The 288,358-nt window shown below is 41.2% G+C and overlaps 3 protein-coding genes across 6 annotated transcripts; 1 reads left to right on the top strand and 2 right to left on the bottom strand.

The window, feature by feature from the left end:
* Positions 1 to 134,531: 134,531 nt before the first annotated feature.
* DYRK3 (dual specificity tyrosine phosphorylation regulated kinase 3) lies at positions 134,532 to 159,635 on the bottom strand. 2 transcript variants are annotated; one of them, XM_075196162.1, is made up of 3 exons: positions 159,385 to 159,635; positions 155,259 to 155,374; positions 134,532 to 142,131 (listed from the first exon to the last, which is right to left on the bottom strand). In XM_075196162.1, the coding sequence occupies exons 1-3, from the start codon at positions 159,425 to 159,427 to the stop codon at positions 140,584 to 140,586; spliced, it is 1,707 nt and encodes a 568-aa protein (XP_075052263.1). In that variant the 5' UTR covers positions 159,428 to 159,635; the 3' UTR covers positions 134,532 to 140,583. The 2 variants fall into 2 exon arrangements, with proteins under 2 accessions (XP_075052263.1, XP_075052264.1); XM_075196163.1 differs by lacking the exons at positions 155,259 to 155,374; positions 159,385 to 159,635 and adding an exon at positions 147,019 to 147,377.
* A 112-nt stretch (positions 159,636 to 159,747) lies between these two features.
* Positions 159,748 to 215,329, top strand: EIF2D (eukaryotic translation initiation factor 2D). 3 transcript variants are annotated; one of them, XM_075196160.1, is made up of 16 exons: positions 159,748 to 160,023; positions 170,788 to 170,852; positions 172,772 to 172,962; positions 178,463 to 178,546; positions 181,719 to 181,809; positions 183,714 to 183,821; positions 185,142 to 185,401; positions 186,790 to 186,907; positions 187,736 to 187,781; positions 188,039 to 188,142; positions 194,702 to 194,860; positions 202,144 to 202,233; positions 203,994 to 204,089; positions 209,732 to 209,852; positions 210,105 to 210,279; positions 211,106 to 215,329. In XM_075196160.1, exons 2-16 carry the CDS (start codon positions 170,797 to 170,799, stop codon positions 211,174 to 211,176), a joined length of 1,770 nt encoding a protein of 589 aa, XP_075052261.1. In that variant the 5' UTR covers positions 159,748 to 160,023; positions 170,788 to 170,796; the 3' UTR covers positions 211,177 to 215,329. The 3 variants fall into 3 exon arrangements, with proteins under 3 accessions (XP_075052261.1, XP_075052262.1, XP_075052260.1); XM_075196161.1 differs by lacking the exon at positions 170,788 to 170,852; XM_075196159.1 differs by lacking the exon at positions 159,748 to 160,023 and having other exon boundaries at positions 170,697 to 170,852.
* A 1,864-nt stretch (positions 215,330 to 217,193) lies between these two features.
* RASSF5 (Ras association domain family member 5) lies at positions 217,194 to 255,667 on the bottom strand. The gene is made up of 5 exons (XM_075196157.1): positions 255,127 to 255,667; positions 227,638 to 227,748; positions 226,259 to 226,553; positions 218,050 to 218,165; positions 217,194 to 217,886 (listed from the first exon to the last, which is right to left on the bottom strand). Exons 1-5 carry the CDS (start codon positions 255,229 to 255,231, stop codon positions 217,734 to 217,736), a joined length of 780 nt encoding a protein of 259 aa, XP_075052258.1. The 5' UTR covers positions 255,232 to 255,667; the 3' UTR covers positions 217,194 to 217,733.
* Positions 255,668 to 288,358: the final 32,691 nt, after the last annotated feature.

Here is a 288,358-nt window from a genome sequence, read left to right as displayed (position 1 = left end):
AATGGGGTCTTTTGCCCAAAGGATTGCTGGGACCCTCTCCTCACGTGCCGGCATGTCTAAATGGGAGACCTTGTATGGCCTTGCTAGATAGTGGTTCACAGGTGTCCATTGTGTTCGAGAAGTGGTACCGAGATAATCTATCTGACTTGCCCATAAAGCCATTGTGTGGACTGACCATCTGGGGTCTGAGTGACAAGAATTATCCCTACCTTGGGTACATCACTGTACCTTTGAAGTTCCCACGGGAAGTAGCTGGAATAGAAGAAGAGGTGAACGTGCTTGCACTTGTCTGTCCTGAGGCCGAAGGAGAACCTCGAGATGTCTCAGTGATTATTGGAACTAACTCCCATTTGTTCGAGATACTGGCCAACTGGTGCCAAGAGGTGGGAGGAGCAAGTTATAGTAAAACACTTAAGATTCATCCTATGTGCCTTGCTGCTTATAAGAAGAAAGAGAAAAAAAAATCTCAGAAAGAAACCACATTACAAATAGGAAGTTTTGATCAATGCTTTAATGGTAGTGATGCTAGTCAAGAAGACCGACACTGGCTAGTTATGCAAATGCTACAAAGAGAGGCTGCCTTCTCTTCGGGGGACTGGGATTTAGGTCTAGCGACAGGAGTGGAGCACCACATAAGGCTAACGGACGACAGACCTTTCCGAGAACGGTCAAGACGCCTAGCCCCTGCTGATTTGGATGATATTCGGGAACATTTAAGGGAGATGCTAGAGAATGATGTGATTGAGAGATCTGAGAGTCCCTATGCTTCTCCTATTGTGGTGGCTAGAAAGAAGACGGGAAAAATACGGATGTGCGTGGACTACCGGACATTAAACAAGCGCACGATTCCTGATCAGTACACTGTCCCTAGGATAGACGAAGCCCTTGATTGTCTTCAGGGAAGCAAGTGGTTTTCTGTGCTAGATCTACGCAGCGGGTACTATCAGATATTGATGAGTCAGAAGGATGCTGAGAAAACCGCCTTCATCTGCCCGGTTGGATTCTTTCAGTTCAAAAGATTGCCACAAGGATTATCAGGGGCTCCAGCCACTTTCCAACGATGCATGGATGATGTTGTGGGTGACATGAATTTCAGGGAAGTGCTGGTATACTTGGATGATTTGATAGTATTTGGCCAAACATTGAATAAGCACAACGAAAGACTCCTCAAGGTATTGGATCGCTTAATAAAGAAAGGGTTGAAGTTGTCCCTTGACAAGTGTAGTTTCTGTAAAACCCAGGTCAAGTATGTGGGATATGTTGTGGATCGGGAAGGAATTTCTACAGATTCAGCGAAGATAGAAGCGGTGAAAGAATGGCCTCGACCAACAATACTGAAGGAATTAAGGTCTTTTTTGGGGTTCTGTGGCTATTACAGAAGGTTTGTCCCAAACTACAGTAAACTTGTCAAGCCTCTTACAGATCTAACTCGAGGTTATCCTGCTCCAAGAGGTTCCCATCGGAAAGAGAAACCATTGTTCCGGGTAAATGATGCGTTCGGGGAAAGGTGGAGTGAGGCTTGCGAACAAGCTTTTGAAGGATTGAAAACCTGCCTGATTCAAGCGCCTGTTCTGGCATATGCTGATCCAGAGTTACCATACATTCTGCATGTAGATGCCTCCTTTGAGGGACTTGGGGGAGTGCTATACCAAGTGCAAGAAGGAAGGTTAAGACCAGTCTATTACATCAGTCGAGGTCTCTCACCCAGTGAACGGAACTACCCGGTGCATAAGTTGGAGTTCCTGGCCCTTAAGTGGGCAGTTGTTGACAAACTTCACGACTACTTGTATGGAGTACCATTCGAAGTGCATACAGACAACAATCCCCTCACATATGTGCAGACCACAGCAAAGCTAGATGCAACTGGGCACAGATGGTTGGCGGCGCTGGCCATTTACAATTTCACAATAAAGTACAGGCCTGGGAGAAGAAATGTAGATGCCGATGCTTTGTCAAGATTACCGGGAAGGTTTGTGGAATCTCAGGAAGAAGAATGGATAGAGTTGCCAGCTCCAGAGGTGAAGGGGATGTGTCACGAGGGACGTGTGGTCGTGCCTCCAGTCAAAGAATGCTTAACAGCTCTAGGGGCAACGACAGATGCACTACCAAGACAATATTGCTGGCTGAGTCAAATGGAGCTCAGTGATCTTCAGAAGTTGAGTTCAAGCCAAGTCAAAGAAGATCAGCAGAATGACTCCTCTATAGCAGCAGTTAGGTGGTCTGTTAAACACAGACAAAGAATCCACCCGAGTAGTTTGAAAACGGAGGAAGCTATTTTGCTAAGCAGACAGAGAGAGTCATTGGTGGTGAAGCAGGGGCTACTGTATAGAGAAACCAGCCGCAAAGATGGCAGAGAGAGGAAACAGCTAGTATTGCCAAAGAAGCACCGTCCCATGGTTCTCCGTGCGTTGCATGATAAACACGGCCACCTGGGAATAGAGAAGACCATGAGTTTAATTTCAGATAGATTCTACTGGCCGAAAATGGAGATAGACATTGAGAGTTATTGTAAATCTTGTGGGACATGCATACTTCGAAAATCCCTCCCAGAAAAGGCTGCCCCCTTAAAGAATATATCCAGCAATGGGCCTTTAGAGTTAGTCTGTATTGACTTTCTATCAGTGGAACCGGATGAAAGCAACAAGTGTAACATTCTAGTGGTGACAGATCATTACACCCGTTATGCTCAAGCCTACCAGACAAAAGACCAGAGAGCTGTGACCGTGGCAAAAATCCTATGGGAAAAGTTCTTTGTCCACTATGGACTGCCTGCCCGCATTCATTCAGATCAGGGTCGGGATTTTGAGAGCAAGCTAATAAAAGAACTGTGCGAGGTCTGCGGGATAAAGAAGTCCAGGACTACTCCTTTCCATCCCCAAGGAGATCCGCAGCCGGAGAGATTTAATCGGACCCTTCTCAGCATGATGGGCATTTTGGACACTAAAAAAAAGGCACATTGGAGTAGGCACATCAGCCATTTGGTCCACGCCTACAATTGCACGAAAAACGAGTCCACGGGGTACTCCCCATATCTCTTAATGTTTGGAAGGGAGGCTAGATTACCAATCGATATCTGTTTTGGAATGGACACTGCTGATCCCCAAGGAAAGCCCCATTTGAAATATGTGGAGCAGCTGAAACAAGAACTAAAGGAGGCCTACAGACTAGCGGAAGCAGCTGCATCAAAAGCTGGACAACGAAACAAGGGTCGTTATGATCTACAGGTCAAGGAGCATATTCTGGAGCCAGGTGACAGGGTTTTACTTAGACACTTGGGCCTCCCGGGGAAACACAAGTTAGCCAATCGTTGGCGAAAGGATCCTCATGTTGTGGTTGCAAAATTGCCAGACATCCCAGCCTATCGAATTAGGCCCGAGGGGCTAACAGGCCCTATAAAGACATACCATCGACAACATTTGCTTCCCATCAGAGATGGTGTCCGGTTTTGGGAGGAGCCTGAAACAGATGAGCCAAAAGTGTCCACACCCAGAAGATCACGGCGAATCAGAGAACCGACCACAGAAGAAGATGATGGAGATGATTGGGGGTATGATGCTCCAGGTAAATTGGGAGAAATAGATTGGAGACAAGATATCAGAAGGCTCACTAGGTCTACCGAGGGGGCCGCTGTAAGACCTCCACAAGTAGAAGAAAGGAGAACTATGCCTGCCATTTCAGATGAAAGTGTCAACCCAAGAGTAGCTGGACGGTTGGATTCTCAGTGTTCAGTAGAGGAAGGCTCTAACCAGGAAGTTGACATGGATGGGGACGTCGTTGATCCAGATGGAGGATGCACTGAACGCCCCAACAGGGTGTTGGGGGGAGAGGAAGGGAACCCACCAGTCCAGGGTCGGCCTAAAAGGACCCCTAGAGCCCCAATGATGTTGACTTATGATAGTCTAGGTCATATGACTGAGATTCCTAAGGTGATTCATCCTAGCTGGGTCTATCAGTGGCCATATCTGACTCCCATATCTGTTATGCCAGGGCCTGTTGTGTATGGATGTGAAAGTGTATTTAGACAGGATGTCTTAACCCCTTTAAATTTGCAGGATGTGGGACAAGCCTCATCATTTGTTCATTGTGGACTTGCCCCACAGGGGGAGTGTGTAACCCCTGGGGATGCTGCAGTTGGACTTGAGCACCCAGGGGCTAATAATCACACTTGCATCAGTAAGAAAAGAGATGCATATAGCTATTTACCAGTCAAGGAGAAGGAACTACATCTCCCAGAAAGCTGTTCTGAAGAGGGGGCGGAGCCTAAGAAGACTGAGAAACCTGAGGGCGGAGAGAGAGAGGGAGAGAGGAGCATCCTGGGAGAGACTGAGCTGTGTGACCAGTTCAGATAGGTGACCCTAGGCAGAAGGGCACTGGATGAGTGATCTGAGCAGAGAGAGCAGTCTGCAGAGATATCAAAGCTGGGTGCAGTTCTGAACAGAACCTGCTGGAAGCCACAGTTTGAAGCTGTAGGAGGAGGTTTGCATGCATCTCTGAAGAAGGACATTTTACAAGTCAGCCATTTTGGAGATAATCAAGTTCAGACCTGTGACACACTGGTGCAGATAAGTTACTGGTTATTTTTATCTATCTGTTGTTGTTCAAGTGGGGTTTGGACTATATCTGGCCACAAGGGCTGAAGAGTTAGGGATAGATGGGTGGGCAGGTAAATATGCACCAAGTGTGTGTCTAATCAGCACTTGTGGAACTACAAGTCCCAGGATACAAATTAGAAAGGATTTTACAGTTGTTGCTAGAGGAGGGTCTGCATACTGTGACTGCTGTACCTCACTGCAAGTGATTTAAAGACCTCCAACATCTGCAAACTGGACACATGATGTTTCCATGCCATGCTGCATACATACAGAAGGGCCCCAACTTGCAGTGCACTGCTCTATTTGTGTGGTGTGTTTGAATACTGCTGTGTGTGTTTGGCAGTACATTGTAGGGCTATAAGGGAAAATATATAAATTCACCCTGCAAGATATTCACAGTATCAGGAGCAAGTAAGATATCTGATATATTTTTTCATGTGTATAAAGCTGTGACAGTTAATGGTTATATTGTTATATATTATATTATATTGTATGCTGTTATTGATTTATTGCGAGTTTTTGTGTTAACTTGGTGTGCATAGTAAGAAGTGGTGCGCCACTTTCATCCACACTTGTTTTATTACTGTATTGTATTGTTTGCACTATTATTTCAAAATATACCAAAGTATATTTTTCTATAAAATTACAAAGCTGCATTTAGGATTTCCATTTAAATAAATGTGCCTGGCTGGCTTTTGCAGCACACATTTTGTCACAGAGTGTTAATACTGGGCAGGGGGTTTCCCGAATCTCCCCCTGGTGTATCTTTTGAACACCCCCCAGAAGAGAAAGCAGAGATTCGGGTGGAGGCACTGAAAACCAAGTACCAAGGTGAGAAGCATCTGCGTGGTTCAATATATATATATACCCTCACAACGCTTAATACACAAGGGGGTGTTACACTGGTAAGGGCCTTCCAATTTTCATTATCTTACAATCTTAGTTCAGCCCAAGAAATTGGCACAGCTAAATATGGATTGGTGAATGTGTGCATATCCAGCAATCACTATCATTACACAGTGCTTCAGCAAATATATAATGCATGTTCACAAACTTATTATCCCAAGTCTCCTGTAAATGTGCTTGTAGCTCTCTTGTGCTGCAGTTATGACACATTAACCTCTTATCTTGATCCGTTTCTTGTGTGTAAGGGTCTAATAAAAAGGACCAGATTAAAACTGCAATTGCTAAAGACATCAGTCCAGCACAATTCATTATGTTGGCTACACTAGACTCTTTTTGTTCTATCTGTTTTATACTCTTTACTTATCCTTTAATGAAAGGGGCTGCTTATTCTCTTGCAGTGGGAATCTCGTCCTGCCACCTTCACTGAAGTGGGTGTGGTTAATAACACTTAGAAAGGGCCCTCAAATCTTGGCTCAAGTCCTTTTCTGACGTGTTTCTTTATGCAGACCCAGTCTCCTGGCTCAAGGCTGTGAGCTCCCTCGATTTGATCAGGGTCTGGATTTGAAGGAAAATCCTGATGGTGGATTTTAGTTAGTTCTTTTTGAAGAGTTATCATATAATCAGTCAGATCACCATGTTTCTGCTGTAATTGCTGTGGAAAATAACATCCCAACCTAGTGGGGTTTCCAAACAGTATCTCATAGAGAGTTAGCTTAGTTTTAGTATTTGAGGTATTCCTTACAGAAAACTAAGCTAGTGGTAATCACTCCAACCATGATTTTTTAGTCTCAGCCATCATTTTTTGTAGTTTTAATTTGATAGTTCTATTTAACCTTTCCACTTGCCCACTACTCTGTGGATGGTATGGTGTGTGGAAAGCCTGTGTGATGCCTACATTAGCTAGGATGTGGCCTAGAATTTCCCCTGCAAAGTAGGTACCTCTGTCACTCTTGATGACCTCTGGGACCCCATATATGCAGACAACTTCAGCTAGAAGTTTCTTTGCTACAGGTTTTGTGTTTGCTGTTCTACAGGTCCACACTTCTGGCCAATTTAAAAAAAGATCTATGCAGACCAGAACATACTCATAGCTCAAGAAGTTTGGCAGCTGAATGAAATCTATCTGTTACCTGTAGAAAGGATAGTAGATCTTGACAGTGTGACTCTTGGGTACAGGCACAGTTTTTACCTGGGTTATTAAGGGCACATATAGTGCAATCCAATGCATAGGCCTGAGCTGCCTGAGAGAAGCCAGGCACAATCCAGTTTTCCTCTAGCATGTTAACCACGTCACGTGATATGTGAGCCTGTCCATGTAAGAGCTGAGCCATGATGGGATAGAGTGACTGGTGCAGGCAGTAGCAATGTCCTGCCATCCACACCCCTTGGTCCTCAGTTGCTCCCAATTCTTTCCAGTCTCCCAATTCTTTCGGGGAGACTTGGCTTTGCAAAGTTTTAAATGTTTCAAAGTGAAATGATTCAATAGTCACTGTCATGACTGGGGTAGGTAAGAGCTTTAGAGCTGCTGCCTTTGCTGCCTGGTCTGCCAGGGTGTTTGCTCTAGTCTGCATGTTATCTTCCCTAGTGTGTGCTTTGACTTTTACCACTGCTACTTGTCTGGGCAGCTGTAATGCTGTAAAAAGTGACCATATGTAGTCTGCAATCTTTATGGGTTTACCCACAGACCCTACAAAATCTATGCTCCACCATATAGGGCCATAGTCGTGAACTACCCCAAAACATAATGCGAGTCAGTGTATATGTTGACCATCTACCCTTCAGTAGGAATACAAGCTGAGGTCAGAGCTGCCAGTTCGGCCTGTTGCGCTGAACAGGTTGCAGGTAGTGGTTCCTGTATCAGTATGTCTGTTTCTGTGGTGACTGCATAACCTGTGTGTGGGGTGCCTTCTGTGTAGCACCATGAACCATCCACAAAGTCCTGCAGGTCATTCTCAGGCATAGGAACATCATGTACTGGCTGTTTATTTATTCATTACCTCAAGACAATCATGACTGTCATAAAAAGAAAAAGAAAGGTTATTTTATGTTTCTGTGTCCTCTCCTGTGACTTCTGTCTTACTCTCAATTTCTTCCCCATCATATGTCCACCCTGACACTGTTCTCCCCTCTTTTGAGCTCAACGACAATGATATAGCTGCATTCAAAGTAGTACACCCTTTGATTAAGACATTGAATGGTGTTAGCAAGGCTATGTCATATTTAGCTAGACTGGCAGCAGACAGGTGCCTTGTTTGTGCTTGGTTGAGAATTTCAGTGACTGCATGTGGGATTTGAATTACCAACAAATGTCCTAGCACAATGTCTGCAACTTTATCTAAGAGCAATGTAGCAGTGGCTACTGCTCTAACACAAGATGGCGCCAGAGATTAATATCCAAGGGGATTCTGTCTGTTACCATGTTCCTGTGTAAGTACCCCTTGTGCATGTCCCTTTATCTCATGACAAAAGAGATTGAACAATTTGTCATAATCGGGTAAAGCTAGTGCTGGGGTATATATGATATCCTCCTATAGGTGCCACCAGGTGTTGTAATACTCCACTGGAGAGGGCAATATATCATTGACTTTGTTGTCTTTTAGTAAATCATTTAACACCTGCAATTTCTGTGAAGCATTTGGTATCCATTCGTGACAGTAAGTTATTAACCCTTGGAAGGAATGAAGTTCATGTGAGGTACGTGGCCATTCACTTTCAGTTATTACTTTTTTCCTGTTTGTTGTCAAATGCTTTTTCCCTTCAGAAATACAGTGTCCTAGAAAGTGTATTCTAGTCTGCACTAGCTATAACTTATCTTTGCTGGCCTTGCAGCCAGTTTGTGCTAAAAACTTCAAGAGAGATTTTGTCTTCCACACATTCAAACTCACTGTCACAACACAGTAGTAAATCATCTACATACTGCAAGAGTGTCTTGTTTTTGTTCAGCAGCTGCTGGAGCCTGTTCTATTAATTGTGTACAATGTATTAAAGACCTCTGTAGCCACAAGTCCCCAGAATCTACAGTTTTTTGTTCTGCTACTTCAGTGGGATCGGCTACTTCAGTCTGTGCCACTGAATCTCCTGCTGCTGCCTATACGGCTTCATCCAGATTTATCATGGTAGCCGAATAGACAGTATGCAATCTATGCATGTATCTATAAGCTGCCATGGGTTGATTCCTGATATCTGGTGTTTCTTTTGCTATTGACATTAATTCTGTCTTATTCCAGAGTGTATTCCATGTTATGGTGACTGCAGGAGGGGCTGGATGGCCAGCTGATGGAGGTTCTCCCGTTCTGCTTTGTGTCACTACTGGAAAGACTCCTGCTGCTCCATCCGACATATCGTTATATGCGGGTGGAACAGTAGGTTCTTTTGTTTTCAATTTACCTGGTCTATGGGTTTGTCATTAAATCACACACAAAGGTTCACCTAACATTCTCATAACAGAATATACTTTCAGAAGGCATACATTTTTCCATAGAAGCAACATTTTCACTTAGACTTACCAAAAATAACAATAATAAATCAATTACACCTATAATAGAACCTAGTTGCAATTCTAACACTGTATCATGAGTCAAATTACTAACAAAAATCCCTTCAATTTGAAATCCAGAAATGTAGCAAAATTATACAAGTTTAAAAATGGAAAAGCAGAAAGCAAAGATTATGCTTTTAGCAATCCACAAAAACACTCTCTTTGTTCCTGAAACAAAACTGGCATATTACAGCCTACAGGTGAGGAAGTCCCAGCATTCAATAATAATCAGCTTCAATGTGCTGTTACCACTCTGGAGATACAGTCAAGTCCATAAATATTGGGACATCGACACAATTCTCATATTTTGGGCTCTATACAACACCACAATGGATTTGAAATGAAACTAACAAGATGTGCTTTAACTGCAGACTTTCAGCTTTAATTTGAGGATATTTACACCCAAATCAGGTGAACAGTGTAGGAATTACAACGGTTTCTATATGTGCCTCCCACTTTTTAAGGGACCAAACGTAATGGGACAATCAACTCCAAAGCTATTTCATGGACATGTGTGGGCTATTCACTCATTATTTCATCATCAATTAACAGGTAAAAGGTCTTGAGTTGTTTCTAGGTGTGACATTTGCATTTGGAATCTGTTGCTGTCGACTCTCAATATGAGATCCAAAGAGCTGTCACTATCAGTGAAGCAAGCCATCATTAGGCTGAAAAATCAAAACAAACCCATCAGAGAGATAGCAAAAACATTAGGTGTGGCCAAATCAACTGTTTGGAACATTCTTAAAAAGAAAGAACGCATCGGAGAGCTCAGCAACACCAAAAGACCCGGAAAACCACGGAAAACAACTGTGGTGGATGACAGAAGAATTTTTTCCCTGGTGAAGAAAAACCCCATCACAGCAGTTGGCCAAATAAAGAACACTCTCCAGGAGGTAGGTGTATATGTGTCAAAGTCAACAATCAAGAGAAGACTTCACAAGAGTGAATATAGAAGGTTCACCACAAGATGTAAACCATTTGTGAGCCACAAAAACAGGAAGACCAGATTAGAGTTTGGCAAACAACATCTAAAAAAGCCATTACAGTTCTGGAACAACATCCTATGGACAGATGAGACAAAGATTAACTTGTACCAGAGTGATGGAAAGAAAAGAGTATGGAGAAGGAAAGGAACTACTCATGATCCAAAACATACCACCTCATCAGTGAAGCATGGTGGTGGTAGTGTCATGGTGTGGGCATGTATGGCTGCCAATGTAACTGAATCCCTTGTATTTATTGATGATGTGATTGCTGACAAAAGCAGCGGGATGAATTCTGAAGTGTTTTGGGCAATATTATCTGCTCATATTCAGTCAAATGCTTCAGAACTCATTGGACGGTGCTTCACAGTGCAGATGGACAATGACCCGAAGCATACTGCAAAAGCAACCAAAGAGTTTATAAGGCTAACAAGTGGAATGCTATGCAATGGCCAAGTCAATCACCTGACCTGAACCCGATTGAGCATGCATTTCACTTGATGAAGACAAAACTGTAGGGAAAATGCCCCAAGAACAAGCAGGAACTGAAGACATTTGCAATAGAGGCCTGGCAGAGCATCACCAATGATGAAACCCAGCATCTGGTTATGTCTATGCGTTCCAGACTTCAGGGGGTAAATGTATCAATATGCGGGTTCTTCAACACCCGCGTGTTCAGCCTCTTCCGCGATTACATTTCAAGCGGCGCTGCATTGTAAAGGGTTAAGTTCCCTTTACAATGCAGCGCCGCTTGAAATTTAATCGCGGAAGAGGCTGAACACGCGGGTGTTGAAGAACCCGCATATTGATACATTTACCCCCAGGCTGTAATTGACTGCAAAGAGTTTGCAACAAAGTATTAAAAAGTGAAAGTTTGATGTAGGATTGTTTAGTTTGTCCCATCACGTTTGGTCCCTTAAAAAGTGGGAGGCACATATAGAAACCGGAGTAATTTCTACACTGTTCACCTGATTTGGATGTAAATTCCCTCAAATTAAAGCTGAAAGTCTTCCATTAAAGCTCATCTTGTTAGTTTCATTTCAAATCCATTGTGGTGGTGTGTAGAGCCCAAAATATGAGAATTGTGTTGATGTCCCAATATTTATGGACCTGACTGTATGTTTTAGTGGGGGGGGGGGGGGGGGATGCTATTAATCATTTGCCTGTAATGACAAGCATTTGTAACTGCTTTTTACCTGATAATGGTTATTAACCTCAACCTGCTCCTGTCCCCAATTTGGCTGAATCAATTCAGCAGTTTAGCAGGGTACAGGAGATTTTGGTGTAATTCCAACAGGACTCCCTGAGAGGTATTCAGCGCCAGCTGACTAAAGAGTTTAGATGCTTGCACAATATGCAAGACACCCAACAAAGGATGTCTACCTCATTGGAACGCATAGATGCCAGCCTGATACAATCAAATACAGGACTAAACAACCTAACTGGGGCTGTGCGTGAACTCTCAGGAAATTTAGTATCAGTGTGTGGCCAATTATTGGCACGGCTGCCGTATTCCTCATCATCTGTTAAAGAATGGTCAGCACAACCCCAAGTCCATCATAACCCGCTACTCCTGTGCTATTTTCAGGGGTGGCAGATGACATCCAAGCAAGTCACCCGAGGCCACAGCAAAGAAAAAAAAAGAACATTTTTATTTGTTTTGTATTTATGGTAAACTGCATTTTTTACTTAACACCACAGGCTGTGTTATTTCTGTTTATTTACATTTAGTTCTCCCGATCTTTAGATTTAGTTCTCCTGATCTTTCCTCCTCCCTCCTCTCTCGTGTAACTGACTGCCTCTCAGCCATCTCCTCCTGGATGTCCTCACGCTTTCTTAAAATTAACATCTCCAAAACTCAACTCATTGTCTTTCCCCCACCCAGACTCTCTTCCCACCATGACCTCTCTATCGTTGTTAACAACTCCACTATCTCCTCTGTCACCCAACTCCGCTGCCTGGGAGTCACTCTCGACTCCTCTCTCTCTTTTGCCCCCCACATTCAATCCCTTGCCCAAGCCTGTCGCTTCCAACTCTGTAACTTTGCCCGCATCCGTCCCTTCCTCTCTCAAGATGGCACCAAAACTATCATTCATGCTCTCATCATCTCCCGCCTCGACTACTGTAACCTCCTCCTTACTGGCCTCCCCTGCTCCCACCTCTCCCCCCTCCGCTCTATACTCAATGCGGTTGCGAGAATTATCTTCCTCTCACGCCGCTCCTCCTCTGCCTCCCCTCTCTGTCTTGCCTTACACTGGCTCCCCTTCCCCTTCAGAATCCTTTTCAAACTCCTTACCACCACCTACAAGGCTCTCTCCCAGTCTACTGCCCCTTACATCTCTAACCTCCTCTCCATTCACACTCCCGCCCGCTCGCTGCGCTCGGCCAATGATCGCCGTCTCTCCTCCACTCTGATCACCTCTTCCCACTCCAGAATCCAAGACTCCTCCCGCGCTGCCCCCCTTCACTGGAACGACCTCCCTCGCTCCATCCGTCTCTCACCCAATCTGTGCTCCTTCAAGCGGGCACTGAAAACTCACATGTTCCTTAAGGCCTACCAACTATCCACTTAACCTCTCATCTCTTCTGTTTCTCCCCTGGCCCCTTTTTTCTCTCCCCTTTGCTTCACTGGCTCCCTTCTGTGCCTGATTTGTTTACCCTCCCTTAGGATGTAAGTTCGTATGAGCAGGGCCTTCTTTCCTTTCTGTCTCCATACCTGTTCTTCCGCTCCATCCCTACTATATTTGCCTGCCTGGAGTTTCTGGAGTACTGGTACTTTTGTGTTTATTGTGCTGTACTGTTTTACCCTGTATAGTCTACTGTTCGTACCGTGTACGCGCTGCAGAAACCTTGTGGCGCCTTACAAATAAACGATAATAATAATAATTTAGTTAGGTAATTATTTTTTTCTGGTGTTATTTACTTGTGTAATCTGGGTGCCCTTAAATTGTTTTTATCATTAAATAATGCCTAAATGGATATTTCATCAAACATACATATACCCATAAAATAAAGTTAGTGGTGTTTTTCGTATGATGTTCATAATATTGTTGGTTCTACAAAATTAGGTAATAATTAAAAACAAGGTTACTGGTAATTACACAACCATTACAGTTCTTTTAAAATCATTCTCACCTGAACAATAAGTATGAATGTTCCTTTCTATGACCCGCCTCCTCCTTCCGTATTATGAACATCCGCTTCTGGAATAAGCTCACCTGGTTCATTACTGTATATTGCCGGTGTTAGGGGTATACTTGGTTTGGGGCCAAATTATGCAGCAAACAGCACCACAACACCATATCAGCCACCTTAACTGGGACATAGAGAAGCACACCACCAGATATAGCAAGGCACATGAATGTGGACTTCTAAAGGGCAAAGGTAAGTTCTATCACCCCTCTATGACAAAGGTGTCATAAACCAGCATTGATGCCCATATCCAGATTCGCCTTCAATTCAATTTGCCTTCAATAGCAGAGCACAGCAGACCTATATCCGAATTCATCACCACACTTATCTGCTCCTTGTTGAATTCGGGTGTACGTTTACCCGATTTACATGTGATATAAAGAAGCGCACATTGCACTCATCATGCGTGCCTTGATGAATCAGGCCCAATGACAGCAGACAAAATATTGGTAAAATATGTGCAAATTTGTACTGCACTGCTTTTTATAAATGAACCCCAATGTATTAAAAATGATACACAGGGTGGGCTCTAATTACAGAATATCATTCACCATGAAGATGAGATGATGGTATGTTTTTCGGTGAAAATGAAGTCAATTTTCTTACACTAGATTGACTTCTACTTTGAAACACCTAACTCAAGTTATCCCCTAAGTAGAGTTCATTATCCTAGAGGTTCACATAATTTTTCCAAAAAGACAGTTATTTGATTGATAGGGCTCACAATTTAGATGCAAAGTTTGCACTATATCATAGCAGCAGGGAAATATTAGGCACGTTGACATGTTTCTTAAGTAAATAAATACAGAGACACGAAAATCCAACATAGTAAGGAATATAAAACATCTGTTTATAAAAAGTCTTGTCTGTCATAGTTTGAAAGAATTGTATTCAGGACAGAACGGTCTATTGTGATTAGGTGAGTAATCTGTTACTACGTTCTTTGTATCTATGTCATTACTTAAGAATTTCAGACAACCTAAACACCAGTTTCATTGTCATTTTTCATCTTGGATGCAAATGTTTTGTGTTTTGACGACTTCCTTACTGAAATAAACAACAGCAATACTTGTTCACATCTATTCTCCTTTACTGTATATTTGGTGCAATTGTTATATACAAAGAAAGGAAAAACATATATAAACAGTTGTTATATGAGCAAGAAGTTGACCTGAATATATTACATTTAGAATTTATTGGATGTTTTTATAAATATCTATAATATAAATGTCTAGTGGCGTGTGTTAGTCTGTCTGTGTGTGGAAAAAAAAAAACCAAGCTGCAGTGCCACCTGCTGGGCAGAGTTGTACACTGACCTATTTATTTCTTGAAGGAGAAGTGACAGTTGGGAGTGGTTGGTGGTTGCCGGGGTGACAGTGGGGAGTTTTTAACACCTTAAGTAGCTTGATTTGACTAGAATGCATGAGTATCATGCACGGGTTAACTGACCTACTAAATTCTTAGTGTGTGTGAAAAAAAAAACCCCAAAAAGGGCTGAAATTTGGTATACTGAAAATGTTGACGAGTTGAGGGGTCAAACTCATTTTCATGAGGTAATTTTACCTCATGAACACACATGTGTACAGTGGCGGATCCAGGGGGGTGCGAACGGGGCAACCCCCCCCCCTAGCAGGGGTTTGCTGCCGACGGCTGCACAGTATGTGCAGGTCCGTTTGGCAGTGACAGTGTGCTGCCCGGCTGCTCTGATTGTGTTTTAAACACAATCAGAGCAGCCGGGCAGCACACTGTCCCTGCCTGTCACTGCCGAGCGGTCCTGCACATACTGTGCAGCCCCCGGCAGCCTCAGTTGGAAAGGGGGCGGGGCCTAAATCGCCCCGCCCTAACATCCCCCCAGGGAACAAACGTTTTCTAGATCCACCCCTGCATGTGTAGCGGCGTGTGTTAGTGTCTGTGGAAAAAACTATTTTCTCAGAAAGGGCTCATCCGAATGACCTGAAATTTGGTATACTGACATTATTTGACAAAAAAATGCATGAGTATCATGCACGGGTTAACTTGTATTCCATAATTATATACACACCAAAAATCCTTAAATATCAAAGCATATAAAGATAGTGAATTTATGCCTATCTGTGGAGTTTATATGTTCTCCCAGTGTTTTCAGGGGTTTCCTCCAGGTACTGTGGTTTCCTCCCACAAACCAAAGACAAACTGGTAGGTTAATCGGCCTCCGACAAAAATTAGCCCTATTGTGTATGTGTGTATGGTTTGGAATATAGTATGTAAACTCCATTGGAGCAGAACAGAAAACAGCGCTGATGACTGATAAACACAATCAATATGCAACCATCTGTGGGTAATAAATGTATATAAACACTATATTAAAAATGAACCATAAAATAGACAACACTGGCCAGTGGATAACAACTTGACATGTAAAAAATCAGATGAACCGACTGTGTTAACCATCAATAAGGCTGATGAACCATGGAATCGATCACTCCTAAAGAGAACCAGCTAAATGTCCCACATCAAATAGATACTAGTGTCCAATGACCCCGTTGAAGATCATGAAGTGGAGCTTCAAAATAAGTGTGGCCACACTGATGGTGGAAAGTATACGTCACCGCAATGATGGTGAACCCCACTTCAATGCTTCTAACACATGTAGTATGGAGGAGAATATGCCATAAATGCCACAATGAGAAAACCGCCACTCCTGAATGGAAATCAAAGTCGCTAAACTGCTAAAGTAGAAAGCGCAATACAGACCTGGTCCGATACTCAGTCCCGTATTGTGGTCTGTATGCGCACGCACCTCATACCCAGAACGAACTCCGGGACCTCCGCAATAGATATGTAGGTGAAGACGGCAATCCGTGTAAGTAGTAAAATAGCAGCTAGCACAATCGTGGCACCAATTGTATAGCGATGATATGGCTCAAAAAAGGCAACCTCCAAAAATCCACTGGGGATATGAGCTGGGTCATGGATTAGTGCTATCCAGCGGCTCAGTGAACATCCAAATCACCTGACGCGTTTCATCACCTGCCTGGTGATTTCTTCAGAGGAAGAAATCACCAGGCAGGTGATGAAACGCGTCAGGTGATTTGGATGTTCACTGAGCCGCTGGATAGCACTAATCCATGACCCAGCTCATATCCCCAGTGGATTTTTGGAGGTTGCCTTTTTTGAGCCATATCATCGCTATACAATTGGTGCCACGATTGTGCTAGCTGCTATTTTACTACTTACACGGATTGCCGTCTTCACCTACATATCTATTGCGGAGGTCCCGGAGTTCGTTCTGGGTATGAGGTGCGTGCGCATACAGACCACAATACGGGACTGAGTATCGGACCAGGTCTGTATTGCGCTTTCTACTTTAGCAGTTTAGCGACTTTGATTTCCATTCAGGAGTGGCGGTTTTCTCATTGTGGCATTTATGGCATATTCTCCTCCATACTACATGTGTTAGAAGCATTGAAGTGGGGTTCACCATCATCGCGGTGACGTATACTTTCCACCATCAGTGTGGCCACACTTATTTTGAAGCTCCACTTCATGATCTTCAACGGGGTCATTGGACACTAGTATCTATTTGATGTGGGACATTTAGCTGGTTCTCTTTAGGAGTGATCGATTCCATGGTTCATCAGCCTTATTGATGGTTAACACAGTCGGTTCATCTGATTTTTTACATGTCAAGTTGTTATCCACTGGCCAATGTTGTCTATTTTATGGTTCATTTTTAATAAAGTGTTTATATACATTTATTACCCACAGATGGTTGCATATTGATTGTGTTTATCAGTCATCAGCGCTGTTTTCTGTTGTGTTGTATATTTTTTACATTTGAGATCTCATTGATCTCTTCAGCTGCAGATACTGATTTACACCTGATCTCCATTTTTAAATCATCTCTCCGTGCGCCAGGTTTTTTTTGTTGTTTTTTCCATTGGAGCAGAGACTGATGTGAATGATTAAATATTCTCTGTAAAGTGCTTCATAATATCTAGCTGTTAATACATAAATAATGTTGCAAAATGCATCCAGCCTATTGGAGAAGTGTCATGTTGTACAATCTGAAAATATGGTGCCCTTATGAAAGACAAAAAGCTTCTAAGCTTCTAACACACCCCTGTGGCCGTCCCCAGTAACTGGCACAATTGGTAATTGTGTGAGAGACAGGGACTATTTGCACGGCAACCACTTGTTCCAAGACTTTAAATAAATCTGAGATCTTGGACAGGTAGGGATTTAACTTGGCTTTGGGTTTCAGTTGAATCTAAATATAAAATGTACTGTCCTATCCAACTTGAGCATTTCCTGTGTTTACTCTGTCATGTTCCAGTCCCAATTACCACCAGTGCTCGTACTGCTAGAAAATAACTAAACAGTAATTAGAAATACAGGGTGGCCTCTAAACTACATGATGGCTTCCGCACGTCCACTTCTGAATAAACATGTGGAGACACTTCCTTTACCTCACCTTTGATTTCTGTGATTGGTGACTCCCAAGGTGATACTATCTTGCTGCTAATACTAACTGTCATGTCATGCTTGTAAATACAGAGGGCGAAATTAACACCAGCTTATATTGTACCATGCTATGCGGTAAATGTAGAGGATGAACAGATTATCTGTATGGTGTAAAACTCTTGTAACCACCTTTGTTATCAGATTAAAGATGTGGACTGAGAATATTCTAAGGGAATTTATTGTGAAGCAAATCAACTTTATCCTTCCTATATTTACTCCTTCGTCCTCCTATTCTTATATTCTGAGATTTGTGAAGAGGTCATTGATAAATACTGTTTGAGACAAAGTCCTCATTGTATTCACTTTTTATGCTTATAATATGCCCTATATTATATATTTCATTTTAAGAAATAATTTTGGCATTTTTCCACATCTACCTTGAGACCCATAGAGCCAAATCCCCAAATTATATAGAAAGAAAGGACCAATCTTCCAACTCTTAATAATTGGTTTTCCCCGGTTAATGCTGCTATTCACAATTAATGTATATATTTGGTAGGTATGGCCTGTATACATATTTGTCTTAAGATGGGTCATGATGTGTCATCCTATTCATTGAGGCATATAGCTTAATAAAGAATAATACTGTTTTCTTCATGTTTCATATTAATATGGTCAAGTGTAAATGTAAATCTACATTATTTTATTTATTTATCTTTTCCATTTCTCATCCAAAGATTCTTTTTTATGGTATAATTCCTCCCCACAAACCTTTTAAAGTACTTCTTTAAAAAGAGTTTTCATTTTCTGCCATTTATGGACAGCCAGAAGAACTATTATATATCCTTTTATTTTATATATTATTATCTAGTGGAAAAGATTTGCTCTATGGCACTTTGGTGAATTTTCAAACTTGTTCTTTTAAATAGTAACAAACTGATTGCACTGAACCTTTCTCTACAAAGTTTATAATCTAAAATTAAAGGGGGCTTATGAACCCCTATCATTACGGTAAGAATAATCAGATACACTAGTGAAATTGCTCCTCAGGCACCTTGTAACAAATCTCTCCCTAATGCAAACCTAGCTAGCACTTGATGTTTGCTCTAAGTAGAATTATAATTGTCACTTGCAATGCAACATTTTTTCGTATACTGCCTTGGAAACAATGCCCATGGAAAATTAACCCATTGTCTTTCACAAAAGTCTCCTATCTTCACTCTATGTTATACTATCCTAGTACTTTCTCAAACAGTACACAACTGTGTGGATGTCAGGTGGTGATAAATGGCAACTATGCTTACTAGCAAATAACCCTGGCTTATTTGGCTTTGTGCAGAACCAGAGATGTCTGTTTTTTATATCCCAGACAATATATTTAGTTACACTGATATCTTAACAGCTTCATGACTGACGGGGTTACCACACTTCATGGCCAGACCAATTTTCATGTGTGGCATTTAAACTGAATTTTATATTCTTTCACTGGGATAAATAGCGGTTAATATTAGTAGCATATATTAATAAACAGTTTTTTGTCAGAAAATGAGGTTGAAAATGTGAAAATAGTAATAATTTCCTTGATTTCACCTATAAAATGATTAAACAATGTTACTACATAAATATATCCCAAAATGTATTTTGTTATTTAATTACAGGAACCCCAATTATGTGTACTTTATTTAAGATATCAGAGTTATATGATCTAGAAACAAAGGAATATATTTTAGTGTAATGCTGCTGTACCTTGTGTAACAGTGGTGCCGAAAGTAATCAGAGACACTTCCAGTGTTTAGAGACTTTGGAATATACATGTCCCATCAACCCCAGTAGGGGTCCCTCATGTGAGATTGCATACACATTGAAGAACCCAGCCAGGTACTCTCCTGCTATTTACTGAACTGTGTTTGAGTATATTTCTCCCACCCAGTAAAGATTTCTGCATTAAAAGTGAGCTAGGCCTTAAAGAACTATAATTGGCCAGTGGATTAAAAGAGGTCTAATTACATGCAGTAAGCTAAACACATGCTGACTTTAGTGAAGGGAGAGCAACTTTAATGGGCACTATAGCAGGGGAAACCCAAACATTGCGAGGAACAGGAAAAGTCTAACTTGTTTGTACACTCTGGGATATGATGGAAACAGGAATATATTCCTCTTAAGTTTTCAGCACTTTAAATTGGGACATACAGCTAAGCCATGTCACAATGGGGCGTGGGCATGTCATAATTGGGGCATGGATACATTGCAACAGGGTGTAGCCACAGCCCTGGTTGCGTGCCTAGTGCACTCCTCTCAGAAGATCCATTAATTGACATGCACACCAGTGACAGGTGCATGTGACACTCTTCACTGCTTTGCTAATAGAGCAACAATGATCAGGTCATACCTCACAGTGGAGGAGGTGTTTGTAAACCGAGCCGAGTAGTCTGTGCCAGGAATCACTGCAATCAGTTGCCAGACTCAGGAACCAGTACCATGCGGAGCCAGGGATCAGAAGCCAGAGGTCAGCATAATGCAGAGCTAAAAGTCACAGTGATGCAGAGATAGGAGCCAGAAATCACCATAGTGCAGAGCCAAGTATCAGGAGCCTGGCCAACTGGAGTGGAAGGTACAGGACCAGGAAGCTAATACGTAAACACTATCACCAAAAAAAAAAAAAACAAGAAACTGGTATGCTGATCGCACCCAGATGTCAGGAAAGCAACCAAGATGAACCAGAACACAGTGGCAGCATTTATATGAACATACCAAGTAGGCAAAAGGACTAAAACAATCACATATGCAAATCCTAACAGTAGGACAGAGGAAGAGATTTACTCCTATTTGGCATGTTCTGACTGTAGTAGAAGTTCTTAATGGCCTGAACATCAAAAGTTAAATGAATGTTTAGGTGTGTTAGAGCTAAAATTCTGTTCCAAGTTTGCCTGTGGTGTCAAGTATATCTGGAAACACTTCAATCAGCTAGAGAAAATAGACACAGATGAAGTTCTGTATACAAGGAATATTATAGCCTACTGAATATATGAATCCTATGTTATAAGCATACAATATTATTATTATTATTATTATTATCATTTATTTGTTAGGCGCCACAAGGTATCCGCAGCGCCGCACACAGTACTAACAGTAGACTATACAGGGTGAAACCATACAGAACAATGAACAAAAAGTACCAATACTTCAGAAACTCCGGCCAGTCATATGCCGTAAAGGCGGAGCGGAAGAACAGGTATGGAGACAGGAGGGGAGGGGGCCCTGCTCATACGAGCTTACATCCTAAGGGAGGGTAAACAGACCAGGCACAAGAAGAGCCAGTTGAGGCAAGAGGAGAGAAGGGAGGATGAGCTAAAGGGAGGAGATGGGGGTTAAGTAGATGGTTGGTAGGCTTTGAGGAAGAGTTGAGTTTTGAGTGCACGTTTGAAAAAGCAAAAAGTAGGAGAGAGACGGATGGAACGAGGGAGGTCGTTCCAGAGAAGGGGGGCTGCACGTGAAAAGTCTTGGATTCTGGAATGGGAAGAGGTGATAAGAGTGGAGGAGAGGCGACGGTCGTTGGCCGAGCGCAGGGAGCGGGCAGGAGTGTGAATAGAGAGGAGGTTAGAGATATAAGGGGTAGTAGCGTTGGAGAGAGCCTTGTAAGTGGTGGTGAGGAATTTGAAAGGATTCTGTAGGGGAAGGGGAGCCAGTGTAAGGCAATAGTGCAATAGTCTATGGGATGCGCTGCGGATTAACGATCTCACGTATTCTTGAGGTGTTTAACTTTCTCCCCCCTTCTCAGGACAGATGTGTCAATTATTCTTATCCCAAGGGGGGGTGGAGGTTAATCTCCTGGCTGCCATATCCAAAGTCATGGGCACAGCTCCCACACTACAAGCTGAAAATGAAACTACCTATTGTTCACAAATCTTGCTACATTCTTACAGTAGTTCTCTATGTCAGCTTAACCTCAAGGCCGTGGGCTTACATCTTACAAAACTGCATTTCAGCAGAAAAATGAATAATCTCTTTTAGCAAATAATATATGTATGTGAGTTACGGCTGAATATGGCTGAACAAAGGCTTTATGAGGCCATAGCAAAAAATCATATTTAACAGGTGTGATGATAACATCTGTACTTGCTTTTGTGAGAAATTATGTATCTGCCTAAGGGACTGTGCTTGATTAGATACATGTTGTTATGCATAGAGATCCATGCGAATATGCCTTGATATTTAAGGTGGAAAAATTAAGTTGGTGAATGAGACTGTATCTGCAGGCCACGAAACTTGTGTAATTATCAAGAAGAAAGAAACGTTTGTACTGTACATGTACTATATTAACATTTTTTTTATGTTATGATAAACATTGAATTTATTCTTGGGAGAGAGCTCTCTGTAATTTGCATGGTGTATTTAGGTTTGTGTGATTGTTCTCCAGGTACGTACCTCAGAGGCGGAACTACCGTTGGTGCAGAGAGCATTGGACACTAATATCTCCAACGTTTTTTTTATGTTTTGTGTTTTTTGTGTGACAGAACAGGAGCTCCTGAACTTCATCCTAAATATTAAAGTCAGCTAAATGAACCCAGTCATCAATATTTGTTTCCTGTGTGGGATGAAGACATGAGGGTGCATAAAATGAATGCTGTCCTTAAATAACACACTGGGGAATAGGCGTGAGCTAGGCTGAGTGTCATATGATTGTGCCTCATAGCGCAAGCAGTAGCTTCAATTGAGCAGCAGCAGCAGCCACAGATGAATTTAGAATTTTATGTTAGAGAACACATTTGCGACATAGGTGGCACAGCAAATGGTAAGACCTTGGCACAGTACAATACTAAAGGTAATGGGAAGCTTGACTGTGCTTTGCTCTACAACCACCTGCACCTTCCCTTTCAGCCAATGAAAAGTTGATTAGCATTAGGGGTTAAGCTGCAGTCAAATCTAATGATTTTCATTGTATGAATTTATTGTGTACCCTCACTCTATCCACCAGAAGTGTCCTGTCAAGCATGTACAATTATTTTAAAATGACTGGCAAATTGTAGTGCTTGTCACCACACCAACATAGAGGGCAGAATATTTCTAAAACCCTGTTATATTCACACATGTGACCCCAGGAAATTGCATACGTGAGCATTCTCCTCAGAAGGAAATCTTCTGTAGTCTCCAGTGCAACTCAAAGGGAATTGTGTTGATTACATATATCTTTGGAATGTGGGAGTCCCACAGCTTATAATGTGATACCATAGGGAGTCAAAATAAATTATGATATCATCATCCAACTCTGCAGCATGGTTAATAGCTGGTAGAGTTTTGAGTTATTTGAATCCTCCTAGGAGCAGAAGTTGCAATATTGTAACAAGCATATAGTGATGGAAAAATGGTGAAGGTCCTGAATTAACCTTTTGTAAAAAAAAAAGTGGGTGCAGAGTTACTTTTATTACAAGCCAATCTGATGAGAGCAGCTATAAAGCTATCTGGGCCTCAGTGCGTGTTACATGTCAGATTGCTAGTCAAAGTTCTTGGTGACCTAGTGCTGTGTTGAGTTGTGGGCCGGAAAGATATCATCTCTATATGCCTAACATTTAACAGAGTGGTAGCTGTGGTACCATTGTGAACACTGCTACTCTTTGCTGAAAGCAACACAAGAGAAAACATTACCCATTTGACAGTGGTCACTGTCACAGTGACCACTGTCAAATGGGAACTGGAACACAGCCCTGATTTGTCCAGTCTAGCCAAATCCAATTGTGGGCCGCCATACTATATATTGTTGAGTGCGTACCTAATTCATGTTCAGAACTTCATATGTTTGCGTAGCATATCTTGTGTGAAGGGCGTTTCAACACAGATGCAGCAGATTTGAGTCCTGTGCTTGTAGTGAGTATGCTTGTTTTCACCCATAGATTTTTGCACCCACCACAGGAAAAGTGTAAATGCCGACTCATAGTAATGACTGACACAGCATAATCTTTGAATTACAAAGTACACGTTTGTGTGCTAGTAGCTATCACAGAACATGTGTATGCAACTAAGATATACTAGAAAAGCGCATTGTTTGTACATTATGCATTGAAATAAGTTTTATGTAATTAATGTAAAAAGATTATATTAAAAAATGATATATGAAAATATTGATATAAATGATTATTCAGTTAAGAGTTGTTATTTATGATCAAAGAACATCTTTATGTTTTCTGATTTCACCTATTATTGTACTGCCTGTGTGTATACTGCAGTCTGTTATGCAAACATGTATTCATACAAAAATGGCTGTGTGATGTCACAAAACCACATTTGATTTGTTGGCAATTACCTTTGCACTTCGTAAATCTCTCTTTAGAACTAAAGTGTTTTTACCTTTGGCAAGCAAACAGCTTCATCATTCTCATTCATACTTATAAATGCAAATGACACAAGTAAGTGACCCAGTAAACAACCCATATGTTTACAGTGACATCCAATTATAGGAAGGGATGCAGTGGTAGCAACACAAGATGAGCTGGTATCCATTTCCTGGAGGATAGTCACTGTCTACTGACAGCCCTGAGGCAAGTGTAAAAAGTTCAGCTATTTAAACTACTGAACAAGAGAAATTCCAGCTCCAGCTCTTTCAATTATTCCTCTTTTGTACAGCAGGTTACATTTCCAGACATGTGAATTTGTTACCTTAAAAAAATGGTGCAATATATATGGCTGAGAGTTTACTTTGGCAACAGGAATGCAGTTAGTCCAGCTGCTACCACACAGTACACACATTAAAATTAGGGAAAGATGTAGGTCACAGCATTGTAATATAGTCCAGCTACCTACTTATTCTAAGTGCTGCTAAGCTGCATGGCTCGTCGTTGGAATGTGGAGTGATTTCCGACTGAGGGATCAGTTTGAAACTAATTAATTCAATGAATGCAGTACCCTGGAATGACCATACGGATGCATTGTGATCAAAAACTACCCTTCCTGTCTTGACCTATACAGAAATGATACATGCTCAGAGCCGCTGCTACCATTATAGAAACTCAGGAGGTCACCTAGAACACCATCATATCGGGGGCATCTACACACTGAGTCAATTTCATCATGTCAATTTTTTTAGTGTTTTTTCTTTTTCCCAATGTACCCCACATTGAGAGTCGACCGCCTCAGGAATTTAAATTAAACACACACCCTTTTGTCATTGGCTGAAAATTGAAGGGGGGTTAATCATTTAAATTAACTTATGTTAATCCTGCATGCCTCTTTTCTCCTTACGATGCTGTCAACAGCTACTTCTCTGTGTCAGAGATAGGCTGAATATGTGGGGAGTCTGACTGGGAGGGGGGACACCTAGCACCGTTCCACCAATAGATCTGTTCTTCTGGTGGACTAGCAGTGGCAATTTTAGGGGCTCTACTTCTTCTAGGCGAGTAGACAAGATTCAAAACACATTTTAAATAAGAAAAGGTCTTCTTTCGGGCATCTAAGGAGAGGAGCTTCAAATACTGCACTGTGGCTTAGTGGTTAGCACTTCTGCCTCACAGCACTGGGGGTCATGAGTTCAATTCCCAACCATGGCCTTATCTGTGTGGAGTTTGTATGTTCTCTCCGTGTTTGCGTGGGTTTTCTCCGGGTGCTCCAGTTTCCTCCACAATCCAAAAACATACTAGTAGGTTAATTGGCTGCTATCAAAATTGACCCTATTCTGTGTGTTAGGAAATTTAGACTGTAAGCTCCAATGGGTCAGGGACTGATGTGAATGAGTTCTCTGTACAGCGCTGCGGAATCTGTGGCGCAATATAAATAAATGGTGATGATGATGATGACAGACCAGTAGCTCTGGAGACTGAGTTGAACATTCCAGTTAAAATAGTCATTTTATTAGAAAAAAAAATGAAACAGCAATTTTGTACCTTTTTAACATGAAAAAAAAGCTTATTTTTCCAGGAAGCCCTAGTGTTCCCTTTGCACAATTGATCTTTATGGGAGATTCTTATATGGTAGATATAGCTGCCAGTGAAAAACAATTGTCTCACACATGGAGGCACAAAATAGTGTAAACTAATCTCTGAGTCTGAGCCAGTTAGTCATGGACCGATTTCGGTGGTCATTTTATTGCAGGGGAAATAATGGAAGAAGGGTACATGCTGAGAACAGGGAACATTTCAAAGCCTCTCATTATGTCATGTGGCTGTGGTTGCCATGGTAATTGCACGACACTGATAAAACTGTAAATCATTGGATACATCTTTAATTAAATCCTAAGGAATAATGAGCAACTCAATGAGTCTTCTTACAGCTTACCAGAGTGATTTATGTTAAAGAAACACATCTCATATTTACAGGGTATTGCAGCTTTAAAATAAAAAATGTATCCCTTGAGAAAGACAATATATAATTTTATGCCCATGCAACAGCTGCTATGTTGCTAGGAAGAGATGATCTATATTCTAATTTTAGTGATATGAGCACAAGAGCATGGAGACTGGAAGGTGTGAGTGACCCCAGATTTCTGGCAATGGGGCTCAGCTGCCCCTACATACACCTGCCAACCCAGTATTTCAGGCTACCAGCCTTTCTGAGGAACTGACCTGCTGCTGAATGAAGGACAAACATAGACTGTTATTGTAGCAACCAAGCAAATAGCAACAGGCAGCAGAAAAGCATATAATTAATTATCACCACTGCACTAACAGAACTCAAACAGTATCTCCAGTTTATAAATCAGTTGAAACAAAGTCCCTGCATACATCACAATCCTAGCAAGCCCTTGTACTGCTCTGTTTTGTTTTCTTTTTACAATAACATTTTTTTAATTGCAAACAAGTCAAATACCGCTGATAGATAGCATATTAAATCACAATAGCATTTTTTTAACCGTGTAACAAATATTTATATTTTGTATGTTTCAGTCAGTTTTTGAAAGCGCAAATTTTACACAAACGCAAAAGTAGTTCAACTAAGTGCAAATCAGATCTGTCCATTAGCCTGTAAATTTGTATAACTCAAACATTAAACGAAAAACAGTAAATATTTAATTCATAGTGATCAACAGATGCGCCCTTTTATGTGTTGTATTGATATACAAGATATCATAACCTATATCTGCCTATGATCCTTTTTCTTTCTTCCCCAATTACCAGATCGATGGAGGATCCTTATCAGGGGGGCCTAGGTAAGGTTTAAACAGTGATATGTCATTTTCCAGCACAAGTGCAGCTTGAGTTTGAACTGAGACCTGTAGCTGGTGCAAGGGATATAATAGAAAAGCACGTACCTATAAAATGCCCAAAGCTTGAATCAAAAGCTGCTGTGTGCACCCGAGCCTGGCACACCCTTACTGTTCATTAACTAAGTGCATATGCCCAATCCCATCCCCTTTCCGCCCATGAAATCGTAGCCTGTAGTAAGGGTCCTTTGTGCTTGAAGATGAATTGGACGTTGCATTGTTCACTTGTGTATGTTCCTGTTCTGGGTATGCGCAGTGCGATTTTACACAAAATACGGCACATATCGGCATTTACTCAGTGTTTTCAAGTATGTATAAACCCTATATTTTCAAGCTTTAATATGTCAACTGTGAGCGGTGCTTTCAATTAGAAACATAATAAAATTTAAAAAAACTAAATAAAAAGAAGTATACATTTATACATTATAATAATTGTATTATATTATTACACTATTACATTATTAATTATGATTAAGACAGTGGAACTGTGCAGACCAGCAGAGCTTTAGAAGCACACATCGCACTATGAATTTATTTAGAGTGCAAGGAATGGGTAAAATAAAAAAGAGCCAGAGATGGCTCTTGTTATGTCTCAAGTGAAGTGGTTGACCAGAATTGTTACTGTAGGTCGGCAGTGTGTTCTGCCATTGGGCCTCAATTTGTGCAGTAGTCACATATACAGCACCAGTGCAGTGGTGGTAGTCTAATTTTGCTACTGATTCAGCTGATCTCCTTATTTTTGCCATATTTGTATCTATTGGGTATTGCCGGCAGTGTTTGGGTATATTGATGGTGCTGGCCGACATTTTTAGCAATATAAATAAGCTGTCTGCTGCTATTGGGAGAGGAGCTCAGCGCCGTACATTCTATCGCTCCAGCACATGACCGCAAATTTGTTGTTTTTTTTGACTTTCTTTATAAGTTTTGATAAAACGAAAAAACATTTTAGCATTTTTGCACTTTTTAAAAGTTGTTCAAAAAAATTTTGTTTTACATTCCGGCTCACAGGAACTGGTCTGCTGAAATTATTAGAAACATGAAATTGATTGAAACTTTTCATTCATCTCTTATTAATATAGTTGATACATTTGAAGCTGCCATCTTCTCAGGTGTAAAATACATCCACACGCTACAGCCCTACATCAAAACTAAAGATACTATGCTCTTCCTTTGAATTTTGCATTTTACTCCTCATGGAGTATTATTGTTGTCCTCTATAGAGAGCCAACATATTATTAGAGATGTTCACTGACCCCTGTGTTCTGTTTTTGGTATTGGCAAAAGCGCCCTTACATGTCTTGGTTTTGGTTTTAGATCTGTATTTTTTAGAAAACTTGCTAAAATATGCTAAAATCACATAATTTTGCTCTTTTTTGTTCCTACATTACCTGGGTAGCAGGTACAGTTTAACAATCCAATGAACTCTAAGACTGATGGCTTCTTGCTATTCCTCCATCCTCTGAAGAATATAAAGGGTGCAATTCCACCTTGTTACCACCTCTTGCTTCAGTTGGTGGCAGGGTAAATTAAACTGTTCTTGTAGCTGCTGCAATACAATCGACAGAGCAACGGCAAAAACACACAGCAGTTCATAGCGCATGTAGGAAACAATGCCACACAGCAGTGGCACAAAAGAAAAGTGGTTCAAGATAGAAATGTCAGCTGTATATCTCTCAGTGAAGCTGGTGATACACAGAGTAGCCTGGCTCAGGAAAAATTTGACTTAGTTGGATACATGCTGCTGCTGTTCCTGCTAGTGAAGGCGAATCACAAGCCAGTGAGCTGTCATAGTCATATAATCTTTAGTTTGCCCAGTTCCGCTTGTCCACATATGTGTGGTTAAGTGTACAGTGGGAAGAATGGCATTTTGTAGCCCAATAATTACTTTTTAATGAACCTTCTAGTAGAGGTGAACAATAGCTTTTCTTGTAAAATGGTGTTGTGATGGAATTTGGTAACGGGGAGAGTAGTGGAAATTGGACGCAAATACTAGCATAGTCGCCATGGCGTCTGTGATCTTTGCGACTGGGTGACATACTTGCTTCCTCTTGCAAAGGATTGTTTAACAGTCAATTGTTGTAAACTAATAGTAGTCTTCTTCTTGGTCTGGCTGGATAGTGGAGGAGACATTTAGACTTAGCAACTTGGATGCACGACTAACTCCGATCGCTACTGAGGATATTGATGAGGACGGTGTTGTGGATGTAGATTGCAGATGTCAGGATCTAGCTGAGAGAAGGGACCTAGCTGATGCTGGACTGCTTGTTGTTATTATTTTTTTAGCATACGTTTCAGATTTTCCTAAAAGCTTCCCATGAACTCACTTCAAATGGTGTAACATGGATGAGGTTCCTAGATGGTTAAGGTCCCTACCTCTACTGACTGTGACTTTACAAACGCTACAAATGGCTAGACAACTGTTGTCAGGATTTGGGTAAAAACAATTCCACACATAAGAGGTGGACTTTTTGGTCTTATGCCCAAGCATTACAATGGCCTTCTTCGTATCACTGTCAAGAAATTTTTCCACAGGTGCAGGACTTACACAAACAACATCATCATCAGCAACATCCTCATTACCGCTGTCATCAGTTATACAAATATCCCCCTCATCCTGTTGCAATTCCAAAGTGGCATCCTCAATTTGTATATCACCGGCTACACTTGGACTGCTCATCCACACATCTGCAGAAATTAAATGCTGAAAGGAGGTTTCTTTATGAGTACAGTATCAGAAATGTCAGGCTTACACATAGCACTCGTGGATGGACTATCCTCAGGGATTTGTGTCATTTCTGAATATGAACATACAGTTTCTTCTAATGCCTTACTGTTTCTTCCAGCTCGGCTTTTACACTTAAAAGCATTTGGGCACCACCTTTTGAGTCAGAATGACAAGAACAGTTGCAGAAGTAGCACTCATACAGAAAGGAGAAGGCCTGATTCTTTCCTTGCCACTGCGTGTGTAAAATGGCATGTTGGCAAAAAAAAAAATTCTGCAGATAACTTTCCCTGGAGTACAGGTCTTTTTTTCTTTACCAAGGTAAAAACTGTTTTTTTTACATTTTTGTTTCCCTGACTGCTTCCCCTGTTTGTGTGTTAGCTATATAACACCGTACAATTTGCCTGCAGATTTAGACCAAGACTGCCAGGCCTATTATTTCTATTTCAGCAATGACAATTAGCAATGGAGCTCTCCTGTTTGTGTGTTACCTATATAACACAGTACAATGTGACTGCAGATTTAGACCAAGAATGCCAGCCCTATTATTTCTATTTCAGAAATGACAATTAGCAATGGAGCAATGGAGCTCTCCTGAATGTCACTGGAGACTTTGAAGAACACTGCTACCCCTCCCCTTTCTATTCTACCTATGACGCTGCCCAACTGCACTAGAGATTGCCAAAAAACCGTGCTACCCCTTCTGTGTCCCTCTCTGAAATGGCGCTGGATCGCTGTGGAGGGTGGTACTTATAGATTCCAAACCTCGCAAGATCCGACGCCGTAACAATGACGTTTTGCCTCGTTTTCAATTCCGAGGGCACGCGAAATCGGCTATGTTCGGATGTGTTCAGTTCTTGGGGAACCGAGCCTGAGCATCTGTATTATAAAGGCATCAATTAGAAGACTGATACTAGGGGCACACTAAGAGAGGCAGTGACAAGCTGTTTGCAAATGCATCAGCGACAGCTGTAATAAACTGTAACAAGCTGTGGCTGTGTGGATTTTAAACACAGAGGACAGCTGTATGGTCATTTAGCTCTGCTTAATGGGAGATATCAATTGGTATTTCTATCAGGAATTAGAAATAACATTCATATTATTTATTCATGGATGGGTGCAATTTACACTTATAAATCACTGCTCTATGAGTAGATACCTTTATGTAAAATTGAAAATAGTGTGGCACTATATATGCTAATCACGTTAGTGTACCTTTCCCTTAAGCCACAACTCTCTAGTGTCTCCCTATTAGTGAATGTACTTACTACCATCTGTTTATTCAAGTTAGAATAATTAAGAAGCAATATAGGGTGTTCACATTATTGTAAGATGCCATGGAACTAAATAGACATATGTTGTAGTTCTTCACTTAATAGTGAATATACTTATATCTGATATAAATTATACACGTGATGTGAATGAGTTTTTTGTACAGCGCTGCAGAATTAGTGGCGCTATATAAATAAATAGTGGTGATGATGATGATGACGATTAAAGAATTGGGCTTTGTATATACCAATACATACAACTGGGACGAAAATTGATAATGTCATTCAAGACATTAAAGATGTGCATTTTTTTTTAATAATATGGGAGACTTTTAGGATAGGTTATTGATGTATAAGGTGTAATGCACACATCTATTCCTAATAAAAGTGTTTTATAAAGCTGAATAGTATAAATAAAATAAAATTTGGTAGAATGGAGTGTCTTCTCCTCTTTTCAACTCTGGTCTCTAAGTTAACATGCTCCTAGTAAGTTGGAAAAGCACCCACTCATTATGAATGTGAGATAGCAATAAGCTCCTATACATATATTTTTAAAGGTGAGTCCTTGCCTATTGCAGACTTTGATGTCATAGTGACTCCCTAACATAATTACCTATGCCACTTTTCTTAATTATCTTTCTGTAAACTCCTCTAGGTCTTGGTTGAGGAGTTGGGCTGCCATCTGCTGGTACACTGTGGATTTGCCTCTGATATTGCTGTCTATGTGTTCTTACTACTTATCCATCCATCTGTAAACTCCTCTCCCCTGTGGGTGTGTAGTTGTGCTGCCCTCTGCTGGACTTGTGGACTGTTGCACAGATATCTCCAAAATTCTTTGTGCCTTCCTATCCTATACCTTTGAGTTGCTGCTATGGGGAAAACTAACAGCGCTGCTACAGCTGCAAAACTTGAAAAATACGCTCATGGCTCTTCCACCTCTACCTCTGTGGAAGCTATTGGAGCTCGGATGTCCCCTGTAGCACTAATGGACTCCCTTCCCTTCTCTGTGGATTTACCTTTATCTACTCAGCAGGTCCTGCACGCCATTACGCCCTCAGAAAAGAAACTTGCAGACCGCATTGGAGATGTTCAGGAGGACCTATCTCTTATCTGTCAGAACATGCAAAAGATGAGGGAGCGGGTAGGTGAAGCTGAGTAACGGATATCTACGCTAGAAAATACCACCGCACCCATGAAATGGAATATACCTGAGTTGATTGCCCAAGTTAACATCTGCAAGCAAAAAATGGCCGATTTGGAAGTGTGCTTGCGCCGAAATAATCTGCACTTTGTTGGCCTCCTGAGAAAGCGGAAGCTTTCTTAGAATCTTGGCTGTTGTCTGCGTTTGGGAAAGAGGCCTCTACTGTTTGCAGACAAGCGGGCTCATGACTTCTCCCTCAGCTTCCGCAGCTGGGTGCCCCGGCTCCAACTTTCACAGCCAAGCTGCTGCATTACCATGATAGAGGTAAGGTACTTCAACTGGCTCGGACCAAGGGCCCATTACAGTATGAAAACCAACCTGAGTCAGTCTTTACTGATTTTCCCTCTTGAAATACAGAAAAACAGAGCCAAATTTGTACAAGTAATGGCGTCTTCGGGACCTGCAGCTCCCATATGCAATGCTGTTTCCTGCTCGGCTGCACGGGGTGGCAGATGGTACCACGTGCAGGGAGGCAATGGATTGGCTGGTTGGCAGATGCCATGTGGATCGTAGATAAGGTGGAGATCTTTAGAAGGGACTGTTGCTAATTACTCAGGTCTAGGATCAGGGGACCTTCTAGTTTGCTGTTCTAGAATGTTATTAATGTGAATCTTTTGATTTCTGGTATTGATCTTTATATACAATGTGTGTGGATTATATGTGTGGCTCTGAAATAGTCCTGGGTGGGATAGGCCTATCATTCTGTACAGTCAACACATTCACGAGAGGTCTCGATACTGGTTACAAAAAATGTACGATGTGTACTTCAGGAGGTGCAGTTGGAATCATATGGTCACTAGGCTTTTCTCTAGGCTTTTGTTGACAACTCTCCTATTTTATGTTTAGCTGTGTTACCATGCCTTTTAACTCCAAGGTGCTTAAAAAGGCCTCCAAATTTATTGCTAATTCCCCACATGACCCAGTGGTCTGAATGGGAGATTTTAATGCATCCACGGATGCCGGCTTTGATAGGTGGCGGGAGACTCCTTCGACAGTGAGAGGTGGTCCTTTCTCCTTCACCAGATTGGTAGCTGATATTTGGAAAACTCGTTTCCCTTTACAACGACTATTTTCCTGTTACTTTACATCCCACCAGACCTTAATCTGAAATTATCTAGCTTTGATCTCTAATAGACTAGCCTTGCTGGTTCAAAAGGTCAGCTACCTCCCTAGGGGAATATCCTACCACTCCCCGATGCTGATGATTGCTGTCCTCTCCGCAAACACTGGAATCTGCTTCTGGATGCTTAACCATTTTAGGCTTATGCATGTGGGAACAGGTAGTGACCTGCTAGATGACTGGGAGGGATTGTTTTCAGACAATGCCACCATGGCCTGACCACCAGTCTTCTGGGAAGCCTTTAAGGCATTCCTCCGTTGTACTCTATTTATTTAGTGGAGGGACGTAAAAAAAATTCCAAAAGATCTCCAGGGTGAAGGAATTGAGATTAAAACAGACTTGTTAATATTTGAAGAAGGCCTATTTCACATCACGTCTACCCGCTGATTGGCTGACTTGGTTGCATGCATAGAAGGCATTAGGCGATTATTTACTTGATAAATCAAACCTCCAGCTTCCCTTCTCTAGGTACACTATGTACGCACAAGGGGATAAGAGTGGTGGCCTTATGGCATATTTGGCCAGAGCGGAATTACAAAATAACACTGTCTCTGTCATTACTGACTGGTTGGGCTCTACCCACTTTGAGACTGAACATATTGCTATTGTATTCCGAGCCTACTACTCGGATTTGTACACCTTGAGGGCAGACTATTCTGTGCCTCAGTTGCATGACTATCTGACCCATGTGCATCTCCCTAGGCTCTCCCTGGAGGTTGTGGATTGCCTCCAGTCCACCATCACTGTAGAGGAGATTGAGGCGGCTACAGCGTCTTTTCCTTATAATAAAGCCCCGGGTGTTGATGGACTGCCCATGAAGCTGTACAAAAAGTTTAATAATTTATTTATCCCCGCCATATTAAACAATTATAATGAGTTCCTTAATGCGGCCACTCTACCATCATCTATGTCAGAGGAGATGATGGTAGTTATTAATAAACCGATTAAGAATCCGTTGTTGTTGAGTCTTTTAGGCCTATCTCACTATTGCAGCGTAAGATTTTAGCTAAAGTACTTGCTATACAACTGAGCATGGTAATTGCCCAGCTGATCCACCCAGACCATATGGGATTTATGCCTGGAAAATCTACAGCCATTAACCTTAGACGTCTCTTTACCCATTTGCAGATGCTGGGAGGACACTGGAGTGGTGCATTGGTTGTATCTTCCTTGGATACCCCCATGGCATTCGATTCGTTATGCTCTTGTTTTAGAGAGACTCTGAGACATCTCTGAACACACTACTACAGCTTGTGAATGAGTTCAGTGTTTTCTCTGGCCTGAGGAGTAACTGGTCTAAGTCTAATATTTTCCCTATTGGTAGGGGTCTTCCAGCGGCTGCTGATGGGACCCACCCATTACAGTGGACGCTGAAAATTAATTACTTTGGAATATGGATCACAAACTCAATCGCTGATTATGTACTGCTGAATATAGACCCATTGATCAGTTACCTTCAGGTCATGATCTCTACCTGGGCAAAGCTTCCTTTTTCTATGTCGGGCAGAGTGAACCTAATTAAAATGATCCTTCAATCCAAATTCCTATATCCACTGCAACACTCCTCTATTTACCTCCCGAGATGCTTTTTTCCCAGATTAACAGGCATTTATCCTCTCTGGTTTGGGGGGAAAGGCGGGCAAAATTTAAGTTGACCTCGCTGTGTTGCTCCCATGCCTCAGTGGGCTTGGCCCTACCGGACTTTAGAGCTTACTACCTTGCTGCACAGTTGGCACATCTCTGGGGATGGCTAGGAGGTTCTTACAAGGTGGATGGGGTTCGCTAGACCGCCCATACAGTCCCTATTGGGTACACAGGTTACGAGAACAGTCCCGCCATTAATTAAAAAGGCCTTGCTAGTTTGGACTATAATGAGGGGGACGCTAGAGACTGCAGGCCTGGACCCTGACACTCCACTGTGTGTTAATTCTGCCCTCCCTGAGCTTTTTAAGCTGAAGCAGTTCCTCAGTGGTGAGCCGCTGGGATTATATCCCTTGGATGGGTATATTAAAATGGTACCCTCATATCGTTTGTTCAGTTACAGCTGGACTTCCCCATACAGAATTGCCTCTTCTATACTTCCCTCCAGCTTCGTCATGCCTTATTGGCACAGTTTGGCAGCACTCCCCTTATCTTTAGGCTGGACTCTGTTCACTCGCTCCTCCGGCAGGTGGGCTCCACTAAAGCCACTTTCATACCTCTTATATCCAATATAGACAAGTTAAGCTGTATATCCTGCATAGAGTATATTATTCTCTGCACAGGCTGCTCCAGATGGATGCCAGATCAGATGCTATTTGCCCAAAATGCGGAGGTGTCTCCGCTAACTTCTGGAACCTATTATGAAGCTGTCCTGTAGTCAGGGACTTTTGGTCGCTGGTGGTGTCGGTCATACGAGATACGGGGATTGGGGCTTCACTGTTGCCTCCCAGGACATGTGTGTTTGGTTTGGGAGCTGATCTGCTTCTGTGTAGGAGTACGACCAGATATGTTCTCCATCTCCTTGCCTTGGCCAAGGTCAGTATTGCCGGAATGTGGTTGGCCCAGAGGGAGCTTGACTTTAGTAGCTGGGTGGTCCTGGTTAATGAAGCTGTGGGGCATGAGCGATTTACATATCAATCCCGAAATGCCATGCCTAAATACTTTAAGGTGTGGTCCAGGTGGGTGAATTTGAAATATGCAGTGCAGTCTTTAGCTGCTGATTTTGATCCTGGTTGAAAATCTCTCCCTCTCCTTCCCCTCCCACATATTCGATTATTGATTCCTAGATGTCGCTAATCAGAAGCACTCACTCCGATAACACTCCTATGGTTTGCTACCTTCCCCTGTAGAGATGAGAACTAGTGAGGTAGACATGTTTAGGTCTTGTAATGCATCATATTACCACTCTGTTAATATTAGCCTATTTTACAGTGCTCGATATGTTCTATCTACATGCTTATTTATCAAGTGTGGTTTGAGACTTTTTTTGGAACTATGTCTTGTTTTGTTTCTTTTCTTTTATATTGTTTAAAAAAAATTGAATAAAAATATTTGATTAAAAAACCCACATTAGATTGCGAATTCAACTGTTTATAAATAATGCTTATGACACAAAGGAGCAGATTTATAGAAAGAGTGAAAAGCTGTATTGCTTTTTTCGCTTTGCCCAATACATGCAAAAAGTAACATTGTTCTCCCCTGTTAAGTGTCAATGGCTATCATCTTGAGGCAGCCTGTTTATTAAATTTTGAGGAAGTACTGCTGTTAACGCAACTAACAGCATAGCGTTAATAGCGAAAACTGAGAAGAACAATTTATTAATGTAATAAATAATTTTTTAAGACCAGAACTTTTTAAAATAAACAGAGCTATTTCCTCACCCCTAGAAAATAATAAATACCAAAGCGATGAAATAATGCTACATCAGCTAAAAAAATGACGTTAATAAATTGACCCATAAGTGTCTGATAGATTACTATGGGGCATATTCAATTGTTCGATTTCTCCACGGCGTTAAAAGTATTACCGTTATTACGGTAATACTATGCCGGATTTCAGCTTGCAGCTCCCTGAGCCGGCATTAAAGTTACCGTAATAACGGTAATTACGTGCACTATTACCGTAATAACGGTAATAGTGCGCAAGTCGCGTTACTTTTGCAAGTAACGCTCACAATTGAATTTGTCCCTATGAGTTACTGCATATGCAACAATGCACCCATGTAAGTGTCTATTTATGATTCAAGAATACAATAAACGTTTTGCCCATTAGGTGGCAGTAAATAACAGGATCACTTACTGACAACTACTAAAAACCATCAGTTCACACAGTTAAATAAAAAAAAAAATACAACATTTAACAATGAGTCCATTCATCAAAGGTTACATTTAATTGTGTATTTGGTCATGTGAATGTTGAAGAGTCAATGTAGAAACAATCCAAATAGTGCAAATTCCTAACTTATTCCATAAATATCTGCCCTACTTTGGAAACAGTAAATGAGGGATACGTGTCATGTAAGTTCCACACGTACATGTCTGTCATATTAAACGGGTGTAAAGTGGTTACGCTCATAAAAGTTTGAATCACAAGAGGGTGGGGTGCTAAAGTGCAAATAGAAAAATAGCGACATGAATTACAGCGACATGAACAAGCAGAATGCTGTAATTCCGCCAAGTAAAAAACGCAGATTCCCTCAAATAGATTACATTTCCGGTAATGTTGAGTTAAACTCAGACAGCGAAGGAAGCCGAAACTGTGCTGTGCATCACTTAAAATGGCGATAGTTACATTCCTGCTATTTAGGGGGCAATTTGAGGACCCAACACCTGGGCAATGTTTTTTTACTAAGGATTACACTTTGCCACGGGCAAGGCCTGATCTATATAGTACACACATTTACTATACTTGCTGCAGCACGGAACACTCCTGGGGGTAAATGTATAATTCTACGATTTCTGCAACTTGTCAATATTCGGCGACTATGACATATAAATTTAAAAAGACAATGGGCTAGATTTACTATCAGGCGTGATGCATGGTGGCTTCAAACCGCCATGCATCGCGGCGGTTTTCCGGCGTGTTTGCATTGCAAACAGCCGGATTTACTAATGGGCGCATTTCAGCTTCAATTTGAAGCCGCCGGCGATGTAACGGCGGGATGTAATGCTCAAAGCCGCCGGCGGCTTTGAATAGAACATGGCGCTTTTGCTTTAAATGACGGCGCTTTTGTGTAAAGGCGGTTTTTTTGAAAATTACATCTGTCTCCTGGCCTGTTACTATTGGCTATTTTCAAACTCAGGAGATTTGACATCACAAGCCCTATATAAACCACTGGCCTGACACTTTTTTCTCTGATAGGGTTTAGAGGAGTTTTGTGAGAGGAGTTTGGAGGATAGTGGTTTGCTGAGAGTTGGTGAGAGTTGGAGTTTGGTGGATTGGTGGAGCGATATCTGTTTGAAGTGTGAGTAGTCCTGTGGTTTTTTCCTGTTTTGTACATTTATTTTCTCATTTATTTTCTGTCTTGTATTTTTTGTATTTGACTTGTCCTTTGTCTGTGTTACTTGTGTGTGACTGTGTGGAGAGTGTGTCTGTAGGTAGTGTAGTTTGTTCTTTGTGTTTGTAAGTCCTTCAGTGTTTTGTGTTTTTCTGTCTTCTGGGTAAAAATGTCCAGAGATAGGAGGGGAGAACAGGCTGAGGAGAGGGAAATGGAGGTTGAGGGGTCAGAGGAGGGAGAGGGAGAGGTTGAGGAGACAGGACAGGGCAGGAAGACCAAGACAGGGAGGAATGTGCGCTTCTCACATGATGAGAATTGTGTGTTGGTGCACAACATCATTCCCTGCTACGAGGTCATCCTAGGGAACCTGGCAGCCCGGACTCCTCTAAGGCGGCGTCACCAACTGTGGGGGAGAGTCTGTGATGCCGTGAACGCGGTGGGCCCACTGAAGCGGACAGTGGCACACTGCCGCAAGCGCTTCTCTGATATTAAGAGGAGGCTTAAAGAGAAGATGGCCCAGGAAAGGAGGTCGACAAGGCGCACGGGTGGTGGCCCCCCACTTCGTATGGAGTACACCACGTACGAGGAGGAGCTGCGCCAGATAATGCCGGCTGAAATTGTAGAGGGCATAAATGTCCAGGACACCGACTCGCCCTCTTTTGGCCAAGTAGTTGGTGAGTTATTTGTTTTTTTTACCCTAACAGTATTTTAACTGCTTTTCTCTTTTTAAAACTGCTTTTCTCTTTGCAAAACTGCTTTTCTCTTTTTAAAACTGCTTTTCTCTTTGCAAAACTGCTTTTCTCTTTTTAAAACTGCTTTTCTCTTTGCAAACGTTTTTTCTTAAATTTTTTTTTTTTTGTTTTTCAAAGTGTATTTTTGCCTCTAATAGTTTGTAAAGGTTTTTTTTTCTCATAGAAAAAAAAAAAAAATTGCAAACACATATGTGCAATAAACAGTATATTTGGAAATTGTTTTTTTCTGGAAATACATTGTATGCTTTTTCTAATACATCCAGAATCGCCAGGACCGCAGTTCAGTCCCAGTGCCAGACCTACACCTCCACCTTCAGCGAGAGATTCGGGCACAGACGAGCAAGCAGGTGCGTGATTTCTGTTTAGGAGAGAAATAATGGAGTTACTTGATTTTCTGTGCAAATGTTGCTGTCAATGTTGTTGTTTTTTTTCTTTTTATTGTTTGCAATGAGAAGTTAGGGCTACATTTTACTCAACTGATATGTTGCCTATAGAAACCCATCAGAATATACCTTTACTTTATTTATTGCATTCAACAAAATGACAGCTAAAATCTGATTGGTTGCTATAGGCAACATCTCCACTTTTGATAGCATGCAGTTTAGTCAAAATAACCCAGCATGTACTACACAGTCCAAATGATAATGGGTATTAAAAGGATAATAAGTGCATCCGTAAGCAGGTAGCATAGGACTAGAAATCAGGAATGCAAACATTGTGAAAGAATCTGTAGTTGCTAAAGATTATTCTTTCCTATCCAGTGTTCAGAATGCAATATACAAACATATTATATACTATATACTTACCGTCATTTTTCATACACAGGACCCTCTTCATACCAGCCACCTCAGGCGGAGTCCCTGGAAATGTCCCCTGAGCCAGAGGATCTAACAACCATCACCCTGGTAACAGTGGATGCCCCTGTGTCTGGCCTCCAGGAAGTTTCACCTGGCCCTGCTGAACCATCACACCACCAACCTGCACCTGCACCTATGGACCCAGCCAGAGAAATGGCGCTGTCTATTGGCGCATTCCAGCAGCAACAGACATTATTCATGGACAGGCAAACTCGCCACATGTCCCAAATTGCGGCCCAGTTGAGGCGGATACACCGCTCCAATAGTCAACTCCCTGCTGGAATCAACCGTCTGGCAACAGCTTTAGAACAGACCAATGTGCAGCTGGCCCAAATGACTGGGGCTGTGGAGGCCTTACATTCCACAGTACGTGAGGGGAATGCCAATGTGACCCGGCTGGCAGGGCAACTACATTCAGAAATTGTAGCCCGTTTACCGGCACCTATGTCTTCAGCCACCACCAGTACCGCTAGTACGCCTAGCACATCTGTACAGAGTACTCCTCAAAGGAGAGGTGCTCGCACCAGGGGTGGGCGAGGGAGGGGAGAGAGTGGCACCAAGCATTGTGATATGCCTGGAAAAAGACGTCGGTAGTGCAATAATTATTATTGCTTCATGTTTTCACAAGTTTGCGTAAGCATTATACGTTATTATTTATTGTGTTCTGCAATAAATGCAGTTAAATTTCTATGGTGTCAGTGTTTCTTTTCTGCTAATTAAACAAGAGTATACTGATGTTGTAAAAACTATGCACTAATTTCACTTAAAAATTGACCTCTGACTGTCACAATCCAGGGATGTTCATATTTACCACATGAGGAGTACACACTATCCTGTTTTTAAAGGTTCCAATTTACAAAACATTTAAAATAAAATATAAAAATTGCACTCACATAAAACACATTTTTGAGCAAAAAATGTTTTTCATACTATGTACTTACACGTAAAGTAGTTTGCAATTAGACGGTCTCTAATCTCCCTTCCGCCCTCTGTGCTCTGCACATCACCAGATGTGACACGGACCCCTTCTTCTTCACTGTCTACTGCAATAATCGGTGGGGTAAGTTGATGTATTGCTAGATTATGTATCAAACAGCCAGCCAGGATAATATCAAACCCCTTTTCAGGTGCATACATAGCCATCCAACCAGATTATTCTAGTAACCTGAACCTAGTTTACCAAAGTACAAAGGTACGCTATAACACCCCTCTACTAAATCAGTAAATAAATTGCATGGTGGGAAGACACAAGAGAAAAAGAAACCAAAACAACACTGCAATTACAAGACACTGGCCTTTTAACATATACAATCCCAAAGGAAAAAACTTTGAACATGAAATGGCCCTTTTCCTTCTGTTCTGATTGCCCAAATATCTGAAACAGCACACTGTTTGAACAATCTCACCGCTCACAAGCAGCGCTTTCATTTTGGTCTATTGAATGGCGGTTTTCCGGCGGCTTTATAAACCCCCTAATAGTAAATCCGGCTGTTTGTATGTTGAACATTGTTGAAACCGTCATGGCGATGTATACAGAGGCGGGTTTGGAAACATCATTTTTGGCCGTTTGGACGGCGGGTTTAGCCTTAGTAAATCCGGCGATGGCTAAACCACCGCCAAATCCGCCGAAAGTCGGCGGGTTTACAAACACGCCTGATAGTAAATCTAGCCCAATGTCTTTCAGAGCAAACATTTTTGCCTTTGAAGACCTTGCCGTTTTAAATTTAGCTATCAAAGTCGCCAAATATTGTCGAGTTGCAGAAATCGCAGACGAATACATTTACCCCCTGGTGTGTAGAATATACTATCACTGGTGAGTCCAGCATTAAGTGAGTGCACAACCACTTTTTGGGAAGATCTCTATAATAAGAGGCATTCAAATAGCTAATTCATGAAGTTGAAGGCCAAGGGCAATATACTCATACTCCCAATTGACCCGATTTAGGCAGGACAGTCATGATTTGAGGGGGCTGTCCCACAATCCCGTGGATCAGGACTTTTGTCCCAATTTCAAATAACTGGTAGGTGCGCTGCTGACAATTTTCCGTGCAACTCCACAGTCATACCAGTGGAAGGTGTTTTTATGGGGGTGGAAGAGATCTGGGAGGGGCCCATCACTTCTGAAGAACTTTACATGCCCCATAGGGTGTACCACACCCCCTTCGCGCTTCACAACAGCACGTGCACAATGCCCAGATTCTACATTATATATCAATTCTATATTCAATACGCAATCACTTAATATGATACTAATAAAACATGGTTCCACACTGATATCTTATTGATAAATAAAATTGATTGCAGCAGCAATTTACAATTAAATCTCTGTATTCTTCAAATGTTCATGAAGTCGACATTTTGGTGGGTCATCCCACCTTCATCAGAACTTAGTACACATTCCAAAATTACATTACCAGAAATCATTAAATGAGGAAGATGTGGTTCCTCTCTCAATGGAAATAAAAATGTGCATTTTAATTTCCATCTGTGACACCAGGCATCTCTGACCAAACAATCAAAGCCAGATGACAAAATCAGGCCTGTTTTTTCATGTAGCACACAAATATCAACTAAAATTTCAGTGTACAAATAAGCTATCAAGTATGTGTGTGCTACATGAAAAAACAGTCAGTATTTAACTTATGTGCAAAACAGAAAACTAATTTGCACCCCTTGCATTGTAACATGGTTTTGTCCAGGAGACTGAAATAAGAAGTTTCTCAAGTTAAGATCCTTAATGAATCAGGCCCAAGATTTTTATTCTGAGCACATTATAGTTTGTCCTTCATAGGGGGTGAATAGAAGATAAAAGTCACAGTGTTTCAGGGCCAGTCTTCCTGCACAAATACACCAATGTGCAGTATTTAATATAACGTCCACAACGTGAATTCCTGTTGCAGCCATACAAGTGTTGATCTTAGCTTGTCACTATGCCTGACAACCAATGGGTCCAATTTGGAAATACACAGATGGCTATATTGAAAATGATCTGGCCATTCATCACTTGGACCGAGAGACCGGGTCCTTTCTCGCTGCAGCCTATTAGTGCAATGGGAAGATGGTTGCACACATGAGACAACTACATTTTCCAAAGTGCTTGAAAATAATCCAATTGATTTCAGATTATTATCAGCTTTCATACTTGTTTTCTTAGCCATGTGCCCAATATTGCAGCATTTGGTCAGTTTTACTTACCTCAGTCAAATAATACCTTACTTATTGTCATTAGAGCAGTTGATCGGAGGAAAGTAAAGTATAATAAGGGCTGGAGGAGGAGAGACTGCTGATTTTATTTTGCACTTCTTGTAACGACATTGTAGCTAATGCACAAATGTATATACATTGGGCCTGATTCATCAAAAAACGTAAACGGCGATTTTGTGCATACAATCCGCAAAATCACTCTGTGCTTGACCAGAACCGGCTCTTACGCCACAGAATGCAGCAATGTTCAATTCAGCTTCAAACTCAAAGGACAGTTACTACAGCCTGTGATTTCAGAGAGGGAACGGGTCGGGGAGGGGCGTTTGCCCATAGTCAATGTACAACAAGGGTGTGACAAACTCGAGCACATGCAGCAGTGTCCAACTCTTGCTCCAGCTACAGATCTAGTCTAAGTGCCAATTACTAATGATGATGGCTGAGTATGCATGCTATTACATGTGTTTGCAATCAGTAACAACTGTAAAAATGTATTTTATGTACAGTAGATATAACATACTAATAGGGGTATTTCAGGTGTGAAAAAATAAATTAATTAAAAAAACACTTTTTTTTTTAACGTTTTATCATTAATTACTATATTTTTAACAGGTGACATTAGTTGATTCTTTTTTCTCTGTGTTCCTTTGCAATTTTATATTCCACATATGTATTGGACGGACGTATCATGTAGGGTACTCAAATTTATCACGTATCTGCTCTTGTTGAATTCGGGTGTGCGTTTACCTGCCTTACATGTGATATAAAGAAGCGCACATCGCGCTCAGCATGCGTGCCTTGATGAATCACGCCCATTGACAGCAGACAAAATATTGGTAAAATAAATTTGTACTGCACTTCTTTTTATAAATTAACCCCAATGTATTAAAAATGATACACAGGGTGGGCTCTAATTACAGAATATCATTCACCATGAAGATGAGATGATGGTATGTTTTTTGGTGAACATGAAGTAAATTTTCTTACACTAGATTGGCTTCTACTTTGAAACACCTAACTCAAGTTATCCCCTAAGTAGAGTTCATTACCCTAGTGGTTCACATCATTTTTCCAAAAAGACATTTATTTCATTGATAGGGTTCACAATTTACATGCAAATTTTGCACTATATTATAGCAGCAGGGAAATATTAGGCAAGTTGACATATTTCTTGAGTAAATACAGAGACACAAAAATCCAGCATAGTAAGTTCTCTGTGCTGCATAAACGAACCAAAAAAGGAATATAAATCATGTGTTTATAAAAAGTCTTGTCTGCCATAGTTTGAAAGAATTTTATTCAGGACAGAATCCATTGTGATTAGGTGAGTAATCTGTTACTACGTTCTTTGTATCTATTTTCACCAGTTTCATTGTCATTTTTCATCTTGGATAAAAGCATAATACTATTTTCATATTAATATGGTCAAGTATGAATCTATTTTATTTTATTTATTTATCTTTTCCAGAGATTCTTTGTTATGGTATAATTCCTCCCCACAAACTCTTAAGTATTTCTATAAAAAGAGTTTCAATCGTGGAACGCTCCTATGCATGGGCGGCTTTAATGTAGCCCCCGATTACAAATTGGACCACTCCTGAAGTCCCTCCAGACAGTCTATGGCACCTTTACCTCTCTCTCCTCCACTTTCTCTCAACTTCTAGCAGAGTATGATTTATATGATGTGTGGAGAGCATATCACTCTAGTGAGAAGGATTACACATACTTTTCCCATGTTCACAACTCATATTCAAGGATTGACCTTGTGCTGTCTGACAAATGGTCTCTTCACCATCTTACAATTGTTGAGATTTTACCCATAACTTGGTCTAAACATGCCCCTGGTATGGCAGTTGGAGCTCATTGCTGGAGAACGGTCTTCTAGACCCTGGAGACTGGTGAAATACATATTAGCAAATGCTGTTGGGGTTCGGGTTATGCGAGAGGCACTTGATTCTTATTTAGAGTTTAACAAAACTGAGGATACCTCGGTTTATACCCACTGGTGTGCCCTTAAGGCAGTTATGAGGGGGGCAGCAATTTAGGCTGCAGCTACCATTAAGAAAAGGCAATCAGAGGTATAGGCCTTTTGCAAATAACATCTGCGTTGTTAGAAGCTCAACATAAACGTATCACTTTGGATCCCAAGATTAAAGACAAACAAACTGTCCTGCACAGAAAAATGAATGTCTCTCTTTTACAGATTAACTACGCCATAGCTAGACTCAATCAGCGGTTCTACCAACTGGGCAACAAAGCGAACAAACTGTCGGCCCGTAAACTTCGTGGGAAAAAAAGCTATCAACTGGGACAAGGTTCTGCACACTGCGCAAGGTATTCCTGTCTCCAACCCACTCAGTATAGCAAATCAGTTTGTTTCCTATTACAAGTGTCTCTATAATCTAAAGGCTGATATATATCTTATCCAGCTCTCTACTGACGCTCCAATCCCTGTCTCCTGAGGAGGCCTCTATGCTGTGCTTGGACTGGACAGAGGATGAAGTCAGGGGTGCTATAAAATCCATGAAACATGGCAAGGGCCCGGGTCCCCAAAGGATTCACACATGATTTTTACTCCTCCTTCCAGCCAGAGCTGACCCCGTCCTCACTACATTATTTAATTCAGTGACCAGAGACACATTCCTGTCCACAGAAATGCTTGAGGCACAAATAATTACCATCCCTAAACCAAGCAAAGACCCATCGCACTGCCATAACAACCATCCCATTTTGATCCTTAACTTTGATTTCTAATTAACTAAACCCCATTCTCCCACAACTGATTCATCAGGAGCAGGAGGTTTTTGTGCCTGACAGAAAAGCACCTGATAATAAAACGAGGGACCTAAACATTATTGAGACACATACCACCAGTTCTGTCCCTTTGCTGCTGTTATCAATTAACATCGAAAAGGCATTTGATAGGATCAACTGGGAATATATGTCTGATGTTCTAACCAAATTTGGGTTCGGCAGATTTTTTTCTCCAAGCCTTCTCCACCCTGTACATTAATCCTTCGGCCAAGGTCTTCAGCAATGGGTTCCTCTCCTCTTCCTTTCAGATCACCAATGGCACCAGACAGGGCTGTCCCCTCTTCCTTCTAATTTTCACATTAGCAATAAAACCCTTGGCCACAAAGATTAGACTGGATGATGCCGTCAGGGAGACCTGTTTGGGGGCTAGTCACCACAAAATCTGCCTCTTTGCGGATGATGTTCTCCTGTTTCTTACCGAACCTGAATCATCCTTGCCTGCATTATCCCGAATCCTGCAGGACTTTTCAGAGGCCTTTTACTATAAACTTAACATCTCCAAATCGGAGGCATTGGGGGTGGCCCTCCCGCAGGACTCTTTCCTGTCCCTTAAATTCCTATACAAATTCCAATGGTGACCCACATCTATGACATACCTAGGCATACGCATTCCCCCGGATCCTGTACCAGTCCTTGTGTGTAATTACCAGTTGCTGCTGAGACAGTTTGATACGCTTACTAAATCTTGGGAAAATTATGAGGTCTGGGAAGGGTGGCTGCCCTAAAAATTATGTTGCTTCCGAAGATCAGGTATTTGTCCATTCAATTCCCTACCTTGTCCCTGGGTCTCTCGTCAGTAAATTTTATACTACTGCATTTTGTTTATTTGGTCTAAAAAACGCCCTAGACTATCCAGAGAGTGAATGTTCCGTTCCAAGTTGAGAGGTGGTCTGGCCACGTCAAAATTAAAATCTTATCAACATGCTACCCTACTGGATCAACTTAGAGACTGACAGGCTCCTTCCCACTCAAACCTTGGGTCACCATTGAATGGTGACCCAAGGACTACTCACCATTTCCGTTGGCAGACCTCCTGTGGTTGGATAGACCCAGTAGACCAGTCTCTGTAACTACCCTAAAAGACTCTTTTGCTGTTTGAGATAAGATGATGCTCTTGTCCCCAGATTCTCCTCTTCCCTCCTCTAATCTATCTACCATGCCAATTCAGAACTGATCCCAGATCTCCATCTTGGTGCATAGACAGAAAGCTGAATGAAAGCAGGATCTTCAAGAAAGTGGCTCGCTTCTTCCCTTTTCCCAGTTATAAGCCAAGTATGACATTCCAGCTCGAGATTTGTATCAGTATCTCCAGATCAGACACTGGGTGCAGTCTCGCCCATCACATCCCCCACCATTAAAGCCTGCCCCCCTTTGTGTACGAAAGTCGTTCTCCTCCTCTTCCCATGCGGGTGGCATTTCAACGTGGTCTCAGACCTTGCCTTTCTCTGTTGACACCCGCGAATTGCCAGTTTAGGTTACCTGGGAATTGGATTTGGAGATCACTATTTCTGCACAGGATTTGGAGAAAATCTTTCAGAATATTTATAAAATATCTAAGTGTATCACTCAGAAATGTCTCTCTTTAAATCTAAACTATCACCTATCATTTTTTTCTGCAATATCGTCTTCGACTGCTCTATATTACTCTGCTGCTCCTCTCTAGATATGTCTCTTTCCTTTCTCCCCCATCCCTCCCTTGCTGACCTCTGTCTTCCCTGCCGATCTATTTCTGGTTTAAGTCTGATGTTTTATTTATATGTTAGCAATGTTGCTTGTATAATTTTTTTGATCGTTCTGACTGTATCCTGTATACATTGCTCTGTCTGTCTTGTTTTATTTTTAAAAAAAAATCAATAAAAAAATGTCTCAAGTTAAAAAAAAAAAAGAGTTTTAATTTCCTGGCATTTATAAACAGCCAGAAGAACTATTATAAATCCTTTTAATTAATATATTATTCTCTATTGCAAGAAAGACATATTTGCTTTAAGGCACTTTGATGATATACAAACAACTAACTTTAGTGCATTTTCAAACTTTTAAATAGTAACAGACTGATTGCACTGAAACTTTCACTACAGAGCTTACAATCTAAAGTTAAAGGGGGCTTATAAACCCCTATCATTACGGTAAGAATAATTATCAGATATAGTGAAATTGCTCATTTCGCATCTTGTAACAAATCTTTTCCTCGTGCAAACCTAGCTAGCACTTGACATTTGCCCTAATGTCCTACAGTAGAATTATAGTTGCCACTTGCAATAGAACATTTTTTCGTATACTGCCTTGGAAACAATGACCATGGCACATTAACCCATTGTCTTTCACAAATGCCTCCTATCTTCACTCTATGTTATACTATCCCAGTACTTTTTCAAACAGTACACACCCAAGTGTTTTTCAGGTGGTGCTAAATGGCAACTCTGCTTACTAGCAAATAACCCTGGCTTATTAAGCTTTGTGCAGAGCCAGAGATGTCTGTTATTTTTTTATCCCAGACAATATTTTTATTTACACTGATTTATTAACATCTTCATGACTGACATGGTTACCACACTTCACGGCCAGACCAATTTTCAAGTGTGGAACTTAAACTGATAATTGTTCTTTCAATTTTTAATTTATCCAACTGAAATGTAATGGGATAGACAGGGGTTATTACTAGTATCACATATTAATAAATAGGCTTTTTGGAGAAAATGAGGTTGAAAATGTGAAAATAGTAATTTCCTTGATTTCACCCATCAAATGATTAAATAATGTTACTACAGAAATGTACCCTAAAATGTATTTTGTTATTTAATTACAGGGACCCCAAATATATCAGCAGCAGCGGCAGCAACAGCAGCAGAAGCTATTTATATAGCACCACTAATTCCGCAGCACTGCACAGAGAACTTACTCACATCAGTCCCTTAACATTCACACACACAGACTGAGAGAGACTAAGGTCAATTTGATAGCAGCCAATCAGCCTACTGGTTTGTTTTTTGGAGTGTGACATGAAACATGAGCACCCAGAGGAAACCCACGCAAACATGGGGAGAACATACAAACTCCACACAGATAAGGCCATGGTCGGGAAATTAAATGATGACCCCAATGTCGTGAGGCAGAAGATGTACTTTATTCAAGATATCAGAGTTATATGAGAAACAAAGGCATATATTTTAGTGTAATTCTGCTGTACCTTGTGTAACAGTGGTGCCGGAAGTAATCGGTCAGACACATCCCTGAATTGTGTTTGAGCATATTCCTCCCACCCAGTAAAGATTTCTGCGTTAAAAGTGAGCTAAGCCTTAAAGAACTGTAATTGGCCAGCGGATTAAAGGAGGTCTAATTACCTCCAATTTATGTGTACCACCACGGCTATGGTGACTGACTGTGGTGGTGATATGTGTTATAGCAAATCCTAGACTGCATGTTGATTCCCCCTTTGGTGAAACAAGTCCACTACCTGGGGGTAAATGTATCAAGCTGAGAGTTTTCCGGTGGGTTTGAAAAGTGGAGATGTTGCCTATAGCAACCAATTAAATTCTAGCTTTCATTTTGTAGACTGTACTAAATAAATGATAGCTAGAATCTGATTGGGTTTTCAAACCCGCTGGAAAACTCTCAGCTTGATACATTTACCCCCTGGTGTCTGTTGATCTCACACTTCAAGGCAACCTCCTTGACAAAAACGTTCACGTCGAAACGCGTTTGTGCATTCTAGGTGAAGTCAACAACCCTTTGCGAGTGTCTGTTCATTGACTGCTTGGAACAGCTGAAGTCACATTTCAGGACTATAACATCAGTGTCTTTGGTTTTTATTATCGAAGTGTGAGATCAGCAGATTCCAGGCAAAAGACTTGCTTGGCAAACGGGGCACCCATAAGTTAAACACAAGCTAAAAACATGATGACTTTTGTGAAAGGAGAGAAACTTTAATGGGCACCAGACATTGCGAGGGACAGGAAAGTGGGTGTGGTTACATCGCAAAAGCGTGCAACTGCAGCCCTAGTTACATGCGTAGTGCTTCTGATGCACAAGGCCACCCCTTACCAACCTCTTCTCCTCTAAGACGACCCATTTTTTCACATGCACACCAGTGGCAGGTGCATGCAACACTCTTCACTGTTGCTTTGCTATTAGAGCAACAATGATCAGGTCGTACCTCCCAACTCTCTGGGAGTGTCTGCAGGCAGAACAGTGTATTCAGAAAAACAAGGTTAACATAGAGAGGATAGGGAAACAGATAGGGAAACAGATCCCTATGGGGGTGAAGAGAAATTCATGATGTTGAATCATCGCGGACTGCCTTTGCGGCCGTTCCAGAGACACTCCGCGGCTAACTGAATATGCCCCATAGACATGCACTCTGCCAAGCATTTGTAAATCATCTCAGGTACTAAATGTAGTGTGGCATACTTACATTAATGGCAATAAAAGAAAAAGCAAAGGTCACAAGAGCTTTCAATCTAACATTTTATAAATGGGAGTTACCATGATGGTATATATAACATAACTCCCAAGCAGAAAAATAAATAAAAAAGCATTAAAAAAAGAAAAGAAAACCATGCTTAGTACCAAGTGTATTTGCTGTATCATTGTATATATAACTATTTTGTGTTGCAGGCCAGTGAATTTTACCCAGCCATTGCCAGCTGATTTCCCAAACCTTCTTATCATACCTCACTAGGATAATTTACACTGTGCAATGTGTTATGGTAAACCTTGCTCACCACCCGAGGGGTGACTGATGTTTCCCATCAGACACAGGTATCACTGCAGAGTTTCCAGAGTCAGTGGGAAAACACCTGTTCATTAGACAGGCAGGAGCAGTAAATTATACAGCACTGCAGTCACATAAAACATAATATGTTTTATAAATAGCAGACACAGGATGTTTTGTGTACCTTGTAATATATTAACTCAAAGTTCAGGGAAAGAATTATAAAACATTTACAAATTATAGATGCATAAAGGGCTCATCGTGTATGTTCCCATAAACTTCACATCAACCTTAAACTCTAAACATTTGCATGCAAATAAACACACAGAGACATGTATAAGTTACTAAAAAATGCCAGAACTTTTATTATGATTTTGTATTAAGCTAAACCTATGGTGGCGGAGAAAGGGCCCTGTGAAACAGTTCTCAAGCTAATAACACTAGATCACATGGGGACTGGCGCAAACCGCCGTAAGTCCACAAACCAAAGGGAACAAATCCCATCACAACTTGCGCTGAGTTGGCGTCAGAGTGACTACCCCTTTCAAACTCATGCTGCCCTCCCTCACCAAGCCGGACAGGGACCCTCCTCACCAAAGGACCAAAAAAGGAGTTACTGGTGCCTCTAAGGGGACAGTGACCTGCGACCAACTACCTGTGCACCCACTAATCAGCCGCTGAATGCAGTGCCTTCCTACCGCAAACGTTAACACACAAGTACTTAAACTGAGGAGTGGGTGGGTGGGATCTCGTGCTGCAGAGTGAAGCAGACCAGGAGGTACATCCTGCTATATTCAATCAAGGTCCCTCCTACAGGAGCTGCCATTGGTCGGGCCCAACCCTATGTTAACCCCTTCAGGTAAGTGTTCAGCTTGCTGCAAACACTGTCACCCTTTAAGTGCGTTCATCCTAAAAGCCTCACTTGTCATTTTTAAAGCAACGGTAGCAGTGGTCTAGCATAGATTAATATGATTAATATTGTTGTGTTACTATACCTCCCAACATTTCAGATTGAGGCATCATGATGGATTGTGCCCATGGCCACTCTAGAAGGGGAGTGGTCCAGCCGTGGGCATGCCTAGCACTTTGGAAGCGCTGAGTTGCCCCCATTCTCCCCAACCATAATAACACCCCTTCAATGCCACATTCACCTGCCATGGACAGGGGCACCTAGATGGGGGACCACAGTCTGGTATTGTTTTTTCTCCAAGCAGGTGGGGCACTCATGTGTGCACATTCGTGAATTGGGAGAGGGGTCCATGTTAAGCGAGCTGAGGTCCCCAGGCAGTGTGTGACATCACACACTGTCCTAGCAGCCTAGATAAAAAGGAGGAGGAGCACCAGCTCACCTTATTTATGTATGCTGGGCTGGGGGAGGGGCTTATAATGTTTCTTGGGGGGTTGTGATTTGTTTGGGGGAGTGATGATGTGTCTGCTGGGGGGGCTTATGATGTGTAAAACCCTTAAACACACACACACATATATTATAAGGGCACATTAACATTAACACATTATAAGGGCAAAATTAACATGGCATTCCGTCATGTTAATTTTGTAAGAGGGGGGGGCCATGGGTGTATTAGGTACTACATTTTAAAAAGTATTAAAGCTATTAAGCTGAAATTTGGCATGCGAATGGAAAACCATCCATAGGTGCCGCATGCCAAATTTCAGAAAAAAGGATAAAAGAAGACAAATTAGAGATAATCTAAATTTGAAAATCTTGTTGTTTTTTTCCACTTCCTGTGTTGCAAAAATTCACTGTTTTTCTGTTTTATTTTTGGGAGAGCGTAACTCAGTGTACACAGCGTTTTAAGACGCGGGGTTTGTTTTGTTAGAAAGCTATTATGGCTGAGGAGTGGCTTTGAGGGATTAAAATTTTGATAAACTTACTGTTTTTTTACAATTTGGTAAAATATGCCCCATTTTAAATATAGCGGATTTCACAGAATTTCATAAGGTTGCACATATCAGATAGAGGTGTGTGCTGGGTGTACTCATAGTGGCTTCACTCGTGAGCACAAATATGGCCGACTACTCTCCCTAAGAAATTTCCTTCTGCGATGAGGAGAAAATCACCATATTTGCCAGGTATAGGAGGGCTGGTTGGTGTTTTGGGGCTCAGGGGGGGCACCCTGTAGTATTATCTCAGTCACGTCAGTTAATTTATTCACTGCATTGAATTGTGGCAGTCAGTTCCAATGAGTGAAGTAAATAAAAAAGGCTTTTCCATTTATTTTACTTCTTGTCTTCTGATACAATCTTTTAAATATACAACATATATAGAAATAATAGATCTTCAGTAAGGAAATGGAAATAATGGTAGATGAATATACTGGCAGCAGGGCCGGATTAAGGGAATGGAGGCCCCTGGGCTAAGGGGGCCTCCATTCCCCTGTGAGGGCCCCCCCCCCCTGTGAGTCGAGCCACCCCCGAGGCACTTACCTCCTTCTCCTGGCATTGCAGTCCATCCCCGGTGCGCTGTGTACGCTCTTTACTGAGGAGATCTCGTGAGAGTGAGACTCACGAGATCTCCTCAGTAAGGAGACTACAGCACGGGTGAACGTGCTCACTTTCAAGGGCCCCTGGATGCCCGAGGCCCCTGGGCTGTAGCCCAGTTAGCCCTAGGGTTAATCCGGCCCTGACTGGCAGGTTATACTGCAAACAGCCAGATTTGTCAGTAGATAAAATGTTGTAGTTATACAATAAATTACAATTTGGCAGCAGCAGGATATTTGTGAGACTTATTAATAATATGTGTATTATATTAACACTCTGTTATGTAAAAATCTCATTTATGTGGACACTGATACCTGCTGCATTATGGGCAGTGCAAGGGTTAAAGCTGCCAATTCATTGATCGTTCACTCGGTGGGCTTCATCAGTTTAACCCATCGGGATCCAGACATGGGTTACTGGTACCTGTTCGTTGTTTAATCTTATAACACACCAAGGCAAATAACAGCTGCTGTCTATCAGCATCACACACTGATACACGTTATGCCTCTGCTATGGGCTGAGAGAGCTGACCTAAACATATTCCCAGATGACTGACAATGCACAAGCAGCGGGCATGTATTAGATGATACTTACGGGCTTCTCCCTGTAACATGCTTTTACTATTACCAAGCGATAATGAGGGTACCGTAATGATTTGTAAAAAGGAAGCATACAGAGACATGAAAAATATGGTAGCTGCTTATCTGAGAACAGCTGATATATTCAGCCATTTGTCTCAGCAGAGAACTTTCATTGGACAATTATTTATTGTTGCCGTTACAAGTCTGGTATGCAGGGCCGGTGCTAGCCTCCATGGTGCCCTAGGCATTTTTACAAAATTGGCGCCCCAGCCCCCCTCCACTGCAACAATCGGCGCCCTCCTCCCTCCTCCCTCCTCCCCCCTCACCCCGTCTTTCCTTACCTCACCACCGACGCCTCTCTGCTCAGTCTCCTCCCCTCCACTCACTGACACTAGTTGAGTGGAGGGGAGGAGACGGAACCGAGAGGCGGCGGTGGTGAGCAATAGCCTCTTCCCCCCTCCCCCGTGCATCTGAATGCTGTGCGGCGGCCGTGACAGGTATGGTCAGCGGTTGCCGCACAGTTTTAAAGTAATTTTCATTCTCCAGGCGCCCTCCAGAGCCCGGCGCCCTAGGCAAGTGCCTAACCTTGCCTAATGGGAGCGCCGGGCCTGCTGGTATGTCTTGACCCTTCTGCTTGTATCACTTTGCTGTGTTTGTGCTATATTCTCTCCACGGGATAGAAGATAAGAAAGCCAGCAGTTTGGTTAAAATGTGCTTGTTTCATAGTTTTTTTTTTCCTAGAGAGGGGGGTGATGGAGCAACAAGTAAGGGAAGGCACCCTTCATGTACCGGGAGCTGCATCAGCTACTGGTCAGTCTTGCACAGATACAGGTTTTCTGCTTTGCAGACTTCCATTAGCACAAACAATGGAAATTAAATGTATGTATGTGTATATTTACAATGTGCAAAGGTCAACACATTTGGAAGGAAACTAACAATGATTTTGAAGTCGTATGACACATACAGCATATTGGTTTTACCTATTACATTATAAATCTGGTCACATCGTGTGCAGTCAGTGGGAGACATTCACCTTCTTATGTCCCAATTGTTCTTCAATGTGTTTCTTTCAGATCAATGAACATATATAAATTAGAGATACTCAGGCTCGGTTTTCTGAAAACCGAGCCCACCCGAACTTAGGGGATCCGAGTAGGCTCGCGAGCCGGCTCGTTACTCGTCATTGTTGCATTGTCGGATCTCGTGGGTTTTGGATTCCATAAGTACCTCCCTCCCCAGGAGATACAACGCCATTGCTCACACAGAAACAAGGGTAGCAGTATTCTTGTCACTGTCCAGTCTCCAGTAAAATTGCTCAGTGCCATTGCTCACACAGAAACAGGGGTAGCAGTGTTCTTGTCACTCTCCAGTGCAATTGCTTATACAGAAACAGGAGGGGTAGCAGTGTTCTTGTCACTTGACAAAGATTGACTGGAAATGATTGGAAATTAATGTTATTGAGGTTAATAATAATGTAGAGATAAAAAAGAGCCAAATTATGTGATTTTAGCAAACAAAAATTAGGGATTTTAGGGGAAAAAATTGGGATCCAAAACCAAAACTAAAACATGCAAGGGTGGTTTTGTCAAAACCAAAACCAAGACACAAAGTTAATCCAAATCCAAAACCAAAACACAGGGGTCAGTGAACATCTCTAATATAAATATGCATACAACATATATATATTTTCAGCAAGATTTCAAAATTAATTGATTTGCAGCAGAAATGAAAGTCAAAGTTAATAATAGTCTGAATGAGAAAAAACCCACGTAAAGTGTTAAAAAAATATATATTTGTTCCCCTTTAAGCGCGTTTGTATGTATTTTTATATACAATTGTAGTAGCAAGGACCTTTTTGTGGCATTTCCGATATATAAAATGCTATGTGCCCTTTTTTTTTATTCTATGCACATGTTCAGGGTATTATTTTTTTTGTTTTAATGATTGAGTCATGGCTGTGATTGGCTGCTGTTGTGCCCTGTAGACAGAGTAAGCCAACGTCAAAAGAGAATGAATAACAGAGTCATCCTCCTCCTTCCATTCATGTGCTGAAAGGCGAGCCTGAGTCCTACTTACCTACTTATACCTTAATTGTCGTTTAATTTCTGTAGAGTGCATACACACTGCAGAATTGGATCAACATTGTTTCATCATTGAACAAGATTTTCAGTTCAGTTTGAAAATCTGATTCAACGATTTTATGTGCCCCGGAACGATAATCGTTCATCGTCCCAGGGTACACACTACTGTAATATCGGACCAATCAGTTGTTTATCGTCTGATTGGCCCGATAATCAGCTGAAAACACAATAGTGTGTGCCCAGCCTTGCATGTTCTCATGCATGTCTTGTAAAACTGTCACACTGCATTACCCCTGGCCTGGATGCCTACCTTTCATGGATCCCATGGTACTGTACTAACACGCATCGCCGCCTGAATTTCATATATATTGTACTAGCTACTAGCTCTGCATTATTCACTAGCTGCCAGGTCAATTAATAGTTAACTTTTTCAACTGAATTGACACCTATCTACCTACCAGACCTATAAGCACTGGATTATCACCTACTTACTTTGTCAAAGTAATGTATTTCCCATTAGACTCCATGTCCTCCTGCTGGAAATATGCAGCAAAACAGAGCATATACAGTCATAGGGCAGTAGCAACATTACTACCTACCAGTCTCTTACCTGTGTAACACATGGGGGAACAGAACAGACGCACACAGATATCTTACTTTCCGAACGATGACCACATTCCGTCCTCTTCGGATTCTCCCCAGCCGCTCTCTACCTCTGCACCGTCTCTTTCCCTTTCTGGCAGACCAGCAACTGAACCTCCCTCAGATCACTCCCCTTATCTATGGGGAAGAAACAGAAATTACAAGGGATTTCATTTTAATACATAATGGAGGGGATTCAATTACCTGTGATGTGGCGTGCCGCACACGTTGCCGGCAATTACGGTAGAAATTTCTGACAAAATCTCAGGACTTCGTGGCTTATTGAATTCCCCCTTAATGTCATGTGTAAAGAGGTCACAGCCCATGTTGGCCATGCCCCCATCACTATGTGGCCAAACAGCAGCACACATCCCTTCTCTGGCTATGTAGGAAGGGGGACCCCAAATTCCTTTTGGGCGACCCTGGCCGCAGATACAGATGGTATTGAAGGAGTATCGCACAGGGGGACATATCTACCAATTGTCCCCAAATTGGGACAAAAGTACTGATAATCAGGTACATTTGAAAGGTATTTGTTATTGAAGTCCTCCTGCCCAAAGGTGTATCAGGTGTTTGTAGGATCATTCCCAGTCAGGGATGAGACTGTACCCATGAATGTCGTTGTGAAAGCATCCTGCTGTGTATGGTGCCATTAATAAGAGGGACCAGTTGTTTTAAGAGATTCTCAAATACTTTACTGAAAAGCTTCTGTAGGTGCGGTCAGAGAAGGATTATGCTCCAGATTATCTCCATTACAATCAACATTTCAAGGGTAACAAATCAGTAATTTAGTATAATACATCTCAACCATCCTGATTTCAGTGGGATAGCCCCTAATATCACTGAAACATAAATTAACCAAAACAGCACCCAGGACTAATCCTCGAGAAAGTCAGTTTATTACCAGGCTACATCTGAGCTTACACCATAGACTGCAACACTCTTTCTCATGTTATTTAGACAAACCTTTATATCTATATTCTTTGAATCAAATCTAATTATTTTCAGTTTATGAATTTATTGTGTACCCTCACCCTACCTAGCAGAACTGCGTCAAGCATGTACAATTATTATAAAATGACTGGTAAATTTTTGTTCTGGTCACTACACCAACACAGATAACAGGATGTTGCAGAAGCCCTCTGAGATATCCACACATGTGGCCCCAGGAAATTGCATGCATGTGTGCATTCTTCTCAGACGGAAATCTTCTGTAGTCCCCAGTTCAGCTCAAAGGGAAAGTGTGTTAATTACATATATCTTCGGAATGTGGGACTCCCTCAGCTTATAATGTGATATCACAGAGGGTCAAAATAAATTATGATATCAACATCCAACGCAGCCTGCTGGCTGGTTGATAGCTTAGAGTTTTGAATCCTCCCTGGAGCAGAAGGGGGAAGTTGCAATATTGTAACAAGCATATAGTGATGGAAAGATGGCGAACAGGCCCGGCGCTCCCATTAGGCAAGGTTAGGCACTTGCCTAGGGCGACGGGCTCTGGAGGGCGCCTGGAGGGCGCCACAGAACTGGAAATTAATTTTAAAACTGTGCGGCGACCGCTGACCATACCTGTCACGGCCGCCGCACAGCATTCAGATGCATGGGGAGGGGGGGGAAGAGGCTATTGCTCACCACTGCCGCCTCTCTGCTCCGTCTCCTCCCCTCCACTTACTAGTGTCAGTGAGTGGAGGGGAGGAGACGGAGCAGAGAGGCGGCGGTGGTGAGACAAGGTAAGCAAAGACAGGGTGAGGGGGGAGGAGGGCGCCGATTTTTGCGGGGGGGGGGGGAGAGGGCGCCGATTTTGCGCCTTGGACCCTAGCACCGGCCCTGATGGTGAAGGTCCTGAATTAACCTTTTCTAAAAAAAAAAAGTGGGTGCAGAGTTACTTTTATTACAAGCCATTCTGGTAAGAGCAACTATAAAGCTATTTGGACCAGTGGGTGTTACATGTCAGATTGCTAGTCAAAGTTCTTGGTAACTGTGACAGGATGGACCTCCTTGTCTGTTGTATTGCCTTGCCACCGTCCCCTATTCTTTATCCCAAATGTGCCCTCTAACCGCAGTAGGAGTGGCCTTTGCTGCTGCTACCACTAAGCTCCTTAGCAGCACCTAGAACCGTGTCTTTCTGGGTAACTCTCATTGCAAGTGTACCCCCTTGCTGGTACACCTGGGCTGGTACCCCTGACCTCTTGCATTCAGATCAGGATTTCTGTGGATGGTTCCCCCTAGCCTATCACATTGGCAAGAGCTGCAGGGTAGTGGGCAGAATGTTGGCACTAGATGCTGGGTTCCAACCTCAGAACAGCCAAATAACAGATTAGATTGGTTCTAATCTGTAGGTCACAAGAATTGCGGCAGGTTAGTAGGTGTCAAAGCGGATTCCTTAAGCAGTGATATTCATTAGCTCAGGAAGTACTGAAAAAGACAGTTACATACACTAGTTTGAGGTACTAGTAATTAGAGATGAGCGGGCTTGGATATCTGAAATCCGAGCCCACCCGAACGTTGCCGATCCGAGACAGATCCGAGACAGATCCGGGTATTCCCGCCAATTGCAAAACTGAAACCGAGGCTCTGAGTCATAATCCCGCTGTCGGATCTCGCGATACTCGTATTCTATAAATTCCCCGCTGGCTGCCGCCATCTTCACTCGGGCATTGATCAGGGTAGAGGGAGGTTGTGTTAGGTGGTCCTCTGTCCTGCTATATCTCGTGCTGTGCTGTTCTGTGTTCTGCTCAGTCCAGTGGTGCTGTGTCCTGTGCTCTGTCCTTCTGAGTTCAGTGGTGCTGCTGGGTCCTGTGCTGTGTCCTGTTCAGTCCAGTGGTGCTGTGTCCTGTGCTCTGTCCTTCTAAGGGCATTGTTATTTCCCCATTATTCCCAAGTTATAAAAAAAATAAAAAAAAGTTATAAAAAAAATAAAAAAAAATAATTATAAAAAAAAGAAATGAAAAAAAAATATCCAAAAACAATCCTGCAGTATAAGTCCATTGGTACTGCAATATTACAAAGTTCACTGATTCTGCAGTATAAGTCCATTGGTACTGCAATATTACAAAGTTCACTGATTCAGCAGTATAAGTCCAGTGGTACTGCTATATTACAAAGTTCACTGATTCAGCAGTATAAGTCCAGTGGTACTGCTATATTACAAAGTTCACTGATTCTGCAGTATAAGTCCATTGGTACTGCTATATTACAAAGTTCACTGATTCTGCAGTATAAGTCCATTGGTACTGCTATATTACAAAGTTCACTGATTCTGCAGTATAAGTCCATTGGTACTGCTATATTACAAAGTTCACTGATTCTGCAGTATAATTCCATTGGTACTGCTATATTACAAAGTTCACTGATTCAGCAGTATAAGTCCAGTGGTACTGCTATATTACTGCAGGCAGCTGTGCAGTGGAATTCAGACCATTTGAAGGCGGAGGTATTGTGGCCCCGGTACCAAAGTGTGTACCGGGACCACTGCACTATGCAGTCCAGAAAGCTACCTCGGTGAAACATTTTGGACTAAAAACAATATTGTGAGGTGTTCAGAATAGACTGGGAATTAGTGGAAATGATTGTTATTGAATGTTATTGAGGTTAATAATAGCGTAGGAGTGAAAATAAACCAAAAAAACTTGATTTTAACACTTTTTATGTTTTTTTCAAAATAAATCCGAATCCAAAACCTTAAATCCGAACCAAAACCTTTCGTCAGGTGTTTTGCGAAACAAATCCGAACCCAAAACCTCAAGCAAATCCGAATCCAAAACACAAAACATGAGACACCAAAAGTGGCCGGTGCACATCCCTACTAGTAATGTCCAGAAAGTATGCATGTGGCATAATGATACTACATGGTCAAACAGTGCTTTTTTTATACAGTTTTGGACACAGCCTGGCAGGAGGTAACCAGCCCCCTTTTCCGGCCCAGGCTTCAAATAGCCCGCAATATTTCATTTAAGCAATAACACCAAGATGTGATATTTCCTCCAAGTTTGGAATGAACACGATTTCAAACTTTAACAAAATTCACATCAATCTGTGATATCCTCAATTACTGTCTGCTTGCATTATTCAGACAGGTTCTGAGATGCAGGATGAAAAGCCACACAGGACAGAAAGGCAGCCACTCCCTGCTGTATATACAGGCTAAAGCAAGTGTTTCTCACTTCACATGAAAAGGTCTAATTAGCCTTAATGAGGATTTCTTCTCGAAAGCTACACACCGATTTCCTCAAACAAATGCATATTGTATCAGAATTCAGTACATTACTAATACACAAATATAACATTATGAAAATCAGTACATTTGCAATGATATAAATTAGCGCACTGCGCTAATAATTTAAATATATTTATACATTAAATTATTTATAAGTGATCCGGCCAGAGTGACCCAGTGCTGTATTAAGTTGTGGGCTAGAAAGAGATCATCTCTAAATGCTTAACATTTAACAGAGTAGCAGATTTCAGCTTTGGGACCATTGTGAACACTGCTACGCTTCACTGAAAGCAACATAAGAGAAAGCATTGCCCATTTGACAGTTGTCAGTGAACTATAACACAGCCATGATTTGTCCTGTCTACCCTTATTGTACTTTTGCAATAGTGTAACTTCTGGTGCACAGGTACCAAATCCAACCGTGGGCCGCCATACTGTACGTTGTTCAGTGGGGACCTAATTCATGTTCAGACATTCCTGAGATTGTGCAGCATATCTTATGTCAATGGCATTTCAACACAGGTGCTGCCAATTCAAGTCCTGTGCTTGTAGTAAGCATGCTTGTTTTCACCCGTATCTTTTGCACCTACTACAGGGAAGGAGTAAATGCATAACTGACACGGTATAGTCTTTGAATTACAAAGCACACGTATGTGTGCTTGTAGCTATCACAGAACATGTGTGTGCAACTAAGAACTAAAACATATTGCTTAGATTTGAATATGGCAAGAACTGCGCTCAAGCTGCATTTTTTTTCCTTGAAATGCAGCTTACGTGCAAGTTGTGTTTGGACATGAATCGGTCCCTGGGTGCTTAATATACAATAAGCTGTACCTTTTAATAGTGGACATACTGAACAATTAGATGCTCAGATTATTATATGGGAAATCAGCAAATGATATGTGTCAGCGGGTGTTTCGACTACAGAGCACATAGATGAGAGGGAGCATGGAAATGTTGGTCAATCCTCCCAAGGCCTCATCTGAGAGCAGAGCGGGGCCTCTTTTGAGCATTCTCTGTCTGGCACAGGAGCAGTGAAGCACCAAGCAGGGCATTACTGCATATTTACTTGGTCACCACGCACACTCAGAAGAACAGAGTGAGGGTCTCTTCTGACCATGTACAGGTCCAGCAGGACCCACATATGCTCAGAAGAGCCTCAGGCTCTGCTCTTCTGAGAGGAAAGCGGGAGCCTGGGTAGGGTGGACCATCATCATCGTACATGTGTATACATACCCTGTGGTAGCAGCCATTTTCTAGAAGGAAATTGCTATTGCATAAAACATCAATTACCACATTTACAAAACTGTATACAGTAATATCACTAACACTCAAGCTCCTGGGCTGTGGATTTAAATTGTCTTAGCACTAAGTTAGAGAACTCTTGAATCAATGTTAAAATGTTGATGAAACATTACATTTTTGCTCTTAAATAAAAGAGGCATACCTCTATGTCAGACATATGCTTTGTTCCAAAGTTATTGCTTGGTGATAAGCATGCATGTATTCAACATTTTTGTGTGACAACTTGGTATTAGGTATTACGGACTCTGTTCCGTCCCAATCTGTAATGATCATTTACTAACTACAAAATATGTCATAAGTTTCAATTTGCATAAATGTGTCGAATTTCCCACCCCATGCCCCACATCGACTCTATATCTAAATTATGTTACATATATCTAAAGAACATTTCCAGAATACGCACATATCTTAGACAAGACACTGCAAAAATCTTAATTAATGCATCTATCATCTCCCACAACGACTATTGCAATTCCCTCCTTACTGGTCTTCCCAAAATCAGACTTGAACCCCTACAATCTATTTTGCATGCAGCGGCTAGATTGATTTTCCTTGCAAACTGTTCTTCCTCTGGTGAGCCACTCTGTCAGTCTCTACATTGGTTGGAAGTTTTTCAACGAATCCAATATAAAATTATCCTACTAAACATACAAGGCCATCAACAAAATTGCACCAACATACATCTCCACACTTGTCTCAAAATATCTACCAAATAGACACCTTCGTTCTGCACAAGATATCAGTCTCTCTTCCACTCTCATCATAACCTCCCATTCCCGGTTACAGGGTTTTTTTCAGGCTGCACCCACTTTGTGGAATTACCTCCCTCACACCACACGACTTTCCTCTAGTCTTCAAACCTTCAAGAGTTCTCTGAAAACCCACCTCTTCAGACAAGCTTATAATATTCCTCAACCAACATCTTAATCTAACTAGGTTACCCTATTAACACTCTCTAAACAGCTAACACAAGACAACAACCCTTTGACCAACATTGCTGTGTGACTGATTACACAGCGCACTAAATACATTTTACCTTTGCATTCTAGCTGGACAAATATTCAAGAGGATGTAGCACTTACCCATTTGTTTCAAAACATTGTCCCATAGATTGTAAGCTGCGAGCAGAGCTCTCTTACCACTCTGTCTGTATGTATTACCTAGTATTGTTTTATTAATGTTTGTTCCCAATTGTAAAGTGCTACAGAATTTGCTGGCACTATCTAAATAAATGTTGATGATGATGATGAAGTATGGAATGATTCCCAAAGTGCACCCTTAATTATCTTACATTATGTCACGCAAAACAAAATATTCTTTTAGCATGTGGCAGAATAACTGATGCAGGCAGTAAGATATTTATGCCGTTCCTCCCATCAGAAGACTGAAAGCCCTGCAAACATGTATTCATACAAAAATGGCTGTGTGATGTCACAAAACCACATTTGCTGTGTTGGCAATTACTTTTGCACTTCGTAAATCTCTCCTACAACTAAAGTGTTTTTACCTTTGGCAAGCAAACAGCATCATTGCCATTCATACTTATAAATTCAAATGTGCAAATGACAAAAGTAAGTGACCCAGGCAACAACTAACATGTTTACAGTGACATCCAATTATAGGAAGGGATGCAGTGGTAGCAACACAAGATGAGCTGGTATCCATTTCCTGGAGTATAGTCACTGTCTACTGACAGCCCTGAGGCAAGTGTAAAAAGTTCAGCTATTTAAACTACTGAACAAAAAAAATTCTATCTCCAGCTCTTTCAATTTTTTCACTTTTGTTCAGCAGGTTACATTTCCAGACATGTGAATTTGTTACCTTAAAGAATTAATGCAATATATATGGCTGAGAGTTTACTTTGGTAACAGGAATGCAGTTAGTCCAGCTGCTACCACATACAATAAAATTAGAGAAAGATGTAGGTCACAGCATTGAGTCCAACTCCCTACATATTCTAAGTAGTGCTAAGCTGCATGGCACGTTAGTGGAATCTGGATTGATTTCTGACTGCTTGATCAGTTTGAAACTGATTAAATTAATGCATTGCCCTGGAATGACAATACTGATATATTGTGATCAGTTTGTCATTTTTACATTTGATCAGAAATGTTTGTCTTGATCTATACAGAAATTATGCATGCTCAATGCCGCTACCATTATGCAAACTCAGGAGGACGCTTAGAGTGCCATCATTTTGGGGGCACCTAAACACCTAGTTAATGACATAATGTCACTTTTAGTGATTTTCTTTTTTTCCAATGCCCCCACACTTAGTCTAGAGACACACTGGAGGTTTTTCAGCCAATCATCGGGCCAATCAGCCAACATACGACCGTTCGGTCAGATATTTCTTTAGTGTGTATAGTTATACAATGAACGACAGTCGTCTCAGAGTGCAGATCATCGTTTCATTTGGTTAGTCGTACTGTTTGATAATCTTGTTCCAATCAGCTTCCGATCAAGTACTGTGTATGCACTCTCTCACAATCACCATAGAGTTTACAGAGTCGTGCTCTTTTCAGCTGATGCCTGCAATGAACATGCCCCAGTGAATAAATATAGAGAGTGCTATAAATAGAATAATTTGTTCATTCATTCTGAGACTGAATATTTAGTTTCAGAGTCACAGATGATGACGAAATTCGACATGTGGAGAACTATAACAAGGCGGTTTTAATCAGTGTGACAGGAACGAATGAGTGAATACATATTGTGCTGTCATTCTCTAAACAACTAGAGGTCCAGGTGAAGAGCAGAGATCTGAAGGTAAATCGTGTCTAGTGTGTATGCATAAATCGCCTGAAAACACATTGGGTACAATCACTGTAGATAGCACATTGGTCGAAACATTTTCCAGTGTGTACCTAAGCTAAGAGTCCCTACCTCAGGAATTTAAATTAATCACACACCCTTTTGTTATTGGCTGAAAATGGGATGGGGGGGATAATTTAAATTAAGTTATGTTCATCCTGCATGCTTCTTTTATCCCTATGATGTTGGTAGCTGCTGCTTCTCTGTGTCAGAGATAGGCCAAATATGTGGGGAGTGGGGAGTCTGACTGGGAGGGGGGACACCTAGTACCATTCCACTAGTAGATCTGTTCTTCTGATTCTGTTCTTCTGGTGGACTAACAGTGGCACTTTTAGGGGGCTCTCTCTCTTCTAGGCGAATAGACAAGATTCAAAACACATATTAAATAAGAAAAGGTCTTTTTTCAGACATCTAAGGAGAGGAGCTTCAAATACTGAGAAGATTTAGTCTAACAGCACACCCAACTCTCCTGTTGGCAAGGCATCTTATGGCAGAAGGATGAGGAGAACTGCTTGAGTCCATGGAGCCTGGTATGTTCTCCATTATGCCAAATGCCTGTCCTCCTAACAGGTAAACGTCTTAAAAAGAGACATTTTCTGGCCCAAATATCTTAGATTCCTTATCTGCAAATATTTAAGCCATCCACCACTTTTAAAGGTGCCTAATATCTATTTGACGTTCCTAACGCTAATCAATAAAACAACCTACTTTTTGTCACATATATTTCATAACAGAGCAAATTTCAATTGGTGGAAAACCAGGTAATATATCCAATGGGAGACCCAGGGCCTTCACAAGGGCAGCCTGAGAATTGTTCAAGACAAGACTACAGATATATGGATAAGCAAGTTTGCTCAATCACATAAACAGATATCACAAGCAGAAGTATTTCATTGCAAATGAATAGTGAAGGAATAAGGGGAAATTGTATTAGTTCCGCATTGTAACTGACTAAATCGCCACTTATTTGCTTCCTTTGCTGGATTAATAATTAATCAGGAAATCTTGTGACTATGCACTATTATTCCAGGGTTGGTCTGTATGGAATATTTCTTTACCAGTCATTGATGACTAAAACCTCATAGGTTAGGAGATGTGCTTTTTCCTTACACTTATATGGCTCATTCTGTACAAACCTGCTGTCATCTCCACTCCATACTAGTTGTTCACTGTAAATTAAAAAATAAGCTTCAAATGTTAAACATACAGGTTACACAACAGTATGTGTCCTATACCCATTTACAAAAATGAGAGATAACATGCAACAGTAAAAAGATTAAGCCATTTGTACAAATTATTCTTACAATTATAAAATGTTGGCATACAAAATCAGAGATCTTTTAAGACCTGGGATAGTTCTATAACTTAAGCTAGGTTTATGGTGGGGACTTAAATTTGGTCTAAAGTTAACACTTGGGCTATGTTTATATTTAGGATTTTGGTTATTATTAGGGCTATATAAGGGCTAGGAATACAATCATTATGTTAAGTTTAGGCATTGTATTTTTATAATTGATCCAGGAGATTTTAAGTTTAAACTTTGTCAAACATCGGGGAGGACACTTCACTTCCTAGGACACCAGCGGATTGAGATGCAACATATTATGGCCTCGCCTATCCAGTACTTACTTGGATGTTTACTGGTGGGCCCAGGGTAATTCCCATTTATGCTAATTTGTCACACCTGATGTTGACCAAACACACAGCAATATCACTGGCAATATATATGCTATTTTCACAGAGGTTGCTGTATATGAGGCCCCAAAATTAGGGTGATGCCCAAAAATAGAGCCAGGGCTGCCATCAGAAATTGTGGGGCCCAGTACAAATGAAACAATGACATGAACTGCATCTCAATTATTGATTTGTGATTGTGCAGCAAGTAGTGTGGTGTGGAGTGGAATATTATTTCATCTAAAAATTTAACATAATTTCCTTCCCGTCTTTACCCCTCCCTTATGTGCCTTTTCCCTTAAACAAAATCCAAAAATTTAACTTTATCAATATTGTATTTGTTAAAAATAAACTAACATTTTTTTTATAGTTAATAGTCAATACAATACTGTGTAGCTGTATGAATGATTTGATCCAATAATAAGCATTCAAAAAGAATAATATTGTTGTATATTGTTGATTGTACTAGTGGTATTTACCCATTCTATTGTCTTTATTGCTGTTTTTTTGGTTCTGATATCCTTCTGGTTGGACTTCTAAGTAAACAATGCAAATATTACATATTGTAATCTGCAAGTGTTTTTTTTCCCCATCGCTTTTAAAATAAAATTTATTTTAAAATAAAAGTACTTACCTATGTGTTGATTGCAGCAGCCTCTATTCTTCTTCCTTGTTTCTACAGCAGCGGCGGGAACATCAGTGTGACGTCAGGTCACAACAGCAACTGATAGGGAGAGGGGGCAGATCACATGATTGCAGGGGCGGAGCTAATAGTCCCCTGCGATCGTGTTTGACAGCTGCCTGGCTGTCACAGTGATAGCCAGACTCACAGAAGCAGACAGCAGCAGGAGGGGAGGACAGCCTCCATCAGGTACAGAGGCCCCCCTGGTAATTCGAGGTGGGGGGCCCCCTGGTGAGCCCGGGCCCCATACGCCTGTACCCACTGTACTCCCTGATTGCGGCCCTGAGTAAAGCCCCATATGATTCACTTGCACAACCCAGGATATTTGAATAGGACACTAGGGGGGGTATTCAATTGTTTGTTTTAACGCGCTAAAACCAAAAAAACGAGCGCTCTAAAAAAACTTCATATTATACAGTAATTTTGCGCGCGTAAACAGTTAATACGGTACTTACTCGCTGCCAGCGGGCTGAATTTAGCGAGTAATTACCGTATTAACAGTAATATTTTTAGAGCGCTCGTTTTTTTTGGGTTTAGCGCGTTTAAACAAACAATTGAATACCCCCCTAGGTGAGAATGGTGGAGCACAACCTAACACTTGGGGGAGCTTTACATTTAGAATGTGGGCTATTAGTGTGGCTTATTAATAAGATCATTACATTATTTTGTGGTTTCTCTTACACAGGCTTTATTACTAGGAATCTTAATGGTGGGCCTAAGGTAATTCCACTTTTGTCAGTTTTTTGTTTTTTTTTTAAAAAAAGCAGCAATTGAAACTCTTCTCACATCTTATGTTGGCCAAACATGCAGAGATATCACTGGCAATATCAGCAATTTTGCCAGGTACTGCTGTATGTGAGCCACCAAATTGAAGGTGATGTGGAAAAAAACATCTATTTGAAATTGTCAGATATTTATTGGCATGCCTATAAATTTGATTGGCAAATAATCACTATGCATCTGTGTTGGCACACAATAGGGCCCCATGTGATCAAGTTGCACAGCCCAGGTTATTTATATGGGAAACTAAGTGGGATAACTGGCGCACTACACTGCATTGGAAAGGTATGCGATGCACTCAGAAAGACATCATGACATAAGCAGCATAGTTTAATAATTGGCTGCTCATTAATGATGTAAAAAATATGACAGGCCTGTAGCCCTGGAGAACTGAGTATTACATTCCAGTTAAAGTAGCAAAACCACATAGTCATTTTATTAGAAAAAAAATTACAGCAATTTTGTACCTCTTTTATATGAAAATTAATTTTATTTTTCCAGGAGGCCCTAGTGTTCCCTTTCCACTGTTGATCTTTAGGGGATATTCATATATGGCAGATATGGCTGCCAGTGATAAAAAACAATTGTCTCACACATGGAGGCTGTCACGACTTGCATTCTGCAGCTCCTGTCTGCAGGTATCTGGTTGGATCTTTTGCATATATTTGTCCTGCCTGTAGTACCACTGCCCACCAAAGGGGCCACTGTGCTACTTGGACTGCTTTTACCTGCCTCATTATTGCTGGGAGCTTTACACCTGCTTCTGGCCTATATATGCAACCTTTGCCAGATCATCAGGTCACTCTATCTGATGAGAAGCTATCCTTGATTCCTGGTTATTTATCTCTGTATACTTGTGTCAATCCGTGGTAACTGCAACTCATCTCTGCTGTGAGTTCATCTCTGCTGTATATTGGATTCCTCTCATCTATGCATAACTGTTCCATAATCCGTGGTGAACTGTAATCTGTTACGCTATCTGTGCCTGCATCATTGACTATTGATGCTTACTCCATTGTTGTGAACTGTAGTTTGCCATTATCTTACCACCCTTGCATCTTGAACCAGTGTTATCGGTGTTTCCTAATAAACCACGTCAATCACTTATCCTCTCTCCGTGGTCTTACCTCTGGGAATCCTGACAGAGGCACAAGATCGTGTAAACTGATCTCTGAGTCTGAGCCAGTTAGTCATGGACCTATTTCGGTGGTCATTTGATGGCAGGGGAAGGTGTAGAAGAAGGGTGAATGCTGAGAACAAGGCGCATTTTAAAGCCTCTGCTCACTACATGTTATGTGACTTTGGTTGCCATGGTAATTGCACAACACTGATAACACTGTAAATAATTGTAAGCAGCTTAAATCAAAACCTAAGGAACAATGAACAACTTAGTGTGTCTTCTTACAGGTAACCACAGTGATTTATTTTAAAGAAACACGCCTCATTTTTACAGGGTATTGCAGCTTTAAAATAAAAACGTATCCCTTCACAACAGACGTTGAGAAACACAATATCTAATTTTCTGCCCGCGCAACAGCTGCTATGTTGCTAGGAAGAGATGATCTACTTTCTTATTTTAGTGATATGAGCACAAGAGCATGGAGACTGGAAGGTGTGAGTGACCCCAGAGTTCTGGCAATGGAGCACAGCTGCCCCTACATACACCTGCCAACCCAGTATTTCAGGCTACCAGCCTTTCTGAGGAACTGACCTGCTGCTGAATGAAGGACAAAAATAGACTGTTATTGTAGCAACCAAGCAAATAGCAACAGGCAGCAGAAAAGCATATAATTATTTATCACCACTGCACTAACAGAGCTCAAACAGTATCTCCAGTTTATGAATCAGATGAAACAAAGTCCCTGCATACAACACAATCATAACAAGCCCTTGTACTGCTCTGTTTGGTTTTCTTTTTACAGCAACATTTTTAATTGCAGACAAATCAATTACCATAGATAGGTAGCATATTAAATCGCAACAGCATTTTTTTGTAACCATGTAACAAATATTTACATTTTGTAAGTTGTCAGTTTTTGAAGGAGCAAACTTTACACAGATTCAAAGTAGTTCAACTTATTGTAAAGCGGATCTGCCTACTGGCCTGTAATTGTGTCTAACCCAAACATCTTGCAATTGTTTTGTTTGCAAATAATAAAAATGTTTTATTGTTCAAGGAAGAGAAACGTAACATTGCCTGGGTATTCCTACCCCTCTTCCCCACTGGCTTAATTTAGCATGGATGTAAGAGAAATTTCTGAGTCAGCAAAAATTGCTAAATGTAAGAAGTAGTTTGTTTCCTGATAAAAGATCATGCCTGGAATTAACCCTTTCCATGAAAAGCAAATATTATTATATAGCATGAATTATTATTATTATCATTGCTGAGGGTCTATACCAGGGGTTCGCAACCTTTTTCTATCGGAGTGCCGGCTAAAATCTAGTCAAGCCCAGGTGTGTGTGTGTGTGTATATGTATATGTATATATATATATATATATATATATATATATATATATATATATATATACATATATATATAAAATTATCTCTCATTTTATGAGGCTAATATCATATTAACAGTAAGGGACCAGCAAAAAAAAAGTGTTATGCCGCACAGTAGTGCCCCAGTTCACATCATACCTCATAATTGTGCCCCCAATTCATCTTATGCCACATAGTTGTGCCCCCAATTCATACTTTGCCACAGTTGCCCCCATAAATACATAGTATTTCACAGTTGCCCCAGAAACACATAATATGCCACAGTTGCCCCCAGAAACACATAATATGCCACAGTTGGCCCCAGAAACACATAATATGCCACAGTTGCCCCCAGAAACTTATGGCCTCATAAATATAAATGACAGCCGGAGAAGTGCTGAGCTGTTGCGCTTGCGCAGGAGTTCAATGTTGGGGAAGGAATGACAGCCGGAGAAAAGCTGAACTGCTGCGCTTGCGCAACAGTTCAGCTTTTCTCCGGTTGTCATTTAGAACATTCGGACGGCGTGCCAGGACTCAAGGAGCTGCGTGCCGGGGGTTGCCGACCCCTGGTCTATACCATACTTGCCAACCTTTAAAACATGAATTCCGGGAGATCCCGGGCAGGGGGCGTGGTTGGATGGCTGGAGGGGGCGGATCACGGTGAATCGCGTCATTTAACCCTGCCCCCTTGACAAAATTCTGTTTTCACACGAGGGCAGGGCCAAAATTACACGCTTCACCACAAATCGCGTCATTTTGGGGAGTAAGTTCCAGTATGCAGGATACTTGCCTGCTCTCCCAGGAGTCCAGGAGACCTACCCGAATTTCGGGAGTCTCCCGGACATTCCAGGAGAGTTGGCAAGTATGGTCTATACCGGCAGTCTCACGGTTATATAAATACATATGTGTAAACTTCTTATGTCTCTCAATGAAAATAAAGCAAGTTACTAATATACCACTGCAGTAAGCACTGTCAAATTTGGCCACTGAGTGTCAAATCTTTCACTGGTACTGCAACATGGGGTTACAGGCAATCATTAATGTGGCTAAACTGGGGTCCAGGATGGAGCCGCAGCCACCCCCATAATGTGCCATTGCTCCCAAGAGAGGACCAAGTACTTTGTACCAGTCCCAACCCTCCCTCTCAGCACCCCTACTGATAAAATTTACCAATCTTTCCAAAAGTTAAATCTTTTTATTTAGGACTTTACAAGGTACAATCTGTATGCTATTGTTATCACTGGAGGTTACATGATACAAAGAGGAATCAGGAAACTGTAATACAAATCTATTTACTACCTTTGCATAGAGTTGTAAAGATTGAAACAAAAACTGTAAATAGATAATAAATAGTAATCAACAGATACGCCCTTTCATGTGTGGTTTTAATATACAAGATATCACAACTCATATCAGCACGATCCTTTTTCTTGCTCCCCCAATCAATGGTGGATCCTTATCAGGGGGGCCTAGGTAAGGTTCCAACAGCGCTATTTCATTTTCCAAAACAAGTGCAGCTTGAGTTTGAACAGAGACCTGTAGCTGGTGCAAGTGATATGATAGAATAACACGTACATTTGAGATGCCCAAAGCTTGAATTGAAAGCTGCTGCGTGAGCCCTTACTGTTCATTAACTATGTGCATACCCCCATTCCCCTCCCCATTCCGACCATGAAATCGTAGCCTGTAGTAAGGGTCCTTTGCGCTCGAAGATGAATTGGACGTTGCTTTGTTCACTGGCGTATGATCCAATTCTGGGCATGCGCAGTGTGATTTCACACAAATGCGGCACATATTGGCATTTACTCAGTGCTTTCACGTATGCGTATGCATAAACTCTATCATTTCAAGCTTTACTATGTCAAACTGTGAGTGGTGCTTTCAATTAGAAACATAATAAATTAAAATACAAATCTGTATAAAAAGAAGCATAAATGTATACATTACATGATTACACTATTACATTATTAGATAGGATTAAGACAGTGGAACTGTGCAGACCAGCAGAACCTGAGATGCACACATCCCATTATGAATTTATTTAGAGTGTGAAGGATGGGTAAAATAAAATGTATTCCATTTATAGCAAGTGACTGAAACAATTTAGGAATACATTTAATTATGCTACACATGGAGAGCTAGTATAACAAATCTAACCATTAGCGAATAAATTTATTTAGTATAGTTTTATCATACTGTAATATCGGACTGTTTTGATAACATACAGCATCACAATCATTCTACAAATTATGCTACTGTATTCTATTCTGACAATATATCTTATTTAGAACTGGTTAATAATAACAGAAGTTAAACTAACAGATCTTTGTCTTATAACACAATGTACATGAGATCTGTTGCAGAAAAGAAAAACTGTAGACCAGTATAGCCAGTTTTGTAGCAACAATAAGTATCTGTTTAATGTCATGGGAAGTCTGTGCTACTCTTACACCATTAAACAATAGCAGTAAATCATAATTGCCTACTTTTTGTACCTCTCCTCCGGTATGGTGGCTTACTCTACCCGTGAGTTTTGGTGGACTCCCCGAAATTCAGGAGTCTTCCGGACATTCCAGGAGAGTAGATAAGTATGCAGTAAATATCTGCACTGGTTCTAATAAAGTTCTAACTTTAATATCTTTACCTATTAATGACCTTGGTGATGGTTTAGAGAGTAAAGTTTCTATTTTTGCAGATGACACTAAAGTCTGTAAGGTAATAAAATCAGAAGAAGATGTAGCTTCTCTACAGAGGGACTTAAATAAACTGGAGGATTGGGCGGCCAAATGGAATATGAGGTTTAACACAGATAAATGTAAGGCTATGCATTCAGGGATCAAAAACAAGAACGCAATCTATAAATTAAATGGAATTAATTTAGGAGAATCTATATTGGAAAAGGATTTGGGAGTGCTCGTAGACAGTAGACTTAGCAATAGTGCTCAATGTCAAGCACCAGCTGCAAGGGCAAACAAAGTATTGGCATGCATAAAAAGGGGCATAGATGCAAGGGAAGACAGTGTAATTTTGCCACTGTATAAATCGTTGGTAAGACCTCATCTTGAATATGCAGTACAGTTCTGGGCACCACTCTATAAAAAAGATAATTTGGAACTAGAAAGGGTTCAGAGAAGGGCGACAAAATTGATAAAGGGTATGGAGTCATTAAGTTATGAGGAAAGGTTAGCCAGTTTAGGCATGTTTACTTTAGAAAAGAGGCGTCTAAGGGGAGATATGATTACTATGTACAAATACATTAGGGGTCCATACAGAGAGCTTTCATGTGAATTTTTTACCCCAAGGACCATACACAGGACACGTGGTCATCCCCTAAGGTTAGAGGAGAGGAAATTTCACAACCAGCAAAGGAAGGGGTTCTTTACAGTAAGGGCAGTCAAGATATGGAATTCATTGCCAGGGAAGGTTGTGATGGCAGATTCAATAGATATGTTTAAGAAAGGGTTAGACAAATTTTTAGCGGAAAGGTGTATCTAGGAATACGACCGTTAATTTAAAATGAAGGATAGTAGTGGATGTAGGGTAAAAATAGGACTGCAATATTGAGTCTGGGGGGATTTTCACAATTGAAACAGATTGGCGGTTGCTTACTCTGAATTAATTTCAAATATAAGTGCAGGATCGCAGGAGATCCAAAATAGGTTGAACTTGATGGACTGGTGTCTTTTTTCAACCTCATCAACTATGTTACTATGTTACTATGTTACTATGTAATATAGGAACAAACTTAATCTTTTCTGCACATGTCAATCTAATGTCACAAAGAGGACGTTCCCACCAGAAATACAGTGTTGGCTCCCCTCCATGCATTCTTTCTTATTTTGGATTTGTGATATATTCAACCTATTGCACCATGCAAATTGTTATGTCTCATGTGAAGTACTTGACCAGAATTGTTATGTCTAGTCTGTAACTGAGAAAAATTTGTTTCTGTGGATTATAATTACTTTATTTCATTATTTGTAACACATTCTTCATTATTGGAACAAAATCCATCAAATATTCACCTGTGATTACTAAGGTTCTGTTAGTGAAAATGTAGAAAGGGGCCTTTGTATGTGTAAATTTGAAAACCACATTGGCTAACAGGTATCGTAGTACAGCTCATATCAAAGTTGTTATAATAAATGAACACCAAACCATCTCTCAAAAAAAACAAAACACTCCTTTACTACAAACTTGGTTGCTACAATAAATAAACTGACAATGTCTACAAGTCTTGCACAAGAGCTGACACTCCCTGGGCTCCTCTTATTAGACATGGTGCTATCACACCACTTATTGGTACCGGGCTCTATTGTTAAGTTTAGGTGTCCTCGTTCTCTCACCATCTGTATTGTTTTTTTATACAGTTAGAATTGATTGTCTTGGCTTGGCACACTATCAGTTGCAGCATATCCACAAATGTACTTGAGTTCTCTGCAGATCTGCATGTCTCTCGCTAGTCTTTTAGTCAGTTTTTTAGCATCCTAACTCCAGGCTGCAAATCTCTCACTGTCCCTGCTATCAGTTCTTGTGTCAGCTTACTTCAATCAACCTCTAAGCAAGGTCAAAACTATATTGGTGGACTTGGACAGGGTCACTCTACTTCCAACACTACTCCAGGGTCTCTCTCTGTTGTCTTCTGTTCCCTGCCATACTCTACTTTCAGGTGTACAGACTTGGCTTGGCTCTACTTCTCTTATGCTCTCACCTCAACTCAAGGCAGCGATACGTTCATATGTATTGTCAGCAATAAAGAGATTATCCGATGCTATCGCTGTGGTTCCAAAGCACAAAATGTTTTATTAGCAAAGAAATGAATGCAAAGTTTGGCATGCATACACTTGAGCCCGTTGGCACCAACTCAAGCTTCAATCAGAACATTCTGGTTTTCAAAGCCTCAGGTGTTTAATTTATACACAGTACAGTTGTAAAAAGCAGTGATATCAGAAAGATACACTGCTACAGTATTAAGGTCTTCATTCATAGGTGGAAGGGTCTTGACCTCCCAGGAACTCAACGTGGCATTGGTGGATTCCTCTAGTCATGGTTCCTTAGGCTTGCCAGGTGTCCTTTTCTCAGGCCTTTCCTCTAGACTTGTATAAACTGTTTTTTTATGAGCCCTGTGTACTAGCTATTTAGTGTATGAAATAGTGATATTATTTATAACTAGCGTTCGCAAGGCATAAATAACACGGAAACGTTCTCATGTAATTGCGAACAGACTGATACCAAACTTAATGTAATTTGTATGTTGTAAACATTATTTGACCTCTTTACCACTTTATATTTTATATGAAACGATAACATTAAATTTATTTACATGTTACAATAATAATTTGGTTGCATATTCATCGCATCACAACTGGTCGTAGTGTACAGAAATGATTAATTACCACCTTCGTCCAATTATTACACTTCAACAGTTCAACCTTTATATTCATAACTTGTATATCCAACACTCTTACGCTTTCTAGATTCTATTGCAGGATCGTAGTAGAACACTTCATTTTCTGTGATACCTGTTCTTCTTAATACCATCACATTGTCATTTTCTGGATTTACCTCAGTCGATCTCTTACTACACTTCTTCACAGCAGGAACATATCTGATACATAAGCCAAATACTATAAAGACACCAACTACAAGGATAAGAAGCTTACATATACTAGCTATCAGTTCTTGTACCCATTCTTCTAAACCCAAAAACCATTTGGCAGAATTCAACCATGAGATCAATCCTAATACCTTTTCCTGTATTTCCTATAAAGAGGAAATGTGAGCCTTACAAAATTCCCATTTCAGCTGTAGGAGCTCATCGATTTTACACGTAATTACTTCCTTAGGGTCACTTGTATTATTGGTGATGTAAGTGCAACATTTAGCACCAAATTGGGTGGCTAATGTCACACAATATCCACTAGCAATTGTTATGAGATAGTTTAGTACCGATCTATGCTGTACTAATTCCTTCTTATAAGCATGCAGCTCCTTAACCGTATACCTGAATGTGTCATCATATATCTAAGCAATATTGTCAATTAACTTTGCTAGAACTTTGATACATCTTGTATATACTTAGAATTTAGGGTTCCCCAGGTAGTCTTAGTAGGATCCAATGCAACAATGATTTGGCTGTTCGGTGGAGGTCAGTCATGTTATCATGAGAGCCAGTCATTTTTATCAGGAATCACTTTTCCTAGGAAACATATACCTTTGGAGCTCAGAGTTAACCATTTGTAAAGCCTTCGCCCGCATATATAAAATACATCATCTGTAAGGATATAAGGCACAATATGGTTTGTTACACAATATCTTAGTAAAGTTCCCCATGCCTAGCTTCTCCATCTGTTTAAGGCAAGTCTCAGCTTGAATAACATTTGAACAGTACCGTAGAGGAGCTTTCCCAACCAACACTTTCTTATGTCTGTTAAAGAAACCTCATTTATGATATCCTCTGCCTTGTTTGTTAGCAGTACTCTAATAATATTGATGGCTATTTCCTCAATACTTGTGGGGCGGGCAATACCCAAGTTTCTTTGCATGTGAAAAATTCAGGCACAGCGGAGACCTGTCTACGGAGTATTGGCAAGCAATGTTTCAAACTAGGGGACTTTGTCATATTATATCTCCCTTCTATTGGTCTCCACCCCCCCTGTAATTCGAGAACCTCAGAAATGTTTAGTGGAAAAGGTACTAATCCTACATTATTTTGTTCCTGAGACACATAAGAGCACACCCAGCATTCAGTTTGGTTTGAGACCTTACCCACCAATGAATGATAATAATCTAATGAATGTCCAACCAGGTTCAAGTTATTATTACACTGACATCACTGGATGCACTTCTCATCGATTAAGGGGTCACTGTACTTACAAACACACTATTCTTCAGACAATAGCCCCTCGCACTGTCTCCAAGCTCCATGGTTAGCAGACCTTTTCTTTACCCCAAATTGAATAAAGTGTTAAACTGATTGTTCTAACAAATTCTCCTCCATTTCCACATCATCATCATCACCCAAACCAATCTCCATCATCTGATCATCATTGCAAAAATAGATTGTCCTGAAAAAAAGTAAGGATGAGAAAATCACTAGAAAAAGAAAAACAGAAAAACTGTTGTTCCATGATTGGGAAGTAGACCCTGATTAGATGTTATTGACTGCAATTTTAAGTCTCATGGAACAGATTCACAAGTGACTGAATTGTAGCGTCAGCCTCGGCTTTGTCTTGAACCTTCTGCGGTTTGTTGACTTTTCTGCAGTGGGTGGAATGAATTCTAGTGTCTCTTTCTGCTACTTTCAAAGATGTGGTGCTCATCATCAACACTTGGTTGGGCCTTCCCACCTGTGTGATACACAGCATGAGCGTAAGAAATTGCGGATCATAACACATTCACTAGGTTCAACATCATGACAGTTAGTGTCTAGCATATCAGGAGAGGCTCTTTGGTTGCAGTCTCAGCTGTTTGCTCATCTTTATAAGGTATTGAACTGTCACTTCATTGTTGCATTTTAAATCATCTTGGGGATCTACTATCAAGTGAGGTTATCTACCAAAAAGTATTTCAAAAGATGACAGGTTAATAGGTGGTCTAGAAGTGGTTCTGATGCTGAGGAGGACTAATGGCAAAGCTTTCAGCTATGCCAATCCAGTTTCAGCTATCAACTTACTCAATTTGTTCTTGGTAGTACCATTTAACCTCTCTTCTTTCCCACTGGCTTGTGGCCTAGAGAGTGTGTAACTTACTATCAATACTCATATTACACATAAGCTGAAAGACATCTCCAGTAAAATGTGTACACCAATCACTTTCAATGGTTTTAGGGAGACCAAACCTACAAACTCCTAAACGATTTTCTTAGCAGTAAAAACAGCGGTATTAGTAGCAGCTAGATAAGTCTCTACCCAATTAGAAAATACATAGATATATACTAATACATACTTGAGATTCCTGCAAGGTGGTAATTGGATGAAGTCAATTTGTATGACCTGGAAAGGTCCGTCTGTAGGAGGAATGTTGGGTGGCTCTGTTGGTATCGCTTTTCCCGTATTCTTTATCAGATAAGTAAGACAAGACATTGCTTTCTTACTAGTCTGTGAAGAGAAGCCCAGTGCACACCAATATACTCTTACCAATTTGCACATAAGCTCCTTACCAATGTGAGTCAGACCATGTGCCGCCTCTGCTAAGCTTGGCCTACCTTGTCCATCTTTCCAGAGTTCAGAGGACTCTTAACCACATCCCTTCGACTTCCAGACAGCCTTCTCTTGTAGAGGACACAATCTTGCATTTCTATGAATTTCTGTACATTAATTTGCTTATATTTGCTTTCATGAGTAAGCCTGTTGCTCTCTTACAGCCTCATCTACTCTGTCATTACCAAGTGATATGGGGTCCCTGTTGTATGTTTGTGCTTTACACTTAATAATGGCTACCTCTTTAGGTAGTTGTATTACTGTCAGAAGTCCTTTTTATGTGTTGTGAGTGCACAACTGGTGTGTCTGCTGCGGTCATAAAATTTCTAAGATACCAAAGGGCCCCAAAGTCATGCACTACCCTAAAGGCATACCTGGAGTATATATGGTATATATTAACCGATTTACCCTCTGCCAACTCACATGCTCTTCTCAATGCCACAAGTTTGGATACATGGGCTGAGTGAGGTGGGCCATGGTGTTCAGCTTCTAGAACATCATTGTCATCTACAATAGCATGACCAGTACATAATTCTCCTGTGTCCGTCTGTCTATGACAACTGCCATCCGTGTAAAATCTACATTTTCTAAGGTGGTGTAACGTATGTCAGGTTTTGCAGCAAAGGTCGGATTCTAATATTCTATACAATAATGCGCATCTGTATACTTGCCAAATTCACCTTCAGCTAGAGTCTTCTCTCCTTCTACCCTTTGTGCATCTCGAGGCACATATCGTAGGTATGTAGCTGGATTTAGCATATTTAACCTCTCAATTGTGATAATTGCAGATGTCATTAGTGCTAATTCCCATTTTGTGAATCTTGCTGAGGAGACATGCCTAATTTGGGCAGAATTTAGGAGGACAGATACCGCATGTGGTATACAGGCAGTTGAAACATGTCCCAGTACTACAGCTTCGCTTTTACTTACCATAAGAGTAGTTGCTGCTACACTTCTTAAATACGTAGGGAGGGATCTTGCCACAGTGTCCAACTGTACACTGTAGTGTGCTACCGTTCGACTAGCGTTACCATGTTTCTGTGTTAAGACTCCTGCAGAACAACCAGCAGCTTCAGTACAATATAACTCATTAATTCCTTACTGCTGGGAAATCTCGTTTCCCCACATTTTGTTTTATGGCAAATATTTTGTGCCAATTAATTACCACAGGCAATTATTGTCATCAGTTAAAGTTCTATCTTCCCTAAGTTTGACCATCATTGATAAAACTTTGGATATCAGTATTTGGAGGAAGACATGCTCTCAACACTACTCGCCAATTCTTATTGGTTGGTGCGTGTGCATTCCTCAGATCGTTAATACATTTTTGCCATTTAGCTAAATCTTTCCTAGGATCAAGGAAATCAGGGATAATACAGTGCAATTCAGATCTACTCCAAGGGCAATACCTGGCTACATTCCTGACTGGAACTACTCCATCCTTATCTGCCTTACCATTAGGTACTGATTTTGTTCTTATTGGGTTTATTATTGGGTCAATAACTGGAACTATTGTTTCTGAACTGGATATTTCTGTTTTTACTGGTATGTGGGAGAGTTTTGTGGGTGTCTGCAGCAGTAAATGAGGGCCGTGAACTTTCATGTAGCTGTAAGGTATGAGCTACATCAGAACTTAATGTAGGCTCATCATCATCATCTTTTTCACAAAAAATAATACTTTTTACTTTTTTTTCCCAAAACAGGGTATAATTTACATGGTTCACTGTTTTCCCTGGCTGCACTTTTGTCACCATCCACAAAAGGTGGGGGTGGCGCCGTTGCACACTCAAGGTTTAAATAACTTTCTTTATCTTTCTGTGCCTGCGCTAATTTTTCACACCAAACTTTGCCTTCACACTGCCACAAATTTAAACACATGATATGTTTAAGCCGTAATTTTCTTGAACATAACATACAAATTTGATCTTTAACTGTATTCAATATCTCAGGATCTAAGCTAACAACAATAGGAAAGGGTTACATACACTCAGCAGTTATTTTTGTCCACTTCTTCCAATACACAGTAGCTATATGTCACGGGCACTAGGAGTCTTTACCCAGGGATCACCAGGTGGTAGGCTTACCAGAGCAATATAGATGGTAATAGGGTACTCTGGTAGCTGGGTGATCACGGAACAGGAAACAGCAGATGATGAGATGCTCAGGAAAGTCTATGACTAGCAGCACTGGTAATATGGAGGTAATAGTACACGAGGAACTGTAGGACAAGGACACGTGAAGGTAGTCAGTGGTCTGCGATAGCAAGTTGTACCACTGCTATAGTGAGGAGGAATGTCCAACAGAAACGAGGAGGTGATGAGAGTCAGCGGTCTGCGGATAGCAAGTTATACCGCTGTCTGAGTGAAGGAATGGAATCCAAGTGGAGGTATCCGGGGAGTCAGTGGTCTGCGATAGCAAGTTGTACCACTGCTATGTGAGATGATACTGGAACAGGTGATACTGGAGACAGGGATCAGTGGTCTGCTACTAGCAAGTTGTACCACTGAATATATATGTGAGGAGGTGCACGGGGAGAGACTGCAACACAGGATATACACAGGCACCTTATATACGATCCACAGTAACATGCACAATATGTATATAAATGACTGAACAGGTCTGCAAATATAGGAAGTCTCTTGAAGCAGTCCAGCACAAGTTAACACAGTCAATGATGGCAATAGACTCAGCGGATAGCAGACTCCAGAGGAGAACCAACACAGTCCAGCAAGATATGCAATACACCAGCACAGTCAATGAGAATAATGCATACCGTGGTTCAGAAGCAGGTAGTCAGATAGGAGTGCAGGGATACCTGAGCGGCAGGAGGCCGGCTGGATGAGAAGTCCCAGGATACCTGAGGCAGCAATCAGTAGGTGCAGCGCACAGATAAGTAGACCAACAGGGACACGAATCCACAGGAATCAATAACACGTGGAACTGGACTCACGCAGGACCCAGGAGAGTGGAGACGATCCAGCAGAGGAGTAGTAGATGAGATATAAATCCAATGCAGACGGGAGGGTAGACCTGCGGGACACGTGAAGGCGTGGAGAGCGGATCAGCAGTAGATGGATGATAGCGCGATCAGCAGCAGCAGGACTCTGCGGTACACGGAGGTAACCAGTAGCAACCAATAGTTGTCAGTAGCGATGTCACACGGGATAGCAGAGCAGACCAGGAGCTGTTGATCACGGAGAGTAGCAAATGGCAATGAGAGCAGCAGTCTCGAGGAAACACAGAAGAGCTGAGAAGAGACTGCAGTGCACAGGAGCAGCGGATAGGAATCAGCTAACTTGTCACGATGATGAACACAGGCGAGTTGTAGGCTGGAGGCTGTAGTGCACGGAAGCAGCGGGTAGACATCAGCTAACAATCCCGATGATGAACACAGGCGAGTTGTAGGCTGGAGGCTGTAGTGCACGGAAGCAGCGGATAGACAACAGCTAACAGTCACGATAATGAACACAGGCGAGTTGCAGGCTGAAGGCTTATAGTGCACGGAGGCAGCGGATAGGAATCAGCTCACTGACTTGATGAGGAACAGGTGAGTGGATGTAAAGTAACGGTTGGAGTGCACAGAGGCAGCGGGTAGGAACCAGCAAACAGTCACAGTGAAATATAATAGCGATGAAGTGGATTAGAGGACTGAAGTGCACGGAGGCAGCGGATAGGAATCAGCAAACAGTCACAATAATAAGTAGTAGCGTTGAAGTGGTTTGGAAGACTGTAGTGCACGGAGGCAGCGGATAGGAATCAGCTAACAGTCACGATGATATAGTTGATGGTAGAAGTGGTATGGGGACCACAGTAGTAGAAGTGGTTTGGAAACCACAGAGGTAGAAGTGGTTTGGAAACCACAGGAATCAGCAGCGCTGAAAACACGAGGAATACAGGAACACCTTCAGAGACTCATAGGGAATGAGACTCCAAGATCAGGCAACGTGGTGTTGACCACAGGTGCTTAATATAGGGAGTGTTGCCTGATCTGCCAATTGAGTTAAAGGGACATACACAGAAGTATAGGAAAGGGCTGCGCATGCGCAGACCCTCAGGATGGAGGACGGCCACGGTTCCTAAATGTCCGGGAAGAGGCACTCACGGTACGGTGAGTGACAGTACCCCCCCTTTTAAAGGTGGGCACAGAACGCCTGGAACCGGGCTTGTCCGGATTTTTGGAGTAGAACTTCTTCAAAAGGGCAGGAGCATTAAGATCTTCGGCTTTGATCCAAGAGCGCTCCTCAGGACCAAAGCCCTTCCAATGAACGAGGAAACGGGGGACTCCTCGCGAAATTTTTGCATCCAATACTTCAGTAATCTCGAAATCCTCCTCCTGATGAACTTGAACTGGCTGCGGAGCTGAGGGAGGAGTTGAGAAACGGTTGATGATAAGAGGTTTGAGTAAAGACACATGGAAGGCATTGGAAATCCGAAGATTCTTAGGAAGAAGAAGTTTCACACATACTGGATTGATTACTTGAATGATCCTATATGGACCAATAAAACGAGGGGCGAATTTCATAGCTGGAACCTTCAAACGAATGTTTTTAGTAGATAACCAGACACGATCTCCAATTTTTAGTGGTGGAATAGCCCGCCTCTTCTTATCTGCGAAAGATTTATATTTGATAGATGTCTTCTTTAAACAGGTTTTGACCTGAGACCAGATATTTTTAAAGGTCTGACAAGCGATCTCCACCGCAGGAACTTGGGTGGGCGGGAGGGCAGGAAATTCCGGAAAAGACGTATGGTGACCGTAGACCACAAAAAATGGAGTTTTGGATGATGACTCATGATACATGTTGTTATGGGCGAATTCAGCCCAAGGGAGCAACTCTACCCAGTTGTCTTGATTGGCTGATGAGAACATCCTTATAAAAGTCTCAAGATCTTGATTGACACGTTCAGTTTGTCCGTTAGATTGCGGATGGTAAGAAGATGAGAGTGCTAATCGTATGCCCAAGGTTTTACAAAGGGCTCGCCAGAATCTGGAAACGAATTGTACTCCTCTATCCGACACAATCTCAGACGGACATCCATGAATACGGAAGATCTCTTTAATGAAATGTTCAGCCAGAATGGATGAGGAAGGCAAACCAGCCAGAGGAATGAAATGAGCCATCTTCGAAAATCTGTCCACCACCACCCAAATAGTGTTATGATTCTTACTAGGTGGTAAGTCAGTAACGAAATCCATACTAATATGGGTCCACGGTTTGGACGGAATGGGTAGTGGTCGCAGCAACCCTGCTGGAGTTCTGCGGGAGGATTTAAACTGGGAACATAGCTCACAGGAAGCAATGAACTCTTTGACGTCTCTCCTCATTGAAGGCCACCAGTAACTTCGAGAGAGAATCTCAAAGGTCTTGTGTTCACCGGCGTGCCCAGAAAAACGAGAGGCATGGAACCACAAAAGGATTTTCCTCCTTAGAGTAGGAGGCACGAGGGTCTTCCCAAATGGTAGCGTTTTGGTGGATGAAGCAGCCAGTGAGATACATTTGGGGTCTAGAATGGTATGGTTGGAAACCTCTTCTATATCAGAGGGCGTCATAAAAGCTCTAGATAAAGCGTCAGCTTTTTTGTTCTTGGCAGCTGGTTTGAAGGTTATTATTAATTCAAAACGGGAAAAGAAAAGAGACCATCTTGCTTGACGAGGGTTCAAGCACTGGGCAGACTGGAGATATGACAAGTTCTTATGATCTGTGAAGATCGTCACCGGATGGCGAGCTCCTTCCAGTAAGTATCTCCATTCCTCTAATGCAGCTTTGATAGCCAGTAACTCCTTGTCTCCGATAGTATAATTCTTCTCTGCGGGCAGGAGACCCCGAGAATAAAAGGCACAAGGATGAAATTTTTGCTGTTCCGAGCGTTGGGAGAGAATAGCTCCTAAGCCCACATTAGAGGCATCTACTTCCAGGAAGAAGGGGAGTGTCACATCAGGCTGTCGAAGGATTGGAGCCGAAGAGAAGGACTCTTTTAGTATTTGGAAGGCTTGAAGAGCCTCAGGTGACCATTGCTTAGGATTAGCCCCCTTCCTAGTCAAGGCCACAATAGGAGATGCAATGGAAGAAAAGTCTTGAATGAAGCGTCTATAGTAATTGGCAAAACCTAAAAAACGCTGGATGGCACGAAGAGTAGTTGGCTGGGGCCAATGTAGTACAGCATTCACCTTGTCGGGATCCATTTTCAGGCCAACTCCGGAAACTATATACCCCAAGAATGGAATCTGGGGTAATTCGAATGAACATTTTTCTAATTTACAGAACAATGAATTTTTCCGTAGCCTGGAAAGGACTTCTGCCACATGTTGGTGGTGAGAAGGCAGGTCCTGTGAAAAGATCAATATGTCGTCCAGGTAGACGACGACACATACATATAATAAGTCCCGGAAGATCTCATTAATGAACCCTTGAAAAACAGCGGGGGCATTACACAGCCCGAAAGGCATTACCAGATATTCGTAATGCCCGTCTCTGGTGTTAAACGCTGTCTTCCATTCGTCACCGGAACGAATTCTGATTAAATTGTAGGCACCACGAAGATCCAACTTAGTAAAGATACGAGCTCCCTTGATGCGATCGAATAGCTCAGTGATCAGCGGAATGGGGTACCGATTCTTGATAGTAATGGCATTGAGTCCACGAAAATCTATGCAAGGGCGTAAAGATCCATCCTTCTTTTTAACGAAGAAGAACCCAGCTCCAGCGGGAGAGGTGGAAGGTCGAATAAACCCACGCTGGAGGTTCTCCTGTATATACTCAGATGTAGCTTGAGTTTCAGGTAACGAGAGTGGATAGACCCGGCCCCTGGGTGGAGTCTTGCCAGGTAGAAGATCGATCGGACAATCCCAAGAACGATGAGGAGGAAGACGTTCAGACTGAGCTTTATCAAAAACATCGGTAAATGAAGCATATTGAGGAGGGAGTCCCGGTGAGGTAGATGAGATGGAAGATTGCTGTACTTTGAGAGGAATGACTTGGGAAAGGCAACGATGGTGACATTCAGACCCCCAAGACGTGACTTGAGGGGTGCGCCAGTCAATCTGGGGAGAGTGACACTGAAGCCATGGAAGGCCTAAGACAATTGTACTTGTCGTAACAGGAAGGATTAAAAACGATATTTCTTCATGATGCAGGGCACCAATCTGAAGGGTTACTGGAGACGTACTCTAAGTGATGAGACCGTTGATGAGACGTGATCCATCTATAGCCGTCACAGTAATGGGTGTTTTTAAGGTAATCACAGGTAGAGACCATTGATTTACTAATGATTTGGAAATAAAATTTCCTGCTGCTCCGGAATCAATCAATGCCTGTGACTCAAAGGTTTTGGTAGCACAGGAAATCGTAACGTCAAAGGCACAGACTTTAGATTTCATGGAAGATGGAGAGGACTCCAGGGACCCTAACTTCACCTCTCCAGAACTAGTTAGGGCCTGGCATTTCCCGATCTCTTAGGGCAAGAGCTGAGCATATGAGTGGAATCGGCACAATAGATACAGAGTCTATTCTTTACTCTTCGTTTCCTCTCCTCTGAAGATAATTTGGAACGTCCTATCTCCATGGGAATCACAGAGGGTGAAACTGGACGAAATTGAGGGTTAGAACGAAGAGGTGTTTTAGCCGAAGTTGTTTTCTCAGCCTCTCTTTCACGAAATCTCATATCAACACGATGGCAAAGAGAGATCAGATCTTCAAGTGACGAAGGAATCTCCTGGGTAGTCAGTGCATCTTTAATTTTATCGGAGAGCCCCTGCCAGAAGGCGGCAACTAGAGCTTCAGTGTTCCACTGAAGTTCAGAGGCTAAGATCCTAAATTGAATGACGTACTGTCCTACTGTATGAGATCCTTGTCGCAGACGGAGGATGCTGGAAGCAGCGGAGGTCACACGACCTGGTTCATCGAACACACTTCGAAATGTAGCAATGAATTTGGCACTATCTTGCAATATTGGGTCGTTTCTTTCCCACAGAGGGGAGGCCCAAGCCAGGGCTTGTCCAGAAAACAAAGAGATAAGATAGGCCACTCTGGAACGATGGGTAGAAAAATTTTGAGGTTGGAGCTCAAAATGGACTGAACATTGGTTAAGGAAACCCCTACAAGTTTTGGGGTCCCCATCGTACTTTGACGGAGTAGGCAGGTGAAGCGTAGAAGCTGTAGACACCTGGGATGGCACTGGGGAAACGGAGGAAAGCACAGGAGCCTCAGTAGTAGCTGTCACTATCTGTCCAGATGTTCCTTGGGAGGTTAACGATTGATAACACTGAAGTAACAGCTGTTGGCGGGCATCCTGTTGCTCTACACGGCTGACCAGATGCTGCAGCATCTCTTTGGCTGTAGGTTCCGTATCTGGGTCTGTCATGGCCTGATCTTACTGTCACGGGCACTAGGAGTCTTTACCCAGGGATCACCAGGTGGTAGGCTTACCAGAGCAATATAGATGGTAATAGGGTACTCTGGTAGCTGGGTGATCACGGAACAGGAAACAGCAGATGATGAGATGCTCAGGAAAGTCTATGACTAGCAGCACTGGTAATATGGAGGTAATAGTACACGAGGAACTGTAGGACAAGGACACGTGAAGGTAGTCAGTGGTCTGCGATAGCAAGTTGTACCACTGCTATAGTGAGGAGGAATGTCCAACAGAAACGAGGAGGTGATGAGAGTCAGCGGTCTGCGGATAGCAAGTTATACCGCTGTCTGAGTGAAGGAATGGAATCCAAGTGGAGGTATCCGGGGAGTCAGTGGTCTGCGATAGCAAGTTGTACCACTGCTATGTGAGATGATACTGGAACAGGTGATACTGGAGACAGGGATCAGTGGTCTGCTACTAGCAAGTTGTACCACTGAATATATATGTGAGGAGGTGCACGGGGAGAGACTGCAACACAGGATATACACAGGCACCTTATATACGATCCACAGTAACATGCACAATATGTATATAAATGACTGAACAGGTCTGCAAATATAGGAAGTCTCTTGAAGCAGTCCAGCACAAGTTAACACAGTCAATGATGGCAATAGACTCAGCGGATAGCAGACTCCAGAGGAGAACCAACACAGTCCAGCAAGATATGCAATACACCAGCACAGTCAATGAGAATAATGCATACCGTGGTTCAGAAGCAGGTAGTCAGATAGGAGTGCAGGGATACCTGAGCGGCAGGAGGCCGGCTGGATGAGAAGTCCCAGGATACCTGAGGCAGCAATCAGTAGGTGCAGCGCACAGATAAGTAGACCAACAGGGACACGAATCCACAGGAATCAATAACACGTGGAACTGGACTCACGCAGGACCCAGGAGAGTGGAAACGATCCAGCAGAGGAGTAGTAGATGAGATATAAATCCAATGCAGACGGGAGGGTAGACCTGCGGGACACGTGAAGGCGTGGAGAGCGGATCAGCAGTAGATGGATGATAGCGCGATCAGCAGCAGCAGGACTCTGCGGTACACGGAGGTAACCAGTAGCAACCAATAGTTGTCAGTAGCGATGGCACACGGGATAGCAGAGCAGACCAGGAGCTGTTGATCACGGAGAGTAGCAAATGGCAATGAGAGCAGCAGTCTCGAGGAAACACAGAAGAGCTGAGAAGAGACTGCAGTGCACAGGAGCAGCGGATAGGAATCAGCTAACTTGTCACGATGATGAACACAGGCGAGTTGTAGGCTGGAGGCTGTAGTGCACGGAAGCAGCGGGTAGACATCAGCTAACAATCCCGATGATGAACACAGGCGAGTTGTAGGCTGGAGGCTGTAGTGCACGGAAGCAGCGGATAGACAACAGCTAACAGTCACGATAATGAACACAGGCGAGTTGCAGGCTGAAGGCTTATAGTGCACGGAGGCAGCGGATAGGAATCAGCTCACTGACTTGATGAGGAACAGGTGAGTGGATGTAAAGTAACGGTTGGAGTGCACAGAGGCAGCGGGTAGGAACCAGCAAACAGTCACAGTGAAATATAATAGCGATGAAGTGGATTAGAGGACTGAAGTGCACGGAGGCAGCGGATAGGAATCAGCAAACAGTCACAATAATAAGTAGTAGCGTTGAAGTGGTTTGGAAGACTGTAGTGCACGGAGGCAGCGGATAGGAATCAGCTAACAGTCACGATGATATAGTTGATGGTAGAAGTGGTATGGGGACCACAGTAGTAGAAGTGGTTTGGAAACCACAGAGGTAGAAGTGGTTTGGAAACCACAGGAATCAGCAGCGCTGAAAACACGAGGAATACAGGAACACCTTCAGAGACTCATAGGGAATGAGACTCCAAGATCAGGCAACGTGGTGTTGACCACAGGTGCTTAATATAGGGAGTGTTGCCTGATCTGCCAATTGAGTTAAAGGGACATACACAGAAGTATAGGAAAGGGCTGCGCATGCGCAGACCCTCAGGATGGAGGACGGCCACGGTTCCTAAATGTCCGGGAAGAGGCACTCACGGTACGGTGAGTGACACTATAAGACCATACTTCCTACTCATGATGTATATTTCAGACCCTTCCAGATCTACTAAATGCTTATTATGTTTTAATGTGGTCCCATGTCATGTCTGCCTGGCTCCCATGGTCTGTGGTCCTTCATAACGCTAGTGTAGGTCAAGAAAATACAGAATTATGACCAATATAGGCAGAAGCCCATGATTGCATCCATGGAGGTAGACGTTTCTAAAGCTATGTCTCCTCATTCTTCCCACTGGGAACACTTACTCCCAGTGAGGAACCTCTTCTCACTTAGAAAATATTCTTCTTTCTATGCAAGGTACCCATCTTCCTGCCTGGAAACTTGATCCCGTGAGGTATCTCTTCCCGTTTAGAAAAATATTTTTCTTTGCAGGGTAACTAACTTCCCGCCTGGAAACTTTTTCTTTGCGAGGTATCCAGGATATACACTTCTTGCTTGGAAACTTTTTCCTGTAAAGTACCTAACTCTCTATATAATTAAATATGACTACACAATTATAACATAGTAATGATATAGATATATATATATATATATATATATATATATATATATATATATATATATATATATATACACACACACACACACACACAGTATATGATGTATAATACAGTATACTATATTCTATAGGTTTTAATCACTTAGCCAGACGTAACCATTAACTGTACGAGTTGCGTACAATATAAACACGAAACATGACAATAAAACTAACCTCTGTGTTGCATAACAATACAAGCTATTCGCCACTCTAGACAGTAGTATCAACCATACACGTTGCGCACTTATACTATTATCTTTGTTTCAGCCCACACATATGCACACTTTCAGAAACACACATTGTTAGTACAATTTCCTATTGTTGGCATCTTTAAGGTTACATTTATACTTTACTTATAATAACAAAAACAGAACATACAATATAATCTCTAAATTTAAACCTGTGGCAGTATAGAAACGTAATATGTGCTATTTAAACAAACAAACATGCATAGTAATCGCAAAACAGGACTATGTAAAAAAATATTACCTTCGTTCCTCTTGGTTCATTGCAGCACCTCTGGTAGACTCTGTTTGTCAACACAAGATGTAAATTAAAAGTATAGAGCGATATGCGTTCTTACATTCTTTGACGCGTCATCCACCCTTTGTTGAGATACCAAAATCCTCCTTCTAGAGACTCAGCCTCACTCGGACACTTGACACATGGCTACTGACATCATCTCTTGGCCCAACTTCGTCAGAAGGGAACAGAAAAAGAGGGGATTTGATGGACTCGCTCACAGAAGAAAATAATTTTTCTCTCTTCCCAGGTAGTTTCCCCCCCTCCCCCCAGGGCTCAGAGCAGGAATTTTAAATGCTATAGACCAATCTTTACCTTTTGTGGTGTGTGCTTGGCAAGCTCCAATGAGGCAGGGACTGATGCATTGAATAAATATTATCTGTAAAAGCACTGCGTAATATGATGGCTCTATAAAAATAAGCAAGTGTAATAACTAAAACACTACGGCTATCAAATACATTTCCTCTTCTAGCATATACATTTCCTCTGCAGTAAGCAAAGAAACGTTTGAGATAACAGTACCAGTATATGTATCAGTCACCCCTTTCTTTTGGATGACTAATGCCTACCTTGTAACTCACGCAGTCCTAACATGTGACACATGGCTTTGTGTTCTGCTGCACAATAAACAGCAAGTTCTTCTCATGGATTTTAAAGGACATGGTCAATATATTTTGTGCTGGACACTGGTATTTGAGATTTTGCCATAGTGTTCATGCTAATGATTTACTTATTTATAGTGTCATATCCCATACCATGTATGACACATTAAGTATACATTTTTTTCTATAGCATGCATGCTAAATAATCCAGATTTACAGTGCAATAATGTATATCCTTTATCTTCATGTAACACATGTCAAGTATTTATTTTCACTGTACCGTGCAGTATATTCTTTTTACTATAGCACTAATTGAAACCTTTATTGTCATTGTGAATTATTTAACCTTTTCTTCCACTGAGCCCATTCAAAAAAAGTTTGTTCAAAGGAGCACAATGAAAAAGTTGGCACGTCTGTGAATGCAGCTGGAAAAACACATTTCTAGGATGTCTGGCACAAACAGTCACATGCAGCCTTCTGCTCTGGGGATCTCCTACACAGAAATCCCAATAGAAACCCAAAAAAAAAAAAACCTAAAAAAAAGAAAAAAAACTAAAATAGAGGAGAAATTGCAATGAAAATACAATGAAAAATTCCCCATATTAACAAAAAACGGTTTCTCACAATTCAGACGTAAAAATAGTGGTTGTAAATGTTCTTTCTTTGTCATGGTGTGATCCTCCATGTTAGATCCCATATAACATGCAAAAATATAAAGAACAGAAACAAAACACAGTGCAACTAGAACTAAACACAAAACTGCAGTTTAATCAATTAAATAAATCAATTGGAGCCAGAATCACCGAGCCCATGCAGTATGCACACAAGGTAGTGTGAAGAAAACCAACATTGTCAGTTTTTGGGGTGAGATTTTGTAAAAGAGTTGTCTCCTCTTTCTTCCTTGTTTCAGATGTACTCCAATTATGAGAGTAAATGAATAACTTAAAAAAGGGAACTATTGTGCATTTTCTCTATTACCAGATAGAAAAACACTGGCATTCAATAAGTATCCAGACATAAAATACCATAAAAATAAAATAGCTAAAATATTCCAACACAGGTAAAAGTGGATTTTTACCAAATGTAAGTTTGACAATCACATAGAGAGAAATCCTCATCAGGTGTTACAGCATGATGCCAGCAAATGCCCTACAGACCTTAAGGAAAGACGTGCACCTCTCTGTGCATCTAATCTACATTCACGCATTTCGATATTTCAATCTTTGTCAAGATTCTCCTCTGATTGGCGTTTAAATTTATATATCACAACCACCAATTTCTCCTATATTGTACGTTTTTTCATCTGTGACTAGAAAACGGCAGTAATGAGAACTAGGTGTCTGGGGAGTTGGAATACAGTGTGGATTTTCATTTATTAAAGTTGCAAAATATTAACCTCTGCATTCTAACAAGAAAAACTGATCAATGGCAGTAGCCAAGGGTGTCCTTTATTTCTTATTTTTATGTTATGTGTGGACGCATTGGCAAGGTCTACAAGGAAGAATCATGACATTACTGGGATTCAAGTAGGCAAATCAAATTATAAATTTGCGCTTTTCACAGACTACTTGTTGGCGATAATCACTGATCCAGTCATTTCCATTCTAACTTTAGTATCTGAATTTACAAATTCTGTGATTTCTCTAATTTCAAAATAAACTGTTTAAAATCTGTAACACTAAATCTCACCACTCCTCCAAGTGTAGTGGAGGGACTGAAACATGCCTTTGTCTTCTCATGGCATCCAACGCATGTCAACAGGGCCTGATTAAGGGTTTTGGCCGCCCTAGGCTAATATGGCCGCAGCGCCCCCCCCCCCCCTCCTCCGAATATATAGGTGTATAGGAACACTCCTGAATATGAATGTTCAGGTGTATTCTCCAGCATTCAAATTTAGACAGATTGTGCCATTGTCTCTTACCTGTTCTTGCTCTTCTCTCTTGCAACTTTGTTATCCTCTCGCTGGCTTCTGGAAAGTTGGCGTCCTGTTTTGAAAATGCAAAAATGTATTATAATGCAAACCCTGAATGATTAGGCCCTTTAGTTAAAACAAAACACTCCATTATGGCCAGCTAAAAGTACCCCATTGGACAGGCATATATAAGCAATATCTGAATATTTGTTGTCAATCAAATACAAACCTCTACCAGCCCCATCTCACTAATATTTAGTATTCTAGTGATTGCTGAGACCACCCATGTGACCACCACACAATCATGAGATTCTGCCCCCCAAAGCTGCTGTATTTTTTAAATACCCCCTGCAGCCATTTTCCTTAACCACAACCCCCCCCCCCCCACAGCCATTTTCCTTAACCCCTGCTGCAGCCATTTTCTTTACCTCCCATCCTACATCCATCCCCCTTGCAGCTATTTTCCTTACCTCCACTCTGCTAGCTAGCTATCCCCCCCATCACATCAAAACTCCCCCAGTCACATATATCAGCCCCCCTCCTCTGCCCTCCTTCATACATATCAACCTCTCTCCCTCCCTATAGATTTTCATGGCAGCCCCCCCCCCCTCCCACCCTGCAGATTTGTATGACAGTCCCCCTCTCCCTCCCTATACATATGCATGACAGTCCCCCCTCTCCCTCCCTATAGATATGCAGGGTAGTCCCCCCCCTCCCTATAGATATGCAGGGTAGTTCCCCCCCCTCCCTATAGATATGCAGGGTAGTTCCCCCCCTTCCTATAGATATGCAGGGCAGTTACCCCTCCCTATAGATATGCAGGGCAGTTCTCCCCCTCCCTATAGATATGCAGGGCAGTTCCCCCCCCCCTCCCTATAGATATGCAGGGCAGTTCCCCCCCCCCTCCCTATAGATATGCAGGGCAGTTCCCCCCCCCCTCCCTATAGATATGCAGGGCAGTTCCCCCCTTCAATTACCTGTAGTTGTGCCAGCGTCGCTCCTCTCCTCAGATCAGCAGATAGGAAGTGAAGACGTCCTGCCTCCTGTCTGCTGCACAGCAACAGGCAGCCTGGCGATTGGCTGTGTGTTGCTAACCACTGACCACCATTGCTTTTGATTGTCGAGCCCTCCACCCCCCGGCGGCGACCCCCCCTCCCCCACCCCGAAAAAAAAAATGAATGAAGAAAAAAAAAAAAAACAATTTTTAAATTTTTTTTTAAAAAAAAATACCCACAGGGCAGCGCCCCCCGGGACCCAGCGCCCCAGGCTGCAGCCTGGTCAGCCTAGTGGTTGATCAGGCCCTGCATGTCAAGTACCTGGGGGTTTTTATCATCAGACGCTCTTCCCAGCTCTCTAATGTTAATTTCCACCCTATCCAAGATACAATAGAATTAAGGGAGTGACAAAACAAAAACTTTTCTTGGATAGGTAAGGCAAATATTATCAAAATGAATGTTCTCCCATGTATCTTATTCCTCTTGCAAACTTTGCCGATTCATATTCCTAATAAATGGTTCTTAGATTTAAATCATCTGATCAGAGACTTTGTGTGGGGTGGGTGGACTTCGCTTCAACCACGACATTTTACATTTAGTGGCCTTCAACTCTTTTACTTTGCCAAGCATGATGGCATCATAATAAGTCTCAGGGTTCTGGATTGGACAAGAGCATGTGAGAATAAGCAGTGGGTGGCAATTGAAGAATGGTCTCTTAAAAATCATTCCACTGTTTATCCATGGCTGGCTAGACTCTCAATTATTTGTCATCCCATAACATATCCTACCTTGGTTTACTGAACTAAACTGCGAAAACAAAAACGCATCTTTTGGATATTCTCTCCTTTGACCCCACTGCTTGCCAACCAGTCCTTTCCCCCTGTAAATCAGGAACTGGGAGTTAGGAGGTGGTCTCGGGTGGGGATCATGTGTGTCAGCTAGTGGGCTCGTCGGGTGTGCATACCTACAAATATATCAAGTCTAAGTAGAACACACCCAGACCTGAACTTTGGCACTATTTACAACTTAAACAATTCTTAAGTACAGAGGATAATATGCAAGGAAGAAGGGAAGGTATTGATACGCTTGGAGGTTATGTGTGTTGCCTCCATATGCCATACGCGTATCCTTTCAGGGATTTATAAATTCTTGATAGAAAATTGCTTTGATACTATACCAACTTACACAAAAGACTGGAAGAAGAATCATGGTGAACTGGTCCAGGTAGGGCAATGGCACAGTATATTTCAAGCTAGCAAAGCTAGCTCACTCAATTTAGTGATGCTTGAAACTCATTGCAGGGTCCTTTCCAGATGCTACCGATGTCCTAACATCCTTACCAAAATGTACTCTGGGACGCCTAATACATGTTGGAGATGTAATTTATCCACTGGGATGCTTTTACAAATTTCCTGGGATAAGCGCTGGTGCTAGGGTCCTTGGCGCCCTAGGCACACTGTGAAAATCGGCGCCCCCCCCCGCCCGCAGGCACACTTTAAATATCGGCGCCCCCCTCCACAGGTACCTTGTCAATCATAATCGGCACTTCCCTCCCCTCCCCACGTCTTTCCTTATCTTACCTGCATTAAGCTGCTCCTCTCTGCTCTGTCTTCTCCCCTCCGCTCACAGACACTGTCGGGCCGTGATAATGATGTCACGCCCGACAGTCAGTGAGCGGAGGGGAGGAGACAGAGCAGAGAGGAGCAGCTTAATGCAGGTAAGATTCATAGCCCCTTCCCCCCTCCCCTCCCCGTGGATTTCTCGGAAGCTGTGCGGCAGCCGCCGCACAGTTTTAAATGACAATAGCCAATGTTTTTTAATTTTGAGGCGCCCTGCAGAGCCCGGCGCCCTAGGCAATTGCCTAACCTTGCCTAATGGGAGCGCTGGGCCTGCCTGGGATTATCCAGAACCAAGACCATTTTAGGATGAAGTCATTGCCATGTCAAAAGAGATTATGCAAACTTATATCCCAGAGGACCCCAGTTTCTGGTTATTGAATCTGACAAGGCTTCTGATATCACAATACCAAAAATTCCTGTTAAAACATTTAAACAGTGCTGCAAGGACAGTAATTACCATGCAATGGCGATCCTCCTCTCCTCCAACTTTGAAGTAATTGTTTGCTCAGATTGAATATGATAGAAGCATGAATGATCTGATCTTTTCTTACCCTGATAAGTTTGAAGACTATTGCTCCATGTGGATCCAGTGGTTAGAATTTCAGGAAATGGAAAGATATTCTACCTCAACTAAATGTTTTCCTCTCTCCTTTTATCTTTCCCAATCACTTCCCTCTCCCCCATGTTTTATTTTTGTTAGGTTAATAATTTTCCTTCTTTGAAAAATGTCCAGTTAAGATAGGGCCTCAGTTCACCGAGTGATTAGAATATAGATAATTGATATATTTTTGAAGATGTTATGTTGTGAGGATTCCATACGCCTATTTACTTATTGTACTTGTAACTGTATGACTTTTTTTGCATGATGCCCTTTGCTTTGAATATTAATCTTTTAAAAACATTGAAAAAAAAAAAAAAAACACTGATCATTTCAGCACTGGTATAGTTAAATCTTTTCTGCTATGGGCGTGCACGTTATATCAGTATCGCAAACATGTATTTAATGCTAGTGATGTTTTAATGTTTCATAAGTAAATGTTTGTGCGGTCAACAGGTGACTCCCAGCACAGTGTATAAAAAAATTGAGGCAGACAGGGACAGTAAATTGTGTGTTTTGAGAACACTGCCCATGAGTGAGCAATCCAAATTCGGATCACAGAGGACAGGAAAGTGAAAACAAAAAAAAAAACACCCACAAGAATTAACAGATATTCCTATAACTCTGCTATCATGATTCTGTACATGTGTAGGATTTCAGATCACAATAATTGAGGGTCACAAAAATGCTTGTAGGGGGTCACACTCAATCTTCAGACAGCCAGATAGGCATTTTAAAAGAAGCACGTTTGAAATTATCGATGTGTAATGCAAAGCAAAAATAGCCTGCTATTATTATTTTTATGCAAAATAAAAAGATGATCTGATTAGCATATTAGATAAGTGAGGGACCAACCTATTAACAACCAACATTCCATGAACAAAACAGACATTAATATTTGTAAACAGATGGATGTTTCAGCTGATGAAGATATAGAGAAAATATACAGACATACTTCACAGTTGAGTTGAGGGTTCCTGTAATACAAACATTCATAGTGTAAAATCTCTTGAATCCTAATAACCTTTGTTATGACCTACACTTGCAATGCTAAGATATCACTGTGCAACAAAATATTAAATGTTAAGGTGTTACATGGATTGTACCTGTCATTTCAGTGTTTTTTCAACAGAATTTGCTTGGAATTTGTGATTGAGGTGTCCCGTTACCTAGAGTGCAAAGTAACCCAAACAAGTTGGTCATTGTCTATTGGTGATCTAGAATCAGTGGTCAGGCTTGATGAACAAACAGTAGTACTAGAGATAAGTGAGTGCTCTGCAGTTTAGTGGTGATATTTGTGACAATGAGCCAATAGCTCTATTTATTTCAAAACAATTATTGAATCTTTTAATTCTGGTTCAAAGAAAGTTGTTTAAAAAGTAATTTTAAAAACAGGAAAAGCTGTTTATATACTTCACAGGTATTGGTACATGTTTACATTGCTGAGCAGGCAACACTATACAAAACAGTATTAGAGACCAATTGTGGTGTAAATATTTCCATAATAAGATTAACTCTGGGGTTTCATCACCTGCAGAATATCAGATTCAGCTTTATTTTATCTTGATGTCATACAAAATGTGGTTAGTAAACCATTGTAGCTGCCACCTGTATACACCAATACTCATATATCTCTGTATTTAAAGTATAGTGTACCCATGAAGATCCCATTCTATTTAATGCTATTCATATTGTCTATATTGTATGGAAGATGAATATACATGTAGAAAAATACATTTAACAGTGGGCAGGTCTGCATTTACCATGTTTTCCCATAATTAGTGGTCTCTGACGACATCCATCTGGATATTATACCATACTTGCCAACTCTCCCTGAATGTCAGGGAGGCTCCCTGAAATAGGGGTGATCTCCCTCACTCCCTGAAGAGTCTGGCATTCTCCCTGATGCTGAGCCAGTACAAGACATGGTTGGCTTCGTCACCTGTGGCATGATGACACAGTTCAGAAATTGTGTCCAATGTCCATGTATTGATGCCTATGGAGGTGGCCATTTTTATGAAGACCAAGATTTAATCAAAGACTGACAGGTAAGACAACATGACTTCAGTAATGGAGACACTTCAGTCTCTAGAGATTCATTAGCTGCTTTTCTTTAACGCATAGTTGCCTACTCTCCCGGAATGTCTGGGAGACTCCCGCATTTCTGGGAGACCTCCCAGGGCTACTGGGAGAGCAGGGCAACCTCCCGGTTCTCGCCCCCGCAATAGATAAGTAGCAGGAGGCGGGGCTTAATGACGCAAATATCTCATCATCTTAGCTCCACCCCCTGCTGTAATGGGCCAAAATTGTGAGAATCGTCCCCACATGCCCACCTGCCCCCAGGATCTCCCTGAAGCCAGCAAGGAAAAGTTGGCAAGTATGTATTATATACTTGTTTGCATGAAACAGGACAGCATGAAGAAATGACTAATTATTAAAAGGGGGCAGTGTTAGATCCTATTATGCACAGCAGACACACCTTGAGGATATTTTGAGATAGGAATCTCCATAGGAAAGTTGTAAACAGGAATTACAGTCATCACATTTATATAAACAACCACCTTACAACAAAAATCAATCTGATAGCAAATTAAATGTAAAATGTCCCACTATGTGTATTGCATACAAGGTACAAGGGCGAGTTTGAATTTCATCAGGGTACAAGTATGCTCCATGTAGAACTAGTGTTTGTATATATTGGTTTGATTGTGGATGCAACTTACGGGGTATAGAGCCTCCTTCCACCCATCTTCATATATTTTTTCTTAGTCATGATTGTTGGGTTAATAGATAAAGCAAAGAGCAGATACAAGCCTACCGCATATGTTTCCAGCTAATTTAGGAGGGAAAAATATTCAGGCCACCTTGATCCCATTGCATTCTACTTGTAGGACACAATTTTAGATAATGAAAAAAAGCACGAATTACGAATATTTTACTTATTTTGGAGCTGCTGAAATGTTAACAGTATATTTCCAATAAATAAATCACAGATATCTCACTCCCCCAAGTCCCCATCCCTAAGGTTTTTCTAAATGTTACAAATATAAATTCCCCCACAATCACATATTAGGTGAGATTGTTGCATATTTCAATCTTTTGATACAAATATTCCATACTTTAATCATTATAATGATATATGTGGTCTTGGGTTTGAAGACTGTATGAGAACCTAAGATTCCATACTACATTCCAAGATCCACTATAGCACATTTGTCCTAGGATGAAAACTGAATTTGAGCAATCTTGATTGAACCATGTTTTAACATGAGCCAATTGAGACGCTTAGCAATACCTATATAGTCCTGATATCACCATTCCTCCCTATTTTTTTAGGTCTCTGCAGTGTTGCTAATAAAACACAGTGCAGTATACCACCCCACATAAAAACTATTAATAATTAATGGTTTACTTAAAATGCATTTGGGGATATTGCATGGAGTCTATTCTGTGGGGATATATTGAGGTATAGGCCAGGCACCAGGCACCAATCAGTTTGCTAGTATACATCTACAGGGTATGACATAATTCTGTCATACTCAGTAATTGTGCAACAGCAGGCTGCATAGCTTTGCCTAGTGGCCAAAAAGCCATAATCTGATCAGGAGAGCATTCGTCTTTCTTCTTCTGAGCCATCAGATGCAGCAGTGAATTTTGTGAAACATTGCATAAATTAAAAAAAATCATCAGACGTGAATTGCCCATGGTTGAATATCTGTCCACCCTACTATCAGGTATTCTAATAAAATCTCCCAACCATATTGATAATGAGCAGGCGTATACAGATAAGAAAATTGTACAATTCTTCAGAATGGTGCGGGAACATACAGTATAAGTTGCAAATAGGCATGAGCTTATCTTGGACAGTGTATAGCTTGGCCGTATACCTGCCATGTGGATCTATTATAACCTGGTGAACCATAACATTTGTGTAATCAATATGGAAACTCAACATGATTAAATAAATGGTTTCCAGTACTTATATATTAGTAGTGTATTTACCTAAAAGTATAACACACGATTACACACTTGTAGATTGTAGATACACAGCAGCTGGGACTGTACAATTTTGCTAGTAAATATTTGATGAAGAATGGAAAGTGCCTCAGGCCATTCTCAAAGTCATCTGCTGCTACCTTATATTTTATCAGGGAGGCCACCTCCCGTTTTAGCAGTTGCAACGTGTCTTCAGAGTTAACTATGCGCCTCTTTAACTTGAGAGACCTAAGGATAAATGTATTAAAGTCTGTTTTTTTTCAACTCGCCGGAAATCGGCGAGTTGACAGCTAAAATTTAAAGCGGCGCTGGCTTGTAAAGGCAAACTTGCCTTTATTGCAAACAAGCCGAATTGCAAATTAAATTTATTTCAGCCATTACCTCCTCCACTTTTGTGATTACATTATCTGTCAGGGAGCTTTGGCACCATGCTCTGGTTGACAGGATCTTTGCCATTGTAGGTCGGCAGTGTGTTCTGCCACTGGGCCTCATTTTGTGCAGTAGTCATGGATACAGCACCAGTGCAGCGGTAGCAGTCTAATTTTGCTACCAATTCCGCTGATCTCCCTTTAGTTGCCATATTTGTATCTATTAGGTATTCCTAGCAGTGTTTAGGTATATTGATGGTGCTGGCAGACATTTTCAGCGCCGTGCATTCTGTCCCTCCATCACATGACCGCCAATTTGTTGGTTTTTTTACTTTCTTTACAAGTTTTCTTACAACAAAAGACATTTTAGCATTTTGCACTTTTTAGAAGTTATTCAAAAGTTACATCTTAACAGGACAATTCTGTTTTAAAATTCCAGCTCACAGGAACTGGTCTGATGAAATTAATAGAAACTTGAAATTGATTGAAACTTTTCATTCATCTCTTATTAATATAATTGGTACCTTTGGAGCTGCCATCTTCTCAGGTGTAATATACATCCACACGCTGAAGCCCTACATCAAAACTAAAGACACTATGCTCTTCCTTTGAATTTTGCATTTTTCTCCTCATGGACCAACCCAACATCCAACAGTAAATTAAATCGTATTATTGCTATCCTCTATACAAAGCCAACATATTATAAACAATGTTTAATTGACATCAGTTCCAGTCCCAGTCTCAAATCCAAATTCCCTACCACAGGCACACAAACATACATGCCAGGGCTAATGAACAAGGAAGCCAATTAATCTACCAGTATGTCTTTGGACTGTGCGAGGAAACCAGAGACCCCAAAAGAAACCCACATGAACGCAGGCAATCTTCAATCCCATAGCTTCCTTCTGAAAAAACAAAACTTTTAATCTAACCTTGTACTTAGGTCTCTCCTCACTTGATTTTGCTTCCCCCCACAATTTAGGCATATGTGTTAATTTAGAGGTCATTATTAATGTACCAAAATACCTATATATTCACTCTTGTAGGCTAAAAAATTATCAGATTTAAATGTAAACAGTGCTTTATAGCATATAATAAGTCATTACTTTATTTAGTCTGATGATATTCTTATTATATTATCAACTGTTTTTTACCCTTTTTGGTCTGATGTTTATGTAGATTTTTACATTCTGAAAACTATTTCAGTTTCCTCTCCATGTTTGTAAAAATAATCAAATTAGTGCACAACTCTAGTGATAGTTTGATAATCCTCTGCTTATCTCTGACTGGTTACTGATTGATCCATTTATCTACATCTATGTGGGCTCCTGCAGCTGGCTGGTTGGCAACACTGTATGTCGCTATCCACAAGATGGCAGCTATCCGTAGCGATGCATGGATGCTGTCTTAAGCCAATAAAACCGAATATTGCTTTTCCTAACTGGGCAGCCAACTTTTGGAGCAGAGAAAACCAGTTCATATAACAGCCCAAACAAAGGATAAAGCAATTTTACATGTACCAATACAATAGGTAAACAAGGCCTTGCTGAAGAGATTATGCTTACCAAATAAGTTCATATTCATTAATTATTATTATCATCTTTAATTTATAAGGCGCCACAAAGGGTCCACGGCGGCATACATAACCTACCAAAAACAGAGAGCCATGACACAACATGATACAGAAAGAACAAAATTATATACACAGACACAGGTAACATGGTAGTGCAAATCAAATAATTACTGGGACAATGAGTGAAAGTGATGGTAGAAATCAGCAAGAAGTAGGCCGAAGCTTAAGAAAATAGGTCTAGGGAAGCAGGCCAAGAGGTACAGAGGGTGATGGAATAGTAAAAGGAGCACACAAGGAAAGAGGGCCCTGCTCCTGAGAGCTTACATCCTAAAGGAAAGGGGAGACACAAATAGGGTGGTACTAATACCCCATTCATACTGCACCAAAATCCCGGGTTTTTGCCGGGGCGAGCTCAAACGACCCGGGTCTTGGTGCAGTATGAATGGTACAAGTCAAAAATCCCAGGTCTAAAAACCCGGGTCTTCAACCCGGGATTTATCGAGGGGTAATTCCCGGGTCGGACCCGGGTTGCCTGCCCTATGAATGGTGCAACCCGGGTTTTTCAACCCGGGTTGCACAGAAAACAAGCTGATTGGCTGTCTGCCTGTCTCTGGAGGAGGATGTCATCGGTGGGAGCCCGTGGAAGAAAAAAAAACCAGTCACCTTTCAATGACATCACCATTTTTCAGCCAATGAAAACTGCTCTGGTGATGACTCCCACAAATTGCCAGGGCATAGACTTGTGCAGTATGAATGGGGTCAACCCAGGAAATTCCTGTGTCCGAGGTGCAGTAAGAATGGTATTTCTGAGCTGGGACGCTCCGAGCCCCGGCAAAAACCCGGCTTGAAAAACCCGGGATATTGCCGGGGCGGCAGTATGAAAGCGGTATAACTGGCGGAGAAAGCCGGGACAAGGGAGTTAGGAGGAGGACTGATAGAGTTGATTAAAGAAACGAGTCTTAAGGGCACGCTTGAAGTCTTTGAGAGTAGATGCTAACCTGATGGAACGTGGAAGATTGTTCCACAGCTGGGAAGCAGCCCGGGCAAAGTCCTGGAGACGGGAGTGACAAGAGGTGATAGGTGAAGTAGTGAGGCGGCGGTCACAGGCAGAGCGGAGGGGGTGGCTAGGAGTGTAGGTAGAGATGAGATTGAAGATGTAGGGAGGGAGAGGATTGATTAAGAGCTTTAAAGGTGAGGGTGAGAAGTTTAAATTTAATTCTGTAGGCCATGGGGAGCCAATGTAGTGACTGTTGGAAGGAGACAACAGAGATAGAGTGTGGGAGAGAAAAATGAGGCGGGCAGCAGCATTGAGGATAGACTTAAGAGGATCAAGGCGAGAATCAGGTAGGCCACAGAGAAGGAGGTTACAGTAGTCAAGGCGAAAGATTAGAAGCGAGTGAACGAGGGTTTTCGTAGCTTCCGTGGTGAGAAAGGGGCGAATTTTATTTCCACCCCATTGTCCATAATTTGGACTGGTGTAATGGTTGACCATCAACATTCCACGGTGTCCCTAGGGAATGGAGAATGTTTCATTCTGCTGTGACTGTAAACTATTGTATTGCTACTGTATTGCAATATATATGAAAATATCTGTCATTAATGCACTTATACTTTGGAAGTACTTACCAGAGGCTTGTACCAATGACTTCTGAAAAGTTACAGGAATCAAAATGATAGATCAAATCAGTGCCAATGAGTTGTGAGCAAATAAATCAGTAACATCAATTATATCAATAAATCAGTAAATATAATTACATTACTAGAAATCATAAATATAGATGCTAATTTTAATATATTTTGCATAGCTATGGAACTATTAAAAATAAATGTTTAAAGTAAGGATGAGCGGGCTCGGATTCCGCTAATCCGAGCCCACCCGAACAGTGCGGATCCGACGGGATCCGAGCACTGTTCGGGAACTTCCAGGCGCCAAACGAAGCCAAACCTATGACATCCAAGTCTCGCGTCGGATCTCGTGAGACTCGGATGTCATAAATACTCACCTTGCGGCCACCATCTTCATTTCGCCTGACATCAGGGAAGAGGGAGGGTGTATAGTGTAGTGGTGCTCTTTACTTGTGTCTAGTGCTCTGTCCTTGCTGAGTCCAATGGTGCATCAGTCCAGTGCTCTGTCCTTGCTGAGTCCAGTGGTGCATCAGTCCAGTGCTCTGTCCTTGCTGAGTCCAGTGGTGCTTTTGTCCTGTGCTCTGTGCTGCTGAGTCCAGTGGTGCTTTTGTCCTGTGCTCTGTGCTGCTGAGTACAGTGGTGCTTTTGTCCTGTGCTTTGTTCTGCTAAGTGCATAGTTATTTTAAAAGTATTAAAAAATCTTCAAAAAAATAAAATAAATAAATAAAAAAATATATATACAAAAATCATTTAAAAAAAATATTTAAAAAAAATTCAAAAAAGTATAAAAAAAATTCTTGCAGTCCAGAAACATTAATACTGCAATCTATTAAAAATTGTTCACGGTTCTTTCTTGCAGTCCAGAAACATTAATACTGCAATCTATTAAAAATTGTTCACTGTTCTTGTAGTCCAGAAACATTAGTACTGCAATCTATAAAAAATTGTTCACTGTTCCAGCAGTATTTAAAAAATAGTACTGTAATACAACGTGTGCTGCATATAATGGAGTACCAAAATTTGGAGGATAAAGTAGGGAAAGATCAAGACCCACTTCCTTCTAATGCTGAACCTGCTGCCACTAGTCATAACATAGACGATGAAATGCCATCAACGTCGTCTGCCAAGGCCGATGCCCAATCTCCTAGTAGAGGGCATGTAAAATCCAAAAACCCAAAAGGTCACAAAAATTACCAAAAAAAGGAAATTAAAAACATCTGAGGAGAAACGAAAACTTGTCAATATGCCATTTATGACACGGAGTGGCAAGGAACGGCTTAGGCCCTGGCCCGTGTTCAGGACTAGTGGTTCAGCTTCACCCAAGGATCTAAGCCCTCCTCCTCCCCCCCCTCAAAATTTTTTAAAAGAGTTGTGCTGTCAGCAACAACACAGCAAACAACTCTGCCTTCTTAAGAGATGTCATCACAAATCCCCAAGGCGAGTCCAAGGGTGTTGGTGGTTGCGAAGCCTGACCTTCCCCTCACTGTACGGGAAGAGGTGGCTCCTTCCACCATTTGCAGCACACCCTCTGCATATGCTGGAAGGATCACCCACAGTGTAGATCCAGATTTGGATAATCAAGGTGTCAATGTTGTACCCCGGGAGGAGGATATTCATGTAGCTGGTGCTGTGGAGGAACTTGACCAGGAGGATGCTGATGTGGTTATCTTAAACGAAGCACCAGGGGGGAATCAGTTGTTGTCCATGGGATGGAAAAGCCCATCGTCATGCCTGGACAGAAGACCAAGAAATGCACCTCTTCGGTCTGGAGTTATTTTTATCCCAATCCGGACAACAAATGTATGGCCATATGTAGCTTATGTAAAGCTCAAATAAGCAGGGGTAAGGATTTTGGCCACCTAGGGACATCCTCCCTTATACGTCACCTGAATAACCTTCATAGTTCAGTGATTAGGTCAGGAACTGGGGCTAGGACCGTCATCAGTCCAGGGACACCTAAATCCCTTGGTCCTGTTGGATACACACCACCAACACCCTCCTCGTCAACTTCCTCCACGATCTCCATCAGATTTAGTCCTGCAGGCCATGTCACCAGCCAGACTGAGTCCTCTTCAATCCGGGATTCATCCGAGGAATCCTGCAGCGGTACACCTACTACAGCCGCTGCTGCTGTTGCTGCTGGTAATCGGTCATCTTCCCAGAGGGGAAGTCGTAAGAATGCTATGTCTTGCACCAAACAGTTGACCGTCCAACAGTCGTTTGCCATTAGCACAAAGTACGACAGTAGTCACCCTATTGCAAAGCGGATAACTGCGGCTGTAACTGCTATGTTGGTGTTAGACGTGCGTCCGGTGTCCGCCATCAGTGGAGTGGGATTTAGATGGTTGATGGAGGTATTGTGTCCCCGGTACCAAATCCCGTCGAGATTCCACTTCACTAGGCAAGCGATACCAAAGATGTACAGAGAAGTAGGAACAAGTGTCCTCAGTGCTCTGAAAAATGCGGTTGTACCCACTGTCCACTTAACCACGGACATGTTGACAAGTGGTTCAGGGCAAATGAAGGACTATATGACTGTGACCGCCTTCCGCAGCAACAGCAGCAGCTGCATCAGTAGCAGCATCTCCACAATGGCTGCTCGTGCCAAGGCAGGCAACGTTGTGTATCACAGGTTTTAATAAGAGGCACAACGCTGACAACCTCTTAGAGAAACTGAGGGAAATCATCTCACAGTGGCTTACCCCACTTAGACTCTCCTGGGGATTTGTGGTGTCAGACAACGCCAGTAACATTGTGCGGGCATTACATATGGGCAATTTCCAGCACGTCCCATGTTTTGCCCACACCGTTAATTTGGTGGTGCAGCATTACCTGAAGAGTGACAGGGGTGTGCAGGAGATGCTTGCGGTGGCCCGCAAAATTGCTGGACACTTTCGGCATTCTGCCACTGCCTACCGCAGACTCGAGCAACATCAAAAAAGTCTGAACCTGCCCTGCCATCACCTCAAACAAGAGGTTGTGACGCGCTGGAACTCCACCCTCTATATGCTGCAGAGGATGGAGGAGCAGCAAAAGGCCATTCAAGCCTACACAGCCACCTACGACATAGGAAAAGGAGTGGGGATGCGCCTGAATCAAGCGCACTGGAGACCGATTTCCGTGTTGTGCAAGGTTCTGCAGCCATTTGAACTTGCCACACGAGAAGTCAGTTCCGACACTGCCAGCTTGAGTCAGGTGATTCCCCTTATTAGGCTGTTGCAGAAGCAGCTGGAGAAAGTGAGGGAGGAGCTGGTAAACCATTGCAAAACAACAAAGCATGTAGCTCTTGTGGATGAAGCCCTTCGTACGCTTTGCCAGGATCGAAGGGTGGTCACTCTTTTAAAGTCAGAGGAATACATTCTGGCCACCGTGCTGGATCCTCGGTTTAAAGCGTATGTTGTGTCTCTGTTTCCGGCGGACACAAGTCTACAGCGGTGCAAAGACCTGCTGGTCAGTAGATTGTCCTCTGAAGAGGACTGTGACATGCCAACAGCTCCTCCTTCATTTTCTTCAACACCTGTGGCTGCGAGGAAAAAGCTCAGTTTTCCTAAAAGACCCGCTGGCGGGGATGCTGAGAACATCTGGTATGGACTGAAGGACCTGCCAACCATTGCAGACATGTCTACTGTCGCTGCATTGGATGCTGTCACAATTGAAAAAATGGTGGAGGATTACTTTGCTGACACCATCCAAGTAGACATGTCAGACAGTCCATATTCTTACTAGCAGGAAAAAAAGGCAGTTTGGAAGCCCCTGTACAAACTGGCTCTATTTTACCTGAGCTGTCCCCCCTCCAGTGTGTACTCGGAAAGAGTTTTTAGTGCAGCGGGGAACCTGGTCAGTGAGCGGCGAAGGAGGTTGCTTCCGCAAAACGTAGAAAAAATGATGTTTATAAAAATGAAATATCAATTCCTCAATCAAGTACAGCACTGGCCTCCAGATACTACAGAGGGACCTGTGGTTGTGGAGTCCAGCGGGGACGAATTGATAATGTATAAGGATGAGGAAGTACACACTGAAGGGGGCCAGGAATCACAGGATGAGGATGAGGACGACATCTTGCCTCAGTAGAGCCAGTTTAGTTTGTACAGGGAGAGATGAACAGCTTTTTTTGTGTGGGGGCCCAAACAAACCAATCATTTCAGCCACAGTAGTTTAGTAGGCCCTGTCGCTGAAATGATTCCACTTCAATAGGCAGTCCAGAAATATTAGTATCAGATATTAAATTACGTTCACTGTTCCTGCTACATCAAAAAAGCATGAACCTGCCCTGCCATCAACTAAAACAAGAGGTAGTGACGTGCTTGAACTCCACCCTCTCTATATGCTGCAGAGGATGGAGGAGCAGCTAAAAAGCCATTCAAGCCTACACAGCCACCTACGATGGGCCACGTGTTTGTGCCGCCCACTTGTGTCGCTTTGCTTAGACATCCAGCTACCTCGTTGCAACCTTGTGGACTAAAAACAATATTGTGAGGTGTGAGGTGTTCACAATAGACTGGAAATTAGTGGAAATGAATGTTATTTGGGTTAATAATAGTGTAGGAGTAAAAAAAAAACGAAATATGGATTTTAGCACTTTTTATGCTTTTTTAAAAAAAAATCAGAACCCAAAACCCAAAATCAGAACCAAAACCTTTCGTGGGGTGTTTTGGCAAAACAAATCAGAACCCAAAACCTCAAGCTAATCAGAACCCAAAACCCCAAAAGTGGCCGGTGCACACCCTTAATTTATTGCGGCCTGCATCCTGACCATCAGCTGTGCAGTTCCACTCAAACCAATTGGAGTGATAAGAATTTGCATTGGCTTTTGTTCTGCTTCATGTACAGCTGTTCTGATGGACTCTGGGTCTGTCAACATACTTTGCATTCTCTGGACTTTGCTATACACTGCTGATAAGTACACTGTGACATTCCGCAGTACCCAGTCTGCTCGGATTCTGATATTAGTGTATTCTGTATCCTGCATATCTGCCTGTTGATAACAAATCCATCTGCATATAATGCTGAACCTGATAAATCTGCATATTATTCAGGGTAACTAACTTTTTTTTTGCTTTGCTCTGATCTGTAAATGAGGCTGAGCTGGAGAGCAGGGGCCATTTGCCCCCAGCAGCCTCGGACTAGCCTGCCGGACAGCCGGGCTAACCACCGGTAGGCCCCGCCTTGAATAAGCTCCGCCCCCTCTGTTGTCAGGGCAGAGCTTACAGAACAGGAGACAAGTGACTCCAGAACAACACTGCGACGGCGGCGGGGAGACTACACACTACCGCACAGGTGCCCTGGCAAAAGGGCCAAGGCAAAGGGAAAATCGTTTGTTCCCAGAGACACAAGGAGACAAATTAACCTGACCCAGGTCACAAGCTGGTGACACTGAAAGATGTGGACACAAATCTCCAGCAACCCTCTCAATGTCATTGTTATATGGGCAGCACAGGTAACAGTATTATTTCTCTTAAAACTGAGAAACACAAGCCCTCAAACTTATAGCTTCTAGTAGATCTATGTAGTCCTATAGAGGGGGTGGGAGATTGGTATGGGTAAGAGCTCTGTCCTAAGAGAGGGAATACTGTTGGGATACTAGGTCTGTTACTGTGCCAGTAATAATTTATTGTAATGGTTCTGATGTGTGACTTTTGGCTATAACATGTACCTTTTGCTATATGGCCTTTTGATATATACCACATTTTGTTTTATTGTCCTTCCCTTCCTCCCATTTTTATTTTTGTACCCCTTCAAAAATTCTTCAAAACTAATAAAAACTTTATAAGATAAAAACTGAAAAACACAATTTTTATGGTGGAATTAAATACATTAAACATATAGGCAAGGACTTAGTTTACGGTGTTGTTGCCATCCATGCGGTCCTCTCTCCTGCCAGCAGTATGTGGGCAATTCACATGCTGTCTGCATGAAAAAGTCCACTGCAAACCAGCGATGCGCTCTTAGCTGTCCATTAATATCATGTTGCTGACAGGAGCAAGGACAGCCCCCCCCCCCCTTGATGGAATAGGGGGGTCCCCGAATGGGGAGATTTGCTGGAACACAGGTTTTTTATTTATGTTTAACTTATTTAAGTTCCACCCAAAACAGTTTTCAGTGTTGGTGTTAATTAGCCTTTAACAGATGAGCTACCCAATCTCTACGATCATAAGGAGGCACAGCATGGTGATTAAGGGGTACAGTAGTGTGTGTGATGGCACAGCGGGCTTGTGGCAATGTAGTGTGTGTGTGGTAGGTGGTGACTAAGTATTATTGTGGGTCCTATTGATTTAACGCAGGGGCTTGTTGGAATTTTCTCAATGCACCCATTATTTTTTCCAAATAGGGCCCCCAAAATTCCAGGAAACAGACAAGCCGCAACTAAAGAAACCAGCAGCCACAAGTGGTAAAAGTGACAACAACAGGTAGGACAGTCTGTCAAATGTTATGAGTCTAGTACAGGCTTGGCTAACCTGTGGCACTCCAGGTGTTGTGAAACTACAAGTCCCAGCATACCCATCCAGCAATAACAGGGCCCGATTAAGGGTTCCGGCTGCCCTAGGCTATTTCAGCCGTAGCACCCCCACCCCCCCTTCGGCCACCTCACCTGCCCCGTTTAGCCACCACACCTGCCCATCTGCCGCCCCTCCCCCCCCCGAGACATTAGAACGGACTTACCTGCTGTGAAGTCCTCTCTTCAGCGCTGTGTATGACAGGCAGTCTGGCAGCGATTGCTGCTAGCTGCCTGTCGGTGTGGCCGCGGGCGCTTCTTACTCTGGTGGTCACGTGAGATGTGGAAGTCCTGATCTCACGTGACCAGAGAAAGAAGCGCCCGCGGCCACACTGACAGGCAGCTAGCAGCAATCGCTGCCAGACTGCCTGTCGGGACCGCTCCTTTAGACCAGTGGCGGTCCCGATGTCTACGCTTGCCTCATTTAGGGAAAAAAAAAAAAAAAGACATCTCAGTGACGTTGCGCCCCCCTGGCTCCAGCGCCCCAGGCTGCAGCCTGGTCAGCCTATTGGCTGATCAGGCCCTGAGCAATAAGCTGCTATGAATTGGCAAAGCATGCTGGGGCTTGTAGTTTCACAACACCTGGAGTGCCACAGGTTAGCCAAGCCTGGTCTAGTGGGGCAATCCAGATTTTTGATGACTGTTCTGTCCAATCTAAGGGGCAGGTCACACTATGGTGCGAGCTGTCCTTCATGGACTGACCACTCCCCCTCTAGTGTCTGGTCCCGCCTCTAAGATGGCTGGCCACACCCCCTCTGGTGGGCCCCTAGTGTTGCAGTCTCCCGGTGGGCCCTTCATGCCCCAGTCCGACACTGGCCCCCAGGGCTAGTCATAATGGACTACCTTGGGTTGGGTCATCTGCATTTTTTTCCCCCTTTAAAATGTTCCTAATAGGCTGCTCAGCTGAGTCTTGCCCCCTGGGTTAAAACTTGCCAGCCCGCCCCTGATGAGGCCCATAATTCCTAGATGTTTTTATAACTTATACATGTTATACAGTAATATCTATATGTTTTATTTAATAGTTCTGTGTTTTAGGTGTATTGTCGATAAAAAACAAGAGTTTGCAGCCTCCTATTACAGCTGCTGTAAACATCAGACAAAATGAGTTGTGCACCAGAAGGGAATATATTTTTTCCCCACATATAGGTGGCAACTAACTTAAAACCTGCTGGAAAGCAGCAGCAATGTTCTTGATCAATGTCAATGAGTAGAATCAAGGATTTCAGTAAGCCAGGAGAACCCAGTTCACATACAGATATTTGATGCACTATACTTCAAAACTCAGCACCTGAAAGACCGCACACTGTTTTACATTCACTGAGCAGGCAAATTATCTCTTCAGTCCTCTTAATAATTGAAGCCCTTGCCATTAGAAATTAGTGAAATATTCAAAACTATTCTGCAAAATATTAGCCTAATTCTACATATGGTTGCAAAATGGTCCACGTTGCACCAACGGAAATTGGCATTAAGTCTTTCCAGTCCTATATCGCACAGCAGAATTAAGAGACCGTAAGTGTCCAAGCTCTATTCACAGACTATGATATATGTAAATGCATTCTGCTAGCAAAGCAAAACTCAAACAGCGTATGGTCCAAAATTTGAACCATCTATTTTGTGACGAAATTCAATTAGCATAAAATTTCTCTGCAACGTCACTCCTCTCTAATGACCACCAGCTCCTACTTGGCCGTCCCTACACTCCAGTTCCCATCTTTACTGGAACAGTCACTCCTTGTTTCTATAGGAAGCATCCTTGCTACACCAATGCTACCTCTAAACTGACCTCCCCGATATCAGCTATTTTGGCATATTTTTTGGGGTGCATCAGGTCATTACTATCCAACACTGGCCTTTAAACAACTCAAGATTCAGTTCTCCTATGTCACTAGCCCCTTTTACACTGGTTCCAACCAGTGTCTATTGAATGAGCAACAAGCTGTTCTTCGCATTATCAACAGACCCAAATTTTGCCATTGTCTTATTTAGCTATCTGCCCATCCACGTATTTAACTACGAACATCTGCTCCAGAAGTGCATAAATAGCAGAAGATGTACACTGGGGGAAGATGCAGTTATGCTCAAGCAAGATTGAGAGAGATAAAGCACCTGACCCAGATTACATGCACCCATGTGTGCTAAAGGAATGAAGTGCAGTAATTGATGGGCCACTATTTATTACATTGATGTACACTTTCATAAGCAGGTCAGTGGCTGAATGCAGATTTGGTACCAATCATGGAACACATACTGACAGACTGCAATTGGCTTAAGCTTCATGGGGAAACTAACTAAAAAATAAATACTGAGAAGCAGTTAAGGAGGACTAATTAATGCAATATGCGTATAGTACTGCATATTAATACAGAAGTGTTAAAGACTGCTTACAACTACAAAGTAATAAAATGATCGGCTCGTCACTGCACCCAATACCTTTTTGTGTTATAAGTATTACCATAGTTATATAAATATAAACATATGAGCACAAAGAATAAATTTGGCAAAAGAAAGGTCACAGTTTTTTTAAATAATATATTTCTTTCTTTAATATAGTGGTGGCGAGAGCAAAGCAGTCAGCTGACAACTAATCCTTAAACCAACACAGTGTAAGGTAATCCGCACTTTCCACTGTCCCAAGAATCAAATCTTTATCTTTGGCCGGTGCTCAACCTGGCGCCATCGCGACTGCTCCCCCCCCTCTGGACTCGACAGTGACGTTCCCGCACAAAGGCATGCCAAGGGACTCTCCACCAGAGAGGACCAAGAGTCATGTTACTGTGAAAGGGGCAGTGAGGTGCGGCCAATCAACGGTAGCACCTTCAATCAGTCACTGACTGCCCCGCTCTCCCACCTTCTGTGCCTCACCTGTAATAAGGAAATGGTTAAACAGCAAAACATAACTAAATCTATGACAGGTGGAAGGGAGGTATCCGCAGATCCAGAAAACAAGAGATCCAGGTCAATGTGAATAGGATTTATATAAAACAATAATACTCCTCCCATTTACTATAATTGGCTGGCTGTGAAATATAAACTTAATCCCTAATGGTAAATGTTGACAATAACATAAAATAAAAAAACAAAAAAACACACAGTATCATGAGCACACATTTTAGAGAAAGTTAATAGGAAGAAAAAAAAAAACAACTAAAACTGTAGCTTGCATTCCGACTTTGTTCTGTTAAACTATGTATTTGCCTTATACTGTGCCAGGAACATTTAAAAAAAATGCTTGGTTTTGCACTTAAAAGGGTAGTCTCATTTAGAAGCCAATAATAACGGAACATGGTAAGAGCGATTAAAGTAGACATAATAAGAAAAAAAAAACTTTAAATATTATTGTTGGCAGACCTTTCCCTTTATTTAAAAGAATGGGGGGGGGGGATGAGTGCCCCTTCAAGCAAAATAGATGCCACCTGTCAAATTATGGAGAAGGCCTTGTGTACTTCCCCTGTGAGCAAATCATTTGCATGTTGCAGGCATTGTTTGCACACATGGCATATATGATCAGATTATCTTCTCCCTGAGGGACAACAAAGCATAGTTAAAACAAATTGGATTAAATGCAATGCTTCTAAATTACAGTAAAGGGTGAAGAGGATTTCATTGGAGCAATAAATATTAAACATATGCCTCTGTGGAAATGCTATGTTTGGAAATACCAAGAAAGGGACACTAGTTTATTTTAGAAACCATGTTTTTCCATGGAAACCCAGCTAAAAATAAATGTATTGGATGTACTGTAAGCCACTTATGTTGCCTCTTTCAGCACTAGATACTCAGCCCACACTAAGTGGATTAGGCAGAATATTGTCAAGTTAAAAATAAAGTGTTGGCATGAGGTGACCGAATCTAGCTCAGAGCTTAACCTGTCTCCTGCAACACACACACACTTATCTCATTCTCTATTGGTCAATTGTTGAGCTTCTAATTTGGTTCTTCTCACCCATGGTGTTTACTTTCCCATAGCAAGGCTAGGATACTTGCAATAGTGATAGAATAAGCTGGCAGCAACAGAGAGAAACATTCTCACATGTTTGTGTCCCTGAATACCACAAAGCATAGCTGGGCTTGGTATTGAGTTAGCTTCGCTTTGAGCTGGCAGTGTGTAGTGCTGGACATAGAAGAAAAAAAAAAAGAAAAAGAAAAAAAAAAAACAAAACAAAAAAACAAAACTACACATATAGGTGACCCCATACTGGCTGTAATAGTACATGCACTCTATCCAACAGCTACACATGCCCCTTCCATGTACCTTGTAAACTGTATACATACATATTTTCCAGTAAGCTTCAATTCTACTATTGTCTGACTATGTTAAAATTAATTCTGATCCACTTTAAAAATCACTAGTAGACCGACAATAGACATTGATTGCAGAAAACAAAATTTATACAATGATATTATTGCATAAAGAAACACTAAAGTGACAGGCTGTAGCAATCTTTGCTGAAGAATTTTAGAATTATGTGAAACTTCTGTAAACACTTTACCAAAGAAAGAAATGATGCTGTAGCTTCAATTTGTGATGCATCTTTTATTATTATTTATATAGCACCAACTGTATTACTCAGCACAGTCCCTGCACGATTGGAACTTACATTTTAAATCCCTACTGCGTGCGCGCGCACACGCACGGGCAAACACACACACACACACACACACACGTTCATTTTGTCAGAAGCCAATTAACCTACCTGTATGTTTTTGGACTGTGGAATGAAACCGGAGTACTTAGAGGAAACCCACAGAAATGCCAGGAGAACATACAGCCTCCACCCAGATAAGACCTCAAATTGTTCACAATGCTGTGGGGGAGCAACGCTACCCACTATACCACCGTCCTTTGCTTAGCAACATTAATACAAATAATAATTGACAGAAGTTTATATACATACTGATGTCAGTTTTATACATTTTAGTTGAAAGCTATGGTAGAGCAAGTTTTTTCCTTTTTTTTTTTTTTTTTAGAACAGTTTATTAGGGGCATTAAATAAAAATTTATAAAAATACAGACAGACATTGTGCACAGAGTTAACAATGTTGTGCGCATGGTAACAATGAAAATAATGCAGTGCTTGCAGATGAGTGTAAATGAACAATAATAAATTATTTATTTTTATGCTTTTTTTCCCTTTAGTAGATAAAGTGAAAGTTGAGGGGAAGTAAAGGAAAAGAGAGGGAGGGAAGGGTTTTCCTCTCAAACATTATTTTTTATTTATAAAGTGCCACAAAAGGTCCTCAGCGCCATACATGACATTTACAGAACTTAATGATCCATAACATATTACATGACACATGAAAAACAAATTACAAAGACTAAACACACCGAATAAACAAATATACAGATAACAGGGTAAGAGCGATGGTAGTGACCAGCGTGTAGTAAGAATGAGATCAAGAAACCAGGGCTAGGGAAGCAGGCCAAGAAGCAGGTCCTGCTCATCAGAGCGTACATCCTAAAGGAAAGGGGAAGACACAAATGGAATTTTAGCGATTGTGGGAATGAGGGTGAAAGCTGAGACAAGGGAGCTAGGAGGAAGGCTTAAATAAAGAAATGAGGGCACACTTCAAAACCTTGAGAGTAGAGGCTAACCTATTAGGGCGTGGGAGCTCATTCCACAGTTTGGGATTAAGTGGGAAAAGTCCAGGAGGCGGGAGTGAAAAGGGGTAATCAGTAAAGCGGCGGTTATTGTCAGAGCAAAGGAGGCGGCAAGGAGCGTGAGTAGAGAGGAGGTTGGAGATTATTGGGGAGGAGGGGGGTGATTGAGAGTTTTGAAGGTGAGGATTTTAAAATTTAATTCTGTTGGTCACTGGTAGCCAATGTAACGATTGGCAGAGAGGGACAGCAGAGATAGAGTGGCAGGAGAGAAAAATAAGGTGGGCAGCAGCTTTGAGGATAGACTGAATTGGGAAGAGCTGGTCAGGTAGGCCAGAGAGAAGGTTACAGTAATCAAGGTGAGAGATTACAAGAATAAGTTTTGGTGACTGCCATGGTGATAAAAGGCCATATCTTTGATATATTTGCGGAGGTGGAAGTAGCATGGATTAATTGCGTTTAAGATAGCACTGGAACATCCAGATGGCCAAGAGACAGCAGGAGACACTAGACATAAAGAAAGAGGAGAGGTCAAAGGATGAAAGATAGATTTGGGTGTCATCAGCATAGAGTGGTAGTGGAGGCCAAGGGAGGAGGAGTAGAAGGAGAAAAGCAGGGGGCCAAAAACAGATCCTTGGGTATCTTCAACTGGTAAGGGAAGTGGAGTCAGGTGTAGAGACTGAAAAGAAGCTGTTGATGAGGGAAGAGAAAATTGGGGAGAATACAGTGTTACAGAGGCCTATAGAATTGAGAGTTTGTAAAGAAGGGAGAAGTGTCCTTTACATTTAGTGAAGAGAAGGTCATTAGTTACCCTAGTGAGGGCAGTTTTGGTTGAGAGCAAAAACTGGATTGGAGTAGGTTAAGGAGTGAGTAAGAAGAAAGGTGAGATGGTTGAAAATAACCCATTCAAGAAGTTTGTAGGCGGATAGAGAGTAGAGAGACAAGGGATTTTGAATTTTATGTTTTTAGTATAGGGGAGACAAGATCATATTTAAAGGAGGAGGGAAAGGTTCCAGAGGAGAGAGATTGTTTGAGGAGGTGAGCAAGGTTGGAGCAGAACTCAAGATGGGGAGCAGAGGAGGTGGGAAGGGATGGAGTATTGTAGAAATGTGGAGGGGGTGAGGAGACGAGAAGGGTGCAGACAAAGTCTGCAGATACCAGAGTTAAGGAAGAGAAGGAGGATGGGCTAGGAAATTAAGGTGACAGTGAAGAGAAGGGGATGGAGATAGCGTCCATAGAGGAGGGGGCAAGAGGGACAAATTGGGTAGGGAAGGGACTGAAGGGAGATGTCATGATTTATTTATTAAATTTTGGAAGTGAAGTGGGTAGTAATGTCGATTGCAGAGAGCAAAGAGGGCAGTGGGGGATGGGAGAGGGGGGAGTTAAAGGTGGCAAAAAGGTGACTGGAGTTGGAAGATTGGGAGGAAATGAGAGCCTTAAAGTAGGATTGTTAAGAGAGTTATAGCGAATAACTGTAAGAAGTGAGAATTAACTTGAAGTGAAGTACGTCAGCATGACTTTTTCTATAGCCGGTCTGCACTACGGGAGCATTTTTGAAAATTACAGGTAAGTTTGGAGTGCTGTAGTTGAGGCAGGAACTGCCGAAGCTTGATGGTGATAGCCAAGGCGACAGAGTGAAGTATAGAGGTAAGGGTGTGATCATAGAGGGAGACAGCCTCATTGGGACAAGAAAAAGTTGTGATGGGGAGAGGCGTGAGACCAGGGAGGAGGAGAATGTGGTAAGATAAATGTTGTAAAGATTACACCTGGCGAGAATAAGTTTACAGGATGGGGAAGGTGAGAGGAATGGAGAGATTTTAAAAGAGAGGAGATGGTGGTCAGAGAGAAGGAAAATGTGAATTGTTGAATTCGGAGATAGTAGCGAGGTGTTGTGAGCGGAAGAGGAGGTCCATTGAGAGAGACCAAGGGAGGAAGAGGGGGAGAGAAGTTTGGAAGCAGCAAGGTCTGAGGAATTGTCTATAGGGATATTAAAAGTCCCCCAAGATGAGGGAAAGATGGTCATAGGAGAGAAAGTGAAGGAGTCAGGTGGAGTAGTGATTAAGGAATTGAGAAATGGGACGAGGATGGAAGAACGGCAACATGGAGGTAGGCTGAAGTGTACCTTAAAGTAGGAGAAAGAGAAGGATTGTTCAAGGGGAAGAACCCGGAAAGAGCAGCAGGTAACAGAAGTATACCAATGCAACCACTTGCCGACCCCCAGGTCTGGGTGTATGAGAGAAGGGCAAACCCCTCTAAAGAGAGCAGGAGAGTAAGTGTGTTCTCAAGGGACAGCCAGGTTTCAGTGATGGCAAGCAGGTTAGAGGAAGAGAGGGAAGAGAGGAGATGTGGATGAGGTTTTTGGGGTTGCTGGACTGCAAGGGTCGGTAAGATTTTGAGTGAGGGGATGTGACAGCAAGAAGGGGTTGGAATTGGAGAACAGAACTAGGAGGAGACCCTTTTACGTGCAGGGGATGGAGGGAAGGGAAACAGCACATGGGAGAGGAGTGGAGACGGGGCTGATTTGGTGGAGTATGAATGGGAGATGGGGAGGCATGAGAAGGAAAAAATTATGCAAGGTAATAGAGTTCATGGGAGGGTAGAAGAACCCTCCCTCTTCTACCCCCCCATGAACTCTATTACCTTACATAATTGTTACGGCTAACAGTATTATCATGAGCTAGTAGAACAGCAGAAGAGGTCTTCACCTATAGCAGCTGTCTTTCCCATAGAGCTGGTTATGCTCACAGGTACTTGGATGCCCCCAGGACTTACACTCAAAGTAGGACAAGCTTATGAACGTACTGCTCCCCAAGATAGCGGGAGATGGTACAAGCGGAGTAAGGGACAAGCCAAAGGTCTAGGGTCTGAAGCAGGATACATTTTCAGGTACAGGCAAATAGTTAGGGCTGGCAGTGGTCAAAGGAGGTCCGGGTCACAAGCAGACAGGATTCTGAGCGCTATAACCGGCAGGGAGGCTAAGTCCTCGCTGCCTTATATACAGAGACTGGCCAATGGTAGCAGGAGACACCCAGCAGTAGTAATCAGCCTAAGGGGATGCTTAATGAATAATAAAATACGCCAGTTGCGCACGCGCCCGGCTGCAACTAATGCAGGGACGCAGCGCTAGCTACTACAGGAAGTGATGTCCCGGTCGTCATGGAGACGGCCGGGACACAGGTGAGCAGAGAGTTGTGGCGGCTGGACACCAACACGGCTTGTAACAATAATAGGTAGGAACAGAAAGAAGTTGAGAGAAGAGCAGTGAGGGGGGACTAAAGGGAGAGGGGATGAGATAGGAGGAGAGAGGGAAAGATGATGAAGGTAGCATTGATTCAGATCAGGGGCAGAGGAGAGAAGAGGGGAGAGGGATAGGTAGTATTAAGGGAAGGGTAGAGTGAGGAGAGGGGAAAACATAGGACGGTTGGACAAAGGAAATAGAGGGACAGAGGGAGAGGAGTAAATCATGCTAATGCTAGAGAGAAGTGTGAAATTTAAGGATCGTGGGAGGTTAAAAGAGCGTTGAGGAAATGGTGATAAAGTAAATAGTGAGTGAAGGGAGAGACTGCAGAGGTAGGAGGAGGGAAAAGTGGAAAAAAATAGGTAAAAGGTTCAGCAAGGGAATGAAAGGTAGTTAGGACAGTAGAGATGAGAGATGGGTGAGTAAAACACAGTAAGATTTGACAGTGACATTTGACAGGAGTGGAGAGGACCTACATAACATTAGGCAAAATGGAAGGTGTAGTGATGTGACTGTGTATGATCACTGGGCTAAGGAGCGCTGGGAGTTAGTTAGAGAGTCAGGGTAAGTAGAGCAGCAAGTGTGGTTTGAAGGTGGGAATACAAGCAACAGCAGATATGAAAACAACAAGTCATAATAAGAATGCAGCTGTAAGAATCAAGGTTGTGAAATAGGGAGTGTCCAGGCAGTGCACAAGGCAGGTGCATGAGGTGGAGGATAACAGGACTTACAGGTGATTATTGAATGTTGTCATAATGTAGCTATTTTCCTCTCCTACTCACCTCTTGTCCAACTCTTGTGTAACTATTGCTATGCTATATAATCTGTATACACACACGTGTAAGAAATCCACACTTCCTAAACACCCTAAACATAGTCCAACACAGCCCAAAATGCTGACACGGCCTATAAATATTGATAAGCAGAGTCATGTGATCACTTTCCGGAATTAACCCCCTCTAATCTCACACTAAAAAGATTAAAATTTTATTACTAAATAGTTAGAGGAGTAAACATACCATATATCTAAACAGCAAAAGAGCACATTGTATCCTTTTAAAGAGAGCTGGTGCAAAGATGATGTTTTGTAGATGAAAGATGATGAAGATATTAGTACAATACAACAAGGGGAAAATCACAAGTCTAATTTATATCTCAAAGTCATAGGGGTAGTGTGACAGGATGGACCGCCTGTGCCACCCTGTCTTTTGTTGCCTCTAGGTCTTGCGTTACTGTCTCCTCCTGGTCAGCTTCATCATCTGCTGACCTGTGCCGCTTGTCTCAGACCTTCAGCGCCCGTTTCATTTCGCTCCTTGTCACTGTATAAGGAATTTCTATCTTCTTTGCTTGGCACAGTATCTCGAGGTCCGCCTTGGACATTGCACTGTAATTAGACAACCTCTCCTGGCTGCAGTTTTTCCTCTCCTGAATAACTTGGCTCTTCTGACTGGTGCATGAAAATCTGCCTGAGGTTATCCCACCGCTTGCCACCAGAAATCTGTGACAGGATGGACTGCCTATGCCGCCCTGTCTGTTGTTGTGTTGTGCTGGGAACCGGCTGGGCTTTGCCACTGTCACCTTTCTTTATCCCAAATGTGCCCTTTAACCGCAGTAGGAGGGGCTTAAGCTGCTGCCACCACTAGGCTCCTACACCTGCACCTAGAACCGCTACCTTCTGGGTAACTATCACTGCTAGGATACCCCCTTGCTGGTACACCTGAGCTGGTATACCTGACCTCTTGCCTTCATATCAGGGATGATGTGGATGGTTCTCCCCTGGCCTAAACACTGGCTAGAGCTGCAGGTAGCGGACAAAACGTTGGTACTGGAATGCTCGGTCCAAACCTCAGAACAGCCGGAAACGGATTAGATTTGGGTCTAATCTGTAGGTCACAGGAAGTTACAGCAGGGTAAGTAGTCGTCAAAGCAGGTTCTTGAAGCAAAATTATGTTTTATTAGCTCCAGTGTCCTAACAAGGACAGTTACAGACACTAGTTGAAGATACTAGTGACATCCAGAAAGGTACAGATGGAATGATACAATTTAAATGAGAGTAAAGATCAATGTCACTATGGTTCCCAAATGAATTATATGGACAGCTACCTTTAACTTATATATACATATACCCAAGGAGATGTGATACATCTTTCTATACACATATATGTTAACTGAGCGGCGCGTTAAGGTGGTATAACACCACCAGTTTTAACAGTTTTCTTTATTTACTTAACATTTTTGTTTCCCGTATCTTAATATTTCGCTAATCAATGTCATTACAATATGGAATTTATTTTTGATTTTAATGTATACCAATAAAACTTATAAGTATTAGTGTTTAGACTTTGAGTGCCCCAGGGAGACATTTCTCTCTTTGCCTCTCCAATTAAAATAATTGATACATATGTGTGGGTGCACCTGTCCTCCGAGATAAAGTCAGTATTAAAACTGAAAGAATTTGCATATAACTAATAATAAGGAGGACTTGTCTACTTGGTGCGATATATATCCATTTCTGTTAATCCTGTATATGTTCTAGGCCTCAGGGCAGTTATGTTTGGAGGATTCTGTTTTCTCTGAGGCTGCTATAAACAGGAGATGATGCACTAAGTATATGCCTGATACATGTATTTAGGTGTTTCAGGAGGTCAGGTATTGATCAAGTAAGTACACCAAATGTAGAGGGCAATTTATCTCTGATTGAAATTATAGGACATCATTGCCTGCTATAAATTGCAAATGTCACCATTTCAAAGACTGTTTAATAGTATATGTAAAGTGAAATAGCATGGTGTTCTACGTCACAATTCAGATCTCATTTAAAGTAGAGATGGGCTGGTCCGGTACTCTCCCGCCCGCTCCGAATCCAATTCGAGGCCGAACGTCATTGTGACGTCGTCGGATCTCGTGGCTTGGTTCTCGCGATACTTCAAGATTATAAATACACGCCTCCACAGCAATCCATCGCCATTTGACAGAGGGAGAGAGCAGGGTGTAATCACAGGCTGATTAGAGCAGGGACAGAGAATACAATATTCTTATTCCAATTGCTGTAACAAAAATCGCTAGAGAAGAGAGGAGGATAGAGGTTTATTTTTATTTTTTTTAATATTTGGCACTCCCCAGTGCTTTTGGGGTGTCCCCCATAATTGTGCATACATATTTCTGGCTGTCAAAATTACTATCTGTCAGCAGTATCTACCAAATAATTTTTAGCACTCCCCAGTGCTTTTGGGGTGTCCCCCATAATTGTGCATAAATATTTCTGTCTGTCAAAAGTCATATCTGTCAGCAGTATCTACCAAATAATTTTTAGCACTCCCCAGTGCTTTTGGGGTGTCCCCCATAATTGTGCATAAATATTTCTGTCTGTCAAAAGTCATATCTGTCAGTAGTATCTACCAAATAATTTTTAGCCCTCCCCAGTGCTTTTGGGGTGTCCCTCTGTCACTCACCGGACCGCGAGTGCCTCTGCTCTTGTGCGTGGTTCTCTCTCCTTCCTGCTGGCGCCTGTCCTGAGCCGCAACCGTCCGTCATCTTGATAGGACTGCGCATGTGCAGGATCCCTGAACTCTTATGACCTTGCTTTTAACTTAATTGGTGGATCAATCACCTCTCCCTATTTAAGGCACCTGTGGACTTTGTATCGTTGCCTGATCTTGATTCTCACTCCCTGCGAGTCTCTGAAGGTGTTTCCTGTGTCCTGCTCGTGTCTTCAGTTTCCTGCTGGATTACCTGCTCTGCTCATCGGCGGTTCCCATACCCGCTACAGACTCCTAGCTCTCCTGCTCGTGTCTTCTGCTTCCTGCTGGATTACCTGCTCTACTCACCGGCGGTTCCCATACCCGCTACAGCCTCCCAGCTCTCCTGCTGTGTCTGCACCGGGACAAACCTCTCTACTCAGTGGTGGTATGCATACTTGTTATTGACTATTAGCTGTTATCCTGCATATCTGCCTTGGACAAGTTTCTCTACTCAGCAGCGGTATACATACCCGCTATAGACTATTAGCTGTTATCCTGCATATCTGCTTTGGACAAGCCTCTCTACTCAGCAGCGGTATACATACCCGCTATAGACTATTAGCTGTTACCCTGCATATCTGTTTGGACAAGCTTCTCTGCTCTCCAGATGTTTACATACAGCCATAGACTATTACTATTACTCTACTTATCCGCACCTGGACAAGTCCTCACCTCCTCGCAGTGGTACAACTTGCTATCCGCAGACCACTGACTCTCCCGCTACCTACCTGCACCTGGACAAGTCTTCCCATCACAGCAGTGGTACAACTTGCTATCCGCAGACCACTGACTCTCCCGCTACCTACCTGCACCTGGACAAGTCTTCCCATCACAGCAGTGGTACAACTTGCTATCCGCAGACCACTGACTCTCCCGTTACCTTCCTTCACCTATTCACGTCTGCTCTGCTCTTCTTGGTTGATACCTGCCTCTGCACTATAGTTGCAAGTCGCTGACTTTCCTACCATTATAGCTGCAAGTCGCTGACTCCCATCTACTCCATTGACATTCTCTCTCCACCTGCTGTTGTATAACGTTCCTACTATTCACCCTACTGTCCAGAGGATCGCTGTGTAAACCCCGCCCCTCTGGTAAGCATTATCATCTGGTGAATCCTGGGTAGAACTCCTAGTGCCCGTGACACCCTCATAATTGTGCATAAATATTTCTGGCTGTCAAAAGTCATATTTGTCAGCAGTATCTTACCAAATAATTTTTACCACTACAAGTGCTTTGCGCTCAGAATGGATTCAAAGCAGTCCACATATGATCAGAATGAGCAAGCAGGTTCTGTCACCAGTCCTGATGTTAGTGTTCCCAGTACGTCATCTGGGCAAGGCGATGTCAAACTACACAGTGTTTCGAAATCAGTCCAAAAAACAAAAACCCCCAAAAAATTTACTGTGTTGAAGTGAAAAAGAAGTGTTACTGAGCAAAAGTTAAGTGCCGATAAAAAAAATTGACAACATGCCATTCTACACACGCAGTGGCAAAGAGAGAATGAGGTCTTCACCTTTGCCTATTAGTGGCAGATCCCAAAAAGTTACCGAGCCTACAATTGGTGCACAACTACTGTTACGCGTCAAAGCCGAGCTGCAAGATAACAGTAAGGCATTAGAGGATAATGTTTGCTCTGCATTCACAAATGACACCAATCCCTGTGGAGAGTCCATCCAACAGTGGGATGTCTAATCGTGAGCATTCTGTTAGTGTACCCATAAAGAAGGGCCCTTTCAGCAGTTCTGCTGATGTGTACCTGAACAGCCCGAGTGTAGCCGCTGATACACAAATTGAGGATGTCACTTTGGAAATAGAAGAGGATGAAGGGGAGATTTGTGGAGGTGACGAGGGCGCTAATGAGGATGTTGATGATTATGATGCAGACAGATACCAAATTGCCTTTCTCAATTTCTATTTATATTCTAGATTATATAACGGCTGAATAGTTTTCTATTCTACTCCTAGTAGAGAGGGGGTCTGATGCAGACAGATACCAAACTGCCTTTGTCCATTTCTTTGCATATTCGAATTTCTAGTTCCACAGTCTGTGCAGGCTGCTTTTTTAATATTCAACTACAAGTGTAGGGTGTAATATACACCCAAAGACGATGGCTACATTGCCAATAATCAAAGATGGAATAGGTAGACAACCAGGTTTGTCTGTATAATTTTCAGACAAGTGTTCGAATTAAGGACGGCGTACCAGGGATTAAACTGTTTGTCATAATTTATTAGCTTTAGAATTACCTCACTTATTTAAGAAACTGGTGGAGCACTAAATTAGGTTATTTTAGACCAAAAAATTTTATTTTTTTAGAAAATCGCAAAACAAAACAAAACTAAAACACGCAAGGGCGGTTTTGCAAAACCAAAACCAAAACCAAAACCAAAACACGAAGGTAATCCAGATCCAAAACCCAAAACCAAAACACGGGGGTCAGTTACCATCTCTAATTTAAAGTCACCTTGCACACATTTACAGGGGGCAGTATGGTGGTCACAGGAATGCCCTCTGCAGTGTATGTCATTCACTAGAATGCGCTCTGTATTGTATGGCAGTTACTAGGAACAATAAACACACATGAAGACCATCTCTCCTGTGAAGGTCCTTGTGTCCCACACACATAGAAAACTAGAGTTAATTGCAGTGTCTCTCAGGAGGTATCCAACCTCCTCCCCAGGTCTGAGAGGCTGCATCATGACTGCTTTTAAACACCCACACAGAGGTGCAGTTGCAAATCAGCCAACAGTTAGGCTGGAGGCCCAGAAGACTTGGAATGGGCATGATGAATTGAGCCCACCATATCTCTCCATTCATAACCTCAGGGACCCTTACCAATTTTTCCTACAGTTGAGAAACACACTTTGGGAAGCTTTTCCCACCCACACACAAACACAATTTTCCTGGGTTTTTAATGTACACAAGCCTGGTACATCTACCTCAGCCATTTAATACTTTTCCCAGCGTTTCTGTATCACTAATACTGGCTAAATTATAATGCAGAACAGTATAAACCTTGCAGTATAATTTGTATGGCGCATCCATGGGAGTATTTTCATTTAATTCTAAAAAAAACAAAAACATTTTTTTTAATTGTTTATGCTAGTGTGTAGAAGTAATCAGATTTATTTAAAAGTATGTGGCTTTCTATCTTTGAAACACCCCAATCCAAAGAAGAGGAATAGAGGACATGTGAGGGTGGAACCTCTTTTTGGGGGTTAGGGCACACACCACCATGGTTGGGACACTCTAAAGTTTTGCATACAGCTATGCAGAAGCAAAGTTTTTTTTGTTTTTTTTAAACATTTATTCTGTTAGACAGACTTTGAACAGGTAGGAGACCCAACTACTATTAAATTAATGCTAACTCTGGGAACTCCATGCTGCTGGATTAATCTGATCCACTCACATAACCAATGTGTGCCGACTCTGCCTACTTGTGTTTGCTCTGCCTACTCGTTAGCTCCATCAACTGTGACAGGCAAACTTTGCCTCCCATTGCATTTGCCTTGCCTAAAACCGGTGTGGCTACGGCTAATGGTGTGCGAACGCTGCCAAATATTGATCCCACCTACCATTTATTTGGTCCTGGCTACATGAGGCCACTTTCAGAATTTTTCCAGGGCCACTTTAAATTCCCAATCAGCCCCTGTGTAGATGCACAGATTGTAAAGGATAAATGAAATACTGTCCTTGTTTGTCAAAATAAAACATTTTTTTCCCTTCAACAAGAGGCATGGGATGTTCAAATCCTAGAGAGGGGAGTAATCTACAGATAAAAACAGCCGGATTTAGAAGAAAAAAAAAAACAAAAAAAAAAAAACCCCTAAAACATTTTTATTGTATCTGACCAACCTACAGCAACATCTCTACTTTCCAATAGTGTTATATATGATAATATCGAACCAATATGTATTATATGAATACTATAAGTCAGGAGTAAAACACGATCACTGGGACAAGTGCAGCCGGCCAAGCTCCAAAAGAGCCGCACATTACCTTTAATTTCATAGCAACTTCGGTACACCACGTTACTCATCTCAATCCCTCAGACCCCCCCCCCCATTACAAAATACCCCCATGTGCCACTCAATTCTCCCTGCATGCCCTCATAAGTCACTCAGGATTTACCAAATGCACCTACATGCCAGTCATAGCTTCCCACACACACAGCCGAAGCCTGCAGAGGGAGGATGTGGTCCAGAATGCACTTCAGTAACTCTTTCATCTGATTGGTTGTGCTGCATAACCTAATTGCAGCATGCAGAGGCAGTCACATGACAAGGAAGCCAGCTGCTCCCATTTAGTCGTGTAGAGAATAAGCGAGGTCAGGAGCAGCAGGCGACGACTTGGCGGACCGCCCGTTGTCCACCTCTGTCTTAGATTGCAAGCTCATTTGGGCAGTTCTAGTTTCATATCATCATATGTAATTTGTGAAGATTCCCTCACTGTACAGTACTGCATAATAGGTCAGCATATTATATATAAAAGGTAAAAATGATAAACATATAGATACCCACATTTGTACAGAGGCTCTCCTTGATGTTGAAATTTTTGTTTTTCTGCACAATCCAAGGATTTAATCTAATAGTCTGAAAAATTACTATAGTGCACAGAGGTCAGGCATTAAATAGAGAGAGTGGCCCATTTTTGTTGAATCTTTATATCCTTCCCATATCCATCACTTTATTTTTCACATTTGCAGTACATATTCGAGAAGGTGCTTATATCAATGTAATCTAATTTAGAACATAGCTGAAACTGACATATCCATACATACTTTTTTGTTTGTTTATAAATACTGAGTATCCCGTCTATACTCAGTAGTACAAAAATAAAATCTCAGCACGTACAGACAATATCACCCAGACAAGTATTTTTTTTTAATTTTCTTGTATCATGTTCCAAACAAAATGCAGACATAAGACAACTGCTTGTAATATGCTTTGGCCTTAGGGATCATTGACATGACCTTAGATGTGCTTTCTATGGTACACAGACCTGCTGCTTTCTGTGCCCGGCTAGTGTCTCCAATGCAGCATCAGCTGTTCCCTTGTAAGGCAGGATTAAAGTACCTTTGCTGAGCTACACAAAATTCTCGGACAGCCAGTTTAACGAGCAGCTCTCTTTAGTTTCTATGAGGGCTTGTTCACAACTATGAGCTTTTCATGCTTTTATGAACACAAAACATCCAGTTTGAGTGAAAACAAAAAACAACAACTGGTGATAAATATAGTGGGGAATATTATTTCTGAAAACTGGAGCTCAGGTAAGAGGTGATATTACCCAATGCATCCCCATTAACAGTGACAGAAGTACCACCTTGGGGGATGAGGCCTCCTCACCACCCAAAGTCCCCTCTCTGCTCTGAAAATAAAGCAGCTCTTCACAGGATAAACATACTCAGAAAAGGCTCCCCTCTCTGCTCTTTTCAGCTCATACTACAGTGACATTGCCAGGCCCCTACCCAAAATTGTCCTGTGCAGGGGCGGATTGGGAACTTAAAGTGGCCCTGGAAAAAATTACTGAAGTGGTCTCATGCGGGCTGGACCAAAATAACTGTAGGTGGAGTCAGGGCCGGATTTACCATTAGGCAACCTAGGCAACTGCCTAGGGCCCAGCGGTCCCCAAAGGGCCCTCCCAGGGCCGGCGGTGAGCGAGGTAGGCAAGGCGGAGGTGCGCTCTCCTCCTCTCTGCTCCAACTGAGACAATCAGTGGTAGCAGAATACAAAACCAAAACACACAAGGGTGGTTTTGCCAAAACCAAAACACGAAGCTAATCCAAATCCAAAACCACTTCACGGGGGTCAGTGAACATCTCTACTTATTAAGTTGTTTTGACACAACTATTTAAAAAACGGGGCTGCTCGGTAATTTTTTAGGGGTGCCTTTTTCTTTAGTAGGGTGGCCTAGCTCTTTTCACGTTAAGTACGCCCTCAATGATGCAAGCCATGCCCCCAATGGTATGGCCACACCTCCTTTTGCACGCAACGGCGGCACATACTTTCATTTCTGCTTAACTATAGGGGTATATGGTATGCTACTAAAATATGGTGATATGGATTGTTTCAGGGAGAGGGGACCCAAACTAGTATCCTGCCTAGGGCACCATGAGTTCTAAATCCGGCTCTGGGTGGAGCCAACACAAAAGTAGGCAGGATTTATAACTGCTGGAATATGGTTGTAGTAACATTTAGGAAAACCTAGATGTGATGACTTTACACACAGTTGGTCATCTCTAAAGCAATGCAGGGCAAATGCTGCCAGTCCTTTGTTATAAAATTGCATGAATCCTTTTACATTATCTGCGACTGGTTAATGGCTCTGTGCTCCAAACTTGTTTAGTTGCCTACTAACACATCCTTCCAAAAACCCCTTCATAGAAGGATAACTGACTTTGTTTAGCAAGTTTAACTATTACGAACAGTATCGCCGAAAGAGGGGGGGGGGGGCGGGTACTATTTATCCGGGCCCGGACATGCCATGGGGCCCAGGCCCTCACTGGCAATTTTTTTTTAAAAAAAATCCCAATTAATTTTTTCGGGTTTTTTTTTTCCCCCCACCAGGTAAGAGAGGGGGAGCACCGACTCGTTCGTTGGTGGGGGAGATGGATAGTTAAAAAAATAAAAAAAATAAAACCATACTCACGTGATCGCAGCGCCTCTCCTCTCTGCTCCGTTCACACTGAATGTCGGGCATGACGTCATCAAGTCACACCCGACATTCAGTGAAGAGCGGCACAGAGAGGACCAAGCAAGTAGAAAGAAGAGAAGAGATGAAAGAAGCTAACAGAAGGTAAGTAAAGAGCGGAGAGGCAAGGGGAGGAAAGCAGAAAGGGACAGTGATAAAGAAGGGGTGGGAGAGAGGTACAGAATGATATAGAAGGAGGGAGAGGCACAGTGTGATAAAGATGAAGGGGGGGGGGGGAAGAGGCACAGTGTGATAAAGATGAAGGGGGGGGGAAGAGGCACAGTGTGATAAAGATGAATGGGGGGGGGGAAGAGGCACAGTGTGATAAAGATGAATGGGGGGGAAGAGGCACAGTGTGATAAAGATGAAGGGGGGGAAGAGGCACAGTGTGATAAAGATGAAGGGGGGGGAAGAGGCACAGTGTGATAAAGATGAAGGGGGGGGGGGGGAAGAGGCACAGTGTGATAAAGATGAAGGGGGGGGGGAAGAGGCACAGTGTGATAAAGATGAAGGGGGGGGAAGAGGCACAGTGTGATAAAGATGAAGGGGGGGAAGAGGCACAGTGTGATAAAGATGAAGGGGTGGGGGAGGCACAGTGTGATAAAGATGAAGGGGTGGGGGAGGCACAGTGTGATAAAGATGAAGGGGGGAGAGACACAATGTGATAAAGATGAAGGGGGGGAGAGGCACAATGTGATAAAGATGAAGGGGTGGGGGAGGCACAGTGTGATAAAGATGAAGGGGTGGGGGAGGCACAGTGTGATAAAGATGAAGGGGTGGGGGAGGCACAGTGTGATAAAGATGAAGGGGTGGGGGAGGCAAAGTGTGATAAAGATGAAGGGGGGGGAAGAGGCACAGTGTGATAAAGATGAAGGGGTGGGGGAGGCACTGTGTGATAAAGATGAAGGGGTGGGGGAGGCACAGTGTGATAAAGATGAAGGGGTGGGGGAGGCACAGTGTGATAAAGATGAAGGGGGGAGAGACACAATGTGATAAAGATGAAGGGGGAGAGGCACAGTGTGATAAAGATGAAGGGGTGGGGGAGGCACAGTGTGATAAAGATGAAGGGGGGAGAGGCACAGTGTGATAAAGATGAAGGGGGGAGAGGCACAGTGTGATAAAGATGAAGGGGGGGAGGCACAGTGTGATAAAGATAAAGGGGGGAGAGGCACAGTGTGATAAAGATGAAGGGGTGGGGGAGACACAGTGTAATAAAGATGAAGGGGGGGGGAAGAGGCACAGTATGATAAAGATGAAGGGGGGAGAGGCACAGTATGATAAAGATGAAGGGGGGGGGGGGGAGAGACACAGTGTGATAAAGATGAAGGGGGGGGGGAAGAGGCACAGTATGATAAAGATGAAGGGGGGAGAGGCACAGTATGATAAAGATGAAGGGGGGGGAGAGACACAGTGTGATAAAGATGAAGGGGGGAGGCACAGTGTGATGAAGAAGGAGGGGGGAGAGAGGCACAATGTGATGAAGGGGGGAAAGCAGCATGGAGGGCGTAGTGTGATTATAAGGGGGCACAGAGTGGTTGTGATGAAGGGGCACAGTAATGTGTGTGATGGCACAGGGGGCTTGTGGCAATGTAGTGTGTGTGTGTGTGTGTGTGTGTGTGTGTGTGTGTGTGTGTGTGTGTGTGTGTGTGTGTGTGTGTGTGTGTGTGTGTGAAGTAGGTGGTGGCTAATTGATGAGTGCTATTTTGTTTGTGGGGTGATGGTGGGGCAATATTGGGGACTATTAATTTAAGATGGGGTGGTTTGGGGGCTATTGAATGTGGGGGTGAGTTTGGGGAGAATGAGGTCTGTTTATTAAATGTGAGTATGAATTATTTAATGGCAGTGATGGTTGTGGGAAATAGGTATTGCTGGGAATTATTTTAATGGGGCTGGAGGAAGGCCTAATTATTACTCGTGGGTGCTATTGATTTAACAACGGAGCTGGTTGTAAGTTTCTAAATGTATCCATTTTTTCCCCCCAAATACGGCCCCCAACATTGCAGGTTCCAGACAAACCGCAACTAAAGAAACCAGCAGCCACAGGTGGTGAAAGTGAGAAGAACAGGAAGGACAGTCTGTCAAATGTTGCGATTCTAGTGGGACAATTCTGATTTTTGGTGACTGTTCTGCCCAATCTAAGGGGCAGGCCAAGACTGTGAACAGTTTATGCAAACACTGCATTCTTTCTATTCTACACTATGGTGCTAGATGTCCTGAAAGTCAGGAGTGCTGGGACATATGTCAAGCTCCGGCAAGCGGGCACTGCACCCTTGTGTCAATGGTGTACACAATGCAGTTTGTTTTTTTTGGGTAGGAGAGTGGCCTAGCACTTTTCACCTGCTAGCCACTCCCAAAATAGTATGACCAAACCCACATCAACTTTTGTGCCGCCATGGGGCCCCCCTTATAGTTGAGCATGTAAAAAAAAAATACATGCTCAACTATAAGGGGGCTCCATGTAGTTGTTGTACCAGGGCCCTAAATTCCTCTTGGCAGCCCTTATTACCAAAGATGTTGGCACAATCGTATTTGATCAGTCTGTCAGAGCAGCATGTGAGCACCTCACGCAATGTTTCCCTGACGTCATGAGATGCAAACTACCTGTTAAATCTCTCTCTCTCTCTCTATATATATATATATATATATATATTAATATGTGTACTGTGTGTTTCAAAAATGCATTAATAATAATCTTTATAATAAATGGCTATCCAGGTGCGATCATCACAAAGGTGAAATAGAATCTGCAAGAAAACACTTCTTTTGCAACAAATGTTTATGAGCTCTAAAATGTGCCCAGTGATCAGTGATTGGGGGTGGTTTGAATTAACAGTGTAGGGAGGGTTGACATACAATGGAATAAGTAAAGAGGAAAGCTATTACAAGTGTTTTCTGGTGATATACTAAGGGCAAAGGAGGCAGGATTAATCAGTGCAATGGGGGCTGGCCATGTGTTCGACAAAGTTACCTGAGAATGGGACCAGTGCAAAGTAGAAGGAGGCAATGGAATCAATGTAAGAAACACTAAAGCATCACCAGAGCTGGAATAAGGCTCTGTGGGGGGCCGGGGCACTTAAGACAAGGGGTAATCATCTTAGATACATTTTAGGCAAATACATAGGCAAAACTGTGTGCACTACTGTTAGATTACACTCAGCTCTGCCTTCACGAACAGTACACGGTGAACCGGGACATACCTCCCAAATGTCCTTGCTGTCTGACCAAATCCTGACTAAGCGAGACAGTCACCCAAATTCAGGACTGCCTCATCAGATTCAGGACAGTTGGCAGACTGTCCTGCTCTCTCCTACCTGTTCTTGTCACATTCACCATCTGTGGCTGCAGGTCTCTTTAGATCAGTTGCTGCTGGTCTGGATTCTGGAACGCTGGAGGCCCTATTTGGAAAAAATAATGGGTACCTGAAAATTAGAAAATGCCAATAAGCCCGAGCATTAAATCAATAGCACCCACATTAGATAATTAGGACTCCCTCCAGTCTCAACATTAAAATAATAGTACTCACATTTGATAAATAGATCCATTTCCCCAGCCCTGACAATAAATGAATAGTATACACATTTAATAAGTAGACCTACTTTCCTCCAATCAACAAAGGCAAAAATTAATAGCATTTACGTTTAATATTACCATTTCCCACAAGCATCCCCGGCATTAAAAAATTCATATTCACATTTAGTAAATAACTCTCCTCCCCAAACTCAGCCCCACATTCAATTAATAGCCCCATATCACACCAGCTTTAAATTAAAGGTCCCGCCACCCCATCGTAATTTAATAGGCCTCACTATTTAATGATAGCCCACAAATAAATTAAATTTCCCCACCATCACCCCACAAATAAGATAGCACATATTAAATAATTAGTCCCCCACCTACACGCCGCCATTAAACTAATAGCCTACCTTCCATTGATGTGTTAAGAAAGCCCCCTCCCTTCCCTCATAGCACACATTATGGCAACATACCCTTTCCTTCACAAATTATAGTAGCAACCCCATCCTTCACACTCCCTATAGTTTAGTATAGACAGTCCCCCCCCTCCTATAGCATAGGCAGCCCCCACCCCCTTAGTATAGCATAGGCAGCCCCCACCCCCTTAGTATAGCATAGGCAGCCCCCCCCCACTTACTATAGTATTGACAGCCCTCCCCCCCACTTTGTATAATATAGGTACCCCCCCCCCCCCCCTCTCACCAATGTTTTGGATGGCTTTCCTGTACAACACCCCCTGCAAAACTTCCCGGTAAGGTCTATGGCAGGGGTGTCCAACCTTTTAGCTTCCCTAGGCCACATTGGAAGGCGACAAGTTGTTTTTGGCCGCACATAAAATACACTAGCACTAATGATAACTGATCATCCAAAAAACCATAGAAAACATTGCTAATGCTCCTTGTTGTTGCTCAGTGCTTCAATGACATGCTAATAGCTGCTGTCAAACATCAAGTGATATTGTTACAACATTTTATGACGGGCTTCAATACAGCAGTCATTAAGACAGGAAGATAAGGTCCGTGATGCTCCAGGAACAGGTGAGTTTATGCACTGGTCAGCGTCCCTTGAAATAATAAAAAAAACAAAAAAAAAACACCCCTTAACTTACCTTTTAATCGGCTTGTTCTCTGATCCTCTTCTCTTGTTTTTTCCGTTTCACTGCTGCTAGTTCGCGCGGGTGACTCCTATGTGCTGTGCTCCGCAATGGATGTCGGACGTGATGACGTCACGCCCGACATTCACTGCGAGCGCCGCACGGAGGAGGTAAGAATTTTCTTATCTTTTTCTTTTTTTGCAGGATTTTTTTTTTTTCATTAACAGCACTGCCCCCTTGCCACAACTAAAACGTCTGCTGGGCCACATTTACAGGCATGCTGTACAACCCTGGTCTATGGCCAATCCGCCCCTGGTCCTGTGCAACTGTTCCAAGAACTGTTTTAAAGTGCTTTCTAGGGCCCGCTCGCACCTTCTTATTGGCAGCATTCTGTGGGTTTTGGTAAGTTTTCCATTAATCTGCTTGAATTATTCAAAAACCAGGCAAACCAGGTGAAAAAGTGGATGAGTCCATAGTGTTTGCTTATAGGATATATTGCTAGAAATAACAAAAAGGCAATAATGTGAGGCAGCAATGCCATCCACTGTGCCATCGTGCCACTGGATGAACATTTAAGAATATTTTGTTGCTGGGCATCACCTAGTTACTATAAAAGAAGCTACTAAAGTTGCTTTTAGAACTTACCATTTACCTAGCAAGTAACTGTTTTGGGTTTTTTTTGGCAGGAGAGCATCCAACATTATTAAAGGTATAGCTAGGTCCAGAGTTTGAGGATGACAGAATTTATACTGTAAGCTCTATGCTCTATTGGGTCAGAGACTGATGAGAGTCCGTTCTCTATAGAGCGCTGCAGAAATATATTATGTGTGTGTGTGTGTATATATTATATATATATATATATATATATATATATATATATATATACATACACACACACACACTTTATATTCTCTACGTAATTCCTTTATATATATCTGCTAATGCAGTGTTGACTAACCTGTGACACTCCAGGTGTTGTGAAACTACAAGTCCCAGCATACCCTTCCAGCAATAAGCTGCTATATATTGGCAAAGCATGCTGGGACTTGTAGTTTCACAACACCTGGAGTGTCACAGGTTAGCCAACACTGTGCTAATGTTTAATGCTGTAATAGCTGTAACAGAAAAAATACCACTACTTTGGAAAAGAATTCTCTTTATTTCAATATGGACAAATAATACAATTGGACCCTAATTTACAAATGTAGTAACAAATATTTGCATAATTAATTTTACATCTTATTTGGTAGAAATATGATGCTGGATCCAAAGGACTGCAAATCCTACACGTCACATTAAAAAAAAAAAAAAAAAGAAATAAAAACAAAAAAACACACATTCAAGGTCTAAAAACCACACATATTTCATAGTGCCACATATATACAAAACACAGCTCACAGTAGGTACAAGAAATTAAAATAAAGATGTACATTTATATCAGCACATGGCTAGAAGAAAAAAAAATGTATGACAGGATTTCTTCTTGGAGACGTAAACATTGGCGTCTGTGGAGTCAGTAAAGTGAGAAATTCAGTGTTTGACGTAACAAGCGACTGTGAAATGGAAACATTAGGGTGCATAACACAGCAGTTGGAGCCGTCTGCAAAACATTACTGGATTTTTATAAGCCCTCATAAGGTCAATGACGAATATTATGAAAAGGGTTACATCAAAAGAAATGTATTCCCATAAAAATGTTCCTAACATACTGTTCTTTTATTTTCCAGCAAGCTAAAAAGCAAGCAGTTTCCACACAAAACCAAAATATGGAAGAAAAGTCACACATATTGGAATTGCAGATAAGGAAAGAACCTTCTCTATTGAAGACAAAAATATGAGGCGAAACACCGGTATATTTTGATTCCTCTCTGATCAATATGATTTCTCTTAGCATGTCATTATGGCATATCATATTTTTAGACTCAACCTCTGTATGGATACAGGACAGCAACAGAATGCTACATAACGCAGGTAGAAATGTTTTGAATAAAACATTATCCAACCCACATAAGTAAATTGATATGTAGCAGAACATGAAATTCTCACTTCTTATATGAGAACTGATGGAGAAAGTGTGATGAATAATGACTTAAAAGCCCTTTCCAAAATAACCCCAAACATTGCAGTTCTTATCAGAAAACTACTAATAAAAATTAGCAATATAAATATTTTAGTATCCAAAAGGTGCATATATATTATAGTTTCATACACTTGTCTATAACACTTACATTCGACCCCCCGCCCACCCTGAACCCCACCGTGCTTAAACAACAATTAATCTTGTTTTATAAAACTGCACTGCAAGGATACAGTGTAAAATAGGTCATGATGATTCCAATGTGTGGAGCAAGTACTCAACATAGACTCCAACAAAGAATCTTATTCACATTGTCAACCGACCTTAAAATCAATAAAATGTTTAATAAATAAGAATTATTTTTTTCATTTGTTAATTACTAACAATCTTTTTACAATTCCAACTGCACTACATACAGAACCACAACGTAAAAGGTTTACTACATGCAAAACAAAACATTGCTCTCTTCCCCCTGCCCCTCCTCTGGTATAAATACTAGAAATGCAGTGGCTCCAATGCCAGAAACTGGGTCTGCACTTGTGGAAAGGCTACATAGAACTGCGGGTATGGCAGCCTCTCTCTCATTGTGTTGAAGCTATGGATGGAGGATGTGGATAAGACTTTCCTCTAGTCTATAAGTTTATAAGCATTCTCTGGAAACCCACCTCTTCAGACAAGCTTATAATATTCCTCAACCACCCTCTTAACCTCACTACACTACCCTATTACCACCTGTTATACAACTACCCCTTGACCAACATTGTTGTGCGACAGGATCATTTAGCTTATGAGTCACTTTTACCTTTGCAGTCTGGCTGGGCCAACTGCAAATGTAGACAACCTCATGTGTCAAACTCCCACTGTCCAATAGATTGTAAGCTTGAGAGCAGGGCCTTCTCACCTCTTTATTTGTTTTACCCAGTTTGTTTATTAGTTTACTATGTTTGTCCCCAATTGTAAAGCGCTACGGAATATGTTGGCGCTATATAAATAAATGATGATGATGATGTGGAGTAGCTAAGTTAGCTATTACAATCCTCCAGGCTTACATCCTGGGTGTGTTTAATATAAATGGCTGTGAAGGGTTTCTACTGTGCATCCATTGAGCATCAGAGCGACAACACAGTGGGAAGTCATTTTATGCAACCCAGGCTATGGAGGTGGTGGAGAGATGCCTATCACCTGAAATATTGCTGCTCTGGGCATGAGATACCTGCAGTTCTGATACTTGGTGGAAAGGGAGTTCAGAAGTAGAATATTTTATCATATATAGGTTCTCCTTTGAAAATCTTTCTAGTAAAGAAAACAGGATATCTTTGCATCAGTACACTTGGCCCACTTTCTGCATATCTTTAAAGCAGACATATCTGGGACAGCTTACTTGTAGACGTGACAGGGTTTCATTTCAGTAACTTACAAACGTCCTTTGAAAGACTGCAGGATTTCCTGCACGCATTCTATTTACAGGAAACCATCTCTGACCTAACAAAGTGAATGTGGTGCATAGCAGAAAAACAAAACGTTTTTTTTCTAGCCCGAGGGAGAATTGTGCCCCTTTCCCTCCAGGGGATTAACAGAGCTCAGGGTCTTTCAGCTGCGGGGATGGGATGAAGGGTCTGTGTTTAGTTTAGATCAGCAGCAAAAGTGCATGGTACTGTTGTGCTTTTTAGTTACACTGTACATTGTGGATTTCCAGATGCGCACCCTCCCTAAGGGGCCCCAATTTGTTCAGACAAAGAGGGAAGTATAATCGGGGTGTGTCACCGTCTTTCATTGTTGTTTATCCTGCTCTTTGTCACTGTTGCCTCTGATCTAGAATGTCATCCACCCTCATTATTCCTGTGATCTCTCTGCCATTGTCCCTAGAGACACCTGTGATGTGCGCACGTGACCATCTCAGAGTCTCATCCTGCACTTTCATGGACAAGAAAAGTCCATCACAACAAAGGGAAACTCAGATACTCTCATAAACCTTAATCATTTTAACATATGATGTAACCTTTCCAAGCCCGATTTGCAACACAGAAAAGACTATTCCAGCAGTGCTGAACCTTTCCTTTAAGACAATACTTACATTACACTCTATTCACTTTCTTTTTAGCCGCTCTTCATAATTTCATTGAAGTTTACACTAACACCTGCTCTTCATCATCTGCATACCTTACGTAACTTTAAAACCTTTCTCCATTTCCGAAGTATAATTAAACAAGTTATCGATCTTCATATTACTTTTTTTTAGTTTTGCTGCTTTACATGTAGATTATGTAATTTTCTAGACATAATCTACATGTAAAAGGTTAAAAAAAAATAATCTGTATTTTAAATTACAGTGCTAACTCAAGTAATATGCACGAGAAATATATGAATCAACAACGTGCTGTCAAAACAAATATTTTCATGGCTAGGATTACATTTAGTAAGAGGAAGTCAATAAGTTTGATCACTTATCACTACTGTGTCTTCAGGGTCAACCAAAACTGCATCAGAAATGTGGGACAATTATGAAATCTGTTCTACAGTTCACTCTGTAGAGAAAATGAGGCGTTACCCCTAACAGCCAATCAGATCCTGTCATTTATCTAGCACAAATTTGGAAAATGAACACATATCCGATTGGTTGTTATGGGTAACAAATGTAAAGAATTTTTCATAAAACAAAGTTGTAACTGCAAAAAACAGTTAAATACTTTGTACCAAACATTGGTTTTACCGAGAAACCAATACATATAACCTAACTGCATTTACAGTCATACAGTGGCTACCAACATTATTTATAGGCATTGTTATAAGTACTATTTTCTTTGGTCTATAGATGCCCACATTTTTATTTTTTTTTACTCACAAGGCAATTATATTCAAAGAGATCTCACAATTATCGCTACATGTGGCACACAAACTGTTAATTAAAAAAAGAAGAAGAAGAACAAGAGCTTTAAGGATGAGCGTCCGAGATCATAAAGGTTGACCGCTACTTTAAAACAATTGCATTGTTGTGTATGGGAAGATTAAGTTATCAGAATTAAAGACTGATTTCTGGGCATGCTCACTATATAGGTTTATCAGATTTCATTCATTAAAAAATTTACAAAAAGACCTATTAAAAGCCATAAAAATGTTGCATATGTGTGTACCTTAAAATCTAATCCAAAGCCGAGTACACCAGACAGATATAGTTAAACAAACTCTGATACCAACTGCAATGTTTTATCACAATACTAAAAATTCAAATACCATCCAATAGAGATTTCTCACAGCATCCAAACTTGTAATTAAAAGGATAAACAGTGCTTAGAGAAGACATTTTTTACCGTGTAAAAGTTCTTGGGAAGAAAGAAAGTAATACAATTTTTTAATAAAATATTTCTGCCCACACAGCAGTAGATCATTAAAGGACAGGAATGCCTTAATATATTTAGATTGTTTACCACTTTAAAAAAAAACAACAGGATAGTTTTTCAGGCCACGCATTTATTCATTACCATTCTACCCACACAACTCACTATATCAAATGTGCCCTTGAATAAACACATTGCAGGAATATGGCCGATAGCTCATTTGATCCACAAATTGAGCACTGCACTCCAATGTCAACTGAAACCCTTAGTGGACATAGCACCAAGTTAAATAAATCTGCTAAACTCCTAGATTGCCAAAGGCATTGTTTCACTATTCAGTAAGTTGCTGGCAACAAGAAAATGTGACAGCATTGAAGCTGGAATGATCAGAATTAGCTACAGGTCACTGTTTAGAATTTAACTCTTACTGTCATATCTGCTATGCATTCAATAGGGAAACTTGTATTTAACACCCATTATAGTTAGGGGTGAATGGGGTGGGAAGAGACGTAAAGGACAAAGTAATTAGGATATATGTTGAATTTCAAGAGGTATTTAAAAAATGGATTTCTCTTACAGCAGAGAAGTACACAGCTTTTTAGATGGAAATAATAAGAATAAACATCATCTTGGCATTGGCAGGGGTAACGGAAAACTGACAGATGTACATTACCATCTTTACTGGGGGCTGCTCAGTTCATGCAATCAACAATCTCTTGGTTTATAACATTAGCCTGTTAAAGGTGTATTGAACTACTGTTCTCGACAGTATTCGGGGTTTCTTTTTAACATAAATCACGGTGGCAAGCTAAAAAAAAAAAAATATTAGTATTAATCTTTTTCCTTGTTTTATGTTCTCTTCAGGGTGTTAATGATTTATAATTCTGCACAGTGTCACAGGACTACCATGGAAACCACAGTCACATGGCACATGATGTATTGAGCACAGAGGCTTTTGAATGCCCCACTGAGCTCTGACATCCTTCTTCTACCACCTCTGCCATCACATGACATACTAAGAGCTGTGAACCTGTGTGTGTGAGACTGGCAGCCATACACTGTGGCCTTCAGATCCTTCTAAGGAGATTTGTAGGAGGAATACCAAGAAAAATGATGCATGCTTAAAAGGCATTTAACTTGCTATTTAAAAAAATAAATAAATGGAACTTCAATTGTTATGTAATTGCCTGTCCATGTCTCTGCTATTTTATGGGCTCCCATAACAGTACCATGGCTTGAAAGCATATATATCCTAAAATAAACTGATGATATGCAAGTATGTGACAATTTGGCATTCCCAAGTAACCTTGCAAATGAAGGTAGCATACAGAATAGTTTTATAGCTCTCTTACTGCCAAAAGTCCTCCCCCGTTGCCTCAAACTGCATATTTAGCCATGTTGAGGCAGGCAAATGTGGGCACAATTGCAGGATGAATTGGTATCTTACTATATTCTCTAACAACTGATGTGACAGCATAACAAGTAAACAAAGGTCATCACTTAACCTACATTTACACCTTCATTCTGCTATTATTGCTTTTGCTTCTTCATTAGAATAACATACTGAACTATAAGAGAAATAATCAAGTTTGTACCAGATGGTGATTGAAATGCTTAGCCCTTGAAAACACAATACATCCTGGTTATACATAGCCACATTTTTTCAAAATTTATTTTTCTTTTCTATCTTTAGTATAACAATTAAAATGCTAAAAGTTTTCAGTTATGGTGGATAAGTTATGGGCAGCAAATATTTTTGTTGCTGAACACAAGTCAGGATTAGCTGACTAATTTAGGTAAGACAGTTCGAAGTGGTATGCTTCCACTAGAGTCATTCATTAAATTGGCTCGTAACTTGTTGGCCACACCCACTACAGGGGGTAATTTGGAGACAATCCCTGGGAAGGAGCTGGTATGGCTAGTAATCCTTTTTCCTGAGGACTTGTCTGTTATTGGAGGTTTAAGCATCCGCTTGCAGATCCACTGGTGTCGGAGTGCCTGACTCGGTGTCATGCGTGCAGTTGGATCCCAAGTCAAACAACCTTTTAAGAAGTCGATGAAAAGAGCATCTTCACAACCCTTCAATGCTGCCAACCAGTCCTTGCTACCAGGAGCACCCCGCATCTTGCCCCTGCGTGACCTGCTTCCATTTAGGACTGCAGATCCATTAGGAAGTGTGGTGACTGTGCAATAGCGAGGATAGCCCTTGGAGTTGACAAAGTTCTTTGCCCTCTTGGCTTGTTCTAGGATCTTTGGAGGTGGAGCCTCAAGAAGTTCCATCATGCATGCTAACTGATCTCCCTCATCCTCCCCTGGGAATAGTGGGCAGCCAGTCAGCAGCTCCACCAAAATGCATCCAAAGCTCCACATATCTATAGGCATGCCATAGCGATATCCCAGGATCACCTCAGGTGCCCTATAGAAACGAGACTGAATGTATGTGTAGACTCTCTGGTGCTCAAAGCAACTAGATCCAAAATCAATTACCTTGATTCCACTTCGTCCTTGTTGTTTAAGCAATATGTTTTCTGGCTTAAGGTCACAGTGGATGATTTTATTCCTGTGCAGAGCCTCCAGGCATTGTAAGATTGAGTGGGCAAACTTGCGAACCAGCTGCAGACTGAAACCCTGAAATTTGTTTCTCTTAATTAGCTCGTACAAATTCATGTTCAAAAGCTCAAAAGTCATACAGATGTGATTGCGGAACGTAAAACTTTCCAGCATGTGGATCACATTCATGCTCCCAGTCTTATCTTGTTTCTTTATATGGTCCAGAATCCGGATCTCTTCCGCCGCCTGTCGATGGAATCTCTTCTCATTGCGGACAATCTTTAGGGCCAAGTGTTGGTGGAGTCTGTGGTCATAAACCTTTGCCACCTGACCAAAGCTACCTTTTCCAATTAACTTCAACACCTCATATCGATAAGCCACATGGTCATGGGGCACCAATATATATCCTCCTTGGTCATCATCATACCCGCCATTGTTAGGACCCCCTACAACACCTTGCCTCTTCTTTGCATTTGGACCCACAAAATAGATCTCAGGGAAGTTAGTGATTTCTTGCACTTCATAAGGTGTCAGATGATGTTTATGTTGCTTGACCGATTGCTCAGGACTCAAATATGTGGTCTTGGAGGACTTGGTGGAGCAATCACTGGACTTTGAGGTGCCTGAACTGTCTGAGCTCTTCTCTTTGGTCAGTGCTGGTAATGTGCTATCTGCACCTAGGATTCCAGTACTGACCCTGCGGTTGCCGGAATCCTCAAACAATTGCTGAACTTTGACCTGCTGGTGATCTTTCATTGCAAATTTATTCCCACTTATCTAAGGAGAGATTGGGGAAAAAAACAGTTACAAAAAAATTCAAATCGCAATATTTAAACATTTGCATTAAAATAACACATACAACATTTACAATACAGATATGGGGTATTTAATCAAGGCTTGGGGCCTGGAAGTTTCAGGATAAGATTTTTTTTCTGGAATTTGAAGCACAATGCCTAAAATATACACACACCCATCCTCATAATGACTGTAAGGGAAAGAGCTCAGAATTTTGTATTGTTGTGAATGACAGCAAGTGTTCACTTTCTTCATGGTTCTCAGAACTTTATGGATAGTTGGAGTCTAGAGAGAAAGATACCATACCTGTAAAAAAGTACTTAACATGGGTGGTCAAATTGGGCAAGATCCTGCTATTTGGAGCCCTGGCTGCTTAAATGGATTTCTATTGGTTTTCACTGGGGTCAGTTAGCAGTCAGAACATGACCCTACACACAGGCTTATAGTGGCAATAATATCAACAATTTTGTTTGTCTTTTCGGGGTCACAAATGATGACAAATAGGGCCAACTGCCTAGATCACACTTGCTATTGTATTGCAATAGTTGATTTTTTAAAGGACAGAACAGGCATATATGATTAACAGTTACTGTGAAAACTGCAGGTCTTAAATATTAGGCTTGCTTAGTGTGCACAAATAACTTCAGTTTTAGAGGTCAATCTAAGTTCATAAGCTCTGGAACAATAATGTATAGCAACTCGTTGGACTAGTTTTGACCTCCTAATACTGTACCACATAACTGTATAAAGCAATAATATAGTCTCACATATAGAAAAACCAAGACATAGAATATATGGACAATACAAATGCATCTATCCATTCTGATTAGAAACAACAATACTGAAAAAGGGCAAGGCTTTGGGTGTGCACAGAAAGTCCCATACAATAAATATCAATGAGTGATCCTTTGTAAATAGAACTTCAAATGTGGACTCTCAAGTAAACTTAGTGACAATGAGGTTAAGTTCCTTAATTTCTATGAGGGATTTCTTCTTAAGCACGTAAGAGTTCTGTACAGAATTGACATGATGCCTGCTGATCACATTTAATTACAACATAGTTTTATTATTAAATGGTCACCATTAGTTTGCTCTGTTTTTTAAGTATGGTTTACCTAGAACGAATACATGGGGGTAAATGTATGAACATGCGGGTTCTTCAACACCCGCGTGTTCGGCGATTAAATTTCAAGTGGCGCTGCATTGTAAAGGGAAGTTTCCCTTTACAATGCAGCGCCGCTTGAAATTTAATCGCCGAACACGCAGGTGTTGAAGAACCCACATGTTCATACATTTACCCCATGGTAGCTAACACGCATGCGCACAAAGCATCAATATATTAGGAAGTCATTTGGCGAATTCAAGGGGCAGAATGTGCTGTTCCCAAAAACATGTTAGGTTTTCCACCACTGCTATAATGGATCATAGAATTACCCCAAGCCTACATTTTCTACAATAGCATTTAACCCTATGTTGAGCAATTTATTTTATTATAGGTCTTTTTTTATTCAGATACTAAAGTTACAATCCCTCCCACCCTCTCCCAAACACAGAATTCCAAAATGGACACCAATAGAAGTCATGCACAAAAGGATGTGCCTTGTTTGAATAATTTAACTGTAAACAGTGTGCACTTTATGTCCTTCATAAGATGCAGGCCTTAGAGCAAATAACCTGTGTGCCCTCGCTGGTTTTGTACGTGCACATTAACTATATTTGTTAGCAAGAAGTGAATTAGGACCCATCATAAAATGCTATTTATACCTGGAAGTCTTAAAGTCTGCACGTTTTAAGCTCAGGAGACTATTCTTTGAAGCGAGAATCCCTTCAGTGAAATGCTGGATGTAAACACTTATTAGATGGTCACTGAAACTCCTCAAGCACTGACATCTGCTTCCCATTATAGTCACTGGTGGCGCACTCAGAAATGCTGACTATGTAAGAAACATCAACAGGAACTAGAAATAGAAGCGAGCTAGAGGAGCCAATTTATAAATAAACCAGGCTTGGGTGGAACATGGCAGGACACTGCTAATGCATACTGCTTCCCTGCCTAGATACAATTCTCTGCTGTGCATGGATAGACAGCATGGTGGAGTATGATTTATGAGTGCATGCTCCTGCCAATTATTACTTTGCACAGGCAGGATGCATCATCCCTTTTAAGTCCATGTGAGGGTTAGATCAGCAAGCTGCTTGGAGCAAGATGTCTCACAAGCATTGTACCTGCTTAAATCTAACTGTTGGGAATAGAGCTCCTTTGCTACCAGAAATGCTAAAATATAGAGCCTAAAATGTGTCAAACTAGAATTCATGATATTAAGAAAGCGATCAAGTAAAAAGGCTAAATATTATAGGAAACAATTTGAGGGAATTTTATGGAGCACATGAAGGTGGACAATACATGAAACATATTCAATACAAGTGTAAAAACAAGAATGTAGCCTATCAGTCTAGGTATATTTTGTTGTTTATCTATTCTAAGAACCACAATATCAATGATCTGTCTGAATGAGAATTATTACAGCAGTAAACAAAATTTAAATATAAACCACAAACTAATTATAAGCTTCTTTATGTGGCTGCATGTCCGGTTCGAAACAGCTGAGTGGTTGCATGCTGGGCCATGACTTATATACCCTGTCTGCAGCACAATCTCTGGAGCTCAAACTAGGTGCTAGGCGGGTCTTTCAAGCAGGAGTGCAGTCGCATGTACATTTGGAGCTTCCCGATTGGAGCTTTGCACCTATGTAATAGGGACTTATTCCTACAGTGACTGCATGTTTTAGGTTCAATTTTCTGTACCCTGGGTGTACCATATTAACCTGAATCTTTAACATTTCAAACACCTGTCCATTTCCAGGTTTTAGACCACATTCAAAAAAACCACTCAAACTACTTTCATATTCCCTTAAATCCCTACCATTAGCTAAATGCCGTCTAACTATATGCATGTAATGTGTAGGCAGAGCCGTAACTTAGAATTCTAGTGCCCTGGGCGAGAAAGACAAATGCCGCCCCCTAGCCCTCAATCTTAACCAAATTAACCTAAAATATTCCTAAATTGCGCTCCCCTTCAGCTTTGCGCCCTGGGCGGTCGCCCCTGTCGCACAGCCCTAGTTACGGCCCTCTGTGTAGGAATTCACAGAATTCAACTCCAATTGCTGATAGCTTGTTGATGGATAACACTATTCAGCAGCCAACAAAGCAGACTTTGTGATGAGAATTGCTGGTACACTACATTGCCCGAATATCACATGCATATGTGCTTGTTGAACATCTTATTCCAAAACCATAGGTATTTATATGGAATTGGTCCCCCTCCACTCTTTTGGGAAGGCTTTCCACTAGATTTTGGAACATAGCTGCAGGAATTCGCATCCATTCAGCCACAGGAGCATTAGTGGGGTTGGACATAAATGTTGGAGAATAAGGCCTGATTCGCAGTCGGCGTTCCAATTCATCCCAAAGGTGTTTGATGGGGCTTAGTTCAGGGCTCTGTGCAGGCCAGTCAAGTCTTTCACATCAATGGACCTCACTTGTGCATGGAAGCACTGTCTTGCCCCCATAGGAAAGGGCCTTCCCCAAAATGTTGTCACAAAATTGGAAGCACACTATTCTCTAGAATATCACTGTATGCTGTAGCATTAGGATTCCCCTTCACTGGAACCAATGGTCCCAGGCCAAATCAAGAAAAAACAGCCCTAGAATATGCTCCTCTACCAAACTTTACAGTTGGCAATATGCCTTTGAGTAGGAAGTGTTCTCCTGGCATCCGTCAAACCCAGATTAGTCAATCAGACTGCCAGGAGGTGATGCATGAGTCGTCAGTGGTAGTGTGCCACTCCAGATGATGTTTGGCATTGCTTATAGTGATCTGAGACTTGTGTGCGGCAACTAAGTCATGGAAACCCAAATCCATGAAGCTTCCGACTAACATTTCTTGTGCCTACGTTGCTTCCAGAGGCAGTTTGGAACTCAGTAGTGAGCGTTGCAACAGTTTTAGTTCTATTCATTAGAATTTTTTTCGTGACACACGTTTAAATATTGTATAAGGCAAGTGTGTCACATCATTAAATAAAGCTGAGAATCGATTTGAAGAATGAAAGCAGTTCAGACTACAGGAAGAAAAGTGTGACCTTGGAATGAATAAACCTTACATATTCAGTAAACGCCTATTACTGTGCCTTGTAGGAATGTGGAATGAGTAATAAAAAAAAAAAAGAGAAAATGCTCTAATACCAAGAAAAGGCGTTACTTATCTGGTCTCGGAACAGGAGGAATAAATGAGAATGTGAAAAAATAAATGGACAGACTTATTTACTAACATAGGTGCGGCAAGCAAGCAGCAGTTTGCTTTGATCATTACACAGATTAACAAAAGCAAATATCTGATTGGTTGCTCTAGGTTACAGCTCATTTGCATAAATTAATAAATATTTCTGCTGTTCCCCATGGTATATGGTGATGTATGCTGAAGTGTAGAACAAGTAAGCCAACAAATGAAATGTGAATAGTTCACATTATGCACATAGACTCCTAGAAGGGCATTTCTCAGACAAGAGATATAATTTTCTTTTTCTGCCACGTTTCATTTCCATGACACAAATATACACACACAAAAACCTATTGTAAGCATGGTATAAGAGTACGTATGTTAGTAAGATCTGTGGATCCCTTACAGCATAAACAGGCCACCTGTGGCCTTACCACAGCTGGTGAGATCCTACCTACGAATAGAACCAAATATTTTACAAAAAACCTTATAAAAGCAATCAATAATTAACATACACAGATTTAAATAGGAGATCAAAAGGATATAAAAGAAATGATAAACACAAATTATTTTAGCAAAATACTTATTCGTACTGTTAATGGTGCCTCCAACCTTCTTCACCTCTGCAAGAAGTTAATCAGCAATGCGTCTATGAAGTAGCATCCATCCTCATAGCTCAATGGCTCTTTCCCTTCTAGCAAGGAAGGAGCATGTGTTTTCTTATGTATTACTTTATTGGCCTCAAGGGGAATGTCTCTTTTTCCCAGAACAGTGATGCAATAAGGAGCTAACCAAGCAAGAACAACAAGGATGCAGGGAATGAGTTCACTGGGGTCAAACAAGAGACTGCCTTTCTGAATGGTGTGCTAATAAAATACACTGCACAGTGACTTTGTCTGGGAAGAAGCTGTTCCCAGCCAAAACATCTGATTGACAGCCCTAAAGTGTTGAGAAATGTTTCCTGGAAGGGCTTCAAGGTAAAGACAGTTGTAGCTGGCTGTCAGGAAGTGTGAGAAAATAGGTCTTCACAACATTGCGACTCAACACAGGTCACAAAATATCAGCAGCTACCTGCCAACAGCTCTATATGGGTGTTGAAAAGCAATGCTGCTTAACTGTGTAGCCAACACCTTGTACTTGGCCCTTTTTACCAGAACGTCTAAAAAGTGTTTTCAAAGCATCCCAGTATAGTGTACTATTATTATTATTGCTTATTTGTATAAGTACTATGTACTTAAGAGCACTCCCATAGGTCTCCATTATATTTTACAACTTTTAACCCTTGTGAATTTGCAGGCAATGCTGAAACTAAATTGAAGCAAATGCATATTAATAGACTTTTAGGACATACCTTAAATACATAAACACCCATGTATACAAGATTTCAGGTTGCAAACCTGACAATTTATATCCAAAATGAACACATCAGCGGACAAAACACCAAAGTGCTATTGGTTAATATGCAGGAAAAACTATAAAAAGGAATCAATGCGGACAAGTCATCGCAATTTCAGCTCACTAATGTAGAGGAGAGCAGAAAACTAGGATGTTACTTTAAAAATGACAGCCATATTGTATACATTTAAAAGTGAGGTGTCTGGTCCCTGGTGCTAGTGTGTGTTCGTACAGTAGGCTAACAATTAGTACTACGTATATTTGATTTATTGAAAAGAATAATTTTAAAATATACGCTCATAAGTCACAACACAACACCACTCAGGATAAAGATTGCATGATATAGCATGGATATGTGTGTCAAAATAATCACAAAACATTGGTTATAATATGAACAGTCCAACTTGTACTATTATAAAGAACAAGCCACTTAAATAACATTTCTTATAAAGTTCAGTTCTGAAAAAAATAAGTAAAATAAAATAAAGAAATAAAGTAAAACAGAACACCACCCCTATCCTCCAACAGCAGCTCAGTGTGTATATTCTTAACAAGGGTCAGCCTTGTGGTTAATTTCTTTCTTCTTTCTATATTGTATCCATTGTTAGGAGAAGTTAAAGGGCACCTAATTCTACACAATGGAAGCAGCCCTCACATATGCAGAGACAATATTCAGTGATGTAACTGGTTCTTAATGAATTGACGTAATATCATGTATATTGGTAAAGCAAACAAAACGATGTCTAAAGTTGTGCAATCATAAATATTGTGATGGTCGTCTGCATTTCTTGGTAGAACAATGAGATCAGGTTTCGTGTCATTGCTTGATCTAGAGCTGATTGCCTTTTTATAGAATATGAGGAGGTCTCACACTGTACAATAGTTGGTCAATTTGGTCGAACAGATGAAGCTGACTAACCAAATGCCAACAAAGCATGGGCAACTTAATGGACAGGTATACTTTATACAGATATTTGCCTTTCCAGATCTTCCCGAATGCACGCTGCTTACTTGGCTAAACAGTTCTATTCTATAACTAGACTGGGAATATGACGTTCCTTTTGTACTTGACATATTTATACTTTCTCCAGCAATATTTACTAGTGTTATTGTTAGACACTATTCACGTAGATTCTGCTCCATTAGTGGAAAACAATTGTATTGTTAAGTCTGAGAAAATTATATCTAAAGTTTAATCTTTCAACAGCAACAATGGAAAGAGAAAAATACATGTTAACACACTAGAACAACCTTCCTAAAAAGGTGTACAATAATCAAGAGATAACAACAACAGCATAATAGTTCAAATAATAATATAGACAGATCTGGTTGGGTCTATAACGTCACAAGGTCAGTGCTGTTTCCATAGCCCCGATTGAAAAATTACAATACTGGCAGCACACCAAATAGGGGAACACATAGTACCCGATTTAATTCAAGCAAAAGTCAGTCATTCTACTGTAAAGCACTTACAAGATTAAGTCTTTAAGTCTAAATTACATAGAAGGCCAATCTCCAAAGCATAGTTCACACACAGAGAAATAACCTGGGGCAAAACTCTGCATTATGAAAAGGAAAACTCTAGCTTCTGGCAATTTAAGGGGCAACCCATTTTGGTGTCCCCCCAACTAGTAAAACCATGGACCACCCTTCCCTGGGACCAGAAACATCAGACATACTCCACCGCGGTGCATGTTTGCTCCATATTTTCTTTAAGTCTGGTTATTGCGGTGTGGACTGTAGAATTGTGCGGAATGGAGTATCCTTTGTTTCACTGGTATGGTAGGTTGGAATCTTATGGGGGGGGGGGGGAGAGGAAGAAGAAAAGAAACAGAATATATAATTTCTTATTTAAAACAGACATATATTATTAAATCAGAAATATTGTAAAGGCACTACATTGCAGTTAGCAAATGTACCAGAGCTATCAAGCTTTTATTCAGCAGATTTTTCCCCCATACAGTGGACCATACTATGTTTAAATAAAAAATGTAAATAGAATACACAGAATGCATGAAACTATACTATTTTGTTAACGTAAAAACATACTTGCAAATTTCTTCCAGCAAGGCAGGACACATGTGGACAAACTAGATACAGATATTGTCACATAACTGATGTGAAACACTGGTTTAGAAGAAAGGTTTCTCAATATCTTTTATAAACAGCTGGCGGTCTACTTGGGGGTTACTTAAGGACATTTAACTAAGAGAAGTGAAGATGTGTGAATCTTTACAAAATGGACATTTTTAGGATGACTAATGTACACAAAAATCATGAAGAGGAAGAGACCAGCCAACAGTAAGTTCAGCTGTGTTGTCTTGAAATGGAGGGGTGAGGGGGTTATATGCAATTATTGCACTCATATATACACACAAATTACTCAAATTATGGCACTAATAAAATATAAATACACAATACACCATTAAAGAAAAGATAACCAGAGACAAAGAGTAGACATATATACAAATATATAAATAAAATACATATTCAGAAACTGTTCTATACCATGTGTCAATAAAAAAGTAACTCCTCCAGAAAAGGGTCTGTGTTACGTAATACATTAAATTGTAGGATTCTTCTAAAACTTAAGCATATCCTAAAACATCAGCTCCCAATAATAACCTTCAACCCTCACCTAGGTTATTGCCAAATTATAATTCTGAATCATAAGCAAACAGCCATGTCAAGACAGAGAAACACCCAAGAATGACAATGTTTATTCTTTGCTACTGTAATTAGAGATCTGGGTTCAGGCTTTCTGATGCAAAAGAAAAAAAATAACAACCATATGTTAATGTGTGCAGGACTAACAGCCTTAAAAATGCAAACAATAGGAAACCACATGAAGACTCTGTAAGAGACACATGCATTTTAAATAATTCATGCCTCTATTACACAGCAAAATACCACTGTAGTCCTCATTGGAGAGACTAAAGTCACACAAATTTGAAATGTGATCAGCTGCTAGTCTCGGTCTCCTCTGGCAGCAGAGGAATTAAAAAACACTTCTTAAGGATGGATTTGCACAAATAGTATGCCAAGAGATGCCGGTCCAAATAAGAGTTGACAAAGTTATGGATTGCAACAGCCAAAAGATACAGGAGGACCTGCGCTAAAGGAAAATATGAAAGAAGGGGCAGTACAGTGGCTTAGTAATTAGCACTTCTGCCTAACAACACAGAGATCATGAGTTCGACTACCGACCATGGCCTTATCTGTGTGGAGTTTGTATGTTGTCTCAGTGTTTCCTCCCACACTCCAAAAACATACTAGTAGGTTAATTGGCTGCTATCAAATTGACCCTAGTCTTTCAGTCTGTGTGTGTGTGTGTGTGTGTGTTAGGGAATTTAGACTGTAAGCTCCAATGGGGCAGGGGACTGAAGTGAAAGAGTTCTCTGTACAGCGCTGTGGAAATAGTGGCGCTATATAGAAAAAAAAAAAATAGCTGCTAATGATGATGAGGAACGAACCATTTATAAAATGGCTTCTAATGTCAGGCCGGTTTGCATGTGCTTTACTAGTGGGTTATAAACATATGTAAAAAAAAATGTGAGTGTGTATGAGCCATTAAGATCCTGCTGACTACTAGGGGTATATTTACTAAACTGCAGCAAGTTAAAAAAGCGGAGATGTTGCCTATTGCAACCAATCAAATTCTAGCCATAATTTTTTACAACTTACTAAATACCTAGAATATGATTGGTTGCTATAGGCAACATCTCCGCTTTTTCAAACCCACAGTTTAGTAAATATACCCCTAGATTTGACTGACTGGCTCCTTTATTCTACATTAGCTTCTCCACCTCCTATTGCTTTGGGCATAAGTTGCTTGATAAATGTTCTTTTTAATATACCTATTCAGTATTTTCAAAATGCATATATCATATAAGCCATAATTATGGAGTATAGAAGATAAGATATTACGGTAACTATTCAAATGTATGCACAAAATGAAAACTAAAAAAATATTTTTATTTCAATATGTACATATTTTTTTTGCTAGACTGTACATTTTACATGAACACAAACACACCCCAAGATTTCCATTTCTCTTTGTTAAGGACCCGTTTATACTGAATACAAGTATGACCTATGGGATGATTACCAGGACTCTTAAACATTTTATTTCAGCTTATCTAAACTAGATTTCTTACCTTATATATACAACTAAACAAAATAAAATAAAAATCAATCTGTAGTAAAGAGACAACAAAAAACAAGCCAAGATGTTGGAATTAGGATCTCACAGCAAAAACTGAAACAAAAGAAAACCCAACACACCCCTGGCCTGGAAAACAAAAATGTCATTAAATGGAACAACTCAAGACTACAAACCAACATACCCATTACTAAACTGAAGTAGGTCGTGTAAGAAGTTTTCACCTTCCTAGACATTTCATTTTACCAAAGCAAGAAATGAACATAAGAAAAGAACATTATCGTGAAATAAAGTACAGAATGAATATTTTCTCCACAACTGCAGGTACAGTATGTGGATTCCACGAATTAGCAAGACACTGCTATTTTTGTAACTGGGACAAAGATTTGTTTGAAACAGAATCCAGTTCCAGAAAAATGAACATGTTCTGTTGCTTCCTAATGGATAGAAGAGCTGTTGCGACGTCAGAGCAGAGAAAATAAAAAACTAGAATAGTTTAGCTGGCAGATATAAAAGTACTCTGTATATATTGTAATATTCTCCCATAAAATGTGGTATGTACACAGAGTGGGATAAGCCTTTGGATGAAGTTCATCGTACTCGCCAAAATTAATGTGGAATCACTGATGCCAAAAACAAATGCATTTCTGTATGTATGTGTTGGAGAGAAACACCATGGCTGAGATTGGATGAAGAATGAAATCAATATGCAACATTTTAAAGTCAGGTTGTTTTCTATGTGGCCTGGTATAATTCATGTTTTTTAGTTAAATTAACAAGTATAAGTAGTAAGTATCAGTTCATCCACCATTTCATTATCACAATGCATCACGACCTGGGGCTCATTATTTGTGAATATAACAATGTCTCAAATTAAAACCCAGTTGAACAGTGTATAATCTGATCACTATAGACTTGGTTAAAGCCTTCATTATTGACTGCAGAAGTATTAGCCAACGGTGGTTAAGTGGTTGGCACTTCTGCCTTACAGCACTGGGTTCAATTCCCGTTCATGGCCTTATCTGTGAGGAGTTTGTATGTTCTCCCTGTGTTTGCTTGGGTTTCCTCCTACACTCCAAAAACATACTGGTAGGTTAATTGGCTGCTAACAAATTGACCCTAGTCTGTTTGTCCTTCTGTGTGTGTGTGTGTGTGTTAGGGAATTTAGACTGTAAGCCCCAATGGGGCAGAGACTGATGTGAGTTCTCTGTACAGCGCTGCGGAATTAGTGGCGCTATATAAATAAATGGTGATGATGATGAAGTGGTAGGAGAAAGTTATTACTCCACCAGTCCATTCAGAAGCAGACTAGGGATGAGCAAATATATACATTATACCTGGTTGTGGCATGAGGGTGACAGTTGGAGATGGCTGCACTTTAGATTAGCCATGTGTCCTACCACCCACATAATCATCTTCCCAAAAATGTAAGTTTAAACAAAGCTAAAAACGTGTGAAGACAATGGGAAAGTTACATGCTAGTGCTGCAGAGAGGCATCACCCCAATGACAAGATTACCTAGAAGATCTACTGGAATACCAATCTGTGTTGGACCCAGTGAGCGCAACTGTCATTGCTCTTGCCATTTATATTCCTACTTTGGGAATCTCCTCTTGGTGACGACAACAAAAGCCGCTTAACATCATTGGGAACAACCAATCTCATTTTATAGCGGCGAGAATGATAGTAAAGAAAAACACCAGGCACATAGTTCTTCAAACTAGTGGATAACTACAAGAGTACATACACAGCACAAAAGCAAAAGGCTGTTCTAGAATCAAAAGAGGAATAAAGTACAGTTGGCATAAATGGTAAAGAACAGTTATGTTTGACATCAGCTGACCGTTTTAAGATTTATAAAGTGACAGGTTCATGCCTATACTTTCCACCATTTCTCCTCATTGCAAGTCGCCAATGACTGCTTGATTATTGTCGGTTAGTAACACTGCCCGGTTACTCACTTTCCTAACCAGGTACAAATATATTTGGCTGGGTACACACTACAGAAAATTTCTTCTGATGGGGTATCTTTTGCCAGATTTTTACCAACGTCAGAAAGTCCCAATCAACGTGCCGATTTATGTGTATACACTATACATGTTTTACTATCATATTTGTGCTCTTCATCTGCTATAAACATCGGTGAAAAGGTCATGACTATGTAAGCTCTGTGGAGATCTGCCTACACTGCTGGTAGCGAGTGCATACACACTGCAGAATTTGCCTGACATCGTTCATAGAGATGTTTAGTCCGTTTATATAATCAAATGATACCATGCACTTTGGAATGACAAAACATGATCCTTGGAGAGTACACACTATTGTGATATCGGCCCTAACGGTCGTTTATCATGTGATTAGCACAATAATCAGGTGACAACCTGTAGTGTGTACCCAGCCTTACATTCTGTTTCATGTAATGTGTGGGGAGGGAGATCTTGCAAGGGTGCTCTTTCTTCCCACTGTCTCATGTGTGTCTTATCCGTGTCTCCTATATTCTAAATGTGTAAACTGAGAGCGCCCAAGATGGCTGCCTCCGCTATGCATGCCCTATACCAGACTGTCATTTTATGATATATGTTTGTATCACCTGTACTTTACATGTGACTGTCATGTATTGTTTTTATGCTTAAACTGTAAAGCGCTTTAAGTCCTAATTATTTAGTGCAAAAAGTGTATTTGCAGGTTTAGATTCTCAAACAAAAACAGTGGATGTGGACAATTTGTTATTAGGAAATTCGTGCCCCCACAGTTTAGTGTTCGGGGGAATGAACAACTAAACTGGGATCCAGTATTAGAAGAATATGGAGTGATGTCTCTGGCTAGGCATGCGGGGGGGTTAGTAGGTAACATTTTATAGCGAGCCTCATGTTGTTTTAGGTGCTAGATTTTGTATGCCCTGGGCATCACTGATGTGCACATTGCATAGCACAATACAAAGTCATAAAGGCGCATATATATGTGTGTGTGTGTGTGTGTGTGTGTGTGTGTGTGTGTGTGTGTGTGTAAAGTAATCACACTAAGTAACCTTTAATTCATTTACAATTTATCTTATTATACACTTGGTACAACATTAAAGATGCAAGATGACAGAATTTTGTTTTACATTTGTTTTGAACGTACTATCCCAAAAGTCTGTGTATGCCACTATGAAGTCAGATGCCATCCTGTAACGTTAGAACTTTAACTCTGCCAAACAAGTTGGAGTGACAACACAAATTAATTAGGTGGTGAGGACAGAACAGCAAGGGTAAAGCAAAGTGACACATTACTTACAGTAAGTTTTCCAATTGAAGGCAGGGTGGAAGGGCTCTCTTTTTCCACCGCAGCATCCTGCACTGTTGCTTGGTCGAGCCTCATGTAGGAATCGTACAATCCATCTCCGTATCTCACTGCAAGAAGCACACACACGATCAGCTGAGCTGTTTATGCTTGTTTAACTCCACATTCAGCACCAATAAAGATAAACATTACACTCATGTTCACGAGAGAGAGAGAGAGAGAGAGAGAGAGAGAGAGAGAGAGAGAGAGAGAGAGAGAGAGAGAGAGAGAGAGAGAGAGAGAGAGAGAGAGAGAGAGAGAGAGAGAGAGAGAGAGAGAGAGAGAGAGAGAGAGAGAGAGAGAGAGAGAGAGAGACACAATCATCTAAAACACAAGACTAAGACAAAAACAAACTATAAGCTGCATTTGCAAATCAGAACAGTGTATTTGGATTAAAACCATTACCTGTATGTATAGGATACTCTTTGTTACATAAAACTATTTATATATAAATTAAAAGCATTGTACACTTAGCTTCTTTTCTCCAGAAAAGAAATTTAAATAAGGTAATTTTCAGTGCAGAGCTATACAATGTTTGTTTTGTTTTTTATTTGTCAAATGTCTATGCTCAAGCACAAACTATCTTTTTCTACCCACAACCCCCAGGACAGTTATGTAATGTAATCCTGCACTCCTAAACATGTTTATTTGTCCTCCAAATCTGAGAATATGGAGTTTGTTTCAGAAAAATCTCTTTGTCTTTTTAAAAGCAAAGAATGAAATCATAGATACACCAGCTCCCAGTCAGAAACAAATCCCCCCCCCCCCCCCGAGTTAAAAAAGACTCATCCACATTACATACTCGCTGTCAAGACAGCCGAAACTTCAGATGATCAAAACACATAATGGAAAGGGAACAAAAACAGAAGAAAAAAATACAAAACAATAAAACGATGAGACTGCTGAAGAATGTTTGTAGAGACTTGTTCCACAGATCATATATTTCACAAGCTTTAGCCTCTTTGCATGAGTCTGCAATGCTCGGGTCAGATGTCCTATGGGATATATAATCTTTAGCTATAGCGATCAACATACTAATGATCTACCACTTAACCTTCACTGCCAGATTGTGCAAATTCATATTTGATGGCTTTATAAACTTACTCTTGTAACATGTTTGCCCCCCTTTCACTAGATCAGATATAGCAAATCTGTGACTTCACCAATTTGAATTAATTATAACTCCCATATCATATAAACAGCTACCATCTACTAATTTCTTTCAAGCATTTAAGTCAGGCAAGTGCTACTACAACAGATTAAACACTGTAGCCTGTTAAAACACTTCAAGAGATTGTGCTAAAACAGAAGTCTCGAAATTAACATCCCACAAGCCAATCAAGGTAACATTGCTGACACTTACTAGTCTGGATCAAATTGCAATGAATAAATATCAACCTTGCCTATGTCAACAAAGTTAATACCGTGTGTAATGCATAACACATGGAATAGCTACTATCCCAGAACTGACAGCATTTTTGGAGCGCAAAAATAATGAGCCATTTGCCTATTTCCTGTGCTTTTTAGAAAATAATTGAGAAGATATTTTATCTGACAAAGCAAAAATAGGTAAATGCGGCCTTGTTTACCCATGATTTACATCAAAGTTGCCCCAAGGTGCACAGATATCCTTTGCAAGCATGTGACCAAAACTCCAGTAATCCAGGAAATGAATGGGCTTATTGACTACATTCTTAAACTTTAGACACACCATTTTCAGATGACCTTGCTGCACACAGAAATATAGATAAGTGTAATATGATATGATCAAATATAACTTCCAGATGATTTCCACTGCATGGAAATGTTTTGTTGACAAGTTCATTAAGGGGTTTCTTTGAACAAACACCTTTCCCAGACTTAGGGGATTTATTTATTTATTTTAAAACAGAAAAGTGGAAGTGTTGTCCATAGCAACCAATCAGATTCTAGCTATCATGTATCTAGTGCATTCTGGAAAATGATAGCTAAAATCTGATTGGTTGCTATGGGAAACACCACCACTTTCAAACAAAACAAAAAAAACACACACACACACAAACATAATGTAAAAATAAATATATTTGTGAGAGTCAGGTGCAGTATTTAATGGAAGGAATGACAATTCTTTATGGATGCTACATGGAATCCAAGAATGCTTATCATAACATATTTGCATACAAGGCTAGAAGACTTCCAACACTGACTTAATTAAAACGAATTAGGTTACACAACATTCTTTTTAGCACTGTCACATTAATAAGAATAGAGAACTACCGAGACAAAACAAATGGAAGAAAACACACTGTTTATATTACACTAGATTTCTTATAGTAGTTTTACAACACTGCTCGCTACTTTTATGTACAATTAAATTAATGCATTATACCATAAGTGTTCAATGGATTGGTGGGGTGGATAAAATCCCACAGACAAGTGTTACAAATCGCACTACTCGTCACACTGTATTCTCATTAAGACTCTATAGTCTGAAAAACAAAAAACAATATCCAAAACACAAAGCACTGTTTGTTCAAGAGACCATACAACACGCACAAGTCTGGCAGCCTTCTTTTAATAACTGTATGTGTAACATAAAACAGAGTGAAAGTCTACAAATATTTTATAGACTGTCCTAAAAAGAGTAACATTTTACACAATTCACAATTCAGATGCAAATACATTTTCCATAGATAAAGCCACCCATGTACTAAATGAATAATGGAAAAATGACTTCAATGACAAGGTGATGAAAACAGGACATCTAAGTGGAGCGGATGAAAGTAGATTAGTCTAAGACTTTGTTGACCTAGGAATATAAAGGGGTAACTGGAAACAAGGTGGCAAAATGCACAGAATTTACATGTCACAGCACTTTCAGATGCCAAGTAGGTCAAAATGACAGTTCAATATCACAACCTTTGGATACATTTACATTGTTAGCTTGTTTCAAAAGGTTTCCAACAACTGCAACACAATGGCACTAAAATATTAATGCTACAAAACAACAGCCTGTTTGGACCAACAGCCAAACCCAGATAGATGACAGTAAGCTGTTTATAACAACATCCTCATATCACCATTATATAAAGGATCTTTGGAGTTCGATAGTCCTAATGACATACGACGTATTTCTATAGTACAGATCGATACTGTTAATTAAATTACAAAACAATTTCACAAAATAAAGTTGTAAATATTTAAAAGAAAGAAAATGCATTATGATACAAATAAGGAACTCATTCTATACATATTTCATTCCCTAAATTTTTACCTACATGTCAAGTAATAAATATATCCAATTAATTTAGTAAAAGTGAACTGTAATCAATCTGCATGATAACTGCTTTATAAACTAGAAAGGGGGATATCAAAGAAAAGGCTTTTTTTTATTTTAAGGTCTGTATGGAAGTGAATAATAGTTTATTATTTTACAAGCAACGAGAGTACTACAGGTATTATTGGGAGCAGACATATATTAAATACAATGAGTACTAGCTATTTTATTACTAACAAGAGTGTAATGACAAATATTGGCTTTCATGAACATAACAGGATTGTCTTAATCCTCCATAAAACAAAGGATTAACAGCTTTACTGTATTCTTATTAAACCCTTCCATGCATCAAGCAGAGCTACTTGGCTAGTGTCATTAGGACATTATGTGAAGAGAATATGCTCATCCCATGTGCTTGCTATCAATCTTATACACAGAATATAGCAAGACTACATATAATCTGCTCCCCATATGGACCAATAGATAATCTTATACTCAGGCAAAATAATAACTGATCTAAAAAAAAAAAAAAAAAGTGTTGTAGTTTGTTTATAGAGCCAGGCCCTGTAGAACAGTTATGTCCAGGGACTGATATACTCATGATACATAGAGTTTTTGAGAGCAGACAACTGCAGGGCTGATGGAGGCCGTGCAAACACAAACTGACAGACAATTAGAATTAAAATGCAATATCGACTTTTTATAAATGTCAGTAACTTGAATTCAAAGGTGATCGGTATAGAGGATAAACCATCATTTAACCAAAGACAGACTGAGGCTCTGCAGAGTGCACGGGAGACAAACACTATGTACTGTATACTGTACCTGCTGTGATGGGGCCCTCAGGCTTCCTGGTCAGGAGCATCATGGCTGCCCACAGGAGGAGAGAAGTGAGGGCTCGGTGCAATCCATCCCCGGGCGCGGCTCGGGCTCATAAGCGGGATACAGGGCAGCCCCCCTCGGACAGATCTGTATCCGGACACAAGGATACTAGAGATCGAAGCACAACCCGAGACAGAGGCCGGGTGGGCGGCGATAACGGGGTAGGCGGGGCCATGTGAAAGGGCGTGGTCATGGGGGAAGTAAGTGCAAAAAAAATAAATACAAAATAGATCCCACTGGAGCGCTGTAGTGAGGGGGCGTGGTTTATGGCGGGGGCTGACGTATAAAGGGAGGAGCTGCGGAGACACTGAGGAGGGGGAAGTTACAGGATGGAGTGACGTCGTTGAAGGAACGGATGCGGGGTTCCGGGACTAGAGAGGATAAGACAGAAACAAGTTCTTTAGTGCCGCTGAAAGCCCTATGGAAATGCCGGGGGCAGCCCGGTTACTAGGCAGAGTGACGCGCGGTGTTCCGGTGACGTCACCAGTGTCTCACCCGTAGACGTTGGGGGGAGGAGGGGATAGAGCAGCTACAGCATCGGGGGAGGGGGCCTGACCTGCTGTACCCTGGGAGACAACACAGGTTAGGTGTCAGCCTTATGTGTAACTGCTGTCACTGTGCATGATAGTATGTCAGATATAGTCCCATGCACGCTTACAGAGTCCATTTATACTTGCACAGGATATTTTATTACTGCAATCCTCGACACCTTTACTTGATTGCTTATATGTTTGTATAATAATGTTTAATATAATGTGTAATGATAATAAAGTACCAGATATCTGGAAACAAACGATTAACTTTTGGAATGTGAACACTTCTGAATATATCTAAAAGTAGTGGGGCTCAACCTTTCACTAACTTGGGCCCTCAAATGTCAGTGTCATTGTTCTGTGACTGCTAAATAGCAGCGGTGTCTGCAATCTGTAAATAAAAATGTAATGAATATTTAATCTGCCAGTAAGATAAATATGCCATTCAGTAAATATTTGCCATCTGCATCTATAATGTATAGAACAGTGATAGGCAAACTGATACACTGAAGGGGCTGCATGTGTGGCCCATTAACCTTCAGAAGGGCTGCACATTACCCTTTGGGGGAATTCAATTCTCCCCTTAGTACCGCCGCCCTAAAACTGTTACCTTTATTATGGTAGTTTTAATCTGGCTTTCTGCTCGCAGCTCCCAGGTGGTGTTAGAACTACCGTAATTTTGTGCACTATTACCGTAAGAACGGTAATAATGCACAGGCCACATTACTTTTAACACTAACGCAACGCAGCCAATTGAATTTCCCTCCTTTATGTCATTAATAATTTTAAACAAAACATTTTATCTGTAATAAATCGACATTCACTTTAGATAAGTATCACAAGCTATAACACAAATCTAACAATAAAGCAGGAAGGAGCAGGGCACCTCAAATGGAGGTTTGGAGGGCCTGTTGCCCATCAATGGCATAGAAGTACCAAACTAATTATACTTTAGGTCATTGTTAGTTTGTACACCCCTTAATTATTTTACCTGATTATCATTATATCATCATCATCATAATTTATATAGCACCACTAATTCCACAGTGCTGTATAGAGAGCTCATTCACATCAGTCCTTGCTCCATTGGAGCTTACAGTCTAAATTCCCTAATACACACACACTCACACACAGACAGACAGAGACTAGGGTCAATTTTTGATAGCAGCCAATTAACCTACCAGTATGTTTTTGGAGTGTGGGAGGAAACTGGAGCACACCCATGCAAACACAGGGAGAACATACAAACTCCTCACAGATAAAGCCATGGTTGGGAATTGAACTCATGACCCCAGCGCTGTGAGGCAGAAGTGCTAACCACTAGGCCACTGTGCATATATATATATATATATATATATATATATATATATATATATATATATATATATATATATATATATATATATATATATATATATATATATATATATATATATATATATATATACTAATCTGACTTTTTTGTACATATACTTTTAGGCTAAATCCACTATGGCATTTATGTTGTACACAAGGTCTGGCTGCACTCAATGAAAATTTAACTAGATTGAATAACTGTAAACATAGGCATCACTGTTGGTTCACATTGACTGATTGCTTCTTACATAATGTAATAACTCCAGGGGTATATTTACTAAACTGTGTGTTTGAAAAAGTGATGTTGCCTATAGCAACCAGTCATTTTGTAGAATGTACTAATTAAATGATAACTGGAATCTGGTTGCTATAGACAACATCTCCACTTTTTCAAACCTGCAGTTTAGGAAATATACCCCCAGAAGTTCAGCCACCCCTCTCCTAAATAAGAAAGCTTGTCCCATTGCATTGACCCCCGATATTCATGGGGCACTCAACTCTACCTTTCGATTAGGTTTTCTGACACGCTTACTATAGATGCCTTCAAAAACATTATTCCCAGTTGCTGGTGGGGGGTATCCAGCAAATAGCTTGGTTCACAGGAGTGGGACCATTGTGGTTTCACATGTTTGGTCAAGGGGGTAACTTCTAAGAGTTTTCCGTTAACTAAGACTGGTGGCATTCAATAATGTTTTATCTTTGATTTTTGCATAAAATAAAAAATTGTTTCTTGACAATTACTTTACTGTTTTTTTATCCACAAACCCATTCATCCTGATAAGCATATAGACTTAATGTTGGCAACTTAATTTAAAAATTTAGGGCCTGATTCATTATGGAAAGTTAAGTAAAAAAAATTGAGTAAGTAGTCTCCTGAACAAAACCATGTTACAATGCAAGGGGAGCACATAAGTTAAATACTGTCTGTTTTTCATGTAGCACTCAAATATCAACTTTAAATTTCAGTGTACAAATAAGCTATCAAGTATTTGTGTGCTGCATGAAAAATCAGACTTTTTCTTGAGCTTCTGCCCTGCAACACTGATAGGCTCCATCAGCGTCAGACCAAACTATCTGTGCAGTAGTCAGGATGAAAAGTTGATTCTCTGCATGTCATCAGTGATAGCATTTGACATGCAGCAGTAACCAGCGCTTGGTCTTGCGGCCAGGGAAGGGGGAAAAGTGGTGCGATAAGTTATAAAAATATTGAACTCCCTCTACCATATTATTTTCTGGCACATAATCAGTGGTCAGCGTCAGCTGGTAACCATACCTCCACTTCTACATTTTCCATACCAACGGTTCTAAATTTACACTTCAACCTGTCAGGATCAGCCTACAGCTTTCTGCATTGCATGCTGCTTTGTATTGGCAGCTCCTGCCTCCACGAATTTTGGACTTGTTACATTGAATGTATTATCTGGCAGTACCTCTAATTCAGAAGCAGTGCTGTTATTGTGCCTTTCTTCACATTACTAGGGTTTTACCTGTTGCAATAATTATCTCCTGCACCTGGTGCTTTCCTATATTTACCTGCCTCTGTCTATTTCTTGTGCTAGTCATTGTTCCTTATTGATGTGTTCTCTTGTGCTCGGGGACTTTTACATGCTGCTGCTGACATCTCTGCATCGGACTTCTCTCCACTTAGTTATTCTAACCTGCATCTGCTGTATTTCTTTGCAAGCAGTTTTCAGCGTTACCCAGAAATCCTGTTCAGTATCTACTATGCTCGGTTCAAACCATTTCCTGTATTCTCTGATTTAAACCTGTTTAATAAACATTTTATGCTTTTATCATATCCCGGGGCTCCATAGCTGTGATTTCCATTGAAGCGTGACCAGGGCCGGATTAACCCAAGGTCTAACTGGGCTACAGCCCAGGGGCCTCGGGCATCTAGGGGGCCCTTGATAGTGCTCAGCGGCATTATTGATCGGGCCGGGCGTGCCCCCGCCCCCGGCCCGATCAATGCTGCTGAGCCTGTCACTGTAGTCCTTCCCCAGCTACGTTGGGCTGTGTCACTGGGCCACCTGCATTTTTTTTCCATTAAAATAGGCTGCTAAGTTGGGTCATGCCCCCCCGGGCTAAAGTTTGCCAGCCCTCCCCTGATCACTAGAAATTGTTTATATACTTTGTTCCAGATATGGCGGCGCATCCAGGCGTTCCGTCAGCGGTCCAAAAGCCTTCAGTCTGATGGGCGGGAATTGAACTCATGACCCCAGCGCTGTGAGGCAGAAGTGCTAACCACTGCTCCACCGTGCTGCCCATAGTATATAGCGGCGGTTCCCAAAGTGTGCAAGAGCCGCGGCGCTGTCACTGGGGTGCCGTGGGCCAGCCAAAAAAAGAAAGAAAACAGAAACTTACCAATCCGCGCGGCGCAGGGACCCAGCAGCCTCCTCTCTTCCGCAGCTGTCACTGATGTCATTCAGTGACAGCTGCGCGAGTGAGGAGACTGCTGGGTCCCGGCGCCGCGCGGATTGGTAAGTTTCTGTTTTCTTTCTTTTTTTTGCCTGGCGCGGGACAGAGGAGGAGGGGGACAGATGGCAGACCGAGGGCAGAGGAGGAGGTGGACAGAGGGCAGAGGAGGAGGGGGACAGATGGCAGACCGAGGGCAGAGGAGGAGGGGGACAGATGGCAGACCGAGGGCAGAGGAGGAGGGGGACAGGTGGCAGAGGAGGAGGGGGACAGATGGCAGACCGAGGGCAGAGGAGGAGGAGGGGGGCAGAGGAGGAGGGGGACAGATGGCAGACTGAGTGCAGAGGAGGAGGGGGACAGAGGGCAGAGGAGGAGGGGGACAGATGGCAGACGAGGAGGACAGAGAGCAGAGGAGGAGGACAGAGAGCAGAGGAGGACAGATGGCAGACCAGGGGGACAGAGGGCAGACCAGGAGGGCAGACAAGGAGGACAGTGGAGGGAGACATAGGGCAGAGGAGGGGGACAGAGGGCAGAGGAGGGGGACATATGGCAGAGGAGGAGGGCAGAGGAGGGGGAGAGAGGGCAGAGGAGGGGGACAGCGTGAGAGAGGGCAGAGGAGGGGCCAGCGTGACAGAGGGCAGAGGAGGGGGCCAGCATGACAGAGGGCAGAGGGGGCAACGTGAGAGAGGGCAGTGTGCCTGGATGCAGAGGGGGCAGTGTGCCTGGTTGCAGAGGGGGCAGTGTGCCTGGTTGCAGAGGGGGCAGTGTGCCTGGATGCAGAGGGGCATTTTTGCATACAACTAAATAAGTATTTCTGTCGTGACCTAAATACTTATTACAACTTTTTGACCCAACTACCTCTAAAACAGGACTGTTCAGTAATTATTTTGGAGGGGTGCCTTGAAAAAATTTGGAGACTCTAAGGGTGCCGCGAACTGCAAAAGTTTGGGAACCACTGGTATATAGCAAAGTCTACAAAATAGGAACATATACATATTCAGTATACAGAATAATCGTGATTTATGCTGCGCAGTTGGTCAACATGCACAAAACCTTAAAACCTGACAGTCCTTGGACATGTATATATTAAGCTATGTGTGTGTAAATTCTTATGTTCTTTAATATATGTCGGTGGTTTAGTGCTTATCACTTCTGCCTCACAGCACTGGGGCCATAAGTTCGATTCCCAACCATGGCCTTATCTGTGTGTACTTTAATTGGCTGCTATTAAATTGACCTTAGTCTCTCTCAGTCTGTGTGTGTGTGTATGTGTGTGTATGTTAGGGACTTTAGAATAGAAACTCCAATGGGGCAAGGACTGATGTGAGTTCTCTGTACAGCGCTGCAGAATTAGTGGCGCTATATAAATAGATGATGATGATATGTGGATTTAAATGTACTCCACAGTCAGCCTCCTAAAAACAAATTGATATTATATAGAACATAACAATTGTATAAAAAAACTATAGAACTAGTAAAATGTAAGTTACCAATAGGCCCTGATATGTTGAGCATTATACTCTTTTGGTGAGGCACAGACCAGGAGAATCTGCCTATGATATGCCGCCTATGTAAGCTCATGTCTTGCAATTAAAGTACTACAATTTCCTTCATCAAAAGTAAAAAAAAATTGTTCTTTTTATTGTTCCCTTCATAGTATATCTATTGAGTGAAATTTCTTTTATATTGCAAAAGAGCAATTTTGTAGATTGAATTTCCTTATGTAATACTCAACATTCTACTGGAACAGCATTCATTAAACCTGCCAGCAACTTCATGGCCAAATTCTTTCTGTACAGATTGTCCTAGTCTGCTTCTTCAAAGACTCTATTTCTCCAGTCTCTGACATACACACTTCTACAGTTTTATGTTCTTAATTTTATTCCTTTAACCAGGATACTGCTTTTGTAAAAGCAAAACAAAAAAATAAAAAGTAATGAGTAATACTAGATACTCACCGAAGATATATTCTTATTGAATATATAATAATTATGCTATTATTGTACTGTATAATACTGTATTTGTTGATACCATAGTAGGCGTACTGCATGTGCTGTGTACAGAACACTAGGATACAATGGGGGTTATTCATATATATGCGAGTTTCCTTGCATGTTATTTTTCTGCATGCAGTGGAAAGAGAGTAATTCACTTACAAGACTTGCAGTAACGATCACGTTGTACCTTCTAGTCAAATTAAGCCCTATTTTTAGACACGATCATTACGGCAGGTCTTGTAATTTAATTACTCTCTGTACATTCCACGCAGAAACATAACATGTGAGTGAATTGAATTTAATTGAATCATCCCAAATGTATCCAAAATCGAGGAGGGAAAGATATTTAATGGAGATTGTAAAATTTGTAATTGATTATTGCCTAATATCACTCGTCTTACTGGTTTTGATCCATTCTAAGCCTTGTATACATGGGTTGCCCATGGTTACTCCTATCTGTTTTACAGCCTGACGTTCCTCTATCCTCGGACGCCATCTTGCCAAGCATTTTGCACATGCGCAACCCGGGAACCTTTTAAAACCTCTGCTTCACGGTGATAGGAGGATCACCAGCCAGTTCCCCTTATAGGGGTCCTCCTCGGTGTCAGTTCATCGGGTCTCTTACCTGATAGGAAGCATCTCCTCTGGCTCCCGTCCGTGCTCATACTTACCTTTGTTCCTGTCTTCGCTAGTTAGGCCGTTCGTTCATCGGCTGCAGCATCGGTCCTGTTCCAGAGTTATATCATCTATGTGGATCTCAGTACTTCTGATCACCACAGTACATCACTTTACAGCATTGCCTGTTCAGCTTATTCCGCTGATTAGACCTGTGACTGTACTTCCTGCTCAGCCTATCCTATTATCGTGATTCGTGGCTATACTGCTGATCATTGCACAGCACCCGTCCTGTTCCGGTATTCCATACACCTGAGGCTACATTCCAATCTGCCTTACAGTTACTTAGTGGTTCTCTGTATTATCTGCTCTGTGCCCCTTAGAGGACCACAACCTGAGGTTGAGAGCAGCTAAAACCATATTCCCTTCCGGGAATCCCTGGTGAATACCTCTCCGCACTTCTCTGTAGGTAGCTGTCATTCAAGCAGAGATCAAGACCATTACAACTATCTGGCTTTCGTGACACCTAATAGACCAGGGAATATTTTTCATTTTTATATTTTAATTATTTATTTATCACAATAATGTTTACTATCACACATTTTTACATTTCGTTGTGGCATAGGGATGAAAGAAAACTAAATTCCTTTGATTTTAATATATTTCTAATAAATAATTGCATTTTAATTTGGAATGTTATATATTAGATACGATTTTGGCTCCGATGGTAATTTGGTTTACTGATTTTTTTCTTCAATATGAACGTGCCGAAGCAATGAGAAAGTGTATGTTGAGCTTTAAATAAGATCTCTGTATAACTCTTATTTAGGCAATAGCCTCCTCATAATTATAAAAACTGCAGGAAACCCATGTTAAGGATAAGTAGCATCTGCAGGGGTTCACTTTTAAATGGCAAGCTGTGCGCCCTGGAGCATTACGGGACTGCAGGCTCTGGCAGGGTGAAAGGCTCAGAAATCACATGGGTACTGTGCCCGAGACCCTGTGGTTTTGCTGGTTTAAAATGATGGTGTAATGCAGAAATTAATGATTTGCATAGAGTGCTTCATTAAACTACTGACTAGGGGCCAGATGCAAATAGGCAACTCTTATTCAAGAGAATAGACTTCTGGTGGACTACCATTTTAATGGCAGTCACTGAGTAGGCCAGTACAGAGTATAGTACTATAGTTTTGTAACTGTTGGTCTCCTAAAGGGCAAGAGTGCAGTTGTGTTGCTGATTGCATTATAACCAGGGTATACCTTGTGAAACACTACAAAAAGCAATTCCTAAAATTGAGTGTTTCAGTGAGCTTATGACATGAAGTCTGGTGTGCATTGGTAATAAAAGTGTCTCCCATTATCAAACCCTCATCTGCTACACCTTTAATTCTGATAAGCTCCAGAAACATTTACATGTATATTTCTGAATATTACTAGTATATATTTCATAAAGCAACTTGTAATTTAGGTTTAGTGGTCATTTACAGTGGATATACTCATAAAGAGAAGGTTTAACCAGCACTAGCTGCTCTTTCTCTGGTACTACGTCTGCCTCCTTCTCCCTACATCCCTGCAGGAGTCCCCTCAGGCCTCCATCCCTGGTCCTCTGCTCTTCCTTTGGTGAACTTATCAGCTCCTTTGGCCTCCAGTATGCTGACGACACCCGAATCTTCCTTTCATCCCTTGACCTCTCCCCTTCCATCCCTATCCTGCTGTCTTTCTGCTATCCCCTCCTGGATGTCCAAACGTTTTCTTAAGCTCATCATGGCCAAGACAGACCTTGCCTCCGTCAAGAGTTTCCTTCCCTCCCACCTCTCCATCACTGTTAATACCACCGTCTCCTGTCTTTCCCCAGTCTGTTGCCTGGGTGTGAACCTTGACTCACCCAATTCTGTCGGTTCCATCTCTGCAACATTACTTGTATCAGGCCCTTCCACTCCAATGATGGTACTAACACTCTCATCCATTCATTCTCTGAACATTTGTCACCTTGATAACTGCAACCTTCTCTTGACTGGCCCCCCCCACACTTGTCTCACTCCTCTTCAATGCTCAATGCTATAACAAGACTTTTTCTCTCGCTGCTTCACTTCTGCCTCTCCTCTCTGCCAAGCCTTACACTGACTTATTTTCCTCTTCAAACTCCTCACCCTCACCTAAAAAGCCCTCTCCAACTCCTCTGCTCCATACATACTCTCCCCCCGCCCGAAAACTTATGACCACCACCTCACCTCTGATAACCTTGTCTCACTCCTGCATTCAAGATTTCTCCCATTCTGCCTCCCACCTCTGGAACGATCTTCCTAGTTTTATTATACTATCCCAATAATCTGCAAATCATCAAACACTCCCTTAAAATCCACCTATTCATTAACACTTACCATTCCACTGGTTAACCCCTTCCTTACCCTCTTTATATTCCCTGTTCGTGTGCCTTTTCACAAACACGAAGTATACCCCACCCTCATTCATCCTTCCCTCTTCCTGTCACCCATTTCTGTTTCTATCCCTCTCAATTGATTTCTATTCCCCTTACACTGAATCACCCGTATGTGTCACCCCGTTTGCCTACCTCTTCCGTTTTAGATTGTACGCGCTTGCGAACAGGGCCATCCTCCTCATCTTTCTGCATGCCTGTTATATTTTGCACTTCCTCCCTGTGCTCTATGCCCTGTCTCCATGTCCCCCTTGTCTTTGCACCTCATTCACTGGCTCTGATCCTGTTACTTGTACCTATGCTTCTGAGCACAAGCTCAACTTACTCTATTCATTCTCCCACCTTTTCTAGTTATAGTGGTTTTGGGACACCCCTTGCACCTTCTTGCCCTTTATGGCTATACTTAGCTGTGTTGTGATGTGTGGTGCTCTATAAATAAAGGATAATTATAATAACTTGCATTTCATATCATGTGCAAATGGGAGCAAATTTAGCAAATGGTAGTGAAAGCTTTTATTCCTAGCTCTGCTGAATGTGTGAAAATAAATGAACAGTTTTGATGTGCCTTTAGTCAGTTGAACTCCATTAATTTAAACAGGAATGCAAATCTCCCAATTTTCCTAATTTAGACAGGCCATCCGGATCGGGACAGCTTTGTCCTGCGGGTGGGAATTTTGGAAGGTACGTCTCTTTGACTACTGCTCTGCAAGGCAGAGCAGCGGTGAACGGGTGGCGCACACACTGATGTGCACAGCAATGAAGGTGTAGGAGGGGAGGAGAGCACAGGGCAATCTAGCATTTCAAAAGCGCTAGGCACACCTCCAGGGGTGTTGTCACACAACCTGCCATGGCATGACCACGTCCCAATTTTGACATGTCACAACACCCTGGTCCTATTAAAGAAAAGGCAAGGCTGGAAGTTATGGGAATGTGTTTTTGGGAACACAAGGAATGATTACAAATGCCACCGAGATGCCTAAAAAATAAATCACTGTAACATTTGTTAGGTACTAAATCAGTAATAGGCAAAATGATAAACTTTAGCGGCCACATATGTGCCCTTTAACCTTCAAAAGGAGCACACATTACCCTTAATCTCACTAATGAGTTAAAACAATACATTTAATCAAAGAGACACCTACCTGTCAGCAGGTATTTCAAACAAGCGTTACAAACTATAACAAACAAATGGGAGGGCAGCCTGTCGCCATTACTGCAGTGAACAGTAGCACAATAAAGCCAATGTGCATTTGACATTACAGATGTAGGAGTGATTCACAATTGCATATGTATATGGGAAGTTACTTTAAAAAAAAAGGTCATATTTGTCACCACGAAAAACCCACAAAAACTGCATACCTCATATTATACCTGAAATTTGTTTCAGAAATAGTTACTTTTTGAGACATACTTTTTTTATCATCTATCTCTTGACTATCTGTAGAGCCGCATATCCGAGGAAGGACATTAAAAATATAACGAAACTTTGCGTTTTCCATATGATCATTATTAATTTTTATTTATAAGGCGCCACAAGGTGTCCGCAGCGATGTACAGGGACAAACAAATTACAATACAATGGGAGACAGCACAGTACAGTAAACAGTAAGCACAGTAACTCAAATATGATGTAAATATGATGCTTCCTTCCTTATTTCATAGCCCGTGGTATACTTCCAGCCGCCTTTCATTATATGCACGCTGCATGTAAAAACAACTTTTTTTTTTATTAACATGATGTATACATATCACTACAACCAGCCAGTTTACACATCCCCCAAAATGTCTCCTTTTATACGTGATACACCGGTTTTTTGCTTCACAACATTAACATCGTAAAACAGTAGTGTGCAGCTGCATGAGAAGACAAACAAGTAAGTTCCGGATCTCGTCATAGTTTCCAGAGGGAGTCTTTTGAGGGACGGACCAAACATGGCAGCCCCCAGAGAATAATTCATGCTGTATATTGACACCGGTTTATTTGTTCCTCTTGCAGGCTTCAGTCATGTTTGCCAAGACCTTCAAAGTGAAGTCTAACACAGCCATCAAAGGCTCAGACAGGTGATGAACGCTCACATGTATAAGTTGCAGCATTGTTTATGTTCCGTATCTATATATACAGCTTCACATCATGTAAGGCGTATGCGTTAAGGGTGTAACAACCACATTAGTATTATTAGATTGCAAGAGTGCGGAGATAAACGTATGTATGTAAATCACATTACTGATCGACACATCGCTTTTCTCCTGCATTATTTTTGCCAGTTTACAAAGGGGGAAAGAGTCTTGCTTTACTAATGTGTTGTTCCAAAATTCTGCATCCAACATTGTTTATTTGATATTTAATTCCTAATAAGAAAGGTAAAGTAGGTTTATTCAGAAAAACTCGGCTTATTTAAACTTCCCCAGATATTTTGGAACTCTGCATTCATGTCCCCATGTGGAACTTCTGTGTACATAATAAAAAAAAACAACAAACCCAATCATGGTAACATCTCAAAAACAGATATTGAAGCTGCAGTGCAATCTGCCATATACGAAGGTGCCATCATTTTAATATAATTTCCAGAGGAACTTTGCTGCTGAGCAGGTGCTACACAGTAGTCAAAGCACAGTTTAGCTGTATACATCAGCTCTTTAGATCTGTTCCAAAGACCTGCTTAAAACACTTCATTATTGACTATGGCATTATAAGTAGAATGCGCATCAACGTGCGCAAATGTGTTTTTTGTTGTTTTTTTAAAATCTGCCTTTCCACTCTGCTAGACATGAAAAAATCACTGCTTATAAGTATTTATTTATTTTTTTAAATGGGAGAAAAAGTTTGTTTTCATATAGTAGAAATGGTCTTTGAAAATCACCAAACATGTTGCAGTTTGGTCATCTTCAACCAAATTAGGCTGTAATCCTCTGTGCATTACATTACATCACATCTAGATATGCACTTTTGGAGCTCCATGTGTCAAACTTGGCCAGCAGTTTTATAATCGGACTGATTGCTCAGTGCATGGCCAGCTTTAAACTTGTAATGTTATTACGAATCAATATCATCATATGATCATGTTCACATTGGCCTGACATCCTTGTCTGTATAGTTTTCTTCAAAATTGTTAAGTTGCTTATGTTCATTTTGAAGTTGGTATATCAGGAGTTTCTCAAATTACTAACTTCACCAGTTCCTATGACATGCCTAGGCTAACAACCAGTAATGTGACTGTATTGGCATTTATTTTACAAACCATTCTATACTACAGAAATACCTTTTCCCTTTATATGAAAGCAGACTTCACATAATTTCCAAAAATGTGTAAACAGTTTAACATTTGCAATGGCACAGTGTTTCTGCCCTACTCTTAGACTAGTGTTGGCTAACCTGTGACACTCCGGGTGCTTGTGAAACTACAAGTCCCAGCATACCCTTCCAGCAATAAGCTGCTATCTATTGGCAGAGCTTGCTGGGACTTGTAGTTTCACAACACCTGGAGTGTCACAGGTTAGCCAACACTGTCTTAGACCATACATGTGAGCCAAGTACAGATTTGTCCATTCTCATGCAACAAAATCTATATGCACAAAGTTATGGATAAGGTAAGTGCATGCAATGTTAAAGAATGTAATATTCCAAGCCAGTCTTGAGTGTATTTGTTCATTTACATCACTTACATGATAATTTTAGCCCTAAGATCTGCAAAGTCTAAATTGATCATTATTTAATGCTCTGCAAACTGTCAAAATGCATTTATCTTTGAATAGTGGAATATGTAGCAATATTCTGCATATTTCATGTGCTGCTGATAAATAGCCAAAACCATTAATATAAATGGTAAAGTGGAAACACAGTTTTTTCTTTGTGTGGGTTTTGTACCTGTTAGAAAAAAATAATTGTACTTGGTATTACAAATCCTTGCAGCCTTCATAAATGCCATTATAAAGATATGTCAAATTTGTGCTTTAAAGATATATTTTTATTATTTTTAAAGGAGAAAACTGCGAGCCGATATTAGCTCTGTGTTTCCTTCTCTAACCACGGAAAACCAGTCTGAACTAATGCCATCCAAAGAAGAGTTGAATATTGTTAAAGCGTACGTCCACAAGGGAGATGCTATGACCATCTACATCCACAACAGGAATCCCATCATATTTGAATTGGAGAGAAATCTTTACCCAACAGGTTTGATGCAAGTTATATTCGTATAAAATGTGTGCATTTGACTTAATTGTTGCTATCTTGTACACCTGGGGGTAAATGTATCAATATGCGGGTTCTTCAACACCCCCGCATGTTCAGCCTCTTCCGCGATTAAATTTCAAGCGGCGCTGCATTGTGAAGGGAAGTTAACCCTTTACAATGCAGCGCCGCTTGAAATTTAATCGCGGAAGAGGCTGAACACGCGGGTGTTGAAGAACCCGCATATTGATACATTTACCCCCTGGTCTGTCAACTTTCCATATCCAGTGCCTCCCATAGTAAGGGAGGATTTGTAATTAAAGCACAGCTGTTACCATGAATTAACATCTGTAGTTGTATAAAAAGCAAATTTACCGCAAGTTATCTATTTCTTTCTGAAATGCCTATTTTTGTAATTCTTCTTTTTCTGCATAATGAATCATGACCGTTTGGGAAGCATTATACTAGTTTTAAAAGAAAAAAATCACCCCCTGTCACAGTGTTTTGTGTAGGTGACAAAAAAGGTTATTCCAGCATTTTTCAATTCCATAATTATAATGTTAAATGTTTTTAACATGTCGCATAAATAGAGATGTTCACTGACCCCTGTGTTTTGGTTTTGGATCTGGATTAACTTCGTGTTTTGGTTTTGGCCAAACCGCCCTCCTGTGTTTTGGTTTTGGATCTGGATCCCTACTTTTTTTTTTAATACCATAATTTGGCTCTTTGTTTGTTCCTACATTATTATTATTAACCTCAATAACATTCATTTCCAGTCATTTCCAGGCAATTTTTGTCAAGTGACAAGAACACTGCTAGCCCTTCTGTTTCTGTATGAGCAATGGCGTTGGATCTCCTGGGTAGGGAGGTACTTATGGAACCCAAAACTCGCGAGATCCAACAACGCAACGGTGACGTTTTGCCTCAATTCAGATCCGAGGACGCGCGAAAGTACAGAGCCAGCTCGCGAACCTTCTCGGGATCCCCTAAGTTCCGGTGGGCTCGGTTTTCAGAAAACTGAGCCCGAGCATCTCTAGTCCATAGGTGTACGAATTTTAAATTAAATATTTTCTGGATATTTTTTTTTTCTATTTGCTATTTATTTAAGGTGGACTTGCCACCTACACACGGTGGAGTTTTTAATTTGTCTGCTGAATTAATTTTCATGAAAATGTAACCTTTCCGTTCACTAGGAACCAATACCTCATGGATATAAGTCAGAAAAAATAAGTATTGGTTAGGCTTTGCTTCAGTTATGCCGCTGGTTCCACATAAATTGATAAGCTAAAGAATGGATGAGGTCCAAAAAATGGATGCTTCCACCGTGTAGGGGACAGGTTTCTTTCAAAATGCCAAGTATTTCAAAGATCTGTGTCCTATTGTGCTGCTTGCCTTATGCACCCAGTTAATGGCCACAAGAGTTAAGATGGGTAGTAACTAATGCGATTTCTGTATTGATTTTACGAACGACTGAAAGATGATCATGCGGATTTATGTGTAAACACCTACACAATTTACTGTCTGATCTGAGATCTGCATCTGTCATAACAATCTGCTGAAAAGATCATGACTCTGTACATTCTACAGATGTCTACTGGCCGCCAGTGCATACACACTTCCACATTTGCACAATATTGGTCTTTGATTGTGATTTTTAGGATGTTTGTAAAACCAAATCAACAGATGCGATGTGTTTTGGTAAAATAAACATGATCCTGGAAGTGTACACATACTTGCAATATCTGGACAAACGGTCGCTTAACATGTGATCTGCGCAATAATTGCGCTTAAGTTAATATTGCAGGTTTTATTTCAGGTCTAGATATGTATCAAGGACATCTGCCATGTTGCTCATTGGATGCACAGCCTCTGATATATTCATTGATGACTAAATGCTGAAACTAACAGAATGAGTTTTGAATATTTCATTTTATTAAAAAAAACAAAACGTTGTTATACGGCACAGATTTAGAGTTAATCTCTATTGGACTGCTGATAAAGTTAAAGAAACCTCTTTACTATCCACTGTTTACCGCGGTAATAGACTATTTTATCTCAAGTGCACCATCGAGTTTTACAATCAGAGACTGTTCTATTTAATACCTGCTTTTTTTCTCTTGTGTATTTGAGCTCTGACTTTTATTGCTGCATGTTCCTCCATTATCCTATGAGTTATCCATAATTTGATATATGGTTATATATAATTGTTTTTTAGTAAAATGTTTTAATAGAATATTGTGTTGGTGGTATATAATTGTTGAGGAGAATATATATTGTTTACACTTCTATCCTATAAGAAGCTTCATAAGTTCTTCTCCCCGTTAATTTAATGGTGGCTACAAATTTTACATACTTTATATGGTTTAAGTTGCTATCATAAAGTTTAATTTTTGGTTGATTTAAATCAGCGCCCAGGGATATCCTACTGTGTGGATATAGTATTGCTATAGACCTGTTTCTTTTCACTGCCCTGAGATATGGCGAAAGTCTCTGGATACAGATATATCCAGTACAGACAGCAGAGCAGAGCTGAATCATATACCAGGAAAACAAGTATAAACAGCCCTGTTTGGGCATAACTGGTGGGGGAACAATGACTAGAGCACCTATGGGGCCAGGCTTTGAGGGGGACCTGGGTGATGCTGGTTCATACTCAGTGATTCCTGTTTGGTCCATCAGAAGAGCAGGAGGGGGGCCTTCCGGAGCAAGGCACAGAGGGATGGCAATTGAGAATTACTTGGAATGTTGGGAGGGGTATGTGTGTGTGTATCTATATCTATCATCATCATTTATTTATATAGCGCCACTGATTCCGCAGCGCTGTACAGAGAGCTCACATCAGTCCCTGCCCCATTGGGGCTTACAGTCTAAATTCCCTAACATACACACAGACGACAGAGAGAGAGAGATATACATATATAATTATAGTAGTTGACAAGGACTATCTACAAAGTACTCTTAGCTTGTAACCTTTTGTAGCCAAGTTAGGATGCATACCATGTCTAGTATTTGCAGCCCTACACAGTTTATGGACCATACTCGGACTGTTATTTTGAGATGGTGCTGATGATGGCCAAACAATAATAGGCTACTCTGGAGGTCACCACAGGTGCTCAAACATCAACTCTTATAAGAAAATGAAGGCATAATACAAAGGGTCTGTTACATTTACAATACATTCATTCCCAAATGCAGAAGTAGACCAGTTTACCTGTAAAATTGGTAATAGAAGTTAATGGACTAGTGGCAAACATCAAATATACAGTAGATAATTATGTCTAACATGAGAAATTCTTGGAAGCAGGTCAATAAAATCTCTCTCTCTTTTACAAATGCATATTATTTATGTTCACTGTGTGAACATTATGCATAAGTTATGTGAACAATCATTGATTGCTAAACACCCACTGACATTGCAATATTAATGTGATGCTAGGTAATGCTTATGTGGTTATATGTTATAGCCAAGCTAGGGTCTGAGTGTATGACTGGGAGGACTTTCTCTTGGGCTAAGCAGGTTAAACCTTAAATCATTGCTAGCTTGTGAAATGTGTATGTTATATCTCTCAGAGGCTAACTACAACATGGTTCTTCAGTTCATGGTGTTGACTCAGAGTGAACAATCCTTAATAGTGATAATGATTTATTGAAGTTCACTTTTCTGTTGATGTTTTTTTTTTTTTCATTCTGTATTGTTTTAAGGTAGTATTTAGCACATTGCATAAACAGTTGTGACCGTTTCCTCTTGCTCATGATAAAGAACTAAGAGTTGTGAAATAAAGGTGTGTGTATGATTACTGTGTTATAGTATAAGTCATTAAGTCATGTTCATAATGTATCACCACTCCCTTCTAATTGTCAACCAAATGGCCTGAATAAGTTCCTCAGAACATCTCGCTGCCTCATACATATTTTTTCTTTTTGTCTGCCTAATGCAGTAATACATTTATAATTCAGTTAATCTAGATGCATTTGTGTTATAGAAAAATAAGCATAGGTTGGAATTGGTCCCCCTAATGCTCCATTATGTAGTAGAATATCCCAATAATATTAGCAGCTGCCTAATTGCTCATCCAGTAGTCGACAGTAAGCCCTCTCCTAGCAATTCAAAACTACTATAGATTCTACTTGCTTATCTTGCATTTTTTTATACTCCTTTCTCATTCTAGCCCCCCCTCCCTCATCCTCCAATTTAGAACAAACTTTCAGACTTTCAAACTAGTCTGATATAATGTGTGGTGCTAGGTGTAAAGAAAGTTAATAATATTGTAAATGATTGTATATCCATTTGTGTTTTTTAAATGTTGACTTTCAATTAATGAAGATTTAATAAAAATATAAAATAAAATAAGCATATTATGTTAAATATTTTCAGTGTAATCTGTGGCTGTCCTGGAGCTAAGGCTACTTTTTCTAAGGACTTCTGCACCCATGCATTGAAAAACAGTACAAGGTTTTGTATACAATTTTAACTAGTGTTTTATCGTCTCTTTAGGAGAGCAGTAGAAGTGCACTCATTAACACATATCAAAGCTTTCCTGCTGCATAGCCTACTATGTACATAATAGCCAGTCCTACTGAAGCTCTTTGCATTTTGTGGAGTGTTCTGAATGATGCAGACAGCATCAAAATTGAAGCAAAACTTGTGTGTGTTTTGTATACAGATCCATTCGCTTTCATGTTTTTTGATAGTCGTTAGTGACTTTAATAGCCTGAGAATGCAGGTTAAACCCTTGAAATTAATGCCTGCCTGTATTTTGTACGTGGCCTTATCGTTCATTTTTCTCAGAGACCTAACTGCAGCAAAGGAAATGGAGAGTTACTTTTTTATGCAGAATTGTTACAAACATTTATTTGAAAAGTGAAGTAAAAAAAATAATACAAAGCTTCCTCTTCAAAGAGCGTACATTAAGATGTATTCATTCCATTATATATTGCCCTCTTTCTGATGCCACCCTATTCGTACCGTTTTCTTCTAAAATAACTTATTAAATAATTATTTGATTCTCTTTAACATTAACCAATATTCAAACAATATTGATTATTTATTAATTCCACACATCTTATAATATACAGCATTCATTCTGGTGTGTGTGCAGTTCACAGCCTTGTCACAAGTCGCTGAAGTTTAGTATCATTTCTTGCAATGAAGTCCGTTGTGTATTCTGTCTTCATGTGAATAACTGTTTCCCGTTATCACAGCCGTATCTACTTTTGATTCTTTTCTGGTCCGTACCCCCTGTCATTTTCCTTTTTTTTAACTTCGCACTAACCATTTAAATCTCTATATACAGTTAATTTTAATGATAAGCCCACATAGCCAGTTGTTTGTGCTTTTATGGCTGTTTTGGAAAATGTATTATTTAAACATCGGAGAAAGGAGTGGTTGTGTTGGCTGGAAGGTGCTATAACTTTACGTTCTTATATCAGCATAATCATGCAGGTTGTACATCAATTAAAAGTTTGTAAGTAAAAATATGCAACTTTGTTTATGTTCACACAGTTTATACTCTGTGGCGCTTTCCAGATCTACTCCCAGCTTTTACAACCTGGCCACCGGTGCTTGAAAAAATGATTGGCGGAGCAGGTAATATGTTTTTTACATTCCCACATGTTAGTGTATCTTGAATGTATTTATAAAAACAACAATGTAATTATGCAGAACTTTGTATTGAATGTTGTCTGACAGGAACATTTGGTAAAGCACAACAGGGCTACTGTTATGTGAGAGGTTTTGACTGAAGCTCATTGCTTGGCAACAGTTTACAATGTTTCATGGTCATTTGTTTACCCCCTATGCATTGTCCTCTTTCAGAGAAAAGGAAAGCCATTTCCACTGGTTAACATTTAATTCAATATTCCTTGTAACCTAACAAACATTATTACAATAGAGCCTGCCTCCCCTGCTTAGCTCATTTCTTGTCCAGATACCTATTAGTGTAACAGTCTAAGTTACAGGTAGATAGAAGCTGTTTCTAGCGTTATTACGTCCTTGAGCATACGTCAAGGTATTCAGACGGCAGAGCAAATGGAGAGTATCATACACCGCTCTAGTACACATGGGTTGCTGGTTATATATGACAACTGTTATGGTACACAGTTGCCAGGATAAACTTTTAGAACTGATGATTAGGGAGCTTTGTGTGCCCGCAGGTACTCAGATGCCCACAGGTCTTAAGCTCTAGTGTAGTAGAAGTTTATCCTGGGCGGCCGTAGCGCGAGTGGAAGTAGGAGGCAGTAGACTGGATGATGGCGAGTAGTCGAGCTTAAGCCAGGATCAAGGGTCCGTAGCAAGCAGTGAGGTCAGAAACAGGCTGGCAGAAAGCACAAGTATCTGAGAAAGAGGTTATAGGTCAACAAGAAAACAATCGGAGTCAGGAAAGCCAAGGTTCGTAACGGTGGGACAAACAGAAATCAGGAACCAACTAGCAGCAGGTCAGCAAACAGAACTGGAAGCTAAAGCCAGCAGGGAGGCTAAGCTAATACATGGAGGGGCTAAACATAGGGCAGGAGGCAGAGATGGAAGAATTAGCCTCTGAAGGCTTATGTTAATTAATTGGCTCCCTTTGCGCACGTACCTGGCTGCCCTTCATGCTGAGACGCGGCGTACTAGCAACAGTGTCCCGGCCATTGCCTTTGCGACGGTCAGGACAGACAGAAAGTGACCCCCAGCAAACAGCGAGTCGCGGCAGCCTGGGGCACCACAACCGCTTGTAACAACAACCAATTATAAATGTTTAGAAAGCTTAGGTTGTCACAGTTATCTGCTTTTACCTGTAACTTGAATGGACAGACAGTCCACAATCAAGCAGCTTATTTCATGCTCTTTACTTCCATGTTTAGACAGATATAGCTTTCAGTTGCTTTGGGGATAAAGCCTGCCTCTTCCTCAGTGAACCTCTGAAATGCTGTGTACGTTGACTGCCAGCTAAGTTCACTGGTGAATGCATGGTGCCCATCACAAGTTTGGAATAAAGGACATGTGGTTTGCTTGGCACATTTTTTTGATGATGGTAGATCCCTAACATCTGACCGTTTGTTAATCATATTATCTACTTGTTTATATATATATATATATATATATATATATAAAATCATTTTTTGCTCCTGTTGACCTGCCTGATAGTGGTTTCCTCTTTTGGGACTGAATTTGCAGAAAATGGAAGAACCGTAAATGCTTTCTTTGAGATGAAATCAAAGCCTTCATCTGCAGTGCATAATTGGTGGCTACCAAGTTGGCTAGTGTATCTGAGCTGATACCTCATCAAGTTAAACGGATCTGGCCCACCCGAATGATGTCCATTAGGGCAGAATTATTCTGTATGCCTTGGCTATTTAAGCCTTAACAAAAACCTGATGCAGACACTTGTTTGTAGCATACCTGAATGCAGGTGCATCTGGAAGTGAAATTAAGGCCTGCTTAGAGTGGCAAGAGACAGATCATTTATCATTATAGGATTCTCCCACTTCTGAGCGCAGAAACCACCAGTGTGCCCTTAACCTTATACTGTAGAAGGACCCTTGCCAGGGTTCAGGGCTAAAAGCCTAAATAGTGCAAAGAGGGAATGAGCCAGCACACCCATGAGAGATTAAACTGGAACATAAGATACTCCCTTCAAGTGGAGGTAGAGAATGTCCCACATGAGGAGTGAATGGTGCAGGGAGAGACAGAAGTTCCACCACTGTAACATTTTTTGGACATAAACTATTGAAACACATATAACCGTTAATTGTTCCCGGGCCATATAAGATGGACATTGAAGCCTCATAGATGCATGGCAAATTAAAATCAATTTAATCTAGTTGCCAAATGAATTGTAAGTGTGTACCCACCTTTAGATACAGAGAGAATGAGAATTATAGGAATTTACTGACATTAACACAATTGAAACAAAATTGATTGAGGTCTTGTTACAATACAGCCGCTCACATCTGTCAAATACATACTTGCCAACTCTCCCGGAATATCCGGGAGACTCCCGAAATCTGGGTCAGTCTCCCGGGAGGGAGGGCAATTCTCCCGATTCCCGGGCGACGGTGGAAATTGAATGGGGGAGGCTTATCGGCGTCACGGGCGCGTCATCATGGCCCCACCCCCTTGTTTTATTAGACGGGAAAAGTGGTGACCGCTTTGGCGGCGGGGCTAACGGCGGCATTCTTTGAGCCCCGCCCCCACACGCCCACCTGACCCCCGGACCTTCCGGAACTTAACCTGCCAATGTTGACAACTATGGTCAAATACCTGTGATCTCGTCATCTCTGTTTTTCCTAATTATTATTTTATTTTTACCCCTTTTATTATAGTTCTTGTTTCCACTGTCCCTTCCTGCTTAGTGTCATCTGATCCTAACAATATGTCAGTGTTATTGAAAATGTGTCATTTATTCATTCATTCGTTCAGCACTGTATACATATAGCAATGTGGTTTTTGCACATATTTGTAAGCCATGCCTGAAGATGGGAAGCTTGCAATATGTATGGAATTATCTAGCCATTAAAATGTATAATTAATAAAAGTTTTTCCGTGTAGGAAATAGCACCTCCACCAGAACGCCTTGAAAACATACACATGATCATTCTAGAAAATAGTTATTAGGAGAGAATATATTTTTGGCATATACAGTTTATTGCAGTTGTGGCAAGTGAAAATGCATTTTTCTTTGGAGTAGGTTACTACCCTGCCCCACAGCAACATAGCTGTTCTTACCCTGAGAAAAACATAGTTGTTTCCTGTCATGTGATGTTTGTCTCTCTTTCAGATCTGATGCTGCCTGGTGTTGTGTTGCCATCTTCTGGTCTACCTGAGGTACAGCGGGGCAGCCTATGTGCAGTCACTTTAGTGGGAAACAGGTACACCCTGTATATTGTAGATAGAGTGCATTAAAAAGATTTATTATTTTATTGTTGACTGCTTGTTTTTTGCTGCAAGTCTGTGAAAGAGGGGGATGTGCTTTACTTTTGGGGGCATTACCACTGTATTATATGAGTTATAGTATTATATGTTGCAAACATATTGCACAGAAAACTGGGTAACCATAGGTAATTACTGTGATTGAAAAGTCCATGAGGCTTATTTAATAACCTGGTGCTATGTTCACAAATGTGCTGCAACTCCTAAGAACCAATCAGAGGTCCATTTTGTAAACAATACTAGAAAAATAAGTTAGTTTGATATATACCACAGTTGTGCACATAACACTGTTATTAAATAAACCTCCATGAATTCAGTTGTAGAGAGAAACTTTAAAGGATGTATTTATATCACACTAATAATTCAAATTATGTCTTTTAGATACAGCTACCCTTTGGTAGCTGTAACTAAAACAGCACTGTGACTGGTAATCGTTATATCCGGTCACAAGATCGGTAAAATATAGTGCTGAGTCTTTAGCATTGTGTTTCTCAATGCAGAGATAAGCATGGAAACCTGTGCTGGGTTTCCCCCTATTAATCCTTTTAAAATAAGAAGATATTGGATCCAATACCCCCTTTTAGAAAAAATATAAAACTTATTTGGGTAAATAATACCTAAATCTATCTATCCTATCTATCCCCCTGCCAAAAAGTATATCTGGTCATTAATGTCACACATATTTTGCATGTCTCTGGATTCTGTCAAACAATAATACTCTCACTGTTAACAGCTGCTAAATTCCTGCTTGCCAAATTTAAGTGTGAATGCTATATTTTTTATGATAATTTGGGGGCAGAGGGGTCATTGTGTTTATCAGCATTTTACCATGACAGAAGTGTAATATGGCAGCTCACATTCATCATCATCATCAGCTATTTATATAGCGCCATTAATTCCGCAGCGCTATACAGAGAACTCATTCACATCAGTCCCTGCCCAATTGGAGCTTACAATCTAAATTCCCTAACATACATACACACACACACACACACACACAGCAAGACAGACTTGGGTCATTTTGATAGCAGCGAATTAACCTACTAGTATGTGTTTGGAGTGTGAGAGGAAACCGGAGCACCCAGAGGAAACCCACGCAAACACGGGGAGAACATACAAACTCCTCACAGATAAGGCCATGGTCGGGAATTGAACTCATGACCCCAGTGCTGTGAGGCAGAAGTGCTAACCACTAAGCCACCATGTTGCTCCATGTTAATTAATGCATATGTGCTGAGAAATAACGTTCTCTTTGCTGAGTAACGTGTGCCATTCTGTTTTGCTGAACATTGGAAAAAATGTTAACATAAACATTAATTCTATATTGAGTATTAAGGTGCAAACTATAGATGATATAAAACCTCTTTTCAATCCTGGATAACTAATAGAGTAGAAAGAAAATGCAATTTTCATGAAGGCAGTCTTTTGCAGAGGGAAGATAGATGCCACACGCACAGAACTGTGCTGTGTTCAACAACAACTTCTAATTGCAGTGTTGGCCAAGTGCTTTTGGTACTACTGACACTGGGACTCTGTCCCCAGTGTGGTTTGATAAGATACCTGCATTGTGTAATTACTAATAACCACTGCTCATCTACACCTCTACTCTACCACTACCTCCAGAATTGCATCCTCCCATGTCCCCTCTATCATTTATCTACATATGTAGGCTGGTTGCACAATGTAAATCAATTAAAAATAAAATTAATGTGAAGTAAAAACTTGCTGGATGCTGTTACTCTTTTTCTATTTTATTTGTAATGTTCCGATTGTTTTAGCTAGAAGATAACTGTGTCCTGTACATATGTTAGTTACAGAGTAACAGTGCATTCTGTATGTACAGGGCTCCTGTAGCAATAGGTGTAGCCACTATGTCTACAAGAGAGATGCTGGCATCAGGAATGAAAGGGAAAGGCTTCAACATTTTGCACACCTATAGAGATCAGCTGTGGTAAGTAGACAATTTCACCTTTCTTACCCACAATCTAAACATACAATACAAAATTTACAGCGCTCCACAGACTGCTGCCTTAATATATCACCAGGTACCACTTAACACCACAATACTAAATATTCAAAAATATGTGTATATCTCAGGAGCAAACTGTAAACATATGTAACTCTGCATACGATCCTCTATATATCAAATAACTCATGGAGCATTCAGTGTAAATCGATCCCGGGTTCAAGCTAATTTTCCAGGTCCCCGGCTGGATATGGAGCTCGCTAAGTCCGCTCAATCACCACTGTTTTATAAAAAGTACATTGTAGATGCATTTTCATCATTATATCTACTGAATTTATTGTCCTATTTGACACTGCATTTTCTTTTCTCTTTTATATATTTTTCATCAGGAGACTATTACTATGACCTATTCTAGAATTCCTTTGCAACGACGTATGAATCCTATGGGACGCTATTAGGGCATAAAGACATTTTTCAGCTGTAGTGCATATATTGGATTGTATATATGAGTTATTTAACATACATTATGTTGAGGAGTCCGTACTTTATTGTTTTCCTTTGCAATATGTGTATTGTATTATACCTACTGTACTTTGTGACTTCATTCTGTTTAAATTTAGTGTGGCATTTATTAAAGATACACCCAGCAAATGTAATAATTTTAATTAAAAAGGTCTAAAAAAAAAATAATAAAAAAAAAATAAAGCTGTTGCCCATAGCAACCAATCAGATTGTAGCTATATTTAACTAGTACATTCTAGAATATGATAGCTAGAATCTGATTGGTTGCTATGGGCAACGCCTCCACTTTTCTTTTTTTAGATGTTTTAGTAAATCTACCCCACTGCCGACAACAGTCCTAATTTTCCCTATGTACGGTGCTGCAGATCATTTGTGGCACCTTTTTATAAATAAAAGATAACAATTAAGTAAACTTGATATTTTGAACATGCATAGAAAATAGATTGCTTAAAATTGATCGAACTAGGACAATCCTATTTTTTTAAAATTTTATGTGCCAGACATGCAATCCTGTTCATTGAGATCTTCCAGTACCACTACATGATGAGAAAAAAAATCTTTGTGTCTGTATAGGCATCTTTTAGTGATCGTTGGGGGTGATTTACTGAAATGGGTGAAAATGTTCCATAGCAACCTATCAGACGTTTTATTTTATTGATCTAATTTAAACTGGACTAGTCAATGCTAATTATGTCTTGGTTGTTATGCTAGTGCTGTTAGTGCTCGCTCCACCCCAGTTATGTGTATTTATACCTTCTTGTCATTTCCATTTTGTTATGTCAGGGCTTATGGTGACAAGTCATCTCTTCCAAACATCGCTCCAGTAGAGGCAGAGACTGCACCAGAAGTGGATACGGTGGAACAAGTAATATCCCGGGACTCTCTGCCTGAAAATCAAGATTCCGACAAACAATTGGAAAATTTGTGCCTACTGGAAGTGGCCTCAGTTAGTCTCCAAGATGGTGAAAACATTGTAGAGAACTCTGACGTAGCAGAGGAAGAGAGAGAAGAAACACAGGACGTAAACCAAACATCTCCACAAGGTAAAAATATTTATTAAGGGGAGTAATATCTAAACATGGGAACAGTTCATATCTATTCCTGTAACTTTAAGACAAGTGGAAAATTTGAGACTGAAAAGAAAATGATATTGAGCATCTCCTAAAATGTTCTTGTGATATGACCATTTAATTAGTGCTTATAGTTAAGGAGACTAGGTGCAATGTATGTACTAAATTATCCTTAATAGTACATAAGCAACTCTTAATATGAGGAGAACAGGTTCTCCTCCGCTATGTTCTCTTCTTCAGCTTTTATAACTGAGAACACATAAATTCACTATGTAAATATAAATATGGTGGCATAGTGGTTAGCATTGCTGCTTCATAGTGCTGGGCCATGGGTTCAATTCCAACAAAGGCGCTACTTGTATGGAGTTTTCCGTATCCTGAGCTCAATAATGTACCTGGAAAGTGATCTTAGTTTATTTATTTAGTGAACCACAGAATGTATTCGTATGTGCTTCATACATTACACAACATCCGAAGCAAAACAGCCGTTGCATAGATCATGAAGAGTGATGGGGTTTTTATTTATTTATTTTCTTTGTTTGTCTTGGTTTGTTTTTTTTAACAATGTCTATAGGTAGTGTGCAATGGTCTTTGCCATAGCTGCTCCCCATTCCCCATGAACCTGAGAAAAGTTGCTGTCTTCTCAGGCCCCCCACTCTGCTTAAACTTGTATAAACCCAGGCACATTCAAGGGGAGGGGTAGTGGAACAAATCTAAGTGTAAACAGAACTGTTAGACAGCACCCCCCCCCCCTTCCCGAAGCATAAGCTGTCTTTCACAGTGCAGAGTTGAGGATTACAGGCAGTACTTTGTCATATTTATGTTAGGCAAAAGACCCTTTTTAATTTTTGTGTGTGTGTTTTGTGCAGTCTATTTTTACTGGAGAAGAAAATGTCACTTCACTGAAAATTATTAGTATCAAAACAACTTTAGCAGATGATAAAGGTCCAGCAATGATACAATATGATGGAATTTCAAATAACAGTACAGATAAAGCTTGCCTAGATCTTAAAAATCCGAAATCTTAGTACATACTGAAAACTGAAAGAGAACAGATAGTAAGGCAAAACAAGGGGTAGAGAGTACACTCTGGGGAAAAAAAGATGGGGGCCGGAACAAGAGGGAGGAGAGACAGACAGAGGAGATACAGTTGAGGACTAAAATTATTTAAGATGTCTTGTGGTCTGCCAAGCGGTGGACAAGGATTTTGGAAGGGTTGTGTATAACTTTCTTGTTTGGGTTGAGAAGGAAAATGTGTTTGTAGTAAAATAATGGGCATATTCAAATATTATCTGGATGTAATTTCAGGGGCAGACAGACATTTACCTGTTTTCAGTCATCTCTTTTTCATCACACTGCAGAAAACATGGACATCTTATTACACCAGTGCTTCTTTCATGCTTTGAAATCCAAGGTGAAGAAGTCAGACCTTCCCCTGCTGACAAGCACTTTTTTGAGAAATTATCTTTTCTCCTGTTGGTGAGTTCTATGCCAGCACAGCTAACTGATTACAAAACTGTTCTTGTTATGCACTATTATTTGGCTGTAAAATACGTTGCAAATACTGTAAAGCACATTATTTTTGAGAGTTTTTATATTTTTTAGGTAATGCTTACCAAAATTAAAAAAAACTATGTGTGTTCTAAAATTTGGGAACAAAAGAGAAATGAATCTATAGGTAGGATTTTTGTCTTTATGAATTTTTAGTTTAAAGGTCTTGTCACTTGTAAGTGACCTTCATTAATGAGGTACTGTCAATTTTTAGAGTGCCCTTTTTTGCTATATAAGCTTACAAAATTAGTTTTTGTATGTTCCTAACCCAGAAGAGAACATATAAAAGCTGCATAGGCAAACCATGTGACTCGGCTTGAGAGTCGGGCAGGATACGGCATTATGCTCCCTCCCGTAGTCACACTTGCGAGGCAAAGGAACTGTCTGTGGGAAGCTGCCCCAAAGCAAGCATAGCATTTGCTCTTTTTCTATGTTCTCTCCTGTGATACAGGAGAGCATACAGTGCACCTGATATGTTTCTGCTTGACTTCAGAATGTGTTATGCACTATCCCAGCCAGGCTTCCTGTAGCCAATACTAAATGCATTTCTTGGTTCACAATATTTAATACACAAAAAAAAAACACATTATTGGGCATTTAATAACTTTACTATAAATATTATTTCAGGATGAAATTACCAGTTAGTGTCTCTTTAGTCGTGATGGCAAGGAATGGCTTGAAATATTTAAATAACTTTTTTTAGGGTTGTGTACAAATGTTTACATCACACATTTGCTATGTTTGGTTTACTTTTAGCCCTGAAGGACAGCAAGTGGACATTAAGAAGTCTAGTTACAAAAAGGTAATGTCGCTTAAAAAATAAATAAAATCTCATTCACAGTTTATCCTACATACCGGAAAGTGCTGTTACCTCCATCCACCAAGCCCCTGGGCAAGGAGGTAGACTGCATACTCTCATTATCTTATGTAAATGTTGAGCCTGTTTTTTCCCCGCCATATGCTAGGAGATCACTGATTGTGAAGTGTTTTTAGTTTTTTATTTTCTTTTAATTAAATGTTGTGGACTGCCACACTGATTTGTATAATGTTCTCTCCCAGCTATCCAAGTTCTTACAGGCCATGCAGCAGCGTAAGATCTTGCAGGTGAAGGAGCTCAGTAAAGGAGTGGAAAGCATTGTGGAAGTAGACTGGAAGCACCCAGAGTAAGTGCAAATTATGCTGATGACACGGTACACAAGCCAGACAAACCAATGATTACTGTTATTACAATTAGTTGTAAGTTGTTGATTCCTTGTTTCTGTATTTCTGTAATTATCTGAACAAGGCTCTTTGTTTTTTTTTTTTATTAAATACTATATTGCACCAATGCACAACACACTGCCTCAGGAATGCATACAGCCCACAAGGTCATAGTATTGTTGTCCCTTGTTCCTTTGTATCTGCGCTGCATTATGAGTTCAGTCTGGCAGCAAATGAAAATGAATGCGCTTCACCCTAATTCTCTGCCAGAATGTCTATGCTCTACAAAGCCAGGGAATGTGTTACTACAGATGTGATGTGGTGTGAGGTTAATTTGTTACAGGAAATAAATAAAAAAAACTTGTCTAGTTAACTGCGCTCCCTATAGATGTATAGGTAATAAAAGCTGCCAAAAGGAGAAGGATATAGGTAACCCATATACCTATTGGAGTGATATACAGATGTGGAGAAACCTTGGTGCTCAGGAAAGGGGTATAATGGGAGTGTAAGGTATAGGCAAGGTTTGTAAGATAAAACAAATGTGATGATCACAGTAAATCAATACAATACAGTTTGTGTAGAGAACACTCGGTTTTGAGTGGTTTGTTCTGCCTGCAAAAGGGGTAAGCAGAATCTTGTCTGTTAATAGGGTGATTTTTTTTGAAACATGGTCCTGTATGGATATGGTGGGGAATAAAGTAGATTCTGTATGATAGTAAGAAAAGTCTTGTGGTAAAATATAATTTGCAGTCTTGCTCAGGGTGTTCCCTCTGTTCTGTAACCCAGTTTGAGTGTGAACATATCGATAAATGGATGATATACAGGAAAGTTGTTTATGTTCATAGAAAAAAAGTCTCTAAGTTTCCATAAAAACAATCCAAAGATATGGAAGGTAACGACCTTGTAGAGGTGTACCTCAACTTAACATTTTGTAGTGGATGCAGCGCTTTTCCTCCTCTTCATGGATACTTCTTGCCTCCCTTCAGCTGTGCAGGGGGCGACATAATGAATCCTGTCTCAGTGTCCAATACGGAAGGGGCGCGCATGCGCAGTAATGTATCTGTTTTCAACTCAGCTGTTCTAGCGTCTCCCCGGCCGGCATAGTTGTGTTGTCAATTTCAGTAGGAGAATAGGGTTCCTCTTGTTCGAATGTTGAAGTGATGATAAATCCAACGCTTTTCCCCCGCTACTTGTGGGCTTCCTAAGGGATAAATTGAAAATTACACTGATGTTCACTCTCTTAACCTCTTGCAGTCAGTGGCTTAATTGACCAGCCAATTAAAGAGGAGTGCTAATGATGATTGATAGTCCTTAATGATTGCACTTTGCATGAATGCCAGTTGATGAAACCACAATTTTATTCTACGTGGTAATATAAACTGACAGGTATTTGAATCATAAGAATAATATATAAAGAAAGGTAAACTTATTAGTCATGTGTTTTATCTTATAAACCTTGCCTATAATCATCATCATTTATTTATATAGCGCCAGCAGATTCCGTAGCACTTTACAAGTGGGAACAAACATTAATAAAACAATACTGGGTAATACATACATACAGAGAGGTAAGATGGCCCAGCTTGCAAGCTTACAATATGTGGGACAATGGTTTGATGCACAAGGGTTACATCATATTGAATATTTGTCCAGCTAGAATGAAAAGGTTGCAAAGTATTTAGCGGGCAGTATGATCAGTCACGCAGAAATGTTAGTCAGAGGGTTGTTGTCTTGTGTTAGCTGTGTAGAGGGTGGTAATAGGGTAACCTAGGGAGATTAAGAGGGTGGTAGAGGAATTTTATAAGCTTGCCTGAAGAGTTGGGTTTTCAGGGAACACTTGAAGGTTTGAAGACTAGAGGACAGTCTTTCGGTGCGAGGGACTGAATTCCATAAAGTGGGTGTAGCCCATGAAAGTCCTATAATCGAGAATCGGAGGAATTGATGAAAGTGGAAGAGAGATGCAGATATTGTGCAGAACGGAGGTGTGGAGTTGGGAGATATTTTGAGACAAGTGAGGAGATGGAGATGTGTGTCTGTGCAATTTTGTTGATGGCCTTGGTATGTTAGTTGGATTCGTTGTAAAACAGGCAACTAATGTAGAGACTACCAGAGTGACTCAGCAGGTGAAAAACAATTTGCAAGGAAAAGCAATCTAGCCACTACATGCAAAATAGATTGTAGGGGCTCGCGTCTGATTTTGGGAAGACCAATAAGGAGGGAATTACAATAGTCGATGCGGGAGATGATGAGTGTATGAATTAAAGTTTTTGCAGTATCTTGTGTGAGATATGTACCTATTCTGGAAATGTTTTATAGATGTATGCAGCATGATGTAAATATAGAGTTGATGTGGTGAACAAAGGATAGTTGCGAGTCAAGGATTACACCTAGGCAGCGAGCTTGCGGGGTGGGATTTATGTTCATGTTGTCAACAGAAATAGAAATGTCAGTCAGGAAGCTTCTATTGGGTGGGAATATTATTAATTCTGTTTTTTAAAAGATTGAGTTTGAGTTGGCGAAAGGACATCCAATATGAAATGACAGAAAGACGGTCAGTAGCGTGAGACAACACAGATTGTGGGAAATCAGGAGCCTATCCCATACACTCCCATTATACATCTTTCCTTAACACCAATGTTACAGGGAAGGGTTGTAGAGGGGAAAACGTGTTACAGGGAAGGGGTGTAGTGGCGGATGGACAAACATTTTACAGGGAAGTATGGAGGAGAGTTGTGGGGGCACAAATGTGTTACAGCGAACGGTTTAGGGCAGTGGTTCCCAAACTTTTGCAGTTCGCGGCACCCTTAGAGTCTCCAAATTTTTTCAAGGCACCCCTCCAATATAATTATTGAGCATTCCTGTTTTAGAAGTAGTTGGGTCAAAAAATTGTAATAAGTATTTAGGTCAGGACAGAAATACTTATTTAGTTGTATGCAAAAATGCCCCCTCTGCATCCAGACACTCTGCCCCCTCTGCATCCAGACACTCTGCCCCCTCTGCGTCCAGACACTCTGCCCCCTCTGCGTCCAGACACACTGCCCCCTCTGCGTCCAGACACACTGCCCCCTCTGCGTCCAGACACACTGCCCCCTCTGCGTCCAGACACACTGCCCCCTCTGCGTCCAGACACACTGCCCCCTCTGCGTCCAGACACACTGCCCCCTCTGCGTCCAGACACACTGCCCCCTCTGCGTCCAGACACACTGCCCCCTCTGCGTCCAGACACACTGCCCCCTCTGCGTCCAGACACACTGCCCCCTCTGCGTCCAGACACACTGCCCCCTCTGCCTCCAGACACACTGCCCCCTCTGCCTCCAGACACACTGCCCCCTCTGCCTCCAGACACACTGCCCCCTCTGCCTCCAGACACACTGCCCCCTCTGCCTCCAGACACACTGCCCCCTCTGCCTCCAGACACACTGCCCCCTCTGCCTCCAGACACGCTGCCCCCTCTGCCTCCAGACACGCTGCGCCCTCTGCCTCCAGACACGCTGCGCCCTCTGCCTCCAGACACGCTGCCCTCTCTGCCTCCAGACACGCTGCCCTCTCTGCCTCCAGACACGCTGCCCCCTCTGCCTCCAGACACGCTGCCCCCTCTGCCTCCAGACACGCTGCCCCCTCTGCCTCCAGACACGCTGCCCCCTCTGCCTCCAGACACGCTGCCCCCTCTGCCTCCAGACACGCTGCCCCCTCTGCCTCCAGACACGCTGCCCCCTCTGCCCCCAGACACGCTGCCCCCAGACACGCTGCCCCCAGACACGCTGCCCCCAGACACGCTGCCCCCAGACACGCTGCCCCCAGACACGCTGCCCCCAGACACGCTGCCCCCAGACACGCTGCCCCCAGACACGCTGCCCCCAGACACGCTGCCCCCAGACACGCTGCCCCCTCTGCCTCCGCCCTCTGTCACGCTGCCCCCTCTGCCTCCGCCCTCTGTCACGCTGCCCCCTCTGCCTCCGCCCTCTGTCACGCTGCCCCCTCTGCCTCCGCCCTCTGTCACGCTGCCCCCTCTGCCTCCGCCCTCTGTCACGCTGCCCCCTCTGCCTCCGCCCTCTGTCACGCTGCCCCCTCTGCCTCCGCCCTCTGTCACGCTGCCCCCCCTCCTCCGCCCTCTGTCACGCTGCCCCCCCTCCTCTCACTCTCCTCTGCCCCTGCTGTCACCCTCCTCTGCCCCTGCTGTCACCCTCCTCTGCCCCTGCTGTCACCCTCCTCTGCCCCTGCTGTCGCCCTCCTCTGCCCCTGCTGTCGCCCTCCTCTGCCCCTCCTCTGCCCCGCTGTCACCCTCCTCTGCCCCTCCTCTGCCCCGCTGTCACCCTCCTCTGCCCCTCCTCTGCCCCGCTGTCACTCTCCTCTGCCCCTCCTCTGCCCCGCTGTCACTCTCCTCTGCCCCTCCTCTGCCCCGCTGTCACTCTCCTCTGCCCCTCCTCTGCCCCGCTGTCACTCTCCTCTGCCCCTCCTCTGCCCCGCTGTCACTCTCCTCTGCCCCTCCTCTGCCCCGCTGTCACTCTCCTCTGCCCCTCCTCTGCCCCGCTGTCACTCTCCTCTGCCCCTCCTCTGCCCCGCTGTCACTCTCCTCTGCCCCTCCTCTGCCCCGCTGTCACTCTCCTCTGCCCCTCCTCTGCCCCGCTGTCACTCTCCTCTGCCCCTCCTCTGCCCCGCTGTCACTCTCCTCTGCCTCGCTGTCACAATCCCTCTAACTCCTCTGCCGCGGGCCAGCCATATAAAAAAAAAAGAAAGAACACAGTAACTTACCAATCCGCCGGGCGCCGGGACCCAGCAGCCTCATCTCTCCCGCAGCAGCTGTCACTGAATATCGACGTCAGTGACGGCTGCTGCAGGAGAGAGGAGTCTACTGGGTCCCGGCGCCTGGCGGATTGGTAAGTTACTGTGTTCTTTCTTTTTTTTTTTTTTTTTTTATATGGCTGGCCCGCGGCACCCCTGGGAGCCGCGGCGCACAGTTTGGGAACCGCCGGTTTAGGGCAACAAATGTAGTGTTGCATTACATGGGATGGTCGTGCCCCCTGTGGTGGTGCAAACACATCTGTCCCCATGGGGACGTTTAAACAATGTTCAGCATAACTCCAAATGGGTTCCACTTTTCCTGTAGTATATTTCTCATATTTCACATTAAGCAAGTCTTTTATTGCCACCCTTTCAAATGAGTACTGTCTCCAAATGCTGCCCTCAGACCAAAAAATGTTGTACGCTCCTGCTCTATTGTGTGCTTGAATTGGTTTGTGGAAATTCTATTTCTATATGAAGCCAAAACTGTATATTAATAAATACGCCTATGTATAAAAATACAACATGGACTATGTATTGGGTGCAAATATATAAAGCAGCAATCCCCTGAATTAATGAAGTGTGCTTTTTGTCTTTTAGGGGTATATTTACTAAACTTCGGGTTTGAAAAAGTGGAGATGTTGCCTATAGCAACCAATCAGAATCTAGTTATCATTTATTTAGTACATTCTACAAAAGGACAGCTAGAATCTGATTGGTTGCTATAGGCAACATCTCCACTTTTTCAAACCCGCAGTTTAGTAAATCTAGCCCTTAATGTAATATCTGTGGCGGGCTATAAGAGGAATCTTGGCAATTGCTATTTTCCCTTGGTTTGTTTTTTCAAGATGCTATTAATGATTTATAATTTATGCACAGTTTCCACAGTGTCGTGTGACAATCGTGGAAATCACAGTCACATGGAACATGCTCTGTCTGCACTGAGAAATCCTCCCACTCCTCCTATCCCCTCTGCTTTCACATGACGCACTGAGAGTCTGAGTCTGCCTGTGTGTGTGTCTGGCAAACATACTTGTCTGCATTTTGAAAAGGAGATAATGATTTGTAGGAGGACAGCCAAGAAAAATCAGATATGTGCTTAGAAGTTTTCTTGTTACTTTAAGTAGCATGTTAAGCACCTTTGAGGGATTGCTGCTTTAAATAATAAGTCCAGCTTTGCAAGTTTAATAGGTTAGAAGAGAGTTTTGAGCTCTTTTTTGTAGCATATCTAACAAGTATTTTATTGATCAGATTCTTGATGTTACGGATAAAGGGCATATTGTGTTCTCTACCCCTATCGCCACTAGCATGTCTCATGCTGTGGGTCAATAGGTTTGAAATGACTAGTCCACATAACTTTAATAAGTTTTTAGTTACCACTAACATCTGTCAGATGACGTAGCAGCGAGGGCTGGGCTTTGACAGAGGACTGCATTTATCCAACCCACTTAAGATCAAAAAATCTGATCAAAAAGGTAGTCATTGGATGCCCTTTACTAATCAATGGTTAAATATTAGATGGAGGTGATATTTGCACCTGTAACCACTAAAAGGTGGACTTTGCCTTTAAAATGCTAAGTCTCTGCAGATGCCCATTTTGTGCTTATTGTATAATCATTTATATCTGCAAAAAAATACTTTTGGCAATATTGGATTACATGTATGTTTGTTTTCCCCCAGAGTTTATCCTCATGCCATATTTTAATATGTGCTTTAATTTTGCCATTTCTCTCTTGGCAGTATCAGAGCTTTTGTTGCCCCAGCTTCAGTCCTGCCTCCTTCTACGACTGAGAAAAACATAGATGTCGGAGGAGAGAATCCATATCAGCCACCTGAAATTATCTCCCTCTATGGAATCTCTGCAAAGATGATACCTCTGTTCCAGGAATCTGGACATAGGTGAGGAACAGGATCGGGAGGATGATACATTTCTAAGTTTCTTGAACCTAACATTTTTAGGGTTAATGGGGGTCACTTACTAACATGATTTAGCTGTATGTCCATTCCCCTACACGCACATTTACCACTTGAAAGTGCATAGACTTCAGTCTCTCTTTTTATACCAGCCCCTTTATAACACCACCATCACAAAAGTGCAGTAAATTGTATGTATTCCATCATATATTACCCTCTTTATAACACCATCCTTATAAGAACACCAGTTTTGGCCTATGTTTTTAACTCTGTTCACTCACTCCCAGTTGAAGATTCAGGTTGAAACTAGCATTATAACTTTTTAATAATAATGGAAATTATCTTTTAAATGTAGAGGTAAACAAATGTTACGCAGTGAGGTGCAGAAATATAACACCGCTGCATGAGTGTGAAGACAGTCCCATCCTTTGATTGGGCATATGAATGCACTGTATATACTGTACATTGTATGTTCTCCCCGTGTTTTTGCGTGGGTTTGTGGCTCTATAAAAAAAGCTGATGATGATTATTTCTCTATGCTTAGTATTTCCCTATATGAAATGGGAGAACTACTTTTTCTTCTGCTATTTGCTTTACATTTTTCTATTTATTATTTTTTATACAAATTTTATGCTTTGGTCTTTATCCGTCCAGCATAATCCTTGAAAACTGATTATTTTTTCTCTGGCACATTTAGTAGTTCAGAAAAATGTCCTATCTGGTGGCTCATTTAATGTGGAAAACTGTCTAATTCTATTTCAGACTTGCATTATTATCAGTCTTGATCCTATAAAACAGTTGCACACCCAGCTCGGAGGCCTAACCCATAATGACTGTATATATATATATATATATATATATATATATATCAGCAGGTGTGGCATGTATATTGCAATTAAATGTATCCCAGCAACATGCTGTCATTAGAACGTTGTATTAACAACAAGCTAGTTATATTAGGTTCTCATGTACGAGAGATGCATAGGGCTATAGTAAAAGTGATTTATTAGTTTTTATTGTTAACTGGAACTTTTAATATTTATTTTTTTTAATTAAATTGCAAAATATATCTGTTTGGAAAATGTTTTATTTGAAACATGTATTTCCTAAGACTAGAACAACAATTTTACTGTTTAAACATATGTTTATTAGACCCTGGCTTAAAAAATGCCATTGTATGTACAAAATACCACTGATTTCCTAGACAGACTATCTGTGGTTAGCACTATATACATTAAAAAGCCCAAAAACTTCTTAAAATATTTCAAACTCTTTTTACCTACATACTAAATATGTACAATTTGCTTATTTATGGATTCATCTGGAAACTGTGTATGTTAAAATTGTTTTTAATACCTAGATTTCAGTGGGGGGTTTCCTTGTTATTTTAGCAAATGCACATATGAATAAGGAAATCGGCGTGTATAATTATTGTGTTTTAAAAGTGTGAATTATGCTTATCGTAAATTAATTTTCCTCTAATGACTCAGCGGAAGCCATAACTCCCCCCCCCCCCCCCGTTTAGGTAGACAGGTTAAAAAACATACCCCAAACGGTATGTTAGTTAGCTTTCCAAAACAAAAATATTACCAATAAACTTACAAGCATGAATGGGTAATTGTGCTGCCATAGAGTCTTTAGTGGAAAAGCAATTAACTGTAAGCACAATTCACACTTTTCCTCTTAGGTCCTCCATGGCAGCCATAACTCTGGCAGGTACCAAAGCAATACAGTTGGGAGGGCCACACAAGAAAAACAAAACTAGTCATATATACTGCAAACTGAAAATTTATTATTTTGTGTCTGAACTGGAAATAGGTCTCCTTAGGTAAGAACCCAAGGAAGATAACATTTCGAGCAAAAGTATGAATAGATGACCATCTGGCTGCTTTGCAAAGTTCCATTGCAGAAGCCTTAGCCTTACTTGCCCAAGATGTTGCCACTGCTCTTAATGAGGGGGTATTCAGGGTCTCTGGCACCTTATAGCTGTTACTCTATATTATAATAACTTCACTGATCCACCTGTAAATGGCTTCCTTAGATGGATCATATTCTTTCCTAAACCCAGCTGAAACCACAAACAGTTCTGTTTTCCTGAATCCTTCTGTCCTGGGAGTAAATTTATCAAGCTGCAGGTTTGAAAAAGTGGAGATGTTGCCTATAGCAACCAATCAGAATTCTGTTCTCATTTATTTAGTCTATTCTACAACGTGATAACTAGAATCTGATTGGTTGCTATAGCACTTTTTCAAACACTCAGCTTGATAAATTTACACCCTAGACAGATATATGGAAATTGCTCTCACCAAGTCCAGCAAATGCAGTTTTCTTTCATTTTCATCTTTTGCATGTGAACAGAAAGATAGCAGTACAACCTCTTGATTAATATGGAACATAGACACTAACTTACATAGAAATTCTCGATAGACTCTAAGCAAAATTTTATCCACATATACATTGAGAACAGGTTATTTGTACCACAATGTCTGCAGTCTTGCAACTCAGCGAGCAGACATAATAGCTATAAGGAAATTGCTTTCAGTGTCATCCATCCAATAAAACTTCTTACAATGGGTCAAAAGGATCAGCCATCAGAATGTTTAGAATTAAATTAAGGGCTGAAGGGTCTTCTGAGGCTAACTTGGTATCGGAGAACATGCTCCAAGCAGACGCTTGTACCTTGAGTGAGGATATGGAAAAACCATTGCTGAAACCATCCTGGAGGAAGTCAAGCATCTGTGTAATCGTTGCTGCTGAATTGAATTTAGAGTCACACTTTCCAATAATTTTCTTTCAAAACCTGTAATAGATATTTGAAGAATTCTTTTTCCTTGTCTGCAAAAGTGTGTTGATTACTTGTTCTGAGACTCCCTTTTTTTGAGCAGTTTCCACTCAATCTTTATGCCATCAAAGCTAACCCCTCTGGATTTGGTTGAAGGACTGGGCCTTGGTGCAGTAGATCGAAGAGGCAGAGGCCAAGGCTGTTCCTTGAGCATCTCCCGGGTAACCACAGACAGCAAGGCTGAAATGGGAGTCTGAGTTTGCTGTCATTTCTGCCCTTTCTTTTTAGCATGCGAGTGATGAGTGGCAATGGAGGGAAGACATACCCCATGTGAAATGTCCAAGCAACAGTCAGTGCATCTATTCCCTTTGACTCTGGAGTTCTCTGCCAAGACAAAAACCTGGGAACTTTTGCATTTCTGCTTGTTGTCATGATGTCCACTTGTGGAAGCCTAAATCTTTCTATCAACATCTGGAACACTTCCTGTTGGTATCATTCTCTTAGCAGATTCATTCAGCCAGGAACAGATTTACCTAACACATTGGGTTTTCCTGTTACATGTAATGCTGAGAATGAATCCAGATTTCTCTCTGCTCCGAGCATGATCTTTGCTACTTCTATCATCAAGGTCCGGCAGTCAGAGGATTTTCTGATATACTTCTCTTTGAGACAAAGTTAAAAGTGTTGAATTGCCTTCCACACTGTTCTCATTTCTGGAATATTCAAGTATAGACTTTTCTCGTTTACTTATAATGCTCGTTACTTATAATGCTCTTATAATGTTTTGTGAACATGTACCTTGCGCCAATCTTCCCTGAAACTGGCCTCTCCAGCCTGTGATACTTGTGTATGTTGTGAGCATCCTGTCTTGTGGCTCCAAAAGTTACACTACCTTTTTCTTTAACTTTTTGGCTTCGGCACCACCTGAGATTCCCTGGTGGCTTTTTACAGTGATGGCATGATTCAGAGAAGTCTTTCTGTGGAGGACAGCATCCCCAACAACTGACGCCCCTTTGTTACCGGCACTTGTCCATGACTCTGTAAGTGGTGTGCCCAGGAACATTATTTGTTGTGAAGGGATGAGCCCCTGTACACAATTCAGCCATATTTGTTGCAGTTGACAGTGAGTTCTGAACTCCCCACCACAAGAATATCATCCAGATATGGCCATTTCTTGATTCCTTGCTTTCTCAGTTCTGCCATCAGAGAGATTAGTCCTTTTTAGTAAAGTCCTTGGAGATGTCGTGAGCCAAAAGGGTAGGCAGGTGATCAGAAAGTGTTGGCCCAGGTCCCAGAACCTGATAAATCTCCTGTGATGAACTGAAGCACTGATATGAAAATAGTCATACTGAAGAGCTGTGGATGTGAGAAAATCTGCTTTGCCAATGGCCGTGAGGCTAGGATTCAGTCTCCATGTGGAAATGTCTGATATGAACACAACTATATTCCTATATTTTGGTTAGATTTGCCCCCTAGAGGACTTCTGTATAACCATGTCCAATTTGACTCCAAAAAGCATAGATCCTTCTATTAGGAAATTAGCTACACTATTTTGTGGCTGAGCGACCGCAGGCAAAGGATGCAACCAGAGGGCTTTCCTAGCTACCGCTACTTATGCCATTGTCCTTGCAACGATATACACTCTTCTGCATAATTTCAGTGCTTTTCAGCATATGGTGTTTGCTAGCATTCTCTTAGACATCTGTATAATGTGTGCCTCTCCCCATAATCTTAAGTGAAGCCATAGCTACCTCAGATTTCTTTAGAAAATACTTTTTTATTCATGGTATCTGTGAGGGGAGCAACATTATCAGTAGGTATAGTAGTTTTGTATGAGATACTAGCCATAAGGGCGTCAACATTTGAGACTATACTCCACTTCTAATCCTTCGCATCAGTAAAAGAATATGTACATTCTAACCTTCAAGTTTGAGTGACGCTCATCCACCTGTGCCCATTCTTTATAAATTTGCTCCTTCACCACCTTTATTATTATACATGTCCTCCAAATCTATGGTTGTTTGGGACCTTGCTCCTTTTAACCCCTGTATGATACACAAATCTTCTTTAGTCACAACAGCTTCTCTCATCTATGCTATACGTTACTTATAATGCTCTGGGGGATGAGTTTTCCCCTTGGTCTGAAAACTACATATTGTGCAAAAGATACCTTCCACTTTATTTATTAAAAGCTTGGCCCAGGTTTCATATCCCTCCTACTTGTCCTTCTTTTTCACAGACTCTACAAGAGTACTGAAGACACCTGAAGTTACTACTTGACTAATAATACTAATTACACATAATGCAGCAACTCTTGTACTTAGAGACTTAACTAGTGCAGGTGCTTTTTGGCTGTTTGGGGTCTGACTCCATTCCATTGCTGGGTCCAGATGACTCACTCAGGATTGAAGTGAAATGTTTCCCAAAGCCAGGGAACACTTAGAGCAGTTTTGAGTCTCCATGTTGGCGCCCTGTGACCAGAAGATAGCAATCTGGTGTTCGCCAGGTAGCCAGCCTGGCCCTCGGCTTGCAACTCAGACTAGTGCATACCTGGGACCTCAGAGAAGGTAACTTAACTATTATAGAGACAGGAAAAAGACATGGGGAAGAGAAGGAGCTACCTTTTATACCATCCGAGTTTGTTTTTTTTAACCTGTCTCTACCTAAACTGGAAAGGGATTCTACCCCAGTTATGGCTACAATGGAGGATTGAAGAGAAAAAAATGTGACTGGTTCAGTTAAATGTATTTTAAGTGAAATCTAGAATATATATAATAAATGTATATATGAAAAACTTGACAATTCTTATATGTGCACGAATCCTGAAAATCAGGAATCAGTTAAAAATTTTACAGGTGAGATTCTTTCTCAAAAAATCCATGCCTATAAGATTGCTTTTCTCACAAAATATTACCACTAAAGACAAACAAAACAATATCGCAAGGAACATCGTGTGCACATTTTGTTTCTGGCACACCCAAATCCATGGACGCAAGCACTAGTTGGCTCTCTTAAAAAAATAGGGTATGGTAATTGGAGATTTTAAAACTGATTGCTTGTTTGTATCAGTAATATCAAGTATTTAAAGGGATTCTCCACCCAAGTTACGTGAGGTCCGATTGCAGTATTTGAGCCAGGAATTTAGAATGAGACTAGAGAAATACGACGGTAACCCCCTTAAATTAAACTGAAATGTAATGACTAAATTACTTTATTAACAGAATTCAGTAACTTTTATTATACACTTCTTTACATGTGGAAATTTTTAAGAATGGAGTATAATGAATAAGTAACTATAAAGACTGCTCCCATTAGAAAGGACTCTGGGACTATATATTCCACTTATACTTTAGCTCCCTCAATATAACGGAGTTGATCATTGTGGTGGATCCTAGTATTGATTTTAATATTTGATGTTTCCTTCACCTATTAAGACTCTCCTTGAAAATTATTGGGGTCCAAATTGAGAAAACTTTTACAGATGGATTCCCCTGTAAGTGCATTAATGGAGTTAATATACAACAACAGAGATTCCTTTTGAGTCCTTTTTTGTCAATCCACTTGGACTTCGGTTAATGTGTGAATTTTATATTGCAATATGTAGTTTGTCCAGTATATGTTTTCAATAAACTGTTTTTAGAATTTTAATATATTTATGGTGATATTTTTATTTGGTTTAAGTGATATGCGCTCTTTTGTTTTGCTTTGTTTTATATTATCAATTACTATATTAAAGGAACTAAACAATTACTTTATACTCTACATTATATGTATATGTCCTTCCATTGAAGTTACATTGGTGGGAATGATCCCTGCAATACGCGCTGATATATGTGGCTACAAATAACTGTCACAGTTTCCAGACCACCCAGAAGGTGCACAGGGAGAGTTCACTAACCGTCACAGTCTCCAAAGCAATAAGCAGGTGCACAGGTGTATTGTCATCTGTCACATTTGGTAATGTATTGTTGTATATGGCAGGCGGACGTCTTGTGAAATAACTCCGAAACTGTTGTAACCGATTACAACGCCAATATTATTCTGCAAGTCTACAGACCAAGACCTTTAATTTGGTATATGATGTGCCCTGCTCAGACAACAGCGTCATAGATAGAAATCGCTCATAAAACTCGTATTTATGCTATTAATATATAGATGGGGCTTTGTGACAATTTGGCACATTATTGCTCATGGCTTTTACCCAGTTTGCTGTCTTCTCCAGAAAGGTCACTCCATATTCTTTCAAGAAAGTTTGATTAGTCAGCTACCATTTTATGGAACAGGCAACATAAAGTACATTAGAAAATGCCATGATTGTTAGTGAATTAAAAATAAAAAAAATTAAGTTGGGATTAAAGTTCACACGTTGCCCATGTGTTTATGTAAACTAAGTGGTGATCAGTTTTAAATCAATAAACGTATGACCTGTTATGCCAGTGATTGTCCTGTCACGCGCTTTATTTTGATTTTGTTTGTTATTTTGCAGGAAAGGCGACCTACTCACTCAGACCGATGTCAGAAGTGTCATCATCACTTATGTGAAAATCAATGAGCTAGTCCATCCTGACAACAAGAAGTGAGTTATGTTGACAACTGCTGGTTTGTATCACAAATAACTTCTTCTACAATAGGTGCATCATGCAGAGGCCTGAGAGGTTGTTGCACCTGTTGAACACATGCTACCAAATCTGTTGCATAAAGAGGAATTGGCTGGTTAATCCTTTGACACGTTCAGTGTCTTCTTTTTCCCATTATATAGTACTTAAACATATATACACCCATCAAAAAAGTGATTGAAATTTAACCAGACACTCCTGTGTATGCAGCCTTGCTCACATTAAAGGACACCACTTAAAACCCTTAAATAATACCTAAACACAAAAACGTGAATATGTGGCGCAAGACGGTCTATATCAAATCCAATGAAAACGAAAAAAAAATAATTTCTTTAATTGATTAAATCTTCTCCCTTGTCCAATGTATCACTATAGTCTCTTGGGTCACATCCCATAAGGTGAAGAAAAAAAGGACAGACAATAAAGTAATATAGTGAAGTATATCTTCAATCAAAATATAGATAGTCCACTGTGTGCAGAGAAGCTTAAAGCATGATTTTTTTATGTATATATCCTTCTTTAAATTAGATTTCCCAGTTATACCAATAATGAAAATAGATAAAAGAGAAATATAGTTCTATAACCAAGGGACCCATGTGATGGAGAGTTTCCTTTGTGATTGCACTCACTGTATTTAATACTAAACAAATGCTTTAAGCATACATTGTTCTTTCTATGTGTTCTTCTCCACTCTTCCATGTAGATCTATGTATCCTAGAGAGGAAGAAAAGCAAAATAAATATTGAATAATGCCCTTTAATAAACAAATGTAAAACACTCAGATTTGAACTAATAAGTCAAAATACATTGGCAGTTTTCAAGGGAAGTAAGATCTTTTTCCACCAGTTTGAGACTTTTATTTTTATCTTTCATTTTTTTTTTTTTTTTTTTTTTTTTTTTTAATCGTTGATTTAATGATTTCGTTTGCAAAGTTACTACCAGGAGCACCACAGTCACATGCCATATGATGTAATGAATAGAGTGGCTTTAGAACGCCCTTCTCATTATGCTTGTTCATAATAAAATAATCCTCCCCATGCTATATCATGGACATAGGGAAAGCACTTTGACTCGTAGGTCAGGTGAACCATTTGCCTAAGAAATGCAAATGTGTTTAAGCTAAGAGACTCTGTGGCCGTATCAGTCTCCCCCCACAGAGATGGAAGATGAAGACTTAGTTATAGGAGGGCAACCTAAAAATAAATACTGCTTGCTTCGTGTTAAATAGGAACAACTCTGTTTTAAAAAGGAAAAGTCTATGTGGGATCGTACCTTTAACTGCAATAAAATCTTTTATTGCTGGTTTTAAGAGTAATATTTATTTACCCAATGATCGTTTTATTTTTAAATGGATCAATGAAGCGAAATCATTTGAACTGAGATAAGTTAGAATGCAAGATGTTACGGAAAGTGAAAGTATTGCTTCTCATCTGTACTTTTGCAGAAGATATATTATTTATAATCAGTGAAAATAACTTCTAGACAGATTTTTAATGAGGTCTTGTTTTTTGGCAGGTAAGTTATTTTGTCTGCTAATACCAACTTGCCACCTACTTTTGAATTTACAGTCGTTGCAGCATGCAGATGTAGCCATTTTCAGTATATAAATAATTCTACATGCAACATTTTTCAACTGATTCTTTCAAAAATATCCCCTGTAGTATTTCCACGCAGTAATGGTGTATGCTGATCATGTTTTGTATTTGTTCTTCCCCTACAGCTTTGTGACCGTGAACCCTGTGATATGTGACTGCCTGCTGGACAGATCAGAACAGAATGACATTTTACTTCTGAAATGGGATGACCTAGTCACACGGTACATTTCTGAACTAATCATTTCACTGTAAATGTTGATTTCAGTGTAACATAAACAATCTCTCTGACCATGCATTCTTATAAATAAATCATATGTATGCTCGACCACTGGTGTGGTCCGAGTTGGTATAGTGCTGACTCTTGTGCTTTGTGTGAGCATGGAAATGATATTAGCCCCATTGGCAAGAAGGATGGGAATACACATTGGATTCGTAAACCCACAGTTATTAGATCAACCATTCAAGTTTATTCATAGTAACTTTTTCCTATGTATATTATATACATTCGTTATATAGCATACAGTGGGCATTATACAGTTGGCCTCCTTCACCAGGTTGAACGTTTTGGTTGTTTTCCTAGATATGCCAAAAAGTACATTACTCTCTGTGTGTGGGTTTGAATAAATTAGATTACAGCAAAATGTTTGACTCCAACATAAACGTTGAGATCCAGCACCTCATCCTTACATTGGGATTTTGATGCACTGAGCCGCCTCACTAAATAGTTGCTGCAGTGTATTATTGTCTGAGTGTGGAACGTATAATTGGTGGCCTAGTGAAGGACTCTTGATCACACTTTTCCAATTAAACTTACCTCCATCTGTATCTCTATGTATGGTGATTTATAATATGTACTATGTTTTTAAAATACTTTTTTCTCTGTCTTCCTTTGGGGGACACCGGGAACATTGGGGTATAGAGAAGGAACAGGGAGAACTGGCACTTTAAACTTCTGTTTAACTAAGCCCTAGCTCCTTCCTCTCTATACCCCACTTCCTGTCTCAGCCTCAGTTTAGTTTAAGTGCCCGGCGAACGGGCTGTGTCTGGGCTGCTTAGCAGCCGAATTCTATGTTATTTTTCTTTTTATTTATCTTGAGTTGTTTAATACGGTAATCGGAGACTTGTGTCTCCTGTCCTGACAGTCAGCGGCTCACTGAGCCACGTAGGCGGCTGTCAGTCATCGCTATCCCCGGCTGCTGACTTCAAAGTTATGGAGGGTCCAGGTGCAGTACCCTGCCTCTTCCTTCCTCTCTGGCAGCTGTTTTGAAAGAAAACACTCTGCAACAGCATGCCGACCAGCCGGGAAAGTGAAAATACAGCGCACAGCATGGACGACTGTGCGCTGACTGGAGTGGGGGTTCGGAGGTGCCATGCCTCCTTTGCCAGCCCCCTTTCCTAACATTCAAATACCCTTCTAGGAGCCGGGCACAGTCACCGCGGGCTGTCCATTGTCATTCCAGCCCTGACTGATTCCTCGTTTTCAGATAACGATAATTCTATTCGTTATCTCGATGTTTTCCGAGCCTTGCGCAATTATGTGAAGAGGTCTCAGAAGCTGCGCAAAACTGAGGATCTTTTGATTCTCTATGATGCTAACATAAGAGGCTGGCAAGCTTCTAAAGTGACTACTGCTAGGTGGATTACAGCTGTTATCCGTCAAGCTTATAGTGGGGCTGGGGAAGCTGTCCCAGATAATCTTCGAGCCATGGAAGACAAAGCAGACCAAGAAGATGACTACTAGTAGTTTAAAACAATTGACTGTTAAACAATCCCTTGCAAGAGGGAGCAAGTATGACAGCTGTCACCCAGTCGCAAAGCGGATCACAGACGCCATGGCAACTATGCTAGTATTAGATTTGCATCCAATATCCACTATTAATGCAGCTGGTCTTAGACAGTTACTTGAGGTCTTGTGTCCCCGTTACCAAATTCCATCACGACACCATTTTACTAGAAAAGCTATTCCTCACCTCTATCAGAAGGTTCATAAAAATGTAATTATTGGGCTACAAAATGCTATTCTACCCACTGTACACTTAACCACAGATATGTGGATAAGCAGAACTGGACAAACTAAAGATTATATGATTGTGACAGCCCACTGGGTTGCTGATTGCCCTAAACCAGCAGGGACAGCAGCAGCATGTACCCAAGACGGTCACATTTTTCAGAGGCAGGCTACTCTGTGTATCATCTGCTTCACTAAGAGGCATATTATTATTATTATTATCGTAGATTTGTAAGGCACCACAGTGCTCCACAGCGCCGTACAGTAGGGAACACAATGACATACATAAAACAGGAGATACATAAAACAAGAACAGACAAGGCAGACAAAATGAATGGATACCTGAAAACAAAGCGTATGGAAGACCCTGCTCTTTAGAGAGCTTACATTGTAAAGGGAAGAGGGCACAGCTGAAACAAGAGGAGCGAGTGTGGCTCAGAGTGGAGATTGGGATAGTTGTGAGGGTTTATTAGTGTGAATAGTGTTATCGAGGATAAGGTCACCTCTAAAAAATAGATGGGTTTTCAAAGAGCATCTAAAGATTTGAAGGCTATGGGAAAGTCTGATTGAGAGTGGTAGGGAATTCCATAAGTGGGGAGCAGCACAGGAGAAGTATTGAAGGCGGGAGTGAGAGGTGGTTATCAAAGTCGAGACAAGGCGCAGGTCAGAGGTAATACCACTGACAACCTGATTGAAAAACTAAGGGATGTCATTGCAACATGGCTTATCCTACTTGGACTCTTCTGAGGATATGTGATTTCTGATAATGCCACCAATATTGTTAGAGCATTACAGCTGGGGGAATTCGATCAGATTCCCTGTTTTGCTCACACAATCAACTTGGTGGTACAGAACTTTTTAAAAAAAAGACAATGACATGCAGGAGATGCTGTCTGTGTCCTGAAATATTTAGGGTTATTTTCAGGAGAATGCAGCAGCTGCAAGAGGAATGGGATTTAGGGTAATCTACTTTAGGCCAGCACAGTGGAGAATACTTTCTGTGTTGTGCTAGGTGCTGAAACCACTCAAAGTAATCACCTGTGAAGAGAGTGCAGCCACTGTTAGCTTGAGTCAAGTGATTCCACTAATTAGACTTTTTGAAAAGCAGCAAGAGAAATTGAAGGAGGAAATAAAATAAAGCAATTCCGCTAATTATGTTGGACTTGTAATTTAAGTACTTTATTCGCTTCGCCAGGATCCAAGAGTTATCAACATCTTGAAATTGGATCATTACATTTTGGCAACTATGCTTGATCCTAGGTTTAAGAGCTATGTCTTTTCTTTCTTTCCAACTGACCCAGATCTCAAGAGATGCAATGAGCTCCTGGTCAGCAAGCTGACAACTCATGTGGTACATGACACAATGACGTCTTCTCCTTCAGTTTCTCTGGAAATTGCTGCTAGGAAAAAACGTAGCTTTCCCAAGACACCCAGTGGTGATGCAGATAAAATCTGCACAACATTTTGACATTTGGTCTGATCTAAAAGAATTGCCCAAAAATCGTGACGGCTCTTTCGTAAAATGAACTACAAATTCCATGAGGAAGGCCATTACTGGCAATTACATCAAAGTACACAGACTTCTGTGATGGTGGATTTCAGCTGGGATGAAATCGTATTGTTTGAGGATGATGTACACACTGATGAGGGTGAAAATGATGACAGTGTAGATTGCAGGTGCTGAGATCTAGCTAAGAGAAGGGAGCTACCTGATGCTGGTATGCTTGGTTATATTTTGGGTAGAATGGCATGTTGGCAATTTTATGTTTTTTTCTACAGTAAACTTTCTCCTTTATTAGAGAGATGTTTTTTTCTCTTTAAAAGGGTACAAGCTTTTTATTTACATTTTTGCTTCCCTGACTTAAAACCACTATGCACTTGAACATAGGCTTTAGGATATGAGGTAGAGGGATTAGTATCATCATGACTGAGACTGGAGAGTGACAAGAACAATGCCACCCCTCCTGTTTCTGTATGAGCTATGGCACAGTAGAATGTCACTGGAGACTTTTAAGAACAGTGACAGCCCTATTATTACAATTTCTGCTTCAGCACTGAACCCTGCCACCTCATGTTTCTGAGTGAGCTATAGTACAGTAAAATGTAACTGCAGATTTAGACCAAGACTGCCAGCCCTATTATTTCTATTTCAGCAATGACAATTCGCAATGGAGCTCTCCTCTTTCTGTTTTACCTACATAACACAGTACAATGTGACTGCAGATTTAGAAGACCAAGCCTGCCAGAACTATTATTTTTATTTCAGCAATGACAATTCGCAATGGAGCTCTCCTGAATGTCACTGGAGACTTTGAAGAACACTGCAACCCCCTCCTCTTTCTTTTCTACCTATGACGCTGCCCAACTGCACTAGAGACTGCCAAGAACTGTGCTACCCCTTCTGTGTCCCTTTGTGAATTGGTGCTGAATTGCTGTGGAGGGTGGTACTTATAGAATCCAAAACTCGTGAGATGCAACAACGTAACACTGATGTTTTGCGTCGTTTACAATTCCGAGGACCCGCAAAAGTACCGAGCCGAGCGGATCTGCTAAGTTCGGTTCTCGGGGAACCGAGCCTGAGCATCTCTACTGAAAATCCAACATAATTTGTTTAATTAGCACATTTGGCATGTTGAATATCTAGACACCTAATCGACAGGCACATTGATCCTCAGGATCAATGATCCCTATGTCGAAGAGTGGTTTAAATGCAGTAGCATGCAATCAGAGATCCTTGACTTATACGCTTTTAAAACTCCTTCAATAATCATAGTTTGAATGGTTCTTTAAAGAGTAAGCAAAGCTACTAAGCATTAAATGTAATCTGTTACTTTTCTGAATAACAAACATGAAGTAATGGCCATGCATTTACCTAACTAAATATTTTCATCACTCATTTGCTGCAATGCATGCCATGTTGGGAAGGAGGGATTTCTTTGCGCAGACACTGTTTTTAAGCTTGCTTTGCAGAAATCCACTGTGTTGACTGGTGGATTCTTATACAGGGGCAAGGCCAGTAATATCACAGCAGCGTAACAGACTGCCACCTGCTTTTTGTTTTGTTTTTTTAATTTTGATTTTATTAGGACAATGGCCTAAAGATGTGTGAAGGGCTTCCATTGTCTGTAATTTCATAGAAAGAAAATACTTTACATTTTAGCAGCTTCAGAGGCATGCCAGGTTATCACAGAACAATATTATGTTTTGGTTATGGTTGATTTTTGAAAATGGACATTTTAGTGTTTAGCAATCCCTTAAGATTAGTTGTTGTTGGTGTGAATAGCTCCAGTTACACGCATCCTATTTCACTTCCGTCCCTTTCTAATTACTGCTATGCCATGTTATTTTTTTTTTTTTTTTACTTTAACCCCCCCCCCCCCAAAAAAAATAAAAAAAATTATCAGGACTCCCAATTTGTGGTCATATGCACCATACAGGGCCACCTATATTGAATAAACTTATATAAATGGGTAAAAATACCTGTGCTAATAACACCTATTGACTTGACCTGGAATGACCATCATGCAACCTGCTTCTGAGCAGTCATGGCCTGCAGCTATCTAGCACAACCGAATCTGCATGCAAGCAGGCAGTATGATGTCCTGGCATGTGCATGTTTAGTAATTATCTTGCTGAGTAATAAATACAAGTTCACTGCAATGTAATGTCTGAGATACTAACCAGAAAAAGCAAATGGCCACTTGCATTCATGTACTCTCGTGTTTTACATTTTTATGGAAATAAAGGCAAAATAAGCCCAACTTTCAAATACAGTGTATAGGTAGATGTAGGCATTATTTGACACTGTAGCACGTATCTGCTTTTTGATATTCTTCTATTTGGTTCCTGTCCCAGGTGTTTGGAGAGAATGCAACATTCATACCAAGTGACTTTCCCTGGGTGCTCCCCTATTATTCGAAAGGGATACATCGAGCCAATCGATATCAGTGTGGCACAAAGGGCGTCCAACAAAAAGGTGACTTTCTGTTCTCAAACAGGCAACATGCGAGGAACTAACTCAGTATTCTTTGTATTACAGGCTGATGTTGTTTCAATAGATCATTATCAAACTTTTGCTACAGAAGAATAATGGTTGTAGTCTTTGACATAAATGAGCCATAGAATGTGCAATGAGGTCTGATTCATATGTAGATTATTATTCAAGGTATATTGTTACTTGCCAATATTGGTGAAAGTAGACCTGCTAAATGTCCCCTATTTAATGCAGATCACCACGATTAAGAACCTGGAGCTGTACGGCCTTGACCCTTCTTCAGTTGCCGGCTTATTACAACAAAGAGTCCAGGCCAGCGCCACCTGCGTCGTCCTCCCAGGAACCAAAGACCGAGTTCAGGTGCAAATTCAGGGCAACCAGGTGGCACAGACTGGCAAATTGCTGATAGGTAAGTATAGTGACTAGGCAAGAAGTGTACATTATGACAGTAAGGATTAGTAGAGCATATTAGAAAATTCATGCAGCTCAATTTAAAGAAACCTTTGTTTTGTATTGCTGATTTAAAGTAATATTTCAATAAAAATTCAAACTATTTAATTCTGTAGTACACCACAAACTATATCTAAAATCCTAGCCATTTGTTTCACGAAGCCTGTTTAGCTAACATGTCATCTGTTTCCAGCAACACTATTGTCATGGACACAACAAAGGTATTTAACCATTTGAGTGTTATTAATGTAGTCTCCACATTCACACTCTTCCACACTACATTTGACAGATCCTGTTATTCAGTAGATAGGCTGAATGAACGGATGGTAAAGAACCAAAATGTGTACATATAGGTCAAGATCAACAGGATGTTTTGTCAGTTGAGATCTCCTCTTACTTTCATTGTTCATGATAATCGTTTTAGGTGCCAATTTTTTTGCCACAGTCTGGTTTAAAAAAAAAAAAATAGGCACCAAAATATGGGCAAAAAAAATCTACATATATGGCTAGGTTTAATTCATGTTTACATGCTTAAACATAATCTAGGTAGGTCAAGGGCATCTAAGATTATGTGATTGCATGCAAAGTACACATATTTTGTATTCCTATAAATGTTACATCATAGAATAAACAAATGGGTATATTTTAGGAATTGTATAAACTGCATTAAAATAACAAAAGATAGAATCAAGTTTAAGTACAATTTTATGAAAATCTTGCTAATTCTTGATTTTCGGAGATCATCCGGTCATCAGAAATACCATTTATATTTATTTCTTTTGCAGATTATTTTAGGATCCCCCGGAAATATGTGAGCGGCTTAGACTTGGCAGCTAAACCCAGCAAGAAGAAATGAAATGGACACCTGTACCTACCAACGATTATGGATTGAGTCTATCCAAACTAGTATAGGGACAAATATCTGCTTATTAAACTGCCCGTAGTGAACACGCCAACTAATAGGATACATTAGCAATATACTGTAGCTTGTCATAGTCACATATGGCCCTTGTGACTGCAGAACAGTGGGATAAATTGCACTTGAGAAAAAGTAAGGAAAAGTAAAACTTAGGACATCTCTTCTAAACTTTCATGTCTGATGGCTTTGATTGTTATTTCCCATTGTATTGCAACAATCTACCACTTAGGCTGGTGAATACAGCTGATCTGCAGAGTAGCTATATTTAATTATTTATTTAGATACTTAGATGTTAATGATCTGTCTACAAACCAGAAAGAGCAGAGGGACCCAATTCATTTTTTACTTTGACCATTAGGGTGGATCCAATCAATTTTCTTCCTTTGTAAGCTGTAAACTAAAATTAGTAATCGTGTTAATATAATTTTGTACAAGTTTCTATTCAATATAATGTTTTAATCAATAATATCCTTGATTGGTATACAACAGCAAAGAACTTAAAAGGAGATTAAATTATTAAATAATGAACTTTGGCTGGCTCACAGATACCTTGATCCCCCCCCTCCCAAAAAAAAGGTTAAGAACCATGTCCTAGTATTCTTGCTATTTGTAACATCTGCTGGGCAAAATACCAGCTGAATATACAGTGTAACAGCCAAAAACAAAATATAATAATATTATATTCTCCTTCTGGACACAACACAGACTGTAATTACTGCTTCCTGTTATGTATATACTACATTGTGTTTAAACACAAGAGAAAAAAATAAGACTTTGCAGGATTCTTCGCTTTTTTTTTTTCCTCCGCAAGATACAAAAGAAAAATGTTTGTCCTCTTATTCAGGTAAATGGTAATGTGCTGTACAATGTTAAAGCAAGTACAAAGGTAGCACACTTTAAATTTACAATTAGCACATTACATTTCACTCATTTTAATGGCATGTGATGCATTAAAGGTCAGGGTTATTTTAATTTAATTTACTATATTGGAATTCTTATTTAAAAAAAATCCACTTCTTAGAGTGAGCAGTGATTCTGTGTCCTGAAAGGGCAAGTTAAGTTGCCCATACCCGCAGTGATTTGAATGGCCAATCCAGCCATTCTAGACTAAATTTCTGCCAAATCTCTGCATGTGTGGGCAAATTAACTTGTAGTTCATATAAATTTTTGGATAAATCTGTCATTGTGGACTGTTTGAAGATGCAGTGTCCCCGGGTAACAGACAACCACAGAAGCAGGGCACCATGTGATCTGGTCGCTTGTCCTTAGTGCTAAGCTGCACATCCTGTGCAGTACATGATGTCATTGCATGTGCAGCACATGCAATGACTGTTATTACTTCATCAACATATATTAGTCAGTGTTCATTTGCGATAACATTGGTAAGATGCTACTGTTACTATAGCCAACTGCTTTTGTGAACAACCATCATTTGACTGACCTAAGACAAGATTTCATAGAATGGAGCTGCTAGCCACTGTGTAGACCATTTAAACAATATTAAATACACAATTTCATAATGAAGTAGTAATAAATCTATGTTACTTAATGACTCATTACATTCACATTGCCATTTTAAAATGTTGGTATGTATATAAGCATCAGGATAGCAATCTATAACCCTGTGATCATGGGAGAATATACACACACCCAAAAGTTGGCCATATACAGCTATTGATGTGTTTGCCTATTATTTTATGACAACTGAAAAATGAGTTTTATGCAGCCATGATTATGATCCCTAGGGCACCTGCATTCCTGGGGCTCATTACTTGTATTCACTCTACTATAAACACATAGAAGCAATACAAACAGAATAACAGTTTATCCCGAAAAAAAATAATATAATTTAATCCAGAGAAGGATACATTAGCCAAGAATGTTTGAAACAGTTTAATATATATATTTCTATATCTTTAATACATTGACAATTTCTACAATTTTTACATACTTTCAAACGTTTTCCTCCAAAAGTAAAACGACATTAAAAAATCCAGCAGCGACAGAACAAGATTTATTTCAACCAGCAGAAAGGACACAGCCATTGTGTGAGCTCCTCACTCTTACATACCAATACACCAAAAAGCAGCTTGGCAGGTGTAGGCAGACACACAGCTGCATGAAGCAAGGCACTGCCAGCAATGTCACATTCACTGGAGCTTAAGCTCACATTAAACCAGGCACATTGTAGCAATCAGACTGCTTGAGACCTGCACTCTCACAGTATACATAGCTGTTTAGGTGTACATGGAGCAGTACTGTATTGCCAAATGTGATATATGCAGTTTGCCACCTAGTCTGAAGGTGGCATTACACTGCAGACCTCTCTAGCTGAAAGGAGATTTGTTTTACATCAAACTATCTCTATTATTGTTTTATTCAGATATACAGCATAAGTGGTGGTGAAAATAAAGTTTTTCTTTTAAGGGATAATATTTTAATAGGTTTGTAGAAGTCAGTGATCTGGGCTGTGTGCCCATCTCCTGTCTCCCTGCTTTTTAATGTCTTTATATCTACCTGTGCAACCTGCTAAACTACTGCGTTTCTTAAATGGAAACTATCAATATATAATTTATTTTTATCATTGTGTATAATAAAATATACTTGGCAATTTAGATAAAAAAAAGTATAGTTTTTAATCATATTTGTTATAAATGTCTGTCTCTTCTAGTATGTTAGATACATTGCTATAACCTAATGTTGTGTCTCTTACTGTGCACTAGAAATAAATGAATAAGGCTCTCCCATAAACAACAAAAGCAATATTGTAGCTAAAGTAGGAGATATTGAAGATATTCCCTTCTTTAACCAAACTAACACTTAGGATCATAAATTTTCTACTAAGACTGCAAACTGGAGTCAGTTTACAAAGCTCCTAATAGTTTAGCTTTTTGGAGTTAGTATTCAGTTGCTAATGCCATCTGAAGATGGCGTTTGCAGTTGAAGTCTGGGCACTGTGCCTCAAATGTGGTACAGTGCCCACTGTTAAGTTATTGGAGCATGCGCAGTTAGGTCAGCTGGGAGACGGGATTGAAAACATTTTGCATTCTCCCAGGAATTGTCTTCGCTGGGACAGCCTCATATTGGAGGGGCTGTCACAGCATGAGCTGGATCATAACTTGATCTGAAAACGCATCTCTTATAGCTGTGATGACATCACAGGGAAAATATTTCACAGTCTCTTTAGCAAACAATACAAAATGAAAACGTAATTTAAATCTTATTATGTAATACAAACCTACAAATAATAAAATATCATTAACAAATAATTTATTATTGTTTATGGTATTTTAAGCTGCCATTTCTATTGGTCTTCACTATTTTTATTTATTTCAGCAAATATCTTATGTTAAACAGGAGATAACTCTCCTGAAATCTGTGTATCCATACTAACACTATCCACTCACTGACCCAATCAACTGAATAAAATGTAAAATTGGTCTGAATTCCGGTCCCTCACATAACTCTTTCCTTTTTGGCATATAACAAATCAAAAATAAGCACTTAATACTGAAACATTATGATTATTTGCATTATTTTGACATGGTTGGTAACTCATTCATGTTATTGGTGACACAATTTCTGCGGGTGATTAAAACTAGGTAATATACAGATTATTACAGTTAGCCAACTAATATATAAATATATATATATATATATATATATATATATATATATATATATATATATATATATATATATATACTGTAGCAGCAATTAAAGGCATTACCTGGCGACCTTGCATTTTACTATACATCTTTTAATTTACTGTCATATGTGATACAGTGGTATATGTTATGTCCGCAATCTAGGAATGTAAGATTTCCTAATCTAACTTCTGAATTTTAAAGATTTCATTTTTTAGGGAGTGTTGACTATAAAGCTAATATAGTATATAGCTTTTGCCTGATGTATAACTATAGGGAAGTACTATTTTTTCTATTGTGCTATAAGGTGCAATGTGCACACATAGATCTTGGTCTGAACTATATTGTGTACCCCAAATTGAAATAAAGGTGCTATACTTTTTAAGAGGGAATTTAATGTATTCCATTTACCATGTTAAAAATAAAATTAAGCTATAATCCAAGTTGCTCAATGTGACACAATACATTGTAACACTTGTTACAAATATTTGGAACTGTTTCTTAATTGTCAATATTACAAATACTTTGAATTGAGTGCATTTTATCCATAAAGAAATGGCGTTTACTTTGGGCTACTCTTTTTTTTGTTTTGGTTTTTCAACACACAGGCTAAAATGTTGGTTTTACTGTCCATTTAATTTTTCTTGTTTGGCCTCCTAGCCATATTCCTTTGAGGCATATATACAAACACTTAGATAAGTAAAAAGAAGGCATACCCGCTGCACATAATTTGCCAAAATATTTTACAAACGAGTGCAAACCTTTTTGCATGGTGGTAGAAGAATGAGCTAAGACAGTGATCTGGGTGCAGTGGCCAGGTCCAGCTGTAAGCAAGGTAGGGGACTACTTGAAAATTATTTTGGCTTAGGGGTGCCTTGAAAAATTATGGAGACCCTAAGGGTGCCTCGAACTGAGAACGTTTGGGATCCACTGGGCTAACATATTGCTTAGGTTTTTACTCATTGAATTCTAATGTATTATTCCCTAGAAGCTCCAACTGCATCACTGTATGCAGTGTAAAGGGTACATTAACAAAGTTACTCAAAATTACATTACTTGATTGGGGAGATTTCTTACTTAACCTTTTTCTATCCCTGCTTTCTAACATTCAAGAAACCTGCTTGTTGGTGGCATGAGTTCTACATGGCATTCTAGCTGAAAAGGAGTAAAAAAATAAATAAATAAAAAAAACTATCAGGAAATTGAAAAGCACTTTCATTACTGGAATTATTTAAGCATGTACATCCACATTAAGCCCTACCTTTATTGCCTGCTGCACTGAGCTGGGTGTCAACAAATGGCAATTGTGGGGGAGGACAAAGTTTTATGTGCCTAAAGCCCTCATACCCCACAAAGTGACAGAATTGAGGTATGTTAAGTATGGGGGCTGGATACTATCATTATGGAACACATTTTTTATTATTCTCTATAAGGAATTTCAAAGCATTCCAATAGTGATTGTGCTGTAATATTTAAGTGCACCTATTTGGAGGAGTGGGAGTTGGTTAAATGGGTACAATAGACCCATCCAGTCTACTCCATCTGTGATCCTTGGTTAGATATACTATCTAGCATAGTAACTTGCATCTTTTGGTGAAGCGTTTTGATTTTTCCTGTGCATATTACCAGTCCCTGCCTCCATGTCACATGCACTACTTTATCAGGTTTGCCCTGACTAGCATTCGCTAACCAATGATTAGACATGGGGGGTTTTACAATTATCCTTTAAACTCTAACTGCTCTTATATTTTAATTTATGTAATTAATGTACATTAGAAGAAACTTGATAAGAATACAACTTTAAACAGTACAGAAGTCATTAGAATTCAGTTCAGTAGTTCTTTGTGTAGAAGTAATACTAGTTTTAGAAAACTAAAATAGTACATTGCTTCTTAATATACCACATCTCTTACATTGTGCAAAGCCACTCACACAGCATCAGTCTATCTGTAAGAAAGCTAATTGCAGCCTGATGCAGATAAGGGCGCGGAGCATTATGCGGAATGTCCACCTTTGTTATAGCTTTACTTACAGACATGGCTTAGTTCCATCTACTGCAAAACCTGCAAGTCTAGAGGCAGCTGTGTGTTTTCTTCATTGAAAGGTCTGTAGACAACTTAGCCAGTTGTATTTAATTTTCAAATTAAATGTTAGTTTGATGGTATAATGCCTTAACAAAACTGACTGTAAAGCATCTCCCCAGATTTATGGATTGCATCATTTAGCTTCTCTCATTCAGCGTTTTCGAGTTTCCCCATTTAGAAAACCACTCATGGAGTCTGGCTTTCAAGGAGATCTGTCTAAGCATTGGTTTAAGTAGGTTTTTATTTCACACTTTCCACTGGAATAACTTCACTTTGTGCAATAAATAAATAAATACTACTATTATTTGATGAGGGAAGGATATATGGTCCAGATTTGTGAAGCTTTGCCAGACCATAGCAATTCACAAAAAAGATTAGTATGGCTCTTTATCTAATTTACCTGACGTACCCAGCCCCTGAATGACTTGTTGCAAGGTGGATCTTGGTGACATCTCAACACATTTTTAAGTTCAAAATACAACATAAAGGCTATGACCCTGAGATGTTGGAGCCCCATTTTTGGTCCATAGGCTTCTTAAAAGGGTCACAAAAAGTGCAAATTTCCCCTGTTTTTCCTGGCCAGTGAAGGCACCAGTTGAAACATCTAGCCTGTAAGATTTATTTTTTTTAACCCGAAATGATTGTATGTCTTCCCTTGGAATTAGGAGTGCGCAGAACATAATAAATGTCCTCCTTAGAGATGTTCTGCTATTGCTGCTTCCAAGAAATATTCTAAAAACCTTTTGCCTTCCACTGGAGATTATTATACAGGTTTTCTTGTGGTATCGGTGAGAGCTTCCTGCAGCTGCTCCCGGAAGGAAGCATATTTCTTTTGAACTTGCAGGACTTTCTCCCGTTCCTCTTTCTCTAAAATAAGCAAGAAGTTTTGTAGTTCAGGAACTGTGAAGGCTTCCCACTGCCAAAAGACAAAGTAAAACAACTGAAGTTACTGTGCAGAAGATAAGCTGTAGTTTCTACTAATAGCAATGGAGTGTATATTGACACAACAGAGCCAATTATGATACTGTCATTTGAATTTAGTGAGGTATGATTAATTTCACAATATAAAGAATACATACCTGCACCTCTCCTGTGTCATTTTCCTTTAGTACAAAGCTCAGCACATCGGTTTCTGGACCAGCTAGAAGGCGCAGGTATAGGGGATGCTCTGTCAGTGAAAGTTTCTGAAAAAGAACTACAGAATTATGAGTTAGACTCTGTAATTAACTGCATATATGAGCATTAGAGCTTTAAGGGATGAATGTTCTCAGGCAAGAAATTATAGTAGTTATTACAACCATGGACATCACCCAAAACACTGGTGCAATAAATGGATTTTTGTACTTCTATAAAAATCCTTTTCTTGAAGTCCATTGGGGTGACTGAAACCATGGGTATAAAGGTATATGCAGGAGCTTGGGCACTTTAAGAAATTTCAATTGAAGTCTTGCTCCTTCTACTCTATATCCTCTGGCCTGAAGCGATTCAGTAATTTTTTAACACAGCCCCAGTACAGAAACGAAATATAAGAAACAGAGAGAGAGAGAGAGACCAAAACAACAAATAATCTAAGTCAAAAATAGGATAATTTGGAGGATAAATGGGGGGGGGGGGGGGGTCCAGTAAGCACCAATGATCTTCACAAAAATAATTTCATGTAAGTACAAAAATCCCCTTTTCTCTAGCATCCATTGGGGGACACCAGAACCACTGGAACCTCCTAAAGCTGCCCCTATGGGAGGGAGCACTCTGAAGTTGCCGAACTCAAAACTTTCTGTCCAAAAAACTGTAAGATATTGAATCTGTAGAACCTTGCAAACACTTGGATAAAATACCAGGTAGCCACTTCAACATTTTCCAGAACCGGTTTACATTTTCTAATATATAATACAAAAGATTACCACCGCACCAAGTCAATCACTTAACACGAATATCAAATATATTTTAGGATTTTATTATGGAGTTATATCGGGTGGTACACCCACATATTACAGTTCAAATGTTATGTAGCAAAAGAAGAAGAGAAAATGTGCTTTAATTGGGGTACTCTGCAATAGGATTTTATTTACAATTTGTAACCTTTATTGAATTTAATTTAAAAAGAGGATTTAAGAGAAATTACAATATTCCTACTATTTCTCCAATTTGCTAGTTAAAAAACTTTTCGTTTTTACCTTGAGAAAGCGAGTTAGCGAAACATTCATCGGCGTTCTTCTCGCTATACACACCAACATCTCTTGTGTTGAACTTGGGACTCCTCAAGTTATAATGACCATAATAATATATTAGATAGAATTGGAAAAACCAGCAGGTGAACCACAATGTATGAGTGCAGACTGCACTGAATGAATGGATGGGGGAAGACTGGGGGTACCAATTGATTCCAAGAGAAGGGTTCCTGATTCGAGTCAGATAAATAGTTATAATATAAACAAAGAATGGTAGAGCGCTGAAACCAGATAAAAATATATGAACTCTTTATTAAAAATATCAATAAAAATTGCAAGTTAAGAGGGCTCACAATAATAATGTAATTTAACTTATAACATCACAGACAAACTAGATATAATAAGGCATAAGGTTCACATGTGGCTAATTTTGATCACTTATTGTGTGACTTCATTCTATCTTATATACAATATATCCTTTAGCACAAATATTTTTTGTTTGACTCTCAATTTTATTTGCAGATCCTTGGTACAGCAATGGGGACCAAGTTCACCCTGACTTTTGCGGACCTCTATACAGGGTTATTTGAGGAACTATATATTTGGGGTTCTTCTTTCGAGGGGAAACTAGTCCTCTATGGGAGGTTTATTGATTATTTGTTTTTCATTTGGGATGGGGGATTCTAGCACCATCACTTCCTTTGTTGATCACCTTAATTCCAATGATTTTGGTTTACGCTTCTCTGGCACTCTTCACCCGTTTACTATTCACTAGTTGGACATCATGCTTAAGATAAAATTTGATTTGACTATATGTCCGGAAACCCACTCTAAAGAGATAGATGCTCATAGATACTTACATTATAGAAGTAGTCATTTATGGAATTGGAAAAACAATATCCCGAAGGGACAGCTATTATGTATGAAAAGAAAGTGTTCTACTATAGAATGTTTTGAGAAACATGCTACTGAATTAATCAGAAACTTTCGAGAGCAAGGTTATCCCGATTATATTTTAAACAAGGCCCTCTATGATGTTGAACATATGGATAGAACCCACCTTTTGAATGATCCTTCTAGGAGTGATAGGATGGATAGAGCTACAGTATTTGTTACACAATGTAATAGTTATGCTTCAGATATTAAGAAAAATTCTGTCTTATTAGAGTTGGATAATTTTTGTGCCCCGTCATTAATAAAGGGAGTAATACTATTTTTAGGAGATCACGCAATCTAAAGGAAAAGCTAGCACCTAGTTAATAGTGTTGTGCCAAGACCCATGGTCCCTTCATCATCCAATATGGGGAGTTGGCTGAGTAATAGACCTTGTGTTTTTTTCCGTTGTAGGAGGTTAAGGTGTATCACATATAACTATGTAGAACATAGATGTACATCTTTTACTTCATTTGTAACAGGGGAGAAGTTTTCCTTTGATGTAAACATGGATTGCCAATCCTCTTATGTAATCTATTTTATTTATTTATTTGAGTGCAGCATTCAATATGTCAGCCGCACAATAAGAAATCTGAATACTCAATTCCTAGAACACCGCAGGAATATCCTTAAAAGGGTTAATACACATAGCCTTTCACACCACATTAACATATGTCCGTTGGGTCATTTGAAGAATGTGATGATAAGAGCAAATGAACAAATGAAAATCACCAAAAGAGGTGGTGATCGATATAACCTCCTTTGTAGACGAGAAGCATACTGGATTTTCAGACTAAAAACATTGCTACCTACTGATCTTATAGATATGATAAAACTTAATATGTGAGCTACTAGTTTTATGTGTACTGATTTCTAAAGTTGGACACATTTTTTTGTGTCTACTGTTACTGTCTGCCACACCTCCAGGTATATGTAATTACATTTAGATATATTATCATTTTTAGATTATTATTTTTGATTTATCAGTAATGTAATAGTATAAGTACTTTTTATCACGGTCCCCCTGGAGGGGATGAGAATGTATCTTATATTTATCTTATATTCTTATATTTATTTAAGGTACATGTTGCAAAGAGATGGGAGTGCCACTTATTATACTAATGTAATCTAAATAGATCAATATCCTTAATAATTCCATTTATAGGAAGTTATGTATTGCAATGAGACCGATTATTAACCATATTAGATGCAAGACTTGTGATTACTATGCAATATATGTGATAGATGAGGATATTGTTAGATACAGATAATTGACTGATTTTTAAACTACTGACAGTTTATTCAGGTATAATAATATCTATATGTCTAACCCCTTTATGGGATATGATCAGTTAAATATGTATTGATCGCTCAGGCTATCATGTATTTCCATTTCTCCACGTTAATGGACTTGATTCTGATAGAAGTTTGAACATTGTTCGACTGGACATATGATTGTCACATGAGCCCTTTGTATACTGACTTTTCCAAGTGCTGCTCTACTGGACTAAACATAATGACAAACTAATTTCTTTTCTACGTACCTGATTGGAAATGTCAGAATCTCATGACTACATTCATTTTTGCATTCGTTCGATTGGACACATTGGAGTCACATGACCACATCTTCTTATATATAAACACTGCTGGATATGAACGTGATTACTTGCTTCTGTTAAAACAGCCTATAATGACTTAGAAACGCGTCAGGTGACATTGTACTGGATTTTTACAGACTCTGAACCCCCGGGGATTGTTAATATGCTAGCGTTTATGGTTCTCTACATCCAAAGGATTTCCATTCCCTCTGAATCTCCTAAAGGATTGAAGGACTTGACAACACATCATGGATAAGTAACATCTCTTTAAGACCGTTGCTGTGAATTGCTCCCATACTTTGGAAGGATTCTATCTACACAGCTTATATTATAAACGGACTGATATTGTTTCTTTATCCGGAGTCCTATTTATCCTGTTTGTATGTATGGAGAAACTGTTTGAGGAATTTTTTCATCTATATCCAATAATATAATATATCGGATGTACCTTATGCCTTATTATATCTAGTTTGTCTGTGATGTTATAAGTTAAATCACATTATTTTCGTGAGCCCTCTTAACTTGCAATTTTTATTGATATTTTTAATAAAGGGTTTGTATATTTTCATCTGGTTTCAGTGTTCTACCATTTTTTGTGTATATTTCTCAGCTTCTGCTGGTACAGACCCTCTATTGGTTTGAGCTGTGGTCCAGATTCCTCCAGTGTTCTACTGGTCATTAGCGCCCTCTAGTTTGTTTTTCCAGTTATAATATAACGCAATAACTGTCACAATTTAGGTGGACTAAATATGAACCAAATTAACATCAGCAAGATTATAAGAGCTGCCCCATATGTTGGGGAATGTTGGGAAATTACCACTAAGAGAATATTCAAGAGGTATCCCGAAGATATATTATCTATCATCCTATATGAGATTTATAGCAAAATATGCGTACATTGCAGTTGGAGTCTATTAACATAAGATCAGTTGATTACATATATAATAAAGACCAAAAGACAATACTGGATAAAATAAAATTCATTCAATCTATAAATATAACAAGGCATCGCAATTTGATATTGATATTTTATGTCACTATTTGCACTTTCGTCACTCCATTTTGCTTTTAAAATTTTGCTAGCAAATTCGAGAAATAGTAGGAATATTGTAAGTTCTAATCATTCCTCTTTTAAGATTTAATTCAATAAAGGTAACACATTTTAAATGAAATCCAACTGCAGAGTGCCCCAATAAAAGCACATTTTTCTCTTATTTTTGTTTTGCTTCTCTAATATATATCTGTCAAATTACAGTGGTAATAGTTTGGTTTCATGCCAAGCTCTTCTATGAACATCCTAGAGGACCAGTAGGGTATCTGTCTTTCAAAAATTAGCAGTCCTCTAGCTGTAAAGTTTTAGAGTCCTAACAACATTTACAGAAAGAGCCAAATGGTTTACATCATGCCTGGCCAACCTGTGGCTCTCCAGGTGTTCTGAAACTACAAGTCCCTGCGTGCCCTGTCCGCTGAAGTCTGGCTTTCACCTGGCAATGCATGCTGGGGCTTGTAGTTAAACAACACCTGGTGAGCCATAGGTTGACAAGGCCTGTTCTACATCAGCAAAACGACCTAGACTGAATTTAGGAATAACTATATCCTGATTCAGGTGGAATCTAGATACAAGTTTTTGAGGACAGGAGGACTTTGTACTTAACACAGCCTTGCATCACATGTGGCTTAGCCCTATCATAATCATCACTACTAGACAGCACCTACATAAGACCCAAAAGAATCAGGCACTTCTCAATCAGAAGCAACATCTAAAGCAGGAGGACTGGAGTACCGCAAAGCGTCTACCGATCAGTTGAGATCTGAGACTTAATTCCAAGTTCAAATTAGTAGGCTCCTTGCACACTGCTACTCTTCTCCCTGAGGATGAGACCCTCTCATAGACACCTAATTAGCGACTACAGGTCTATTTGCAAATAAAGTAACACCGGAAGAGACTCCGATTCTCCCGACTTGCCAAGTTGAATGAGGGGCCCACTGAGAGTGCAGCCTAGTCGCATCTGGTAGTCCCACCTCTGGTTGTGAGCAGACTGTAAAAAAAACTCCCTCAGCTAGAGACCCTCCAGCAATCCAGGGCATGTGCCACTGGGCAGACAGCTACAAAGGCACAATGAGAGCCCCTTACTCACCCAAGTAGATCCAATACGTAATAGTCCCATTGCAACAGCCTATATTATAAGAAAGAGACACCAGCAACTTATACAAAAACACAGAGGGGATCGTCTCTAGCTCCACTCTGCCTCTGACACCCCAGATTCCCTGCATTCTGAGTATTTTGTTTAAAACTTGACAACCTAAGTTATCCTTCCCAAGTGGTTAATGGCACCTTATATGTCAATAAGCCTGAGCCATACAATACTATTGGTACTTGTATCTGGGGACATAAGTCTGTATTAACCCTGCAGAGATCTGTAAGCAGTGTCTCCCAGGTAATGGTAGTCTGTCAACTGTGAAATACAACACCAAGAGAGATGTCAAGCAACTAAAAATGGCTATATGGGTTACTTATGGGTCATGTGGTCAACGGCAATCTTTCTGCCGTTGATCACTGACGGGAGAAATTGTCAATGTTTTCAAATGACAACTGGCTTCAAATCCTGATGGGGAAGTACATGGAAGGATCTCAAAAAATGGCCTTGGGGAAGACAGGAGACCAATCTCCATGCACAGACTTCCGTCAATTCCTTAAGATCGCAAGTGCCACAACTATGTATGACCCACCAACACAAGCCTCCCCAACTAACTCAACTTCCACCAAAATGCCTACTCAACCTGAGGAGTGTGACTCGCATACCACAGCACCGAATAAACATGACCTCAGTTTAGAATTGCTCAAAACCTTACCAACCAAGCAGGATTTTGATACATTTTTTTAACTACAAGAGATGGTGCTTAAGAAAGTAGCCAGTGTACAAACTGACTTTAGGCTTCTAGCAGCTAGATTGTAAGCCTTGGTGGAGAGTAAATAATCTTCAGATAAACAGCAGTACACAGGGAGGTTGGTGCCCTGCAGTTACAGAGCTGAGACTACTAAGCAACAAAGATTTAGTGTGATTTAGACAATAAGGACCATCAAAATAATTAGCGTTTTTGTGTTCTTCCGGAAAAAATCCTTCTTTAGGAACTAGTAAATGCCATTACCAAGATTTTAAAAGATCCAAATGAATACATCATTTTCGATAGAGTGCTCTGCCCAAAAAGCCCAGCAACAGAAAGAGATGTAATCTGCAGGTTGGATTACTATACCCAGAAAGAATAAATAATTAAGAGGACATAACGCCTCAATAATATAAATTTTGATGAGAGCAAGATATTCCAACAGTTGTCTGGGCATACATTACAATTTCGTAGAATGTATACAGAAAATATCTGCAAGAATAAAGCATTAATTATAGTTGGGGCTTTCCCTTCAGTTTGCCAGTTGCACAAAATGGGAAACTGGTCTCCCTACTTGACCCAGATGTAGACACCTTCGACTCTGTACTTGGTCTTCAGAAAATAAGCCTTCCAAAGTGGGAAGACAATCAACTTAGCTGACTCCACCAACCTCATCTCAAACTGCTTAAATACTGGTCAAAAGTTCAAGCAATACTAAAGCAGCTTAAGAGAGTGCACGTTTGTTTGTTTTCTTTACTCTGTTATTAGTTATGTTTGATAAAGATATAATTTGCAGATTATAAAGGTGAGATTCTTCTATTTTTAAGGGTTGTCATTGTCATCTGCTCCTACCGCAAGCTAGTAGGAGTACCTATGATTCCCTTGAGTCCATGGGTTGGTTTTCATAATATATTGTTCATTCAATGCTTATTTAAGTTTTGGCATTACATTATTCCTCCTCCTTTAGTCCCCATTCATATCCCCCTCTCATTTTACCCTCCTAACAAGCCCTCCCTCACAGGATCCAATCCTTACTACTAGAATATCTCCATCAGTGATGAAACATAGTAGAACTGTTTGGCCAGTAACAGATTGGAAACTGTTGACCAATAAGGTATGACGTTTCTCCACGTATGCAAAGGAGTTGAACACTCTGTGAAGAGGCCACAGGTCTTACATCTCTGCAGACAGAACTGATGCAGTGTACATTCAGAACATCCAGGGGGAGACATGCTACCAATATTTTTTGTTTATTTTTACTTTAATCAACGCAGGCCCTGTAAACTTTTTTGGTTGAACCGATTTGTTCATCTCTAATTCTAAACATAAAAATGAGGCTAATCCGAGCATTGTTCTTTTTTTTCCCTCTAAAAAGTGTTTCTATTTCTTTACTTTGTTAAATGTGTACATATTGAGGACTTTTTAGCATCCTCCCATTTCCAAGTAAATTTTTCAGTCTCTTAACCCTTATGCCTTGCTTCTTTTGCTCATGGTCTCATCCTAGATTTCCCTAATCTATCCGATTGCCACCACCCCTCTCCTGTCCTATCTACTAGGGCACTCACTTTAACATTTCTACGTAATCATTCATGTTTCACGTATACTACTGCGTTCATTTTTAATTTCATTAAATAATAACAATTAAAAACAATCCTCATTAATACATTCTCGGGATTGATGTAGTGTTAGTTTATTGGGCTCACCTTGTCCATCCCTCTGCAATTGCTTGAAGAGTGCAAATTTCAGGGGATCGTCCACCACTTGGAACTTCAGCAGAAGACCCCTGATGACCTCACTGGCCGTTGTCACACTGCTGATGTGCAGCTGTTTCACAGCATCCACCGGCAGGTAGAAGGGGGTCTGCTTCTCTGTTGGCTTTTTAGGTGACACCTGGCTTATGGTGTAGATGGATGGTGCCTGAGAAGTGTCTGTTATGGTGACTGGACGTTGGAGCTTCAGGTGCACCTTAATGAATCCAGTGTAGGTGCCATCATCTGCCTGACCATTGGAAGAAACAATGCAAATTAAACTGTAGCAATTTAAATACATTTATTAATGCACCTAACAAAAAACATAAGTTTATACAAAATAAAAGACAGTTTATATTTAAAACTTAAATGGAAAAGCATGACTGAACTTGAACTGTTTGACACTGTATTTACATTTGATATGCAGCTGTGTCATGCTGTGGCATTTAGCGTTTTTTTTCCCATAATGGATTAAGTGGATTATTTTGGGATTAGGACAGTAGACAAGAATAAAGTTATGGATTCAGGAGTACAATAAAGATTGAAACAACGGTTTGGGTTCAAATTAATTTCTAATCAAGTTTTTTTGTACAAACTGCATCTGTGCTTTTATTGATCAGTATTTAGGATTGAGGAACTACATGTTCCATTGTGTTCCCTGGCTGCCCAAGCAAGTAATGACTGCAGGGCTAGCTCTAGGGATGTGACACACCGTTATTTGTGGACCCTACTGCGGTTTCTGCTGGAGGAAATCATCAGCAGCAGCCTGTATCTTTACACCATGCTCATGGGAGCAAGTTTTATGCCTCCTAAGAGGGGTATTTGGAAATGTGGCCCCCTGTAAATAGGTTGTCCCTCCAGGCCTAGGTGGTCGCAAGTGCAGATTGCACTTAAGCTAAAATTTGTTTTTTGCACATACACAATAAAACACAGCAGATTTTTAAGGACAGGAGTTTGACTTATGTCTAACTTTAAATCAGGCCCGTTGTCTGGCTTTATATTGACAATTCAAACTCAGAGGGCATCAGAGTGGTCTGAGGCTCCCTGCAGTGTCATATAGGAAATGTAGGAACCATACACAGAAATGACATCACCAAGTGCTTCCTCCAACAACCACTGTGTGGAGCACTTCTAAACAAATGCATAAGAAAGACAATGCCAGGGGCAGTGTGGAGAAGGACAAACATAATATTTAAATACCATTTAGTAAATTTTAGGCATTCATTCTAGGTTAGGTTTAGTTTAATATATAACATATACGATATATATATATTATCCATTTTGTTTCTGGTTGCCGTCATTTACGGTTCATACAGGCATATGAACTAACTTACCATCTTCATGATAAGGCCATTTTGAACCATCATGTTGAAGCTTTCTATTTTCTGTTTCAATTCCTGAGTACTGGGTTTTTTTTCTTCTTTCGGAACATTCTGGACCTGTAACTGTAAATTGTTGATACTATCAAAAGCTATAACAAACAATAGATATTCTGATGAACTCAACTGTCTAGCTGATATTAACCTGCGTGCCATAAAACATTCATTAATATTCATTTATTAACATCTACACAGTGTACAGATATATGAAAAAAGGGAATTTTCTCTCAATACATTGGGATCACTGGAGATGTTGGGGTATAAAGGTGCAGTCAGGAACCCGGGCACTTGTCTAACATTTGCTGCAGCTTCTGTTACTTTTTAACCAAACCCCTCTAGACAGAGCAGGAGAAACACATAAATAGCTCCTCCAAAAACAGAAAAGGAGAAGTGGAGCATAAAATGATGGGTGTCTAGTGTTCCCCCAGTAGATTAAGATAAAAAGATTCAACGTAAGTATAAAAATGTTTTTTTCTCCGGCATCCAATTGGGGACATTGGAGACATTGAGGGTGTCTCAAAGCTGTTTATATAGGTGGGAAAGCTCAGTAGAAGTGATGTGAAGCACCTTCCTTCAAAAACTGGCATCCCTAGATGTATACCACAAACTATAGAACTTGGTAAAAATGTAAAGTGAGGACTAAGTAGCAGCCAAACTTAGCTGCTCAGCAGAGGAGCCAATCACAGACCTAGTGGAGTGAACTCGAAGATTTTCTGGAACAGTTTGTCCTAATTGTCCTGCTCCACTGTAAGCCTGATGAAAAACAGACATAATCCATCTAGCAATGGATACCTTGGATGCCAGCCAACCCCTTATATGAGCATCATAAAAATGTATGGCGAATGTTACAGGTCCTATGAACATAGGTCCTCAATGCTCTGACAACATCCCGAGACAGAAGAGAGCCCTCTTCCTATGGAAACCTACCCTGATTCAGTGAAATCACATTAGGCTGAAAGGAAGGTATGGCCTGAAGGACTGCCTTGTTCTCATGTAATATAAGAATAAAAGGCTTGCAGAACAAAGCTGCCAGCTCTGAAACTCTTCTAGCAGTTGAAACAGCTAAAAGGAAAACTGTTTTCAAAGTTAAAAACTTGCACTCTCCTGAATTCAAGGGCTCAAATGATGGGTGAAAAGTCTGTCCGTTTAGAATGTTTGCCTCCCAGTTGTCTACCCCCTGGATGAAAAGTGCAATTATGGCCTGAACATTTAATTCCGCCCCAATGCAAGATCTTGCTGGATTCATATGGCAAGAGGACTCAGGGTGCATCCTTGTGTTTGAGGTATGCAACAGCCATTGCAATGTCCAACTGTATCTTCGTGGCCCCCCTAACAAATGTTATGCTTTGATCAACAGATCATCCAAGTACGGAATGACTGTCACTACCCTGGACCGCCGCAAAGCTGACATCACCTTGGTGAAAACTCTTGGATCCATGGCCAGGCCAAATGGAAGACCCTCAAACTGATAGTGATGGTGAAAAGCCACCTGGGTGGGTTTTTGAGGAGATCTATAATGTATCCCAGACCCACAATCCCTCTCACCCAGGCATCTGTAATGGAATTGAACCACTGGTCCCTGAAGATGAGTAGATGTGCCTCCACCCCAGGTTGAAAAAAAAACTGTTATACAGATGATCTGGCTGCTGGACGTTTAGCAGCCCAAGCCTGTTTACCTGCCTTGGGGCAGAAAAGTGCAATCAGGGTTACTGATTTCTCATTTTACCTGATAAATTAAAGAAGCTAAAACTGGGTCCACTAGCTTTTGAAGCGTTAACAAGAGGAAAAGTATGCTTTCAGCCTGTAGCTTGGTAGATAAATCTTATTCAGTTCAGGGACAAATAAGACACCTCCAAAGAATGGAAGGGAGTCTAGAGTGCACTTAATACTTCATGTCAGTGTCCCAGGATTTAAGTGAGAGTCCAATGAGCCGAGACAGCCGAGGCTAAAATCCTATCCCCGATCAGACCAGCATCTAGAAATCCTATCCCCGATCAGACCAGCATCTAGAAATCCTAGCCCCGATCAGACCGCATCTCCCAAGTACACTGTGGCTCCCTAAATCTGCTCTACTAAAGACAACAATTCAGACCCCAGTCTGACAGCTAACAAGCCTTCTGAAAGCTTCAAATAACTTCTCCATGGCTTTATTAACCAATGCAGAAGCTACATTGGGTAGCAAGGAGGCCACGAAGAGGAGCTTAAGGATGCTCTCAACCTTACAGTAAGCGCTATCCTTAATAGTCGCCTCACTGGGAATTATAATTATTAATAATAATTGTCTTGGACAACTATCGCTACAGAGGGTTCCACCTTAGGGGGTATTTCCCTTTTAGTTGTATTCTCATTATGAAAAGAATACAGTACTCTAAGGCAGAATGGTACAATACAAAAGTAGAACACAATCAAATGAAAGAAGGTGAACCTACTATACATACCAAAGGCCAGTAAAGCCCAGTTAAAAGTCACTCAGAAAACAATCCCCGAAAACTTACTCACGACACCAGTGGTATAGAAAGGGAAAGCTGGACTGAAGATGTCTGCTGCTTTTGGCGTGCCTCACAGTAAGGGAAGTGATAAGAATCCACCTTGGGGGAAAAGCATCACCCACTTGGTCCATCACTTAAAATGGTTGCCATCACTATAGATGTCCCCCTCTCCAAACTAAATGCTTAGTAGGGGCTCACTGAAAAGTGATCCCCACCTGACCCAGCAACCTCTGTAATTCCAGGGGGTCTAACACCCAAATGATGTAGACCCCCATAGTGAAGCCAACCGTGGTTCCCAGTTGGGTGCCGAGAGCAGGGATCATGAGTCACTACGGCTCCAATGATGGAAGCTGGTCTGCGATCACCGGAGAGACCTGTACAGACACCGCCAAACTCATCTCCAGGTACCACACAGCCATCCATGCAAGGAGGTGCCGCCGGACTGCAGCAATGGTCTCAAAACAAAATAGAACTAAAGAAACATTAAGATGTTTATATAACGCAAAGAAAAAACACTGCCTGGTTTAACAATGAACAACTAAAGCTGCGGCAGGCATATTGAGGGGGAGGAGCTAGACAAACTCCAATTTTAAAGTGCCCGCACACCTGGCTGAACCTCTATACCCAAACGTGTCCAGTGTTCTACAATTGGATGCCAAACAAAATAATTCATGTTTTTACATTTACTGTATATTATGGCATATTTAATATACATCTCCCACACATTCATAGTAGCACATTGATTAACATTGCAGCAGAACACTGAGCCCATAGGTTCAATTTCAAACAGAGCACCATATGTGTGTGGAGTTTGTATGTTCTCCCTGTGTTCACAGGGGAATTTCCTCCGGGTATCCCACTTTTCTTCCACAGTCCAAAAACATACTGGTAGCTTAACTGTCTTTGGATAGAATTGACGTGTGTGTGTGTGTGTGTGTGTGTGTGTGTGTGTGTTTACTAACTCTGAGGAACTCATATTATTCCTAAACTAGCGATCATGCAGCTGAGTTACATGAATGAAATAGTGTACAAGCAGAGATTATGTTATCAAACATTAGAACAAAAAATAGCCTCTACCCACAGTGCTGTCACTTCTGATCTCCTCATATGAGAGCCATGCCTATTTACAATGATAGAAACCAATGGCCGTATTTCAATATTTTTTTTACAATTGGCTTGATGACTGCTCAGAGGTGGGGTGTACCTTGCTTAACTGGACATGCCAGTATAGTATGTGTGCCAATCATGTTACATTCACATCAAATAACTCTCTTTGGCGTCTGGCAGCAAATTGGAATAAATATTGTGATGTAGCCAGAGGTTTCCATCGCCTTTAAGCTTAGAGATTCCTGGGACCAAGTTGTGGTTGACAATCAGAGATTCTGGGCTAACTCAGTAATTCTATGGCTTGTCCTTGTTTTGTCCTGAACCGTGTCTGATAGCTGTCTCAATTAATCTTTGGCTTTGTGACCTTGACCTTACTCTTGTCTTATAATCTGGCTAGTTCAGCCACATCTCTTTTGGCTTTAATTCTCTACCTTAGTTAGCCTGAACATTGCTTCCGTTTCTCTAGCCTTCCTATGATACTGTGTCCAGGGGCAGGCTGGGTGGCAGGGGGCATCTGCCCCTCGGGCTGGTCCCATAGTGGACTACTTTTGGCTGGGTCCCTGGGCCACCTGCATTTTTTTTTCTTTAAAATAGCCTGCTGAGTCAAGTCTTGCCCGAAGGCAAGAAAAATTGCAAAAAATTGCATCATTTTGGCCACACCCCCACTATAAAATGCCGAGATTCATGGCATTAAATAGCGGGTGCGGGGTTTAATGAGACGATTAAGCCCCGTCCCTGATACTCAATGCTGTTAATTTCGGCATTTTTTTTAGAATCCGGGAGTTGTGCCTACTTTTCCGGGATTTCGAGAGGATTCCCCGAAATTCGGGAGCCTCCCGTAAATTCTGGGAGAGTAGGCAAGTATGACTTTGAATAGAACCATTTTCTCATCCATTTTCATTCCCCTAATTTCTGCTTTCTTTTGAAGCCCTCAAGGTGGCACTTGTCCAAACTATTCTTAGGGGTAGATTCAAATAACCGTGTTGTTCTTTAGAAGAGCGCAGACGGTTACTATGGTAATAGCTGCGCATTATTACCATTACTACAGTAATTTCTCTGCTCTGTAAGCCGCGAGCAAAAGTCCCCAGAGAAATTACCGTAGTAACGGTAATAATGCGAGGACCGCGTTGTTCTTTAGCTAATTGAATCTACCCCTTAGACTTTATGTAATTTACATATTTAGGAGGGATTTCAGATGCCTGGAATCCCCCTACCCACAAGCCAATAAATGGTGTCCAAAAATAGTAAGAAAATGTGTGTTTGTCCCTGGAATACTCTCCATCCTACTGCATCTTTTATGTTTGGAACCCCTCCCGCTGAATTCAGATTTCACGAGCAATGCAATGCCTTCAAAGATTAAATATCTGATTTTTTTGTGTTTTTTTGTTTAATGTTACACACACATTTATCTGTCATTTGAGCAGTATTCATCTTTGTATTCTTTTTGTTACATTTGGAAACTAATAACTTTTGAGTTAAAAAAAAAAGATGAAAATCTGTGATGCACATTTACAAAATGACAGAACACAGAAAATGCTAAAGAGGATAAAAAAACAAACATAAAAAAGAACTTTGGAAACACATTAACTGCTATGTGCAGGCAAATACAGTAGGCAAATGCTTAAATAACTGCTGAATTACACATACACACAATTTGCCAATGTGCAATTAGCTTTAGAGGGCTGAGCATAGATGCATTCCCTTACACAATTCATTTCCTCTTCAGTTGTATCATGTTTCTCAGTTTATTTCGTCTCAGTTTATTTTATCTCAGTTAATCCATACTTGCCAACTCTTCCGGAATGTCCGAGAGACTCCTGAATTCTGGGTGGGTCTCCCGCATCTGCCCACTTCCTAGTGAAGTGGGCAGAATTAAATCCAAAATGCCGCAATTCACTGGGAATTGTGGCATTTGGCCTTGCCTCCCGCTGTAAAATCACGGGGGTGGGGCCAAAATGACGAGTTTTTGGAGCCCCGCCCCCTGCACGCCCACTTGCCTCCACCAGCTTCCGGATCATACTTGCCATAAATTGGCAAGTATGTTAATCTAACATTGCCCACCTTCATAAAAGCTGTTTCTTCCCCCTCAGTTTAACCTCATAGTAGATTTTTCTAAATTTATTCAGTTCATTATAGTAAAAGAAAAAAAACTGCCCCTCAGTCTCTGCTGCCCTTAAGTACAGCCTTTTATGTATGAAGCCCTGGGTATTCTGCCTTTTTCTGAATGGGGCCCCGAGTAGTAGATAAGTGACATCACTCCTGCAAAGGTCATGTGATGTCTATAGTCAGTCACTTGACCTCTCCCACTGTGGTGCTCCCGCACACTCAGTTCAAGGCCAAAGACTAAATATTTCAATAATATAAACTGAGAATAATTGAAACTTAAATTAAAATATATAAACAAGTAGATAATTTAAAGCATTTCAATTTTAGTTTTCGCTTAATTTTCATTGATTTTACATGTCCCCCTGGGCCGGTCCATAGTGGGCTACCTTGGGCTGGTTCACTGGGCCACCTGAATTTTATTTCCTTTACAATAGGCTGCTGAGTCAAGTCTTACCCCCTCGGGGCTAAAATTTGCCAGCCCTCCCCGATTGTACAAATGGAACTGGATTCAAAAGACAAAACTATATCATGGTTACTTGGATTACTCAGGAAACCTTTAATTGACTATACTGGGCAAATTGATTAGTACAGCAAATGTGAACTATGCAGGAGAATACGCTTAATTATATATTAAAAAAAAAAAAAAAAGGTTTTCCTTTTGTATCTTTCTCTTACCCTCTTGTATATGACCACGTTACACCCACCTGCACCCAGAACTAGCGAGCTGTGTGCAGAGAAGCGGGGAGGAGGGAACTAGTACCCACAGCTCGCTAGTTCTCTGTGCCCCATGGGCCCGTTTCACTGCACCAATGGTAGTTCCACCACTGAACCCCCTGGCAATCCATTCCTAACTGTTATGTGCTTATTTAGCATTATTGGTTAACAAAGATGACTTCATATATGTAACTTTACTCTTGTTACCTGTCATGTTTTGTTACTCTGCTTACTTGCACTAAACATTTGAAAAATTTAAAAATAAAGAAATTAAAAATAAATATATATATATATATATATATATATAGCACAAGAGCACCCCACCTGTGACACGGGCACCCTGCAGACGTCAGTACACAGACAACTCGACAACTTCTGGTTGTAAATCAAATGTTCATTTATTGTTTGCACTACAATAAATGGTAACACTTCTTGTCAGGATGACACCAGCAAGCAATACCTTTTGCTTACACCTCCTGGTGACCCTAATGCTAACTAAACATACTCCAGCTCTTTCATAACTGGCCAACTAGTTCAGCAACCGTCACAAACATAAAATGAAAAACACAGTCTTGTAACCCCCACCCAAACACTGCAAACCAATTACAGAATACAAATCAATGACATGTATATGGTGCACCTGTGCGTTTGTGTGCTATGGGAAAGACTGTGTGGAAATTATATATATATATATATATATATATATATATACACATATATATACAGGGCAGCCATCAGGGGTTACAGGGGGTACTCTTGTACTGGGCCCGCGGGTGCTGGTGTTCAGGGGGGAGCAGGCTAGAGGGAAAAAAAAACAAACCCCACAGATACTCACCTGTGATGGCAGCGCTGGTGTCCCTCCTTCTTCCTCTCTGCACTATTTACACTAAATGTCAGGCGTGACATCATCAAGTCACGCCTGACACTCAGTGAGGAACTGTGCAGAGAGGAACAAGACAGAAGCAAGAAGACAGAAGAAAAGAGAAGAAAACAGAAGAAAAGAGAAGAGAAGAGAGGAAAAAAGCTAATTCAAAGGTAAGTAAATAAAGGGATATTTAAAATGCACAACTGACAAATTCTGTAAAGGCCTGTGTATCCCATGACAAACATTAGGGTTTAGACCAGCGGTCCCCAAAGTGTGCGCCGCGGTTCCCAGGGGTGCCGCGGCGCTGTTACAGGGGTGCTGCGGGAAAGTCAGGAAAATACAAAACATAAACTCACCAATCCGCGCGCCGCCGGGACCCAGCAAACCCCACTCTCACGTAGCTTGTCACTATAGCGACAAGCTGCGTGAGAGAGAGGGAGAATGCTGGGTCCCGGCGCCACGCGGATTGGTGAGTTTATGTTTTGTTTTGTTTTCTTCTGGCTTTCCCTCGGCAGAGGGGACTGAGTGAGAGGGAGCATGGCAGAGGAAAGGGGACAACGTGACAGAGGCCAGAGGAGGGGACAGCGTGACAGAGGCCAGAGGAGGGGACAGCGTGACAGAGGAGAGGGGACAGCGTAACAGAAGGCAGAGGAGGGGGGCAGTGTGGCAGCGTAACAGAGGAGAGTGGGCAGCGTGACAGAGGCCAGAGGAGGGGACAGTGTGACAGAAGGCAGAGGAGAGGGGACAGCGTCACAGAGGAGAGGGGACAGCGTGACAGAGGAGAGGGGGCAGCGTGACAGAGGCCAGAGGAGGGAGGCTGTGTGACAGAAGGCAGAGGAGGGGGACAGTGTGGCAACGTGACAGAGGAGAGGGGGCAGCGTGACAGAGGCCAGAGGAGGGGACAGCGTGACAGAGGCCAGAGGAGGAGACAGCGTGACAGAGAGAGGACAGCGTGACAGAGGCCAGAGGAGGGGGACAGAGGCCAGAGGAGGGGACAGCGTGACAGAGGGCAGAGTAAGAGGGAGCGTGACAGAGGGCAGAGGAGGGGGGCAGCGTGAGAGGGGGCAGAGTGACTGGATGCAGAGGGGGCAGTGTGTCTGGATGTAGAGGGGGCATTTTTGTATACAACTAAAAAAGTATTTCTGTCCTGACCTAAATACTTATTACATTTTTTTGACCCAACTACTTCTAAAACTGGACTGCTCAGTAATTATTTTGGAGGGGTGCTTTGAAAAAATTATGGAGACTCTAAGGGTGCCACGAACTGCAAAAGTTTGGGAACCACTGGTTTAGACATTTTGGGTTCTAAATTAGAGGTAGAAACTTTGGACGAATCTTCACATGTAGTCAGTGAAGTAAAAAAGTCACCTCCAGCATACACATGCTACAGGCTTCCATCCTCCAACCTTTTTTGGTAGTCACCTAGTATTCAGGAGGACAACATCTGACATCGGCTTTATATGGGTCTGTATAGGTATGTTATAATATATTATTATTTATTAAATGTGAATATTGTTATTTTAATGTTGGGGTTGGAGAAAGACCTAATTATTAATCGTGGGTGATATTGATTTAACGCTGGCGCTGGCTGTAATTTTAAAAAATGTACCCATTTTTTTTTTCCAACTAGGGCCCCAAACATTCCAGGATCCAGACAAGCCGGAACTAAAGAAACCTGCAGCCACAGGTGGGGAAAGTGAGAAGAACAGGTAGGAGAGAGCAGGACAGTCTGTGAAATGTTGTGATTCTAGAAGGGACAATGCCAATATTTGGTGAGTGTGTGTATATATATATATATATATGTATATATATATATATATATATATATATTAGGGACCCCCTTAACGTACCTGAACTTAACTGATTAAGTTCAGTGATTTTTGTTTCATTTCCATGGGCCCCCTTTCCCCCCCGGGCACCTAACCATCGTGCGCAGTCGGAAAGATGGCCCTGGTTCATTGGGGGGGCGGTCATCGGGGGCCCTGCCTGCTTTATTTGTACTGGGCCCCACGATCTCTGATGGCGGCCCTGTATATATATATATATATATACATACACATATATGCTGTATGTATATATATATATATATATATATATATATATATTCATATATATTCTGCATGCAGCCTTCCCCTGCAGACTTCCTGGGACCCCACTGTGGCAAAAAGACCTCTTTGCTACAGTATAATATTATATATATATATATATATATATATATATATATATATATATATATATATATATCTATGCTGTATGTATGTATATATATATATATGTGTACATATATAAAGTTACTCCATTAATTCTTGGTGCACACTGCTAACATGCACATAAATAAACCTAAATGAACATAACACACTGACTAAGCAATACTACAAGCATGTATACTGTATATAATATGTAGAAGATAGGAGATACGCTCACATCTGTTAAGCAAGAAATAAGTCACATATGGAGTGAATTATAGCTGAATGTAAAAGTAGGCTGTTTCCATGTCGCTGTTTTGAGTTACACACATCTTAACATTCATGCAACCCTGACTCTAGCATACAGATGCATCCAGAGCAAATATATAAAATCATCATCATCAACTTGAAAACTTTTGTAGGCGTGGAATTTACATATGGTACATATTTTAAAGATACCTGTAACCCAAAATAAGATGTGCTTAAGTTGCACCTGCATACCCTTACTGTACTGCACTTGCATGTGGATGATCCAGATCCATGCACAGTATTAAGGGGGCAATGCAAGGACCCGCTGGCTCTACAATGTGAAATCCTTTGTAAAAAACATTATAGAGCCGGCGGCTCCTCGCTTTGCCTCCTTAATACTAGAAATGTAACTATCGCCATTTGAAGTGATAACAATCTGAGTGCCGGCATGTTCTACTGTCGACTTTGATAGCAGGGTTGCTGCAATTGTTCTCTGTCACTTTTTCATTAAGTCAGTATTTCCTACGTGTTTAAATTACAGCACTTGCCATTCTTCTGTCCCACTACCTGTTGTCGGAAATGTAGTCATCGCACTAATGACTACCACCGGTTCAGGGTTGTTTGCAGGAAATTCATCTAATCAGCTTGGACGATGCAGAGAACCAAGGTGCTATCGTTAGCAGTTAGTATCAATTGGGCGGTGTGAATTTGTGTGATTGTTGACAGGATTTTTCCTCCAAGTTTTGGAACACAAATATATAAATTTAAAACAGAAGGGGCACTTACTTAAATAATAAGACAACATAGGTGATATTATTAATGTGCAATTCCATTGATATTTGTCCCTGCTGAACAGCTGTGGGCGACACAGTGCAAACAGGAAAATGAATCTGTACTGAAGGCCTAGCTAACTGTTTTGTAACGGGATGGGATTGTTTCACTTGTAAATACATCTATATATGTGTGTTAATTCATTTACAAAAGCATTTTCTTTTGTGTAATACTGCTGTGTTTTTAAAAAAAATTCTGCCCATTAGATAGCAGCCCACTACCTTAATGTACTTGATTTCTGTGCATAATCATTAGTGCAGTAATTATCATAATTACATATCTGCCTTAGCACATCTATTTTTGGTTCCATAAAACATATGCTAAGGAAACAAAAATAAAATGAGTACATTTTGCACTGTTTTAGTAAAATACAGACAGTATTGCAGGCTTGCATGACCTCATTCTGTGTAACTGTATTGCATAGTGTTAAAAAGCTGTCATTTTAAATGAAAAGTGGAAGCAATTTAGCATAATTTGTTGCTGCACTTCCTCTGAGCAGACAGGATGCTAATGCAGAGACCACACAGCAACCAACCCCCACATACATCTAACTCAAGTTCTAACGTCAGACAGAACATATACAGAGACTGAAAAGACCTGCCTAGAGACTGGCATAGCAAAACATGGAGGTGGTGACTTGACTGGAACAATATATCTAAGTCACTTAAATCTGCCACCTGTCTGACCAAAGCTTATCGCAGATAGGTTGCTATGGGATACTGCACAATAGCGACATGTTAGTAAAGTAACCCCATAGCACAGTGATGGGAACGGGCGGCCCACCGGGTTTTCACCAGTTCTCTCATGCTTTGATGTAAGATTTATTTGTGATAGCTTTTAATACTTGTTTATCTTACAGTAAAATGTATGATGATATGTTACCACAGATCGGCGTATCTTTCTTTGATTAAACATATTGGCCTGATTCATCTTGGGACGCAAGTCTCTCTGTGTGCTGTAGCTTGTGTGAAATTGCTCAGCACCTGCTCAATTAATGCAACTGCATGCAATTCAGGTCTGAACGCAAATAACTCTTACCACTGGGGGATGGAAGGGGTGGATGAATGTAAGCAACGTACAGTAAGGGCATCTCAAGGGCAACGCTGATGCAACTGATTCAAGCTTTGGGTATCTTGTAAGTACATCTTGGTAGTATCCAAGGGAGGGCTGGAAAATTTTAGCCCGAGAGGCAAGACTCAACTCAGCATCCTATTAGGAACATTTTAAAGGAAAAACAATGCAGGTAGCCCAGTGACTCAGTCCGAGGTAGCCCACTATGGGACTGGCGCTGGGGGCAGATGACCCTCTTCCCTCCAGCCCAACCTTCTCCTAGCCATATCATTTGCAGCAGCTAAGAGCAGGTGTAAGTGCCGAAACTACACATATGCATGCCCCTAGATAGCACAGAACATGTGTAAGAGAAACCCTAAAAATTGATTGTATGTACAATGCACTTTAAGAACATTCTGATATACACTGATCAGACACAACATTAAAATACTGACAAGTCAATTTAATAACAATTATTATCCTGTTACAATGGCACCTGTCAAGAGGTGAGATATATTAGGCAGCAAGTGAACAGTCAGTTCTTGAAGCTGATGTGTTGGAAGCAAAAAAATCTGGCAAGTGTAAGAATCTGAGTGACTTTGACAACGGCCAAATTGTGATGGCTAGACGACTGGGTCCCGTCTGGTCCAATCCCACAGAAGAGCTACTGTAGCACGAATTGCTGAAAGGTGTCAGAACAGTAAATCGCAGCTTGCTGCGTATGGAGCTGTGAGTCTGGAGACCTGTCAGAGTGCCCATGATGAACCCTGCCCACCACCGAAAGTTCCTACAATGGACACATGAGCACCAGATATGGACCATGAAGCACTGGAAGAAGGTGGCCTGGTCTGATGAATCATGTTTTCTTTTACGTCATGTGGATGGTTGGGTGAGTGTGCGTCGTTTACCTGGGGAAGAGATGGCACCAGGATGCACTATGAGAAGAAGGCAGCGTGATGCTCTGGCATTCATATGGATGTTATTTTGACACACACCACCTACCTAAACATTGCTGCAGACCAAGTACACCTCTTCATGGTAACAGTATTCCCTGATGGCAGTGGCCTCTTTCAGCAGGATAGTACGCCCTGTCACACTGCAAGAATTGTTCAGGAATGGTTTAAGGAACATGTCATGAGTTCAAGGTGTTGACTTGGCCTCCAAATTCCCAAGATCTCAATCTGATCAAGCATCTGTGTGATGTGTTGGATAAACAAGACTCAGCCATGGAGGCCCCACCTCGCAACTTACAAGACATAAAGGATCTGCTGCTAACGTCCCTCCCGGTGCCGGATATCACAGGACACCTTTTGAGGTCTTGTGGAGACTATGCCCTGATGGGTCAGAGCTGTTTTGGCTGCATGAGGGGGACTTACACATTATAAGGCAGTTGGTTTTAATGTTGTGGCTGATCAGTGTATGTATGTAATGTAAAAAAAAAGTTTGCTTTTAAAAAACACAAATTTTATTAATGATTATAGTATTATAAGTTGGTAATTTCTTTTATAGCATTTTTTTTTGCATGTCTTCTGATCAGACTTCATATTGCACATATGCATGTGCATATCCTGCAGTGTCTGTTACGATTAGTACTGTTTAGGCAAAGTATTCATATTCAAATAGGAACGTATCTTGAGATCAACTTAAATTTTAATACCAGTGCACGTATCCTCAAGTTCCATGCTCATTTTAAAAACACAACTTGCGGGCAGGTTGCATTCAAAGATGAATCAGGCCCATTGTTTTTTTGTTTTTTTTTAAAAACTTTTTATTAGAAACATCTTTTTTTCAGTAAAAAGAGGGCATTACAGAATATCGAGAGGTTAATAAAAAATAGATAACATGTGTTTACATACAGCAGAACGCAGGAACACTTTCATAACTTTTTGTATTCGGAAGACAATTGTATATTCATCTAGTATTGTAAAGATGCTGTTGTTAATATCTTAGAATTGTGGGGTATAGATGGGGGCTGTGATGGGTGGGAGGGGGACATGTAGGAAGGGGTGGGAAATTAAGGATTCACGCATCAAATGAAAGAGAAATACACTTGCTTAGAAATACCATTCCATATTCGGATATCACTAAAACTGGAGTGGAGTTTGATTATGGTACAAAGCCCATGAGGACCAGACCTTGTAAAATAGGACAGAGGAGCCCCTCAGCACGCTAGTAATGATGGCATATTAGGGTCATGTGTGGAAGTCTGATGGCATTTCTGAGGAATGTGTGCAGATCTCATGGCATGTAATGGACATGTGGGGAGGTCTGACGGCATTTAAGGGGTATATGGTGAGATCTGGCGGCATGTGGGGAGGCTGGTGGGCATGTAGGACACATGTGGGGAGGTCTGATGCCATATTAGGGGCATGTGTGGAGATATGGTGGCATGTATTAGGAATATGGTTAGATCCAGGGCCGGACTGGGACTACAAATCAGCCCTGGCATTTAAAGCACACGGGGCCACCTCTATTCCAGATAATAATATTACAATACTTTTTGCAAAGGTTACTGTTATACAGTGTCCCGTGAGATACATATGTATTACGTGCAGCTTGACTCTCTATTTGTAGCATAGAGCTTACCAGTATCAGCTAATGGTATGTACAGGACCAGCAAGAGAAATTTGGGAACTTTTGGTGCCGAAATCCATAGATGAGTAGCAAATAAACTGTGTGCCGCCACTGGGCGGTGGCGCCAAAAAGGGAGGGACCGCATTGTGCTGGGGTGTGGTCAACTTGGCGTATTGATACATATATTGTAATAAAACATTTCATTTATCATGCCTTCCAAGCCACATTATGACACCCTCAGCCCACTGTACTTATCTTTGCTTCTGCTGCTGCTGCTCAAGGTGGGAACTTCCTGTAGAGTGAGCAGGGAAACTCTTTGCCTCACGAGATTACCAAATCTTGTGATACTTAGAGCTCCTCGGCTTGCTCTGCAGGCTGTGTCCCTTCCCCTAACCAGAGCTGGATTAAAGCTTGGTGGACCAAGGGTATTTAAGACAACAGGGCCCCTATTACATAACATGGTTATCAGTTTAGATAAATACACAGGCAATACTGTGTGCACTACTGTTAGATGCACACAGCTCTGCCTTCACATGCAGTACGTTGTGAAGCAGGACATACCTCCAAACTGTCCTTGCAGTCGTACCAAATCCCGAGACAGCCACCCAAATTCAGGGCTGTCCCATCAGATTCAGGACAGTTGGCAGAATGTCCTGCTCTCTCCTACCTGTCTTGTTTCTTTCACCACTTGTAGCAGCTGGTTTCTTTAGCCCAGTTCCTGCTTGTCTTGATCCTGGAATATTGGAGGCCCTATTTTGAAAATAATGGGTACATGAGATTTAGAATACTACAACCAGCCCCGGTGTTAAATCAGTAGCACTCACGTTTTATAATTAGGCCTCCCTCCATTTCCAACAATAATAATGTTCACATTTAATAAGTAGACCTATTTCCCTCCAATCAGTCCCAACATTAAATTAACAGTATACCCATTTACTCAAAACATATTTCCCTCCCTACAAACAGTCCCATTTATAAATTAAATAGCATTAAAGTTTAATTAATATAGCCATTTTCCACAACCATTCCCGGAGATAAATAATTCATATACACATTTAATAAATAGCCCTCCTCCCCAAAATCAGACCCATATTCAATTGATAGCTCTAAACCACCCCAGCATTAAATTAAAGGTTCCTTCACCTCACCTTAAATAATTAGCCCTACCTACACTCCACCATTAAATAGCCTACCTCCCACACTATATTAAGATCTTTCCCTCACACGCCATATTAATATACTGCGGCCACACACACACGCCTAATTTAAAAACTGCGGCCACACACACTATATTAACATATCACACACACACACACTATATTGACATATCACACACACATGCTTTATTGACATAACACACACACTCTATTGACATAGCGCACACACATACACACTCTATTGACATAGCGCACACACACACTCTATATGGACATATACACACACACACACTCTATTGACATATCACACACACACACACACACACACACACACACACACACACTCTATTGACATATCACACACACACACTCTATTAACATATCACACACACACACACACACTCTATTGACATATCATACACACACACACACTCTATTGACATATCCCACACACACACACACTCTATTGACATATCCCACACACACACACACACACACTCTATTGACATATCCCACACACACACACACACTCTATTGACATATCCCACACACACACTCTATTGACATATCCCACACACACACTCTATTGACATATCCCACACACACACTCTATTGACATATCCCACACACACACTCTATTGACATAGCCCACACACACACTCTATTGACATAGCCCACACACACACTCTATTGACATAGCGCACACACACACTCTATTGACATAGCGCACACACACACTCTATTGACATAGCGCACACACACACTCTATTTACATAGCGCACACACACACCCTGCAGCCATGTTCTCTCTCCCCCCTGCAGCCATGTTCTCTCTTCCCCCCACCTGCAGCCATGTTCTCTCTCCCCCCCCTGCAGCCATCCCTGCAGCCATGTTCTCTCTTCCCCCCCTGCAGCCATGCTCTCTCTTCCCCCCCCTGCAGCCATGCTCTCTCTTCCCCCCCCTGCAGCCATCCCTGCAGCCATGTTCTCTCTTCCCCCCCTGCAGCCATGCTCTCTCTCCCCCCCCTGCAGCCATGCTCTCTCTTCCCCCCCTGCAGCCATGCTCTCTCTTCCCCCCCCTGCAGCCATGCTCTCTCTTCCCCCCCCTGCAGCCATCCCTGCAGCCATGTTCTCTCTTCCCCCCCTGCAGCCATGCTCTCTCTCCCCCCCTGCAGCCATGCTCTCTCTCCCCCCCCCTGCAGCCATGCTCTCTCTTCCCCCACCTGCAGCCATGTTCTCTCTCCCCCCCCCCCTGCAGCCATGTTCTCTCTTCCCCCACCTGCAGCCATGTTCTCTCTCCCCCCCCCCTGCAGCCATCCCTGCAGCCATGTTCTCTCTCCCCCCCCTGCAGCCATGTTCTCTCTTCCCCCCCTGCAGCCATGTTCTCTCTTCCCCCCCTGCAGCCATGTTCTCTCTTCCCCCCCTGCAGCCATGCTCTCTCTCCCCCCCCCTGCAGCCATGCTCTCTCTCCCCCCCCCTGCAGCCATGCTCTCTCTCCCCCCCCCTGCAGCCATGCTCTCTCTCCCCCCCCCTGCAGCCATGTTCTCTCTTCCCCCCCCTGCAGCCATGTTCTCTCTTCCCCCCCCTGCAGCCATGTTCTCTCTCTCCCCCCCCATGTTCTCTCTCTCCCCCCCCCGCAGCCATGTTCTCTCTCCCCCCCCCCCGCAGCCATGTTCTCTCTCTCCCCCCCCCTCTGCAGCCATGCTCTCTCTCCCCCCCTGCAGCCATGTTCTCTCTCCCCCCCTGCAGCCATGTTCTCTCTCCCCCCCTGCAGCCATGTTCTCTCTTTCCCACCCCCCTCTGCAGCCATGTTCTCTCTCCCCCCCTGCAGCCATGTTCTCTCTCCCCCCCTGCAGCCATGTTCTCTCTGCCCCCCCCCTGCAGCCATGTTCTCTCTGCCCCCCCCTGCAGCCATGTTCTCTCTGCCCCCCCCTGCAGCCATGTTCTCTCTGCCCCCCCCTGCAGCCATGTTCTCTCTCCCCCCCTCAGCCATGTTCACTTCCCCCTTCACTAACTGTCCCTGTCCCCCCTGCGCCATTTTCCCTAACCTCGAAAGGAATTAAAAGTAAAAGACAACACTTACCTCATCAACCTGCTGGAATGGACTCTCCGCCCTGAACGGCTGAACCGCACATTGGGAGGTTTCCTGCGCGGCCGCGCATGACGTCACGTCGCGTGGCCGCACAAAACTTAAAGTGGCAGGACCCGACAGCGGCAGGACCCGACAGCACCAGGAGCCGGACCGGCCCACGGAGCCATCGGCCCTTCTGGCAAATGCCAGAAGTGCCAGATGGCCAGTCCAGCCCTGGTTAGATCTCATGACATGTGGGGAGGCAGGTGGGCATGTAAGGGGCTTGTAGGTCTGATGGCATGTAAGAGGCATGTGGGGATATCTGGTGGTAAGTGGAGAAGTCATGCAAGGGGAATATAGGGTGATCGATTGTCATGTGGTGAGATCTGATAGCAGGTTGAGAGGTCTGAAGGGCATTTGGAGAGGTTTGATGGGCATGTGGAGATATCTGACAGGCATTTGATGATATGTGGAGAAGTCTGATGTAATGTGGGGAAGTCTGATTGGAATGTGAAGGTTTTTTTTATCCCCACTTCAACAGTTCCCTCCACAGCGATTGTGGATGCAGTAGCAGTGTGAGCTACTGTGAAGAGACTGTAAGTAGCAATTAGCACCCTCCTCCGCTGGACACAGCAGCGAGGTAAGAACTGTGCAGTGCTGAGTTGTATTGATTTAATGATTATTCAGGAATATTGTGGTAATATTGGATATATTCTTTTTCACTTAACAAGATATTATGAATTATGCTATATTTTCAATGTATGTGAGTATGGTATGCATGTTTATACTGTGTATATGTATATGCATACATATATAAAAGTAAAGTTGGACCTTTACTGTATCTATGGATCATTTTTGGCTCTTAGTATCTGACTGGTTGGCCACCCCTGTTATACTGAAATATAAGGGGTGTAAAATAAAAGATGGCAACAAAGGTAATGGAGTTACACTTTTTCTGTTTTGTCTTTTAACTGGAAAGAAAAATAAATAAATCAGTGTTTAAAAGATAGTTAAAAAATATTATCTTACGTGTTTTACTTATTTGATGACATATACAGTGACTTTGTGGTTAGTGCATAGACTAGAGCATGGGCTTTTAATTTAATGGTGGAGGTTAATCATTTACTGGTGGATGGGAACTATTAATGTATTGTTTGGGTGATGGTTGGGGCTATTAATCTTATGGTGGGGATTATTTACTATAATAGTGGTGTCATGGTGGTTAATTTAAGGTGCAGTGATGGGAGTATTAATTTAGGGTAGTTTGGGGGCTATTAATTGAATGTGGGGCTGACTTATTACACCTAATTATTTTATGTTTTGGTTGCTTGGGGTAGGGGTAGGTCTATTTATTAAATGAGAATACTATTAATTTAATGTCAGGGCAGTATGGTGGCAATTAGTCTATTTATTAAATGATAATACTAGTAACATAATGGAGGAGCTGGTTGTGGGGGTGTACATAGGCCTATATATTACATGTGAGGTCTCGTAATGTAATGGCTGTGCTGGTTGAAGGTAAAGAGACCTAAATATTAAACATGGGTGCTACTGACTTAATGTTGGGGTTAATTAGATGAAGGGAGACCTTCTGTGTTCACTCATCGCTAGACTTTCCATATCTCATGTATCTATCCTTTTTTTTTTACCAACCAGATTCCAAAGATTTCAGAGTCCAGACAAGCAGCAACTGAGCTTAAGACACCAGCAGCAATAGGTACTGAAATCTGCAAGAACAGGTAGGAGAGAGCAGGACAGTCTGCCAAATGTCCTGATTCTGGTGGGGCAGTCCCACTTTTGGGTGACTGTCCCACTTAGCCAAAACATTGTCCTGACTGCAGAGTTAGTTGTGAGATATGTCCGCTACACACTCCCCTGCTCATTAAGGGAGAGCTGGATGCATCTAACAGAAGTGCATGTAGCATTGCAAGTGTATCTAAAATGATTGGGAAGGGGTTGGAGAGTGGTCTAGTACGGTCTTATGATAGCCATGACTCATGCATGCTGGTCATGCACACTGTGGCGTTCTGTTAAATACCCCTCTAGAAATCTTGTGTTTACAATCCATGCTCACTGTTTTGTTCATAAGTGTCATTTCAATGAAGAGAGGTTACATGTATAAATAATTTTATTATATCTGTTTTAGATCGGAATCAGGGCTGGAAAAATGCAGAGCATGGTCCTTTTATGTAATCATCTGATAGCTAGTTCCTCACATGTAGTGTTTCCAGGCACATTTCTGCATTCACCAGAATCCCTGATCGTCTCATAAATGTGTTTTCTACGTAGAAGCACAGAGAAATGTAACATGGGGCCTTGATGCACTAAACTGCTCCCATGCAATGCAGTGGAGACTGGTACAGTGATCTGGTACATTAATGGGGGGTGGGGGGCTCAAGCTTGTACAATGTGTGGGGCAAAGGCTGGTGCCCTCTCTGAGGCACAGATTGGTATATCATATGATGGGGCACAGGGAGCTGCGTTTGTGTTGCAGGTGCATATATCATATATGGAGTGTATGGTTAGTAAATGTTATGTGTGGGGAAGCAAGGCTGATACATCTCACGTGATGGGGCGCGCAATACTGGTATACTTCATATAAGGGGTACAAAGCTGTTACATCTTATATATTGAGGCGCAATGCTCATATATATATATATATATATATATATATATATATATATATCTCTTTTCTGCGGGCGCAAAACTGGTCAATGATCAAGGTGCAGCTGTAAAATATAATTACCCAAATGTAATGCTGGTTATTGTTAAGAATGACCTAAAACATTTGTGTGATGTGCAATAAATGTATACTGCAGCGTTATTTACCATCTGACACATCTCAAGACGTATCCAGCTGTACATCAATAGCATTTGCGCTAATTGTGCATCAGCGATAACAAATGTACTTACGCATCACTTACATAACAAGCTAGTGTCTAGATAGAGTAGAGTGTGACTTGAATAAAAATTCCCCTACTGTACTCCTCCTATGTTTTCCCGCCCTTCCCCATTCCGCCTCTCCAAGCATAAGGATTCATAAGTGTAAGATTGCTGAAATGACAAGAGAGTCCACATAGGGATGAAAGCACTTATATGCATTCCAGTGTTATGGAGTATTGAAACCTTACCTGAAAGAGTTAACAGCAAGTACCAGACTGACCAATGAGCAGCAAGTGGGAGGTCCTGGTGAGCAGTCTTTATAATCCCCGGCAGGTCTCATGCTCTGCCTCCACCCACCCTTGCACCTCGAGGACCACCTTGTGTCTGTGAGCAACAACTGATAGTTACAGCCCTATCGCTGATTGACTGCAAGTGAGCCCCCCTTTGAGCAACGGACTCATGATCCTTCATGGGAAGAATCCCTTGGCCTGCTTCTGAGGGCACGCTATTGGGTAGTCAAGAAGGGGGCGTGGTCACTATGCCGCCAGATTTAGTGCTGGCCAGGCAAGTTGAGGAATTGCTTCAGGTTAAGTGGATTAGGCCGTTAGTTATCCACGCTTGGTTCTCAATAACAGTCGATGTCGCTGCCTCACAGTTCACTTTCACCGCCACATAAACTGTGACCTTCTTTAGCCACTCGTATAAGTCTCTGTATCTTTTCTATAGTTATGTTAAGTTAAGTGGTTTATTGAAGGTTATGATTCAAAGGACAAAAACATCCTGGGTATGCAATTAAGTGTACATATTACTACTGTACACAAGCGCTGTATGAAATTCACAAAATAAAACAGATTGTCAAACTCTACAAAATATCCTTTATGTTACAAAATTGGTGGTTCCTAACTGTCCAGACCTGTTCTACATAGGACAGCCTGATGACAGGTGATATATTTTAAAAGCTAATTACTTAGAAATGATGAGAACACACTAAGATGGTGGGGAAGCTACTTGGTTGGTCTGGATATTACAATTTTGAAATTAGTTTAGTGCCTATTTTACTACATCCTGTTGCATCATTTTTACTTCATTGCTACTACTTTTTCTAGCATTTATTTCCATCTCTATTAATCTCACCAGCAAATAAATTTGTGCAGGCCCACTGTCAGCCATATGTATGTATGTATATATACACACACACGTATGTATATATATATATATATATATATATACTTTGCTTTATATACTGTATATGTCGATCACCATGCATTTAACAGGAAGGGCTTTCCATTGGAGGGACTTGCTGGCAAATGTTAGCCCATGGGGTGAGACTTAGCTTGGTAACCTATTAGGAACATTTAAAAAGAAAATGCAGTGTCCCCCTGCCCCCCAACCCTGCCAGCCCCTGTCTCTTGGGGAACCTGGAGGAAACATTGGCAGTTCAAAATAATAAGCCCAGTTAGTGAAAGCTACCTCTCACCTGCCCTCCTCATTCCCTCTTCATAATCCTTCTTCACTATTGTAGTATCCCTCAAACTCATTCTCCCTCCGCTCCTTATACTAGCCGCTCTTGTTCATCTCCCCCTCCAGATTCTAGTCCCCTCACCCTGACTCCCCACTTTGTGTCTCCTGTCAGTCTGCCTCTTTCCTTTAGATTGTAAGCTCCCGTGAGCAGGGCCCTCTAATTCTTGTGTCTTCCTCCTGTTACTTCTGCCTTCGGCTCACCAGCCTAACTGTTGTGCCCCTACACTAGACCCTGCCCTTGGTTCTCCTTTTCAACCTTGCGTTCACATTTCCATCTCTGCTCTGGTCCTCTAAGTTCATCCACACTGCAGGGCACAGGTTCAAGTTGCTTTAGTTCACTCCCAATCTCTCCTCATTCCCTTTCCTAGCTTCTAAGTGTTCTTATGTTCACTTATATCTCTTTGACCTGTGCACCTATTCTTACCCGAGTTGGTTTAATTGCACTTTATATTTGTTTTTTTGTACTGCCCTATATGCTGTTTCTGTTTTGTCCAAGCTCTTCGCACTGTAAACCCTTTGTGGCTCCAGATAAATAAAGGATAATAATAATACCTGTGGTAATAGAAAATAGCTGTGTGCTTGCACTTTGTTTATTATTTATTTATAAGGTGTTTAACCACAATGAAATATAGTAAATTGAGAGTCCCTTCTTGTATGCCCTGGATGTACAGATGTGTCTTAGCATAAACAAAATGCCTTAAGCAATACAATTGCATCATGTTTATAGAGCTGAAAGATGGACACTTGGAAAACAGGTGGCAGATATAAGTGACTCAAGTAGGTTGTTCTAGATAAGGGAAGCCTGGTTGCATATATCATCATCAGCTATTTATAAATCACCACTAATTCCGCAGCGCTGTACAGAGAACTCACTCACATCAGTCCCTGTCCCATAGGAGCCTATAGTCCACACACACACACACACACACACACACACACTCACTTATTAGCTCATAGTTGGGAATTAAACTCATAACCCCAGTGCTGTGAGACAGAAGTGCTAACCACTAAGCCACCATGCTGTTGAAATATTACATATGACATATAATGTGCTTCAATCAAAAGTGTGAACATTGTCCAGTGGTATTTTTTGGTATGTGAACTACAATTTTGTGCCACTATCTCCTTGGTCATCTTTCATCGGAAATCACCTTGGCAATATTAGACTTCTCTAGGCAGTTACTTAGGTTACTTTTATAAATGTAGTGCAGATTTGCAGATATATGGACAGACAACATATAGCTATATATATATATGCTACGTTTACTGAATGTAGGTTCTTCTAAGTTCACCCTTTACATGCCTTTATCCACTTAGTCATCTTCTGGGCAGATATTGTTGAGTATTAACGAGTGTGTACATCTAATGCCCTGACAGGCGCATGCTCTCTGAGAATCTTACTATGACATCCAACTATAGGACGTCTGACAGCTTTCAGCACATACTATGTGAATGATCAGATGAGATCAGCATCTAAGGATCTTTAGCCCACCCTAACATCTACCTCAAATAGTGCCTATAGCCTTTCAGCATTAAATTCCAAAACATGGGTGGGGGGGCAGTCTTATAACTGAGTTTCCCAAGAATACTGCGAAGTGTGAGCAAAAGCCAATAATTTGTCTTTTGCCGAGACTAAAAATGTTTTCATTAATGAAAATGCTTCATTGTGAAGGTGTAGGTTAAAACAAAAACTACTAAATGTAATGAAGAGGAAATAAAAAGCATACTAAGACTTTGTACACACAAACATTAATAATTTTCCTTTGCCCTACATTCTGTTTTTGACAGCTGAATAAAGGAGAGACAGAATCTCATGAGAGATCATTGATCTCGATGGAGAGATTCCATAGAGTCTCTTCAGGTCAAGAAAAAGTAGATGTCCTGCTTTATCCCAATTGTGCTCTGTTATTCACCACTTAGATGGCCTTGTGCACTGCTCCAACATCTCTTCATAGAGATCAATGATCTCTATGTGAGATTCTGTATCCTCCAGTTGTCAAAAACAGAGAGTAGGAGAGATGGAAATTATTAATGGCTGACACACAGGCCCTAAGGCAAGGAGAGAAAAGAAGTCTGGAAGACTAGCTAAAATAGTGTGTGTATTTGTCTATATAAATTTGTGCAGTCCAACTGTCAGCCAAGACTTCTAATGCCAAACTACTGTGTGTGTGTGTGTGTGTGTATGCATATATACATACATATATATATATACACACACACTTTATATATATATATATATATATATATATATATATATATTATTGTTAATTAGATATATATATTTATATACTTCATGAGGTGGACAACTGGACCTCTTGCCAGAACCAGAACAACCTCATGAGCAGGGGGTCTGAACTCAGTACCCCAAAGAGTCCTCTTGCTACATCAATTTGAGTTTGCTGGCTGTAAATCTCAGTCTCTGTTCTTAAACTGTGCAAGGACAAGTGTGCAGCACCAATTCTCTTGTTCTATATGCTAGGTGCCACTTTCACACTTTATTTGGTGGCCCCACCAATCATGAATTTGTATTTGGCCAGAGTCTCCAAGCAGTCAGATGTCTCCTTTATGCTGTATGTTGATAATATGCTGCGGCTCTCCGTTAAAATATGTGTCTCATCAAGTACATGTGCATTGAGAACTGCTTGTCTCACTGCACACGGATCTGCATTTTGTACCCTGCAAAGAATTCAGGAGTGGAAGGTACTGAAAGCAAAGGAGATGTTGATATCAATCTTAAGGATAATCTTTAGAATAATTTAGAGATGAATCTAGTCGGATTGGAAGGTTCCACTAAGGAAGTGGTATGGGCCCACATCTTTGATCCAGCCCTAGGCCTATGTGGATTTTAGGCCACCGCAGGCTGTAGGTTGTTACTATTCCCTTAAACAACAGTACTGCTGATTGGGACAAGAGAGGAGGTTTTGTGTTCACTTGTTTTTCAGATATCAAATGCATCTCCCAACTCAGCCTTGACAGCAAACTACAGTGGGATGTTTTGCAAAAAATATTCAATTAAAAGAGAAGATCAGGTGGTGGGACTGCAAAGCATGTGCTTAATTAATACCTGGCTGCGATGGCTGTTCAACATACAGTGTAGGATATTAGATATCAAAAAGTAAATGAACTATTGGTCCCAGAGCTCATCCATGCACAAGTAAAACTACCTGGTCTGACACCACAGGAGACATAGTAGGGGAGCATTCTGGGTACCTACCGGCCCAATCATTTTATCATCAAGATGGTGCCTGCCAAGATGGCTGCAGGAAATAAGACAAAAGTACAAAGTAAACAGCAGCAGAACATTTATGTTGAATAAAACAAAAACAAGTATTGTTTTTCTATTACCAATACTTTTAGAGGTGTAATAGTTATATTCATAACAGGTCCACTTTACAACTATGCTTCAATAATTAATTATGTTACCATCTCAATTATAAATTTTGTTTTAGCAATGTAAAGATCAATTCAGGTCTGTCTTGTTTGATCAAGACACTTTTTCGTAATACTGTATATCAAAGTTTGAAAGTGGGGTAGAATGGATAGAAAATATTGTAAATTATATATTATTCAGGCTAGACAAACAGAAACGTTTCACAGCGTACTCCTTTAACCTGGAAAATATTCTGTATGCTAAATAGTTATAAATAAGCAGGCCTTATGGTTACTTTACTAGAAGCAACATTCTAATATGTCTATCTACTAATATACAATAATTTTTGGCCGTAGGCTAAATTCACTTTAAGTACTGTCATTATTTTTAGTGCTTCTTATTTTTGGGGTGGGAGGGACGTAGGGAGGATTTGCATATGGTGTCATAGTTAGATTACTCTGACAGTGGGATTTGTATTTGTGACTTTACAAAACCTTAAAAACACCAGCAGTGAAACAAATACATTTTTTTTTCATATACTGTATATACGGTTCACAACACATTAAAACATCTCCCACGTAGTGTGAATCATACACAGCTTTAAAAAAACATTTTTTTCCTGGTTACTAAGAAATTGGCCTACTTTTCAAATAGCTAATTTTGAACCTCACACAGGTAATGTGACAAAATATTACCAAATAATATCTGCTTTGATTAAAAACAAAAAAAAATAAACAGCCTAAACACAATGTGGTTGTCAGATGTCAATCTGAGGGCCTAGGGCAATACCCATTTTATTACCCCAAACCTCCAGGGAAACAATAAGTACAATAATTGAATAAGGAGTATAATAAGTACAAAAAAATGCTACAGAGATTGACCTACCAAAAAAAGTATGTTAACTTGTGTTCACAGACAAAACCCAAAGCTAGCTATAGTTAAGATTATGACAACTCACTAGAACACATATTAATACATGAATGGAAACTATTATATGTACAGGAGCGACATTTCCATATTTTCCTACAACAGTCTTATTTTTGCCATTGAAATATTCTCAGAAAGCTTATTTTCTTTAGCATTCAAATTCCTTTTACATCTAGATCAACAGGATTAGTGGGAATAGGATGCTTAAGCTTTTGGTACCCATAGGGAAAAGTGGAGTGGTCCTTGTGGAACAGCAAAAAATGTTTCAGTTCATAACTATGGGATCCAAACATAAGGGAATTTATTCATTCAGACCTATACATCACACTCTAAAAATAGACAATCTGTAGAGACTAAAGACAGACAATCTGGAAAGAATGACAGGAGGCCAAAGTGAAGGACTGTCCTTCCTAAAGTGGGACAGTTGGGGATCATGATTGGCAACATTTTCAAATAATTTCCAGGAATACCACAGCTGCACATATGCCTTTAAGCAGTGAATGCCTCTAAGCAGTCTTAGGCCACCTGATACCCTTACGAAACCGAATGGGGTGGCCCTATAACCTTTAAAAGGGCTGCATATCACCCTTAATCTCAGTCATAAATTAAAACAATACAGTAAATCAAAGAAAGAGTCAAACGTCTGTAATCAGCAGACATTTTAATGTAAGATAAACAAATATTACAAACTATCACAAATCTGACATAAAAGCCTAAAGAAAATGAAGGCCACATGCAATCCTAGTGCCGCCTGTTGCCCATCACTGCTCTTAACTCATTAAAATGCAGAAGTAGGGATTATCCACTACAACCACGACCCCTTCACTATATGTTTATGATTATGGTTTTTTTTGGTTTTTTTAAAATGCTCATCTCTAATAAATATTAATGATCAATTACAGAAAATAAGAACAGATCAGGTAGATTGCATTTTATAAACACAATAAGATCATTATATTGTGCAGTTGGTCGTGAAAAGACATTTAAAGGCATAACTCTGTAAAACAGGGCTTTCCCTGGAAATTACCAGGGGATATGCATTGACTTCAACAAGAAAAAACGTTCAAGAGCTCATTTTCAGCCAAAGGGCCCAATGCAAAAAAAAAAAAAAAAACATGCACCCCCTCCCACAAGTCACCGATCTACAGGAGAGCCAATGGTAGAGCTTGGCATGGGCCTCCTTTAACCCCTTCACTACCAGCCACCGCTGGCTTCTCTGTAGCAGCGCCTCTGACAGCGACATGCTGCTGCAAACCAGCAGCCTATTACTCGCTTTGCAGACACTGCATAGGAAAATAGCGCTGGTTCCACCCAGGCATTGCATAGATATGGCAGCATGTCTTACCTTGGCACTCTTTCTGGATAGGTTCTCCCTGGCTGTAAAGAAGTAATCTTCAATGTCTTCTTCCAGGCTGCAGTACCCACTGCTCATACTTCCGCTGACCGTCATGGGTACCCCTCAGTAATGTAACCCGTTCTCCGACAATAGGGGATTAATCCGTAGAGATTAGGTAAATCATATTAAGCCATTGAATGTGCCTATGTTACCAAGCTCTTTTATTTCTTTGGCACAGGCTGTTTATCTATTCCTCACAGGGGCTAAAACCCACAAGTTCCTACGGTTCAGAGGTGAGCCTGGCACATGTGCTTTAGTGGTATGATGGCCATCACTAGTTTACACCTTGCACTTGTCAGCTAGGCTCACAATATGTGCTGGGTTCCTAGTCTCTACAGCAGTGAAATTCATCTCTATACTTCTCAGCCTCCTCTTTCTCTGCCCCCTCCCTCATTTTCTGCTTCATGCAGTTTATATTTCGGTTAAACCACTTCCCCTGGGTTCCTTTCTATGCTGCGATTTCAGGGTGCTGCAATAGTATTTTAAACATCACTCTCAGAGAATCTACAAAAAACGTATGTTGAAATTAAATAGCATCATGTAAACACAATAACATTATAATATACAAAGTCTTTATATGACACTGGAAGGGGGTTTTGGGGATAGGGGTTTCCGTGCATTTTCATTTTGTTGTATTTTTCCGTTTCCTATTGAATTTTTAGGTAGATTTTCTTTGGTGGTGGCATACATAAAATTAAGGAATTTTGGTACTTATTGCCAGAGATTCGTTTTTGCAGTGTTTAATGGTGTTTTCATTGCAATTGATTTTTGAAGGAACGATCCAGCACATTTTTGGTGAATAACGGAGTAGAATGTAACTTTTACACAAGTTTCGTACAGTATTGTGCTATATGGATTATTATTAGAGATGCTCAGGCTTGGTTCCCAGAGAACCGAACACACCTGAAGTTAGCAGATCCGAGTACCAAGCCCTTTCTCACGCCCTCGGGATTGAAAAGGAGGCAAAACGTTATTGTTACGTCGTCCGATCTCGCAAGTTTTGGATTCTAAAAGTACCACCCTCCACGGCGATCCAGCGCAATTTCACAGAGGGACACAGGAAGGGTAGCGCAGTTCTTCTCAGTCTCTAGAGTAGTTTAGCAGCGTCATAGGTAGAAAAGAAAGAGGAGGGGTAGCAGTGTTCGTCAAAGTCTCCATTGACATTCAGGAGACCTCCATTGCTAATTGTCATTTCTGAAATACAATTAATAGGTCTGGCAGGCTTGGTGTAAATCTGCAGTCACATTGTACTGTGTTATATAGGTAGCACACAAAGAGGAGAGCTCCATTGCTTCATTGCTAATTGTCATTGCTGAAATACAAATAATAGGACTGGCAGGCTTGGTCTTCTGAATTTGCAGTCAAATTGTACGGTGTTATATAGGTTACACACAAAAAGGAGAGCTCCATTGCGAATTGTCATTGTTGAAATAGAAATACTAGGGCTGGCTTGGTCTTCTGAATTTGCAGTCAAATTGTACGGTGTTATATAGGTAACACACAAAGAGGAGAGCTCCTTTGCTCCATTGCTAATTGTGTATTTTTTTGTGAGATTATTGGGCAACAGGTAACATGGGGCTTATCTCATTCCATTTGTCATTTGACAGTTGGGTCGTTCATCAGGTTCAGTTTTACCTCTACATTGGCATAAACCCACAATGTATGTTATTTCACAAGAGCAATGGTTATGAACGGTAAATCACCCACCCCCACCACATCACTGGGCCGATATCAGTGGATTTGAATTGTACAGCTGGTAGAACTACTAAAAATCATAGGGGCAGATCCTACAAAATGTAATTTAAAAACAAGTACTTTTCCTTCTAACTTATTAGTTAAATAAAGATTAATATACATCATAATTCCTACTAACTGTGTATGTGTGATACTTTTTATATAATTAAATTATTCTCAGTGTCTTTGTTCTGCCCTGTGTACTAGTATAGTGAAACAACCAAGCATAACCCCATTCTCATATGAGAAGTAAACTTGTTGCACCTTTCTTAACTTCCTCTTGCAAAAACCCAGCAGAAGTCTCTCTACGTAATACATCCGGAGAGGTTGTTAGCAATAAGAGTGATAACATTTTCACCCACATAGGCTGCAAGTTTGTTGTAAAGGCTAGAGTGTCAGTAGGAAAGACTGAATGTTGACATGTATAATACAGCCATATATTTTGTCCACAGTTTACATCAATGTTGCAATCTTCTAACATATACCTTAAGCAGTACGAAGAGCAAGTGAAATCACTATTTAACTAATATGTATCAACGGCTTTGTATTACAGAGCTGAATAATATATCCAAAATAATTGAATTGTTTACATTTAAAGCAGCATTCCTGGATACTTTTTACATTTCCTCTTTCTCTGTCTTCCCATTTGTATATTTTTCCAGGCACCTTTGTTTCTGTAGTATATTAAAAATATTATTGTTCACTATTTAGAAATGGAAGCTGAGATGGGTGTGAGCATGAGGACTAATAAGAAACTGCAAGCTCTGTGTTAGCAGTTTCGTATTGGTTCGTACAGCCAAATAGCCCTTCACTTTAGCTGGGCCCTCAGAAGAACGACGGAACCATGGGAACAGTGGCTACAGAAAGCAGCCCATGGGGCTTGTTGTGGGGGTGCTGTGATTAGGGTGAGTTTTTCATCCTACCTGAGAATCCAGTTATCACTATATGTGTCCTGCATGTGCTATTTTACCTCTCTGCAGTGTAGTAATGTGATAGCTACCTTTAATATACAAGGCAGCCGAGTGAAAGGATCAACCTTGCAGACTTACTGTGCAGAAATGCACTACTTTTATTGGAGGACTCATACACAGGAAGGTATCCAGTGATGTCACTGCAGATTGGACGTCATGGTGCTGATTGGACAGAATGCCAGCACTTACTGCTTTTTCCATTCATATTATTAATTTCACAGGACACATTAATGAAATGATATGCTTATCATGTGTAAGTTTCTCACCTAGGACCCTTACCCAGGGGTGTTTAAACACTGCACTACTTGTGTTTTTTAACACAAGTGTAAATCATGCAAACAAATATACAAAAATAAAACCTATCCTATGTGTCCATACTAGAGATGGTCACTGCCCCCCGTGTTTTGGTTTTGATTTTGGATCTGGATTACCTTCGTGTTTTGGTTTTGTTTTGCAATTTTGTTTAAAAAATCAATGTTTTTGTGCATAAAATAACCTAATTAAGTGCTCCACCTGTTTCTTGGATAAGTAAGGTAATTCTAAAGCTAATAAATTAGGAAGAAAACAGTTTAATCCATGGTAGGCCGTCCTTAATTCTCCACACAAACATGGTTGTCTTCCTCTTCATCTTTGCCTATTGGCAATGCAGCCATCGTCTTTGGGTGTATATTACACCCTCCACTTGTAGTTGAATAGAAAAAAAGCAGCCTGCATAGACTGTGGAATTAGAAAAATAAATGGACCACGGTAGTTTGGTATCTGTCTGCATCAGACCCCCTCTCCACTAGGAGTAAAATAGTAAACTATTCAGCCGTTATAGAGTCTAGAATATAAATAGAAATTGAGAAAGGCAATTTGGTATCTGTCTGCATCATAATCATCAACATCATCATTAGTGCCCTCGTCGCCTACACAAATCTCCCCCTCATCCTCTTCTAATTAAAAAGTGTCATCCTCAATTGGTGTATCACCGACTACACTCGGGCTGTTAAGGCACACATCAGCAGAACTGCTGAAAGGAACCTTCTTTATGGGTACACTGTCACTAACAGAATGCTCACGATTAGACATACCACTGGTGGAAGGACTCTCCCCAGGGATTGGTGTCATTTCTGATTCAGAGCACTTAGCTTTTCCTCAGTTACACTTCTATTTCGCTTCAACACGTAAAAAAATTTTGGTGTGTGTTTTTTTGACTGATTTCAAAAGACTGTGTAGTTTGACATCGCCTTTCCCAGATGACGTACTGGGAACACTACCATCAGGACTGGTGACAGAACCTGGTTGCTGATTTTGCTCATATGTGTACTGCTTAGAATCCATTATGAGCCCAACGCACTTGTAGTGCTACAAATTGTTTTAGATACTGCTGACAAATATGATATTATTATTATTAATTTTATATATTATGAAATTATATTTGAAGTCTGCTGACAGATAGTACTTTTGACAGCCAGAAATATTAATGCAAAAGAATGGGGGACACCCAAAAAGCACTTGGGAGTGCTAAAAATTATTTGATAGATACTGCTGACAAATATGACTTTTGACAGCCAGAAATATTTATGCACAATTATGGGGGACACCCCAAAAGCAGTGGGAGTGCTAAAAATTATTTGGTAGATACTGCTGACAGATAGTAATTTTGACAGCCAGAAATATTTAGGCAAAATAATGGGGAACACCCCAAAAGCACTGGGGAGTGCTAAAAATTATTTGGTAGATACTGCTGACAGATAGTAATTTTGACAGCCAGAAATATTTAGGCAAAATAATGGGGGGGCACCCAAAAAGCACTTTGAGTACCAAATATTGAAAAAAAAAAGTCCTCTATCCTCCTCTCTTCTCTAGCGATTTTTGTTAGCACAATTGGAATCAGAATATTGTATTCTCTGTCCCTGCTCTAATCAGCCTGTGACTAGACCCTGCTCTCTCCCTCTGTCAAATGGCGATGGATTGCTGTGGAGGCGTGTATTTATAATCTTCAAGTATTGCGAGAACCGAGCCCTGAGATCCGACAACGTCACGATGACATTCGGCCTCGATTTGGATTCCGAGCGGGCGGGAGAGTACTGAGCCTGCTTGGCTTGGTACTCGGATACCCAAAGTTCGGGTGGGTTCGGTTCTCGGGGAACCGAGCCCGTCCATCTCTAGTCCATACCCACTTCCTATCAAATAGGCTATCATACAGGGTCGCCATTAGAAATTATGGGGCCCATTACAAATAAAGCAGACAGCACCCCCATATCTTTGATCACCCTGCCTCCCTTGGTCAGTTGGACACAGAGGTGTAGTGTGGAGCATGACTTCTCCACCCTTGTCACGAACACGTTCCCAGCTGCCGTGACTTTGGGGTGATTGCTGTATGAGGTCACACACGATTCCAGCCCGCAGTCTCTCTCTCTACCTATCACACAGGTTATAGACCTACTAAATTGCCCTCTCACATCGCTCACACTTCAGGTTTGACACCACCTATTGAATAAGGGCAATAGGACCCCCAATATACTGGCACACAAGGCTTCTAGCTGCTCACAGACTAGCAAGACCCATACCAGCGAACAAAGGGGTAACTTCATACCTCCAGACTGTTACCCGAATATAAATGCAAGCACACACTAAGCTTGTTAATCAAATGTATCAAAAATTAGAGTATCAAGGACGCAACATATTAAATTATAGATTTAATAATTAATAAACAATAGATTGAGATAACATACACAAGCAAAACAGTTTAAAATAAAAGGGGTTACATTCAGAGTGTCACTTGCATGAATTGCATACTCTGGGCCATGGAAAATTGGCAAGGAAGATTGACAGCTTATCAATGTGAATTGATTTCCCAAAAAAGTCTGACAACTTGTACTTTTACAGCACAGGTTTTTAAGCAAAATTAAATGGGTCAGTCTTCACAGGGGCAGTGTTAAATGTTAATAGGGGGGCAGCGCTGTCCCCTGGGAGTCACTTAGGATTTGTTCAAAACGATTCCTAGAGTTTTGACCTTTCTTAACTTTTCTCAGATATATCCCAGAGACATAACTTCCCCTTCAATAAACCGGTCATAACTTCCCACACATTTAAATACCAAATATGATGGGGTTATGACAATGTGACATACCTTTTCCGAAGATGTGATTATAACTATTCCTGGATACCACCAGTACCTGTCATTTACAACCCTGGTGTGATTTCTGCTCTTCAGTATGAAGTGGCACCCGGATTTCCCAAAATATGAACTATGAAGACATTTTCCTTTGAAGCTCATATTTCTATATATCTTTATAGGTAGTCTTCAAATGCTATCTTTGTCTACAAGGATCTCACCCAGGCATATGGCTCTGTCATTTACATTTAGTGGTTTGTTGTATTTATACTACCTATTGAAAGGAAGTCAATTAGGAAGTGGAATACATGATCAAAACAATGGATGTCTGTGATCTGCAAATCTTAAGTAGGTGTCCTCAACCTAATTACCTCCTAGTGGGCTAATTGTTTCCTTTGTAAAAACATTTGGTGAAACGTTTAACCGAGTTGAAAATCAGGTTAATTTAGGAATCAATGCAATGTTTTATTTGGGCACTGACATTCAATATTCTATTTCATCAGATATATGCTCTCATCCTGACAACCCATAATACCCATCACACATATTAAAAATAACAATCCACCCTTAACAATAATACCCTGCATATTATAACCCCCCCCCCCACATAACATTAATCAATCCATACCACTTACCTATCTTCCAAAGCAGTTGGAGGCAGTCTCACAGCCCCATGTAGACAGTGGAAGGGGGGGGCAGACAGGCGGGAGTAAGGGAAGTAGGAGGAGAGGGGGTGACTGAAATGGGAGAAAAGAGGTAGAGGATGTGAAGCAGAGGGGAGTGGCGGAGCTAGAAAGGAAGGCAGCTCATTGGTAGCTGGTCTCGGGGGAAGAGCCAACCACCAGGACATGGCTGGCCCAGATAATGCTGCACAGCCCACCTTCAAACCTGGGGCCTCACTCAGAAAGTGTAAGGGCCACCTACACATCCCGTACCCCCCTGATGGCAGTCCTGGACATAAACCCAGCACCAGGATAGGGCCTGGAAGAGCCCTGTGCTTTTTAACTTGGGGCTGCTAGTCCTTTGCGGGGAAGCAGGGCCGGACTGGCCATCTGGCACTTCTGGCAAATGCCAGAAGGGCCGATGGCTATATGGGCCGGCCCGACTCCCCCTGTCTTCTTGGTGGCTGGTGCCACCTCTGCTGCGCGCTCCCCAGCTCTCTCCCCCGTTATGCTGTGCAGCCAGTTACACTGGTGAGTTTCCGGTTTTTTTTATTTCTGTTTTTTTTACTGAAGAGGGGGGGGGTGCCGCGATTTCCGGGGGGTGCCCGCGATTTTCGGGGAGGGGGTCGCGGGGGTGCCGCGATTTTCGGGGGGGGGGGGGTGGTCGCGGGCGTGCCGGGATTTTCGGGGGGGGGGGTCGCGGGGGTGAGAGCCAGGGGGTGCTGGGAAAGTGGATGAGAGCCAGGGGGTGCTGGGAGAGGGGGTGAGAGAGCCTAAGGGGGTGCTGGGAAAAGAGGTGAGAGAGCCAGGGGGTGCTGGGAAAGGGGGTGAGAGCCAGAGGGTGCTGGGAGAGGGGGTGAGAGAGCCTAAGGGGGTGCTGGGAAAAGAGGTGAGAGAGCCAGGGGGTGCTGGGAAAGGGGGTGAGAGCCAGAGGGTGCTGGAAAAGGGGGTGAGAGCCAGGGAGTGCTGGGAGAGGGGGTGAGAGAGCCGAAGGGGTGCTGGGAAAGGGGGTGAAAGAGCGGAAAAGGGTGCTGGGAGAGGGGGTGAGAGAGCCGAAGGGGGTGAGAGAGCGGAAGGGGGTGCTGGGAAAGGGGGTGAGAGCCAGGGGGTGCTAGGAGAGGGGGTGAGAGAGCCTAAGGTTTTGCTGGGAAAAGAGGTGAGAGAGCCAGGGGGTGCTGGGAAAGGGGGTGAGAGTCAGAGGGTGCTGGGAAAGGGGGTGAGAGCCAGGGAGTGCTGGGAGAGGGGGTGAGAGAGCCGAAGGGGGTGCTGGGAAAGGGGGTGAAAGAGCGGAAAAGGGTGCTGGGAGAGGGGGTGAGAGAGCGGAAGGGGGTGAGAGCCAGGGGGTGCTGGGAGAGGGGGTGAGAGAACCGAAGGGTGTGCTGGGAGAGGGGGTGAGAGAGCCGAATGGGGTGCTGGGAAAGGGGATGAGAGCCAGGGGGTGCTGGGAAAGGAGGTGAGAGAGCCGAAGGGGGTGCTGGGGAAGGGGGTGAGAGAGCGAAAGGGGGTGAGAGCCAGGGGGTGCTGGGAGAGGGGGTGAGAGAGCCGAAGGGGGTGCTGGGAAAGGGGATGAGAGCCAGGGGGTGCTGGGAGAGGGGATGAGAGAGCCGAAGGGGGTGCTGGGAAAGGAGGTGAGAGAGCCAAAGGGGGTGCTGGGAGAGGGGGTGAGAGCCAGGGGGTGCTGGGAGAGGGGGTGAGAGCCGAAGGGGGTGCTGGGAGAGGGGGTGAGAGAGCAGAAGGGGGTGCTGGGAGAGGGGGTGAGAGCCAAAGGGGAAGGGGGCGCTGGGAGAGTAGGTGAGAGAGCCAGGGGGAAGGGGGCGCTGGGAGAGGGGGTGAGAGAGCCAGGGTGGTAGGGGGTGCAGGAAGAGGAGTGAGAGAGCCGGGGGGTAGAGGGTGCAGGAAGACGTGTGAGAGAGCCAGCGGAGAAGGTGGTGCAGGGGGTTAAGTGAGAGGGACAAAGGAGAAGATGGTGCAGGGGCATAGGTAAAAGAAAGTGTAAAGGGAGAGACATATTAAGAATGGGAATGTCAGGGATGCAGCCATCATAAAACACAAGTAGTAATGAAGAATGGAAATGCACAGAGGGGACAAGTGTTAAAAAAAATAAAAAATCAAGCCTTCATACTCCATTCACTTATATTTTCTATACCCCCACTCCTAAATTTCTGCTTCGACCACTGCCCTCTATTCCTGCTCCCGACTGCCTGTGTGAGCTGACAGCTGCTGATCCCTCCTCGCCCAGCGCGCCCACTAGGAGAACAGAACACAGGATGCCATAATCAGGTAAGTTCATATATTTTCTCGTGTGCAATATGTTTTTAACCATCATTTCTTGAACTGGGGACACTACAGCGTATCCAATAATGTTTAACACTATGTATTGCTCATTATTGCGCTGTAATGTTTTTTGCATATTTATCTGTACAGAGATTTTTAATTAAGAGGAAAAAACATTGCTTGTCATAAATTTTATCTGTAATTGTGTCAATATATCTATTTTTGTTTGTATTGTAAATGATGTATTAAGCTGCTCTTGGGACTCACACTCAGTATCTGATATGCTGTACCAATTTTTATTTGTGAATGAGTTTTTATCTGAGCTTTACTAATGATTTGGGGGCACTACTATGGCATAATGTTATTTGGGGTCACTATTGTGGCATAATATGATTTGGAGGCACTGTTGTGACATAATATGATTTGTGGGCACTACTGTATGGTATATATTTTGGGGGCACTAATATGCCATAATATGATTTGTGGGCACTTCTGCATGACCAAATATGAATTGAGGGTAATACTATGTGGCATAATATGACCTTGGGGCACTACGATGTGGCATAATATGAACTGGGCACACTACGGTGTGGCATCATATGAACTGGGCGCACTACGGTGTGGCATCATATGAACTTCTGCCAAAGGCAAGTCTTTCATTGAATATGACGGGAGCCCAAAGAAGTTGCTGTATCGGGGCCCAAAATTCCTCTTGTCAGCCCTGCCTGTGAGTCAAGGGGGTAGACGCCTTCAGGTAAATAATCTAAATGTTTCCTATCTAAGCAAACTGATGGATCACATCCAATTATTTCTCACCCACCTAATCTATCCCCCTTAATTTATATACTGTGTTATTTAAAATGAATAGTAAAGATGTATATCCAATTACTGTAGTAAAACAATATTTTTCTCTGACATTTTGCTGTAGATGGAAATACTTATAATGCGGCCGTGTGGGTTCAACTGATCATTCGATAGTTATGTTTTTCTTAGATATATGTTAGTTTTATTTCATGTGGAATGATTCATGAAAATTCTGCCATTACTATTTAATTGAGGGAAAAGGGTACCTGTTACCTATATGTGTATGTAAGTATTCTGTTCGTTGTTGCTATTTTGTGGGAGATTTGAAAAAAGCAAAACATTGTTTCCTACAGTGGCGTCTGTATAATTGGTGGTATTGCTGTAGTATGGGGTGGCGTGCTGGTGGCAATGTTGTAGTGTGTTTGGTGCTTAGTATTGCTAATAAGTAGGAGAGGGTATTGCTATAATGTGGGGGTGATGCCGATTGCTGTAATGTGGGGGGTCATGCTGGACGCTGTAATGTGGGGGGTGATGCTGGATGCTGTAATGTGGGGGGTGATGCCGGTTGCTGTAATGTGGGGGGTGATGCTGGTTGCTGTAATGTGGGGGTGATGCCGGTTGCTGTAATGTGGGGGGTGATGCCGGTTGCTGTAATGTGGGGGTGATGCTGGATGCTGTAATGTGGGGGGTGATGCCGGTTGCTGTAATGTGGGGGTGATTAATGTAGTATGATTGTGTGGGGGGGGTTATTTATTGCTACAATTTGGGTACTAATAATGTAATGTTATGGTGTTTATTGATGTAATTGGGGTGCTAATAATGTAATATTGAGGGTCATTAGGAGAACATCATGTTGTACTGCACCAGCATCAGAGTGCAACAATATAGTGCATGGAGCCTACAACACGTGGGCCTGTGTGCTTTAAATGCCAGGGCTGATTTTTAGTCCCAGTCCGGCCCTGCGGGGAAGTCCACTGTTTCAAATCCCCTCAGATGCTCCAGCCACACACTAAGCACCCCATGCTGTTAGTTTCCCTGTTAATATTGCAAACCAGCCAAGGCTGTTTAACTTGGGGCTGGTTTCCAGTCTACTAGTGGGACCTCATGATCATTGTCCTCCTGTTTTATTGGAAACTAACGCAAGCCGCTAGCTTGGGCTGGTTTTTTCTATAGAAGGGTGACTCCACACTTTCTGTGCCCCTCTTTCAGTAGGAACTAAAGAATCAGTGGGAACTAGACAGGTTGTGAATGCGGCCAGCGCATATCAACTTGTGGTATATTACATGTATGCACAAATGCTTATTATTATTATTATCTTTTATTTAAAAAGCACCACAAAGGGTCCGCAGCACTGTACATGACATATACAAAAAGCAGTGATCCATTACACATAACATTATACATGAAGAACAAAACACAAAGACATACTGACTGAATAAAAATACAGGTAAAACGGTAATGCAGATTATTATTATTATTATTATATGACGGACAGTGAGCGAGAGTGATGGTAGTAATCAGGTAAGTAGATCTAAGCTTAAAAAAACAGGGCTAGGGAAGCAGATTGTATAAGAATATTAAAAGGAGCACACAAAAAAAGAGGAACCTGCTCCTGAGAGCTTACATACTGAAGGAAAGGGGGAGACACTAATAAGGTTCTACTGACTGCGAGAGAAATTCGGGACAAAGGATTTAGGAGAAAGGCTGATAGGCTTGAATAAACAAATGAGTCTTAAGGGCACGCTTGAAGCCTTTGAGAGTAGAGGCTAACCTGATGGAGTGCGGGAGATCATTCCACAACTGAGGAGCAGCGCAGACAAAATCCAGGAGGCAGGAGTGGGAAGAAAAGATCAGTGAAGTAGTGAGGCGGCGGTCATTGGCAGAGCAGAGGGGCGACGAGGAGTGTAGGTAGAGATGAGGTTGGCGATGTGGGGGGGGGAGAGGATTGAATGAGAGCTTTGAAGGTGAGGGTAGGGAGTTTAAATTTAATTCAGTAGGCCATGGGGAGCCAATGTATGGACTGGTGGAGGGGGACAGCAGAGATAGAGCAGAGGGAGAGAAAAATGTGGTGGGCAACAGCATTGAGGATAGACCTAAGGTGAGAGTCAGGTAGACTAGAGAAAAGGAGGTTAAGAGATTACAAGAATAAGAGTTTTGGTGGCTTCCATGGTGAGAAAGGGTCATATCTTGGATATATTCTGGAGATGGAAGTAGCAAGATTTTGATAGGGACAGAATTTGAGGTTTGAAGGTGAGGGAGGAGTCGAGGATGACCCCAAGGCATCTGACTTGAGTGATAGAATGGAAAGTAGTATTATTAACAGAAATAGAGAGGGGGTGTGGATAAGCCCTGGAAGGGAGGAAGACTATTAGTTCAGTCTTGGAAATATTAAGTTTAAGAAAGTGCTGAAACATCCAAGATGAGATAGATGAGAGACAGCAGGGAAGGGGAGAGGTCAAAGGATGAAAGATAGACTTTGGTATCATCAGCATAGATGTGGTACTGGAGGCGAAAGGAGCAGATGATGGTACTAAGGGAGGAGGTGGGGAGGGAAATGAGCAGGGGGCCAAGAACAGAACCTTGGGGAACTCTAACAGGTAAGGGAAAAGGGAGGGATATTGAGTCATGTGTAGAGGCTGAAAAGGAATGGTTGGTGAGGTAAGAGGAAAACCAGAAGAGCACAGTGTTACAGAGGCCAATAGACTTGAGAGTTTTCAAAGGAGGAAGTGGTCAACGGTACTGAAGGCAGCAGAGAGGTCGAGAAGAAAAAGAAGTGTCCTTTGGATTTAGCTAAGAGAAGGTCATTAGTGACCTTAATGACAGCAGTTTGGTGAAGTGGAGTGGGCGAAAACCGGATTTGAGTGGGTCAAGGAGTGAGTGAGGAGAGAAAAAGGAGGTGAGACGATTGCAGACAACACGTTTGAGAAGTTTGGAGCAAAACGAAGGAGAAAAATAGGATGGTAATTAGAGAGAGGCAGGAACGAGGGATGGTTTCTTGAGTATGGGGGAGATGAGAACATGTTTAAAGGAGGAGGGGAAGATTCCAGAGAAGAGGGAAAGGTTGAGGAGGTGGGTGATGTGGGAGCAGGCCTCAAGAGGGAGGAGATGGGAGGGGATAATGTCCTGTGGGCAAGTGGAGGGGGGTGGGGAGGAGAGATGGGTGCGAACTTCATCTGCAGATACCAGAGTGAAGGAAGAGAAGGAGGGTGGACTAGCAAGTGGGGAGGAGGGGATAGAGTTAGCGTCCACTTAGGGGGTGGGAGGGGAGACAAAGTGCGTAGGAAGGGGGGAAGGGGGAGAGGTTGGGGTAAGAAGGGACTGCTGGGAGGAAATGTCATGATGTTTTGGCTTAATTTTGGAGGTCAAGTGGTTAGCAAAGTTGAAAGCAGAGAGCAAGGAGGGGAATGGGAATGGGGGAGGGGAGAGGAGAGAGTTGAAGGTGGCAAAAAGGCGATAGGGGTTGGAGGATTGGGGGAAATGTGAGACTTAGAGAAGGATTGTTTAGAGAGTGATAGGGCAGAACTGTAAGATGCAAGAATGAACCTGAAGTGGAGGAAGTCAGGATTAGTGTGTGACTTTCTTCAGAGCTGTTCTGCCCTGCGGGAGCATTTTTGAAGATAGCGAGTAAGTTTTGAGTGCTATGGTTGAGGCGGGGACGGATGAAGGTTTATGGTGATAGCCAGGGTGTCACACTTTTACACAGAGAATATCACTGACTGGTATTAGCGCTACTAACCTGAGAGGCGCGGAGTCTAACACACCACCGGTGTTCACCAGGGACCCCCGCAAGGAAGTTTGGGCGTTGCTGCGTGCAATGTGCAGGTCGCGGTTCTCCCAGGAAGTCACCGGTGCAGCGAATAGAGGGTAGTCAGACAGGCAGAGTCGAAACCAAGGAAGCGAGGTACCACGGAGAGTAGGCAAGAGTAGTCAGGGACGGTCCAAAGGTCAATACCAGTGCGGGCAGCGAAGTACAAAGGAAATCCGGAAGAGAGGTCAAACAAGCCAAGGAGTCTTTACACAGGAGGTCAGGAACAGGAATGCAACTAAATGCTGGAGCAGGGTACAACCAATACTCTGGCACTAGACCTGTGTTAGAGGCTGCCTTATATACCCTAATGTGCCTCCTGATTGGGTTAGGGAGATTTAGGCGGTTTAGACATGCTGGCTGTAGACAGGCGAGTAGAGATAAAGTTCTGCTGCTAGGCAACAGGACGTGGATTACGGAGAGAAGATGTCCGTCTACGGCGCCTGTGGAGAGCGCGGAGACGGCACCTGAAACAGGGCAATAGAGTCAAGTGGTGTGATTATAGTAGGAGACAGCCTCATCGGGGCAAGAAAGAGTTGTGATGGGGGAGAGGAGCAAGACCAGGGAGGAGGAGAACATGGTAGGACCAATGGTGTCAAGTGTTATGTACTTGCCCTTAGATTTGCCCTCATTCAAGATGGCCGTGATTGCCTCATGAGGTTTCCATCTTGGATCTCTGTTATGAACTTGCCCTTACAATAGCCCTTATCCAAGATGGCTGGGACTGCCTCATGAAGATTTCATCTTGGATCTCATTTCCTGTCTGGGCCTAGAAAAGGCATTTCCTGTTTTGAAGCCTTTGCTTGAGTATTGTGTTTGTATCTGAACCAGATGCTTCCACAGAACCTTACTCCCTCTTGTGATTTGGACTACAATTGCTTGATACTTCTACCAGACCTTTATCTGTCTTGAGACTTTGGACTTTTCTTGTTGGACACATGAGATTTATTTATATCTCAAAATAAATCCTGTTTGCTACAGAACTACCTGGATATTGGGTTCCGTTTGTGATACCAGAAGTGTGACATCAAGATTACGCCCGGCGAGAGTAATCTTAAGAAGGTGAGAGGGGTAGAGAGATGCTAAAAGAGAGGAGATTGTGGTCAGAGAGAGGAAAAGGCAAATTAATAAGGTCGGAGACAGTACCAAGGTACGAGAAGACCAGATCAAGGGAGTAGCCAGTGCGGTGTGTGGGAGAGGAGGTCCATTGAGAGAGGCCAAGGGAGAGAAGTTTGGAAGCATCAGGGTCTGAGGGATTGTCTATAGGGATATTAAAGTCCCCCCAGTAGATAACAGCAACATGGAGGTGGCTGGGTGGAAGAGACGGGTAGAGCGTAATTCAAACTAAGAGAAAGTGAGAGAGAGTTCAGGGAGAAGAACCTGGAAAGAGCAGCAGGGGAGAGAGTATGCCAACGCCACCACCTTGCCGGTCCACTGGTCTGGGTGTGTGGGAGAAGTTCTCAGGGAATAGCCAGGTTTCAGTGATGGCAAGCAGGTTGAAAGATCTAGAGGTAAAGAGATCATGGATAGAGGTCAGTTTGTTACAGACTGACCTGGCATTCCAGAGACCACAGGATAGAGGAAGAAAGGGAAGAGGAGAGATGTGGATGTGGTTGCTGGACTGCAAGGGTTTGTGTGATATTGACCAAGGAGCATGAAAAAGAGAGAGGGTTGGAATAGGACGAGAAACAGAACTAGAAGGGGTCCAGTCAGTAGGCAGGAGTTGGTAGGGAATGGAAGCAAGAAGTGGGGGAGGAGTGGAGATGGGGTTGATTAGGGGTCGGGGATATGAACAGAAGAGGGAGAGGCAGGAGAAGGAGGGAGTTATGTGAGGGAATAGATTTCCATAATAATTATATGAACTTTCACATACTGTTCCCAGTGCTATGAGATGCAAGTTTTTTTTATACACTTGTGAGTGACATTCATGTTACTTGCAAATGATTTGTAAATCTTCTGAATGGTTATTGGTTTTAAAAATAATATTAGTAATTCATGTGTAATCGCAGATTTGCCTATCCAATGAACTATCTCTGATCGTCTCAAGACAATTGCATCTGGTCTGAGAGTATACTTTTCAGACCCAAACTACTGCTGAACCATCCATAACCCAGAGTTTGCCACTGCAGACTTAGCCCAAAATTAAAATATTTAATAAAATAAACGCTCTAACAGCTTATATTCATTAAAGGAACACTGTCATCCAAATCACGAATAATCTACATGTATGTCTTTACATATTAAGAAAAGTATTACTAATTAACATAAAATGCAAAAAAAATTGCCCAAAAGTCTATTTAATATTATATGTATTTTATAGAATATATAAAACTACTCCTCATTTAAAAGAACAAAACTTGAAAACATTTTTGTCATTGCAGCATCACTTCAATATTTATTGTTAAAGTTAAAAGTAACTTTATGAAGCAAACACATGCATACCTTTATAACACTTTTTACAGCTTTCATCCTTAATATAATCTGCCATATTTCAGATGAAACCAACTGCTTAATGCTGGTGCTTTTCATTATAGGATCCAAAAGAAGATGCATTCAGGTCAAAACACACTGGGCTAGTGACTGTGATGGATAGCAATAATTGACGGACTGAGTGCTTAGAATAGGGATAATTAATAATAAATTGAATAGTTTGTCAAAATGAAGTTGCTTTCATTTACCGATCAAGAGACCCTGAAGCCAGTATTTATTAACACCTTATTTTTATTTGACTTTCTCAAGACTTTATTTCTCTACATTTCTTTAAGAAACATCATGCATTTGCAAATGTGTGTAACAGAGAGGTCTGCATTTTTATGTACAAGTAGAAAGGCAGCTCCTTTACTGGCTTACAGCAGTGTTGCTGGGGAGTTTTCTTTGTGTTTTTTCCTTTCTGGATAACCCCACTTTTTGAAGCACCTGCTGTGAACCTAGAAATTGATTGAGCAACTACCATTCCTGTTTTGCTGTTTGAGAGACATGTCTGGTATCAGTACCTGCTGGGGAGTGCTGGTCCTCTTTTTCCATTTGGAGGGTATTGTGGTACCTCTTGGTGAGTTAGCTCTCAATTTAAAAACACATGAATAGATGACCCAGTATATAGGGACTCTCATTGTTTAGAGTTAGAACCACCTCATTAGCAGAGGTGTCATGAAGTGGTGGGTGGCTTATCATGTATTGGGAAATGTGTGTAACTGAGAATTCTGCATTTTTATGCACAAGCAGATAACCAGCTATTTTACTGGCTCACAACAGTGTTGCTGGGGGATTTTTCTCTGTATTTTGTCCTTTAAAATACATCTGCAAGCTTCAATATTAATGAATTTAATCTACATTATCTTTAAACTGGTGTGCAAGTATACATCTCAGAGAAAATTAAATGCATACAAATGTATCTTACAAACCATTGACTAGCCAACAAATTCAGTAAAGAGGATTATTAGGCATTTAATAATTTAGGGGCATATTTAATAAAGCACGATAGTGCTTTTAACGTGTCATTAAGGTGTCCTCCTGTCCTCCGCAAATTTATTAAGGGTGCATCACAGCAGATATCATGGATATCTGCTGCTTTGCATTCCTCTTCGTTTTTGGGAGCAGTCACCATTCAACAGAATGGTGACTGCTCCTGGCCGCAATCTAACAAGTCCCGAAAAAACATTTTTTTCGGGAACTTGTCATGTTAATGTACGCCAGCTGAGGCTGGCATACATCATCGGAATTGAAGAAATCTAATGCTGTCAGCTCTGCTCCGAAGAGCAGAGCTGGACAGCGCATGTGTGGAGGGATCACATGATCCCTCCCTGTCACTCAGCGCTCTCTCTCTGCAACTATCGTTGCAGAGACAGAGAGGGGATGTGTGTGCGCATGTCCAGTTCTTGGAACTGGACATGCGCAATTGAAGAGTGAAGAGAAGACCCGGAGACAGCGCTTCCGAAGAGGGGGGTAAGTATGATTTTTTTTATCACTGAAACAGCAGTTTTTCGGAACTGCTGTTTCTGTGCAGGGCTGTACATAAATGTGAGAAATAGTTCAATCCTTATCATTGCGATAAGGATTGAAAACTTCTTTTCACTTTATGTGAATATTGATAAATGTGCCCCTTAAAATGGTAATCCTTACATAGAGATGGCAAGTTCACATTAATCACATGAAGAGCTAATTAAAATTCTTTTTTCACTGGTTGCTGTATCTGGTTCAAGTACAGACATCTTTGTCTAGCCTTAGTGTATACATTGCTTTAAAAAATATGTCTTTAGGCATAATTGTTCTTATGTATACTGTACTAAGCAAAACCACCAGTGTAATTACAATTTAGCTGTGCCACATGTCTAAACAAGTAACATATCCCCCCCCCCTTTTTTGAAAATGTAAGACCTGCACTATTCAGCACATAAGGTTTTACAGACTATAGTTGCTAACATTTGGAAATAATTTTTAAATGCTGCTAAGCTGGTGCACGTAAGCACATGACAGGCCATACTGTCTTAGCAGACCTTGGAGTACTTTAATACACATCATATCATGTTTACTGAATGTGATATTAATGTAACTGATTGCATTTTAAAGACAGATCTTCAATACATATAACGTATAAAGGTCACATAATAAAATATGCAAAAAGTTGTACATATATGTGTGAGAGAGAGAATACTATGGGCAGTTATCACAGATATCTAATATGTTCACTGTTTATTTAATGGAAAATATGAAAGCAATTAAAAAGATAACAGTGGAGGAAACAGTATAAAGCTTTCTAGTAGTTAAAAAATAATATGACCCTTCTATGTTTTCCGTTTTCCAGCAAACAAGCGTCTGGAGGCTGTTATCTCCTGTGCAATCACTAAATCACCATCCACATCAGTTCATAGTATTGAGGCAGAGGAAACAAAGGAAAGGAAAAGGGCATAGCTCCCAACCGTCCTGATTTTGGCGGGACTTCCTGGTCGCTGCAAAAAGGGGTGGAGTATTATCATAATTTGCACATTTGTGGGAAGAGTTTGGTTAAAAACGGGGCAGGGCTTATTTTGTTCCAATTTCATGATTCTAGGGGCTAGATTTACTAAGCTGCGGGTTTGAAAAAGTGGGGATGTTGCCTATAGCAACCAATCAGATTCTAGCTGTCATTTTGTAGAATGTACTAAATAAATGAAAGCTAGAATCTGATTGGTTGCTATAGGCAACATCCCCACTTTTTCAAACCCGCAGCTTAGTAAATCTAGCCCTAAATGTTGGAAGTGACATATGGAACATATAAAGAAGAAGTGAGAAAACACATGGGAGACATTATGCAAAGTTGAAGGGACACAAGATATGAGAGGGAAAATGTAAGTACACAAAGACCTGAAAGAACACAGGAAACATTAAGGAAAGGTGAAGTCACACAGAAGACATAAGGGAGAGGAGAGGTGGCGGGACACAGGGGTGTGATATGAATTTACGGCACTTATAATGCCGAAACACATTACAACGACCAAAAAATCATGATGACTGTAACTGCGACCTGATGAAAATATCCACTTACCATATAATAGACTGGCAGTATATCCGGCAGTTCATATCAGCTCCAGACCTCAACAGCGAGTTTCCGAAATATGTACAGTGACAAATCACGTCACTACTGATGGCTAGACTGAAAATGGCGCTTTTAAAGCAGCAATGGGCGGACCCACCGCCTGTATAATGTAAATGAATGTGGGACACGACACAGGAGAGACAGGGACATAGGATGGGTAGCTTTGCGTCATTTAATTTGTTTCATATTATACTATATAGTATTAAAATTAAAAATAGATTTTATGCTGTCAAAATCCCTAAATCTTCTGGGGATCCAGGTAGCTCCCAGCCATTCACTTCAAATTTCCATACCAGCACTTCTAGTCTATAAAGGCTGCTTGGGACTGTTTGAGCCACAAAAGGACTTGTAAGGCCACATGCAGCTCCTAGCTTATATTATAACCAGTGTCATAAGAACGGGGCCTGGACATCTAAAGAAACAACAGACCACTCTAAAACAGTGAATCAAAGTGGTCATATTATCCTTCAATGAATTTAATGAATTGCCCTACTTTGTTGTAATGGGAAAATATTGATCACAGACAGTAACAATAAATAACTCAGGATGATTGTTATAAAGGTATGTTATAAATGAATCATAAAAATGTAGCAAGGCTTAGGCTGGGTACACACTACAGGTTTTTTCACCCATAAGTTGATTATATTTATCAATGTCCTGGTGGGGGGGTAGAACTTTCTTTAAGCCTGCAGATGTCATTGTTGCAGTTGCTATTTAAACTAATGCCTAATCTCTCTTTATATGCTTTATAACACTGGAAATGGCATATCTCCAAACCGTACCAATTTAGGGGGGATAGTGCCGATTTGAGGGCTTTGTCCCGATTAGTGGGAAATTAGGGAGGTATTGCCTGTTCACTGCTGCTCTGCATGGTAGGGCAGCGGTGAACGAGTGACGTACAAAGGTTTTGGAGAAGAGAACTGGGCAGCCTAGCATTTCAAAAGTGCTATGCATGCTCCTGGGGTGTGGCCACACCTGCATCATATCATAGCCACGCCCCCTACCCCGAGGCTGCCTACCCAAATGTTGGGAGGTATGAAATTTATGAACGCGGAGTAAGAATAACTGAATTAAAAAGTTATCTGAAAATTCTATAATCATTATGATAGAGGTCGTATATAACCATGTCCACCAAGCAGAATTTTCAGTACTTTACGGGGTCCTAGGGTCAGTAAATAAGGACATTGTTGGTCTGTGCCTGGTGGACCCATGTGCATTTGGATAGATTGGGTTTATGGCCAGTGTTTGACCTAATTGAAAAACATGATATGTCTCTCAGTGTCATCTGAAGGCTTTACATCATTTTCAAAACTCTCATACTACTACATTCACAAAATTCTGGGGTTGCTTTTATACTTTAATACAGTATTAGTTAGCTGTAAAACACACAAACATCTAAACAGAGTGCAAAACTTGTATATCTGAAAAAATGCGAGAATTTATGAAAGCAGAATATATACTCATCTCTTAGAGATACTTAATTGCAAATCCAAATATTAATCATAGATTATTAACATTAATAACCAGCTTTCAGAACAAGAGGTCCCTTAAATCTTCCAGACACCATCAGGATACATATATTGCAGAGAACATGAAAACTGCTAAGACCAAAATAACATGAATAATTTATTACTAAATTATTAAAAGCCTACAAAGTCTATTATGTCATAAGACGCAGATTAACAGATCCTGACTATTTGCACTAGCTCAAGCAATATTACAGACATTGAAAGTAGGTTAATACAGATATTATTTATTAGCTTTTTTTTTGGAAGCCATCACTATTCTATGCATCTGATATTAGAATTTAAGTTTAGTTTCTGTTTTGTTTTAAATAATACACCTCAGTTGTTCATCATCCTGATTAAATCTGGCCATACAGGGCCATTCCTCTCACTCGGACAAAATTGGTGTATGAATCTGTACCGACAAGTTCCCCCTGGGCACTGGCCTCTTGCTGCAGGAGTGACCATGGTGAGTGGCACCATAGAGGAGTAGCGGCAGAACAATATAATTACTTCCCCTACTCTTCTTATGCTGTCAGTCACCACAATACAGTGTTTGTAGGGAGGATTGAATAGTCTCCACATCCCTTCTTAGAGAATCCAGTCTGAAGTATCTGAATTAGGTTTGCCAACCATCAGAATTGCCATGTTTGGGGTTCCATTTTCAGACCAGTTTACATGCATTGTTTGATGCTAGTAAAATGCATTCAATTAACCTGCCTGTATAAGGCATAACATGGTGAATACTATAGTAAATGTTATTCTTTAATTCATGGTGGACATAGTTTCACTTTTCTTTACAGTTTACTCAGACATGGTAACTATTTTTTTACGAAAAAAAAACCCCAAAACAAAATGCAGAATAAAACTGGGTACACAATACAGGTTTTTCATCAAATTATCACGCTGATCACATGATAAATGGCCGGTGGTAAGATATCGCATTAGTGCGTACGCTCCCACAATCATGTTTTATCGTACCAAAACACATCATATTGTTTGATTTTATAAAATTCATATAAATTACAATCAACGATGGAACAATATCAGGCAAATGTGAAAGTGTAAACTCACTCACAACCAGCCGTATAGGCAGGGCCATCTTTCCCATAGGGCACAATGGGCAGGTGCCCGGGGGCCCTGCAGCCCAGGGGGGTCCGTCGGAGGAAACCCCCCAAAAAAAAACCTGGAAAAAGAAAAGAAGAAAATACTTACCGTGCTGTCAGCTGGCGATCCGGCTCCCTCCATGGTCTCCTCCTCCGTCGCGCTCGCAGTGCATGTCGGGCATGACGTCATCACGCCCACCCGACATCCATTGCAGAGCGCAACGGAGGAGGAGACCATGGAGGGAGCCGGATCGCCAGCTGACAGCACGGTAAGTATTTTCTTCTTTTCTTTTTCCAGGTTTTTTTTTTTTTGGCTTCCTCTGACGGTCCCCCCTCGGCTGCAGGGCCTATATATATATATATAATCTTTTTTTTTTTTTTTTTATATATATAGGGGCCCCGGTGCACTGCTGTGCCCGGGGGCCCAAGATGTTCTTAAGAGGGCCCTGCGTATAGGCAGATCGATAAAGTGTGCAGAATTACAATCTTTTCAGCAGATGGTTATCAGAGATGAAGAGCACAGAACTGAAGGTAAATTGTGTAGGTGTGTACATATAAATCTGCATGCTCATTGGGACTTTCAGTTGTTGGTAAAATCGTTATAGAAATCGCATCTGCAGTAATTTTCTGTAGTGTATACCCTACTTAAGTCTTTTTTAATTATACAAGGAAAAATTAAACTATATTATAGATTATGGGAAATATGCATATATCTCCACATAGGATAATTTAAATCAGGGCTGGGTATTCATATCCACTGCACTATAGAAGGCAGCTCTGAACACTAGACAATAGGTTTACCTCCTAGACATCTGGCTCCCCTAATTCTTTGGTCCTGCAAGCTCCTAGTGAAACACCCCGTGTACAGCCTGGCTTGTTCCTCACTATGGTTTTGGATTCTCCTTCAGGTACTTTGCCTTTCTCTGGAATTTGGATTGGGATTGCTGACTACGTTTTCGGATTTCCCTTTTGTACTGCTTACTTCCCATGTTTGTACCAGACCTTGGATTGCTGATCACAAACTTCAGATCTAGCCACCCCTTACTTCATCTATCATGTTAGTGGTCCGTTCTGTGGGCAATGACCTGTGAACTTTCGGCAGTGAATCCCATACCACCTTGTGGTGGTTCCTGGTGAAGACCAAGGAGTTCGTTAGATTCCATGGCCTAGTTCAGCCTACGCCAGCACTTTCTGATAGTTAACTTCAATTTGCTGTAGGGGTGTGACACCTTTTCTTTAACTGACGGTTAGTATCGCATTCATTAACATGTCCCAAAGCTTCCTTGCACCATAGTGTACTATGTTCTTAATTAGCATTCTCACTTCTAATAGAACTCCATTGTATTTTACAGAGCGTTATCACTTCGGAGATATTAGGGGTAGGAGAGGCAACATAATAATCAATGTTATTCTTTATTTACAAAATTCCAGTGCTACTTTAACTTGTGCATGACTAAGTTATGGCATGCAGGGTTGGGGTGGGTAAGGGGAATACTATGAAGCTTCATCAGAATACATGTATAGAGGCAATCTCTCTGCTTGGTTAATCAATGTCACCTATAGTGATTTGTAGCACTTGTATCAGTTCTGAGGGATGTATGCTATCATCCTCAAAACTCATCACAGCAACACAGCATCACACAGTAAAAATAACAAATCACACAAAATACAATCTGCACATAAAAAAGTCTACTCCACTTCTTTTCCGGTCTCTGATTTGAGTAGTGTGCATGAGGGGGAGACCCCCATAGGAGAAGTAGTGTCAAAAGGGAGTGTCCAGGCAGTAAATAAAGCAGGTGCATGAGGTGGAAGGTTAACAGGAATTCACAGCCGAATCTTGTCCTTCTGTAGCAGAGTTTCCACATAGAATGTTATCGTCACCTCCTTATACTCTTGTGTATAGCTCTGACTATGCTACACGCTTGTAAGAAGCACACACTAAACACTAGCTATGTAGCCTACACTAAGCTTGCAACCTAAACAGAATGAATGTATGTATAACAGTAACAGAGACATATGACCAGTGACGACAGTTAACCTCCAAATAATCTCAAACTACAAAGGCCAGCAACAAAATTCTTAAACAAACAAACAAAGTGCAAATCTTATTGCAGTCTAAGTAACCTGTGCAGAAGTTGTATTAGGAATTAGGTGGTATTAGATAATTACCATGGATTTAATAATGATAGTAAATCTTATTGCACTCTAAGTAGCTGGTGCAGAGGTGGTATTAGGTAATTACTAGTTCTAAGATACAAAATATTGAGGTTATTTACTAACATTACTCAAAACTCCAATTTTGCATTAAAACTAATCAAGCATTAGATTTCATCTGTCTTGTTCAGGTTAGACACACCAACCAAATGTCTGATTAGTTGCTGTATTTTGATTTGCACATTTGATCAATGTTAGTAAATACTCCTCTCTGTCCAAACGAAAGAAAGTTGAAAAAAACAAATCTGCAGAACAAGGGGATGCAGAGCTCTTAGTTGGGTCTTATATTCACTCTGTTTTATTGCATTTTGCAGTATTTGATATGAACTTTTACTAGCAAATACTTGCTGTAGGCACAAAAAAAAAAAAGAACAGGTAGGGATTGCATGCACAGAACCCACGTGAATGGCCGTGTAACTCTAAACATAAAGTCCATTTACCAGCAGTTTTATTTGATGAAAAATGCTCTAGCTCCACAGCACTATAATTCAAGGGAATTCCAAGGCTAAATGGCGTTAAAAAAAACCCAGCACATATTAATACAGTATTTTGCCAGATTTTCCACAAGTCTCTCTGCACTTCCCATCCAGCCATACAGATTCTGACTTGAAGGAGGAAGACTCACTCGTAGCTACTAAGTAGGACTTCATATGATTTTTCCTGAAATAAAGGACATGACAAAGTCCAGCAAGATCTGATTAAGGCAGTGACCAGCTATCAAGGAGCATACTGACCAAACAGAAAGCATAATGGAGGAGGACATTAAATACCATCAAGAAGTTGAGCTAAGCTCCTTCACCTCCCATCTCCATGAAAAGTAGTATGATATAGTATTCTGTGGAATCATCCCACTTTATGGCCCACTTCATCAAGCTCTTCCAAACTGTGGTTCTGGACCAGCGTATGGAGCACCTTCTTTATTTGGAAGCAAAGGGGCATATACTCCAGGAGGCCCGAAAGTCTCCCTGTATTGATTACAAAGGGGAGGCCATCCAAGTGTTCCAGGACCGGACCTAACCCCTTCTATCCTTTCCAGACAATGCAGCATGAAAAAAGTCACCACAATTCTGAAGGAGAAGGCAGTACAATGTAAGTGTGGCTTTTTGTTTAAGCTACTCTTTACCTATGACAACAACCTACACATAATAAGCCCTCCACAATTTTGGTTCTCCTCAGTTCCAATGTGCATGATTCAATGACCTTCCAGTGTTTTGCTGTACCGGGTTATCCTGAATGCTGGGTTCAGTACTAAAATTGTGCACATGCGTTTATGTTTTTAGCTGCATTCAACCTTAAATCTAGCATATAGATATGTCTGGCGCAAAGATGCTACAATAATCATCATCCCCAAAACTTGAACCCTGTTTATGCAAAATGTATTTTAAGATCTTTTAAAAATGGATGTAACTGGTGCACATACGCAGTGTGCCATGTTTGCACGAAGATGTATCTTTACATCCCACAAATGTGCTTATTTGCAAATATGTATCAGGCCCTAAGTCTAACATAGATGTTACATTTGTCACTCAGATCAAATTAGCTGCTCTCGGTGGCAGACGTATCTTGCAGTCAGCACCTTGCCTGCCCTTCCACTCTATTTTATCTCTCTCTGGGTCTCAAGCTTGGATGTTACATGTTAGTGTCCCTCTTTTTGGTACTACTCTCTCGACCCCTCTACTCTTGTAGTGCTCTAAACATTACCATTCTCCATCTGCTGCAGCAGTCTTACTGATAAGCTACAACTGTTGATCCTCACCAGCCTCATCCAACTCACTCTCACTCACCTATAGAACTCACAATCCCCCTCTATCTTACTTGCTCAATAGGCATTACTCCTGTTTCTGCCACAGAAATGCATGTACTCTACCAATACGTATTGTTTTATTTATTTATTTAATATTTATTTATATAGCACAAGTATACTCTGTAGTACTTTACAATTGGAAATTAAACTATATTTTTTATGCAGGTGCCTATAGTTTCCAAATTCAGAATGTCATTGGTGAGCTGCGTGAAGTTTATGAGGCAGATCATTTTGTTTAGTTTATCTAGAGAGTACACGGTCCTGTTTCTCTTTGCTGGACCACTTACTGGTTTGTTCCTACATTTGTGGTGGAGTCCCTGGTCTTGTCCCTTGGTATTTGGACTTCGTCATTTCCCATATGTCTAGTAATTTGGACTCTGCTCTGGATATTTTGCATGTGCTATTCTTTTGGACTTACTATTGAGTTTGCATTTGTTCCTGCTTTTATAGCAAGTACTGTACTTCTTTTCATTATATGTTGTACTTTTCCCCTGCAGTGTGTTTTGCTTCATTCTCTCTCGCTTTCATTTTGACTGTTTTGATTGTCATATTTTCTTGTTTTTGTTCTGACTCTATACAATCATTTTGAATCACAGTTTTGTTGCATCAGAGCTTACAGTGCCTCACAGTGTCACTATTTTGGAATACACGTTCAATTGGTTGCTGTCACTTTAGAGACTATTCTGCCTGAGGTAACCTCAAGACCTTGCATTTCACTGGCTTTCCCTGTTTGCTGTTCAATAAAGCACTTATACTTCATGAAACTGACTGATGTCCACTAACAACTTGGTGCCCATTTACACCTGAGATCCTCTGGCCAGAAAGGAGGGTTTCATTTATATTCAGTTCAAAATAAATGAAATAGCTAATATTTTAGGGTGTTTTCATCAGTCAAACTCATGTTGTATTATAATATAATTTACCCCACTGTAGAAGTTAAGGATAAAAAGGTTGAATTATGTAATCTATTTAAAATATATAGATAGATAACATTAAAATTCAGTCTGATAACTTATATGGCCTGTTCTGTATATTTAAAGTAGTGGGTAGGATATTATCTAATATATATTGAACAAATTACTTTAAATGACAATAAATTTATTGTGGGACAATGAACCTACTAGTTGTACATTGTAAAGGACTTCCTGTACAACATATTACTACAGCAACATGCAGTAGATATTATATAGAGAGAGACGGGTAAATGACACATACAGTATATACAGTATTTCCTCTTCCTCCACTATGGCAGCACACATCGATGTGGTAATCCTTCCTTCTAATGAGTGAGTACAGGGAAAGGCACACCCAGAGGGTATATAAGGATGTTCCTCCCCTCTTTCTGTGACTTCTTTTCCTGTCGTTTTAGTGCAGGGTCAAATATTTTGTTCTTACTCTCGGTTACAAGTTACCAGGAGAAACAAGAAGAATACTATTACACTCCTGAAGTCCCTGGTGGCAGTACCTTAAAGAGTATGAGGTGAGCAGAAGTGGCGGGTCTGTTTTCATTGTAAGTGAGGCCAGGGGCGGACCCAGACATTTGCCCTAACCGGGGCGATTTTAGGGGGGGGGCGATTTAGGCCCCGCCCCCTTTCTGTGTTCTAAGGCTGCCGGCGGCTGCACAGTATGTGCAGGTCCGTTCAGCAGTGAAAGTGTGCTGTCCTGCTGCTCTGATTGTGTTTAAAACACAATCAGAGCAGCCGGGCAGCATACTGTCACTGCTGAACGGACCTGCACAGTGTGCAGCTGTCGGCCCCGATCGCCCCACCTCCCTGGATCCGCCACTGAGTGAGGCGCCTCCAACCGAACTGCACTCTCTGATGGCCTTTTGCAGGATTTTTAGACATTATGTCTGGACGGGCAGATCAGGAGTATGTGAATATGAAGTCACGTGCACAGCAAGGAGCGCAAAGAATTATGGGGCGCTGGTTAGTCCAGAAAAATGTTGCTGTTTTACCGTTGAGGTGCAAGATGGAAAATTAGTCTCTAGGCTGGGTACACACTACAGGTTTTTCAGCCAATTATCGGGCCAATCACACGATAAATGAAAGTTCGGCCTGACATCGCATTAGTGTGTACACTACAACGAGGAACGATTACTGCTCCAAAGCACAGCATCTAATTTTTAAACCAGACTAAAAATCTCATTCAATGATGGAACAATAACGTTTCATTTATGTGTATGCACTCACGACCGGCAGTGTCCAATATATCTCTAGAAAGTGTGCAGAGTCACAATCCTTTCAGTCGATGTTATTACAGATGAAGAGCACATATCTGAAGTTAAATCTTGTAAAATGTGTATAGTATGTGCACATTAATCAGCATACTAATCGGGGCCTTTTTTTCCAGTTGTTAGTAAAATCATTAATAATATTGCATTAGGAGAAATTTTCTGTGGTTTGTACCCAGCCACAGGGTTTCTGTGTGATGTTAGGGAATCTCCCATTGATATATAAGGAGGGGCTATAGCAAAGACTACAGACAAGCCAGCCAAGAAACAGAAAGTACTAAATTGTCCAATATGTGATAAAGCTTTTCCTGAAGAATACACTGAAAAATGATGTCCTAACTGTACTGTGAGTGAGCCACAGCACCCTTCTCCCCACATGGCAGAGCTTTAAATGTATTTAATTTAAATTTAGATGAAGGCAGCAGTACCTGACACCATTATATCTAAGGACGATTTAAAACAAATAAGACTCAAGAGGACACGTTCAGTAATTAGCAAGGAGTATAGGTCTCAATCAGGAGAAATTCAAGTAGTCCAGTCAGAATTATCAGAGGATTTAGATGGAGAGTCAGTGGCTGTGTCTGAAGAATGTAACTTTAGTTCAGACTTGGTATATAAATTATAAAAATCTGTCTATAAAGTGATGGATATTGAGGATGTGAGAGAAAGACAGCAGCCTCGGATGTGCTGTTTAAAGAGTCAAAAAGGAACTCCAGAATATTTCCTCTGAACAAAGTAGTGAAGGGAGGTATTCTGGAGGAATGGAAACATCCAGATAGAAGAATGTTTAATAATAACAATTGAGCCGCATGTGATTCTTTTGAAATAGAGGATACAAAAGACAACCATTCCTTTAGAAGATGAAAATACATTGAAAGATGGAATGGATATGAAGAAGAGTGCATATAGGAACAGGAGCAGCGCTAAGGCCAGCAGTAGCTACAGCTGTGACATTAAGAGCTTTAAGAGTTTGGGAAATGAATTGGAAAAGTGCATCCAACATGGGATCAAAAGAGGTGAACTGCTTTACATAGTACAAGATATGTTGGTAGCAAAGGAGTTTATATGCAAGGCATCTATGGACACAATTAGATTCCCTGCAAGGTGCATGGCCTAAGCGATGGCAGGGAGGAGGCCATTAAGGCTGTGTCCATTAGTGATGGGCACCCAGTAATAGGAAAAGTTAGTTTTGCTCCAATTTGGAGGAGAGTATTTGTTCAGAGAAAAATTCCGAAAATGTCTGGAAGAAAATCAACCTGGCTACTTCAAGACCGTCAGCAGGCAGTATATTGGAAGATCAGTGATAGGAAATTCACCAGAGTTTAGAGAGGGGAGATTTACAGGCCAGAAAAAAACTACGAGATATCAGACTAGCACCTCTAGGCAAAATTTTAGACAGTAAAAGAATAAGGAGTTTTGAGGAGCTTTCAGACTTTTTTCACAATGATGACAGAGATGTCTGCCAATCAGAAAACACAAATATAGGAGGCAGACTAGCAAAATTTATCAGAACTTGGATAAATACCACAAGAAGCTAGTGGAGAAACGGGCACAAGCTGGAGTTTAGGGAACACCCACCAAGTGACTTGTTTTATAAATCTCCTCACCCATGGCAATGGAAGGAGATGATATCGATAAAGGAAAGTTTGGATATTCTTCTAGAACAAGGGGCTTTATATGTGAGGTACCAAAAGTACAGAGAAAGAGGGGTTTCTTTTTACAAGATTTCATACTGAACAAGAGCAGCAGAGGACCCCACATGAATCTAGATTCAAGGGGACACAACCAGTATATATATATATATAGATATGTATATATAGATATATATATATATATATATATATATATATATATATATATATATATATGTATATATATATATATATATATATATATATATATATATATATATATATACAGTCAAGTCCATAAATATTGGGACATCGACACAATTCTCATATTTTGGGCTCTATACACCACCACAATGGATTTGCAATGAAACTAACAAGATGTGCTTTGCTTTAACTTCAGACTTTCAGCTTTAATTTGATGGGTATTTACATCCAAATCAGGTGAACGTTGTAGGAATTACAATGGTTTCTATATGTGCCTCCCACTTTTTAAGGGACCAAAAGTAATGGGACAATCAACTCAAAACCTATTTCATGGACATGTGTGGGCTATTCCCTCGTTATTTCATCATCAATTAAGCAGGTAAAAGGTCTGGAGTTGATTCTAGGTGTGACATCTGCATTTGGAATCTGTTGCTGTCGACTAAATATGAGATCCAAAGAGCTGTCACTGTCAATGAAGCAAGCCATCATTAGGCTGAAAAATCAAAACAAACCCATCAGAGAGATAGCAAAAACATTAGGTGTGGCCAAATCAACTGTTTGGAACAGTCTTAAAAAGAAAGAACGCACCGGAGAGCTCAGCAACACCAAAAGACCTGGAAAACCACGGTAAACAACTGTGGTGGATGACAGAAGAATTTTTTCCCTGGTGAAGAAAAACCCATTCACAACAGTTGTGCAAATCAAGAACACTCTCCAGGAGGTAGGTGTATATGTGTCAAAGTCAAAAATCAAGTGAAGATAGAGGGTTCACCACAAGATGTAAGCCATTTGTGAGCCACAAAAACAGGAAGACCAGATTAGAGTTTGCCAAACAACATCTAAAAAAGCCATTACAGTTCTGGAACAACATCCTATGGACAGATGAGACAAAGATCAACTTGTACCAGAGTGATGGGAAGAGAAGCGTATGGAGAAGGAAAGGAACTGCTCATGATCCAAAACATACCACCTCATCAGTGAAGCATGGTGGTGGTAGTGTCATGGTGTGGGCATGTATGGCTGCCAATGGAACTGGTTCCCTTGTATTTATTGATGATGTGACTGCTGACAAAAGCAACAGGATGAATTCTGAAGTGTTTTGGGCAATATTATCTGCTCATATTCAGTCAAATGCTTCAAAACTCATTGGACGGCGCTTCACAATGCAGATGGACAATGATCCGAAGCATACTGCAAAAGCAACCGAAGAGTTTTTAAGGCTAACAAGTGGAATGTTATGCAATGGCCAAGTCAATCACCTGACCTCAATCCGATTCAGTATGCATTTCACTTGATGAAGACAAAACTGAAGGGAAAATGCCCCAATAACAAGCAGGAACTGAAGACATTTGCCTGGCAGAGCATCACCAGGGATATAACCCAGCGTCTGGTGATATCTATGCGTTCCAGACTTCAGGCTGTAATTGACTGCAAAGGATTTGCAACAAAGTATTAAAAAGTTTGATGTAGGATTGTTTAGTTTGTCCCATTACATTTGGTCCCTTAAAAAGTGGGAGGCACATATAGAAACCGTTGTACTTCCTACACTGTTCACCTGGTTTGGATGTAAATGCCCTCAAATTAAAGCTGAAAGTCTTCCGTTAAAGCACATCTTGTTAGTTTCATTTCAAATACATTGTGGTTGTGTATAGAGCCCAAAATATGAGAATTGTGTCGATATCCCAATATTTATGGACTTGATGTATATATATATATATATGTATATAGATATATATTTATGTATATAGATATATATTTATGTATATAGATATAATTTATATATATATATATATATATATATATAGATATAGATATAGATATAGATATAGATATAGATATAGATATACACACACACACACGGAAATCAAGCTGGAGTAGCTTTAGTCAGTCTGATTAGCCATGGAAGTAGGATGTTATTTAATGCCAGTATATCTGAAGGATGCGTACCTCCATATGCCGATAGACATAACATTTTTTGGAGATTTGTGATTTTCAATAAGCATTTTCTGTTCAAATACTTATATTTCAGGCTGTCAACATTCCCAAGAACATTTACGAAAGAAAATTCCTATGGCCAGATAAATACTTATATTGGAAACAGCAAGGGAATAAGTGTTAAGAGTCAAAGAGAGTGTTGCGGGTTTTGACAGAATATGGGTGGTTGATAAACAAACAGAAGTGTCAATTACTTCCAACACAGAACACAACATTTCGAGTCATACATTTAGACACAACAGTGAGAGTTCTACAATGAAGAACAGCAGAGGACTGTTAGAAAGTGCTGAGACTGATAGCAGCTGCAATAGAATTTGTATAGTCATGTTTTTAGAATGACACAAATATTATTGTCAATACTGCAAATATAGTATTGTCAATAAAAGCATTTGACACCTATGAAATGCTTGTAATTTTATTTTTATTTAGCAATATCTGACAAAAAGGTGTAAAACCACTGAAGCAGCAACCTCGGAAAAACCAATACTTGTGTCATTCTCAAAACTTTTGGCCATGACTGTAGAGTTCATTGACAGTACTGCTGGGCTTAAGGCAGCTTGGTAGCTTATTTTGTGGGGGCCCAAACAAACGAAGCACTTCAGCCACCAAATTTGCACTCCTTGTTGCCGAAGTGCTTGGTTTGGTAAACTGTGCATGTCTTTTTTTAATATTTAACAGAAGGGTGGGTGGGAGGATCTAAGGACCATTCCATCTTGCACCAGTTTTTTTTTCTGCCACTGCTGTGTGGCAGAAATGTCAGCTGTGACCTGATATCAGCTGGTCCTTTTGTGGCAGGGCTGAAATGCAGTGGAAATGTTGTTTTTAGGATAAAGTTCATTGTCATGGCAATTCATCTGATCACTATTCATGACTTTCTGGTGTATATGCAAATTGCCATAATAAAAACTGAGGCAGCAGACTTTGTGAAAAATAATATTTCTGTCATTCTCAAAACTTTTGGCCATGACTGTAAAGTGGCAAGATGTTGTTGTCATCATCTTCACCATCAGTGTGTACATCCTCCTCACACAGAATTAATTCATGCACGCTGGAATCTACCATTACAGAAGTCTGTGTTCTTTGATGTAATTTGCGGCAAAGGCCTTCCTTGTGGAATTTGGATTCAATTTTGATAAAGGCATCTTTTACACAGTTTTAGGAAGTAGCCTCCTATGTCGATCAATGACAAGGTTCCCGGCTGTGCTAAAAACTCTTTCTGAATACACACTGGTGGGTGGGCAGCTTCGGAATTGCAAAGTGAGTTTGTACATGGGTCTCCAAATTGCCTTTTTGTCTATTATATGTTGTAATTAAAGTAAAACTAAACCATTCTTTGGATCCATAACGATGGCACTGAGCAATGGCACTGGAGACTGGAGAGTGACAAGAACACTGCTACCCCTTCTGTTTCTGTGTGAGCGATGGCACTATACAATGGCACAAGAGACTGAAGAGTGACAAGAACACTACTCTTTCTGTGTGAGCAATGGCACTGGATAGTGACAAGAACACTGTACAATGGCTTTGGAGACTGGAAAATGCCAAGAACACATGGGTCTCCAAA

This window comes from Mixophyes fleayi, chromosome 2 (assembly GCF_038048845.1).
Source record: "Mixophyes fleayi isolate aMixFle1 chromosome 2, aMixFle1.hap1, whole genome shotgun sequence".
NCBI lineage: Eukaryota > Metazoa > Chordata > Amphibia > Anura > Limnodynastidae > Mixophyes > Mixophyes fleayi.
Note: the sequence above shows the minus strand (reverse complement) of the source record. Positions and strands in the feature narration are given on the sequence as shown.

Excerpts from the sequence above, each read along its gene's own strand:
- EIF2D (XM_075196160.1), top strand. The coding sequence starts at position 170,797 with ATGTTTGCCAAGACCTTCAAAGTGAAGTCTAACACAGCCATCAAAGGC. Across the intron at positions 187,782-188,038 it reads AGAAGTCTAGTTACAAAAAG|CTATCCAAGTTCTTACAGGC; the intron begins GTAATGTCGCTT and ends GTTCTCTCCCAG. Across the intron at positions 204,090-209,731 it reads TGGGATGACCTAGTCACACG|GTGTTTGGAGAGAATGCAAC; the intron begins GTACATTTCTGA and ends TTCCTGTCCCAG.
- RASSF5 (XM_075196157.1), bottom strand. The coding sequence starts at position 255,231 with ATGACGGTCAGCGGAAGTATGAGCAGTGGGTACTGCAGCCTGGAAGAA. Across the intron at positions 227,749-255,126 it reads TATCCAGAAAGAGTGCCAAG|TTACAGGTCCAGAATGTTCC; the intron begins GTAAGACATGCT and ends AACAATTTACAG. Across the intron at positions 217,887-218,049 it reads ATGACACAGGAGAGGTGCAG|TGGGAAGCCTTCACAGTTCC; the intron begins GTATGTATTCTT and ends GTCTTTTGGCAG.
- DYRK3 (XM_075196162.1), bottom strand. The coding sequence starts at position 159,427 with ATGATGCTCCTGACCAGGAAGCCTGAGGGCCCCATCACAGCAG. Across the intron at positions 155,375-159,384 it reads TGAGGGCCCCATCACAGCAG|TGAGATACGGAGATGGATTG; the intron begins GTACAGTATACA and ends TGCTTCTTGCAG. Across the intron at positions 142,132-155,258 it reads CTTCAATTGGAAAACTTACT|ATAAGTGGGAATAAATTTGC; the intron begins GTAAGTAATGTG and ends ATCTCTCCTTAG.